Source organism: Bemisia tabaci, chromosome 1 (genome assembly GCF_918797505.1).
Source record: "Bemisia tabaci chromosome 1, PGI_BMITA_v3".
NCBI classification, from domain to species: domain Eukaryota; kingdom Metazoa; phylum Arthropoda; class Insecta; order Hemiptera; family Aleyrodidae; genus Bemisia; species Bemisia tabaci.
Genome location: NC_092793.1, coordinates 84,650,438 through 84,872,410, shown reverse-complemented (window position 1 = coordinate 84,872,410; position 221,973 = coordinate 84,650,438). Strand labels below are relative to the sequence as shown.

Genomic DNA, 221,973 nt, shown 5'->3' with positions numbered 1-221,973 from the left:
GAGGAAAAAAAAAAAAATGTAACACACACACACACACACAAAAAAAACAAGGGCCTATTCTGACTTTACTTCTAGGAGCTCACGTAATCGTTTTAATTTTCTGTTCTTTCGGATACGCTTATTCGCTCTTGCTCTCTTCTTCGGTTTCCACCCGATGGCTCTTAAGGTTTTCTCTATTGACTCTTTTAGCTCCGCGAGCTCCTCGGCTATTTGCAAGGCGTCCCACAGGGGATTAGCGAAGTTTTCTCTTGGGGTTATACCCCAATTTGGGGGGTATTGGTCGATCGTCAGCGCCGTCTTGGAAGGTTTCGCGTGACGAGGGAAAAGAACAGAAAAAGAGAAAAAAAAATATACAGGAAAAAGAGAGGAGAGAAAAAAAAAAATTGGCCTCCGGCCAATTTATGCGCGGCGCTTCGCGCCGCGTACCGGCGCTACGCGCCGGCATTTGGGGGGCTTCGCCCCCCCCATCCGCTTAGCGGATTGGTGCGGGGACCGCACGGGACTTTCTCGCTCGAGCCGGCGCTTCGCGCCGGCATAGACACTTTTACTGGAATATTTAGAAAAATATTGCCAATTTTACAAAATCATAAAGTTTGATTGGAATTTTGATCACAGGATAATAGTTATGAAATTTTTATTCAAACCACTGAACTTTATTGTAAATGTCTTCGCGATATGTGATGAATTCATATATTCGGCCTCGACTTGTTGATTTTATGAGGCATCTTCAATTAAATATGTAATTGATTAACAAAGTCTCCTGTCAAGATGGCGATCCGTAAAAATCTTAGCTTTTCTACGATTCATTAGGATCCATTAGATTCATTGACATCATACTTCAGATACGATTTTATATTATAATCTCTCCTTAAGCACGGTCAAAAGCCATCAAATATCTACTTGAATGGGTAGAATAACTATTCGATGTTCAAATAGTCTTAAATCTAAACGGTTTTCGCTTAGCATCTCCCAAATTTTAAATTTGGCGGGCGAATCTACCTGCTGGAAGGTTCACCACACGCCCGCCAGGAGCGCCATCTCCTTACCGCGTATCCCTGTAATTCAAAGCGAAAACAATAGAGAGCGCTGAGAGCGCCATCTCCTTCAACCAAACCTCGGGTTCTAACAATTTATAACCTCCTTTATTAAGTAACAAGCATTAAATCAGTCATATTTGTGCCGTATCATTATATTATATTTGTGCTTAGTACCTCGTAAAAAGGAACCGCGAAAGATGGAATCTGCCGGGATTCTAAATTCATTAACAACAAACATATTAGTATTTAATAAAGATGTAAGTGTCAGTTCTTGCGTCAGCTGATGACTAATAGTAACTATATATTGTAAGTACTTACCTACCTAATTAGTTGTCTAATTTTGCTTGTGTATACCTACGGAGTAATTTTGGAAATAGTATATGATGCATTATATAATGCATTTGAATTCCTAGGTTTCACCTGACTCAAAGCGTTTGCTGCTATTATCTAGAAGCGTTCCGACTCATTTATCAGAGAATTGAGCGTTTCCTATCGGCCCCTCTGCAATTATGAGATTAGTCCAAGAATCCTTTAGGAACTTAAATTAATGACTCAGATGGTGCTTTTGAGCCAACTTTCAAAGAATTAAAGGCATTTTTTCAAAATCTACAGTCCATGAGCTCTCCGTGTGACCGAAGTGCTCTCCTCGCTATATGACGCGTAACCCTTCAATTTTTAGTTTAGTCCAAAGACTCATAGGAACTTACATTATTGAACCAGGTGGTGCTCTTATGCCAACTTTCGAAGAAATGAAAGGCATTTTTTTTCAAATTTACAGTCTTTGAAAATGAGTTGTTTGTGTGATGTCGCGGAGCAAAGTGCCCTACTTTTGGGCCTCGTAATCCCTTGAATTTTGAGATTAGTCCAAAGATCTTTTAGGAACTTAAATTAATGACCCAGGTGATGTGCTTGATGCCCACTTTTAAAGAATTAAAGGCATTTTTCAAAATTTACGGTCCCTCAAAATGAGCTTTCCGTGTGATTTTGCTGAAAATGGACCTTTAACCCAATTTGACCCTAGCCCCCCCAAATTTTAGCGTACCCCAAAATCGTTGGACGTGCATAAGGAGACCATAAATATGGTGTTCTGTGAGAATTTTGAATGAAATCGAACAGATAGATTCTGAGATATCGCTGTAGACAGATTTGGGGGACGCCGGACGGACGGACACACATTTTTTCAAGTATGGTTATTTTGACTCCTGGGACCTTAAAACGTCTAGAAATGATGAAATTTCAACTTTTTTTTTTTTTTTTTCTTGGAGGATGACAATACTTCCTCTCTACCCTAGGGGAGCGAGAAAGTAAAAATTCGAAAGGTTCGAGTTGACAGGGCTCAGTCCAGTTTCCCCTGGGATTCCACGCTACTTTGAGGTTGGGAGAAACCCCTCTGCTCCGAGTAATGTCCCAATCGTAGCTTCAAGTGTGCCAGGCAAGAAATTTAATTCTTACGGCTCAGAGAGCTCCGAAGGGGGACAGTAACCCAGGTGTGCTAAATTTGCAGCTTCAAGTGTGCCAGGCAAGAATCTCGGATTCTTGCGGCTCAGAGAGCTTTAAATTTTATGCAGGGACCCTTGGAGGAGGAAGTGCTCGATCGCAGCTTCAAGTGTGCCAGGCGGAAACTTAATTCTCGCGGCTCAGAGAGCTTTGAAAGAGTTACTTCCTTGACTAATTCTCGATTTAGGTGTGCTAAATTTGCAGCTTCAAGTGTGCCAGGCGAGAATCTCGGATTCTTGCGGCTCAGAGAGCTTTAAATTTTATGCAGGGACCCTTGGAGGAGGAAGTGCTCGATCGCAGCTTCAAGTGTGCCAGGCGGAAACTCAATTCTCGCGGCTCAGAGAGCTTTGAAAGAGTTACTTCCTTGACTAATTCTCGATTTTCAGACAAAATTTTTAATTCACACATATGCAACTAATTCTCGATTTTCAGCGCGCTCTGTAGCCGCCTGAGAATTCTCTCTCCGCTTCTCTCCGCAGACTGTTGTAGGAGAAAACTACCACTCGCTTCGGCTTCCTTCCCTAGCTCAAAGAGTGAGCGAGCTATTTGCGCGGCTAGCTCTAAAGCCCGGAGCTTGTGTTCGCGCTTTTCGGCTCTAATCTTCCCGCAGGATCGACACATTGACTTAAAAGGGAAGAAAAGAAAAAGGAAAAGAGAAAAGAAACAAGAAAATGTAAGAGAAGACCTGTGAGACGCAACGAGAAGAAAAAAAAGAAAGAGAAAAAAAAAAAAAAAAAAAGCTCAGCACTTAGGAACAGTTGAGAAAAGAGAGAAAAAAAAAATCAGAGATTCCGTCTACAGACCAAACAAAAAAAAAAAAAGAAGAATTTCTGAGGTGACAGAGGGGAGAAAATTTATCTCTTTAAAATTTTATCTTACGATGAGTTGCCACCAAAGTTGTAGCCCCATCCTGACGGTCGCCTGGGGTGGAGGTCGGCGTTGCTGAGGTTGGGAGATCGCCAGAGCGGCTTGGCTTCCTTCCCTGGTTATTCCGGTTGATCGGTTGGCTGGATGGTCTGGCTGGCTGGTTGGCTGGATGGTCTGGCTGGCTGGTTCCGTCCTATCCTCTCACGAAGAAATAAACTGGAGCGTTTCCGTGCGGTTCGCGAAATCGCGGCGCGGTTGCACGGGCGCAGGGAGGCACGGGGCTCGCCTCTGGTGACTTTCTAATTTAGTCACCCCACACCTGACACCAAATTGTGGAAAGCGAGTCCCGGTATGTGAGATGAGAGGAAAGAAAGAAAAAAATCGGAGCTGGACTCGGAATGGAATGTATAATATAACGTAAGAGCGAGAAAAAAAATGTCAATAACAATAAACACGAACAGTAAATATATGACGGCAAAAAAATGTCAATAGCAGCAACCACGAACAGAAAAATATATGAAGGCAAAAATGTCAATAACAGCGAACACGAGCAGAAAAATATATGACGGCAAAAAAAAAAAAAATGGCAATAACAGTGAACACGAACAGAAAAATATATGGAGAGCAAAAAAAAATGTCCGAAAATCTCACAAACCGGAAGTGGCTCGATGAAAAAATATGAAGTCCAAAAATGGAAAAATGGGGAAAAAGAGCTCGATGCCTCTCGAAGGCTAAAATCTGAGTGTCTCTCCTCTCGTTCCTCTAGGAGCTCCCGGACCCATCCTTGGTTCCTTTTCCACTTTTCGTCGGCCAACCCCCAAAGTTGGCCCATTGGTGGATCTGGGTCAGAGAAGGGGATGCTGCGATAGGGTGTTGCAACTTGTTGCGGCTTTGTCGCTGGTCAAGCAAGGTAGCCCCTGGTCAGTTTGGCTGATTTGGGGGCCCCGCGAGAGCGCTGTTCCTGGTTGGACACTCTTGGCTGACTCTTGTGGCCCCCGCATTTTGCCGAGAGCCTAAAGCCCCCTGTGGTTCTGGAGCGTGAACCTTCGGTAAAGCGGGCGGTGATAATGGCTCCATAAAAAAAAAATCACCGGTCGAGATTCAGGCCCCGGCCTTTGTGTGGAGCTCGGCCGGGTTGCCTGGCTGCGCCTGTCGGTGGGGGAGGGAAGACAGGGGTAGTTTGACTTGCGCCAGTGACTGCATGTCTCCCTCCCTCGCGCACGATCAGGCCGCCGCTATCTCTCTTCTCTGCTGAAAATAAGGCTAGGTGGTGTTGTGGCTCCTGCCTTGTTGCCCTCCAAGCCGCAACGTTGCCATTTATCCCATATCACCACACTGAGATGAGAGTACAAAACCAACGGAATTTGAATTGGGGGAGGTTTCAAGGGTCGACTGGCCAATAATCCCTGCAGACCCCTCAGCCAGTGATTCTGCGGGTACAATACTCTTGTTTTCTCTCTCATTTTCATGTCATATGATGCCAGGTGCTTCGTCATAACCCTTTGGGTCGACAAGAAACCTTTTCTCTTTTTTTTTATCAAGAAATCCTTGAAATAATTTTTTTTTTCACCTGCCTGAAACTTCAAGGGGGACCCTCCCAGAAATATTGCAGCGATGGATCTGTAGTCCTTGGGTGGGCACCGTAAACAACCTTCTCCGGAGAGTTGACATCGGTGCGCACTTTTGGGCTGCAGACCGTTATTTCACCATCTTCTGACACTGTCGCTGTGTGTTTTTGGGAAGGATTAACCAAATGCCAAGGTTGCCCCCCAGGATCCAGTGATGGACGTGGAATTGATGGGTGATAGCCGTCTGGTCAACGGAGAGTGCATAGTGCATCCCTTGAAGTCGCCTGGTCTTGTTTGGTATGACTGTGTCGGAGAAGGCAAGCACCTCGGTACTTTAAAATTGCACGGCCCTATGGTAGCAAGAAATGTTACCTTAAACTTGTTTTAGGTTAAGATTTTTTTTTATATTTACCATTCTTGTTTCTTTAAAGTTGAAATTCTTTATGTAATGTTACTGACTACCTCAAAGTGTACTTAAACATTCTTTTTGACTCTCGATGTTGAACCACTTCATTTTCTCTAAATCCGTAGCTAAATTAAAATTTTTTTTCTCTATCTCACTCTTTTCGAAACCGTCCAAAATTTTTTATTTTTGTTTAATTTACCTACGGTATGAACAACCTGTTAAACTGCAAAATTGTCCCCTCATTGATTTCTGTCTCTTATGATAAATGGGCCAACACCATCACCTAATTAGTGTGTGATTTTATACAGAAATCCCCATTGTATACTTGCTTGAGGAGCTTGCTTGGTACAATGGTGTACCCCTCTGTTGTATTGAAATTTAGAAGCAGGTGTTAAGTCTAGCCGTTGTAGTATGTCATCCGACAAATTAAACTTTTCCACACTTACCAGTACATACGTAGGCACAAAAAAGTGCGGTAGTCTCAGATATCAAAACTCCCGATTTGTTCTTATTTTTTGTCTCAAGCGGTCTCTAGAGAGAGACCCGAGCGAAAAATAACCCCTACGACTGGCCTCCGTAGGTTATGCAATCATTTATCCCTAGTTAGGCACAGCACCCACTGTGCGGCCACGGTGTTTAAATTTTGTAACTTTGACAGGCCCCATTAGTTTAACTTTTAATTCTTCTTCTGCAATTTCTGTAATTGTATGTATTCGAGTCCAAAAGCAACCTAAAATGTATGTGTTTTCTTTATTATTTTTTCAGTATGTTTCTCCTTGTATGTCTGAGTCAGAATTTTCAGAAGACCTTTGTCTAGAAAATAATCTTCAATCACTCACAGTAGTACTTCCCCCTAATTCTGTTGATTTCCTTGTCTCATATCATGTAGTTTTATTCCATTCTTTCGATTTCAGTAATCAGCAGACCCGGCGCTCTTAGTCTCAAGTAGCTCCTAGAGAGGAGAACCGAGAGGGGTGGCCACCTGTAAATCCACATTACAGGCGTGGTCGGAGTAGTTTCTGTTAGCCCAATTTGTATTTCTTCTTCATTTTAGTTTCCTCAAAAGCCTAGAGAGGACAGAGGCAAACTACCGTTTATTTCCAAAATTTTTCATTGTAACAGTAAATTCTTTTCTCTCTTCCCTTTTTTTTCTGATCACCTTTCTTTCCACCTTAGCCAAAAAAATGAAACAAGGAAATCAACAAATTTTGCCCTCCCCCTACTTAGAGTTAAGATATGCAGCACAGCCCTCAAATTTGTATTTTATGTCTGACCATTTCATGTATTTTGTAACCAATGTTTTGTAACCAATGTTTTGTAACCAATGTTTTCAGTTAAGAAAAGTTGAATAATACGGGAGCCAGCCAGTCCGCCCACGGTTTTCTCACATCAGCCCTTAAATTTCTTTTTTTCTACCATTTTTTTTATTGGGGATCCGGTCACCTTGTTACTCAGCAGTGAGTGCCAAGATGATCCGGGGGGTTGTTGTAGTGTTCTGCCCGCAGCATCCCTGCTCCCGCCACAAATTTAAAAATTCGGTTGGCACTTCCGATTGCCCCCACCAGTTCCCTGGTGGAGGGAATCGGAACTGCCACCGACCGTTGTTCGTGCCATCCCTTCTTCGCGTCCGTGCGTACCTTCGTCCTTTGTTTTAAAATGTGAGTGTATTTTCTATAAAACCACCCCCTTTGGGGTGGTCTTATCTTCTTTGATGTGAGGAGCTGTGTCGGCTGGCGGGTCGCTCCGCCAGCAGTAATCGCAGTAGTTTTTTTTTTTCATCTTTCTTCCTGCCGGGTTGAGTCAACGTGACTCAACCCTGAATCGCGTTGACTCAACCCCAGAGTCTTCTTTCCCCTAGAGAGTTTTCGACTTTCAGAGTCGAAACCCTTCAGTCTCTTACCAAAAAACCGAATGAACTGCTAATTGGGAACCCTTGAGAACATTTTCCTGTCAAAACCGTATTATTTCATTTGACAAAAACCTCATAGAAGCTTTCTTACGCTCGGAGGACTCAACTCTAGAACCTTCTTTCCCGCCAAAACTGTTTAGCCAATGAGCGTCTTGCACTGCAAGTGCAATCTGTGATGAGCCTCGTGACTCTTTATACCATGTACTAACCGTGGCCCCTGCAGAAATCCACTCAAACCACTGCAGTTATCTCCCGATATAGCTTTGGGTGTCAGGTTTCGAGCAAGGCAATAAAAGACGGCGAGGAGAGGGTCGCCTCGTCGAACCTATTATCTTCCACGCCCGATTAACCATTCACCGTGACGCCAGGATCCACCAAATTTTCACAAAAATTGTTTTCCGTCTATTTAGCGAGTTTTTCCTTACTTTCCGTTAAAGTACAAATAAAAAGAGACCTCATTTGTAAAAATCGGCCGAATAGGAGAGAAGTTACAGTTCGAAATCCAAAGAGATTAACTCAACGCGATTTCGATGCACGCAGTTCGCCCAAATCACGGTCGTGCGAAATGCGGCATATCAGCTTAAAATCAAGATAATTGGACGGAATCTTAAAATCAATTTACATTCAACGTTCATGAATCAATATTTTCTCCCAAATTTAGCAAAAAGTACCAATTGATGCAAATGACAAAACGTGAAAATAGTAGGTTTGTGTCCAACATTTTAGTTATTCGGCACGCTTTTCCAACATACTTATTCATGTTGGATTTTTCTGCTTGTTTATTATTTGTATTTATTTTTCATTCATTTCTTATTTTCTTAATTTTTATTTATTTAGGAAAACCGTGAAATTACACCCGGGGGGCTGAACGGAGCGGCAACGTCGCAGAGATGAAGGAGTCACGAGGTGGCAACGTCGGGCAGGTTCGGAACTTGTTCCCGGTCGCTCGAAGGAAAAGAGACCCGAACCGGTTCAGACTTGTCCCGGCAGGCTCAGACTCGTTCGGACAGCGTTCGATCCGAGCGCGGCTCTGCGCCTTTGATGCAGGTTTAAACCGGTGGCGTGGCGTGAATGATCGATTGTCGATATCTCGCCATTTGAAGCTATGGTAAAGAATCGATTATTAAGGTGTTCGCTGCGAGCACCCTGATAATCGATCTTTTTTCATAGGTTTAAATGACAGATCAATCGATAAATCGCGAAGCGGGCCACGCCGGTTTAAACTTGGTCGCACCCTGAACGGCGGCCGGAGGAGGAGTTGACAGAGGATCACCTGAATCGGCGCGGGAACATCAAAGTGCGGGTGGGATGACGTCATCCATTTGAGGGGGGTGTAGAGGTTAGACTAGGTAAACGCCGTACTCTCGTAAGGTATGCAACCCGCGTATTAGCGCCTTACTTCCGTAAGGTATGCAACCCGCATGTTAACGCCTTACTCCCGTAAGGTATGCAACCCGCATTTCAGGAGGATCGTAAGGAATGCGATTCACAAATTATCCCTGACCACCGGCGAGGTGCGCGACCAACATGAGAACGCCTCCAGTCCGTAAGGTATGCAACCCGCATTTCATGGGTTCGTGAGGAATGCACATCACAAATTATCGCTGATCGTCGGCGAGGTGCGCGACCAACATAGGACGCCTCCCGTCCGTAAGGTATGCAACCCGCATATCTGCACCTTAGGTCGGCGAGGCACGCAACCCGCGACTGAAATGGACTTAGGTTAGGTTAGGTTAGGTTTGGTTAGGTTAGGTTAGGTTGGGTTGGGTTGGGTTAGGTTAGGTCACACGGCAACGCTGTACTTAGTTAGGTCACACGGCAACGCTGAACTTAGGTTAGGTTACATTTCGACATCTCAGGTGTTTTAAAGTCGCCATTTCCCCTCTACTTAAAACGGTATTTTTTTTAACGGTCAATAACTCCACTAGGTTTTATTGAAGAAATACCAGAGGGTCGTTCGGGTGTGTATGCAGAAGGCAGATATAAGGCCCTTATTTAATTTTTTAACTGTAATGCGATGTATTTTAGTACTAAGTATATAGTTTGTATATGATTGTTCAGAATAAGGTGACTTGTTCAATAATGAAAGAAATAAATGAATGAATAATTATAATAAAAAAAAATTTAAAAAATATATCTCCATTAGAGGGGGTTTTACGAAAAAAAAAACGAAAAAACCTTTTGTTAAGCTATTGATGTAAATTATGACTGGGGAGCTGGAGAAAAGGCCGTTTTTTCCAGTTTCTCGAGTTTGAGACCGTTTTTCGTGTGGACAGTCCAAGCTGAGAGAGATTGTCAAGTATCGAATCCAATCGAATTTTTCGCGTTCTCTCTGAATTTGTTATTTTTTTGGTGTATTACAAACAAAAAATGCTCTCCAAGCCCCCCAACAACCCCTAACCCCCCCCCCACAGAAAAACCCCAAAACCCCCCTTAAATCTTGAAAAATTCTTTGAATGGCCCACTTAACATGATTTTTCACCATTTTCACTCGTTCCAATCGAAAGTACGCAAAAAATTACCCGGATACAGGTATCCCATGAATGATTGGCGAATCTTCCCGGAGAGTTAGAGAATTTTCATCTTTTATTCAAGGATGGTTCCATTCAACAAAAGTCCATTTTTAACTATGAGCACAATTTTTCCACACCGTAATTTGTGGCGTGTTTCATGTCCTGGTATGTAACTTTAATCTGTTAAATTTTGGTGATGTGGCAAAATTGTGCTGGGTGTAAATGAAGACTAATAATCGTGGAAAATGCAGTTTTTTCGGTTTTCTCAAGTTTAGAGCTGTTTTTCGTGTTGACAGTTTAAGCTGAGAAAATGTCTAACCAATGATTTCTAACGGATTTTTTACGCTCTTTTTGAATCTGCAATCGTTTTTGTTGTATAATCATCAGTTTTCTAGTTATAGGTGAAAAATTGCCAAAAAACCCCAAAAATCGTTGAAAATGTCTAGAATGACCCCTTAAAAGTGGGTTTAGACAATTTTCGCCTGTTCCACTGAAAAGTACGCAAAAAATTACGAATATGAACCTCCCGTACTCATGAAACAAAGCTTTTTTGGGCTCGTCATAAAATTAAAACCATTTTTCAGCCGAAAAATTGAGTCGGCTGTTTTGGCAGGAAAACGATGCACAATCGCAAAAATATTTTGCGCCAGAATGCACCTACCCTAAGGTACTTGAAATATGGATTCAGATGATTTTTTGAAGTGGGGCCAAAATCGGCCCTTATCGATACCCCTCCTTTAAGTTTTCAGTTGCTTGATTGCTTTTAAGTTCGAAACGGCCGTAAATATCCAACTCGGTTTTTTGCCGATGGATTTGTTTGAAACTTGTAGCCTAGACGTACTTTTGGCATGATATTACCAAATTTGAAATTAGAAAAAAAAAAAAAAAAAAAAGTTTAGCCATTTTGAGCTCAAACCAGCCAACATATTGAAAATATCGGATTTTTGATAATCTAATCCCGGGGAAGGGGGGGGGGGGAGGCGCTGTGCAAACGTCAAGTTCTTACGTCGAATATCAGCAGCGATACTTCCTCTTCAGAGGCATTAGTTGTACCTCTGAAATTAAGTTTAAAAAAACGACCCTCCCGACAATCGCACTTTTACAAGAAAGTAGGATACCCACAGTAGTATGAAAATAGCGACTTGAGGTCAAAAGTTTTTAGCCAAATTGTGCAGAAAAATACGAATTAAATTACAGTATTGTATGGTGATTATTGTTCAATATGACAACACTGTAAAAAAAGTATTACATGTTGCCCCTTCAATATGCGGGTTATGCAATGGTGTAATGTACCCCCTTCAATACGCAGGTTATGCAATGGTGTATTCTTCAAGATGGCGGTTACAACGTTGCCGGACGGTGCACATAAATAAATGATTTATTTATGGGTGAAATTTTGCAACATCGAATTTTACAGTGTTACCAGATGGTGCAAGAAATTAGTTAATTTTTCGATACAATGTTGTCAGATTGTGCAAAAAATCGGATTTTCGGACTTGTAAAAATTTTCGGTTTCGAAAGACCGTATCTTACAGTAACGGCCTGGTATCGGAGACTGGAGAGTAGGGTCTGATTCGGGAAATTGAAAAATTTTCGGAAAATTACCCTCGCCTCCGATCCGCCGCGGATCGATGCGATTCTTTTCCATTATCGAAGATCGGAAAACTGTACGGACCGAATTTTGATGCGACTTTTTGTTTTCGAGATTTCGGACTTGCAAAATTTTCGGCTTCGAAAGACCGTACCTTACAGTATGGGCCTGGTATCGGAGACCGGAGATTAGGGTCTGATTCGGGAAATTAAAAAATTTTCGGAAAATTACCCTCCTCCGATACGTAGCGGACCGATGCGATTCTTTTACACTATCGAAGATCGGAAAACTATACAGACCGAATTTTGATACGACTTTTAGTTTTCGAGAAAATCCAACTTTTACCTAAGTCGCATAGACCATATCCTCCAGGATGGGACTGGTATCAGTGACTGCAGAGTAGCATCTGATCCGGGAATTTCATTTTTAGTGGTGTGCGCTTGGAGATGTGGTTCCGAACCTTGTGTTTTGGAATAAGCAACTGGGATTGTATATTGCAATTTCAGTTCGATGAATCGAAAATTTGTAAAATTTGCGGGATCAATAGACCATAGCCTCCAGGATGGGGCTGGTATCGTGACTGGAGAGGAGGGTCTGATTCGGGATATTAAAAAATTTTCTAAGTCCTACGCTGGAAAATATTTTCGGAAAATTACCCTCCTCCAATCCACCCCAGCCCGATACGATTCTTTTACACTATCGAAGATCGGAAAACTGTTCAGATAGAATTTTGATACGACCTTACGTTTTCGAGAAATCCAAATTTTACCTAAGTCGCATGCGTATCCTATATGTATATACGAGTTTTTATGCTTGTTTGAATAAATGGATTCTTGACTTTTACTATTAACCGGTTGTATGTCCGATGTTATAAACACGTCTATGACACATACCTATCTTATATGTATACGCGGTTTTCTTCGTGGCCTTCATAAATTGCGATCCTCGCTCCGTCCAGAGTTCAAAATTCAGTGGCGTGCGGTGGGTTCAGTGACAGGGCAAGCTGTAGCGTTCGCCATCCGGGGGGGGGGGGGAGGGGTTAACGTAGTCTTTTTCCCTTCCTCCTCCCCCTAGCCTCCCTAGAAAATTCTTAAGATTGTACTCTATATGCTCTGTTTTTCGGATGAAATCTGATGGAACGTCTTGAAAAACTGTGTCTTTATTTCTTTTTTCTTACTTATGATTTCGTTTACTCAACTTGTTTCGTATGTTATTGATCATTGGAGGACGGCTTCATGCTCTTAACTCCTAATTTTGCTTTAAGAATTTTTTGAGTTGCTTAAATTTCCCCAAAAATTAGCTTTCTGCATTTAAAACATGATTCAGAATTGTCTAATTCATCAGCAATTAGATCTAAGTGAGCGAAATTTTATAGAATTTAAGGGCATATGCTCCGGAGGAGCAATTACAACCGCGACGGAAAGAGGGAACAAGATAGCGCATCGGAGGCAGAAGCAGCGCGCTGCGGTGACGGGCCATGAGATGGCCAAGAGAAGCGAGCTGCGATCGCGCAGCGAAGAGCTCGGACTCGAAACGTACCGCTCTACCCGCCCGCCTTGATTCCGCCGCCGAGCAGTGGCTCTCCGCTCAGCTGATCGCAAGCGATTCTCCAGCGCATGGGTTGGCCCGTGTTCGGGCCGCGCAGCGCGCTGCGCCACCTCCATCCGGCCATCCGCCCTGCCGCTTTCCCACTGCTGTGGCTCTACACGTATTTCTGTCTCTCTCTTTTTCTGTTTTTAATGCAATTTACTTACTGAACACCTTTTATAAATTATATTTGCTAAAATGTTCAACATGAAATGGGTGTAATTTTCTTCTTTCGTTTGAAATCTTTGGGCAAGCAGTGCTTGCCTTGCTTATCCGGACCGCACGCCACTGTCAAAATTCATCGTGAACTAGCTGTCTGTTCGTGGATCGCACAACGATGTGATGTCTGGTTTTAGTTTCTACAGATCAAGGGAATCAGAAAAACATAAAATTTCATTGCGGATAGCCCGGGGTCATAGAAAATGCTCCTTTGAAATGATGATTTTTTTACATAGAAAAAAAAACGAATTAAATTACAATGCTGTATGGCGGGTATTGTACAATAAGGCAACGTTGTAAAAATTGTTCAACGAAATGGCAGGGTAATGTTACTCCTTCAATATGCGGGTTATACAATCCTAATAATACGAGGTATTGCATGTAGCCCCTTCAATCTGCGGGTTATGCAATGGTTTATTTTACCCTTCAACTTGTAGGTTATGCAACATAACTGCTACTGATTGAATTACCGGTGATACCTACTTGACAATATGATATTGGTTTTTGTGTAACGAAAGTTGATGATTTCGATTATTTACCACAACCTTATATGAGAATGTTGTTGGTTGATGATTTTGATACTTTACCATAGATTTAAATAGAAAATCAATAAATAATCGATGGTTTTTGCTCGATATCTCGAAAACGGTGCGTCTTTGACGAATTTTGACGGCACCAAATGCACCGAAGGGTTAATTGCCATCCGCTACTCCTCAATTATGAATGCAATGAGACCACCTGGAAGCCTTTATAACAATTGGACGTATTTCTATCAAACGGACCTAAGCGTTATATGGTGAGGAAGGTACAGGGGCTTGGATTGGCAGCGGAATCCGGCGTCCGGCTTAATTATTCCGTCCTGCACTCGCAATGCTTTTCCATAGCGTTTAGGTCCGTTTGACAGAACGCGCTATCCCGGATTCTAAATTCCTCAAAAGGAACTCAAATTAGCGCTTAGTTCCGTTTGATAGGAATACATCCAATTAGGAAGCCTAAAATCAATTAATCCATTGTAGACAATTGGTTTACGCTCGATATTTGGTACTGTACAAGTGAAATTTGTATTGGTTATGCGGTAGTGTTTGTAATAACATAACATGAATGGTCTCTCCTACAACGCACTCTGACGCTCTGCGACACCCAAACACCACATGGAATAGCGTGTTGAATAGGAGTGTTAATTATTTTTGCTCGATATCTCGAGAACGGTGCGTCCTAGACGATTTTTTGACGAGACCAATCCGTTACATTTCGATTATAAATTCAACGAGACCAATGGGAAGCCTCCAAAACAGTTAGGAAGCATACTCAATCAATCAATAATAATCTTATGGGATCCACCGTATTGCTTTCAGGGACGTGTTGTAACCCGTGATGGACCGTTCGATCTAACATTTAAGGTAGGGTAAAAGATCGATATTCGGGTCCAAATTACTTCACACTCGATAATTTACCATCGTTTTAAATAGAGTACCTGTATATAGCGAGAGTATAGACAGATGTGAAACTCCGAAAATCCATCAGGCCTTCACCGATGCCTCCGCGAATGAAGTTAGGGCCCAAAAATGCAGCCAACCTACGAATTTCAATCATCCAGAGCGTTTTACTAATACAATTGTTACGAATCATCGTTTATAAAGCATATATTTGACTTAGTTTTTGCATAAATTTACTCATTTTTTGCGGAAGAACGCTCGTTTATGTACATTCTTAGCCATATTGGTTAGAATGGAATCTACAGAGTGGCAGTGAAATTTCGGGCGTTAGAAGTTGGTTAGAAGGGTGGCTGCACTTTTGGGCCCAAAACCCTCCATGCATGAAGCGGTCTGTCCATTCTCTCGCTATAAAGGTACTCTAGTTTTAAATAGGAATACATCATTATTCAATTATTTCGATTCATTACCATAGTTTTTAATAGGAATACATCGATGGTCAATTATTTCGATTCTTCACCGTAACATTAAATGGAAAATCTAGTCAGTTGATGATTGCGAATATTTACCGTAATGGACCACCAGACGAGTTTCTTAGCCAAAATTTTACGTAAACCATGATGCGCACACCGAAAATTACCGAAATATGATTCTTGCTGTGTAAATTTAAACTACCCGCTCATGAAAGCTCAATGCTTCGCGTGATTCACATCACACGCTAAACGTTATCACGACAGTATTTTTGCGATATAAAAATCTTGACACTTTGGATCATAGCTATGGCAAATTGTTTACAATTTGAACAACACATGATGGGAAATGAATACTTATTGCTCGATTGAGAAGCTTGCTGAAAGCGTTGTAGTGCTCGATTTGATTGTCGTAGAGCTTTGAGTTTCGAGCAGTTCAAATTCTCCGTAACCAATGTGAATTGAAAACGTTAATATCTTCGTTAGGAGTTGGTTTCAGTAATTTAGTTGCGTGAATCGTGTTCTCCGTGAAGTTATGGTTAAGAAACACGTATCAGAATGCTTAAATTCGCACCTTGTCTAGTGGTCCATTTTAAATGGGAATGCATTTGGTTATGTTTTAAGTGGTCCATTTTAAATGAAAACAATACTCGATGATTTCGATTACTTACCACAACTTCATATGAGAATGATGATGGTCGATGATTTCGATACTTCACGTCAGATGTACCTAAAGGTAAAGTATCAATAATCGATGGTTTTTGCTCGATATCTGGAAAACGATGCGCCCTACACGATTTTTGACGGCAACACACCCGCTACTTTTCAAATAAAAATGCAATGAGACCACCGGAAGCCTCAAAAAATTTTATCAAGCCTAAAAGACAATGAATTTCATTGCGGGAACCGGGAACCCCCCAGTTGCGAAGAACGGTATTGAAAAGCTCCAGTAGGTACATTGCTTTACGGTCCCCGTCAAAATCAGAACTGAGAACTCAAGAGGGAATACTGGTGCATTTGATTGTGAGTCAAAATCAGAACTTCATGAAGAACTTGAGATAAAGGAAACCACAGAAGCGGATCATAACTCTAGTAAAGACAAAAATGGTGATGCGAAAATCCATGTAGAGATGGATAAAAACCATGTTTTGAAGCCCCAAAATCGTGAGAATGATTTTTTTGTAACTAACGGTGAATTAAACGCTTGTTTCCTGTACGCAAGGCAATACTTGAAAAGGGTGTTACGATACCTAAAAGGCTCAAGGAATTTGAAATTGACCCATACAAAGAAATTTATATTTACTGATATGTTGAGTGGTCACTATGTGATTCTGATTGAGTAACAGAAGAAAACGATAGATAGAGCACGACAGGCTTCCTTATTTCAATTATTTGAAAACTGTACCATTTGTTGGAATACCAAAAGCAAAACTCTATGACTGCCTCATCCACTGAATCAGAGTATATGGCGCTTTTTGAAGCTGTCAGGGAAGCTCTATGGTTGAAATCGTTTCTGCGTAGTATTAATATGACTGCAATAACTCCCATTTTAATTTATGAAGACAACACCGGTTGTATAAGTATTGCAAAGAATCCAAGTAGCCACAAAAGATCAAAACACATGCATGTAAAGTATCATTTTTCTAGGAGAACAGGTAGAAAAAGGGCTAATAAATGTGAAATATGTTATAACAGGTGATCAGCCAGCCGATTTACTGACCAAACCGTTGTCCACCACAAAATTCAAGAATTTAAGACCAGGGCCGGATCTTCAAAATTAGCAAAATTAGAAATTAGCAAGTCAAAATTCAAGTGGACTCATTAAAAATTCAAGTGGACTCGTTAAAATTCAATATCCTTCAGCGCTCTCTAAGTTTTTTCTTTGATCTCCTCTATCGAGTTGAAACGGATCCTTTTCATCGGAAACGTAGAGGAGAGTGGGGTTATTTGAGTCAGTTTTAGGAAAACGCTCCTAAATGTTATTTAAAATTTTTTTTGTCTGATTTCATGATTTAATACGATCAAGTATATTCTCAGCTATTGAATTTATGCCGGAGCAAATTTTCTGTGCATAAAGTAAAGTCGAAATCTTTATTTGAGCAGGGTAACCTTTTTGACCCACTTAACCCCGACCATGGGGTTTAATGAGTCACCCCTGGGGTTAACTGAGTCACCTACTGTAAATCATTCTGGACACATATTAATCAACTTAAAATAGATATTTGTGAAACCTCTATGAGATATATCTTTAAAATTATCAATGCTGCACTAATAAAAATAGTATATAAATGAGAAATATTGAGGGAGGAGGGTGGGGTTGGGTTTCCTCTTTTTATCCTTCAATGTATGGTTTGCAATGACTCGATGATCAATTTATTTTTTTCTTTTTTGGTAGATACCAATTTGCTTAATGAATGAGGTCACAGGTACCTAAGTAAGTGAATGGATGAATAAACAGATAAATTATTAATGATAACTTTTGGTTGGTATGAGAGGAGTGTTGAAAAAAAGGTGAGCTTAAGAATATTTAGGAATTCAGAATAGCAAGGCAATAAGAAGGAACCCTCTGTTATGGCAAAAATTATGAAATTTCTTTTAGAGGCTTAAATAATAATTTTGGGAAGTTTTGAATATTTTCTAGAAGACATCATTTTTTTTTCAACCCTCCATTTTATGACCACCAAAATAAATATTTAAGAGGCTGTTGTCTTCGCTAAAAAATAAGAACCAAAATTAAAGAAATAAATTTTAATGAACACAAATTAATCTAGAACCACAGGAACATGGGTAACCTTATAAAGAAGAATTAGGTAATCTAAATGGGCAACAATTTATTTTCATAGGTAACATACTAAATAGGTATATAAATTAATGCTTTGGCGCAAAACATATTTATGTACGGAACATTTTTACTTTTGGTCCAAACTTAAAAACTAAAAGAAGGAAACAGTTGAGAAAAGGCTACAATACATAAATACCTAAACACAGGACGTTTTGGTGTCTCACAACACCATTATCAACCACTAAAAAATTACAAAAATAAAAAAGAAATTAAAATCAAAAGAGACCAGCACGGCGTTACATGGTCATGAAAGAGTTTCCTGTTATCACTGCAGTCGAAGGAATCTTGGAATCCTCGGAGGAATCCTAGGTTGTTCCCTCTTCCTGGTGAACTTTCAGGTCATGATCTCTGCACAAAACAAATGAAATACAGAAAATCAGTTAAAATCTTAACTCGGTGAGTGACTCATTTAACCCCCAAAAAAGTGACCCATTTAGCCCCCAAGCAGGTTGGGATTTTCAAATCATGCTGAGGAAATTCCAAAATTATTTTTTTTTATGTTTCAAAAGGCCAAAATGTAGGAAAACAAGTCTACTTTTCAGAACAACTTACATCATAAAAATCCAAAGAGAGTACTTACCAAGGTGCACAAACTTCTCGGAAGAAAAATCGCCGTTTTCTGCCGATTTCGACAGCTCCGCAGCTAATGTGGCTCCAAAATAAAAACAAAGAATGCCGATGACGTCACTGCACATTTTTTTGGTAGAATACAAGTGTTGCCAACTTCCTACGCCGGCAAAACCGAAAAATTCCTATTAGGCGGGAAAATATTCCATGTGACCCATTGAACCCCATGACCCAAATACTCCCACTCTCCCCTAAGCTAAGGAAACAGACAAAAGTCGCAGGGAGCTAAAGAGCTTGATGCAAAAACGGCTTTTTTCGCCCCCCCCCCCCCTCTGGAAGTTCTTCAGACTTTGTCTATTGATTATTCATACTTGAGCGCTTCTTTTCCCAAATTTTCAGACCCCCAAAAAATTTTGAAGGGGAGCTAGGGGGGGTGGAAGTCAAAACCTGTGAACCTCGATATCTCTTGAGCAAAGAAAGATATCGAGGTCCGGTTTGGACGAAAAATCGTCTAAAATTGCATACTTTGAGATTCTAAAGGTCGAAATTCCGATATCAGATTTTTAAGTTAACATATGTGCTTATTTCCAGTTTTTAGGTCTGGAAAATTTCTTTTAAACGAAAAATTTACAAAGATTTCAATTTTTTATTTGAACCAAAATCAGTTTTTTAAATTGTTCGTCTTTTTCCGCATCCAACGAGTGGTCCATTAAGCTGGGGAACCAAACGGTTCCGGAGTTATGATCGATTGAAGTTTCCGCTCAACGCGCGCCGACCGATTTTCGCGCGCAAAAAAGTCGGATTTGACTGTTATTAGATCAGATTGAATGTTCAAACTGAGCAAAATGCTTTATTAGGGACTCTTGAGGGTAGCTGAGTTCAGAAATTACAGATACTTCCAAATAATTTACGTTTTTAAAATTACAGCTCCGCAGCGCTATTTTAGAGGCCCACTGAGCGCCGACCGGCCGCTCAGTGGTCCTGTCCGAAGCTGCAATTTTAAAAACGAGAATTTTTTGGAAGTATCGGTAATTTCTGAACTCAGCGACCTTCAAGAGTCCCTAATAAAGCATTTTGCTCAGTTTGAACATTCAATCTGATCTAATAACAGTCAAATCCGACTTTTTTGCGCGCGAAAATCGGTCGGCGCGCGTTGAGCGGAAACTTCAATCGATCATAACTCCGGAACCGTTTGGTTCCCCAGCTTAATGGACCACTCGTTGGATGCGGAAAAAGACGAACAATTTAAAAAACTGATTTTGGTTCAAATAAAAAATTGAGATCTTTGTAAATTTTTCGTTTAAAAGAAATTTTCTAGACCTAAAAACTGGAAATAAGCACATATGTTAACTTAAAAATCTGATATCGGGATTTCGACCTTTAGAATCTCAAAGTATGCAATTTTAGACGATTTTTCGTCCAAACCGGACCTCGATATCTTTCTTTGCTCAAGAGATATCGAGGTTCACAGGTTTTGACTTCCACCCCCCCTAGCTCCCCTCCAAAATTTTTTGGGGGTCTGAAAATTTGGGAAAAGAAGCGCTCAAGTATGAGTAATCAATAGACAAAGTCTGAAGAACTTCCAGAGGGGGGGGCGAAAAAAGCCGTTTTTGCATCAAGCTCTTTGGACTTTAGGAGGATGCGGTATGTAGGATGCTGTGTTTCGCTTAAACTGTGGCCGGAGCATTATCATAATGGAACATCCAGTCACCGCTTGCCCGCAATTATTCAGGACGTAATCACCTGATAGAGCGGCCCACAAACGTTGTAAAGTTTCCCTGGTCAGTTTCTTCTATAATCGTTGTACCGCGAGGAATATATTCATGATGTCCAGGGTGCAATCCATTTTGAGGACTGGTGCTTTTGTCTCAGGGTCGTATCCGTAGAGTCATTTGAAGTAAAATTCAATGAATCTTCACCCTCGGTCATTTTACGAAAAAAATAGAAGGGAACGCGAGCATGGCACTTAACACGCATATTTTGATCAGTTATCTTTCTAATGTCCGCTCGCGAAAGCTATCGAAGCTCTGTTGTGTAATTGTAATATAGAGGAGGATAAAGTCCAGGCCATTATCTGCATTAAAATCTGAAATGATAAAAAATTATCAATTAATTTATCAATTAATTTTTTAATATCCCGAATCAGACCCTACTGTCCAGTCTCCGATACCAGGCCCATACTGCTGGCGGATATGGTCTTTTGATCCCGAAAATTTTACAAGTCCGAAAATCCGAATATTTTGCACAATCTGAAAACAATGTAAGGAATAAAACCGCGTATACACATAAGATAGGTATGTGTCATAGATGTGTTTTTACCATCAGGCATACAACCTGTCATTAGTAAAGTCAGGAATCCCATGTATTCAAGCAAGCATAAAAACTCGTATATGCACATAAGATACGCATGCGACTCAGGTAAAAGTTGGATTTTCTCGAAAACTAAAACTCGTATCAACATTCGGTCTGTACAGTTTTCCGAACTTCGATACTGTAAAATAATCGCATCGGTCCGAGGTGGGTCGGAGGAGGGTAATTTTCCGAAAAATATTTTCCAGCGCGGGACTTAGAAAATTTTTTAATTTCCCGAATCAGACCCTAATCTCCGGTCTCCGATACCAGGCCCATACTGTAAGGTACGGTCTTTCGAAGCCGAAAATTTTGCAAGTCCGAAATCTCGAAAACAAAAAGTCGCATCAAAATTCGGTCCGTACAGTTTTCCGATCTTCGATAATGGAAAAGAATCGCATCGATCCGCGGCGGATCGGAGGCGAGGGTAATTTTCCGAAAATTTTTCAATTTCCCGAATCAGACCCTACTCTCCAGTCTCCGATACCAGGCCGTTACTGTAAGATACGGTCTTTCGAAACCGAAAATTTTTACAAGTCCGAAAATCCGATTTTTTGCACAATCTGACAACATTGTATCGAAAAATTAACTAATTTCTTGCACCATCTGGTAACACTGTAAAATTCGATGTTGCAAAATTTCACCCATAAATAAATCATTTATTTATGTGCACCGTCCGGCAACGTTGTAACCGCCATCTTGAAGAATACACCATTGCATAACCTGCGTATTGAAGGGGGTACATTACACCATTGCATAACCCGCATATTGAAGGGGCAACATGTAATACTTTTTTTACAGTGTTGTCATATTGAACAATAATCACCATACAATACTGTAATTTAATTCGTATTTTTCTGCACAATTTGGCTAAAAACTTTTGACCTCAAGTCGCTATTTTCATACTACTACCCACGTTCAGAAATCATGTCTCTACTAGTTCCCAAGTAAGAAAATGATTTCATCACGATATCTTGAGGATATCAAAATTCCTGAATGATGACAAAATATGATATCCTCAGGATATTCTCAAGAACATATTTTTGTCCACGCCCTTAAGATAAAATCATTAGATCTTCTCCGGATATCTCACACGATTTTCTCCGGAAACATTTTACTGCTGTTCCATAGGAACCTGGTTATGATTTCTCCACACTCTCATAAAATGATGTCTTAGCCTAGTAACAAAATGATATCAACACGATATCTTGAGGGTATCAAAATTCTTGAATGATATCAAAATTTTACAGCCTCAAGAACATATTTTTGTCCACGCCTTAATTCATTTGATTTCCTCCGGATATCTCAAACTATCTCCTCCGAACATCTCAGTTTTATGCTGCCTTCAATTTGGTCTGGATTCCGAACAACTCCTCCCAGATCCTCTATGGGCATCCCAGAGTAGACTCCGCTTGAATCGGTCCAGCAGATTAGTAGGGTGAAAATGGGAATCTTAGGCCGGTAAATTATCCAACAGCGTTGCATGATTGTGCAGAAAAATAGGAATTAAATTACAGCGTTGTATAGGGATTATTGTTCAATATGGCAACGCTGTAAAAAGAAAGTATTGCATGTTGCTCCTTCAATATGCGGGTTATGCAATCGTGTATTAATGCCCCTTCATTTTTCGGGTTATGCAATGGTGTATTTTTCAAGATGGCGAGCAGCGTTGCCGCGTGGTGCATGTAAATAAATGATTTATTTATTGGTGAAATTTTGCAACATCGCATTTTACAGTGTTGCCAGATGGGGCGAGAAATTAGTTGATTTTTCCGTACAGTGTTGCCAGATTGTGCAAAAAATTCGGATTTTCGGACTTGTAAAAATTTTCGGTTTCGAGAGACCGTATCTTACCATATGTGTCGGTATCTGATACTGTAGATTAGGGTCTGATTCGGGAAAATTGAAAATTTTTCGGAAAATCACCCTCGTCCGATCCGGCGCGGACTGATGCGATTCTTTTACGCTATTGAAGATCGGAAAACTGTACGGACCGAATTTCGATACGAGTTTTGGTTTTCGAGATTTCGGACTTGTAAAATTTTCGGCTTCGAAAGACCGTATCTTGCAGTATGGGCCTGGTATCGGATACTGTAGATTAGGGTCTGATTCGGGAATTTCAATTTTTCTGTAGCGTGCGCTTGGAGATGCGTATCGGGAACCTTGTGTTTTGGGATGACCGACTGGGGAATGGATATTACAATGTTCAGTTTGATGAATTAAAAAATTTTTATTATTTTTTATTGGATATTTACAGTTACAGTTTAAAAACAGTTCGCGTTTAGAAAACGCACTAAAAACGTGAGGGTTGTCAACCACAAACATCGGATCCTTCTCCTTCTCCGAACTTTAAATCTACACTTATGTCATCGACTTTCCGATTGATATTTTTCCGGGCCATCCTGATGAAACGGAACTTGCAGTCGGATGAAAGGTACTTGGAGTACAGGTACGGTGCGGAGCAAATGAGCGCCAGTAAACTCAAGATGAATAGAAGAGCATCCGTCAAGGTAGAGGGTGCGCATTTGATTTCCGGACAGACAGGGCACATTGTGATGTTTGCTTCGGATGAGTTTTCCACCAGTGAGGATTTCACTCCAACAACAGCAATGATGATGGTGATGAGAATTATTTTATCAATCATGATTTCTTCCTTGCGATACTGAGAAGAGAATGCATACTATTTATACGAAATCCAACTGCTAGACCCGCTCTCCTCTCTCTCTTGTGTATAATGCTACGCGAATTGCACTCAAAAGTCTACCTATCTTCCAGTCCTCTTCGTCTACTTTTTTGTACCCCTGCTTTAGGAAGTAAATTATTTCGTGCTCGTCTGCGACACGTTCTAGGAGAAGGCAAAATCTTTCCGTTATCTCAACTAACCCGTAACACCCGACGGGATCGGAAGTGTCTATTGAGCTGAGTTTAAGATGGTGGAATAACTTGTCAGGAAAAAGGAGTCGGGCAAACTTGTTCAAAAGCTCTGCTCGTATTCCTGTAAATTTGAAAGTGAGAGCCTCATATACCATATCCAAGGTGTTCATCGCTCTGATCGATTGTGATTTGAGGGTTGGAGCGTCCATACTTGACGAGTTCTTGTTTTGAAATGATCGATCACACTTCCTCGACACTATTTATGCGTTCCCCGACTCGCATTGATAATTTTCCCACTTGCATGAAAGCGTAGTTTTATATTGCGACTACAAATTATGACTACACAGTTTGCCCGAGTGAAACCGAGTTTGGTGATTAACAAATACTACTATATTTACTTTGAGGTAAATCATGAGTCTACAGTTTCTTTCCGCTCGGTGAGGAAACTATATATATTTACCTCCGCGTAGAAAACTCGTCAGTCTCACTTTTGATGATATTGGAAACCCTCGAGCTTATAATAGTATTCACATGTTCACTCTGAAATCTTTTCAGAGAACAGAATCTTACAAACGAGAAAATAGTGTTGATTTTCTGTTCTGACGAAATCAGAAAATCTCGAGCTTATAATAGTATAAAACTTTGAGCTTAAAATAGTATTCACTTGTTCGCTCTGAAATCTTTTCAGTGAACAGAATCTAGCAAACGTAAAGAAAGTGAAAATTTTCTTTTCTGACCGACTCGGAAGACTTTGAGCTTAAAATAGTATCTTTATCATGGCTGCTCAAGAACAGAATGTTGAAACTTTCATCCAATGTGATATTTGTGATGAATTTTATAAACAAGGTGAAAAGCACGAACATGGTGCGGAACAAATTAAGAAGGAGGAGGGTATCAACGATGAAACGTACATTAAACAGGAGCACAACAGGCTCATCCAATGTGATATTTGTGATGAATTGTATAGACAAGGTGAAAAGCACGAACATGGTGCCGAACAAATTAAGAAGGAGGAGGGTATTAACGATGATACGTATATTAAACAGGAGCACAACGCGCTCATCCATTGTGATCTTTGTGATGAGTTTTATGCTGAGGGAGAGAATCATGAGCAATCTCCCGAACATATTGAAAAGATGTCCACCTCATCACCTGCCGATGACAACAACGATCAAGAATATTGTGACACGTGCAAAATATCATACCATAAAAGAGAAAAACATGAAGAATCTGCAAGTCACATAAGAAATTTGTTCGAGATGAAAGTACCGATTGTTCAAGTTGAGATTGCTTGTCAAAGCAGGTTGAAAACATTTTTCATCACAAACCTCCACCCAGAGAATCTCATCATCGATGAGTACCTCCTATCGGCTAAAGACCTCATAATTAAAAAAATAAAAGAAGAACTCACCGGCGAGGCATTGAAGGTTAATATACTAGTTTACGCCGAGTACGAGAAAGCTGATGATAAGGACAAGGAAGGAATGCAGTTGAAAAAGTTTAAGACTAAAAACGAAGCTATTTTCGCGTCAACGGATCTGGACGAGTATTATGAAAAGTTCAGGGCCAAGATCAATAAAGAGTCATTCGATTTTCACATGAACGGATCCGGGTGGGTGCTGAAGAAGATACAGGGTATGGAGCTACGTGTCAACCGCTATTACGCGTTACATCGAGGAGGAACGTATGTTAAGCTGCCATTTTCGACGAAGCATGTTGTCAATGTAAATAACGGTGCATTAAACGATTGTTTCCTGTACGCAATGTTGGGAAAGTTCCTCCGAAGGAAGCGGAGCATAAACAACGTCCGGAAAAATATTTAAATCTGTTCGATCGTTACGATTTCTCGGACGTTCGATTACCCACGAGCATAGATGACATTATCAAATTCGAGAAAAGGAACAACGTATCGGTTTCGGTATTTGGCTCCGTGAGAGTTTGGTGTCCAACAAGAAAAAGTATACAGTTTACCCAATTAAAGTTGCCGACCCGGAAAGAGAGGACCACACCGACCTACTATGTCTCTCAACCCCCGTACCTTTAAGTTACCATTATTGCTGGATCAGTAACTTTGAACAACTTGTACGTAATCAGTTGACAAACCATCACGGACGAATCTTTATCTGCAAGAAATGCTTTACACACAAGAACTCGATGGAGGAATTGAATCAACATAAAGTTCTCTGCTCTTTGGTAAGCAAAGACGCATTTCTAGCTTCATTTCCAGACGAGCGATACCTCAAATTCGAAAATCACCACAAGGAAATAAAACATAATTATGTAATTTATGCAGACTTTGAAGCCTACTTAGAGCAAATTCATGGTGACTCGGAGCATCCAGCGTCTGCGTATAGGCGGCACATCTCAAATTCTACGCTTACCTCCTCGTCACGGAGGATCCCGAATTTAAAATGACGGAACCGAAACTGTACCGTGGCGAAGAGGCACATATCAAATTTCTGGACGATATAATCACTCTCGTAGGAAGAATCAGTGAGAGTTACAATGATAAAGAGAGTAAAATAATAATGACACATGAAGACCGGGCCACATTTGAAGCGGAAAATAGGTGTGGACATTGTGAGGTGGATTTCTCACAACCAGGTATCGTAAAGGTAAGGGATCATGACCATCAAAAGAGAGCGGGAGGGAAAACAGGGTCCAATTATCGAAAAGCCTTATGTTCAAATTGCAATCTTATTTTCCGACATGAGAAATGTGTTAGAGTCGTCCTGCACAATGGTAGCAGGTATGATTTCCACGAGGTAGTGCTGGCTCTGAACAAATATCCTCATCGCGTCGAAATCATACCACACACGGAGGAAAATTACATCAGCATGACGGTCCATCTGGGAAACAGGTTTTCGATCAAGTTCATCGACTCGTTCCGATTCCTCCCCGCATCGTTGGATAAACTGGTTCAGACGATCCCGCGCGAATCTTTCGTTCGCACGAGGAAACTCACTCGCACAGACAATGAGTTCGACATGGTTTGTCGGAAAGCTCCGTTCCCGTACGATTACGTTGACAATCCGGCCAAGCTGAACGAGACGCGTCCACCACCGCGAGAGGCTTTCTTCAACACCCTGACTCAAACGGACATCTCTGAAGAAGAATACGAACGGTTTCTCCAAGTTTGGCAAACTTTCAATTTCCGTAATCTCGGCGAGTATTCAGATTTCTACTTGCGACTCGATGTGTGCCTCCTCAGCGATGTGTTCGAGGAGTTCCGACTTTTCGGAATAAAAAATTATAGTTTGGACTGTGCCAACTACTTAACGCTACCCGGTTTCGCTTTCGACGCCTTCCTAAAAATAACTAATGTGAAAATCCAACTCTTCAATGATATGGATATGGTATTCATGATTATGAGCTCGATCCGAGGTGGGATAACACAGGTGGTGAAACGGCACGCTCTCGCAAACAATCCTTTGATACCGGATCAGTTTGATCCTAAAAAACCAGTGAACTATATACAATACTTGGATGTGACGGCACTTTACGCACACACCATGAGAAAGCATCTGCCCTACGATAACTACACTTGGGTCCCGGAAGGAGAAGAGTTGCTAACTCTGGCGAAAACTATAATCAACCATCCCGACGACGCTCCTTTCGGGTACATACTCGATGTAGATATTGAATATCCAGAACACCTCCACGACCTGCACAAGGACCTTCCGTTCTTGTGCAAGAACGAAATACCACCATCGGGAGCGGGGAAATCAACGAAACTATTGACGACTCTAGCTAATAAAAACAACTATGTTATCCACTATGTAATGTTGAAAGAAGCGCTTGGTCAAGGATTAAAACTCCTGCGCGTCAACCGGGCCATCAAATTCCGTCAGGCTCCTTTCTTGGCACCCTTCATCGAGCTGAACGCACGGTTGAGACGGGACGCTACGAATCCGTTCCACCAAACGCTCCTGAAACTGTGCAGCAACGCTTGCTACGGAAAATTTATCGAGAACCCGTTGAAGCGGAAGAATATTAAATTAGGCACAAACAGCAGACAGATATTGAAAGCCATCTCACGGGTCGATTTCATAGATCGCACGATTTTCGCAGAAGAATTGGTAGCAATCCATTTACGGAGAACAGAGGTCGTCATAGACAGACCAATGATTGTTGGTTTTTCAATCTTAGATCTGAGTAAAGTACACATGTATCAATTCCACTATAATCACATGCTTAAGAAGTACAATCCCGACCAAGTTCAACTTCTCTATATGGATACGGACTCGTTCATTTACGAGTTGACTACACCGAACGTCTACGATGATATGATGTCAGATCTACACTTGTACGACACCTCCAACTTCCCAGAAGGTCATCAATGTCGCAGCGCGACAAACCGTAAAGTAATGGGTAGTTTTAAGGATGAAACGGGTGGAATACCCATTGCTGAGTTTGTCGCGCTGCGACCCAAGATGTATGCGTATCGTTTTAGCGACGGGGAAACAGAGAAAAGGGCAAAAGGGATATCAACACCAGTGGTAAGATCGCTAAACTTTGCCAATTTTCTCACAGTATTAAAAGATCCTGAATCGAGAATGACCGCCTCGATGCGCAGGATCGGGGCGCGGAAACACCAACTATACTCCTTCGAAACTACAAAAAGAACCCTCTCTGGCTTAGACGATAAACGTTGTATTTTAGAAGACGGTGTTAGCACTGTTCCTTGGGGTCATCGTGACATCGACGACGACGATCCTTGCATGGTGGATGAAAGTTGCGGAGCCGAGACCGAGTTGAGAAAAATCCTCGCTGTTAAACGACCTCGTATAAATAGTATAGATAATTCTGGAGAACCGTCAGTTAAGAAACCTCGAATTTGAAAATAGGAACATCCTCGCTGTTAAACAACCTCGTATAAATAGTATATATAATTCTGCTGGAGAACCGTCAGTTAAGAAACCTCGAATTTGAAAATAGTAAAAGTGCAACTAACGGAACGAACAAATGATGGCTTGTCTCGATGTACAAGGTTTTTGGAGCCAAGGAAATTTCATCGTCAAAGAGTTTGGTCTTGTGGACATGAAGTGTACTCAAACTGAACTCTATTTATTCAAACCTCCGTTCCCGAGCAGCATGTTGAGCGCTAAAGACGTTGTGACAAACAACTGGTTAACACGCAATTATCATCACTTGGAATGAGAAAGCGGGTTTCTCGAGTACGATGAATTCACTTCAAAAATGAATAGCATCGGGAACCGCTACGATGTACTTTATGTTAAAGGTGAACAAAAACGAAATTTCATCAGTAGTTTCGTGCCGGACAAATGTATCGTTGTAAATTTGGATACTAAAGATTGTCCGTCCTTGCGACTATTGGCTCGTTGGTCGACAGCATATACGTGTCCTTTAGTACATCCATTCTGCGCAATGTCGAACGCATTCCGATTGTGTATGTGGATGTCGGCATCTTATTATCGTGATTATTTCAAAGATGAAATCATGCAAGGCAGGAGAAGATTATAGTGGCAGACGAACAAAGGAATCACCCCGATAATAATAAAGGAGTAGTAGATGAAAAGTCAGATTGAACGAACCGAAATATTGCGGACGAAAAGTGAAATCATCCGTGCTTAATATAGCAGACAAATCGTCGAATCAACCCGACTTAATATATATATATAGCACACGAAAAGTGGAATCATTCGCAGACGAATTATCGAAGCGAAATATAGCAGTCGAAAAGTATCCGTGCTTAATATAGTAAACAACTTGTTTCACTCGAAATATATAGCGCACGAAAATTGGAATCATTTGTACCTTGAAAGAACTGACGACATGGAAGTTTTCAACAATTCAATCTTGATCGTCAACGCTAAAGAGCTGACTGTAAACGCCCGCTACAAGATGAACAAACTCATCAAAATACCAACCAAGTACGGGATCACCGTTGCCGCCGATATCATCTTCGAGAATCATCATCGTCTCCTCTTCCTACCTTCGCACATTACGAACCGTTTGACGGACGATGCAATTCAGGATATCAACGCTGGATCCTTCGATCTCATCTACGAAGGCCCGATCGGATGAACATATAAATTCGCACTCGTTCCAAACGTTGCAGCTTGATTTATATTGTATGTCATGTTTGTATTCTTTGTAAATGATGTAATGTTTGAAAAAAAAAATAAATAAAATAAAATAAAAAAAATGAAAAAAATAAACATGTTATTTTTTTTTTTTTTTTAAATTTTTGCTTAAGATCAATCCAATTGCCTCACGGTTCCGTGCAATAGTTCGTACGAATACTTCACAGGTGTGATCAGAATCACTTGGGCTGTAGTGTTGGCCGGGAAATTCTCTTTTACCACAACGGTCAACGTGATATCTACCGGAGCTGTTTTTAGATCTTCGAACGCATTTGATGACAAAAATCGCGCGATCTTTGAAATTTTCAAACAACATAGCTGGCTCGCAGAGTTTCTCACCTTTCCAGTAGTCTCTCATAAAATCGGTGTAGTTCAGGTAGGCGTGATTATAATCCATAGTCGGGAAATCGTAGATCGTATCAACTTGAGGAAACCGACGCTCACCGATTTGAACGCTGACCGAGCGCACATTTACATGGTCGAAACGAGAGGAATCCTTCAGGTGATTGTCCCGTCGATCCGTTTGAAATACCAACACCACGAATTTGGGCTTGTGCCTGCTGGTTGTTCTTACGCTCCATTTGAACGTCTTGGTCGGAAAAATCCCAGGGATGTCGTGCGATTCCCAATTCATGTATCCGAAACTCATCTTGTCGTTCTTCTTCATCTTGAGCAAGATTTGTTTTTCCAGTTCCAATGTGAATTTGACGACGGGAATCTCCCAATAGATTTCGATTATTTTAAATTTAATGGTGTAACCGTCCGCGGTCGCCGCGTCGGTGATATAATATGCATTCTTATCCGTACCACTGCGCACTAGGATCAACTCTTGCGAGCATCTGACTAGAACGTCTTTGAAATGTACTGCGAATCCGCTGAGTGAAGACAACGGAACGACGGCGCACTGAGTTTCATCCAACGTTGTCATATCCCATTCGGCCCATGAAGAAGAGATGTCACAAAACCCGGCAGTTGCGAGTCCCGCGGTTTCCGCTCTAGTGTATGTGAGATAATTTTTCACGGTCGATGTCACTCCGACACACTGCATGCTATCGATTTCCGTCCCGTTCACTTTGTACTGCATACGGTCGAACAAGTGCAGGGGATAATTGTTAGCCCACTTGACTTTAGGTTTCGCAGCATCTGCGGCGGCTCCAGGATTTTTCTCGAGTTTCACTTCTAAACGCATGAAGATCCTCGAATCTTGAGGCACGGTGATCAGACCGGGGGTATCGGGGGTGAACCGGATCGAATCGTTGTTTCCACGCCGTTCGTCGACCGGACCGAAACGGATGTATTCGTATTCGATGATCTCTTGTCGCCAAGCTTCCATCTCGTTCTTATTTCGGATTTTTCACCACGAATCCGAGTTGTGTGAGAGCCCTCTTGGAATATTCGCTCAAAGTTTTCCTCTGCTGCTGTTGCTGCTGTTGACTACTAGTCCGTGGATTATCAATACTATTATATGCGAGAGAATTTAGGAACGTATCGTCGTTCTGGATCCTTCGTTTACCCATAAGTTACCGGTCTCACGTGCAGTCGCACTGTCACTTCTTCACCACCGAAATTGATCGCTCTTCCTTGTTGGTCTACTATATTAACGAGCAAACGTTGGATCTTATCACCCAAGACGGGGTAGTAATGAATCGTCGACGGTTGCTCTACCATTTTGAATCCTGGTTCGATATCGGGAGCAAACGCATAAATGTGATGTCCGCGCACCCCGTTCACGTATCCACCGTCGGCGATGCTGCATTCGATGCATATCATGTTTACAGGTGAGATGTTGACGCGATAGTCAGCTTCGTGCCATTCGTCCGGTGCCAAGAGACGCTTTCCGAATCCGAGCACCTTACGTAAAGTGCCGGGTCTGCGGAAATCGATCCAGTACTTGGATTTGATGCTTACTTTAAGCGTAGCGTTGTTCGCTTTGAGTTTGATAGCTTCCGCTCCGCCAAGATCTCCCTGCAAGTATTCTTGTATACCCTCGATCTCGTAGGCTCCGATCGGGAACGAAATTGCCGAGTAATTCTCTTCAGGGCTCTCGGAGTAGAAAAGCAGTCTGTTCGTTATGTCGATGTTCGGGATGGAATAATAAGTTACAAAACCCGTCAGACCGATCTCGCAAGGTCCGAACAACTCGAGAGGTCTAGGCAGTGCAAACTCGAGAACGTTGCTCCTCCCCGTCAACATGAACGTGTGACATCTTTTCTGAGTTTCCATATTCGGGTTTCGAAAATACTATATATTCCTGGTTTGTACGAGCCATTCTAAACATCGTTTCCCGCAGACGCTCGAGTTGAAATTTTGTTCGCTATCATAATTGTATCCTATTGTCGTCGTTGAGCTACCGCGTGAGCGTAAAATGTATCGCGTAATTTCAACGGGTGGTGGTAAATCACCGAAGCTGTCGTAGTACAATGCATTGCCGCTCTTTGAAATCCGGTATGCTGTCCAATGTGTACCGGCTCCATCGCTTCGGTCCAGATTGATGATACCGCACTCGGGACGTTTGGGTTTCTTGGTCGCCAATTCATCGATCATGAACACACCGCGGAAATGCGGGATTCGTAATTGTTCTGTCGCAGCGATTCTCAACTCAACATCCGTCATCGCTCGGCGCGGTAGCTCACGGATCAGTTTAAATTCTTACGGTAAGGTCTCAAGTAAAGTCCGTAACCTTTACGGTACGGTCGCAAGTACAATCCTTCACCGAGGTGTACGTTCTTCTTCAAAGATCCGTCGATGACCGTCTTGATCATTTTCGCTACCGGTGTGATTGTTCGCGCGGCTAGACCGATACTCGTCAGAAGATTCTTGACTCCGGCACCCGTCTTCGGGATAGCCAAGATTCGCTCCGCCGGTTTCTTCTTCGACGCTCCGGCACCCATCTTTGGGAGAGCCAAGATTCGTTCGATCGACCGCTCCACCGGTTTCGTCTTCTTCGACGCTCTCTTCTTCTTCTTCTTTAGGTTTCGGTTTTTTCGCTGCCACCGTCTTGTTTAGACCCATTCCGAGTTTGGCTTTGAGTTTCATAGCGTTCGTTACGGCGTATGCTGCCGCTCTTTCACCCAACGATGAGTCGGACGCTTTCACACGTTCCCAAGCTCTGTCGGCAAGTATGAGATCGGCTTTGTTCCTCTCGGTGGTGTCTTTGGTCTTACTGTAAGCGATGTCGTGGGACTTGCAAGCTTCGTCGAGCGGATTTATACCCGGATCTCCGCGTTTCAATCGTTCTGCGAGGCGAGTGCCCGGTCCGCAGTACCTGTAGTCGCCCGGTAAGTGTAGTTCGAACGGTAGTGAATTTATCAACGAGTTTAACAGTCCACGTCCTCGATTGGTTTTGCTGCAAGTTGATGTTCTTCTCGGTGACATACTCTGACGAAAATCTCCATACTATTTATACGGAGAAGTAAAAAATAACTGTCCGATAAAATAGGGAACGAATACGATGCGACTCGTCAAGCAAAGAAAGTCACTGCGAGTCCGGAACCTCGACAAACGGAAGAAGCAAAATGAAAACCGACGACAACGACGACGACACAGTGAACTGTTACCGAACAGTATCCGTTGCATTGTCGTTGGACCGTCCAACTGCGGTAAAACAAACGTGATGGTTTGCTTGCTACAACATCCGAACGGATTGAAGTTCCGCAACGTGTACTTGTACTCCAAGACACCGTTCCAACCCAAGTACGAAGAACTGCGTCAGATATTCGACGGAATCGACGGTCTCGGATACAACGTCTATTCGGACACGGCCGAGATTGTTCCACCAAACGATGCCGCATCAGACTCGGTCTTCATTTTCGATGATGTCGCTTGTGACAAACAAAATGCGATGCGGGAATATTTCAGTATGGGAAGACACAGCTCGGTCGATAGTTTCTACTTGTGTCAAACGTATTCTCGCATACCGAAACAATTGATTCGCGATAACGCTAACCTGCTCGTAGTTTTCAAACAGGACAATACAAACTTGCGACACATCTACGACGATCACGTCAACACAGATTTCACGTTCGAAGATTTCAGACACATCTGCTCGGTGTGCTGGCAGGACAAGTACGGGTTTTTAGTCATCGATAAAGATAGTAATAAGAACGAGGGAAGGTACCGGAAAGGCTTCGATACTTTTATTGAACAAGATGGATAACTTATCGTTGTCGACGATCGCTCAGAAATACGGTAGTATCGATAAAATCCGTCAAGATATCAAACGGAAGTTAAATACCATTCGCACCGGAGAGGCGGACGCTCAGGTGACGTTGAAGAAAGTTTTCAAACCGTTGACAGATCCGCTCGCAGCGTTGCAGAAAACTGTGTCGTCGTCGTCAACTCCCGCACTTGTCGCTGCTCCTCAGGAAAAGAAAACCAAGATCGAAGCTTCAAAATCGGAAACGAAAGATGGAACAACGTTTGTTGATAGTTTATTTGCTTCGTTCGGATCACCGAAAAATATAAACAACGATGATGATGATGATGACGATTCAAAGGAGGATGATGATGATGATGATGAATCGTTCCAAGATGCAACGGGTAAAGAACAAACAACGAGTCGCACTGAAGACGACGACGTCGATTCTCGAAACACAATCACTGCCCCGCACGTACAGTTCTACTTGGACGATCTGGAGAAACAACCGAAACAATCCGATACCACGTATGGTGTGCGGAAAGCGATCAACGGAAACTATCTTATCGGAAACCGAACCATAAGTTTCGATTCGGACGGACGACTAATCTTGGACGGTGGCGATGAGGTGTTCGAACCGACACCCGGTTCTTGGAGCTCATTTTCAAGAAACATCCGCGTAATTACACAGCAGATGATCGTGCTAATTTCCAACGAGTAGTTACGCTCACCAATGCGCATTGGAGGAATCACCATCCACACGGTAGACCCAACTCGAACCGCAGTCAAAAATACCGCGATCTCATCAAACCTTTGTTCGCTACATCTACTCCGAGATCAACGAGGAAGTCATCGCGTAAAAAACTGAAGAAAGGCTCCGGTATCAAAATTCACCGTGCGAAACGGGAACTCGTCTATTGGGACGATCCGAACGAATTGGTCCAACGTCTCGTTTTACTTGTAGCTTCGAAACAAGCTGGTCACACCGATCACGATCGTGAAATTCTGAGTATCGTCGAAGAGCTTCGCGAAGCGGATTACATCCACTAAATATAGGTTCCGCACAAAAATGAGTCACACCGACCGGTTTGGAAGATCGAAAGGGACTTACGTTCGCAACACGAAGCAAGGTCTCAAAGGAGACGGTTTCTTACTGGATCCCGACGGAAATTATCTCGTATCCAACAAACGGATCCGACAACTGCAAGATCCCGAAGAGGATACCGACGCCGTGAACAAACAATGGACAGACTCGAGGTGGACGGAAGCTATGAATTTAGCACAGCTTTGTTTGGAGAGAATGGAAGAATACAAAAGTATCGCGCAACGACTCGAGACGAAATTATCACGACTGGAAAATAGAATCAGTCAACTAGAGGTTGTGAATCGAATGAAAGGAAAATAGTGTTGCGATGAGTCACACGGACGGTTTTGGCCGATCGAAATTCCGCCGCGGTCCAAAAGGTGACGGATTCTCACTGGATTCCGACGGAAATTATATCGTATCGAACAAACGGATTCGTCAAGTGCAAGATCCCGAAAGCGATGAGGATGCGGTGAACAAACAATGGTCCGAACGGAAGTGGAAGGAAGCCATGAAATTAGCTCAACACTGTCTGGAGCGTATCCACCAACTTCAGCAATCTTACAATCGTCTGGTTAAAATAGTAGCATCGAAACAGCATTTGAATCGAGAGAGCGGACGACGTCGACGGTAATTATCATGTCGGCAGAAAAACGTGGGATCGTCGAGGAGCTACATAAACCTGCACGACGAAACTATCCGCGTCGTAAAGTACGGATTCTCGGATTGTTCGATTTATGGCAAGCCGATCTCGTCGAGATGCAACCGTACGCCTCGGTCAACAAAGGATACAGATATCTCCTCACCGTCATCGACGCGTGCTCGAAAAAGGCGTGGGCCGAACCGCTCAAATCGAAAACGGCCGCGGATGTCACTTATGCTCTGCAACGCGTTCTCAAAGCAGCCGGAAAGTCACCGAAACATTTACAAGTCGATATGGGCTCGGAATTCTACAACTCCAAATGTCAGGCATTGATGAAGCGTCACAAGATCAATATGTACAGCTCGTACTCGACAACCAAAGCCTCCATTGTGGAGCGATTCAATCGAACGCTCAAAACGAAGATGTGGAAAGAGTTCAGCGCGCAAGGATCGTACAAGTGGGTAGATCTATTACCGAAACTCATCCGTGAATATAACGGGAGCGTTCATCGCACAATCGGGATGAAACCAATCGATGTCACCGAAAAGGATGTACCGATGATCCTGCAAAAGCTTCGTGGACCGCCGCTGAGTAAAATTGAAAAGAGACGTCTGGCCAGACGAAAACTGAATGTCGGTGATCACGTCCGGATCTCGAGACTCAAAGCCATGTTCGAGAAAGGATACACACCGAATTGGAGCACGGAAATTTTCAAGATTGTCAGCGTCAATCCCACCGTTCCGATCACGTACGATCTGAAAGACGCACACGATACGATCATCAAAGGAAAATTCTACCGCGAAGAACTCCAACCCACCAACTATAAAGATACGTTCCTGGTGGAAAAAATTCTGCGTCGCAAGAAAAACCAGGTCTTTGTCAAATGGTTGGGTCTGGACGCGAGTCACAATAGTTGGATCGATAGTAAGGATTTCGTATAAATAATATGCAACGTGTTTGCGTTTTCGAAACTTGTTTGCGTTTTCTAAACGTGTTTGCGTTTTCTAAACGTGTTTGCGTTCTCTAACGTGTTTGCGTTTTCGAAACGTGTTTGCGTTTTCTAAACGTGTTTGCGTTTTCGAAACGTGTTTGCGTTTTCGAAACGTGTTTGCGTTTTCTAAACGCTGACTGTTTAAAACTGTAACTGTAACTGTAAATATCCAATAAAAATTTTTGATTCGTCAAACTGAACATTGCAATATCCATTCCAAGCGCACACTAGTACAAAATTTGAAATTACCGAATCAGACCCTAATCTCCAATATCCGATACCAGGCCCATACTGTAAGATACGGTCTTTCGAAGCCGAAAATTTTACAAGTCCGAAATCTCGAAAACCAAAACTCGTATCGAAATTCGGTCCGTACAGTTTTCCGATCTTCAATAGCTTAAAAGAATCGCATCGGTTCGCGGCGGATCGGACGAGGGTGATTTTCCGAAAAATTTTCAATTTTACCGAATCAGACCCTAATCTACAGTATCTGATACCGACCCATACTGCAAGATACAGTCTCTCAAAATTGAAAATTTTTACAAGTCCGAAAATCCGAATTTATTGCACAATCTGGCAACACTGTACGGAAAACTTTTAAGTGCAATTCGCGTAGTATTATACACAAGAGAGAGAGGAGAGCGGGTCTAGCAGTTGGATTTCGAATAAATAGTATGCATTCTCTTCTCAGTATCGCAGGAAGAAATCATGATTGATAAAATAATTCTCATCACCATCATCATTGCTGTTGTTGGAGTGAAATCCTCACTGGTGGAAAACTCATCCGAAGCAAACATAACAATGTGCCCTGTCTGTCGGAAATCAAATGCGCACCCTCTACCTTGACGGATGTTCTTCTAATCATCTTGAGTTTACTGGCGCTCATTTGCTCCGCACCGTACCTGTACTCCAAGTACCTTTCATCCGACTGCAAGTTCCGTTTCATCAGGATGGCCCGGAAAAATAACAATCGGAAACTCGATGACATAAGTGTAGATTTAAAGTTCGGAGAAGGAGAAGGATCCGATGTTTGTGGTTGACAACCCTCACGTTTTTAGTGCGTTTTCTAAACGCGAACTGTTTTTTAAACTGTAACTGTAAATATCCAATAAAAAATAATAAAAAATTTTTAATTCATCAAACTGAACATTGCAATATCCATTCCCATAACACAAGGTTCCCGATACGCATCTCCAAGCGCACGCTACTGAAAAATTGAAATTCCCGAATCAGACCCTATTCTCCAGTATCCGATACCAGGCCCATACTGCAAGATACGGTCTTCCGAAGCCGAAAATTTTTACAAGTCCGAAATCTCGAAAACGAAAAGTCGTATCGAAATTCGATCCGTACAGTTTTCCGATCTTCGATAATGGAAAAGAATCGCATCGGTCCGCAACGGATCGGAGGATGGTGATTTTCGGTAAAATTTTCAATTTTACCGAATCAGACCCTAATCTACAGTATCAGATACCAGGTTCATATTGCAAGATACGGTCTTTCGAAACCGAAAATTTTTTGCACAATCTGGCAACATTATATCGAAAAATTAACTAATTTCATTTTAGACCTTTTAGACCAACGTCTAAAAGGTCTAAAATATTAAAAAACGAAGAAGTTTTCTCAAAAATGTTTCAAATTTCGTCTTCCAAAACGGAAAAATTTTACAAGTCCGAAATCCGAATTTATTGCTCAATCTGGCAACAGTGTACGGAAAAATCAACTAACTTCTTGCCCCATCTGGCAACACTGTAAAATGCAATGTTGCAAAATTTCACCAATAAATAAATCATTTATTTACATGCACCACGCGGCAACACTGCTGCGCCATCTTGAAAAATACACCATTGCATAACCCGAAAAATGAAGGGGCATTATTACACCATTGCATAACCCGCATATTAAAGGGGCAACATGCAATACTTTCTTTTTACAGCGTTGCCTTATTGTACAATAATCCCTATACAACGCTGTAATTTAATTCCTATTTTTCTGCACAATCGTGCAACGCTGTTGGATAATTTACTGGCCTCAAGTCGCCATTTTCTCTCTACTGGGGGGGCTGGTGAAATGGACCTTTTACTTCTTTCGTTTGAAGATTGGATTATACTCGAGTGTAGTATACCTATGTGAAAACATGTGTGTGTGTGTGTGTGTGTGTGTGTGTGTGTGTGTGTGGGTGTGTGTGTGTGTGTGTGTGTGTGTGTGTGTGTGAGAGAGAGGATGTGTGTGTGTGTGGGAGAGAGGGTGTGTGTGTGTGTGTTCTGTGTGAGGGTGGGTGTGTGTGTGTGTGTGAAACAGTTTTCCAAAGAACAGTTTTGAATTTAAAGATAATTCTCTGAAACAAATGGTTTAAGTTTGATGAGCTATGCTGACAATGAGTAAGAGGAATATGCCAATATACCCTTTCCTCTTATGCACGTTACATACTTCTTATATGTATAGAATGTATATCTTATTTCCCATCTGTTTCAGACGATCAACCTTTGTACCCCAGTTGCGATATAGATGGGTTGCTTTGTTTGAATGAGAATAACCGTAAGTACAGGCTCCATCTACTTGCAAATTGAGTAGGCCTACTTATATGTACAGTTCTCAATGTTCAATTTCCTGTAAGTATTCAATTAACTCAGCGATTGGTGTCTCAATGAAGCTGGATTTAGTTCGGGTTACGAACATTGATCCAGAACTCGGACGGCAGGTAAGCGTCTTCCTAAAACCTTCGACATGAAAATCAATCCAATTTTTTGGCACTTTGGAACGATTTTCTCCAAAATTTGGCAACGTAGGAAAAAAGTTACGCACATCCGTCTATTCATTTTTTTTCATTCCTTCCTAAAAAGTACACAGTTTCTAGTTTAAATCAAGTTTGACTTAAGTAAATTTGAAAAAACCCTTAAAATGGGTCCAAAATGGCAACAATGAACCTCGAGGCCCCCAAAAAATTCATCGGAGAGCTTTCTACAGGCCAGAAATGGATAGTACGCATAAAAATGTTGCTGGTATCTGTTGCTGGTACCAATCGTTTCCGTGGAAGGAATATTATATGCAAATGTATGGAAAAGTACGTATTTTCAAAATCATATTTCAACTGTACTTGTATATTTGCATACATGCATAAAACTGAGATGTTCGGAGAAGATCGTTTGAGATATCCGGAGGAAATCCAATGAATTAAGGCGTGGACAAAAATATGTTCTTGAGGATGTAAAATTTTCAAATCATTCAAGAATTTTGATACCCTCAAGATATCGTGTTAATATCATAAAAGTACGGTTGAATACACATACAAGTATTTTTAGTACGGAAAAGTACATACAAGTCAATCGTCACAATCAGTCACATCCGTCACTGTCATCTCAATCAAGTATCGTCAAAGTCTATCACGTCCAAGTCTTCCTCGTCTCAGTCAGGAGCATCCAAGTCTGTCTCGTCAAAGTAGGTACAGGTCTATCACACGTCAAATCAGTCCATGTCTGTCACGTCAAATCACTTCATGTCTGTCAAGTCAACTTAATTCCGTCACAGTCAATCCGTCAAATCTATGTCATGTCAACTCAGTCTCCGTCAAGTCAGCAATCACAACCACATCTGTCTCGTCAAAGTCCAGGTCTGTCAAGTCATAACCTCAATCGTCTTGATATACTGTCAATTTTGCAAGTCCAGGTCTATTTTCAATGTCTTGTGTCATTATGTCACTGTCACAAGTTACCACGTATTGCTGAAATTTTACGAATCAATACAGTCATTTTGATTTGAAAGATATCAGTCCATTACTGAAAGGCTCATCCGTACGTCAGTCACTTAACGTCCTTATCGTCTTATCAGCCAATCATCGACTCAAATTGTGAGCGCTCTCTCATAATTCAATCACATATCTCTCATCTATTCTTTTGTCATAACTGTGAAAATGGCACTGCAAGATGATAAAGATACTTCCTGCTCATCACAGACATCATCAAATGCCTCGTCACAGTCTCGAGTGTCAACTTTTGACTTGAGCACACGTCCGTCCGTGAACATCAAAGATGATTTGGCAGTTGCATGGAAAGAATTCTACGCTAATTTCACCATCTTTTTATTAGCAGCAGGTCTTGATAAGGAAACTGAAACCCGTAAAAATGCTTTACTACTCACACGTATGGGCAGAAAAGCCATGCCGATATTCATGTCCTTCGAAGTAGAAGTAACTAACATCCAGCATAAGACACTCATTGCCAACTTTAAAAGCCATTTTGAACCTAAATTAAATGTCACGGTCGAGAGACTGACTCTGTTCAATCGCAGACAAAAACCTGGTGCATCCTTCGAAAATGCTTTAACCCATCTTAAAATTCTCGGTAAAAACTGCCAACTGGCAGATCTGAGAGACAGCATAACCAAAGGGTAATTATCTGCTATTTCTACTATTTCAGCCTGAAATTTTCGAAAAATGAACGGCCAAAGATGCCTTGGCAGATATGTTTTTCTGAAAATTCACGTAATTTTTCACTCGAAAGCAAGAATGATTTCCACAAGAAACAGAGTTTCAGTCTTTCGCCGGGCAGGCAGAAATTATGAACCCGGATAAAATCTCAACTCAGTCCCTCTGCTTTTTTGTCTTTTTTTGACATAATTGTCCTCCCAAATTTTTTCAAACTCCGTGGAAGTGTGTTGTAAATGCAATGAATATTCATTAAAAAGCCCTCAAATTGTGAGGTATTGCATGTAGCCACTTCACTCTGCGGGTTATGCAATCGTGTGCGCTGCCCCTTCAACTTGGATATTATGCAACAGCGTTGCCGGACGGTGTGCATAAATAAATGATTCAATTATCCGTGAAACTCGGAATCGTCGAATTTTTACAGTGTTGCCAGATGGCGCAAGAAAAAAATTAATTTCTCCTTATATTGTTGTCAGATTGTGAACAAATTCTGAATTTCGGACTTGTAAAATTTCGGCAACAATAGACCATCTCCTCCGAGATAGGTCTGGTATCGGAGACTGGAGAGTAGGGTCTGATTCGGGAATTTTAATTTTTAGTGGCTGATTGGTGTGTATCAGAGCGCTTGGAGATGTGTATCGGAACCTTGTGTTTTGGAATAAGCAACAGGGTTTGGTTATTGGAATGTTCAGTGTGATGAATAAAAAAAAATGTTTTTTTTTTTCTTGGAAAGTTATTATTACCGTTTAAAAACGTTCTTGTTTAAAAACGTACGCATTGAAAACGTTCGTGTTTAAAAACGTACATGTTTAAAAACGTCCATGTTTAAAAACGTCAGCGTTATAAAACGTTAGGGTTTTCAACCACAAACATAGATCCCTTCTCCTTCACCGAACTTTAGATCGACACTTATATCATCGACTTTCCGATTGTTTTTCTCACGGGCCATCCTGGTGGAACGGAATTTGCAGTCGGATGATAGGTACTTGGAGTGCATATACGGAACGGAAAAAATGAGCGCCAGTAAACTTAAGATGAATAGAAGAACATCCGTCAAGGTAGAAGGTGCGCATTTGATTTCCGGATACATCGGGCACATTCTGATGTTTGTTTCGGATGAGTTTTCCACCACTGTGCAATGCACTCCAACAACGATGATGGCGATGAGAATTATTTTATCGTTCATGATTTCTCCCTTACGATACTGAGAAAAGAATGAATACTATCCTATATATTAAAATGCAAAGTTCCGAATCTTTGGACGTTAACTTTGAGAGAACCACCGGACCGATTTGCATGATTTTTGTTATAAATGAAAGCCTCTGATCTGTAGATTTGCAGGCTGTGATCGTTTTTTCGATTTTCTCAAATTTTCTTACTCTTATCGACGAGTGAAGTTTAGCTGGGCTCAAATTTTCTCCCATTAATTCAGACTAAAGTCCGAATTGTGGGACATTAACGTTGAGAGAACCACTGGACCGATTTGCATGGGGTTTTTTTAAATGAAAGCTTCTGGTCTGTAGATTTGCAGGCTGTAATTGTTTTTTCGATTTTCTCAAATTTTCTTACTTTTATCGACGAGTAAAGTTCAGCAGTTTCGAGCGGTCGTCCGGCCGCTACCTGCCTGCCCGTCCCTAGGTACCCCCCACAGTTGGTCTGAACAAGTTTGAATTTTTTGACGAGTCAAAAGCAAAAACTCTTCAGGTTGGTTCTTGAAGTAGAGTGTCTACTGAGTCATTTAAGCCAAAAAGAAAAAAATTCTGTCGAGCTCCTAGAAAGTAAAGTCGCTCTAAAGGTATTTTCGGGCTAAAATAGCCAAATTACCCATATTAAGCCCATACAGGGTGATCCAAAAGTCCCTTCCACCCCCTCTAACTTTTTACCTAATTGAGATAAAGATTTGAAACTTGGGGGATATTCCTAGGTCAAAGGAAGCTACTTTTCGGCCCCCCCTAAAATTTTCAGGGGGGCCCCCCTTGGGGGAGGGGGGGGGAACGGCCCCCAACTTTAAATTTTCAAATGGGAAGACCCCCTTTGTGATAGCTCGTTCGAAAGAGCATAAAAAAAGAAAACTTTTCGCGCAAACCCGAAGTCAATATCTCAAACCGTTTCAAAATGGCGGCCGGTTAAAGTTCAAAATGGCCGAAAATTGGCACCTCTGCTATTTGCACATGGATTTGCGCGAAAATCGGTATGTTGGGGTATTTTGACACGAGAAAAACGAATTTGACGTTAGATTTTCAAAAAACCGAAATTTCCAAAATGGCCGCCGGTTAAAGTTCAAAATGACCAAAAATTTATTTTTTTAGAAATCTAAGTTCAAGTTTGTTTATCTTATGCCAAAATACTCTCAAAATCCAAGTTTTTGGCAAATCCATCAGGAAAAAACCAAGGTGAAAATTTTCGGCCATCTTAAACTTTAACCGGCGGCCATTTTGGAAATTTTAGTTTTTTTGAAAATCTAACGTCAAATTTGTTTTTCTCGTGTCAGAATACCCCTTCATACCGATTTTCGCGCAAATCCATCGACAAATAACCGGTGTGAAATTTCGGCCATTTTGAACTTTAACCGGCCGCCATTTTGAAACGGTTTGAGATATTGACTTCGGGTTTGCGCGAAAAGTTTTCTTTTTTTATGCTCTTTCGAACGAGCTATCACAAAGGGGGTCTTCCCATTTGAAAATTTAAAGTTGGGGGCCGTTGCCCCCCCAAGGGGGGCCCCCCTGAAAATTTTAGGGAGGCCAAAAAGTAGCTTCCTTTGACCTAGGAATGTCCCCCAAGTTTCAAATGTTTATCTCAATTAGGTAAAAAGTTAGAGGGGGTGGAAGGGACTTTTGGATCACCCTGTATATAATGTCCGTCATATCATTTAAAAAAAATTTTCTTCCTGGATATAATGCCCAAGTTTCTTAAACATGCATATCTTAAGCCTCCGAATACTTAAACTACCAATTTTAACCAAATGGTGAATTTTGGGGGCCTAAAATGAGCCCTCTGAGCCAAAAATTGCATACATTTTCGAAAAATTTGGATTTTATGGGGATTTTTTTTAAAATGGTTGCTTTTTCTACAGTCGTCAATGAGTAATTCTGAAGGGCATTTCCGATTACATAATTGACATTTTGACTGTTCAGGTGAAGGGGGAGGAGGGCATCAGGCTTTGCTTTGCCTTTCTCACAGTTTCTAGAAACGCTTGAAAATTCCCTATTATATTGGAAGTCCAAAATATCCCTTTTTAATTCATTAATTGCTGCTTCTGATATTATGAAATATGCAGCAGGAGTTACTGCCCACCCCCCTTCTCCTCCCTACGAGATACATGTAAACCTTGATCTTACTGAGCGCGCTACCGGATCCTTGCTTTTCGCGTGATGGCAGTCCGCTGTATAGTAGACCCGGGCATTTGCAACATAAACATGTCCATTTATATGTAATGCTAAAGACCGCCACATGTTTTATTGCAAATGCCCGGGTCTGCTATACAACGGACTGCCATCACGCGAAAAGCAAGGATCCGGTAGCGCGCGCAGTAAGATCAAGGTTTACATGCATCTCGTAGAGAGGAGGAGGGGGGGGGGTGGGCAGTAACTCCTGCTGCATATTTCATAATATCAGAAGCAGCAATTAATGAATTAAAAAGGGATATTTTGGATTTCCAATGTAATAGGGAATTTTCAAGCTTCTAGAAACTGTGAGAAAGGCAAAGCAAAGCCTGATGCCCTCCTCCCCCTTCACCTGAACAGTCAAAATGTCAATTATGTAATCGGAAATGCCCTTCAGAAATACTCACTGACGACTGTAGAAAAAACAACCATTTAAAAAAAAAAAATCCCCATGAAAATCCGAATTTTTCGAAAATGTATGCAATTTTTGGCTCAAAGGGCTCATTTTAGGCCCCCAAAATTCACCATTTGGTTAAAATTGGTATTTTAAGTATTCGGAGGCTTAAAATATGCATGTTTAAGAAACTTGGGCATTATATCCAGGAAGAAAATTTTTTTTAAATGATATGACGGGCATTATACAGGGTTATTCAAAAGTTACGCACCACTGGCCATAACTTTAGTTCTAATTATGATATCGATTTGCGGTTTGTGGCGTCCTTCCTCATATCGAGGGGGAAGCTTTTTGAGGTACTTTCCAGTTCTTCACCCCCCCAGGGGGAGGGGGCCGGGGGGCAAGTCAAAAATTTCAAATGGCAACCCCCATCATGTGATACATCGTTAGAAAGAGCATGAAAAAAGAAAATTTTTGGCGCAAACCGGAAGTCGATCCGACCCCCCTATCTAAAGTTAGGGGGGTCCAAAGGTTATTTAGGAGGTCCGTACCTTCATTTTTTAGAGTAGCTTCGGCGGCTCTTGGACATACCGTTTTTCTTTTCACAGAGTCCTCGAATACTCCAAGTCTGATACCGAAGTCTTCATATTGCCCCCGGGCCACCACAGCCCCCCCGTAGGGAGGGATGGGCCTGTTACAATGAAACATTGCATGAAAATGCGGAAAGTCACAGAAGAGCTTCAAACTTAGCATCAAATCCGAGTGGAACTTCTTGCCAATGTTAACGCAAACGCAGCCTGCGACTTTAAAGTGAGTTTTCAAAACTCTTAGCCCCCTGCCCCCCTCATTTTTGGTTGCAGAGCGGGTAAAAACCGGGAAAATCGCCAGAAATGATGCCCGAAACCACTGTAGAACTTGACGAGAACCCTTGAAACGTTGCGACCAGTCGGAGATCTGCAATGTAGGGACTGCCGCCCACTTTAAGGCCGGAAACATCCATAAAACCCCCGCTGCCCCCCTCTTTTCTCGTTGCAGAGCTGGTAAGAACCGGGAAATTCGCCAGAAATGATGCCCCGGTTCTTACCAGCCCCCCGGGGGCTAAGAGTTTTGAAAACTCACTTTAAAGTCGCAGGCTGCGTTTGCGTTAACATTGGCAAGAAGTTCCACTCGGATTTGATGCTAAGTTTGAAGCTGTTCTGTGACTTTTCGCATTTTCATGCAATGTTTCATTGTAACAGGCCCATCCTCCCCTACGGGGGGGCTGTGGTGGCCCGGGGGCAATATGAAGACTTCGGTATCAGACTTGGAGTATTCGAGGACTCTGTGAAAAGAGAAACGGTATGTCCAAGAGCCGCCGAAGCTACTCTAAAAATTGAAGGTACGGACCTCCTAAATAACCTTTGGACCCCCCTAACTTTTGATAGGGGGGTCGGATCGACTTCTGGTTTGCGCCTAAAATTTTCTTTTTTATGCTCTTTCTAACGATGTATCACATGATGGGGGTTGCCATTTGAAATTTTTGAGTTGTCCCCCGCCCCCCTCCCCCTGGGGGGTTGAAGAACTGAAAAGTACCTCAAAAAGCTTCCCCCTCGATATGAGGAAGGACGCCACAAACCGCAAATCGATATCATAATTAGAACTAAAGTTATGGCCAGTGGTGCGTAACTTTTGAATAACCCTGTATATGGGCATAATATGGGTAATTTGGCTATTTTAGCCCGAAAATACCTTTAAATTGACTTTATTTTCCAGGAGCTCGACAGAATTTTTTTCTTTTTGGCTTAAATGACTCAGTAGACACTCTATTTCAAGAACCTGAAGAGTTTTTCCTTGTGACTCGTCAAAAAATTTAAACTTGTTCAGACCAACTATGTACGGTCTCAGCCACCCCTCCCGCCACGTTCTTTCGGCTATCTCCGTTTTCTTTCGTATAGCTCTTCTCCCACCAACTTCAAAGAAGGAGGTTTGGGTCGCATCGTCGTTCGTCACTCGCCACCCACATTCCTTCGCAATCCCTCGGCTGCTCCACTTCACAGCTTCTTGATATCCTGGCATCTTATTCTCTGCGGCTTGACTGACCCTGACTTATTAACTGCAGTGTTACGTATTGCTATCAACACGTATTGTTACAGACATTTTATTCATCATTATTAAATAGATTCAACTAACTGCTCCGATTCCAATTACGCTACTGCACCACCATTGCTAGCTGTGGAGAGCGCCCGTAGGGCGCCCAGAGCAGCTAGTTTACACTTAATCTTTACTGTCGATCCAATTGTTGTGACTCGCGGCCAGACCCAACCATTTGACAAACGCCTGGTTTTTCTTGCGGCGCAGAATTTTTTCCACAAGATACGTATCCTTATAGTTGGTGAGTTGCAGTTCTTCGCAGTAGAATTTTCCTTTGATGATCGTATTGTGCGCGTCTTTCCGATCGTATGTGATCGGAACGGTCGGATTAACACTGACAATCTTGAAACTTTCCATGCTCCAGTTTGATGTGTATCCTTTCTCAAACATGACTGTGAGTCTCATGATCCGGACGTGATCACCGACTTGTAGATTTCATCTGACCAGACGTCTCTTTTCGGTTTTAGTCAGCGGCGGCCCACGAAGCTTTTGCAGGATCATTGGTACATCATTTTCAGTGACATCGATTGGTTTCATCCCGATGGTGCGATGAACGCTCCCGTTATATTCACGGATGAGTTTCGGTAATAGATCTACCCACTTGTACAATCCTTGCGCGCTAAACTCTTTCCACATCTTAGTTTTGAGCGTTCGGTTGAATCGCTCCACAATAGAGGCTTTGGTCGTCGAGTTTGACCTGTACATATTGATCTTGTGATGCTTCATCTACCTATGCTTGACATTTGGAGTTGTAGAATTCCGAGCCCATATCGACTTGTAAATGTTTCGGTGACTTTCCGGCTGTTTTGAGAACGCGTTGCATGACATCAGTGACATCCGTGGCCGTTTTCGATTTGAGTGGTTTGGCCCACGCCTTTTTCGAGCAAGCGTCGATGACCGTGAGAAGGACTGTTTCCTTTGTTGACCGAGACGTACGGTTGTATCTCGACGAGATCGGCTTGCCATAAATCGAACAACCCGAGAATCCCTACTTTACGACGCGGATAGTTCCGTCTTGCAGGTTTATGTAACTCCTCGACGATCCCACGTTTCTCTGCCGACATGATAATTATCGTCGACGTAGTCGTCAACTCTCTCGATTCAAATGCTGTTTCGCTGCTACTATTTTAGTTAGACGATTGTAAGATCAGCAATCTTACAAAAAAAAACTACGAGCAGGTTAGCGTTATCGCGAATCAATTGTTTCGGTATGCGAGAATAAGTTTGACACAAGTAGGAACTATCGACTGAGCTGTGCCTTCCCATACTGAAATAATCCCGCATCGCATTTTGTTTGTCACTGGCGACATCATCGAAAATAAAGACCGATTCCGTTGCGGCATCGTTAGGTGGAACAATCTCGACCGTATTCGAATAGACGTTGTGTCCGAGACCGTCGATTCCGTCGAATATCTGACGAAGTTCCTCGTACTTGGGTTGGAACGGAGTACAAGTACACGTTGCGGAACTTCAATCCGTTCGGATGTTGTAGCAAGTAAACCATAAAGTTTGTTTTATCGCAGTTGGACAGTCCGCAAACATAATGCAAGGGATGCTGTCCGGTGACAGAGTTTACTGCGTCGTCGTCGTTGTCGTCGGTTTTCATTTTGCTTCTTCCGTTTGTCGAGGTTTGGGACTCGCAGTGACTTTCTTTGCTTGACGAGTCGCATCGTATTCGTTCCCTATTTTATCGGACAGTCATTTTCTACTTCTGCGTATAAATAGTATACATATTTTTGTCAGAGTATGTCACCGGGAAGATTTATAACTTGCAGCAGAACCAATCGAGGACGTGGACCGTTAAACTCGCTGATTAATTCACTACCGTTCGAACTACACTTGCCGGGCGACCACAGGTACTGCAGACCGGGCACTCGTCTTGGAGAACGATTGAAACGCGAAATCCGGGTATAAATCAGCTCGACGAAACTTGCAAGTCTCACGGAGGGAGAGAATCATGGGCAATCTCCCGAACATATTGAAAAGATGTCCACCATAAAAGACGCCTTATCACCTGCCGCCGCCGCCAACGACGACGACGACGATGAGAATCAAGAATATTGTGACACATGCAAGATCTCATACGATAAAAGAGAAAAACATGAAGAATCTGCAAGTCACATAAGAAAGTTGTTTGAGACAAAATGACCGATAGTTCAAGTCGAGACTGCTTGTCAAAGCAGATTGAAAACATTTTTCATCACGAATCTCGATCATCGATGACTACTTAACACCAGCTAAAGACCCCGTGATTGGAAAAATTAAAGAAGAACTCACCGGCGAGGCATTGAAGGTTAATATACTAGTTTACGCTGAATATGAGAAAGCTGACGATAAGAACAAGGAAGGAATGCAGTTGAAAAAGTTTAAGACTAAAAATGAAGCTGTTTTCGCGTCAACGGATCCGGACGGATATTATGAAAAGTTCAGGGCCAAGATCAATAAAGAGTCATTCGATTTTCACATGAACGGATCCGGGTGGGTGCTGAAGAAGATACAGGGTATAGAGCTACGTGTCAACTGCTATTACGCTTTACATCGAGGAGGCACGTACGTTAAGGTGCCATTTTCGACGAAACATGTTGTTCATGTAAATAACGGTGAATTAAACGATTGTTTCCTGGACGCAATGTTGGTAAAGTTCCTCCCACTGGAAGAGAAAAATAAACAACGCCTGAAAAAATATTTAGATCTGTTTAATCGTTACGATTTCTCGAACGTTCGATTTCCCACGAGCATAGATGACATTATCAAATTCGAGAAAGAAGGAAGTTATTCGTTTTATAATTTGATTATTCACGGTAACTCCCGTTATCACTTGTAAACAAACAAAAACTGAGAACCCAATCACTCAGAGTGACCAACTGAACGTTGGCAACAACATGATAGCGCGAAAATTCTCTAACCTCGATATTTCAACCTTCATGATGCACATCCGGAATTACCCCATTGCGGGTAGGGTAATTCCGTATGCAACGGGGTAATTCCGGACCCTACAAAATAATTCTCAAAAAAATTTGAACAACATTTTTTCCAACAAAAACTAGCTTAACTAGCTCTCCACAATATGAAGAACTAGGTGATTAAAAAAAGTGGTGAATTCAATCAGTTCGACTGGTCCAAACCAATTGTCAAAGTAGAAATTAGGTTTCAAGTGTCAAAATCGTCCAGAATTACCCCCAACCGACCCTAATTGATAATTTTTTTTGCAACAAAATTGCGCCTGAGCGAAAAAATGCATTGATCAATAACAAGTAAATAAAGCACAAATTGACAAAAGAATCATCTTCGAAATGAACATCTTTTTCAAAAATATCACGAATTGAGTATGAATTCATCGGTACAGATTTCCTTCACGGTTGAAAAAAATTATTTCCGCTCTCTACTCCAAGCTGTGATTTAAGCAGGAAAAGCCCCGTTTTTACTAAAAAAGGGCTTCCGAGAGAGAATCGTCTTGAGTGAACGAAGATGAAAATATGTCGTAGGCACTTATCAGCATTTGCATACTTAGGCGTGCGCCTGGAGGCTAGCGAACTTAAATCAGTTTTTCCCCCTCCATCCTCAACATGAACTGTTTGACTATTTCCGACCATTATATTTTTCACCGTTTCACATGAGCTTGTATTTATACAGTCAGGGGGCATACGTCTTCCCGTGTGCAGATTCGTGAAGGCATATTGTGTGATACATCAATCTCTTCGTTTTGATGTCTAGAAAAAGAAAATCGATGATGGCCATCTCAAATTTCATACAAACCCCCCCCCCAATTCAAGATGGCGGCCAAAATGGCGGTTTTGGGGTAAAAAAATTTGAAGTTTGCAAATACGTCGTGTCGGGTGTCGATTCTTATGTATTTTTGATCGTAGAATCCGAATTTCTAGTCAAAATTTAGCCTAAAGGTCAATTTCAGGCCAAAATCCAAGATGGCGTCCAAAAATACCTCTTACGGATAATTGGCCTTTTCGGGTCTACATGCATTGTGAGGTATCAATTATCAGGTTTTCAGGGTCGTAGAGTCCGAAAATGAGGTCCATTTTCCGCTGCGACTCTCAAGAAGCCCTAAAATCAAAGATGACGCCCAAAATGGCCACCGGTCTTACGGCGGTGAAACTGCCATTTAGGGCAGCTGTAACAAACAATACGTTCAAAATTAAGTTTCTTGGGTCAAGAAGTTCGAATAGGAGATCAGATGTTTACCCCTACAAAAAATTAAGCATCCGAATCGAAAATGGCTGCCGACATTGTTGCCAGTTAGAGGCGCAGACCGGTAAATGACTGATATTAAGGGATTTGCCAAGGGAGGGGTTTCGATAAGGGCCGTTGTTGGGCCCATACCCTGAAATTCTTCAATTCTACGATTGTTTGCTCATTTAAAGTCTAAATTTTGCGAAATGGATCATGATTTGGTCATTTTCGGTCTATTTAGGGGTCTAATACTGGCCGAAACATGAGACTTAAGGCCGATTTTGGCGAAAAATGCGGGTTTTTTGGCTTATTTCGACGCGCTGTTTCATAACGGTCCCATCATTGGAAGAGCAAACTTTCCTTCAAGTACGTTCACCGAGGATGTAAGATAGTCACTTTGGCCAATTCTCGTTGACGGCAAACCTTGCGCTCACAGTCAAAACGATATTCTTAGAATTTTCTTGTTTTTCATCATTATTTAAAATGGCATAAAAAGGGCGACTCATCTTAAACCAGAAATAGATTACTTGGCCGAAAATGTACGCAGCTGCTCAAAACCTTCCTCCAAAAAGTTTATGGATTGAAGCCTCCCCCCCCCCCCCAAAAAAAAAGAAAAACCTGTGTTGCCACATTTTATTGCTTAACATCACAGAAAACCGCGTAATTATTTCAGTATTTGGAGGCTGTTCTTCGTCGAGCACATTCAGCAAAGTTCAAAACCCTCGATTTTTCATACGTTACGATCACATGATTAGTGATTATATAAATGCAATTGTCCATCATTATTTTGTTTATTACATGTATGTATCTATAGAGACTCCCATCGTGGCGCGGCATTCCCGAAAAATCCGAGTTGGCCAAGGATTTCAGCCACTTTCTCAGAATATGCGCATTTTGAAATAAAGATGTAGGACTCGAATTACAGTATTCAGAGATGCCAGTAGATTATATTCTGTGTTAGTAATAATTGTTTTAAAATTTTGGGCTTGTAGGTGACCCATTATCTTACGAATTCTGTACACGATATTTGCGAACGAAGATGCAACTTTGAGTCATTGACCGTGATCTGAGATCCGAAAAAAAGTAAGCCATGTGTCAGAATCACGAGTTCTTAATGCTGATTTTTCACCACCCTGACAATCCCTGCCCCCACCATTCTCATTGCCTGCGATTGATCAGAATTCTGCTTCCTAAAAATAATTTGAAACCATTGGTTTCCCTCACTCCTGCCCAGCCTCCTCACCGCTTCCTCATCAGTTGCCTCTTCGTCAGGTTCCCTGTCTCCTGCATCAGATCTCTTGTTTGGAGCTGCCATTTCATAATTTTGGAGAAATGACGCATATTACCTAATCTAGCAAACGCTTGGTTTTTCTGGCTCAGACTTATGTCTGCAATGAGTGCTGCCGTGATAGTGACGAGAGCAGTAAGTGTCAAATTTTCGAAATCGAGTTTCCTTCAAATTTCGTCCAAATTCTTTTATATGAAATCACTGAAATTGCTAAAACAGCGAAATTCATCTTAATTATATCAAAACGAGACATATGAAAAAGCCGTAAGTGCGCAAAAAATGACGTAGTTTTAGGCAAGACAGCAGTAAGTGACACTGTTTCTCCAGAGAGCCATTGAAAACAGTGCTTTCAAGTAAAGCGCCGCCCTCTTCTGACAATTTCTAACTTGAAAATGAGTTTGTTGTGTATCCAAAACGCAACCATGAAAGCCTGCAGAAGATAGCACTTACCGCTGTATTGCTTAACAATAACCTAGCATGAAAATGAAAAATGCCTCTCTTATGAAATTGAAATAAAATCAGTCGATTTTTAATCATCCAACCCGATTTCTAGGAGTCTTTCGGACATTTTTAGTGGCAGTATGAAAACGAACGGAGGCTTCCTTCAATAAAATTTTCCGGTAAGAAGCTTCTGAGCCTGTTTTCTCAAAACTTCATTTTTGCACTTACTGCTCTCTTCGCTATCACGGCAGAGTGAGGCACCAAATGAGAGATGCAATATGAGCTCAGCAGTCGACGACTCTATCGCCCACTTTGCACAGGTAATACCTCCCGGATATGACCATGTTCTATGTCGTTTTGCCTTTTAACCAATATTACACTTTTTCTTGCAATGAATTTTTAGTTTTGCATAAGCTCAACATTCTCTGCGCGATGATAGTAGAAGTCTCATTTTCGTTCAATGTTGCATTTTTCTCGATTTTTATCGATGATATGTGGGAATGCCGCGCCACGATGGGAGTCTCTATAGATACATACATGTAATAAACAAAATAATGTTGGACAATTGCATTTATATAATCACTAATCATGTGATCGTAACGTATGAAAAATCGAGGGTTTTGAACTTTGCTGAATGTGCTCGACGAAGAACAGCCTCCAAATACTGAAATAATTACGCGGTTTTCTGTGATGTTAAGCAATAAAATGTGGCAACACAGGTTTTTCTTTTTTTTTGGGGGGGGGGGGGGAGGCTTCAATCCATAAACTTTTTGGAGGAAGGTTTTGAGCAGCTGCGTACATTTTCGGCCAAGTAATCTATTTCTGGTTTAAGATGAGTCGCCCTTTTTATGCCATTTTAAATAATGATGTAAAACAAGAAAATTCTAAGAATATCGTTTTGACTGTGAGCGCAAGGTTTGCCGTCAACGAGAATTGGCAAAAGTGACTATCTTACATCCTTAGTGAACGTACTTGAAGGAAAGTTTGCTCTTCCAATGATGGGATCGTTATGAAACTGCGCGTCGAAAGCCAAAAAACCCGCATTTTTTGCCAAAATCGGCCTGTGGTCTCTTGTTTTGGCCAGTATTAGACCCCTAAATAGACCAAAAATGACCAAATCATGATCCATCCCGCAAAATTTAGACTTTAAATGAGCAAACAATCGTAGAATTGAAGAATTTCAGGGTATGGGCCCAACAACGGCCCTTATCGAAACCCCTCCTTTGGCAAATCCCTTAATATCAGTCATTTACCGGTCTGCGCCTCTAACTGGCAACAATGTCGGCAGCCATTTTCGATTCGGAGGCTTAATTTTTTGTAGGAGTAAACATCTGATCTCCTATTCGAACTTCTTGACCCAAGAAACTTAATTTTGAACGTATTGTTTGTTACAGCTGCCCTAAATGGCAGTTTCATCCCGTAAGACCGGTGGCCATTTTGGGCGCCATCTTTGATTTTAGGGCTTCTTGAGAGTCGCAGCGGAAAATGGACCTCATTTTCGGACTCTACGACCCTGAAAACCTAATAATTGATACCTCACAATGCATGTAGACCCGAATAGGCCAATTATCCCGTAAGAGGTATTTTTGGACGCCATCTTGGATTTTGGCCTGAAAATGACCTTTAGGCTAACTTTTGACTAGAAAATTCGGATTCTACGATCAAAAATACATAAGAATCGACACCCGACACGACGTATTTGCAAACTTCAAATTTTTTTACCCCAAAACCGCCATTTTGGCCGCCATCTTGAATTGGGGGGGGGTTTGTATGAAATTTGAGATGGCCATCATCGATTTTCTTTTTCTAGACATCAAAACGAAGAGATTGATGTATCACACAATATGCCTTCACGAATCTGCACACGGGACATATGTTTTGTTACGTATGCCCCCTGACTAATATCTGTAGGAGGGAGGCGGGGGGGGCTCTCCCTCTCTTTTCCCACTCAACTTGAACCAAAAACTCCTCGACTTGCGTTCAAGATCGGTTGAATTTAAAATTCTATCAATGGAGATCCCCAGGAGCTCTCATTACTAAGTGATGCACTTAAGAGGATCTCGCATCATAGACTGCGCGCGGCTATATGGACTAACATAAAAAATATGTGGTCCTGCGTCGACCGGCTAAAAGTTGCGTAACGTGCCGTTACATGTGTTGGATTCTGTGTGCTTAAAGCTTGGTTGGGCATACTCCGTCTATGTCAAATGCGTTTAATATTCAGTTCTCATCCTCGTAAGCCTGGTCATAAGCTAATCTTTTGCCATTACTTTTTTCCTAGTGCTATTCAATAATTACAAGCCTGCAGCAGAGATCACATATTTCAAAGACAACGAGACGGGAATGGCTTGCAAGTGCTTGTCTGACTGTAACCATCAAATGTACACCGCGGAGGTCAACGTGATAGGAATCTCGTAAGATGCTCTCCACCTACTCCATGGATGTCTAGACTACCTAACTAAAAATAAAAAATGGTAGTTTTTCCCGCGTAAAAACTCAATATAAAATCGAACTTAGCGTGTTATTCATTCAAGTGGCTTTATCAAAGAGTTTTCCCGAATTACGTTTCTTGAAACTAAAGTTTCCTAATAAAATAACCAGTACGATCAGTGAAATTATATTCGCTTTACAAAGAAGTTTTGTGGCACTCAGGTCCGACGATGATAGCGATGACGGAAATTCTAAATCCATTTTTTTTTCTTTTTTTTTTTTCTTCTTTTTTTTTAAATGAACTTTTGCTTCAATTAAAGCTGAGAGTAAGTATAGGTACTGAATTCAACGATGTCACTGGTATCCTTTTAGCATTATTTGTGTGTAAGAAAAAACATGGAGAGATTCTTCTTTCTGGAATGATCCTTTTATAAAAGTTGCATGCAGAGATAGAGGGGTTTGTATATTCTTCCTCGGGGGAAAATCCATGAGGACGGCCGCGGCCGTGACCAAAGTGGCGAAGGTGTTACCTTCTTTTTTTTTCTTCTTTTTTTATTTAAACTTGGAAGAGGGAACACTTCCACCCCTCTCTCCCGTCATGAAGCGTTCTTTCCCCTCCCCCACCCCTTAATGCTAAGGCCTATTGTTTAGGCCCCTGATAAGGTGTACCTGATTTTTACCTTACTGTAAAAATTAAGTGAATAGGTAAAGGATATGTAATAACTAGGGGGCAGTTATCCCCCTAGTATCCCCCAGAGGGCGCTTCGAGTTCTCTTAGGCCCGGGTCGACAAAAGAACGACCAAAAAAATGAAAAAGATTTTCATACCCGATTCTCATTTTGTCTAATATCTCTCTGGCCGGGAGCGATGGGACCAATATGAATCGATTGAAAAAAGGACTCTATGCACGGACCCCCCAAAATCGCCCATTTCAAAAGTTAACGAAATTCATACCAGTGATAGAGGGGCACTTCCGGCCTCCAAATCCGGGGTTGGTTTAATGCCCAGCCCCCCGAGTGCGACGTTGCCATTTTTTAAAGTTGAAACATGTTAAACCCCATAACTTTTGAGCAATTATAGATACGAAGGTGCGGTTTGTTTGAATTGATAGAACATAAAAAGAGCTATCAGTTCGTACATAGTTTTTATCCATTGTTGCCAAATTTACCCAAAAATCGACAATTTTTCGATTTTTTCAAGGTGCAAAAATACGGTTAACCTAGAAAAGTCGGAATTGGGACACCACGTAGGAAAATAAAAAACACGCGTAATTAAAGCCCTTAATGTGAGCTTTCCAACGGTATATAGGTTTTTCCGGGGAAACGATTCTACCGCGAGATACAGGCCTTCAAAGTCCGACTTGGCGTACTTTTTGGAGGTCCCCTGTGACTAGGCCACCCGGCTGCGGGACCCAGAACACAAGAGAGAACGAAGTTCTGAAAGGAAAACAACAACTTAATCTTTTGGGACGACAGAAACACGGCCGGAAAGAACACACACTACATACACTATTGAAAAGGACTAAAATGTGGTTGGGGAACAAGTCCCCAACCTTTCAAAAAAAAAAAACTCACATTGTGACGCACGGTCTTGACCCGGGCCAAACTACTACTGACCCCCCCAGTGGCTCTGGGCACGCCATCTCTGATTGGTCGATCCATCATCATTCGGCAACTGCAACCAAGCAGAGATGCCTCGCCCAGAACCACTGGGGAGGTGTCGCCCTCTGGCGAAACTACTTCTGATACATTACCGCGCTACACCCCCTCATTCGCATCTCAAAAAATTAGTACTGGGCACGCATATAGGAAAATGAAAATTACATGTAATGAAAGCCCTTTGTATGGGCTTTCCAACGGTATATTGGTTTTTCCGAGGAAACGATTCTACCTCGAGATACAGGCCTTCAAAGTCCGACTTGGCGTTTTTTTTTTGAGGTCCCCCGTCATTCGCACCTCAAAAAATCAGTACTGCGCACGCATATGGGAAAATGAAAATTACATGTAATGAAAGCACTTTGTATGGGCTTTCTAACGGTATATTGGCTTTTTCAGGGAAACACTTTTGTCGCAAGATACATGCCTTCAATGTTCACTATAGCGGTTCAGGTCGTATTGAATATTACATGAAACAGGGGAGTTCTTATCTAAGTGGGTTGCCGTCCATGCAGCGGCGAGCAGGGAGAGAAAGATGCAGATATCGTCACGTTCCAGGCAAAGTATCACAAGCGCCATGAGACGTTTAAAAATTTCCGCCTCCATTTTATTTCTTTACTGAGAAATTGTTGGTTGAATCTGTTTGGAAATTTCACTAAATTTTATCGGCAGCACAAAGAAAATTCAGTGAAATTTTCGGACAGTTTCGTCGAACAATTTCTCTGTAAAAAAATTAAAATGGCGGCGGAAATTTTTAAACGTCGCATGGCGCTTGTGATACTTTGCCTGGAAGGTAACGATATGCAGAGAGAGATGCAGATATAGAGCTAGACGAACCTGATACATACTGCCAACTGTATATTACCAAATGTTAAACGAATAATAAACCTGCCTACAACTTCAATGGAATCTCAGAGACAACGGATCCATTTTTATGTCATGTCTCCCCTATAACACAGTCCCTGAGATAGCGACTTTTTTCTTGCACCCTTTATGCCTGAGTGTTTTCATTCACGTTGAGTGTTTGACAGCATCGATTTTTCCGAGGCAGCGAATCGATACGTGCACCATCACGATGGGCAAAGAAACAAGCCGCGCAGGATACCTAAAAACCACGCTCCAGAGTGAATATTGAAGGCATGTATCTCGCGATAGAATCGATTCCCCGAAAAAACCAATATACCGTTGGAAAGCCCATACAAAGGGCTTTCATTACATGTAATTTTCATTTTCCTATATGCGTACATGTAATTCATTACATGTAATTTTCATTTTCCTATGTGCGTGCGCAGTACTGACTTTTTGAGATGCGAATGAGGGGGACCTCCAAAAAAACGCCAAGTCGGACTATGAAGGCCTGTATCTCGTGGTAGAATCGTTTCCCCGGAAAAACCAATATACCGTTGGAAAGCCCATACAAAGGGCTTTCATTACATGTAATTTTCATTTTCCTATATCGACGGTGAAACTACCAAACCACGTATCTCGTGTGCGGTGTTTAAAAATCTACGCTCACATTTTACTTTTTTGAAGTAGACCAAATCAATATCATTCCTTGAAATTTTCACGGAATTTTCTCCGCAGAACGAGGAAAAATCACAGAAATTTTCAAGACTGGATGTTAAGTAGTTTTTCATTTAAAAAATAAAGTATGACAGGAAGTCTGCGACGTCGCAAACCGAGATACGTGGTTTGGTAGTTTCACCGTCGATATGCGTACATGTAATTCATTACATGTAATTTTCATTTTCCCATATGCGTGCGCAGTACTGACTTTTTGAGATGCGAATGAGGGGGACCTCCAAAAAGTACGCCAAGTCGGACTTTGAAGGCCTGTATCTCGCGGTAGAATCGTTTCCCCGGAAAAACCAATATACCGTAGGAAAGCCCATACAAAGGGCTTTCATTACATGTAATTTTCATTTTCCTATATGCGTGCCCAGTACTGATTTTTTGAGATGCGAATGAGGGAGTGTAGCGCGGTAATGTATCAGAAGTAGTTTCGCCAGAGGGCGACACCTCCCCAGTGGTTCTGGGCGAGGCATCTCTGCTTGGTTGCAGTTGCCGAATGATGATGGATCGACCAATCAGAGATGGCGTGCCCAGAGCCACTGGGGGGGTCAGTAGTAGTTTGGCCCGGGTCAAGACCGTGCGTCACAATGTGAGTTTTTTTTTTTTGAAAGGTTGGGGACTTGTTCCCCAACCACATTTTAGTCCTTTTCAATAGTGTATGTAGTGTGTGTTCTTTCCGGCCGTGTTTCTGTCGTCCCAAAAGATTAAGTTGTTGTTTTCCTTTCAGAACTTCGTTCTCTCTTGTGTTCTGGGTCCCGCAGCCGGGTGGCCTAGTCACAGGGGACCTCCAAAAAGTACGCCAAGTCGGACTTTGAAGGCCTGTATCTCGCGGTAGAATCGTTTCCCCGGAAAAACCTATATACCGTTGGAAAGCTCACATTAAGGGCTTTAATTACGCGTGTTTTTTATTTTCCTACGTGGTGTCCCAATACCGACTTTTCTAGGTTAACCGTATTTTTGCACCTTGAAAAAATCGAAAAATTGTCGATTTTTGGGTAAATTTGGCAACAATGGATAAAAACTATGTACGAACTGATAGCTCTTTTTATGTTCTATCAATTCAAACAAACCGCACCTTCGTATCTATAATTGCTCAAAAGTTATGGGGTTTAACATGTTTCAACTTTAAAAAATGGCAACGTCGCACTCGGGGGGCTGGGCATTAAACCAACCCCGGATTTGGAGGCCGGAAGTGCCCCTCTATCACTGGTATGAATTTCGTTAACTTTTGAAATGGGCGATTTTGGGGGGTCCGTGTATAGAGTCCTTTTATTTCAAACTTCACGCCAAGACTGAAAAGAAACAGAACGAAGCGTTTCGTCGCTTCTTGATAGTCTGTAGCAAAGGAGCATACCTTCAATTTACTTACCCTACTAACAGACCAAGATTCAACATCTCCCGTTTAGTTCAATTTTCCGCTAAAGAGGGTTATTCAAAATCGGCGATTTTACCCTACCTTGGATTTTGCCGAGTTGGATATCGTTGTTCCCTATCACAAGACACGCCTTTTTTCCGGCATTGGCAAGTTCACAACACCCGAAATTTTTTCCCGCGCGCCTACAGCGTTTGCCAAGTTGAAAACAAAGGCAAATTCCGTACGTGGCACAAAATTTGAGCTATGAAGTTGCGTTTTTAAAACGAAAATCTCTAAAAATTACGCACTTTTAGGATGTGACCATGTTTTAATGTCGCATTAATTTTAACATGCATTATTGCCAAATTTTCCGATTTTTAAATTCGACAAATGCTACATATTCGCAAAATACCCAAAAAAGCTATCTTCAAATTTTGAATAAAAAGTTGTCTAATCGATAGTCGTTCGATTCCGCATCCATCGATATATTATAGCTCGCTGGGAAACTTTAGGTTCGCGCGGTATCATCATTTTTGTGAACAGCTTATGGAGCGACGACGCTTTTTGAGTCCGAGGCGGATAGAAATTTTAAGCCTCCAAAAACACCGGTAGCATTAATTCCATGGTTCCTATGTAATTTTTGGCGCGAATCCGAATTGAACCATTTCATAAAAAAATAGTCACCAAGATGTTGCCAAATTTGGCAAAAAATGCTTAAATCGGCCTTTTTGGCGGATTGTAGCCTTGACTTGCCAGGAATGATCAGACGACAAATTGGTTATTTCCACAGTTAAACTCGTTAAACTATCTACAAGCTGAGTCAAATTCTTTCTGCTCACGGTAAAATAAAACGCGCGAAACAAGCAGCAAACTGAAAAAAAGACACCAAATTGGCGCTTTTGGCGGTTTGTCGTAAGTTCTTGTTTTCCCGATTAGAGAAGGTTTCTTAGGAAAATCCAATTACGCCGAGTGTAACGACAAACTATTGTATGTTACATATATAGATAAGAGGCCGCTTTACGCGGTCTCGTCGGCCCCGCACGCCTAACCGCCATTGTCTCTTGTCACGCCCACAGGTCTCAGTAATTTAGAGCGCCCCTTGTTTCCTTTTTTAAGCCCCTTATTGTCCTTTCCTGGGCGTCTTCTTCATTTGTAGTCGTTACTTTTTTCTATTATACTCCATATTCTCTCAGAATTATAAAATAAAATTGTATTCTAAATATAGGGTATGAATAATAACGGTCAATACCGCCAAAATTCAACGATTTGTACTAATTTTGGCAATATTGCAATGTGTCTTGTCTTGTTTTAATGAAGTCTGTCTGAGGAGTACATATTATTCATTAATTTTAACAGAAAAATTTCCATTATTGTTTCAAAATGTGGTTTATTGACACGATTCGATAAAACACACACTAATATTATTGAATTTTTCCTCTCTGAAACTAATACCCTAGTTTATTAGTATATATCTAAGTTGAAATTAAATTTATTCACAGAAGTGTATTATTTTGTCAAGAGAGATACATTTATAAAATTTAAAATCAAGAGGTGAACAAAGAATATAGGACAATAATATCGAAAAACAAAAACCACGAAAATTAAAGTATTTTGTTAAGCTTGCAACATTGAATATGGTTTCGATCTTATTTTTATTGTTCAATTTATAAAATTCTGCTCACGTTGTTCAATAGTATAGTCAAGAAACATTCACTTAATCGGAAAACAAGAAACATACGACAAAAACCGCAAAAAGCGCCATATTTTTGGTGTCTTTTTTTCAGTTTGCTGTCTTGTCCGCGTTTAATTTTAACCGTGAGCAGAAAGAAATTTGACTCAGCTTGTAGATAGTTTAACGAGTTTTACTGTGAAATAACAATATTTGTCGTCTGATCAACTCCTGGCAATCACAGGCTACAATCCGCCAAAAGGAAAAGGCCGATTAAAAGCCATTTTTTGCCAAATTGGCAACATCTTGGTGACAATTTATATTTATGAAATGGACAAATTTCGGACTCAGCGCCAAAAATTACATAGGAAACCATGAAATTAAATGCTACCCTGTGTATTTGGAGGCTAAATATCTAATCCGCCCGGACTCAAAAAGCGTCGTCGCTCCATAAAGCTTGTTCACAAAAATGGATGATACCTCGCGAACCAAAAGTGTCCCAGCGAGCTATAATATAATCGATTGATGCGGAAATCGAACGAACTATCGATTAGACAACTTTTTTATTCAAATTTGAAGATAGCTTTTTTGGGTATTTGCGAATATGTAGCATTTGTCAATTTTAAAACATCGGAAATTGGAAATAATGCAGATAAAATTTAATGCGACCAATTAAAAAACCAAGGTTCACATCCTAAAGTGCGTAATTTTAGAGAATTTTTCGTTTTAAAACGCAACTTCATAGCTCCATTTTTGATGGCCAGCTTACGAATTTGCCTGTTTTCAACTTGGCAACGCAGTAGCGTGCCCGGGGCGCGGAAAAATTTCGGGTGAGACTTGCCAAAGCCGAAAAGGCGTGTCTTGTGATAGGGAACAACATATCCAACTCCGGGCAAAATCCAAGCGTAGGGTAAAATCGCCGATTTTGAATAACCCTCTTTGAAATCCTCGCCATTTTTCTTTGGCGGGAATTTCAAATTTTGCCGTCCTCTGTTAGTTCTCTGGTCTACTCTTATATAAAAAAACGTGGGTCCTATTTCCAAAATCTGATTAGAGCGGGCTCGTCTAAGGCCCGTCACCTGTCGATTCCCGCAAAAATCAGGGAAATTGGCCTAGTAGAACGCTCAAACGAACTATGACAAAACATATAAATTTACATTGTTTAAATGGGAAAATTTGCAACTTTACCACATATTATAAAAAAACCTGGATCAGCTTTTAAAAATCTGGATAAAACGGGCTCATTTAGAGACAATTGCCCGTCGATAGCCGCAAAAATCATGAAAATTGGCCCGAAAGAACGCTGGAACTAAGCGTTACCAGTTATGCAAAATTAGGAGGTCTCGGAGCTTATAGTATAGATAATAATAGGCTACTTTTAATAATAAAGCCACTTTTAACCATTTTAAACAAATAATTTTAACGTTTAATGCTTTACATTTTAATAATTATGTTTTAGGATTGTTAATTAAGCATTTAAAAATAACATACCTAATAGATGAAAATTTCTCCTGTAAATGGACTGCGTTCACAAAAATGCACCAAGTCACATTTTCCAAAAAACTGAGTTAAAAGTAGTTTTCACCTCAACTAACTCTTCACTTCTCCCTTTTCTCGAGTTCATCTACATGCGGCTATAAGCGTTTCTATTAAACGCAGCCCAATTAAAACCCCTTTCCTTTCTCAAAGGAAAAGAAGAAAAGTAAAGTTAAAGTCAACGTACGGATGTGAAAAAATGTCAAAAAATACATTTTTTGAAAGTTCAGCGCACATTCTCTGTCAAAATATAAAAATGCATGAGGACTGGATTCGCCGAAAAATATGTGCTGGATTCCACAATCTTAGCGACATATTGCATGACATGAGAGCTTTTTTTGCATACCGATGGCTAAAGGCGAAAACCACGTACCTGCTCACGGTGTTTCAAGATTTCCGCATCTAATTTAAGATTTCGAAGGGCAAGGAGCCAATTTTATCCCTTTAAATTTTCACAGAATATTCTTCGAGCAGAAGTGAAATCACAGTCGTTTTCAAAACATTTACCTAGTACGTTGATTAGTTTTCCACTAAAAAAAAGTAAAAAAAAAAAGTATGACGATAAGTGTACGACGTTGCAAATTGAGATACATGTTATCCGAGTTTAGCCGTCAATATAATCCCAAATTATGTACATCCAGCTGTTCCTCATCATTTACAAATCTGAGTGTTAAGAATTTTGAAATCAATGCAACTCAAACACAAAATGGTGTATGAAAGTGGAAGAACATTTTTGCCTACACGTATGCGCATAAGGCCCGCGAAGCGGGCCTAAGGGCGCGAATAAGTTCCCTACAGGGAGTTGGGCCGCGTAGCGGCCAGAGGGCAGACCGGCACAGCCCCCTAGTATTTCATGGGCTGAAAACACATTCCCTTTATAGAATGTGTTGGACAATGGCCGTTTTTTTAGTTAGTAAAAGCGGTTGAGAAAAGGACTACGTGCAAAACGGGCCATTTGGGGCTCGGGGCGGTTATCTTTGAGACTTGCCCTATTCATTCACCTAACAATGCCCAATCTTTTCCCAAAGTTTCAAGCCCCCCAAAAATTTTGGGGAGACGCGGCGGGGGGTCAAAGTTAAAAACCGGCAAAATTTTCGCGAATTTATTACTCGAAAACCAAGAAGTTCTGGAAAACGCGGTTTAAACGAGCGTATTCAGCGTGACGAGAGCTTTCAGAAAATGTATAACATCATAGGGTTTTGTCAACTTCAGCTCGAGTTATCGCCTCCGAAGCGCCGGAACGCTCAAAAAAGACCCCTTATTTTTTCACGTTTGGGCCGATTTAAAAAAAGCCATTTTTTTATTTTGATGAAAAACTGATATGTTGTTCCTGACTCTCAGCAGCCCCTCTAGCTCTTTACCGCATGCTGGGGAAATGTTTTGGTCGCGAGTTATAAGAGCGGAAAGGAGCGAATGTGGGGAAAATCGGCTATTTTAAACTGCCCGCGCGGCGTTGATCGGAGGGAAAACGTCCCCTCCCACTCAGTTCGGCGGATCACACTCCTCTGCCGACCTCGCATTACTGCCACATGTCTCTTGATCCGTCGCCGCGCGCAGTTTAAATAGCCGATTTTCCCGACATTCGCTCCTTTCCGCTCTTATAACTTGCGACCAAAACATTTCCCCAGCATGCGGTAAAGAGCTAGAGGGGCTGCAGAGAGTCAGGAACAACATATCAGTTTTTCATCAAAATAAAAAAATGGCTTTTTTTTAAAATCGGCCCAAACGTGAAAAAATAAGGGGTCTTTTTTGAGCGTTCCGGCGCTTCGGAGGCGATAACTCGAGCTGAAGTTGACAAAACCCTATGATGTTATACATTTTCTGAAAGCTCTCGTCACGCTGAATACGCTCGTTTAAACCGCGTTTTCCAGAACTTCTTGGTTTTCGAGTAATAAATTCGCGAAAATTTTGCCGGTTTTTAACTTTGACCCCCCGCCGCGTCTCCCCAAAATTTTTGGGCGGCTTGAAACTTTGGGAAAAGACGGGGCATTGTTAGGTGGATGAATAGGGCAAGTCTCAAAGGTATCCGCCTCGAGCCCCAAATGGCCCGTTTTGCACGTAGGTAGTCCTTTAACATTTTTCGAGAGCTTGCAGTTTTCAGCTCTGAGTTCTTAAATTTTCAAATCAATCTCTGAACCTCATAAAATGCCTCAATTGAGCGCAATTTTAAAGCAAATCCCCTTTTCGTGTTGATTTAAACCGGTGTCCATTACGCGATTGTTCCGTTCATGAAAAATTACGAGGTAGGTATAATTGGATAGCATTTTGCAATTCGGAACTATAGGCAGAACGGTAGGTTTTCAGGAGAGCAACTTTTGCAAAAACCATTGGCGTTTTTCATCAAAACGATCAATGTTGCGGTTTGATGGTTCATTTTATAGCTATGGAGTTCCTTTAACACCCTGTGTTGACAGATTCGTCAAAAACATCACACTGTTGCCAATAATTACAAAAAAAGGCTATAGTTCCTTATTGCAAAATGAAGAATCCGGGGAAGCTCATTTTGCAATTAGGAACTATAGATTGTTTTAGCACTGACTGCATAGGGGAGACGACCCTGGTGTCACTATTACAAACTGGAGGGTTAACCCCAGTAGAGAAAACACCCCTTCCTTCCATCATACGAGGAAGGGGGGAGGTGCATTGTCCCTGCGGAAAGATATTCTACAAAAAACAGGGTGTGCCAAAAATATGGATACCTACCGACTTGCTAATATTTCGAGAATGGTGGCAAATATTAACATGCAATTTGGACGGGAGGGTTTATAGATTTGATTGACATGAATCGATCAAAAAATGAAAGCATGAATCGATCAACACCGACTCGATCGACAAATTATTGAAAAACCAGTGTCATGATTCCGACATGACCGACATGAATCGATCGAAAAGTTAGAACATGAACCGATTGACGTGATTTGATCGGCACTGATTCGATTGACGACCGTGAATCGATCAAAAACCAGCGAATCGATCCGCAAATCCGTGAATCGATTGACAACCCCGTGATTCGTTCGAAAAATCCGTGAATTGATCGATAAACCCTTGAATAGGTCAACAAACCCGTGAATCGTGAAATTTTGAAAATTCGAAAATCCAAGATTAAAAATGTGGCCTATAATGCTATCTCGGCTCCTGTTCGATCGATCATGCTGATTTTCGGGGTCAGGAGGTATTTTTGGACGGGAAACTTGAATTTCTGGTCAAATTTTGAAAATTCAAAAATCCAAGATGGCGGATGTGGCCTAAAATGCTATCCCGGCTCGTGCTCCATCTATCGCGGTGAATCTTGGTACCAGGTAGTATTTTTGGATGGGAAACTCGAATTTCTGATCGAATTTTGAAAATTCGAAAATCCAAGATGGTGGATGTGGCCGAAAATGACCTTACTTGATTAAGTATCCCCTGGAGGATATTTCATTCCTCGGACACACGTTTAAAGGGGAGCTCAGAAGACGCAACCTCAAACTTGTTTTTCGTGGATTGAAATGCGAAAAATATCGGAGAAATTATTTGTGGCTTATGCGTAGTAAATACTTCAAAAAACGCAAAAATCAAAAATCACTGAACAAGCTCAATGTCAAAATTTGAAAAATTTCAATTTTTCGAAACTCGGCTAGGAATTTGAGTTTCCCGGCCAGAAATACCCCCTATACAACCAAGATTCACCACGATAGGTCGAGCAGCCCGAGATAGCATTTTAGGCCACATCCGCCATCTCGAATTTTCAAATTTTCAAAATTTGACCAGAAATTCAAGTTTCCCGTCCAAAATCCCTAATAGCTTAGTTACACAATGGAATGTTTTTAAAATGTTTCAAATTATGTCGATCTCGGATTAGTCATTGACATATGTTTCCAACAAATTTTCAAAACGAATACATGAAATGGGCAAGTTGGCCGTGTCTTTGAAACGTATTGAAAACAAATCGAAAATGTTTCTAATTGCGGTCATTCAAACTTTTTTAAAAATAAGTCGGAAACGTTTCAAACTTATTTCAAAAAGGCATAAATAACCCACCCAAAAAATGTGTAAGAATTGTGTCAGCTATGTGTTGTCAATATATTGCAGTCCGTTCAATAAACTATAGCAGAAAGGTTTCAAAAACATTTCAAAACCATTGCCACAGCTAAGCCTATGATTGAAACATATTTACGGAACATTTCTGCCACAATTTATGTGAAAATCAATGAACCTTTATTGACATCCATCGGAAAAAATTTGTAATTGTGTCAATTTTTTTTTTAACGACCCAGGCACAGATTCATGGTAGATTTGTGTACGATATGTTGGGAAAGGAGATCAACTAAATATTTTGGAAACATTTCTAAAACATATTTAAAACGTTGCTGCAGAAATTCTTGGAAGTTCGAAGTTTCTGAGAAATAAACCTGACATATTTCTGACACAATTTAGCAACGTTTCCAAGATCCTTCAAAAACATGTTTCAGAAACAACTGGCAGATATTTCGTATTTTTAATCTGATAAGGTACAGCTATATGTTGAATCTATGTATGAAACGTGACGGAAAGGTATTTGAAACGCTTTCAGATTTTCGTGTACGAATTTCCCTCATTGCTCTCTAGTTGAAATACTCGTATCACTCTCATTTAATTGATCCGCGGCGATCGTACGTCATAACCATTTATAAAATTAATTTAAACGCATAAGGGTAAGGAAATTTATTTCAGAAATGTGTCAGGAATATATCAGTTAAACAAAACAGTGCCTTGATTGTCATTTAAACCTGGTGAACACAAGTTGAAAACATTTCTCAGACCTTTCTAAAAATTTTCCTAGATCAAACTGAACCTACCAGAGAGCGTTGACGTTTCATTTTCCAATTTTACCAAATTTTGGTTTATTTTTTTGTCTCAAGGTTTACTTTTTGGCTATTTAATTAGGCAGAGTTAAAAATAGTTTTAAATTCTTGGTATGCATCGCATTTATCTCCATAAGAGCTTATAAGTTATGGATTATCTAAAATATTGAAACCGTACATCATGCTTTGCGTATACTTTTCTAAAGTGAGGACTTCCTAATCCCTCTGATAGTTTAATACTGATGGAGTGAACCCATAGTTCCATACTCTCCTTAGGCATAGTCTGTAATCAGGCCGCCCAGGCACTTGATTTGATAGCTATAATGCCTCCACGACATTTGCTAAAACAGATGTCTGAAAATTTTTTTACGGTTAAGAAGTGTGACATGCGGATGTATTCAACACAGAGTGGGCTCGTGTTTAACACTACATGGACTGTAGTGATTATACCGAAAATGTGTCATAAACATTTAGAAAATCAGAGGAAAATCTGAGTTAAAGGCTCATTGTTTAACAAATGTGTCAGAAATGTGTCAAAAATGCACTGCCAACGGAGACCTTTGCCCATTGTGTCATTGAAATATGTAAAAAATGAATTCGAAACATTTCGGTGACACAATCTGCAAATGTTTCACAGACACATAAAATGTGGTGACATGGGAATGTGTTGAGCACAGAGTGGCTTCGTGTTTGACACTTCATTCGGGTTTTTAAAGTATCACGTGAAACATTTCAGAAATGAGGCTTGGTGTTATTGATACGTTTTAAAAACATCTCTAAGACTAAGTGTGCTATTACGGTACCTCCAGGTACCAAAAATCAGCAAGATCGATCAAACAAGAGCCGGGATAGCATTTTAGGCCACATCTGCCATCTTGGATTTTTGAATTTTCAAAATTTGACCAGCAATTCGAGTTTCCTGTCGAAAAATACCCCCGGATACCAAAAATCAGCAAGATCCATCGAACAGGAGCCGAGATAGCATTTTAGGCCACATCCGCCATCTTGGGTTTTTGAATTTTCAAAATTTGACCAGAAATTCGAGTTTCCCGTCGAAAAATACCCTCGGTCACCAAAAATCAGCAAGATCCATCGAACAGGAGCCGAGATAGCATTTTAGGCCACATCCGCCATCTTGGATTTTTACATTTTCAAAATTTGACCAGAAATTCGAGTTTCCCGTCGAAAAATACCCTCGGTCACCAAAAATCAGCAAGATCCATCGAACAGGAGCCGAGATAGCATTTTAGGCCACATCCGCCATCTTGGATTTTTGAATTTTCAAAATTTGACCAGAAATTCGAGTTTCCCGTCGAAAAATACCCCCGGATACCAAAAATCAGCAAGATCCATCGAACAGGAGCCGAGATAGCATTTTAGGCCACATCCGCCATCTTGGATTTTTGAATTTTCAAAATTTGACCAGAAATTCGAGTTTCCCGTCGAAAAATACCCCTGGTAACCAAAAATCAGCAAGATCCATCGAACAGGAGCCGAGATAGCATTTTAGGCCACATCCGCCATCTTGGATTTTTGAATTTTCAAAATTTGACCAGAAATTCGAGTTTCCCGTCGAAAAATACGCCCGTCCGGGTATCAAAAATCAGCAAGATCGGTCGAACAGGAGCCGAGAATGCCGAGAAAGCATTATGCCGTCCTGTCTATAGTTCCGAATTGCAAAATGGGAAATCCGAGTTTCGCATTACGCAATAGGGAACCATAGTATAGGTCCCAATTGCAAAATGAACTTCGCGTGATCCTGCGACGGCAAATTTTTGCGGGGTCGCTGAAGCGGGATAAAAATTGTTTTTGAGGATTTTCTTTTTCTCAATAGTAAGTAAATACCCTCCTGATACGGAATTCATCATAAAAAAAAATCGAAAATTTGACCCTAGTTCCTTATTGCATAAAGCTGTCCAATTGAAGAAGGGATGGTGAAATTAGAGGAGACAAAAATGGAAATACGTAATTTAGAACCTAAGAAAATTCTAAAAATGTTTGATGCAATTTGAACGAATCCTCATAATTTCACCTTAAAAAATTATCCCAACTAGCCGCAGACGATTCCGATAAAGAATAATTATGGCTCACTCTAAATGATAAATTAAACGTCTTATTCATAAATTTATATTGTTTTATTAATTTATCCTTAGGAACACAACAGATGATGTCGAACTAGATATATTTTTCGGACAGTCCTCTTGCATTTTATACAGATCAGACATCATTTTCGGATGGCTCGATTTGATAGGTAGGTTGATAATACAACAAAATATTTGCTTGGCGGTTGGCCTTTCACCACAGCATCTACCTATTACCCCCGTCGAACATTTCAGTCGACTTTATATATGCTTACTCATTTTTTCCAAATTCAATATTTCAGTATTCTAAAGCCTTGCCTAGGGAAGAGTAGTTGCTTCAAGAATGTCCTGGGGGTATAACGACATTTCACCGCGCGACACTTCATGCACCGTGCGAGCGTGCGACACTTCATGCACCGTGCGACACTTCATGCACCGTGCGACACTTCATGCACCGTGCGACACTTCATGCACCGTGCGACACTTCATGCACCGTGCGACACTTCATGCACCGCGCGACATTTCACCGTCAGTGATAATTTCTGAGGCTTAACTTTTCCTTTACACTTTTCCAAGCTTAGGACTGGCCAACGCGGAGTTCACAGTGTATAACAGCCTTCGATACCATTATTCGTACGAGGAAGGCCTTTGGTTGTTGCTGAATTGCAATTCCACATTTCAATCGGAAAAATGGGGCGTTGACTCCTCCTCCTTTTACTAAAGTCTTCCTATCCAAGTTTCTTCCAAATAACGTAATTTCCAGAATTCGACACTTTTCCAAATTTTCTTTGCACCAACAATTTTCTCTGAACTATACCTACGTATAGGGTGTTCCAAAAGTCCCGCTCCCCCTTCTAACTTTTGCACGGTTAGAGACAGAAAAACGAAACTCTGGAAATGATTCTATCTCAAAGAGGACCATCTTATAGGGAGGTCAAAATTTTTGTCCCTCCCTCAAGAGAGGCGGGGGACCCTCAACTTTTTTTTTCATAAGTTGACCCCTATCTTGCGATACATCGTTGGAAAGAACAATGAAAACTAAGAATTTTGGTGCAAATTGCAGATCAATATCGTAATTTTTGACCGAATTATGATAAGTCAAAGGTCAAATTTGACCCATTTTCAAAAAATCATAACTTCAAAAGAAAAAAAAAAAAAAAAAAATGAAAGGGGAAAATTCACCAAATTGTAAGCACTGTTAGTAAAAATCGCAAAAGTCACTTCAAACAAATTTTAAAGGGGGGGGGGGGGGGGCAGGACGAGTAAAAAAAAAAAAAAAAAAAAAAAAAAAAAAAAAAAAAAAAAAAAAAAACATCGACTTTCGAATTTCGTTTTTTTCCCTCGAAATTTGGGAACTTGAAAACGTAATGTTGAACTAATTTTGACCTCACTGAGATAATGTTGAGGCAAAGTTAGGGGAAATGGGCTCATTTCCCGGGAAAGTCGTATAATCTTTAATCCGACCTCCCCCCCCCCCCACCCCAGGGTGAGTAAAAAAAACATCGACTTTCGAATTTCAAAAATGTATAGGGGGAAAAAGTTGCGCCCAGGCATCAAACTAAGGTGTGCCAAAGCGTTCCTCGAAACAAAAATTTCTTGGGCTGCCGCTTTTGCAATTTGTGTAAAAAAATCACGTAATTCAACCTGTTTTCCGCGATTCCATCGCACTGTTTAAGTATGATAAAGATTGGCTAGAGCCCTGATTTTTGGAGTATTAACTCACTTCTAGTAGTCATTTAAGGTATGCTACCCAATTAGTTTTTAGATCAACATATTTTTTGTGCCCCCCCCCCCCAATACCATTAAAAATGCAGAAAACCCGATTGCGGCCGGATACGCCTCGTATATTTCAACGATTTTATCGATTTTTGTAGGTGACTTGGCAACCACGCAAAAAGTCAATTTTCGGTTTCTTAGGAATACCATTTATTTAGATGATTAAAGGAAAATATTGGTTTTGGAATCTATGAAAATTGAGATCCCGATTTTTTACATGCTTGCCAAGTCGTGCACGAAATAGTGAAAATCGATGTGATTTCGGCCGAATCGAGCGATTCGGCCAAACTGTGAGCTCGCAAATGGGGGAAAACCGCCCGCATTCGAAAAACCAATATTTTCCTTTAATCATCTAAATAAATGGTATTCCTAAAAACCGAAAATTGACTTTTTGCGTGGTTGCCAAGTCATCTACAAAAATCGATAAAATCGTTGAAATATACGAGGCGTATCCGGCCGCAATCGGGTTTTCTGCATTTTTAATGGTATTGGGGGGGGGGGGGGCACAAAAAATATGTTGATCTAAAAACTAATTGGGTAGCATACCTTAAATGACTACTAGAAGTGAGTTAATACTCCAAAAATCAGGGCTCTAGCCAATCTTTATCATACTTAAACAGTGCGATGGAATCGCGGAAAACAGGTTGAATTACGTGATTTTTTTACACAAATTGCAAAAGCGGCAGCCCAAGAAATTTTTTTTTCGAGGAACGCTTTGGCACACCTTAGTTTGATGCCTGGGCGCAACTTTTTCCCCCTATACATTTTTGAAATTCGAAAGTCGATGTTTTTTTACTCACCCTGGGGTGGGGGGGGGGGAGGTCGGATTAAAGATTATACGACTTTCCCGGGAAATGAGCCCATTTCCCCTAACTTTGCCTCAACATTATCTCAGTGAGGTCAAAATTAGTTCAACATTACGTTTTCAAGTTCCCAAATTTCGAGGGAAAAAAACGAAATTTAAACGGTCAAATGTAATCACCTTAAACTTCGTTTTTTGAACTAATTTTGAACTTACGGAGATAATGTTGAGGCGAAGTTAAGGTAAATTGGCTCATTTCGCGGGAAAATCGTATAACCTTTGAACTGACGGACTTGGATATCCGAACCCCACCCCCTCCCCCCCCCCCCGTTTGAAGTGATTTCTACGATGTTTACTTACAGTGCTTACAATTTGGTGAATATTCCCCTTACATTATTTTTCTTTACGATAATTTGAACTGGAGTTATGATTTTTTGAAAAAAGGTTAAATGTGGCCCTTGGCCTATCACAACTCGGTCAAAAATTACGAGAGGAATATGCTTCCGACGATAAAATTATTATTTTTTTTTAATATTCATAGATATTTTTTCGGCTCAAAGAATCCCATTCATCATTCGAATAACGTTCCTTTCCCGCTTATTTTTATCCCAATTAAGCTCTTGCATGCGTCAGTAATTTTCGATTTAAGTTCTGATTCATACGTAGAATTTCGCGAGAAACACGATGGTGCCAGTGCCACTGGTTTTCTCTGAAGACAACTCTAAAAAATCTCTCAAATTTGATGCGTCAATGGTGGGGATATCCCACGCTCTCCTGAGAGTTTCTGGAGTCTTAAGCCCGTATCAGACGATCAAAGTAGAGCTCTCAAATGGCGTCACGTGGGGTCACGTGACTCCACTCTTTGATCGTCTGATACCGGCTCTAGGAAAGCATGGGTTATCCCCTTCATTTCTGCCTCAACTTTGAGAGCTTCTTTTGAGTTTTTTTTTTTTTTTTTTTTTTTTTTTTTTTTTTTTTTTTCATGGAAAACCAGAAAAAAATCGAGGAACGTCAGTCTGGGATTTCCATCAGAAAATTTGGCTCTATTTTTCAAAGGGAAACTCATGTATTTGGAAAGTATAATCGAACGTCGAGTGCCAGCAGTCACGCCACACAACGGCCGTACTCTCCATAGAGTACGTAGAGTCGTGAGGTAAGTGGGAGAGCCGACGCCACTTTTAAAGCATTTTCCAGGTCCCGAATCCCGAGACTCTTGTGTAACTAAATGCCGGGTCAGTTTTTCGATACATGATCGACAGATAGTCTTCGATACACGGCGACCCGGCCATCCGATTTAAACAAAGAAGCATCAAAGAAGATAGGAATTACTACATCCTCCACATCGCCATTTCGGCTCGAACATGTATCGAAAAAGTAACCGAAGCTCAGCGCACGCCGTGCTTGGAACAAGGCGGTTAAAGAAACGTGGTTGTACTTCGAGTTGAGCCGCCATTTTAAAGGCTATGTGACGCGCAGAGGGGTACATGCTTTGCCATAGGTGCGTTGTTAAATTACTTCTGCTGCCCAACATCAATGGCCGAATCTCAGCAGGATTGACTTCATCTCAAAAACGACGTCAGCTCAACAGTCGGGAGAAAATGAAGGTGCCGTTGTTCAATTCGAATTTACTCTTAAAGAAAGACAGGAAAAGTTGCAGAACCCCAGCAACCATCCGCGTGCGTCCCACCGGTCAACGATGCAACTTCTTCTACTAGAAAAAAAATTTTAGAACACTACCCTTATATATTACTTATGTCCGACCACCAAAGTTTCCGCTCGAGAATGGCCTATCGGTAAGAACTCACCTGCCACATGAGATCCGTTCGGTTTCCGCGACACTAAATTTTTATTTTTTTTTTTTTTTTCCAATCTGGAAAAATCCCCCACATCATGATCTTCTTCGCCAAATAAGTCACAAACTCCTTTTTTACAACACTTAAGTTTAATATTGATAATTGTTACTATATCAGCGACATTTACTGACTTACGAGAGGTTCGGTTAGGTTAGGGTTAGTTAGTTAGGTTAGGTTTAGAGGTTAGTTAGGTTTGGTTAGGCTATGTTAGGTTAGTTTTAGGTTAGTTAGGTTAGGAATAGTTTAGGTTTAGGTTAGGTCATTAGGTCATCAGCTCTTTAAAAATTAAGATGCATTCTGTTCAACTAATGTTTTTCAACAAAAAAAAAAAAATTAATTGTTTCCCTCAACATAAATTTTTTTAATTCCCGACTTTAAAATTACAATCCTACTGATTTTTTCGGAAAAGTCCCGCGCTAACTACGAGATAACATCCGAGATAGTCAATGTCATCGGTCCGATTACCGTGATCACTCTCCGGCAACTTTCAACGCCTCTTTCCTTCTCAAAGTGCTTAATCGTTAAATTCCCATTGAATTGAGAGGATTTGGAGGTTAGATTTTATTGAAATTTAAGACTTTAAACATTTAAATCCTATTAACACTCAAATGATTACGAAATTGACGCAGCACAACAATTGTAAGTAATTGCAAATCCGTCTGGTGACGAACATGTAGCGAGGAAGTGCGAAGAAAAGGCGGTTATTGATGTAAGCAATAACATAACAACAATCCAGGAAACTTGGCAGCAGTCCACAGCAGCTGAAAACCTCGCTGACTTGTTGGGCAGTTTGCTGAGCAGCCATTTTGGAAAACATGTAAATCCACCAGAATTTACCAACGCTTTCGTTGAGCTCAACGCTCAGCGGGTAATTTTCGTTGGGGCAGTTGGGGACGTTAACAACCTATAGGTGCGTTGTTAAATTACTTTTGCTGCCCAACAAAAATGGCCGAATCTTAGCAGGATTGACGTCATCTCAACGACGACGTCACCTCAACAGACGGGAGAAAATCGAGGCGCGTTGTTAAATTCCCGTTGGATTCTGCGGATTTGGAGGTTAAGTTTTGTTGAAATTTTAAGATTTTTAACATTTAAAAATCTTATTAAGGTTTATCTACAGCTGCGTGAAGTAAGAAATTTCTCCGCGCAGGGGGCGCCACCGCTGTGTTTTAGAGTCCGTACAGCACCACGTGAGTCCTTGAGCTTTTATAAAAGTTGAAGGAATTTCTGTTTAAATCGAAGATAAATAAGTTCTAGCTATAAAATTCTTCTTCCTATTGACCCTAAAAACAACGTGAAAAGTCATTTCTGAAGCTCTGCAATTTGATCCCAGAAAAAAGTAGGGTTAAGCATGATGACCTTGATGCAACCAATCGCGCTTGGTCGCTCTCAGCAGTTGGCAGATATCTCTCTCCCACCGTGAGCTGTCTCTCTCGCACTTACAGATATCCCGTAAGAGAAACTGGGATCAATTTACAGCTTTTATTATTAGACTTTCAAAGCTCGCGTTTGTTTCTAAGGATTCCAGACGTATGCTGCTAGAACTTATGAGTCTTAGAATTTAAGATACCTATTGTGATATTTAAATAATTACTGATTTCGGAGTCGGATTTTAGCAGCGCGACGTGGTGGATTTTTTCGGAACTACAGCTGAAGATTAACCTTAACACCCATATTAGTACGAAATTGACGCAATAAACGATTATAAGCCATTGCAAGTCAGTCTGGTGACGAACATGTGGCGAAGAAGTGCGAAACAATGGCAGTTATGGATGTAAACAATAACATGACAACAATCCAGCAAACTCGGCAGCGGTCCACAGCAGCCGAGAACCTCGCTGAGCTGTTGGGCAGTTTGCTGAGCAGCCATCTTGGAAAACGGGTAAATCCACCAGAATTTACCAACGCTTTCGTTGAGCTCAACGCTCAGCGGGTAATTTTCGTTGGGCAGTTGTGGACTTTAACAACGCGTCTTATCTCATGCAATCAGGATGTACCCGAAACTTACCCGATGCCGTGTGACGTCAAGGGGTACGAAATGCGAATACCATTCGTTAGATGAGTTGTTAAAGTCCATAACTGCCCAACGAAAATTACCCGCTGAGCGTTGAGCTCAACGAAAGCGTTAGTAAATTCTGGTGGATTTACCCGTTTTCCAAGATGGCTGCTCAGAAAACTGCCCAACAGCTCAGCGAGGTTTCTGGCTAATGCGGACTGCTGCCAAGGTCGCTGGATTGTTGTTATGTTATTGTTCACATCAATATTTGCCACTTTTCCGCACTTCTTCGCCGCATGTTCTTCATCAGACTGACTTGCAATTGCTTACAGTTGTTGTACCGCGTCAATTTCGTAAGAATGTGGGTGTTAATAAGATTTAAATGTTAAAAATCTTAAATTTCAATTAAACTTAACCTCCAAATCCGCAGAATCCAACAGGAATTTAACAACGACACCTCGATTTTCTTCCGTCTGTAGAGCTGACGTCGTTGTTGAGATGACGTCAATCCTGCTGAGATTCGGCCATTTTTGTTGGGCAGCAAAATTAATTTAACGACGCATCTGAAGTAATTTAATAACGCACCTTTTATCTGCCTTGGACTTGGACCTCGTCGACCAGAATATGGCAGCAGCTCTCCCATTTACATTACGACTCTATGTACTCTATGGTACTCTCCCGCCATTCTTAGTTTTAGATTTTCCCGCCGAAAATTTTTGAACTTAAAGGACTTTTTTGGGGTGTCTGTGGACCTAAAAGTACAGGAAATAATTCATCAAGCACATCATGATGCCCATTGCCAGAAAATGAATTAGCAAGAAAGGTGCAACACATCCATTTTGAACCCTGTTCAAAATGACCGCCGAGAAATGGTGGGAAACAATCAAAGACATTGAATCACGTAGACCGTGCGTCCGGCTCGGTTTAGTACAGGCGGAGCGAAGCAAGTCTCTCGGAGCCCCATGATGGGCGGGCGGGGAATGGGAGAGAGCGTGTGTCCCAAGCACTCGAAGAGACTGCAGAGAGGCAATGGAGAATTCATGGCCGCGCTCGGTTTTTCACGAATATCTTGTTTAGAGCCCATTTTCAGACAAAATTCCTGAGAAGAAAAGTTTTAGGACACATAATTTTACACCCGAATAGCATTGTTTCATTTTTCCGAACCAATTATTAACCGAGGAAAAAAGCCTCACAATTCGACAAAAATTCACTAGAGTCACTATACTGCGCATGCGCAGATAACCGCTAACACACGTACACTCCGAATGAACACTCTGGTCTACTGCGCATGCGCGGGCATCGAGAATGTTCCTCATCTTGTTCTCTTGAACAACTATACCGGGTGTCCGTAAAGTAACTGAAAAGTAGGTATAATTTTTAAACAAAAAAAGATAGGAGCAGGTCGCAGTTTGTGGCATTCTTCATCATTCAAAAAGGGAAATTTTTCGATGGGGGGGGGGGGGTTTCTTGGCGAACCGCCCAAGGGGGGGGGGGGGCAACTTTAAAATTTCAAATAGTTGAAAAAGTTACAGCCGGTCAAAATTTTAAATTGACCACCTTTCAAAAAATCGCCGTTCAGCTCCGACTTAGGTATCGAAAAAACAAAAACAAACCAGGAATGAAAAGTTTGAAAAGTGCCTTTTAGGAAAAGGAAAAACAACTGACGTTGTCACAAGTTCGGATGACATTGTTTCAAAATAAAATTTCGGAAAATTCAACGTGGCGGCATATTTGAGGAAACGCGAAAAATGAAAATCCCAGAAACTGTTATCTTTCAAATACCCTCTAGTTTAAGGAAATCAAAGGTATCAACTTTAATTCCTTTATTTGGCCAAGTGAGAGCAATAATTTGCTGATTTTAGAGTTGTCAAGCGGGGCGCTTTCAAGCGTTGGAGTATACAACATCACAGGATTAAGTGTGTTGTCAAAAAATGAAGCCGATGTGAAAAAGCGCTCCCATCCATTTGGGATGATTTAGAAATTGTCAAGGTCCTCCTCCAAAGCAGCAAAATTAAGCACTATTAAATAAAACCAAGTAACATTTTAAAACTTCATTTGTCAAATTACTAGATACCAAGTTTAAAGCAAACAAAAATCTGGTGGAAAGTGGAAACAGAGTTTTACTGTAAATCGAGAATAATCTGATAATTGCAAACTAAATCAGAATGCAGTATGATCAAGGGAACTTAGCATACTGATTTCAGCTTCGTAAATAGTGTCACCAATCGGGTAGTGCATCAGAAGTTACCTAAAAGATCGGTGCCTCAAATCGTGAGTTTGAGACTGTCAATAAGATAATCTCAACTCAAATAATAATCGAGAGTAGAACGGCGTTTTCGGAGTTGAAAGCGTAGCAGATATCCTCCTCAGAGATGGAAAGTGAAATTTCACGTTTTGAAATTTCACAAAAGTTGAAATTTATTAATTTTTTTAGAATTATTTAAGTATTGAACCTTTGGAGGTCTGAAAGCGTTTCAGATGGTCTTTCTGTTGATGCTGCGGTGTTATGCTACTCTACTGAAGGTGCCAGACACAAAGAGGGGGCAAAAAGGGGAGTTTAGAGAGAAAAACCCCAACCTAACCTCTAAACTAAACGAAAACATTTGCAATGCGCGAATGTTTTATGGCTTGGGGTAAAAAATTTCAAAATTTAGAATCACTGTTTCTAGGCGTTTCTTAGCCTCCTGAATGTATCCCCAGAAGTTTCAATATATTTCATGAAATTTCGTGAAATTTCATTCGAATAAATTTCATGAAATTTTCCATCTCTGATCCTCCTTTCCAATTAGGAGTTCCAGGAGTTAGAGAATTAAAATTATTCTTGGATTTGTAATTTTCAGAGAGAGAAATGTCAAAAATGTCAATCGCCCCTACCCCACCAGGAAAAACCATGTTTTTTGGCTCGCCAAGATTGTGAGTAAAAATTGCTTAGTTTTTCTTTTCTTCTTTTTTATCGTTTTTGAGGAGGAGGACCTTGCACGTTTCTGAAGCATCCCAAAGGTGGAGCACTTTTTCACATCGGCTTCATTTTTTGACAGCACACTTAATCCTGTGATGTTGCATACTCCAACGATTGAAGGCGCCCCGCTTGACAACTTTAAAGTCAGCAAATTATTGCTCTTACTTGGCCAAATAACGGTATTAAAGTTGATACCTTTGATTTCCTTAAACTAGAGGGTATTTGAAAGATAAACAGTTTCTGGGATTTTCATTTTTCGCGTTTCCTCAAATATGCCGCCACGTTGAATTTTCCGAAATTTTATTTTGAAACATTGCCATCCGAACTTGTGACAACGTTAGTTGTTTTTCCTTTTCCTAAAAGGCACTTTTAGAAATGCTCGCAGGAGCTCAACGGCGATTTTTTGAAAAGGGGTCAATTTAAAATTTTGAAACAAGGTGGAGAAATGGTGCTGGGTCCACACCAACCGAAAAAAAAAATTTAAAAAAAAAAATTAAAAAAAATTAAATTAATTAAAATTAAATTTTAATTAAATTAATTTTAAATTAAAATTTTGACCGGCGATTATGGAACGGCTTCCGTAACCCTAAAAAAAAAATCCAAAAAAAAGTATACATATTTTTTTTGTGAAAAAAAAAATAAAAAAATAAAAAAAAATAAAAAAATAAAAAAAAATAATAAAATAAAAAAAATAAAAAAATTAAAAAAAATAAAAAAATAAAAAAATTAAAAAAATTAAAAAAAATAAAAAAAATAAAAAAAAAATAAAAAAATAAAAAAATAAAATAAAAAAAATAAAAAATAATAAAAAAAAAAAATATATCTTAGGACTAGGTCGAATAACGGCTGGTGTTGCTGGGGGACTCCAGCGGCCGATGCCCGTTGATTCGGACCGATGAGTGTTGAAGACCGATGCGCGGCAAGCCGGGCATATTCAAATATTTCCCGCGCAATTCCAACTGAACCTGCTCCTACCTCCTTAAACACCCCTTCAATTAAAGGCGGAGTTCCGATCTGCGGTCCTCCCTTATTTCAAATAGCCCAAGAGTTTCATATAAATATACAGAGTGGTGCACAAGTCAAGGGTTTGTCGCACCCGTTCCTTTCCTCGAGCAATAACGGGATCCCACTGAATCCCGCTAAGCGGTAACTCGAACTCAAATTCGAATTTATAAAAGGGATAAACAACTTTTCCTTGCCCTTCCCCCCTCCCTATTCCCGCTCTCGCGCAAACGATGGTTCGTAACAATTGTATTAGTAAAGTGCTCTGGATAAATGAAATTCATAGGTTGGCTGCATTTCTGGGCCCTAACTTTATTCGCAGAAGCATCGGTGAAGGCCTGATGGATTTTCGAAGTTTCACATCTGTCCATACTCTCGCTATACAGGTACTTTACTTCAGAAAAGTGCGGATGCAGCTTACCTATTCAGGGAACATCCGTATTTAATTGCGCGAGAGCGGGAGTAGGGAGGGGGGAAGGGCAAGGAAAAGTTGTTTATCCCTTTTATAAATTCGAATTTGAGTTCGAGTTACCGCTTAGCGGGATTCAGTGGGATCCCGTTATTGCTCGAGGAAAGGAACGGGTGCGACAAACCCTTGACTTGTGCACCACTCTGTATATTTATATGAAACTCTTGGGCTATTTGAAATAAGGGAGGACCGCAGATCGGAACTCCGCCTTTAATTGAAGGGGTGTTTAAGGAGGTAGGAGCAGGTTCAGTTGGAATTGCGCGGGAAATATTTGAATATGCCCGGCTTGCCGCGCATCGGTCTTCAACACTCATCAGTCCGAATCAACGGGCATCGGCCGCTGGAGTCCCCCAGCAACACCAGCCGTTATTCGACCTAGTCCTAAGATATTTTTATTTTATTTTATTTTTTTATTTTTTTTATTTTATTTTTTTTTATTCTTTTTATTTATTTTTTATTTTTTTATTTTTTTTTATTTTTTTTTATTTTTTTTATTTATTTTTTTATTTTTTTATTTTTTTATTTTTTTTATTTTTTTATTTCTTTTTTTATTATTTTATTTTTTTATTTTTTTTGTTTTTTTTTTTTTTTTTATTTTTTTTTAATTTTTTTTTTCACGAAAAAAATATGTATACTTTTTTTTTTGGAATTTTTCTTTTTTAGGGTTACGGAAGCCGTTCCATAGGCGATAACCTCTGAGCAAGTGAACCGATTCTAATTTTTTTTTCGCCATTTTTCTTGTCTTTTCAAGTTCTTTCTAACCATGTCTAAAAAAATGGGGGTTGCTATTTGAAATTTTAAAGTTGCGGAGTCCACCAAGAAAAATCCCCCATCGAAAAATTTCCCTTTTCGGATAATGAAGAATGCCACAAACCGCGACCTTCCATCTTTTTTCGTTCAAAAATTATACGCACTTTTCAGTTACTTTACGGACACCCGGTAAATTAAAGGAATGAGTTAAAGATCGTCGCGGGTTTCTTCTTCTCGACCCTGGTAGCATTTGCATGTATTTTTGCACAATTTTCTGGAAATTTTGCAGGAATTTAATTGCGATATTATTGAGATGAGATTTCGTTCCAATTAAATCTTCTTGAAGTCACCATTTGAATTTAATAGCGATTAAATACGTATTAAATTTCAATTAGATTCAGATGGTATCTAGATTGTATCAAAAATAAATAAAAATATTTTTAAGATGTGGAAGTACCTACAGGCAAAGGCTGTCATTTTCACAGCACTGCACATGTATTACATTTGAACCATCAATGGAGAATTTGCACGCAATTTTTTTATTGCTTCATCTGAACGTGCCTAATGAGCTGAGTTCGCAACATTTTTCATAATTTTTTTCTGACATGGGAAATTGGAGAAAAATTGATTTAAAAGTGAGAAAATGCGCCGCCTTGTGACGTCATCTGGCGGCATTTCCCATTTAAACACATGTATTTTAGCAGAATCGGTTATTTTGTCATATCTCCTCTAATAATTGCTCAATTTATGAATCAAGGGTATCTTCATGTTCAGTTCACTCAGAGGATTCCACTTAAACAGGAAATTCATCAAATTTCAGACCCTTGCAAATTCTCCATTATACAAATATTGAATATTATAAACCACTGCTTACCTGAATTCCTGCGACGTTTAGTAGCGTAAAATACCCGGACAGTAGGGTGGCCTAATTATACACAGCAAAATTTATTTTGCGAATTTTCTTGGTCTTAGCCCCTAGAACTGTTCCATTTGATCAAAAAACACTCTCTGCCAAGTTTCAGCTAAATCGGATAATATTAACCCGTGCCGACAGAGCCATCTTTTTTATATGGGATTTTACATTGAAAAACACTTTTTTCCGGAAAAATCCATTTTTCGAATATGTGACGGATGTTTTTATGCGTTTTTCACCGCTGAGTCCGAAAATGATGTCAAAGCTGCTCCATTACATCGGGATTTTTCGGGAAATCGATTGTACCGAGTTTTCTCTGGAAAATTACCTTTTTAACGGGAAAAATTTAGTTCCTCAGAAACTCTTAGTGGAATAGAGGGAAACGGTTATGATTTTCGAATTCACCGTTAAACAGCACACCAAAAACATCTATTACACGTCGATCGTTCATTTCCTATAAATTATGTTTTCCTCGGAAAACCCTGTTTCTACGAGAAAATCGATTTTCCGGAAAATCCCGATGTAATGGAGCAGCTTTGACATCATTTTCGGACTCAGCGGTGAAAAACGCATAAAAACATCCGTCACATATTGAGGTTTATTTCCTGAAAATTGATTTTTCCCCGGAAAACCCTCTTTTTATACAAGAAAATCGATTTTCCGGAAAATCCTGATGAAATAGAGAAAAATGGATAGCATTTTCGGACTCCGCTTAAAAAAGTACCTACGAAACCCTAACCATATGATGAGCTTCGTTTTCAGATGCAGATTTACGTAATTATTTGGGTTTTATCACCGTTATTTTACCCTTTTTTAGCGCTTTCTAGATGTTTCAGTTGTTTCGCCGCTATAACGAGGGGTAAAAAATTTTTTTTGAAGTGTCCAATACATGTTTCCCCACTCAATTTTTCCTGCTGAAGCCGAATATGACCTCAGATTTTTTCTAGAAATTACACATTTTTCGAAAAATGGATTTTTCCGGAAAAAAGTGTTTTTCAATGTAAAATCCCATATAAAAAAGATGGCTCTGTCGGCACGGGTTAATATTATCCGATTTGGCTGAAACTTGGCAGAGAGTGCTTTTGATCAAATGGAACAGTTCTAGGGGGTAAGACTAAAAAAATTCCGACATCGCCGAATTTGGCCCACCCTACCCGGACACCTTCGTGCGGATTTGAACCCGAGCCGTGATTGTGATAGCCCAGCACTCTGCCATTGAGCCACAGGGAGCTCATGGTGAGTCGGGTTAAAATCACGCCCGATAAGGCTGTTATAGCATGCATTGCGTCAGTATGCGGCTCGACTTTCATCATAGCATTGTTTAACGCCGTGTTTTCTTAGGCTCCTTTTCTTCCCTTTTATTTTGTTTTTCGATATCACATAATAGGTACTTCCACTAAATTTACACTGATGTAAATTACACAACATATACTAACTTAAAAATATTTTTAAAATAATTCAAAAATTTTGTTTAAAAATATTTTTAAATATTTTGGAAATGTTTACAAAAAATATTTTTAAAACAATTCAAAAATATTGTCCATAAACATTTTTTAAAATATTCCTTAAAAGGTTTTGAAAATATTTTCAAAATATTTTCAAAACTTGTTTAATTGATTCAATTTAATCAGTTCATTTTAATCAGTCTGCAATTGACCAATATGGACCGACTTTAATGGAAATGAACCAATAAATCACATATTGTTAAAACTGGAGAGGAAGTTGTTTACATTTTTTTAACGATAAAGTACGAATGTTATTTCTATAATTTTTTGATTTGTGTTTTAGTCAGTAGAGATATTTTTGAACAAGTAAGTTAAATACGGCCTCAGTTCCAATTAAAAAGACATGAAATTTTAATTTCAAGCGCTGTAAAAAAATAAAATATATTGGAATTAAAATTCAAGATTGATTGTATAAAATTGCTAAAAAATCGGTACAAAATTGAAATTTTTTCTAAAAATTAAAATTGAGTTTTAATTGAAATAAAATCGCGATTAAATTGAAATTTTTCTCCCATTTTTGGTGAATCTAAAAAATTTCAATTTCATCTAAACAAAATTTCAACAAAATTGGAATGTCTGCTACTAGGGATCGTCAAACTGTACATCCTTTTCCAAGAGAATGATAAGTGTACATTCTCGATGCCCGCGCATGCGCAGTAAGCCAGAATGTGCATTCGGAGTGTACGTGTGTTAGCGGCTGATTGCGCAACTGGGACACACGAACTCATCGATGCGGGTCGGTGCTACCACTAATCGGCATGCGAATTTTTAAAAGTTGTCTATCCCTCCGTAACACAGGATGCACGGTCTACGTGATTCAATGTTTTTGGAAACAACGTCGCTCCTCTGACGTAAGGGCGTATCTCGATTTATGGATGAGCCCCAGAAAGCATGGACTTATATAGGTAAAACAGGGCTCACGCAAAAATTGAGGTACGCCTTTACGTCAAAGGACCGACAAGAGGAGGGGTCAGAAGGACGAGTGTGACAACTATAGAGGACTTTCAGTCACAGGTACAAACAATTAAGGTATACAGAAAAATTCTGAAAGTTAAAATCGAGGATGAGTGGCAAGAACATGAACCGGAAGAGCAAGCAAGTTTCAGAGCCGCCGGTAGATCAACGATTGATCACTTATTTACCATCATCCACGTGATCGAGAAGATTAAAGAAGGGATCAGATCAAGAATTAAGTCTAGTGTTCGTATAGATCTCCAGAAAGCTTACGATTGCGCCATTGGTGAAACTTTTGGAAGCCTTGAACAAAAAGGGTCTAAGTGGGGGACTCATCAGTGCGATTAAAGAATTTCATGATGGGGCTTTTTCTAGAGTTAACTCCCATTGGGAGTTATCGTCGGGGTTTTTAATAACTAAGGGACTTAAACAAGGGTGTGGCTTGGCGCCAACCTCATTTAAAGTGTACCTACCTTGAACAAATTTTAAAGGAATGGTAGAGATGCTGTTCAGGAATGGGCGCCCCGCTACGGGAAGATGGCACCTTTTATACCTACTCTGTGTTTTGCTGATGATCAAGTGGTAATAGCTCAGGACGGAGAAGATGCGAGTTAAGGCCTTGTCTCGACGGCGCAACTGTTGAGGGAAATTGGCGCAACTGTTGAAGGAAGGAAGTGTCTCAAAAATGTTTCACTTATAGGTGAAACTTTCAAGGTCAGAAATCTGGAACCTCAACAGTTGTTTACCTTCGATGTTTTGAATTGATAGGTAAACGCTGGTTACACGTGAAGCGGGAGTGTATTACGGGTGTTTTATTTCGGAGTGGTTATTATTTAGAAATATTTGTACACATTTCAGTATCAATTTCATATTTTCGTTTGTAGCATATCACCACAGCAGGAAAATAAAATTTTATCGAATATATTTTCTTTTTATCCATATCTGAGTAATGTTATTGTTTTTTTTGTTTTATACCTGGTCGACATAACGCAAAATATTCACCTCCCGTTCATAATTATCAGTTCAATTATCTCAATTGACATCGTTTAACCTAGAAAAATTAATATTGTTCAAATATTCCCGCCTAAAAGTTCCAGGAACACATGCGTGCGCGTCGAGACAGGGAATTTCGGTTGGTGCAACAAACTCGCTGCAGTTGCACCTCATTCCCTCAACAGTTGCGCCGTCGAGACAAGGCCTACCATGACTCGCAAATAAGTGGGTATGCCGTAAGTGGGTGATGGAAGTCAGCAGGGCCGGATTTACCTATGGTGCATCGGTGCAGCTGCACAGGGCGCCAGATTTTGAGGGGCGCCAAATTTTGGGTTTTTTTCCAAACTCAGCAAAAAATTGAGAATTGCGTCGAAAGCTCAGAAACTCTGATTGTTGATTGATTGTATAAAGGCAATGGAGACACGAACGGCGAGACAAAAATTCGTATTTAGTTAGAGTTAGCACGTAGTAACCAAAGAAGACCGTCGCGGGTTGGGAAATGTGCGGGCGGGGGGGGGGGGGGCAAGCGAGGGAGGCGCCTCGAAAATTTTTGCACAGGGCGCCAAAAACGTAAATCCGGCCCTGGAAGTCAGTGTGGCAGAGACGGAGAAGTTGGTTATTAGTGGTGATCAGCAAAGCATTGAACTGGAGGATGGCCGAATGATTCAGGACTGTGGAGAGTAAAATATTTAGGTGTTTGGTTAACCAAGGACGGAAATTTGGATCGGGCTTTTAAAGATCGGAATAAGTAAGGCAGGAAAGCTATCGCGATGCTAAATGGGGTTTTCTGGGACCAGAGTATCTCTATGGAGACGAAAAGAAAAATTTACAACGTCATCGTGAAGAGTATCGTAACTTACGGGAGTGAGGTCTAGCAACTGAAGAAAAGAAGTGAAGACATGATTACTTAGGGCAACTGGGGTGGACTTTTGGCGGAGGTCTGCTGAAATCTCGAGAAAAGAGCGTATCTGCAATGAAAATGTGCGCGAGATAACGGCGGGTGTGGAAAATGACATCGTGCACGATATCAGGTCAAAGCAGTTGGTCTTGTTATGGACATGTGCGAAGGATATGGGAGACGATCGGTTGCTCAGGCAGGCTTTCGATTGGGTTCCTCCCGAAAGGCGACGGCGTGTGGACGTCCTGTACCTATATGGTTAGCAACAAGGAGTGGAGGAGGAGATCAGAAGGTGTCAAATGCCTGATGATCTCTGGGAGGATATAAATGGCGATTGGGCGTTGCAGAGCGCAAGGCTACGCTGTGAAAGTGGCTTTATGTAAGATATTCGTCCTTCTTGACCCCAAAAACCCCCTAATACCAATCCTCAGTAATATTTGTTCATACTCGGCTGAAACAATCCTTTCCCTCCATTTCTCGGCGGTCATTTTGGACGCGGTTGATATGCGACACATAAATTCGCGAATTCGCTTTTCTTGAACAAATCCTCCAAACTCCCCCCCCCTCCCCCCCCCCCAAAATAAATTTCGTCTCATAATCAGCACTACTGCATCAAAATATACCTTTCTGCAAAAAATTCGACATCATCGCAATACAATGCTCATTTTCCAACACTATTTTAGAAACATCGTCGCACCTGAATCCACAGTTTCCCCGACAATCCTCGAAAACCGCCGACCTCCTTCGTTCAATGCTCATTTCTCCTATAAACCTTTTTCAAGACAGCCCCACCTGCCACTGTGGGCCAGATCGTGTCCGTAGCGGCGCGAAATGCAATTTTTCGACATTTTTTTTTCCACATCAGAGCTATCTTAATCGATGCTTAGATACCTACTGATAACGAAATTACATGGGAATATCTAAAATATTCATTATATCTGCGGTTTCCACGTAGATAGATATGCAGCATGTGGAATGTGATGAACCCAGATTTCTGCAACCTGAGGCGCGCGTTGTATACTCGCTGATTTCACAAAGCACTCGTGAACCTCAAACCATTATATGCATCTGACTGGTAAACTCCATTGCATGACGAGTATTTTCGCTTTTGCAGATCCGAAAAATATTGATTTTTAGCTGCAGGGCATGAGATCAAAGTTGCCCGAAAAATAAGCCTTAAAAAATGAATTTTTCAGAATATTGTAGACTGGGAAAGTGTCATTGCGGTTCGTTGCGCGGTTCTCTCTGGTATTTTTAGAAAGCACATATCCTAGAGATACCATATACCAAAGCACAAACGGTACAAACCGGTACAACCATATTTGTCGGGTGCTTATTTGAGGCGACCTCCAATTTCCGCGAAAATCAGATATAGAGGTTTTAAGGAACTACGTCACACAGTAAAGCGGCCAATGAAATATTTTAACACAAATTCATGTTTCAAGGGTTTTTAAGGTTTCTAATAGCATTTCTCGCTCTTTCGATACATTAGGGTGGAAGGAGGGGGAGGGGGAGGCCGACCAAAATCAGGCAGTCAAAAATTTTTTATGGTTAACAATTTTCTTGAGCTCAGCAAATAATGATAATTTTTTTACATCCGTTCACGCATTCAGCCCAAATAGGACTGGTTTTAAACCAATTTGGCAATGAATAGGAAAATTCTACAGTACCATTGGTGTCAGCGACGGTCAACTCACTCTAAACTTAGGTGCCATGGTACTGTAGAATTTTCCTATTCATTGCCAAATTGGTTTAAAACCAGTCCTATTTGGGCTGAATGCGTGAACGGATGTAAAAAAATTATCATTATTTACTGAGCTCAAGAAAATTGTTAACCATAAAAAATTTTTGACTGCCTGATTTTGGTCGGCCTCCCCCTCCCCCTCCTTCCACCCTAATGTATCGAAAGAGCGAGAAATGCTATTAGAAACCTTAAAAACCCTTGAAACATGAATTTGTGTTAAAATATTTCATTGGCCGCTTTACTGTGTGACGTAGTTCCTTAAAACCTCTATATCTGATTTTCGCGGAAATTGGAGGTCGCCTCAAATAAGCACCCGACAAATATGGTTGTACCGGTTTGTACCGTTTGTGCTTTGGTATATGGTATCTCTAGGATATGTGCTTTCTAAAAATACCAGAGAGAACCGCGCAACGAACCGCAATGACACTTTCCCAGTCTACAATATTCTGAAAAATTCATTTTTTAAGGCTTATTTTTCGGGCAACTTTGATCTCATGCCCTGCAGCTAAAAATCAATATTTTTCGGATCTTCAAAACCGAAAATATTCTCCTTCCAATAGAATTACAAGGTTAGATGATAAGATTGCATTTTCCAGTTCGATGATTGTGTTTTTCCCCCATTTTATAAGAGCACAAGATCCTCTTTTTTATCGAGCAATTTCTTCAGCTTTCGACGTCCAAAACCTACATTTAGACATTTTTGCCGGTTTTTTTGACACAAAATTTGGAAAGAGGGGATCAAATTACCCTAAGAATCATCATGTTTTGAACGATATGCTTGATCTAGCGGGAGTTATCAATTAAGCGCCGCTACGGACACGATTTGGCCCACTGTGCTGCACCCTTTTCATGGATACCTACCTACAATATGGCACTGTTGCTATACTCAAATAACATTTCTACCCTACTCAGGACTACTCCTGGATAGCTGCTGTAACTTTTTACCAAAGAATCTGCATTAACTTAAGTGCTCGTATGTAATCAAATGGCTTTCACATTATTCTAGTGTCATTTGGTGGTACCATCGGTCTGTTTCTCGGAGGATCGTTACTTAGTGGAGTGGAGTTGGTTTACTACATAACTTTTCGCTTTTATCATCACTATAACGCTACGAAATCCAAGAGGTCGCAAATATTAATGCATCAGCGGCATGCAGGAGTCGTGTAACTTGCTTCGGTAAGGAAAAATATACATATGCATTAATATTCTTTGTAGTAAATTCCCATGAGGAGTTGAAGTGTATTGCATTGCTGATAACAGGAAACATAAGAAACAAGGCACCATCGACGGTAAAACTCTCAAACCTCGTACCTCGTTCATGGTGCTTTAACATTTCCGCTCCAGCTGGCTTGCTCCAGACGTTCTTGGCCCCGTAGAGTGGTGGCCGGCTAAAGTTCAAATAATAGCAAAATTTTGCAATCTTGGTCTTTTCCCAAAATCTAACATCATACTCGTGCCATAATACGATCACACACCAAGTTTTAGACAAATCTATCGGCAAAAACCGAGGTTGCCCATTTTCTGCCAGTTTGAATTTTCACGGTGGCTATTTCAAAAAGTTCGAGTTTTTTATTACGGCGCGACCTCTCCTTAGTGCATGGACTCCACGCACTCATCCCTCTTGCCGCAATCAGACGCTGAATTTAGCACCTGAATGTAGAAGTCAACAGTCATCGCCCAACGGCTGAAATTTAGCAAATTCGAGTTATTTTCATCCAGATGTGTATCAAATCTACTCGAATAGTTCAGACAAATTCAAAATTGGTCCGATGGTTGCTGAGAATCGTCGCTGAATTTTGCGCGTCACGCGCTAAATTCAGGCATCGGGCCGATGACTTCCACAGTCAAGCCACATTCAGCTCCCACATTCAGCGTGTGATTGCGGTGCCACGAAAACAGGTGCATCGGATCCACAGGTCGTGGAGCCTGTGCTGTTCCCTACTCGTGCTGCTATATCACGGGCGGTACTTTCGACATGGACAGCTGAATCGACAATAATTCAAAAGGGGTACGTGCGAAACGGCCCATTTGGGGCTCGGGGCGGATACCTTTGAGACTTGCCCTATTCATTCACCAAACAATGCCTCGTCTTTTCCCAAAGTTTCAAGCCCCCCAACAATTTTGAGGAGATGCGGGGGGGGGGGGGTCAAATTTAAAAATCTGCAACATTTTCGCGAATTTGTCACTCGAAATCAGAGAATTTTTAAAAAACGCGGTTTAAACGAGCGTTTCCAGCGTGACGAGAGCTTTCAGAAAATGTATAATATCATCGTCACGCTGAATACACTCGTTTAAACGGCGTTTTCCAAATCTTCTTGGTTTTAAAGTAATAAATTCGCGAAAATTTTGCCGGTTTTTACCCAAGTAGCCAAATAGAACTTTTTCCTAGAAAAAAAATATTAAGAAAACTTCTAGAAAATACCAAGAAAATGAGAGTTATCTAGAAAAGTAGAAAGAAAAAACATTGCGAGTCAAAAGTCTGACCAAAGAAAATAGATATACAGGGTGTCCCAAAAGTCCCTTCCACCCCCTCTAAAATTTTACCTAATTTATATTTTGAAACGAAACTTTAGGGATGTTCATCGATCAATGTAAGCTACTTTTGGGGCCCCCCAAAATTTTCGGGCCCGCCGTGGGGAGGGGCTGCGGACCCCAACTTTTTTTTCAAATAGCAACCCCTATCTTGTGATCAACAGATCACAAATACTCACAGATACCTCATTCAAAAGAACATAAAAAACTAAGAATTTTGGCGCAAACCGCAGATCAATATCTTAATTTTTGACCGAGTTATGATAGGTCAAAGGTCAAATTTGACCTATTTTCAAAAAATCATAACTCCGGTTCAAATTATCGTAATGAAAAAAAGAAAACGGGAAAATTTACCACATTGTAGGCACTTTTAAGGAAAAATCACAGAAATTACTTCAAACTAATTTTAAGGGGGGTTTCGGACCCCCAAATACATCAATTCAAAGGTCATTCAATTTTCCCGGGAAATAAGCCAATTTCCCCCAGATTTGCCTCCACATTATCTCAGTAAGGTCAAAATCAGTTCAACATTACGTTGGCAAGTCCCCAAATTTCGGGAAAAGTTAAAAAAAAAAATTTAAACGGTTAAATTTAATCACCTTTAATTTCGTTTGTTTCGTGTTTTCTTATTTTCTTCTTAATTTCATTTAGGAAAAAAATCTGAGCTCTGATTGGCTCCTGACATCACCGATCATCGGCATCACTCAGCACTGATCAATTCGTTTGATGAATGACATTCGATCGCGAAAATTCGCTTATTACGGAAGGCGAGACAACTTTGAAAAATTCGCATGTGATGAGTGATGGCAACCAACCCGCATCGATGAGTTCGTGTGTCCCAGTTGCGCACATCTGCGCATGCGCAGTAGCGGCTCCAGTGAATTTTCGTCGGATTGTGGGGCTTTTTTCCTCGGTTAATAATTAGTTTGGGAAAATGAAACAATGCTAATCGGATGTAAAATTATGTCTTCTATAACTTTACTTCTTAGGAATTTTGTCTGAAAATGGACTTTAAACGAGATATTCGTGAAAAACCGAGCGCGGGCATGAATTCTCCATTGCCTCTTCGAGTGCTTGGGACACACGCTCTTTCCCCTTCCCCGCCCGCCAATCATGGGGCTTCGAGAGACTTGCCTCGCTCCGCCAGTACTAAACCGAGCCGAACGCACGGTCTACGTGATTCAATGTCTTTGCCGAAATGCAAACACCTCCTTTTTAGTGTAATTTCCGAAGAAAATACACTATGGGCCTGTTGCAAATTTTTGCTAGAGCAAAAATAAGAGCCGTTTCTTATAGGTAATGGCTCAAAAATCACGATGAGCGCATCGGCAATGTCTGAAATGCACTCATAACTTCACAGTCTGCGTAAGAAATTTGCGGTTTTTTGAGCTTCCCGCTTCAAAAGCGATACTACGGCACAGGTGAACATTTTGTAAAAGGAGTCGTTCCATCGTCGGCAATACTCATCATGGCCGACGCCAATCCGCCAAAACACGTGTGATGGGACGAGATAATACCTGAACTGGATTAGACCAGATAACAATCGGCGTGTTTTATTTAACGTTCATGTTTTCCACTCCCGAATTGATTGACCTTGAACTCTCCTCGAATTACGCGCGGAACTGCGCGCAAGCGTCGGCCATGATGAATATCGCCGACGATGGAGCGACTCCTCTAACAAAATGTTCACCTGTGCCGTAGTATCGTTTTTGAAGCGGGAAGCTTAAAAAAACGCAAATTTCTTACGCAGATTGTGAAGTTATGAGTGCATTTCAGACTTTGCCGATGCGCTCATCGTGATTTTTGAGGCATTATCTATAAGAAACAGCTCTTACTTTTCCTCTAGCAAAAGTTTGCAACAGGCCCATTCTCCCATGATGTCGGACCCAGACCCGGGACCTCGTGAAGAGCACCGATCACGGGTCGTAGATCACGAACATATATGCCATTCATATTCATGTGTATATATATACAGGGTGATCCAAAAGTCCCTTCAACCCCCTCTAACTTTTTAACTAATTGAGCTAAAGATTTGAAACTTGGGGGATAATCCTAGGTCAAAGGGAGCTTCTTTTTGACCCCCCTAAAATTTTCAGGGGGGCCCCCCTTGGGGGGCCACGGCCCCCAACTTTTAATTTTCAATTTGGAAGACCCCCTTTGTGATAGCTCGTTCGAAAGAGCATTAAAAAAGAAAACTTTTCGCACAAACCCGAAGTCAATATCTCAAACCATTTCAAAATGGCGGCCGGTTAAAGTTCAAAATGGCCAAAAATTGGCACCTCTGCTATTTGCACATGGATTTGCGCGAAAATCGGTATGTTGGGGTATTTTAACACGAGAAAAATGAATTTGACGTTAGATTTTCAAAAAAACCAAAATTTCCATAATGGCCGCCGGTTAAAGTTCAAAATGAGCAAAAATTGATTTTTTTAGAAATCTAAGTTCAAATTTGTTTATCTTATGCCAAAATACTCTCAAATTCCAAGTTATAGGCAAATCCATTAGGAAAGAACGGAGGTGACAATTTTCGGTCATTTTAAACTTTAACCGGTGGCCATTTTGGAAATTTTGGTTTTTTTTTTAAAATCTAACGTCAAATTCGTTCTTCTCGTGTTAAAATACCCCAACATACCGATTTTCGCGCAAATCCATGTGCAAATAGCAGAGGTGCCAATTTTCGGCCATTTTGAACTTTAACCGGCCGCCATTTTGAAACGGTTTGAGATATTGACTTCGGGTTTGCGCGAAAAGTTTTCTTTTTTTATGCTCTTTCGAACGAGCTAACACAAAGGAGGTCTTCTCATTTGAAAATTAAAAGTTGGGGGCTGTTGCCCCCCCCCCCCCAAGGGGAGCCCCCCTGAAAATTTTAGGGGGGTCAAAAAGTAGCTCCCTTTGACCTAGGATTATCCCCCAAGTTTCAAATTGTTCACGCCGTGAACATGGCTCGGCCGACTCCGCGCCGCGGTCGCTCCTTCCCCGCGACCCGCGCTCCCCCCTCCTCGCCGTCGCGCTCTTCTTCTCGCGGCCGCGCTCCCCCGCAACCCGCGCGCCCTACCTCGCGGCGTCGCGACGCCGCTGTCCGCTAGATCGCGTTGACGCACCCAGCTTTAGACGTTCCGCCGCTCTCTCCCGTCGTCTGATTTTGACGGCATCCCAGCGGCGCGGCCCATGCAGAGTGTGATCCACCATTCACTCCTCAACCAAGCTTGAGCACCTTGGTAAGTGAATTTTCACCATTTCTCTTTCAGGTCTCCAAGAAGAAGCATCCAGTCCAGCTCCCAACGCTGTCGACTTCTCAGTCCGGCTTCTAACGCCGTCGACTTCTCAGTCCGGCTTCTAACGCCGTCGACTTCCCAGTCCAGCTTCTTACGCTGTCGACTTCTCAGTCCAGCTTCTTACGCCGTCGACTTCCCAGTCCAGCTTCTTACGCTGTCGACTTCTCAGTCCGGCTCCTAACGCCGTCGACTTCCCAGTCCAGCTTCCAACGCTGTCGACTTCTCAGTCCAGCTTCCAACGCTGTCGACTTCCCAGTCCAGCTCCCAAAGCTGTTGACTTCTCAGTCCAGCTCTCAACGCTGTTGACTTCACAGTGGCTCCCGTGCCTGGCCGCTTACAGCACTGCACGGAGCAACCCGCAATCGCCTCATCGCGATATCCGTCCGAGCGATTCGCTTAGGCAAGCCCTGGGGGTATCCCTTGGGGGTCTTCACCGCGCTTCAAGCGCACAAACTGAAGACGCCGCGCCCACTGTCGCGGATTGCCTGCCTATCAGGCGCCCACCGCCTGATCCAGTCCACTCAAGCGCTCGGATGAGCTTCCATCGCCGGCCTTACAAACCGGTGCTGCTCTCCGTCCTGCGCGCTTGAAATTACGTGCCTGCGCGCACACAAATCTTTAGCTCAATTAGGTACGAACGAGCTAACACAAAGGAGGTCTTCTCATTTGAAAATTAAAAGTTGGGGGCTGTTGCCCCCCCCCCCCCCCCCCCTGTGACGGTAATTTTTCCCGTCACTTAAGTTCGAATAAGTATTTAATCATATGAAAAAAAATTCGATGACTACAACGGTAGCAGGTGATGGCGACAGTAGCGCACTCTGTAGGGACGGTGAAGTAGCGGAATACCGTAGTACACCGGTCGACCGCCGCGCGCCACTCGAGCGCTCTCGCGGAGCGATCCGGACCCGACTACACAGCTGTTTAGCGTGTGCACGACGTCTCGGTCGTTCAGACTCCTGAAAAAAGTCGGTTTTTTTTATTATTTTTGCTTTATTAGTTAATTGTTTTCAGCACATTTACTCAAGAAAGTTGCGAAGCTAATTTAGGCAAATCATTTGATGTAAGAATGAATTTATTTGATTGTATATTTAACTTATTGAAGTCGAATGAAGTTGGTCGATGCATGCGGAAGGTAGATGAAATGAATTTGATGGGGTCCCGACCGGTACCTCGCAGCGCTTGTCCGAATTTTCGGATCCCTTCATATGCGTAGCTGTGCACGTGGTGAGTGGCACGCTGGCAAATGAGGGCTTGGTTTCTCATCGCATTTATTCTCTTGTGTGATGCACTCATTTCTGGGTGGCTCCTATGGTGAATAAATGCATGAGCATGGATTTGTTTACTTAGCAATCTCTTGTTGAAATTTATTTAAACGAATTTTATTCTTATTCGGAAGCACATCTAATTTAATTATATTTAATTTAATTTAATCATGAAATATTAATCTCTCATAATTGATCAATTTCCAAGTGTGCACGTGTTGAGTAGCACCTGGGATTTTGGTTGTTATTGGAATTTATTTTGGAAAATATTTATTTCGTATCCTAAATCTACCATTCAAGATTGAGTGCACGTGGTGAGTAGCACCGGTTGTTTGGGAGATTTAAGGTAAAATAAATAATCGAAGAGTAATTCATTCTAAAGTTCGAAAACCTTTTTGTCCCTTTTCCGTTCCTTTCAAAGTACCTATTTTAAAAAAAAGCCAATCCGATCAACAACATTCACCTTCAATCATCCTAATTTTGATCTCGTATTTAGTTTTATTTTTTTTGTCTTGAGAATTTTTTAAGTTTGTAATTGTGTTCAAAAAGTAGTTTCTTTTCTTGTCAATAAAAATCGACTCTAGTACGTTCAAATTTGCTCTCATTATTCCTTCCTGCCAATCCTGTCCTCACCTCAGGAAAATCAATTTTTGATTACGCACTTCGAGTGTGTTGGCGCCCGAACCCAGGCGTCCCGACGAGCATCTGGCACCCTAAATTTGTGGCTTGATTTGCTGAAGCTCGATCCTTTCCGGAAGGCTTGCTTTCTGACGATCAGGATCGTACGAGCTCTCGCTTTTCCTCGCCACACCCCCAAGGGGAGCCCCCCTGAAAATTTTAGGGGGGTCAAAAAGTAGCTCCCTTTGACCTAGGATTATCCCCCAAGTTTCAAATTGTTCACGCCGTGAACATGGCGCTCGGCCGACTCCGCGCCGCGGTCGCTCCTTCCCCGCGACCCGCGCTCCCCCCTCCTCGCCGTCGCGCTCTTCTTCTCGCGGCCGCGCTCCCCCGCAACCCGCGCGCCCTACCTCGCGGCGTCGCGACGCCGCTGTCCGCTAGATCGCGTTGACGCACCCAGCTTTAGACGTTCCGCCGCTCTCTCCCGTCGTCTGATTTTGACGGCATCCCAGCGGCGCGGCCCATGCAGAGTGTGATCCACCATTCACTCCTCAACCAAGCTTGAGCACCTTGGTAAGTGAATTTTCACCATTTCTCTTTCAGGTCTCCAAGAAGAAGCATCCAGTCCAGCTCCCAACGCTGTCGACTTCTCAGTCCGGCTTCTAACGCCGTCGACTTCTCAGTCCGGCTTCTAACGCCGTCGACTTCCCAGTCCAGCTTCTTACGCTGTCGACTTCTCAGTCCAGCTTCTTACGCCGTCGACTTCCCAGTCCAGCTTCTTACGCTGTCGACTTCTCAGTCCGGCTCCTAACGCCGTCGACTTCCCAGTCCAGCTTCCAACGCTGTCGACTTCTCAGTCCAGCTTCCAACGCTGTCGACTTCCCAGTCCAGCTCCCAAAGCTGTTGACTTCTCAGTCCAGCTCTCAACGCTGTTGACTTCACAGTGGCTCCCGTGCCTGGCCGCTTACAGCACTGCACGGAGCAACCCGCAATCGCCTCATCGCGATATCCGTCCGAGCGATTCGCTTAGGCAAGCCCTGGGGGTATCCCTTGGGGGTCTTCACCGCGCTTCAAGCGCACAAACTGAAGACGCCGCGCCCACTGTCGCGGATTGCCTGCCTATCAGGCGCCCACCGCCTGATCCAGTCCACTCAAGCGCTCGGATGAGCTTCCATCGCCGGCCTTACAAACCGGTGCTGCTCTCCGTCCTGCGCGCTTGAAATTACGTGCCTGCGCGCACACAAATCTTTAGCTCAATTAGGTAAAAAGTTAGAGGGGGTGGAAGGGACTTTTGGATCACTCTGTATGTATGTATATATGTATGTATATGTGTCTTAGTGTTTTTTTTCTTCATATGTATGTATGTATGTATGTATTTCCGCCTTTTTAAGATTTTTCGATTTTTGAGTATATGTTGAAAGATATTTTGACCAATTTTTTTGCATTTAGTAGAGACTCATTAGAACTACTATTCCGCGAAAAAAAATTGAAATTTGAGGCAACAGATTTTGAGGGGTGGGGCTCGAAAGTGGGGGGAGGTCAAATCTTGTCCACTCGATAACTCGAGCGAAAATGAATATTTTAAGCTGCAATTTTTACGGGTAGTAGTTCTCCCCTAGGACTGGTTTGGTATTGAATTTGAGCTAAATCGGCCGAGCCGTTTAAAAATGGCGAGCTTTGAAAGTTTTAGGCGAGGGGTGCGCGGCATGAGGGGAGCCGGCCGGAGCAGGGCCGCACAGTGGGTCGGGGGAGAAAGTTTTTGGACAAGCTGATCGTCGCACAGTGGGTCAGGGGGAAGAAGTTTTTGGACAAAATTTTCGTCGCACAGTGGGTCAGGGGGAGGAAGTTTTTGGACAAAATTTTCGTCGCACAGTGGGTCAGGGGGAAGAAGTTTTTGAACAAGCTTTTCGTCGCTCAGTGGTTCAGGGAAAGGAAGATTTTGGACAAACTGCGCGTCGCACAGTGGGTCAGGTGATGAAAGTTTTTGGAAGAACTGTTCGTGGCACAGCGGCCCAAGGAAAGGAAATATCTGGAAAAAAACTATCGATTACACAATGACTTACAGACGTACGATTTTTTGACTGCAAAAATCCCACTTCGGGAAATACACTTTCTTCCCGCGGTGGATGCGCGGGACACATATAAAGGAGGAAAACTAGATGTGCAGACGACCGTGAAAAGACGCGCGCGAAGCGCGCCTGCCGGGGGGGCTTGGGGGGGCGAAGCCCCACCAAAAACCGGCGCGGAGCGAAGCGGAGCGCCGGTTTTTTTTCTCCCTAGGTTTAGCCAGGGACGAGTTCTATAGGACGCCGTTCTGTTGTGAGCGGGTGATTGCAGCGCATTCTCGCGGAGGACGTCAGTAAACTCGGAGGATCCTTCCCCCCGGACCACGACTCATCCATTGCCCTCAATTGAAAAATAACACATAAGGCGGGTGAATTCTTGAAAAATAAGTATATTTTTGGCGTTTTTCGATTTCTTCCGACGAAGGACGGGCCGCCGCAGTTTTTGGATAGGGTAAAGAAACCGATTTTTTGCAGATATACGTGATCCTACGGGTTTTAGTGAAGTCCAACAACTGATAACAGCAGTGAGTTGCGAGGGTCCTACGCGAGATAGCAGCACTAGTACCTGCTTACGAATTTTTACATTGGCTCTTGCTCTTACGGGAGTCCGGGGTCCTATAGTACTGGTCCCTGGTTTAACGTTTTTGAGTGATAAGATAAGAGTTCAATAGTATGTATCGTTCCGGGAAATAGCGTCTCCTCTTTCTAACCGCAAATGTACTGTCCACTAATGTTTTCCAAATGTTTTCATAGTGTTACAAGTAGGTTTATTGGACCGTTGAAACGTTCGAATTTCAACACATCTCTGTCAGATGATTCACCCATGAAAATCTTTGATCGAACAACCAAATTTTATCAGAAGGAGAGAGCTGCTCAGGATGAAAACATCAATATCTATGATTACTTGAAGGATGAAGTAGGGTACAGACTTTGTGATCGCATATTTGACATCAACAGGAAATTCAAGACAGTGATCGATCTTGGTTGTGGCCGAGGTCATGTGTCCAAACACATGGATGCCGAAGCTGTCGAGGAAGTTTTTCTGTGCGAGTCTAGTCCAACGCTTCTCAGTCAAGCTGCTACACCTGAAACAGCTGTCAAAGTAACAAGAGTACTAGTTGATGAAGAGAACCTTCCTTTTGCATCAAATTCTGTTGACTTGGTAGTCAGTAGTTTATCTCTAAGTTGGGTAAATAATTTACCAGGAACTTTTTGTCAAATAATTGACTGTTTAAAGAATGATGGCGTTTTCATCGCTGCATTTTTTGGCGGAGATACTCTGTATGAGTTAAGGTAAGCTGCTGTCAAACCCTTGCATTAGAACTGAATCCTTTTAATTTTAGGTTTATTTATTCGGTAAATTGGTGAAGCACCCAATTAATAGAAGGTATGTTTCTCTATTGAGGCGCATTGTTAAAGTACACTCAACTCATACTGCTCGAGTTTGCTGTTACATATGCAACATGCTGCAAACATAACACAGTCCTATTAACTTCAGAAGACTCGTTAGCGCTGAGTAGAAATGTTGGACACCAAGACCTAAACATCAAGTCATCAAGTTAGCATTTCAAACGAAGTTGTACGTAGGTTGTTTGGCATCAGCTAATTCCGTTTTCCAAGGTCCCAAACAGTTAGTCACGTTTGACAGCTGGTTGAGACCGAGGTTGAGGTAATAGCATAAGTAAAAGTGGGAGAGCAGGACTGATTTAGAAACAACTGTTGACTTGACTATCGCATTGAGATTTATTAAGAAGTGATGAAAACTTGGAATCGTTACAAAGTACGAAAAAAGAGTCCTAGATGTTCTCCGAAGCACTGTCGGGAGGCTGTGCAAGTTCTTAAATGAAGGAAACCTGACCAGCTCTTAGAGAAACATCTAAGAGCCCATTCGAAACGAGAAAATCACACTTTTGATCCACGAGTGGGGATTGGGGGGTCACGCCGTAGCCGGTTTTGAGGTGCCGCGCCCCCAGCCAAAAGATCACTTTTGAGACTTTCTGATCGAACTCAAAATAAGTTCCGAAGTTAAAGAGGCAAATGTATCTCACAACTGGATGAAAAATAATGTATAATAGTTATTTTATCCCTAGAGAACTATACTTGGTCCGTTACAATGTTGCCACCCATACTATTTCTCGAGCCTGGATCGAAATTTGTGTATATATTTTATCTTGCAATCGAATGATCCCCCCTACCCTCACCCATGGGTCGAAAGTGTGATTTTCTCGTTTCGAATGGGCTCCTAGATGCCTCTCTAAGAGCTGGTCAGGTCTCCTTCATTTAAGTAATAATAATAATAATAATATGTATATTATTGTATAATTATTTTATTTGTAAATGCACATTTATAACGGCGAAAACAAATATGTCAAAATTAGTCAGGATATAAGAAAAAAAAAAAAATTTAAGAACATTTTAGATCCAAAAAACGCATTTTCGCAGATCAGGCGTTTTCCCGCCCATTTAAACCAATGTAATTTTGCCCCTTGGTTTTGCTTCCTTTGAGCATCAGCTAAAAAAGCTTCAAATTGGCTCAAATTAATACAGCTTATTATTTTCATAGATAGCATCGATTGTGACCCGGACCTCGTCGATTTTCTGACATGACGGAAATAAGCCGCACCCTACCCTCCCCCCTAGAATCTGGAAATTTATGCGGATTTTCCAAGTTGACTCAATTTAGTTGACGGAAATAATCTGGATCCAGTCCATAGGCCACTGGATACGAGTTAAACGGTTCCCTGAACAAACATTTGCAAGCGCATTTTGGCGAAAAATGAGTGTTTTTCCATCACCCCGAGGCTTTTTTAACACCGAGCACATCGTCTAACCAAAAGGAGTTTTTGATGTGTTATCAAGAAGGCTTTAGGGCACATTTTAACCGCGGTTTAGTTTTAGTCAGATGATGTGCTCATAATTTAAAGAAACTTTCTTAAAAGTTGACTTATAAGGGACACGCAAAAATCTTAAGGAAATACGTCTCTCGAACTGCATGCACGCTACGTCTACTATCGAGGGCAGTTATTAAGCCCTGTTAGGCTCTTACTAGGAGATTTTCTTCAATTGTGGCCAAAAAAAAACCCCTAACGACGTTATTTCCTAAGATTTTTGCGGATGTCCCTTAAAATTCGACTTTTGAAATTTTTTTTTTTTTTTTTTTTTTTTTTTTTTTTTTTTATTATGGGCACATAATGTAACTAAAACCAAACCAGGATTAAAATGTGTCCTAAAGTCTCCTTGATAACATATTAAAATCTTGTTTTAGTTAGTCGTAGCTCGGTGTCAAAAGCGCCTCGGAGTGATAGAAAATCACGCATTTTTCGCTAAAATGCGCCTGCAGACGTATGTTCAGGCAACCGTTTAACACGTAGCCTATGTACCGAATAATGATTTCCGTAAACTACATTGAGTCAACTTGGGAAACTCCCATAAATTTCCAGATTCTAGGAGGGCCCAAAAAGGCCCTTATCTATATCGATATTCCCGCCTTTTTTGTTATGTAATTTGACTCTCCCCCGGCTTTGGACTATCAGGCCGCCTGATCCTTGTTGCACACGGGTAGGTACTTAAAAATCATTGAGTTGCAAAAAATCGCTTCACATAGACTTTTGCTGGCTAGCTCCCGTTCTAGAGTTATGATTGGTGAATGGCCTTTGACCTATTATCAAGAAATCATGACTCCGGTTCAAATTATCGTAAGAAAAAAAGGGAACAATTACCTAATTATAAACACTTGTAAGTAAAAATCTTAGGAATCACTTCACACTCATTTTAAGGGAGGTTTCGGACCCTCAAATACGTCTGTTCAAAAGTCTTATTTTCCCTAACTTTACCTCAACATTATCTTCGTAAGTTCAAAAGTAGTTCAACATAAAGCTCTTATGCCCCTAAATTTCGGGCAAAGTTAAAAAAGAAAAAAGCCAAAATTTTAGGTGATGGAATTTGACCCTTTCAATTTCGTTTTTTTTTTTAGAAGGGGGGGGGGGGGCGCAAGAACAACATACGCACATTAGGCTGGGACTTATTTTTTTAAATCATCAAAACCAAATGTTGCACGGTCCTAAATGGTACTATGTGATAAAAAAACACGGTAGCCAACAAGGTAGATTTACACAGGTATGGACAGAACTAAACAACTGGCCTCTGATTGGCTCTCCAGCGGCCCCTTAACGTCAGCCATTTTGGATGTTTTGATAATTTTGATTTATTATGTTCGGTTTATCGTTTGTCAAAATTTTGTGGGATTTTTTGCACAATTTTGGTTATGCGATATTAATTTTAGCGTTTAAACGCACAAACGTTTGAATGTTAATTTGATTGTAATTTAATTAAAAAACGGGCCCCTTAACCTACGTCACGAGGTCATGTGACACGTACTGAGGCTCATGGGAAATTTTCAACTTTTCCATACCTGTGTAAATCTACCTTGGGTAGCCAAGAGGATTTTGTTGCACAGTCCTAAATGGTTCTATGTGATTAAATAACACGGTAGCCAAGAGGATTTTGAGAAAAAAAATGTTTAACCCGGCGCGCACAGAGCCTGAACATCGAGTTTTTCCCGGTTTTTTGGGCATTTTCGTCGTATATTTTTGATATTTTTGCCAGCAATACGGATTTGACGCTAGATGTCCAAAAATTGGTACAAACCTAGCACATACCTTGCAAGTTAAGGGAACATTTTTGTTTTTCTCCTAGGTCACTCACACTTCGCTTGGTCATGACGAAACTCTCCGCTCGGCAGCTCTATAAATCGAATTTTCGCCGTTTTTTAACGTATAATGAAATTTTTGAGCAACCTATAATGGTAGTAAAAATCCGAAAATTTGTAGAAAGCAAGTCCATACCATCAGTATGGAAGGACAAATGTCAGAAAACTCCTAAGTCTTTTGTTTTCTGCTAAGCTATGCTCACAATGGTGGAAAACCCGTCAAAAATAGCTCAATTTTGACCGTTTTTTCGCGTTCGAAAATTTATTGGACACCCTGTAATGACAATGAAGGTCCGAAATTTTGTGGAAACAAGTTTATACTGTCTGTATGGAATAAAAAAATTTACTTGATTCCTACGTCTTATATTCCTCGTCCTCCGATACCCGAAATGGCAGCGAAAACGTCCAAAATACCTCAAATTGGCCGTTTTTGGAGAATTCTTTTGAACACTTTGTAGTGGCGGTGGAGGTCCGAGAATTTGTGCAAAGTAAGTTCATACCCTTCGCAAGGAATAAAAAAATCTACTTGATTCCAGTGGCGTGGCGTGAATTGCGATATATCGATTGTCATATCATTTAAAACTATGGGAAAGGATCGATAAACAGGGTGTTCGCAGCGAACGCCTTAATAATCGATTCTTTACCATAGGTTTAAATTACATAACAATCGATATATCGCAATTCACGCCACGCCACTGCTTGATTCCTATGTCTTAACTTCCTCGTTGTGCGGTGCACGCAAATCACTTCGAAAACGTAAAAAATACCTCAATTCGGCCGTTTCTTCCATGGTGACATTTTTTAGACACCCTGTAATAACACTGGAAGTTCGAAAATTGGAAAGAAGCATGTCTATACCACCAGCATGGAAGGGCAAATTTCAAAAGATCCATAAATGTTTGATCGTTTGTCGCACGGTGTCTTGAGACACACAAAAATCGTGGAAAATACCTACCTCCATTTTGACTGGTCTTTCGTTATCAAAATTTAATAGACACCCTGTAATGACAGTGGAGGTCGAAAACTTAGCTGAAAGCAAGTTCATTCCATCTTCATGCAATAAAAAAGTCTGCTTCGTTCCTATGTTATGCATTTCTCGTTGTGCGGTGCCCGCAATCGTGTCGGAAACGTCAAATATACCTGAATTCGGCCAATTTTTCGTGTGTAAAATTTTTTTGGCACCTTGTTATGACATCAGCGACTCTTACAAGTGCCAAGCAAATATACGGTGTTCATTAGAAAGGAACGACAATGTTTCAAAGACCCTTACATTTTTTATTGTTTTCGCTAGACGCTCTAAAGTGAGGCGAAAACTTCAAAAATACCTAAATTTATCCATTTCTTTCTTTCAACACTAGCTTCTTACATAGTTACGGACCTCCGCTATCAGTACAGGGTGTCTGCAAAAATAATTCGGTAAAAAAAATTGACCAAATTCAGGTACATTTGAAGTTTCCGATACGATTGCGGGCACCGCACAACAAGGAATGCATAACATAGGAACGAAGCAGAATTCTTTATTGCATGAAGATGGAATGAACTTACTTTCGGCAAAGTTTTCAACCTCCACTGTCATTACAGGGTGTCTATTAAATTTTGATAGCGAAAGACCGGTCAAAATGGAGGTATATTTCACGATTTTTCTGTATCTGAAGATACCGTGCGACAAACAATCAAACATTATTATGGATCTTTTGAAATTTGCCCTTCCATGCTAGTGGTTAGGGTGGCCCTTATTTTTGACTTTTTCGAAATTTAATGGATACACATGTGCAAGTGGTGCCTTTTGGTGCAAAATGAACAGGAAAAAAAAAATTTTGAAAAAAAAATTATTCGCGAGCTGTCGCCGGCCTCCGGAAATAACGGCATTGGAGAAAAATCGACCCGTTTGCACACCTCTTCGCGTGGTGGTTCTTATTTTTCGACTTTTCGAAAATCAAATGTCTGACCCCCCTATAAGTTGACATTTGGTGTAAAAAGAATCTACAAAAAATTTCAGCCCGATCGGATCATCCTAAGAGGTGCCGCCGGGGCCGACAAGTCTCCGAGCGGGAACTTCAAATTCCGGAAAATTGCGTTTTTTCGTCATTTTGCGAATTTTTTTCTCCCCTTTTGAATGTAGCTACGGCTTTGAAACTTTTAGAAGTAACGCACTGTTCAAAGTTCTTTACTAGAAAAATAACGCACTTTACCCTATCATTTTCAAAATGCACTTTTTTACCCCTCAAAATAGCCACATCGTGCGATTTCACCGATTTTTCCTAACATTCTCCCCGCACGGTGTGCTTAAAGGAATTCAAATTTTTTGATAAATCAAAAGCAATGGCACTTCAGATTTATGAAGTAGAGTGTTTGCCGAGTTATTTAAGCCAAGAAGAAAAACATTCCGTTGAACTCCTGGAAAATAAAGTCGACTTAAAGGTATTTTAGGGCTAAAAGGGGCAACTTACCGTTGGTAAGTCCCGTTTTATCACTGAAAATAAAAATCCTCGATAGTTAATATGCCTAGTTTTCATGAATATGGTTATTACTAGGGGGCCCTGCCCCCTGACCGCTACGCGGCCCAACCTCCGGGAGGACACCTCGCCTCGCGTATAGGCAAGAATGTTCTTCCATTTTAATACACCATTTTGTGTTCAAGCTGCATCGATTTCAAAATTTTTGACGTAACACTCAGATTTGTAAATGATGAGGAATAGCTGGATATACATAATTTCACAGTCCACTAACTGGAGAAATTTCCATTTGTTATGTTATTTTTAAATACCCAATTTTTAAAAAAAAAAATACAAATACAAAATCGGATTTCGACCGTCAAGAGTTAACAATATTTGGTCCGTCCCGACGCGACGCAGCGCCTGCCTTCTCACTTTGTATCTGCTGTTTATCTGCTGTACATATTAATAGAGATTCAGCAATCAAGTAAATTGACCAATGCCACAAATCGAAGCCGGAAGAATGCAGGAAAAATTTAGTTAAACCTTATACCTTGGACCTTGAACCCTGAGCGATGCACCGTTCCTCAACTCTTCGAATGAGGAGCCCTTCACGAGCTTTTCCGTTGTTTTCTTGTTTATTCGAGTCGCTCAGGTAGAATCCCTTACCTTGACGTTTCTAGCGGAAACGACATATCTCTCACGCTATTAACATTGGACTTAAGTGACTTGAGCTTTAAAAGCTCTACAACATAGGGGTGTTCAAACGAATTCTTGCCGGAACTCTTTCTATATCGTCTCTTATTGAAACTGGCGGCAGTACCGACAGTGGCGATGATATCGACAACAGCCGGCCTTATCGGATTTTTGAGAGCTCGCACTCAATGCATTGTTGCCTCTTGTGTTGGTTTATCAGATTGCCTGGCGCGGCGGCGCATGAAATAGATGTACACATGTCAACAGCTTATTTTCGCCAGCTCCGAAAACTCTGATCGCTATCGGCAAGAGCGCTCTTATCGTAACTTTTTCTTAACGGAACAGTTTCGGTAGCTTACCGACAACCGATAGAACAGCCCTACTACAACATTAAAAGTTCGGGGCTTCATAATTTTTTGCACATCTACATCTACTACAGACGACATACACGTAAAGATCATCCTTATCGGTCCGGCAGTTCGTCAGAAACAGCGCTTCCAAGATTTTGCTTGTAGCTGTATAATATAGACTAGTCGTGATTAGCTCGCTTTGCGAGCTGACACGTCTAGCCGGGGAGTGCCCCTGGACCCCACTTCTACGCTTCGCGACGAACTTGCGACTCGCTCCGCAAGCCGCCACCGCCCCGCACAGTTTTTAACATTGATGAGGAGACAACATCTATGTCTTAATCTTCTTTTTCACCAAGTTTTACAGAAATTGATGTTCTAGGAGTCCGGACCGCGTTTTCGTGCGGGGCCGCCATCTTGGATTTGGAAATTTTGAAAATCTGACCAAAAATGCGAGTTTTCCGTCGAAATACACCTCCTATTACCGAATTTCACAAAAATCGATGGATCGGAAGCCGAGATAACAATTTAGACCACGTTCGCCATTTTTGATTTTTGAAAATCGGGCCTAAAATTCTAATTTCCCGTCAAAATACACCTCCTAATACCGAATTTCACAAAAATCGATGGACTGGAAGCCAAGATAGCAATTTAGACCACGTTCGTCATCTTGGATTTTTGAATTTTGAAAATCGGACCTTAAATTCTAATTTCCCGTCGAAATATACCCCCTTATACCGAATTTCACAAAAATCGATCGATATCAGGAAACGATATAGCATTTTAGGCCACGGCCGCCATCTTTTGGATTTGGAAATTTTGAAAATCTGACCAAAAATTCGAGTTTCTCGTCGAAAAATACCCTTGGATACCGAGTTTCACGAAAATCGATAGAACAGGAGCGGACTTAGCATTTTAGGCCACGGCCGCCATCTTGGATTTTGAAATTTTGAAAATCCGACCAAAAATTCGAGATCCCCCGAAAAATATACCCCCGCTTACCAATTTCCACGAACATTCGTCGAAAAATACCTCCTAAAACCTTAAATTTCGTCTACAAGGCAGTGACGTCACGCAACAGGATTGAACCTGTTCGGCGCGATGCGCGTAAACAACCGCGTATCTCCAATGTAATACTATATGGAGAAATAACTTTTCGCTCTTGCGGGCATCCGAGGCAGCGGATTTGAATGGGAATAATTTTAATCAACTCGTCATTACAATAGCTAAGCGTGTACCAATTTTAAAGGAAATCGCTTCGGCCAATTTTTATCTAGGGGGGGCAGAGTGAGTGGGAACAGCAGCTTTATATAGAGTAATAAGTACTCGATCACTAAAACCACAGATTTTAGCAACATGGTAAATTTTGGAGACCTGAAATAATCTATCGGAACCGAACATTTTGTTGATGAATTGAATTGATGTTGCCGCGGACTTCTGGTCGATGTTCACACATGTTCAGCCTATCAATAATACACAATTTTTGGAATCGATACATCCATTCGCTTTATCGATTTTTCCCGATTTTACAAGGAACATTGGTGGTTTCCGGTATATATATTCGTCAGTATCGATTAAAAAAAAATTAATGCTCCTTGTAAAATCGGGAAAAATCGATAAATAAAATCGATGTATAGATTCCTTTGAAAATCGAATTTTACGTTAAAAATTGTGTAATATTGATAGGTTGAAAATGTGTGAACATCAATTCAACAAGGAAACTGCAAAAAATAGATCGGATATGCTCCCCCCCCCCCCCCATTCGGTAACCATTCCTACGCTCGTATAAAATGTTTTCTGTGAGCTTCGGGTCATTTTAAGTTTCCATTTCAAACTCGGTTCAGTGGCCGAATTGACGGTCTAGAACTGTGCAGGTCATTTTTCGAGAGCTTCAAGGAAAATTTGAGGAATGTTCGGTTCCGTTGGGTTATTCCAGGTCTCCAAAATTTACCATGTTGCTAAAATCTGTGGTTTTAGGGATTGATTATTTATAATAACCATATTCAAGAAAACTAGGCTTATTAACTATCGAGGATTTTTATTTTCAGTGATAAAACGGGACTTACCAACGGTAAGTTGCCCCTTTTAGCCCTAAAATACCTTTAAGTCGACTTTATTTTCCAGGAGTTCAACGGAATGTTTTTCTTCTTGGCTTAAATAACTCGGCAAACACTCTACTTCATAAATCTGAAGTGCCATTGCTTTTGATTTGTCAAAAAATTTGAATTCCTTTAAGCACACCGTGCGGGGAGAATGTTAGGAAAAATCGGTGAAATCGCACGATGTGGCTATTTTGAGGGGTAAAAAAGTGCATTTTGAAAATGATAGGGTAAAGTGCGTTATTTTTCTAGTAAAGAACTTTGAACAGTGCGTTACTTCTAAAAGTTTCAAAGCCGTAGCTACATTCAAAAGGGGAGAAAAAAATTCGCAAAATGACGAAAAAACGCAATTTTCCGGAATTTGAAGTTCCCGCTCGGAGACTTGTCGGCCCCGGCGGCACCTCTTAGGATGATCCGATCGGGCTGAAATTTTTTGTAGATTCTTTTTACACCAAATGTCAACTTATAGGGGGGTCAGACATTTGATTTTCGAAAAGTCGAAAAATAAGAACCACCACGCGAAGAGGTGTGCAAACGGGTCGATTTTTCTCCAATGCCGTTATTTCCGGAGGCCGGCGACAGCTCGCGAATAATTTTTTTTTCAAAATTTTTTTTTTCCTGTTCATTTTGCACCAAAAGGCACCACTTGCACATGTGTATCCATTAAATTTCGATAAAGTCAAAAATAAGGGCCACCCTACTGGTGGCATGGACTTGTTTTTTTTTTCCAAATTTGGCTATTTTTGACGGGTTTTCCACCATTGTGGGCATAGCTTGGCAGAAAACAAAAGACTTAGGAGTTTGCTGACTTTTGTCCTTCCATACTGATGGTATGAACTTGCTTTCTACAAATTTTTTGATTTTTCCTACCATTATAGGTTGCTCAAAAAGTTCATTATACGTTAAAAAACGGCGAAAATTCGATTTTTAAAGCTGCCGAGCGGAGAGTTTCGTCATGACCAAGCGAAGTGAGAGTGACCTAGGAGAAGAACAAAAATTCTCCCTTAATCTGCAAGGTATGTGCTGGGTTTATACCAATTTTTGGACATCTAACGTCAAATCCGTATTGCTGGCAAAAATATCAACAATATACGACGAAAATGCCAAGAAAACCGGGAAAATCTCGATGTTTAGGCTCTGTGCGCGCCGTGTTAAACATTTTTTTTCTCAAAATCCTCTTGGCTACCGTGTTTTTTTATCACATAGAACCATTTAGGACCGTGCAACATTTGGTTTTGTCGATTTAAAAAAATTAGTCCCACCCTAACGCACATATGCCATTATTGTAGCGGCCGCCTCAATTGGGAAAAAAAATAAAATAAAAAAAAAATAAAAAAAATAAAAAACGCTCTCTAGCCACAGTGAAAACGAAAACGATAAGGTAGATTTCGACTAATCATTTCTATGAAAACAGTTGTGCCTAATGAGCCTGACAAGTCGAATAAACATCCTCCCTTGGACTTGAGATTCTCAGGATAAGGGGAAGTTTTAGAGGGTGGGTGAAAACAGGTTGTTATAGAGGCGACGACGAGACGAGTGTTTTGAGGTGTCACTGACTAAGATCGGACGTTCCAAAAGTCATCCCCCAATGACCTTGACGTTAACCGACGTAGTGGCCACGGCCGCACGGTGGAGCGAAGCATAGGAATGCCCGGTCATCACCTTGCTCCCCAACTTGTTTCGACTATTCCACTCGTTGCAATGGGCATTTCGTGATGAAACTTGGGCATTTTATGGTATCTATTTCAATCGCAGAATTCATTTTTGACCTTACTTTTCTTGATTTATTGACGGAAATACATAATTTTGGGGGTTCTTTCTAACTTTCAGTAGAAACGTGAAAAGATAGGTTACTCAAAGATTAATTTTACTCGTTCCTGTGGGCATATCGTGTTGAAACTTCACAGGTTTGTGGCATTGTGATCGTAGAATTCATTTCTGACCTTACTTTTCTTGATATGTTAACGCAAATGCACGATTTTTGGGGGTTTTCAAACTTTCGGTGGAAACATAAAAAGATAAGTTGCTCAAAGATAAATTTTACTCATTCTTGTCGGAATTTCGTGTTGAAACTTGGTGCAATCATGGTATTTTCAACGTAGAATTCATTTTTGACATTAGATTTGTTTGTATGTCGACGTAATTACACTACTTTGGTTTTTTTTAAACTTCTGGTAGAAAAGAAAAGTTACTCGAAGATAGAATGAACTCGTTCTGGTAAAGAATACGTGTTGAATTGTCGATGCACGATCATATTTTCATCTTAGAACCAATTTTTGAGCTTACTTTTGTTATTTTTTTCACATGTATACATGCTTATGAAGGATTTAATTCAAAAATCGATCGGAATGCACAAAGAAAATTTACGCAGAGATTTCATCTGTTCCGATTGACATTTCATGTTGCAACTATTGATTTCATGTGATATTTTCATCGAGGAATACAAATTTGATGTGATTTATGTTTCAATTACTCGATCGAAAGACAAAATGAAGCTATTTTTATCGATAGTATATGATCTCTCAATGTAACGAATGCTCATATTTCTATATCCATTATGAAAAAAATATCATATTACCGTCACCTTCTGAGACCAATGAAAAATTCCAGTTTATGTTATTCCAAGAAACAATTTCGAACCTATGATTTAAAATATTTATAGAAAGATATCAATGTACAAGGTTTTTTTTTTCTTTCTTTCTTTTTTTTTTTTTTTTTTTTTTTTCTTAAAGACTTTATATACGAATTTAAGTTTATACATAGCCATTGCAGGGCACAAAACCTATCAACGAAACTTAAAATTAAACGATCAACACTGTCAACGAGATTAAATTGCACGGTAAATCGGTCCATATCATATTACGAATCACGATATCTCAGAATCAGTTGGGACACTTCCACCGCTTCATATGAGATTTTATCTATACCACGCCTGCAGCGCCAAGCGCTTCGGGAGGTTGGGCTGCGAAGTGGTCAGGAGGTGTAACCCCTATTATGATGAATAATTCATTCAAAGGTATTGATAGAACATTCAACATTTTTATTTTCTCCTTAAAATGCCAAACAATCATATGAGATAAAAACAAAAGGATGAGGCTATTCGTCGGTACGGTACCGACGGATAAATGGCTATTCGTCGGTACCGTACCGATGAATAAATGGCTATTCGTCGGTACCGTACCGATGAATAAATGGCTATTCGTCGGTACCGCATCGGCGACATTAATTAATAAAAATGTGTTGTCAAGCCTTGGTCCGAATGGACAAGCAAACGCCATCTATGGTGCTCTAATTATCAACAATCTAAGCTCTAACAATCACGAAGCTAAAATTTAAGAGTAAAGTCATTCCACGAGGGCGACCTAAACTGCCAGCAAGACAACTTTGTTCCTTTAATCGCACCGTTGCCGACCGACATAATCTGTAGAAAATCCCCCCGAAAAACGAAAACGAAAGAAAACACCTCCCTAGTGGTAGTCAGCCTTGTGCAGGTCCGTGCGGCGGAAGGCTAGGTCCGTGCAAGTCCCCGTCACCTCCCGTGAGCCCGTGCAGAGGGAAGCGAAACAAAAGCATAATTTCGGGAATCCCATCCTTCGCAGATGGCTGCACGAGGTGACGGGGACTTGCACGGACCTAGCCTTCCGCTGCACGGACCTGCACAAGGCTGACTTCCACTAGGGCTGCAAATGAAACTAAAGGCCCCCCCACCCGAAAAAGAAGCGTTCTTGATGATTCTTTTGACAGAGTAGTACATTTCAGTATTATGATGATTCATTTGACAGTGAAGTACATTTCAGTATTATGATTATTTATTTGACAGAGTAGTACATTTCAGTATTATGTGAGAGTATTAAATACATAAATTAAATTTGGAGAATATTTCTTTACAACTCGTGTTGGGTTTTTTTCCATCTTTCGCCCAATTTTTAGCTCTTAACTTCCACCAAAATATTATTAAGAAATCATATCTTTAATATAATTTACGTACTAAAATTAAAGTACGGTACCGACGAATAGCTATTTATTCATCGGTACGGTACCGACGAATAGCCATTTATCCGTCGGTACCGTACCGACGAATAGCCACTTCGAAAACAAAAACAGCTCTCTTTCTCCGCCTCGATTGCAAGATCGCGAACCTCTCGAATGATGAATTTTGGCCCAAAAATGGGCAAAAGTAAGGTCAAAATTGAATTCTACGATGAAAATACTGTAAGTTCATCAAGTTTTAAAATGAAAATCCGACTAGGTGTATCTTGACGCCAAGATAATCCAGCAAGATGTCGAGAAACAGCGAATTCTGTCCTCACTTTTTCGGACAAAAATCGATGTAACTCTCAAAGTGGCAGCTAGTGGCAGCCAAATACGACGGATTCCTCATCCTGAGGGATCACTGGAACACGCCTTATGCATGATTGGACGGCGAAATGCGGCGAAATTTTTAAAAGTCTATTCAAACTTTTATTTTCTTATTTTCGGAAGGGTCATCTTTGATCAGACATTACAGCGTATAAAATTGAGTAAATTTAACTTTTTAATAGTGAAATATGTTCTTCATACACTCTAGAATAAGATCCAAGCATTCATATTTGTGTCAATTATTGCCACTCGAAGAGGCAGGTATGGAAACCGACCTTAGAAAACAGAGTAAAATCGGCCGTTACAGAAAATGCCAACTTCAGAACTCCAGGGGGCAAAAGCATTTGACAAAATCATCAAACCAACACTAGATTCATATAATATGGATCCTTAGGAACACATTCCATTATCATCATCATTAATATAAACTTCGAAGGATTCAGACTTTCAGCGATTCTACCTTTTTCTATTTCACTCGAGAGGTTGCCAGATTGTGCGATAAGTGTGAATATTTTACATGGATTTGAATTGGGAAAAGTGTTAATAAAGCAACTTATCTGGCAACAATAGAGTCCGGGAGGGAAGAGAGGCTGCCTTCTTGGGAAAATCCATGATTTAGCCGGAAATGTCATTAAAACAATTGATTCCGTTTGAAGCATCAATGGGCCTGTTGCAAACTTTTGCTAGAGCAAAACTAAGAGTTGTTTCCTACAGATAATGCCTCAAAAATCACGATGAGCGCATCGGCAAAGTCTGAAATGCACTCATAACTTCACAATCTGCGTAAGAAATTTGCGATTTTTTGAGCTTCCCGCTTCGAAAACGATACTACGATACAGGTGAACATTTTGTTAGAGGAGTCGTTCCATTGGCGGCAACACTAATCATGGCCGACGCCAGTCCGCCAAAACACGTGTGATGGAACGAGATAACACCTTAACAGGATTAAACCAGATAACAATCGGCGTGTTTACGTTCATATTTTCCTCGCCCGCCTTAATTGACCTTGAGTTCTCCTCGAATTACGCGAGGAACTGCGCAAGCGTCGGCCATGATGAATATTGCCGACGATGGAGCGACTCCTCTAACAAAATGTTCACCTGTGCAGTAGTATCGTTTTTGAAGCGGGAAGCTCAAAATAACGCAAATTTCTTACGCAGATTGTGAATTTATGAGTGCATTTCAGACTTTGCCGATGCGCTCATCGTGATTTTTGAGGCATTATCTATGGGAAACAACTCTTCATTCTGCTCTAGCAAAAGCTTGCAACAGGCCCATTGTATACTAAGGGGAAGCTATTTTAAAATAATAATTGTAAATGGACACAGATGCTACCGAAAGGGAAAGGAAATGAAATGAGGATATGATTACTTATATGCAATCAGAGAGAATAAAACAAAAACATCAGAGAAATTTATATGGGATGAAAGTATAAGGAAAAAAAACACGAGTGGGCTCATTGCGATTCGGAACTCGAAGTATACAGGGTGTCCGGAAGTTAACGTACTTAACTTTCAGGATCGCTTTTTCGGCTCAAAATAAGACTTTTTTTTCCTATACACATATGCCCGAAAACGCTTCATACGTGACCTATGCGCTTCCAAAGTTGCCATTTTTTTTCGTTCAAATTAATATAGCTCCTCGTCATTTTTTCATAGGTGGTTGAAACTTTGTTTAGGGGGGTATTTTTTAGCGCTCTATTCATTTTTTGTGTTTTCAAGGACGTACGTCTTCGAAAAATGACGTCACAAGCGTTCCCGAATTTGAAAATTGCGATAACTTTTTTGGTAGATGATATTTCGAAAAACGGATTACGGCACGTGAAAGAGCGTAAAAAATCAAGGGGTCAGGGTACTGCACAAAATTTTCCAGAAACGCGTTATTTCGACGCAAAAGAACTTTGAAAAATGTTAAGATTTTCGAAGCTCCTTGCTGTGTAGGCAATTTTTCCTACAAGGATTGAAAAATTGCCTACAGAGCAAGGGGCTTCGAAAACCTCGAAGCTATTGAGACGGCTCCCTCACACTTTTTCCAGGCTTGGGACTGGCCCGAGCATCATCCTACGAAAATTGCGGTTAGGCGGCGATATTTTTGGTATCAAATATCCACCGAAAAATCATACTTGGAGGCTTATCGAAAACATGGTTTCAAAGTGTGGAAGTAATTCGGTTTTCACATCCGAAGTACTTCGGTTCTGACATCCGAAAAACTTCGGTTCTCACATCTGAAATACTTTAGATGTAAGAACTGAAGTTTCAGATGTGTGATCCAAATCTCAGCAGCTAGAACTTAAGTGTTCGGATGCTCAATCCGAAAACTTCAGAGATCCATATGACCGAAATTTTGGCGGTGCATAACGTTTGCGCACACTTATTTTACCGATAACGTTAGCGCACACTTTTCGCGAATATTATTTGCGCACACTTTTTACCGATAACGTTTGCGCACACTGCACTATTTGGCAACGCTGCAATGATGCTACGCGTGTCACCCGAAAACCGGAGTTTGTTTTGATCCGGGCGGTCATAGTATCGCTTCATGATAAGATGCGCACACTGGGCGCAACTGCACCTAATGTAAACGGCGTTCCTCAATTTCTTAGTTGCATCCTGCGAAATTACATTGATACTACATTGTTCCCACCTGATGTGTGGGCAAGCCCTCTCATTTACGACGCTTGCACGACAACAAATGGCGTTGAAAGCTTTAACAGCAAGCTTTGCGGGGAGTTTTACTATCATCATCCGAATGTCTACGAAGCCTCTCAACAATTTTCTAACGCTCAGAATATAGTGTCTTTGAAAATTAAATCTGTGCGAAATGATGAGGTGTTCACTAAACGGAATGATCAAAAAAAAAAAGATGATGAAATTATTGTTTTAACCAATTCGTATCTCGATAAGGACCTGAAAATTACAGAGTTTCTGAAAATGGTTCGTTAAGTTAAATACCCCGACAAAAATGATTCAGACGAAGAAAATAACCTGGAGGCTGTAAATGACTCTTTCAATGCAGACGAGCCTGATGAATCCATTTCTGAAAATGGTGCTGATGAAACTTGCTCTTCAAATGCAACCTGCCCTGAAAACAGCCCTAAAACCCGTCCTTCCACTGAAGATGATTCCGGTGAAGACAGTGACAGCATTTTTAGCTGAAGTAACAGCGAAAAATCTGTGAGTAACCATATACCTTATTGTCTTAACTCTCTTCATTTTCTATTTTCTTCTTATTAACTTATTTATTCATTTACTTATTGATTGCTTATTGGAATTTATTTAAATGAAAATTTCCCCTCGTCCGTTTATAAATTATCCGTCCGTTGAATTGTCTTATCACGAAGCGATGCTACTGACGCATCATTGAAGCGTTGCCAAATAGTGCAGTGTGCGTAAACGTTAGCGGTAAAAAGTGTGCGCAAATGATATTCGCGAAAAGTGTGCGCTAACGTTATCGGTAAAAAAAGTGTGCGCAAACGTTATGCAGCCAACTTTGGGTCCCACGCACGAAGTTTTTTTCTCCGTGCAGTATCTCATGCAATCCGTAGTGCGTGCTTTTCTCAATGAAAAGAAATAATTTGACAAAGACGAAATTTGATGAAGATATTCAAATAGTGAAACAATGATAAGACATTGATTGCAACTGCAAGATTATTGATGTGCTGCGAAATCGGTATATCAAAATGTGAGGAGGAAAAAACCATCAGAATTCAATTTTTAATCTGATCGAGCGCTCATCATAACGCTGCCACGTGCTATGGGAGGTTGTGAGAGACCATAATGCACATTTGTGGAGTGCAAATGAAGAATTTCTACCCACTGAAAAAATTATTTAAAAAATTCGGCTGATGCGACCACTGAAAGTTGATCAATTGGCCTGAAATTTTGTACGAGGCAGTTCCTTTACTAATGCAGAACACCCCCTCCCCCCCTCGCTGGAGGTAACTTATCCGCATTTTTTTGGTTAAATTTCTGTTCTTTGTTGTTTCTTTTCTTTAATACGAAAAAATCCGCTTCTTAGCTACTCTCGCGCTACTGTGTAATCATTTCGAGCGACAGTACACACATTGGCAAGCATCAACATAAGTAAATGAATTGAATTTAATCTCCGAACCTTTCACTGCACCCAAAGTACTTACAAGATCTGCCATTGAACATGAAATAAGAAATTCGATGAATAAGTGCAGAGCAGATATCACGAATCTCTGCATTGAGAGGAGCGGCGTTGAACAGCCCCGAGCATTCACAAGTAATTATTAAGGCATGACTTGTTAAACTTATGCTAAGAAACTACCACACTTTGAAACCATGTTTTCGATAAGGCTCGACGAAAAACTCGAGAAAAGCGACGACAACGTCTCTCTTGAAAAGATACAACGCATGCGTTGCAGTAAACGGCTCCCATTTTGAACAAAACCTGTGGGTGAACTGTTTCATTCAATTTTACTGTTGATATCGTCCATTTGTTATGCAAAAAACCAAAAAAAAAACAAAAAAAAACCTTTTAAACCGCCCCGAGCATTCACAAGTAATTATTAAGCATGACTTGTTAAACTTATGCTACGAAACTACCACACTTTGAAACCATGTTTTCGATAAGCCTCCAAGTATGATTTTTCGGTGGATATTTGATACCAAAAATATCGCCGCCTAACCGCAATTTTCGTAGGATGATGCTCGGGCCAGTCCCAAGCCTGGAAAAAGTGTGAGGGAGCCGTCTCAATAGCTTCGAGGTTTTCGAAGCCCCTTGCTCTGTAGGCAATTTTTCAATCCTTGTAGGAAAAATTGCCTACACAGCAAGGAGCTTCGAAAATCTTAACATTTTTCAAAGTTCTTTTGCGTCGAAATAACGCGTTTCTGGAAAATTTTGTGCAGTACCCTGACCCCTTGATTTTTTACGCTCTTTCACGTGCCGTAATCCGTTTTTCGAAATATCATCTACCAAAAAAGTTATCGCAATTTTCAAATTCGGGAACGCTTGTGACGTCATTTTTCGAAGACGTACGTCCTTGAAAACACAAAAAAATGAATAGAGCGCTAAAAAATACCCCCCTAAATAAAGTTTCAACCACCTGTGAAAAAATGACGAGGAGCTATATTAATTTGAACGAAAAAAATGGCAACTTTGGAAGCGCATAGCTCACGTATGAAGCGTTTTCGGGCATATGTGTATAGGAAAAAAAGTCTTATTTTGAGCCGAAAAAGCGATCCTGAAAGTTAAGTACGTTAACTTCCGGACACCCTGTATACTATCGTTGAGCAGTTTTTAGACTCCTTCGCCACCGATAATCTTCTTCAGAGGTAGAGATGACTTTTGCTACTTCAGCAAGTCAAATCGCGGAAGGAGATCCATGGATTGTCTTTTTCCGTCACCCGATGGGATGATGTCCCAGTCAAAGGCGTTTTTGAATAAATGATCGATCCCCATCATCGCTTCATCTCCACACACCTATTCATGTGCAAATGATGGCACGCTCCGGCAACAAGGTTCTGTGACGAAATCATTTATGCCTCCAGAAGTCAAGAGTCTCCGAAATGTATACATCTTAATGATTAAATGTCCAATCACTGCGAAAACTGGCTCGCGGAGCGAGTGATCGGGGGCCCAGGGGGCGCAGCCCCTTGTCTGGCCGTGACGGACGCGCGAAGCGCGCCCAGAACGGCTAGTATCTTTATACAAAACATGAGAACACCCCATGTTCGAGGTTTTACCCATTTCGTCCCAATGTGGGCCGGTCCCGGTTGCGTAGAGAATAACTAGGTTAAGAATACAATTAATTATTCATTGAATAATTAACTAACCAAACTAAAAGATTTGAAAACTCATGTACTGAAATATTCTATGATATTAACTTATTTTAACTTTTATAAGATACGATTTATCCATAACTTCCAACAACTCACATTTTTGAGTTTTCAAGAACAGCTTGATTATTTGTATACTAATTGTTATATTTTCTATGAATAAAAAAAAAAAAAAAAATGACCTTGACGTTACTGAATGAAGGGTCGGGCCGATTTCCACCAAAAATGAAACGTAACGTATATCACATAGCAGTGAAAAACCATGCTTAGTTTCATTTTGATTGTGTTTATAGTTCCGGAAAAAAACGGTCGCAAAGGTACATTAGCTCTCAGTTTTAAATATATAAATATGTATCGTATGTCTTCGATGAGCTACATTTTTCAACTCAGGGCTTCAGGATCGATGCTCTCTGAGCGTCAATTCTTGAAAACTGCGAGGTTGTGCCGTCCGCAATAGGTAGATATTTCTTCGAACTCTACCTAAAAAGAGAGGTGAAAAGATTTTGCGTAGCACTGTACTTAACGAGCAGAATTTCGATCTATGGAAGTTCAGTGCGCGACGCGTACCATACCACGCGCTCAATACTACCCGAAGGCTAATCTCCCACGGCTGCTGTTGTTACCAACATAAAATATCAAATTGTCAAACAATAAACATAGCTCAACATAATTCACACTAATTATCAGGTAATTCTGCAAAAGGAAGTACCTAAATATCCATCTGAAATGTACAGGTAGGTACGGAACATGCATGTCTCGAATTTCAAGGTACAGCTTTGATTTAAATCTATAATTTGTAGGTCGTCTCTCCAGTTAGCAGATCTTGAGAGAAATGGTGGAGTTTCGCCTCACATTTCTCCATTCGTCAAAGTACAAGACATTGGGAGTTTGCTGAACAGAGCCGGTTTCACAATGCTCACAATCGACACAGATGAAATTGTCGTTGGATATCCTTCAATGTTCGAACTAATGCAAGATTTAAAAGGTAGGCGTCTCTTAAATTTTCGTATCTGATTTTAAAATATTTTAAGTAAATTCTGATGAATAGCCAGGACTAATTTTAGATGATCAAATATCATTCAATGTAGTGGCCTGTGGCCCTAAGCGGCCGCCAACCACTGAAAAAAACCATGCGTAAAAAATCGTAGAACAACCATTTTCAAGTCATTTTAGAGATGGATGGATTCACAGCCGACGGATGCACGCGAAAGGAAGCGTATTTATCTCTGATTGCAGCAGTATGACCACTTTTGTGATTTATTTTTAATCGGTGTTTTGAAAAGCTACCTACACACAATTTTTCTGAAAAGTTTCTGCGACTTTCCCTAACTGATATCAAATAAAAGTATGAAAAATCTAGACGCCATATTTTCGCTCGTTCTATTTTCTTTTCATGTAAACGATAAAAATGAAACATCATCCGAGTTTCTGAATCGTTACCATGAGGATATGCCGGTTGCGCCGATTGAAAAAACAGCAAACTAAAAGGCGAAAACTCAAAAGAACAAGGTTTCGAGAGAAACGAATAACGTGTATGCACATCAGAGACAAAAGATGACAGGGTTGAACCGAAGGCACAAGTGTTTCGTTTTGTCGGACACTAGGTACTTTTGTGTTGGCTGCTGACATGACACCATTGTTGTCTGCAGTGCATATACAGTGCAATACAGTGCAGGGTTTGGGCAAAAACTTTTCCTGACCTATTTCCTTCAAAAATTCAATTACCCACTCAATCTCTACTATTGCCTCATTCATTGCTATGTACTTGGCGTGGGTGGTTGATGATGTTGGACATTTTTGTTTCCTTCTTCGCCAAATAATCGCCCCTTCTACTAATGTAAAGACAAAACCTGAAATAGGCTTTGTGTCTAAGTTATTAGCTCAATCACAGCCAATATACGTGGTTCGTGCGGCCTGGAAAAGTGCTTGATCATGAAATTATTTTTCAAGGCCTTGAAAGTGCTTGATTTTTGGGGAGGGTGCTTGAAAAGTTCTGAAAATTTACTTCTTCCTAATTTTCAGTGGTTTAAAGGGTGGTCCTCTTTTTTCGACTTTTCGAAAATCAAAGGTTTAATCCCCCAAAAACTTTTAGTTTGAAATGTATCTACAAAAAATGTCAGCCGGATCGGGTCATCTTAAGTGGTGCCGCAGCGGCCGACAAGTTCCCAGGTGGGAACTTCAACATTTTAAAAATCCCCCCCCCCCTTTTAATCGTCGCTACGAAGTTAAAATATTTTGAGGTACCCCACTTTTTAGGCCATTTCACGAAAAAATAACACAATTTACGTCATCCTTTTTAAAACCCCCCTTTCCCCCTTCGAAGTGGTGCCACATTGTACGATTTCGCCAATTTTTCGTAACATTCTCCCGGCGCGGTTTGCCTGAACGAGTTTAAACTTTTCGACAAGTCAAAAGCAAAAACTTCAGATTCTTGGAGTATGGTGTCCACCGAATCATTGAAGCCCAAAAGGAAAACATTCTGTTGAGCTCTTGGAAAATAAACTTCATTTAAATTGTCATCAACAATCCCCAATCCCTAAATTGCCTGAATGTAGTCCCCTAAGTCTTAAGTCTTAGTTCTTCATTTACTGTTTTTTATTTGTTTGTTAAAATTTTTGTTACATTTATTTGATGTTAAATTTTGTTCCATTATATTATTTGACGAGTGTTAAGCTCATAAATTTGTATGAATTTCATGAGGCTGTTGCATTAATAAATATATTATTTATTTATTTATATTTATATTTATATTTATAAAGGTATTTCGGGGCTAAAATGGGCAAATTTCTGGTAATAGCTTTGAACTAAATCAATATACTAAAATGCACGTTAAACGAATTGAAGACTTTTCGACCCGCAAATTCGATTGAGAAGCGAGCTCAGGGCACTTCAAAGTTTAAAAAAAAAATAAGGACGCTATTCTACCATGGTTGGGCCGCTGAGTGACGTGGTCGTGACGTCCTTATCAGCCGCTGACTGCCGTGACTGCCGCTTTATCCTTGCGCTCCGCTTGAAACCGCCGTTTCTTTATCCCTGTCGCCTTGTCATATGATGAAATGGGTTGCATACTGAAGAATATATTGCACTGGTGACTGGTGGAAAACTAATCATATTTATTGAATGAAATTGTAATAAAATATGACGAACATAATAACAAGCAAGCGCACGGCGAGTCTCTGCTCGATGATGACCCAATCGGTGGGAGGCGATGGGATGTGACGTCATGATGACATCACTATCCAACATGAGCTTCTTCATTATCTGCATATAAGGGTAGCCTAGTCTCTCATGCCGCACAGATAGGGATACTTTTGAAGCTTCTGTTTCACTTCCCGTGAGCCCAGAGTGGAAATTCCTCCACGTGTTATTGTCACAAAATACAAGCGCCCCACTCTGAGCGCCTGAAGGATCAGTGTATCGTCTTTTAGGATTTTGGAGCATCTTTTTTTTGTGACAATCTCACACATTTTCTCATCAATTTGACCTTGAGAGATGAGATTGTCTTGAAGTTCTGGTACAAACAGTACATCGGTGAAAGTTAGGTCTTGGTCACCGCTCTCATCTGACAGTGAGATTTTGACAGAGCTAATGCCCTTTATTCTTAGAGGAGAGCCATTCCTGATTTCAACTTCTCCGGAATTTAATTGGAGGCCAGCCTCTATCGAGGACCCCTAGGGTTAGTGTATAAGAACACATGCTCCCTTGAGGCAATTGAAACTACCGCTTTCTTTGTTTTCTCCTTCTCTTCCTGTTCTGCTTCTGCCATTTTCAAATAGTTTTTAGCGATTTGATTTTCGTCGCCGCACGAATAGCAATTTCCGTAGCTGGATCCTCCTCGACCTTTGTTGCCTCTCATGCGTCCAGACCCTTTGCCTCTAGCTGGGCCTTGAGTGGAGTCTTTAGCGGCACGACGCGCCTTGTGTTGATTGGATTTTCCCTCCTTTCCTTTTTCCTCCTCTAGTAAAACTTGTTTGACAGCGGAGATCTTTAGTTTCTCTGACTGCGTAAAAAGAGTTTTAAGTCATTTCGTATTCTGGTGGCAAGCCTGGTAAGCAGAGCTGCGCTAGCTGCTTCTCTGTCATATCTACAATGTTGTGCTGAAGAACTCTTTTTATCTTGACCATTTCGTTGGTATACTCCAGTATTGGTTTTTCACCATTGTCCCCTGCCAGTCCCCTTAATTTAAGCATTTCTCCGAATTCGGTGTTCTGGTGACATGCGTTCTCGCGGATTTGCCGTGCCTCTGCCGCATCATTCACATCCACACTATCAGAAATGAGTTCGTCTGTTCCTGACCTCATGACCAAAGACATCGCCACAAGATTAATTTTTCTTTGCGTTTGTGTCGTCCTCATCGCCATAGCCTATGCCCGCTTTTTCCCGATGCAAACTCTTCGACTTGATGCGAGCTTTCCTCGCGACATAATTCTTTCGGGTGAGTTTGGAAACCGTGAAGGTTTTATACTCCAACAACTCCACGCTTCACGAACTTTCTACTTCGCCACAACCACAACTTCCCCGAAACGAGAAACAAAACGTACCACCTACCGACTGTCCGCACACACACGCTCCCGACTATAACTTTTCTACTTTTTACGTTCCGTTCATTTTCGCGCATAGCGAACTTCGCGGACCGGATCCATGACCTTATGGTTTCGCTGATTGAAAAAGTAGCTAACGAAAGGGCGGAAACTGAAAAAAACAAGGTTTCGAGAGGAACGAAGCGCGTGTATTCATATCACAGATAAAAGATAACAGGGTTAAACCAGAGGCACAAGTGCCCTTAGAGATAGAAGACATATTCCTGCCGCTAAAAGTGGCACCTGACGGAGCACAATCATGTCGAGGCCCGCGTTACACCTTCATCGGCATGATATATATTTTCCCTTGAGTTATGGTAAAAATCGGTGCAGAAAGTCAAGAATGATGATACGTAGTCCTAGTTTAGCGGCGGTTTCAACGTCGCGCGAGCCAGGGTAGGGAACGCGGTGGAGTCATCTTCGCAGTGTGACACGCCTTCCGTCCGGCTGGCGGCAATATGCCTACAATCGTGGTTGAATAGTCATCTCGTTACACCTGCCGTGAATGAAATCAAATATTGACGCCTGCACGCGAAAAGAAGTGTTCGACGTCGAGCGATCGAAATCCTCGTTCATTATTGTTGTTTCACTCTCAACACATGCGTTCTACTGACAGGTAGATTCTATCTGCCGCTCTAAACCTACCAACCGCGGTGTACCTACACAATATCAGACCAGTGACCCAGTGCACGCCGTGAACCTGCATTCCTAGGATCGAAGGATTGTGGAAGTTATCCTGCTTTTTGTTAATCATTTTTTTCAATTTTTAAACTGAGAAAGAAGCTAACATTTTAGCTTGAAATATAATGAAAGAATATTCTGCTGAAGTAGAAGAAGAATAAAGATAGTTTTTAATAAATTACGTTGATTAATTCTCATAAGAAAAAGTGAAGTATGGCAGAGAATCTACAACGTCGCAAAAGGAGATACGTGGCTTCGCATTTTGGTCATCACCTTCTTAATATCTCGTTCCAAAGTTGATCTCCGAACTTCCCGTTGTGTGAATAGTTTTTTAGGTACTCAAAATTTTGAGAAGACAATTGAAATTTATTTTTAGGTAAAACCTTGTCTAGTGGTCCATTATTCTGAAATACCCATACCGCAACATATCTCTTTCATCTATTCAGTTCAATCCGATAGAATGAGTCAGTCAAGCTCTGGAGAGATTTGCCTGCAAATAGTCGAATCTTAAAGTTTTCGATACGAGAAGAACGATGCGCACGTTAAGATTTCACGAAAAATTGTCTCCGCGGCGAGATGACGCTTCTTTTTTAGGAGTCCTCGAAATTACGTTTGAACCGACCGCCATGAATCTTCGAATATACGCGTCATAGACGGGAAGATGGTGGCGACGAAGCCAACCTGCTTACTACCGCCACGCTGCCGTTGTTGACATCACGATTTCTCGTTTGAGGTTCTGTGTGAATGTTTCATATCCCATACAGACCTGTATCGCATTCTGATTGAAAAGCTTAAAGAATTAAGAACAATTGGTATACATCTCAAACAAAGTAACCTACATAACCTCCAATTGACGAACAAAAACCAAAGATATAAAGACGGGGGGCTAAAAGCAAAAAATGAAGCTTCTTTTCAACAACCTCTACTATTGGCTAGAGGATTGGCGGCGAAATCGGGACAAGTTTGAAATTCAAATGTAGGGCGGGAACTAATGTAGGGCGGGAACTAAATAAAATTGCGGAAACAAAGTATTTTAGGTTGATTTTTGCCCAAATTCACTTACCCACTCATATTTCTTTAACTTTCGGTTAGCTTTGGTCCGTCGTCGACCGATTAATTTCATTTGGGAGTAACGTTCATCTAGAACTGTAACGGCCTGTTTGAACCTGCAGAACCACCATGAGCAGAAGAAAAACTAACTTTATCTGAGATTACTGCCTGGTACAGAGCAAAAGTAGGTGTATTATAGTAGGACGCAGTCCCAACTTTCTTAACATATTCGTTTTAGGCATTTAAAATACGTTTCGAAGAAGAAATGTGGAAAAATCAAGAGGACAAGTTCAAATCAAATTTCCGTTTGCCGCCATGGATTCCCGCGCTCATTTACACACTCACACAAGCACCCAGCGCCAAACCAGGCTTCACTTTTTCCCCGTGCTTTTAGATACGAGCACTCCGTCTTTATGTCTTTGACAAAAACACACCGCCAACGTGACGCCGCCGTGTATTCTTCTACTCCGCCATATTGATGGTGACGTGTGCATTCGAAACCTACGCCGTTCATACGCCGTTTTAGGCCACCCTAATTTTTGGCACGTTCAAATAAACTTTTCTCCTGTTTGCAGTCACAAAAAAAATTAGTAAAAAAACTGTAACCTTCGGCGACTCACTACTTTCGAATGACGCAATAAAAAAAAATGACTTAACTGACTCTTAATGGCGTCATCGATAAAAGCCAGGAAGCCTCGTGCCCAGCTCACATACGGTTACGCGGCGTTACTGGAACCTACACGCAAAGCAGCGCGGCCGGCGCGACGATCCATTACGCTGCCACCGTAAATCCTTTTTCCACGGCAATTTTCTGTGACGACGAACGCCTCTCGGGCAGCTACTCATCAACTGACTGAAAAAAAACGAAAATTCCAAAAACAACTACCTCTCGTCGCCTTGCGCCACTCTCCCGACAGTCCATGACAGTTTTAGATACCTATCTCCAAAAAAGAGCGCGGGAGCAGGAAGGGCCTCAATTTCATTGCGCATCACCTGGAATGAAATTAGGGGAGTTCCAGAAAAACCATAATCAGTCATCGTTCGTCCGTTGACGAAGGACCGAGACATTTCTTGAATGTTCCGGAGAGGAGTAATAAATTGGTGGTATTACTCCAATAGACCGTTTTAGTGATGACGTCCTATTTCGAGATATATCGCGATTTTAGGCCTGGTGTCCTAACCGGGATTCGGTCGGTTCGATTTACATGAGATTTTCCGTAAGGAACGGAAAGTCAATTTTCAAGGGCTGATTCTGGGTAGTTTCAGACAGTTTCTGCCGGATTTTCTCGCGATTATGAGTTCTTTATATCCTCAAATGTACGTTCCTATCTGGTACATCCCCAAAATCGCATCGGATAAATTAGTTATACTCAATGTATCGAAGCAAGTCCCGAAAGTGAGGTTATGTTACCCCTTGCTACTGTTGAGGCTGAAGACATGTCCCAAGTAGCAATTCTCAACGGAAAAATCGCTATATGTTGCGATTTTATCGCAAAATCGCCAGGATCATGAACATCTGAGCGATTATCCTCGATCTTATCGCGACAAAATCGCGCTTATATCGCCCGACAATTTATCGCGATAATTTTGAAATAAAAATCGCGATAAATGGCAATTTAATCTCGATTTTATTGACAAAAATTGATCACGATTTTATTGAACTAAAAATTGCGATTTTTAGCGATTTAATCGCCACATATCGCGATTTAATGCGATAATATCTCGATATAATGCCACCGATATAATCGCGACAACCAACCGACTCAATCGCTATTTATCGCGATCACTGCCACTTGGGGTAGGCTGGTAGACAAAAAATGCTAGGTACGGCTCTAGTTACTCCAAAGTAAAACCTACAGGAGATTTGCTCAGATAATCGTAGGATATTCGGTGGTACAATATTTGAAGGATATTCATAGGTTATCTGACTCGTATCATCAGAATATTCGTAAGATATTCGTAGGATACTCGGTAGGATATTCATTATTATTCATAGGATATGCCATCGAATGTTCCTACAATATCCTATGAATATCCTACCGCTAGCTGAGACACCACATTCATTTTACAGGGTACTTATCTTATTTTCTACCTTTTTTGGAATGATTTTTGTGACTGAAGTGGAAGTGCTGCAAGGTGAAGTTCTGCGAGAGAATGAATGTAGCCTGCAACTTATTACCAAAGATGTTAATGGATAAAAATGTCATATTTATTGGAACGTACCGGGTGTTTCAGAGCACCCGTCCACTATCTTTTTTCTCGGAAACGGTCGAAAATTGAGCTTCGAGACGAAATTTAGCAGGGGTAAATCAACTCCAAAGATTTCAATAAAAATATTTTCAGCCCCCAAAATCCCATGGGGGGGGGGGGTGAGGGAGGTGTCCCCCGTTTCTCGCATATTTCAAATTGGAAGGGTATGTATTGACATCGGATTTCAATTCTTTGGCCATAAGTAAAAAGGCTAAATTTATAAAACATTTGTCTTACTTGCCCCTGATTTACAGGAATGGGTGAGAGTAATGCAGCCAGAAGACGGAATCTACATCTAAGCCGAAACACAATGCTTGCCGCAGCAAGCATTTACGAAACTCTCTACGGTAACGAAGGCAAAATTCAAGCAACCTTTCAATTAATATTTTTGATTGGATGGAAACCGGATGCATCGCAGCCCAAACCACTACAGCGAGGATCGTACGAATTTTCTCTGAAAGATTTGCATAAAATAGATGAAATAGCTCACAGAAAAGGCATTGTAAAAGATTCATTAGACAAAAAACTGCCTTGAGAATCATATTACACCGAAAAAAATGATATTGCTGATTTATTTTGTAATTTTTCTTTTGGTTTTGTAAAACTTTTTCTCAACTTTTTCCACAGAAGCGATTAACCTCTATCAGTGCGGTTGTATCAGTAGCATAGTAGCTACTAGGCTGAGGCAAAGAAATACAAGACTGAAAGTAATATCAAGACTGAAACTTAGCAAAGGCTACTTACTGTATACCGAATTGGTTGGTTTTACCACTGCTCGTAATTTTATTCTTGAAGGAGCAATGTATGATGTCACCCTAAAAGCACAATGAAGTTCAAAAACCTAGGTATCAAAGATAGCGGAATTAAGTCTCATGCCTGAAATTTTATTAGGTACATGCAACATTAAGTAATACTCAAAAGTTTTACCTCCAATGGGCAAGATCAGATTTTTTCAAATAGATTGTGCTATGAATCGAGTATGGTACGAGTCAATGTTATTCCGTCTTTGTATTTAAAGTAGTTGCCTTTTAATGATTGAGGACAACAACTTTGTATGGTGTTAAACAGAGTTTTTACTGAGAACACATACTAAGATTTTTAATGATCTACAGTTTGTTTACAGTTTGAAATTGAGTATACTGCCTTTTAAGATTGGTGCTACCACTTTTTTAACCGTTCCAGTCCCCCACCTATTTGCAGACTAGAGAGATCAAAATGTGCATTCTAACGTAATTCCCCAGTAGAGTCCACACCAAGAGCATTGTAGCCTTTCTGTAGAACCTTTCATATTATGGTCGAGAAAAGTATGGAGGTCACATTCTAGAGCAAAAATCCTACCTGTTCATCATACTTGGATTGCATTTTGCAACTAGGAACCAAGGGCACCCCAATGTTGCTAGGATTGTGCAACTTACATCCTTTGCAATAAAATTACTGAAATCATGCAAAAAATTAAATTTACGGAGGTAATTTTCGTATTGAATTCATAGTTTATGGGAGTAAAGGTAAACCTAGCTTTAGATGATCAGTTTATATTTGCAAGGTGAAAGAAGTTGCACAATCTTAGTGACATTGGAATGATCTTGGTTCCTTTTTGCAAAATGCAACCCACTTGTTCTTGTTGTGCCTTTAATAAGAGGCACAGGTATTTCTCAGCCAAGTCTGCCTACATTGCGAAGATTTTTGCACTCAAGTCAAGAGTTATGTTTCGAGAATAAGCCTTCACAATTTGATCTAATAATAATAATGATCTAAATAAACTTGTGATTAATAAAATTCGATCAATTTGTAATTAAATTTGTATTCTATTCCTTGTAAATTTTGGCTGCAAATCTTTGTAAGTAACACCAAATTGACCTTAAAATATGTTTCTATTTCTTCCAAAATATTTCCTCTTGCATATGAAAAGTAAGTTTGCCATTTTTAATGACATTAAAAGCTCTCTACTCTGTGTCAGATGGCAGTTCTATGAAATTTGGCTCTAAAATGAACTGAATCCACTTGCAAAAATTCGCCTAACAAAGGTCATTTGATCTAGGTAAATATTGGCCTACTTTGAATACCTTCTTTAAAGTACCTTATTCAAAATCGGTCATTATCAACCTCGGCCAAATCTTCGAAATACTTCCAGGGTTGACAAAGGATCACTTTCTGAGTCCTAAGCACTGACGATTTTTGAAATCGAATAAATTGGGGCAGGGAAGGGAGTAAAAGTTAAAACTTTAAACTGGCATAACTCGTGAAAGGTTCGTAGTAGGGAGATGATATTGGTCTCTAAATTTAGAGAAAAGTTCCAATTTTTAGCTAACTTTAACGAAGTTGGTCCATTTTGACATTTTCATCCATCGTTTCCTCGTTGTTGTAGTTCAGATTTCCAATTTTTTCCACTCTGAGCTGCAGCGTTGAGGGGGCTGCACGGAAAATGACAAAGCTATTACTACTATAAGCTCCAAGACCTCCTAAATTTGTATATCTGGTAACGCTCAGTTCCAGCGTTCTTCCGAGCCGATTTTCATGATTTTTACTGTTTTTGACAGGCATTTGTCCCTAGATGAGCTCGCGATATTCAGATTTTGAAAATATGCCCCAGGTTTTTTTTATATTACATGGTAAATTTGCGAATTGTCCCCTTTAAACAATGTAAATCTTGTTTTTTTTTTGTCACAATTCGTTTGAGCGTTCTACTGGGCCGATTTCCATAATTTTTGCAATTATCGATAGGTAATAGTCCCTAGATGAGTCCGCTGTAATCAGAATTTGAAAATAGGACCCATTTTTTTTCTATAAGAGTGAACCAGAGAGCTTAAGAAGGGGGGCAAAGTTTGTAATTCTCACCACCGTAAAATGGCGGGAATTTCAAATTTAGCCAAAAATATAACCAAGTGGGAAATGTTCAATCTTGGTCTGTCAGTAAGGTAAGTTATTCGAAGGTACGCTCCTTTGCTACAGACTATCCAAAAGTGACAAGACTCTCCGTTCCGTTTGTCCCATTTTGTTTCAGTCTTGGCGTGAAGTTTGAAATAAATGCCGATTTTTTCATCCGATTCTTATTAGTCCAATCGCTCTCGGCCAGAAGGAGATTGGATAAATGAGAGTCGGGTATGAAAATCTTTTCATTTTTTTTTGGGTCGTTCTTTTGTCGACGCTGGCCTAAAAGAGCGCAAAGTGCTCTCTGGGGGTTGGGCTGCGTTACGCCCAGGGAGCATAACGCCCTACAGGGCTGGATTAACGATTTTGCCGCTGTTGACTTGCGGAAATTTGCCGCCCCAGAGGGATGGCCGGAGGGGGAGCGGCCAGCGGCGCCCCCTCCCGACCGAAAAATTTGGAAAATCTGACCGCTGTAAGATGCAATTTTAGCCCATTTTTTACTTAAAAATTTCCAAAAATGAGGCTGTAATTTTTTTAGTTTTTAATCCAAGTTTTACTAAGGGTTTATTGTTTAATCAAGAACTTAATTTTAGATGATCTTAAATAATAAACTCATTTGTGTAAAGGGATGTCAGGCACCACTCTACTGACACTAGTCTATTGTATTGTATTGAAAATATGAAAAACAAGTAATTGAAAAAGTATAATTAGATTGCCTTACCAGGTTCCCACACGGGGGTTTCACAACTCAACACGAGCAGCCACTGGCGAGGCTACACTGAAAAAAGTGAGGTAAAATTAAGGTGATCCCACCCGCGTTCGATATCGATATCTATACATCGACGAATAAACGTCTTTTGTAACTTTGCTTTTGACTTTTTTCGTGATATGCGATTTGGATCACATCCGGACTTTGATTTTAAAGATGTTAACTCTAATTGCAATGTTTTAAACCCAAAAACAAAAGTGTAGACGTTCACGGAGAAAAGTAGTGCCGCTGTACGACACAGCCCTTCTCCTGCTGACGAGACTGCCTTTTCCTTTTGGGCCGTCCATAAATTACGTCACCTATTTGTCCGATTTCTTGAACCCCCCCCCCCCCCCCGTCCACCCCAGGCGAGTGACGTAATGTTATGGACGGCCTCTTCTCTCTAATTTAAGTTATTTTTTCCGGTCAAATTTTCAGGGGCGGCATTTTTTTTTTTTTTTTTTTTGGTTTCTCGATTTCTGCCGCCCCCGAAAATTTGCCGCTGTGGGCACAGGCCCACTTTGCCCCTACGATTAATCCAGCGGGGCGATTATTGAAATTTCTTGTTTGTCGGGATGACATAGATGACATAGGTTGAAAGGCGGAGCGTGATTGGTCGGCTATGTCTCATCGCTGCTTTATCGTGCCTTTGTCAGGTGGAATGATCGACAAGCTAACAGCACCTCTTAAGTTTCCGACAGTATGTCGATCATTCCACCTGACAAAGGCACGATAAAGCAGCGTTAAGACATTGCCGATCAATCACGCTCCGCCTTTTAACCTATGTCATCTATGTCGATCCGACAAACAAAACATTTCAATAATCAGGCTGCAGCCCTGACGCCCTAGTTCTCCTATAACAACTGACTGCCTAAGTTTTTAAACGAGCCCAAGTTCATCCTGGAGAAACAATTTGGGCAGGAGTTATGATTTTTCAAAGTTGATGCGGTGCGTAGGGACCTGGTTTGTTCTGAATCCTAAGCTCACGCATGCTCCCTTACCAACCATGAGTCACGAGATTTTGCATTTAAATACTTCTGCAGGCCATTTCTAAACAAAATCATCCTATAAAAATAGATAAAATCAGAAAAATTGAATATTGTAGAACGGCTATAGGGGGTTCAAAGTTTCAATAATTGAAAAACATATGTATATCCGCGATGCGCGATGGTTCGCTTTGGAGAAATGATGAATGTCCAAAAGGACGACGGACCGGTCTTATGGGAAAAGTGGGCCCGGTTAAATCGGCTGGCGTTTTGATATGTTGTAGGTCTTAACCTATTGATCAAAAGTGTCAATGGGCATTTCTCCCTATCTCGAAGTTTTACCCCCCATTTTGGGGGTCAAAGTTGCCAATTCGGCGTATAATTGGCAGTTTTGACACCCGGGTTTATTGGTCGCCTATGAGATTCTTTGATGGTTTCTTGAGTCTTTTGTATCCTCTGAATAGGCTAGAGACCATCCGAACTCAAAAACTGACAATTTTGCCTTATGGGTAGGGGGGGGGGGGGTGGTGTTCACGCCACCGATTTCAGAGTCGGCGAGCCGCATTAAACCGATTCTTTCGCCATGTTTTGGAGAATTTTTTATGCAAATGATTGCGACTGCATCTAGAAAGGTCGACTAAGATGCGGCTCAGAATAAACCCCCCGGCGGGAGGCGGGGGGGTGCGACCGAACTCGAGCAGCGTAACTGGCTTGCGCGGGTCGGATCAAACCGATCCTTCTATTATGTTTTGGAGAACTTTTTTGCAAATGACTCAGGCTGCTTCTTGAAAGGTCTACTAAGATGCAGCTCAAAATATACCCCCCCCCCCTCCCGGGGAGAGGGGGAAGGCGAAAACTGGGCCGAAAAGCCGACCGAACTCGGGCAGCGAAACTAGCTCTCGCGAGTTGCATCAAACCGATGATTTTGTCATGTTTTGGAGTTTTTTTTTTTTTATCCCAATGAAACAGACAGCATTTCGGAAGGTCGTTTGAGATGGAGCACGGAATATGCTGTATGAGAAAGGAGGCTTCTCAATCCGCAGCCTCCCTCGCAATAGGATCTCTCAGCATAGGTCAGTGTGGCACTGACACTAGTAAAGTGACACTTTTTAACGTGGCTAGGACGATTAAAGCTGCATAACATTTAACGCATCATTCAATTTTCAGCATATCCTGATGCATTTCAGAATTTCGACGAGGGGAGGGGTTATTTGCTTTTGAAAAGAAAAAAAATTAAAAAGAAGAAGTACATGACCTTGTTTTTTTCTTAGATTTTCTGATTACGTAAAAAAATCTCAGCGAGCTCGCTTCTCTTTCTGCACTGAGAGCTTTCAGGATTTGATCCATTACTTATGGAGCTCCAGTAGAAAGAATGAAAAACCCAGAACTCGTCAAATACCTTCAGAACTGATTGCATTGCATATATTGCCTTTTTGCGAATGCTTTGCTTTCTTCCTCGCCTTTCTTGACATTCTACAAAACTGTTTAATGCTCGATAGTAATGTGCGATTTCATTTAAAAAATCACCTAGATGATATATTTCTGAAATCAACCGACGTTATATACGTCTCAGCCGTAGGAATCATCTGCACCATTAGCTTTCGCTTACAGAAATATTGGGCTCAGTCGGAAATGCGTGTCAGCTAAAACGACCCTCGGAATTATGTATGAGTGATGGTGGTGGTAAAAAATGCCACTATACTAGTGTCAGTGCCACACTGACCTATGCTGAGAGATCCCATTGCGAGGGAGGGTGCGGATTGAGAAGCCTCCTTTCTCATACAGCATATTCCGTGCTCCATCTCAAACGACCTTCCGAAATGCTGTCTGTTTCATTGGGATAAAAAAAAAAAACTCCAAAACATGACAAAATCATCGGTTTGATGCAACTCGCGAGAGCTAGTTTCGCTGCCCGAGTTCGGTCGGCTTTTCGGCCCAGTTTTCGCCTTCCCCCTCTCCCCGGGGGGGGGGGGGGTATATTTTGAGCTGCATCTTAGTAGACCTTTCAAGAAGCAGCCTGAGTCATTTGCAAAAAAGTTCTCCAAAACATAATAGAAGGATCGGTTTGATCCGACCCGCGCAAGCCAGTTACGCTGCTCGAGTTCGGTCGCACCCCCCCCGCCTCCCGCCCGGGGGTTTATTCTGAGCCGCATCTTAGTCGACCTTTCTAGATGCAGTCGCTATCATTTGCATAAAAAATTCTCCAAAACATGGCGAAAGAATCGGTTTAATGCGGCTCGCCGACTCTGAAATCGGTGGCGTGAACACCCCCCCCCCCCCCTACCCATAAGGCAAAATTGTCAGTTTTTGAGTTCGGATGGTCTCTAGCCTATTCAGAGGATACAAAAGACTCAAGAAACCATCAAAGAATCTCATAGGCGACCAATAAACCCGGGTGTCAAAACTGCCAATTATACGCCGAATTGGCAACTTTGACCCCCAAAATGGGGGGTAAAACTTCGAGATAGGGAGAAATGCCCATTGACACTTTTGATCAATAGGTTAAGACCTACAACATATCAAAACGCCAGCCGATTTAACCGGGCCCACTTTTCCCATAAGACCGGTCCGTCGTCCTTTAGAGGTTATTATGAATTTTCAAGTTACATCAATGGAAATTATATTAATATATAATAATGATAAAATATTATATATTATGATTAATATTTCAGATTTTGTGCCGTGACTTAACACCTAACAGTTGTTATCAAGAAAAAAGGAGGAAGCTTCTAAGAAAATCCAAGTCTGTCCCAGAGAATCAATTTGGAGCAGTCATGATTTTTCAAAGTAGATGCTGTAAGCGTCATCCGAGACTTGTTCTGTAACATTCATGGGCCTCAAGGTTTCGATAGGGTTTTATTAATTTTCCAAAGGGATTACTTGAAGAAGTAAAGAAATGCAAAACCTTGCGACTCGTGTCCTGTTTAGGGGCATGGGTGAGCTTAGAATTTGGAACATGCCAGGTCCCGACGCACCGAATCAAGTTTGAAAAATCGTAAGTCCTATCTACATTGTTTCCGCAGGATGAACTTGGGCTCATTTTAAAGCTTAGACAGTCTTCTTTCGTGAAAAAAAATAGTTTTGTTATTTATTGCCCAATCCTCTAAACGCTGCAACTCAGAATTTAAAAAATTGGAAATTTGAACTACACCAACAAGGCGACGATGGATGAAAATGTCAAAATGGACCATTTTCGCTAAAGTCAGCTGAAAAATGATAATTCTTTCTAAATTTTGAGACCGATATGATCTCCTTAAGACAAATCATTTGCCAGTTTAAAGTTTAACTTAACCCCCTCCTCCGCCCTAATTAATTCCATTTCAAGAATCGTCAGTGTTCTGGACTCCGGAATTGATCCTCCATCAACCATGAAAATATTTCGACGATTTGGCCGATTTTGAATTTGGTTTTTGGAGGCAAGAGGAGTGATAAACAAATATAAAACAATCTGATTTAAATTCGTTTTATTTCAAAATGATTTGTCCAGTTTAGGCTGAGGGATACATAGATATAAGTTACCACAATACCTCGACGATCCAATCTTATGCTGTCGGATGACACAAATTTTAAATTATCCAGGGATCAAAAATTTAAGCAACGTTTAGGCTGAGGGATACATAGATATAAGTTACCACAATACCTCGACGATCCAATCTCATGCTGTCGGATGACAAAAATTTTAAATTATCCAGGGATCAAAAATTTAAGCAACGTTTTCACTTGTACATGCCATGAAACAATATAGTTTCAAAACAGAGAAACCCAGAACTCAAAAATTAGTAAATACAGTCTGTTGGTGATTTTTTGGGCCAGAAACAGTAGACTTGCATGCATGAATGAATGAAAAACTGCAAAACTGAGGACAGTATTCGAGGATATAAAAAGTTTGATACGATAAATTTACTTTGAATAAGTGGATACCTACAGGATTTTCCATTTAACCAAAGCATTCAGTGCCCGGCTAAATTTTGTTTTTACTTGATATGATGCTAACTTATCACGTATCTTAACTTTTAGAAGCTGCATGACATATCATTGATTCAGTGGATGCATGAGTGAGTATCTTTTTGTCATTGAGAGTACTTAAATTTTCTTTCCTTAAAAGACAAAAAGCTGTGGCATGATTGACATAAACAAGACTTCATTTTAGGAGTGGAAAAAAAATTTGGAAAGTTGAAGATTAGTGAAGAATGTGGCAGGGTCGTATTCATAGTCACTCTTAAAAAGCTCCTTTCCTTAAGAAGGCCGTGTATGGTTTACATTGCAACTCAGGGATGCTGTGATTAAGGCCTTGAACATGGCATTTTAAAAAGGACAATGTTTACTTCCCATTTACATTCTACTGACATTTTGCGATATATCTTTAGAAATAAACCCTTGACAAGTGTTAAAATGATTTGCCACTACGAACATTGCTAAATATTTGGGGAAAAATCTTTCCGATTTTGCAAACTTTAGGGTAGACTTAACCTTCCTTGAAGTTTGCAGAAATCTTAGGATTGTTCCTTCTTATTTTATATTCTCTACAGTGGCAAATCATTAAAGTAACTTGCTAGGGTGTGATTAGAAAGTTAAACCCTTGAATTGTACTTGAGGTTTGCATACATTGTCTTTTTGTGACGCTACATTAAAGACCTCCTTGAATCTCCCTGAATCATAAAGTTAACCATGTGGGGCTTTCCTGGTGCAAGAACTGTTAGAGAAGCAACAACAAATAATGCCAACAGAATAAATTGATACTCTTTGGAAAACTATACCTACAATGAGCTGAAACATCGAAGTGAGAAATTGACACAAAAGCAATCACAGCATCATTAGCATGACTCAAAAGAGTTTGCTACATCAATTATTTTAATACTAATATGGCCAACAAAATAAAGTTAAATTTTGATTTAAAAAAAAAATTAAGAACAGAAATCAAACCGAGACTAACTTCCACTGAAGTTCTTGATTTCACTGAATATGATGATGCATTATCAAAACACGGAATGTTAATAAAATGTTTGAAGGGGAGAGGAAACCATTGAGAATAGAAATGGTCCATTCAAGTCCTTCAAAATGTTGAAAGCTCAAAGTCCACTGAAAACAACTTGTCCTCATTTCATTGCTTACAAAATAGATTTGGAAAATGACGATGTAGCTCAACCTAATATCTCAATTTAGATAAAGAGGACTTAATTGAAAATAAGGCAAAAATAAACGCATCAGAGAAATATATGGTCGAATACTAACTCATAGGCTATTCAACATCAACGTGTGTGTGAGAGGTTGCTGAAAAGCAACGCTCAAGAAAATTGACGGACAGGAATCATATGAATGAAAAAGGTGAAATCGGTAAAAAGGTTCAACTTTAGTTCATTTTCTACGTTCGGCGATGAAAGTATAAACTCCTTGTAACGAATTCAGTATTTCACCCTGAAAAAATATAAGGAGCGAATTAAAAATAAATTACTGACAAAATGTAGTGAAACAGTACAAATCTCTGAAGAAGTGTAGAAGCAAATGAATTAACTTCTCATGAACTGAATACAGCCCAACACCGAATCATGACCTGGTGGGCTGTAGGCAGGATATTCAAAATAGAGTCATTCCTCGCGAAATCATCCAGGAACTGTTGCACAACCAACTCCAATTTTTTTTTCATATTTTGGTCATTAGTGTATTTATCTGATAGAAGCTCAAAAACTATTTTTTTTTAGATTGTTTTGATCAGCCTGGTATCCACGGCGGCTTTTTAGAGGTTAGATTGTTAGCTGAATTTTGACAAAAACAAATTTCACAGAAGCCGGCGTTTCTGGAATTCTGACTGGATTGCAGATGTGAAAGAAAACTGACAAAATGCTTCTTTTTGTGTTTTATCTGTTTACTAAACACTAAAATTTCTTTATCTTCGAGGGAAAATTAGCTTTTCCACGGCTGAATCGAGAGGTAGGTGGACCACGAAACAGTGAAAACTCCTAGGACCGAATTTACCTAGGGCACTGCAGCACTGGGGCCCAGGCTCATAGCAGTAAATTTGGAATTGGAAAAAGTGAAAGTTATTGTGTGAGGAAAGAATAAATGAAGACAGAGGTTGAGAGAAACGAAACGATGGGCAGAAAAAGGATGGAAGAGGGAAATTCACACAAGGGGCAAAGCTGCTGCCCCCGGGCCTAGCCTGGAGCACTTGGTTGATTGTGTGTTGAGATGCGTCAATTTAAAAAGTTGTCTATATGTCACAGGCTATTAGCAATGACACGCAATTCGCACGCAGCTTGTATGTTGTTTCAATAAATTGAAGAGTTTGTCCGTATAGGGGCGTTTATACGAGGTACCCTGATTTGAGAAAAACGCACTTGACGTTTTCATTTCAATCCCACAACCTCCTATGTTAATGATGGGGCAAACTGAGACCATGTTTCTTTTGTCAACTATTTTAGACTGAAAATGGACCAAAACCTTGATTGCGAACTGCGTGGAGTCCTTGAAACATGACAAATCATAAGCCCTACATTATACCCTCTGTTACTGGCAATCTACCACAATTTTGAAAATAAAGCCTGTCGAACGGTCTGGTAAAGTTTGTTTGGGTTCCCAGCCTTTAATTTCGTTACTGATTGCCTAAATCAGTATTCTGGACCGACAGATTTGACTACAGTTTGGTGTAACGAAATGCAAATGAAATGATAAAGAAGTTTCTTAACTTTTAAGTGAAACGCTCGTGCTGTTAGATTATGTCTATCATTGGAATTCGCGGATTAGGCATCAGTTCATCTGTTATTTCTTTCCAGCCTGGATTGCAAGTACAGGTCATACAAAAAGGGCCGGACGGCCCTCTCAACGAACGTATGCAAAGCAATCTTAAGTGTATTCGTAAAGGTACCTTGGCCTACTTACATGGGTCGCGGGTAAAATAGTCGCCTGTCCCAAATTATTGGGATCGACGTTTGGATCGTTTAGTATTGCGCCCTTCAAATGAGCATAATTTTCACATCTCAATTTCTTTTGATTTAACAGAATATAACGTAATTGCTCTGACTCCATTTTAACAATCATATCAGTGATAGACTGATGAGATGGATGCCAAAAACGAAGAAGTAAATTTAAAAAATCTCACCAGACTATTATATGATAAGAGTAAAAATCCTTGCAAGACACTTTCTACCCGCGAGGCTTTTGAGACTTGGGATCAATCAGCAAATTTTCGAAATGGTAACCCTCTTGCCCTCACCAGAAAATCAGCGGGTATTGCAAGGCATCGTAATGTTTTTGAGTTTCTGGTACTATTTTCAATTTGTTGTCTCGAGCATGCAAAATGATGTCACGTGTCCCTGATTCTAATCCTGTGACCAAAGCCGCAATTTTATTGACAAATGGTGCATTAAATCTACGCGGATGTTGACCAGAGAGCGCGCGACCTGGATGGATTACGATATCTTATATTTTTCATTTGGCATCCTCTCCAAAGCAGTTTTAAATGTTCACATGAGGTGGTTTTGCTCATGGAACATCCTTTGTACTGTAAAGTTAAATTTTCGTTTAAACCACCTACAATTTGGCAACGCCTATCGACTTCTTTATCTTCATCTCCCATAGAATAAATTTGGAGAAAATTACTGGCTTTAATTTTCATCGAAAGGAGAGAACCAATTGAATGATAAATCTGTCCTTGAACTTAGTCGGGGAAAAAGAACTACCTCGAATTTCATGATCGGTCCCAAACGATGTCATCAGGAAAGCTGAGTTGAACTTCTGCAAAGAACTCATAGAATTTTTAGGAGAACTGTCATCACCTACTAACAAACCCTTTAATGGCTGTGGAGGTTCTTTCAGTAAAGCAAGAGAGACCTTACTTTCACTGCAACACATGTCCGGCTTTCCTCTTTCCATTTAAAAGCACCACAGAATTCACATTCTAGAGCCATTGTACCGATAGTGACCAAACGATGCGTTGCAGAATCGAATCATACTTGAACCCCATCCCTTTCAAAATCAACACAGAATTCAGTTTTGCGATTCTTTTTTATTTATTATCAAAGGCATCTTCTTCATCTCTTGCGCCCGAAGTAAACGCGTCGCTAACTTGTCGATCTAATTTTATATTTCTAATTTTTTTAACCTTACAGCAATTAATCTTATCTTTCTAATTTTTCTAACCTTACAACAATTAAAAGTCCGTCTACCCAAATTAGTCTTTCGCTTTGGCATTAGTATTTATTTAGGCATAGTATTCACAGATTAGGCCATAGGTAGGCATAGCATCATTACAATTTTATAAATGAGAAAGGGTTAAACAGAGTCACGAAAGTGACTTCATAAAAAAAGAGTTCGAGATGAACGCATAACCATAACGACGACGACGGAAGATTCCAATAAATTCATATTTTCCCGCCACTGCCCCACTCCGATTTGCGGTCCCCTAGAATTTTCTTTCCGCCCTAGCAGCGGCAAGGGGGCTCAGAGCGCAAAAAAAATTAGTGGCTGACCTCCGCGAGCGCACGGCGCACACCATCGAAAAAACCGCACCGAGATCCATGCAGCGGTTGCGGTGATTACCCGTTACGAAGGAGCTGGAAGTAGGATTTTAGTTTATAGTGGATGTATGAATGGATGGATGGATATAGGGTAGGTGGGGGTAAGAGTACGCACGGGGTAAAAGTACGCACTGCACTTTTTTCGCGCGCTTTGTTTGAATTTATGATGGCACCAGGAGTTGGTTGTTGGCAACATTGAGTTTCACTTGTTGACGAAATTTTGTGCTAAGTGGATGTGTTTTGATGGAATTATGAGGCAAGTTCACTTTTCATGCGAAAAAGAACGATTTTTTTAGTATTTGTATTGTCATTTGTGAGTAAAATAGTTGATGGAGAAAATCTGACAGACACTGTATCAAAATGTTATAGTGTTGGCTTTAATAATCCGTGGTTGTTTTCACACCTAGCGCCTTGGGCTCGAAGTTTTAGTTTATGTTGTCCAATGTTTACAAAAGGGGCAAGAGTACGCAGCCAGAATGGGGCAAAAGTACGCGCCCAAAAGTGGGGTGTAGTGGGGGAGGGGGGTATAGGAACTTCGAAATAGAAGATATAGGCAACTTACTAAGTATCTCAGTAAATTTTTATGTTCCTTTGTTCAATTTGGGTAATAACACTTTTTTATTTTCCTGTTTAAAAAAAATTGACTTCGAAAATTTTTTGGGAACTTGCTGAGACTGAATTATTTTTTTTTTCTCAGTAAAAGTGGTTAGGCACTATTGGCACCCTTTGAGACCAGTGTCGGTCGTTTTCCGGGATTTAACAGCGATTTGGAGCCCAGGAGATGTTTTTAAAAGAAAAATTTCACCTGCGTGCTTTGCGAAAGTACGCAGGTGAAATTTTTCAAATTCATTTCAATTCACATTTTCAAATTTTTTTATAAAATTCGTCACGGCCATGGATTTGATTTCTAAATTCGGACAACGCAGGGCATTTGTGCGCGAGGGCTTGCAGTAGGTGCCTGACCACTTCTCCCGCCTTAAAAGTCGATTCGGTCACGAAAATACCGGAAAAACCAAAAAATGCGTACTCTTACCCCCACCTACCCTAGTGGATGGATGGATGGATTTGTATCTTATTTTCTACTTTGTAAGACCAAATATTTATATTCCTCGAAAAATCATAGAAAAAATTTAATAGTAATTATAATTTGATTTATATCAATTGCTCTACCTCTTTTACACTAGCTAAGTAGTTAATTTTTTACGTAGAAAAAGTTCTCAGTAAGAGCAGCAGATGTGGTCTTTTTTTAAGCTCACTGTGTAACATTTGACATTAGCTTCAAATTCAAATCTCTTAAGCTCATTTTTTAGAGGAAGATTTGCTCTATGATAAATTTCTTGACCATACGCTATTTGCTGTATGGCCATCTAAATGCACAACTTTGAAAACTGTGAATGCATATTTCTCATAACTTAAAAACTCGACATTCGGTATTTGTACATATAGTACTAAAAACTGTACAAACTGGAATTGACATTTTTAGAAACTATAGGAAGGAGAAAATCGACAAAATCCTTAAAATTAGCCTAAAATTAGGCGTATTCGTGCGATTGGACGTGCCAAGTAAGATACAAATGGGGTGCCATTAGGCATCAGAAAATTGGGACACGTACACAAATTTGAGCTCATTGTATGTGATCAGAACAGTTTTCCTGCTAATAGTCCACAGACACTCTTTTTTCCCTTTAGTATAGCCACATGCTCAGGTTTGGCAAACCGCAGCTACGGCTAATCGCATTTTCTGGCGATTTGATGTGTCATGTAAGGTAAGAATGCATGCCTCGAGGCATCTGAAATTTGGGCAACGAAGGCAACTTTTTGCTTGTTTCAATCAAGAACAAAGCAACAATGTGCCCTTCACAGGTGATGGATTTTTTTGGTTTGCAAAAGCTCAATTTTCAATTTTTCCTGAGCGGGTTCACAGCAAGTATGCTAACTACCTTAATATTTGAGAGCGATCTGCAGAAATAAAATTAGGATATTCAAACAGTTACTTACATGTGTTCTGGATGATTTTTTATCTGCCCAATCAACTCAGTTGCTTTTAGTTCACCAGCACAAATTCTGTGTACAGCGGTGAAAAGTGGGAATCTGAAAGATATTTTTAATTTTACAGATACAGCGATGATCAAAACTAATTGTTAAAAAAATAAATTTATCATAAATCGTTCCCGACATACCACTGCGTTACCTTAGTTGTTATAAAGCAAACAAGTTGAAAGCATTTAATCTTGATACTTCTTCATACTACTTGATATGAAGAACCACAAAAAATTGAAGCGTAAGTCTCTTCAGTATTTTTACTCTGTAGAAAATTATTAAAATTTAAGGAATTCTTGTCTGGGACTGTTCAAATCAAGGTCGGATAGTCTGATCCTGTGCCGAGTCAGAGAAGTGCAGCTTGGTTTCTAGGGTCCTTAGAACTCCTCCTTAAGGGACACTGGAAAAAAAGTATGACAATCTCAAGTATACTCCTGGATGATTTTGGCGCCAACCAGATGAGTAGTTGTGACAGCACCGGCCAGAGGTATGGTTGATTAAACCAAGTTTTCGGCTGACTTGACTGTACCTCTGGATGGTGCCGTAACCACTCTAGCTGGTACAATAAGGTGGAGCAAAAAACACTTTTTCGAAATCCCTTGACGGCTATATCAGAAAAGTTGCCTCTCACAATATAAATGGACCTGTCTTTCTTCTTTTTCTGAAATTCTAACTTCTTCTGTTGGCAAGGTCCATCTAAAGTTTCGAATTCTATGAAAAAATTTTCCACCTAAAAAAGGGGCTAGCGCCGTTTGATTTCAACTCTACGTCTTGAAACTGACAAATCCCCATGATTTTGATACGCAAAGTTCATTTATGGCCATTGCAACGTTGCCAATAATACGTAAATTGGAAACTCTTAAGTGCTCCCGCATCGCACAATTGTAAAATGTGTGATCCCAATAATTATTGAGATTTTTGACAATTTGTTGATTTTTTTAATGGACGAAGCAGTCACGCTAGAACCCCGAAAATTTGAGAATATAGCCTAGATATCAATTGAACATTTTGCCGTGCAAGACGCGCAAATATTTTTCAAAATTCGGAAGCTTGACCGAAAACGCTGTTTAGGCGTAAATGGAATACATTTCAGCGAGTCGACTGATTTTTATAAGTTTGAAGGAATATCAATATCGTCGTAAAAACTCAAGATAGTTTACTCCTAATACGCTACTTTTGATATAAATTAAACATTTAAGCGTACAGGACGTGGAAGTACTTTTTGTAAAAATTCGGAAGTTGGATCGAAAACGCTGTTTAGAAGCAAAGATATATTTCGCAGAAAATTGATTTTTTTTTTTAATTTCGGGAAATATTCCCAGCTTCGTACGAGCCTAAGGTAGTCGATGTCTAACAACATAGTTTTAGCAAAAAATAATAGTTATCTTTGTTGTCGAATAATATCTTTGCTTCAAAAACGGCGTTTTCGATAAAATTTCCGAATTTTTGAAAAATACTTCCGCGTCCTGTACGCTCAAATGTGTAATTTATATCAAAAGAAGCGTATTAGAAGTCCACTATCTTGAGTTTCTACGATGATACAGATATTCCTTCAAACTTAAAAAAATCGGTCGACTCGCTGAAATGTACCCCATTTGCGCGTAAACAGCGTTTTCGGTCAAGTTTCCAAATTTTTAAAAAATACTTGCGCGTCTTGCACGGCAAAATGTTCAATTTATATCAAAAGTAGTGTGTTCGGAGACTATAATCTCAAAATTTCGGGGTTTTAGCGTGACTGCTTCGTCCTTAAAAAAATCATCAAATTGTCAAAAATCTCAATAATTATTGGGATCACACATTTTACAATTGGAGCACTTAGGAGTTTCCAATTCACGTATTATTGGCAACGTTGCAATGGTTATAAATGAACTTTGCGTATCAAAATCATGGGGATTCGTCAGTTTCAAGACGTAAAGTTGAAATCAAACGGCGCTAGCCTGTTTTACAGGTTGAAAAACGTGATTTTTTCGTAGAATCCGAAACTTTAGATGGACCTTGCCAACAGAAGAAGTTAGAATTTCAGAAAAAGAAGAAAGACGGGTCCATTTTTATTGTGAGAGGCAACTTTTCTGATATAGCCGTCAAGGGATTTCGAAAAAGTGTTTTTTGCTCCACCTTATTGTACCAGCTAGAGTGGTTACGGCACCATCCAGAGGTACAGTCAAGTCAGCCGAAAACTTGGTTTAATCAACCATACCTCTGGCCGGTGCTGTCACAACTACTCATCTGGTTGGCGCCAAAATCATCCAGGAGTATACTTGAGATTGTCATACTTTTTTTCCAGTGTCCCTTAAGGAGGAGTTCTTTGCTCCACCGTATGGTACAACCACCCCTCTGATAGGCGCCCACATCAGTCATGAGTGTTATAGAGATCGTCATGTTTTTTTTCTTCTTTTTTTGTGCAAAATCACATGACCCAGAAAAATTAATATCGGGGGGGGGGGGGGGGTCGAGAACAAATTACAAAATTCTAAGACTGTACCTCAATTTTTGAGCAATTGAGATCTTTTGTGAAGGGAAAAGGACTTGTCGTCCCAACTATGACAACAAAGCAATGGAACTGGGTTACACTACATTTCTGTATTTACAAGACAAGGAAGATACCTTATTTGCGAAGTTCTTAATTACAATAAAAAAGTCAAAGGAGAGTTTACAAGCAAATGTTTTATCGCTTCATGTGAAAGTGCTTGAAGAGCTGATTTTGCAGTGTTTCTTGAAATTTTTTTCTGAGTTGAGAAAAAGTATTAAAGTAGATTTATAAAAGAGAAAATGCACTGCCCAGAGACATCACATGACAGCATTTCCCATTTAAACACAAGTATTTTGGCAGATTAGATCATTTTTTCATATCTCCTCCAATAATTGGCTAATTCATGAACCAAGGTCATCCTCTTATTCAGTTTCCACTTAAACACGCAATCCATCCCATTCCAGATACCTGCAATTTCTCTATTTTGACCTTTGTTAACAAGCGATCAGCTTTAAACACTCTTTTACAAAATAATCTCTGTTATCAACAAGTTCCTCATTTCATCCTTAACTTAGAAATCCAGTCTCAGCGAGTAATGAGAATGTTATGATAGTTATTGCCGAAAAAGCTATTGTTGTCTGAAGATATGCATAAAAAAATCGCCTAGTCGGGTTAGAAAAAATGTTTATCTCTCCATCCTTGTTCACTTCCCAGGTCACTGCTACAGACATCAGAAGTGTCTTATTTTGTTCCTGCAATTGAAGGGTTCTTGGTTCAAATAAATTTATGGAGCTATAGCTTAAAAAACTGACTGACTGATGCTCAGCCAGCCGAGACTATCAAGGATGTTGTACACCTATCTATATAAGGCACCAAAGTTCCTGAAATCCTGACGGGTGAAATTATGAAACCTTAAAGCACCGATAGAGATTCATAGGATCTCTCAAGCTACAGAGTCGTTTCTCCACCTGGTCGATATACACACTCAAACTCGACAGGTGGGTACGAAACATGTTAATGGTTTCATTTGTAATTAAAGTACGTGCAGTGCAGGATTTGGTTTATGGTGGGAACATTGTAAATTAAAAATCTAAGTCAAGCGAAAGTTACATGCTCAATTACTTACTTTGGTTCCATTGATTTTGCTTTCAACATATAGTTTACTTCATCTGCAGTAATTGGTCCTTGTAATTTTTGTCCATTCAGTAGTTCTTTCTCTAATTCTTCTATCGACTGTAAAAAATGACAAACGGTGCAAATGTAGACACCAATATTTAAAAAAGGAACTACATTCCGACTTTATGGGGTTCCGCAAAATTCTAAAAATCATGCAGTAAACCTGGTTTCTAGAAATCAATACCTGTGAGGTGGAAGTGCATTTTCAAATGATAGGTTTAAATTATGGTAATGCAATACGTCTTGCGAGCAAATGACGAAATCAGGCATTGCGTAAAACACCTTGGCAAATAGAATTATTTTACCGAAAATCACAAAATTTATTTGTTGGAGCCTTTTGTTGAATGCCGGGGCGGATGCAAATATGAATTTTTTCAAGCAACTGGGCAAAAATAAGGTATTTATTGAGAAATGAAAACTTGAAATTCAAACCTTAACAATAATCCCAAGGGCTGATCATGCCTAACATGAACGAGTATTCTCAATGAGTGAGGAATCCTTGATTAATTATTCCCCTGTTTCAGAGAAAATAGGGCGTAATGACAAGGGCATTGGAACGTCCATAAATAACATAGGGACGGTATGGAGGAGGGGGAGGGGTTCTCGAGATAGTTACATGAGGGCAGAAGAAGGGAGAAGAAAAGTTGAGAAGAAACTTACTTAAACCTTTTAATGATCTCCTTCAATTTTATAAGTGTATAGATTTCTAAGGATGTCAATAATTTTCTACAGATAATTTTTTATACATTTATATTTGTAAGAGCAATGCCTAAAATTGTAGCGTTTTATTTACACTTTATTATTTAGTATTTCTTTCTTCAAGATGAGAAGAGAGGGCGTTCCATCTAGAGGACCTACAAAAGAAAAGTATGGTCATTTGTGTGCTGCTTTTTCATTGGTCCTGGAATTTAGGCTGAAATGGTGTTCTTACAGCCGTAAGTAAGAAAACAAGATGGCCACTCCATTACTGAATTACTTCTGTTAAAAATTAATGAAATAATCACAATACCTATATCTAATGAAAAACTTGAGGGCTAATTTAAGGTCATAATAACATGATAATTCAAAGAAAAGCAAGAATTCAAGAATTGGATTGATAGGGAAGAAAGAAATGGTAACAGTGCATGTGGTATATTTCATCGCAAGAAGGTTGATGAAACCTTTATGAAGCTTATCAACCAATAAGAGCAATGGAGCTGATGTTGCTCGTGTGAGGAATTTGCAATTTGACTATTGAATCTTATGTAAAAGTTTGTGAGAAACTTGATGGTGCCACTGGTTTTCTATGAAATCATCTCCCAAGCTCAAAAAAAGCTCTCAACTTGAGGCCAAAATGGAGGGGATATCCCACGCTATCCTGAGAGTCCACCTCTACATCAAAACAAACTCTCCATGCAAAGATAGGGAGGAAATACATTGACAGGGCTGCCATTTTATTTGGGGACTCTAAAACTGAAAACACGGCATCACTGCTAATGTATTTGCTCCCTATCTTTGCATTAAGAGCAGGAATTTAGAGCTGTGGTTTGAGGGAGCATCATAAACGGAGCCGCATCGGCGCGCAAGGCGGAGGCCCGGCGCGGACTTTCATGCCGCGTCGATCAGTGCGCCGGGGGAGCGCATGTGCCGTTGCCAGCCCGGCTCCTTTTCTGATGCTGCATCAGTTTTGATGCTGAGTCCAGCATCAAAATTGAGGCGGCTTCAATTAGCAGACACGTCGGACGCCAGCGCCCCGGGCCCAACTGCCGGTCGGCTAATTGCACCGGGCTGTGTTTTCAACCCTTCCTCGGCGTCCACTTCTTAGAACTTCTCGGCGAGGCGTGGGCCGCCGCCAAGACAAAGGGGTGTTCCGCGAATTCATCGCCAAGTCCGAGGGTCGCGGTCTTCTAGGACAGCCCCGTCGGTAATTAAGCTGGGTGGCGGGTCCGAAAATTGAGGCCGTATCGGGCCGCAAGCCGAGGGTCCGGCCTCAGAAGTTGAAGCCCATGTTCGTCCCTGAGCCAGCATCAAACCTCAGCATCAGCGCTTAATGCTGGCTCGGTCGGCACTCCAGCATCGGGCATCAATGTCCGACGCCGCCGCCGGCAGGTTGCGCGCATAAGGCGCGGCGCCGCATGCTCGCACGGCCGCTACCTGGGCATACGGCATTAATGCTGAAGCTACGAGTCGATGCTGTACAGCATAACCTCATGAGGCGCCTCAAGTGCCTGATTAAGAGTTTGTCTTGATGTAGAGATGGACTCTCAGGATAGCAAGGGATATCCCCTCCATTTTGGCCTCAACTTGAGAGCTTTTTTTGAGCTTGGGAGATGATTTTAGAGAAAACCAGTGGCACCATCGTGTTTCTTGCGAACTTTCACATAAGAATCAATAGTCAAATCGCAAATTCCTCACACATGCAACCAGTGTTCGAAACTCAGCCATGTGGCGCATCAAGCCCGATTTTTAGGCGCCATTGAAGATTTTTAAGGGGCCAAATTGACTTTTTGCCTATATATTACAGCGCATTTAGTGAAAAATTAGACGCAAGATGTTTTCGTAACAGAACTATAGTAAGTAGCTGTAACTTGGGAAGACAAAATCACTAAGAATGAAATTGTGAAGAGTAGAAAAAGCAAGATTTCACTTGTAGTGCTGAAAATTCTGAGTTTTTTCAATTCAAATAGATTTGTTTTTCTTTCTGTATGTGACTTCCTGTGAAAATCCAGATTTTTATGGGGCAATTTTTAGGGGCCACATTGGTGCAGAGCCTTCATTTTTTAGGCGCCATGGCCGAATTTTTAGGCGCATTTGGCGCGTTGGCGCCTGTGAGTTTCGAACACTGCATGCAACATCTCCATTGTTTGCCTACAGCTGCAAAAGCATTATGTCAGCCTAGAATGCACAGACCAATCTAAAAAAGCACAGCTTTCTTGTATTAAAAAGATAAGGATGGTCATACTGATTCAAGCAACTGGGCTCTCACTATGAAATACTTTAGGCCAGGTCAACTTTCTTTCCCTTTAAAAAAACAGTTATCTTATAGTCTAAGAGCCAGCTGCATTTTTGGCGCCACTACTCCGGCACGCTTGAAACTTGGCAGAGACATAGTTCTGACCTCCCTAGTAAGGGATTGGGCAATATTAGACTTCAAAAGTGGTGCGTCTGGCCGCTGCGCCCCCCCAAAAACGGAAAAAAGCGTGCGATGATATCGCACGGTAGAGCCACTTTTCGGCTCCTGAAAAGTGCTTTGACGTTGTTCCCTAACCTTTATATTGTATACACGTATAGTTTGGGTACATATAAACTTTGTTTTAGCCCGGCAGACGAATTCGAGTTTATACGGCCGATCGGCAGACTCCAAAACCGGCTCCTCCGTGCAATAAAATGGAAAGAAAGAGCCACTTTATGGCTCCTGCAAAGTGCTTTGACGTTGTTTTTCAACCTTTATATTGTACGCACGTATAGTTTGGGTACATGTAAACTTTGTATTAGCCCGGCAGACGAATTCAATTTCATACGACTGATCGGCAGACCCCCAAAAATGGCTCTAAGATGCTATAAAATCGAAAGAAAGAGCCACTTTATGGCTCCTGAAAAATGCTTTAATGTTGTTTTTTAACTTTTATATTATGTATACGTATAGTATAAGTACATATAAACTTAGTTTTAGCCCCGCAGACGAATTCAAGTTTATACAGCTGATCGGCAGACTCCAAAACCGGCTCCTTTGTGCAATAAAATCGAAAGAAAGAGCCACTTTATGGCTCCTGAAAAATGCTCTAATGTTGTTCCTTAACTTTTATATTATGTATACGTATAGTATAAGTACATGTGAACTTAGTTCTAGCCCGGCAGACGATTTCTAGTTCGTGCGACCGATCGACAGAAAAAAAAAATGCGATAAAATCGAACGGAAGAGCCACTTTTCGGCTCCTGAAAAGTACTCTAACGTTCTTCCCTAACCTTTATATTGTACAAACGTGTAGTATGGGTGCATATGAACTTAGTTCTAGCCCGGCAAACGATTTCCGGTTCATGGGACCGATCGGCAGACCCCATGGATGGCTCTGAAAGCAATGAAAATTTAACGTGAAAATACTGGCCTGAACGATCCTTCTAGGGAACCGTAAAAGTTCTATTACCTTGTTCTGGTACTTTTATCATGTAAAACTGAAAAATATGGATAAAGTTAAAGAGTAGATAATGAGATATCCCTTTTGCGGCAGATGAGGGTAAGGCCGATCGGTGAGACTCTGAATTTGCTTTTGAGAGCTTAATTAATGCGCCAAAAACTTGTCGTTGCAGCACACTACTTTCTTTGCAGTCGTTTGAAGGTATTTCTAAGTCTTAAAACCATTATTATCGAAGATTGTTTAATAACATGAATAGTAATTTTTTTTCTTTTTTTTTTCTTTTTTTTTCTTTTAAAGGTTTTATTAAGATAATTTTACAAAACTATCTATACATAAAATATACAAATTCAAGAAAATATCTTAATTACAGTGTTCAATGTGTTTTCATTATCATTCGAGCACTCGTACCAACCAAAATTCTGCGCCGAAAATGTGTTGCCAGAGCCGATCTACGCAGCCCGGGATTGGCGGAAAAAACACATTTATTAACCTAATTTTGTAACATTGGAGTGGGCTCCGTCATTTTTATCCAATATAATATAACCTTGGGCTTGCATAGATGCATTCAGAAACATAGTTGCGCTCGTACAGAATTTTTAAAAAAAGAAAATACGTTAAATTACACATATGTGTATGCATGTAATAGAGGGTTAAAGGAAATATCAGTTGTGACAAAAATGAGGAGAGCCAAAAAAATGACCAAATTCTTTGCGCTCCTTTGTTTTTCCTTGGAACTCATCATTTGGTTCGAGAAGTGATTTTGGTCGATGAGAGACTTGATGATATTTCCGCAATGCAATCATCGTCCTCTTCATCTTCTCCGTCCGTTTCATCGGTGTCTGGGAATAAAAATCACAATTTTGTGTCTGCAATCCGTTCGGCCACATGAAGTCGAAATCGTCTGCCGGGCTGGAACTAAGTTCATATGCTCCCATACTACACGTTTGTACAATATAAAGGTTAGGGAAGAACGTTAGAGTACTTTTCAGGAGCCATAAAGTGGCTCTTCCGTTTGATTTTATCGCATTTTTTTTTTTTCTGCCGATCAGCCATATGAACTTGAATTCGTCTGCCGGGCCAAAACTAAGTTTATATGTACTTATACTCTACGTAAACATAATATAAAAGTTAAGGAACAACATTAGAGCATTTTTCAGGAGCCATAAAGTGGCTCTTTCTTTCGATTTTATTGCACAGAGGAGCCGGTTTTGGAGTCTGCCGATCAGCTGTATAAACTTGAATTCGTCTGCCGGGCTAAAACTAAGTTTACATGTACTTATACTATACGTATACATAATATAAAAGTTAAAAAACAACATTAAAGCATTTTTCAGGAGCCATAAAGTGGCTCTTTCTTTCGATTTTATAGCATCTTAGAGCCATTTTTGTGGGTCTGCCGATCAGTTGTATGAAATTGAATTCGTCTGCCGGGCTATTACAAAGTTTATATGTACCCAAACTATACATGCGTACAATATAAAGGTTGAAAAACAACGTCAAAGCACTTTGCAGGAGCCATAAAGTGGCTCTTTCTTTCCATTTTATTGCACGGAGGAGCCGGTTTTGGAGTCTGCCGATCGGCCGTATAAACTCGAATTCGTCTGCCAGGCTAAAACAAAGTTTATATGTACCCAAACTATACGTGTATACAATATAAAGGTTAGGGAACAACGTCAAAGAACTTTTCAGGAGCCGAAAAGTGGCTCTACCGTGCGATTTCATCGAACGCTTTTTTCCGTTTTTGGGGGGGCGCAGCGGCCAGACGCACCACTTTTGAGGTCTGATATTGCCCAATCCCTTACTAGGGAGGTCAGAACTATGTCTCTGCCAAGTTTCAAGCGTGCCGGAGTAGTGACGTCAAAAATGCAGCTGGCTCTTAGACTATTACAAGTGCCTTTAAAGGGAAGTTTTGAAGCTAAAATAAATGTCTTTCTGTATTAAAATTGGACGGGCTTATGCTAAAAGGGACTATCTACATAGTGCTAGCATGTGACACAGTTGCTTTTTGCATAGATATGTTACCCCTCGAGAATTTGGTCTTTATTGCGTCGTTCTGTGAGGGGAGCAAAGAAGGAAGCAGGGTTTAAGCCTGCATTGAGTTACATGGCATAGAAAAGGTTTAAAAATAAAACAAAAAAATGAATATTCATGGACAGACCCTATTTTGGGACATTTAAACAAGATACACATGAGCTTCGATTGGCATAATGTGATTCAATAATACGCTTGCAAAAATGCCACTCCATATTTACCTATTTTCAATAATGAAATAAGCAAACTGTAAAGAACTCAGCTCATCAATTTTTTTGGGCAAAATGCTTAAAAATAAAAGCCATCTCCGAATAACAGGATGTTACATCTAGGTTGAAACTTTTTTATTATCTAGTAGAGACCATCAGTTACTTTAAAATGGTAAAGAGGACATTTTTTTTTTTTTTTTTTTTTTTTTGTCACAGACATTACATTTTGGCACTTTCAAGTGTCATAAAGGGTGAATTATGTGTGAAAAAGTGAAAACTTTTAAAAAAAATTCTTGGACTCATGTGAGGGCGGTCCCCCTCAGAGTTTCATAAAATCCTAGTCAATCTCAGAAAGGGCTACACTGAAAAATAGAGCATCACGGACATTACATATTATGGACATGCATTTTGAGAAGCTACTTTAAAATTCAATTTTCTCATCAAATAGTAATCCTAATAAAATTCCAAGTAAGTATATGGGTTGAATATAATGTGGAGTTGGTGTAAGTAATGACCGGTAAAATATTTTTAAGACTATTTTAAAAGTAATTTACGATTTTTGCCACTGACATTACATTGTCCATTTCGTTCAAAAAAATGTTTTTGCTGAAAGTATTGTTTTTAATCTAAAATATTAATTTCTGAATGTCTATTTCGGTTTTTATCTCATTTCCCATACATACCAAAAAGAAATAAGAATTTATTTCTCTATGAACGTAGGATTTCAACGAAATGAAGAAATGTCTTTTTCATCCTGAATTCCCCTTTGAAGGGGCACTATTTCGGGGGTGGGAGGCGCAGGCTCGGCCCTGTGTTTTGAAGTTGAGCCAAAGAAAACAGCTTGGTACTATGAGAGAGGACAGAAAGGCTGGAGAATCATCGGAAGGAGTTTCAGTTTGCTTCTCCTCTGCTTCTCGAGGTGGAAAAAGAACTATGTAATTGATCAAATATCTAAACGTCATAATTGAGGCGTTGGGTACAAAAAGGGCATTTCCAAAGAAATGCTCTTTTTTGTGAAATATCTCTACGTATCCCTCATACCCTCACCTATCATCGTACCAAATATGAAGTCCATGGGATAATAATTGAGCACGAGATGAATTATTTTTGCTGGAGAGGGTCGCGCCGTATTGGGTAAATAAGCGCGTCAACATATTGGCACGCAGCTCGAGTCGGCGGGCGCGCCACTGTCCGTCCGACTTTTGGCGTCGGCAACGGCCGCTCACAGCCAGCCGACTGATAAGAATAAGGGCTCATCACCTACCCCAGTTGCAGATATTTTGATAAAATTCTCTATTTAGGTACATTTGTTCATAGACAATTGAGAGACAATTTGTAGAGACAATCAGGATATCGCGACCGTGCAAAAAGGACTAAAAATAGTGCTTTTTTGTTTTTGTTTTTTTTCTGTTACAAATGATTTTGAAATGAAAGAGGTGCAAGGTGACAAAAGGTATGAGTGGTGAAAGTTGTGATTCGGAAGAATAAGGTTACCTGGGTGGAATAGTTGAAAAACAGAAGAGAAAAAGAAAAAGATGAGGTTGGAGAGGAAGGAAAAGAGAGGTCGAAAAAAGAAGATCTCATTTTGATGTAAGAATACAAGTTTTTTGTTTATGTTTGAATTACAAGCTTTCTAATTTAACCCTAAAAAACTGCCCCTCTTTAAATCTTTTGCGGCAAGAACAACATCAGGAAACCAAGAGATGTATAAAATTTTACAGAAGCATGCACAGGGTACACAATGTAAGAGGTGAGAAATGAGTAAAAAAGAGCATGTATGTCCTGTATTTGCATTTAAGTATGTAAAAGGACACAATATTTATGAAAAGTTGACTTAACAGAGAGAATGTACCTATTGTGAGGGAATTTTTTGTACTATGCAAAAAGGGCACTCATTCAGTGGCTTTGATTATTTCTTTAAACCGAAAAATTACTTTCAAATACGAATTGCAACAGTCAGTTCCTTCCTTGGGACTTATATTTTAACGGAAAAAACAATTGAACAACAACTGGCCATACTTGGTGCCGGGAAAAACATTCAAACTTTCAATCGCTTTTATCTCAAAGCAAGGTTTTGAAAAAATGCCCTTTTTGCACCCAACTCCTGAATCGATGATTTTGCCTGAGTACGCAACCGTATCGCTAATTGATATACTTCACTGAAAGGTAAGTAAATTTTAAATGAATAAAAAAGAAAAAGAAAAACAACTCGTCACTTCTTGCCCGGCCTTGCAAAAACCTGAAAAGGCGCCCATGCCCCCTCATGCCCAAATCAACATCAACAGTAACAGTTCAACTGAGGATAGACTGTAGCAGACTTGAAATGGAAGTTCCGCTGCTTAAACGCCAGAGGCACAAGCTGCAGCACAGTGCTCAAAGACTCAACAATATAATTTGTGCACCTGAACACTTAAAGAGACTTTATTTATCAGACTTTTTGGCGTAGAAAATAAAAGCGCTTCTGAATCAGACAGGAGTTGTTCATAAAATCTGCAGCTTTTGAAAAACAAAATCTTTGATGAATGCCTCTAGAGGACAGTACCATGGAATCAAAGCAAAAAGTGCCCTTGTCTATTGACTTAGTTTTGCTCTTAGATTAATCATGAGCAGAGAACTTAGGTGCAATGGATGGCTGTGAAACTATATCTAAGTTTTATATTTCTTTGCTTTCTCTTGGTAAAGACATCCTAGAAAAGAGGTGATGGGTTCTAATATGACCAATGAGCTTGTTAACCTGTTTCTAATTCTTGCATTTTCAGAAACTACATTGTCTCCTGATCACGCAGTAATTTTTTCAGATTTTTCCGAGCAGTTTTTCCCTCCGAAACCGACTTTGGAAGTTCGAAATTTTAAAATGCCGCGTTCGCCCGCGTTTTAGCGGCAATCCAAAATGGCGCCGGAATTACCCCCTGAGATTTGACCACACATCTCCGCTGACGTACCTCTGTTGAGAGGAACAACCTAAGCCGGCTTGTGAACAGTAAACAACAACAAATCCGTTCTCATATCACTGACGCAACAGGTATTGGTGTCCGTCCTTTGTCCACAGTGATTGTGTTTTTTGCTGTTTTAGTTTTTTGCAATGTCGAGAGAGGTAAATTATGTGTACTGTTTTGTGCCATCGTGCAAAAACACTTCATTATCAACTCCGGATAAAATATTTTTTTCCGTGCCATATGGTGTGCTGAGGAAAGAGTGGTGTGGAGCTGTGGGTCGAAGCCCCAACTCTTTGAGTGAAAAGACCCACAGAAAATGCTGCGAAGACCATTTTAATGTGAGTAACAAATATCTTTACGCATATCTTCTTTTACACTTAATGAAGGAAGGTGTCTCTATGAGCTTCCTACTGTGATTAGTTATGGCGCATCCATTTTGATTCAAAGCAAAGCAAGAAATTCAAGCTCAGCTCATTTTATTTAGACAAGGAACCTATGAATTCCACACATATGATGACTCCAGTGACCATTTCTCTCCAGATCAATCATTTCAGGACTCCTGTAGCCTGATTGTTGAAATATTATGTTTGTCGACCAGATAAAACAAAATAAAACAGCAATAGAGTAACGTGAATGGCCAGCTTTACCAATCATTCTCTTTGCCGTGCTCACAAAGGATGGATTTGACGACTTGGTGTTGGCAACTTAAGAGGTTCCTTTAGCTTCTCGTTGACTACATCCTTAACTGGCACAACAAAGAAGATGACTCACAAAACTGACCAATCGTATGACTACATTTTCCTTGATCTTGTCTTATCTGATCCACAAGCACAAAATTTCAACATTCAGGCTGCAGGTAGGTAGCTGTGCTAAGCTCCTGCAGTCATTGCTAAGGTCTTAAGCTCTACGGAAAAGCTAATTTGAGTCGACAGATGGAGCATTCAGTTTTACTTAAGTTAGTAGAAATATGCCATATCTTATCACTATGCAGTTCATTTAATCAGTTGGATCTACTTAAATGACAAGAAGAAGTATCTCCGTTATGACCTGGGCCCTGAGACTGTTAAGAATGTATGAATGACCAGGTCCATATTGTGAGAAAGATAGTTCCTTTTGATTTAAATATTTCCAGTTACTCACCCATTTAAAATTTCAAGTTTGTGAAGTTGCAAAGTAAATTAGTTGCCATGATTTTTAATAGAGTTTGCATTCAACTTGCTTTCGGTGCTTTCTGGAGTCTTTTCAGTTGACTTTCAGTTTTCAGAGATCCATCACAAAATTACAGATAACCTTTACTTTAATGTTCTCTCATTTCCTTCATATTGATAAAAGTAAGGTTGTATAATTATCATTATCCATTTCTTTATTACAGCTGGAGAAAGATGTTACAAATTGGTATGAGTACAAGATCATCAAGGAGGCCGGCACCGAAACTGCCCTCCCAACTTTGAGACTTAGGAAGGGAGTTCTGCCAAAAATCGTTGTAAGTACTTGAGATAAGAAATATTTTTAAATTTTTAGGGGGAGAGGGGGCAAGGCTCCCTATCTACCAATGGATTTCCATTTAAACACAATTTCTCTCACTTAGTATATTCTTCATAGTGAGACATTTCCTTGAATCGATAATCACAAAACTGATAGAAATTCAGTCATTAAATTTACCAGGGTGAACAATCAAGCAAAGCCGCACTAAAAAAATTCCTTACGAGAAAGAAGATTGCAAATGGTGCCTAGTCATAACATGACTAAACGAGGGAATCCCTAACAGGTGTAAATGAGTGCATAATGGTAAAATATAAAGCTTCAAAATCAGGTGATGGAGAATTTATGATTCCAAAGTACACCTGTGGCCTTTTTAACAGATGGTGAAATTGTAGGTACTACTGCTCTCATTCAAAGATGGTGAAATAAACGTCAGTATTTTTCCATTTCACAATCTGCCCACACGAAAATTACCCAGGGGTAGAAAGCTTGAGATCTATACTCTTATCCCTTAATATTAGTCTTTTCTGACTTTTGATTTTGGCATTTACACAACTTCTCGATCCTCATGTAAAATATTTGGCCTTCTTTTGCTAACTAAAGTATTTTTTTTTCTCTTATGGAATTCTGAAAATATCGAGATTCCTGGTAGAGGGGAGACAGCTGATAATGTTCATAATACCGGAGACGATTTTCAAAATCAGGTACCTTTTTCTTTCATTTTTATTAAAGTTGTTATTTTTTTTTTTTCAAATAGTTTCTTTCAGACAGTTTGCTGGAAATTTTGCTAATGTGCATTCAAAGTCGGTGTTAAACTGAGGGTCTCATCTCAAAGGGAAACAGCTCATTCCATCACATTGGAGGAGCTTTCTGGAAAAAGGGCACATGACAAAAAATTTCGTTTGAGAGAATTGCATTTGAAGTTTTGGTAATTGCTCTACTGTCACTGACAGTGACTTTCGTTCGAAATCGGGAGTTCAAGCTGCGATGAAAGGTACCATCAGTGGCCAGAAATTAATGATGGAAACTTAAAATGCATTTTTCTCAAACGCTATTTTTTACTATGTGCCCTTTTTCCGGAAAGCTCCTCAATTCCTCTTCAAATAGATAGTGGAATAGATCCTCTAGATAGAGGAATAAACGTCAGTATTTTTCCATTTTACAATCTGCCCACACGAAAATTACCCAGGAGTAGAATGCTTGAGATCTATACTCTTATCCCTTAATATTAGTCTTTTCTGGCTTTTGATTTTGGCATTTACGCAACTTCTCGATCCTCAAGTAAAATATTTGGCTTTCTTTTGCTAACTGATGTATTTTTTTCTCTTATAGAATCCTGAAAATATTGAACCTTCTGATGGAGGGGAGACAGCCGATATTGTTCATAATCCAAGAGACGATTTTCAACTGATACCAGAGACAGGTGATATTGTTCATAATCCCGGAGACGATTTTCAACTGATACCAGAGACAGGTGATATTGTTGATGATCCCAAGGACGATTTCCTTGATCAGGTACCTTTTTCCTTCGTTTTTATTAAAGTTGTTATTTTTTTATTAATAGTTTCTTTCAGACAGTTTGTTGGAAATTTTGCTAGTGTGCATTCAAATTCGGAGTAAAACTGAGATTCTCATCTCAAAGAGATACAGCTCATTCCATCACAATTCCTCTTCAAAGAAATGTGCCGTTTTTTTGCACCACCAGTTATGATCAATCAGGAAGGCAACTACAGACGCGTCTCAAGTTCCATCATCAGTGCAACACAGCCCTCATGATTCTCTGCTTTCAAGATTCTGTGTAATGACGATTCCAGTTTCATACTGAATTTTAACGAATGTTGACAAAATTACCAACACTCTGTCTAAACGACTTGTACATTAAACAGCAATCTGTTTGTAGGTTTTTTTTTCCCCTCTCTCTATCACAAACTAAATGACTTGCTCATCTAAAAATTATAGTTTATTTTGCTAACTAATATATTTATTTGTTTCGTAGATTACTGAAAATATCGAAGGCGGAGAGATATTGGGTTCGGTTAAAGTCTGCGTTCGTCCTGAAGAACATTCCGCACAGGTACCTTAAAGGCTATTATACCATATTTTCCTTCTAGTTTTTAATTGCACCTAATTTTTGAATGAATTTCAATTTTCATTTTAATTTGTGCGTTTATTTGGTCAAAAGACTGCCTACATTGAGACCATTCTGTTGAAAATAACAGCGCTGTATATTTATTTTTTCCAATGCCGGACTGGTTGCATCAATACTAAAAAGAAAAAAAAGAAAAGCACATGCAGTTCATAATGATTTCATAGAAGAATTAGAGAAGCATTTATTTCGGTTTCAGTATTACCATCTGTCAACCATGTTTCCAAATTTTTAAGTTTTGCATAATTTCTCTTTAACTGTAAAACATTATCAAGCAAAAATCTCTCAAGTTTTTTTTTAAGAATATACTGAGTGCTAAAATTTTTAATATTGCATTTGTGCTACTTGTTTCACCATCATGTGAAAAGCACAATTCACAAGCATTGTGTTTATTTTTCTGAATGAATTTTTACTCCTGGAAAGTCGAGCGTTTTCTTCTGAGGTCTTTGGGTAAATCAAAAAGCTTTGTACGATCAACTGCCATGTAATTTCAGTAAATTTGGTATACAGTGTTAATACTACAAGAACCTATCATATATTACTCCACATTATACATTTTATTACACATATCATACTACATATTATTACAATATTGTACTTCTTAAGCACTATCAACGATTACAGTCTATATAATACATTGATAACAAATTTCTGTAATCACTGGTAAACTTAATATTTTTGTGTCAACATGCGTAGAATTGTGTCAAATATCAGTTATGGTGGGCACATAAAAAGTGTCTCTTTATGCGACTAATTATAGTGAGTCATCATCTGAAAAATTACTAGAAAAATGTGACCTTTTCAAGTAGTCATAGAATAAGAATATGAAATGAGAATAGCTGTCAGGGGAAAAATATTCAAGATGAGCTTTCTTCACAATAGCACCTGTCATTGTTATGAGTGGTAGTAAACTTAATTCAAGGGTCAAAACAATATTTTACGAGCTACCAACATTTTTCGAAGGGTAGAAGCGCATTCGCTGTGTTTCTATCTTTTTAAGGGCTCAAAGGTCTGCCGACAGAGTCTTCCAACAGGTTTTTTTTACATATTAAAGTCAGAGATATTACAGAAGGAGGGGAGAGATAATTTTTTATGCCATCCAAAATCACCAGAATCCTTGTTCTGAGGGAGTAAGCTTTCACGGATGGCTGTTAACTATTTGAGATTCTTCCCTCAGACGCTCTACCATTGTTCCTCTTGTATTATTTCTTTCTTCATTATAATATATTTTTTTTTTTTCATATTTCAGGGGACAAAAAGAAAGTTGGATAAGGCCAATCAAGTTAATTTACAACTCTCTACTGTTCACAAAAGGACCCAGGTTAATTTACGACCCTCAACTGTCAATCAGGAGACCCAGACATCACCAATCAAAAATCGATCTGGAAGTTGGACAGTGAAGGAAAAGAAAAGGTTTAAGGAAGATAATTCTGAGAGCGAGTTGGAGAAAACCCTTTCTCAGTCATCTGATAAATCTTGGCACCCATCTCACACATCGCAGAGCTCATCACAAAGCTCTCAAAATTCCACAAAAGAAGAGCTCCTAAGTGTACAGCTGAAAACCATTTTTGTTGATTTGAATGTCAAGCTTATGGAAAAGTACCCCAAAAGATACCTAGGCATTCCAAAGGATAAGTTAGGATTAATTGAAGTCTTAATAACCTTTTCTAAATGTACAAAAATGAATATATATAGAGCTCTTAGAAAAATCCGAAAAAACGAATCTCTGGATGATCTTGCAGATGTTTGTGGAGTTTCGAAAACAGCCGTTTCGAAATCCATCAATAATACAATCCCTGAACTTGCAGCATGCCTGTCTACTTACATTATTTGGCCACCTTCAAATATAATTAAAAGCAATTTGCCTGCTTCTTTTAGGATTAATTATGCGAATGTTGAGACAATCATCGATTGTTTTGAGATTTTCATAACTCGTCCGTCTGATCCTGTAACACAAGCACTTGTCTATTCCGAATACAAACACCATCATACAATGAAATACTTAATATCTGTTACTCCGGATGGTCTTATTAATTTTATTTCTAAAGGCTATGGTGGAAGAGCCACTGATGTTCAGATTGTTAAAACTTCTGGCTACCTTGATCATTTGAAACCAGGCATGGTTGTCATGACTGATAGGGGTTTTAAGGAATTAGCCCCAATTCTTATTCAAAAGAAATGTACTCTTGTTAAGCCACCCAGCGTAAAACAAGGGGTGAAGCTCAATAAAAATGATGCTAGAGTGGCTAAGATAGTTGCAAGCCTCAGGATGAATGTTGAGCGTGTTATTGGGAGAATCAGAGAATTTCACTTATTTTATGCGCCGCCTTTTCATCACAACCTGTTGCACCTTGCAGATCAGTCTGTAACCATTGGATGTGCATTAGCAAATGTTCAAAACCCTCTGTATGTGTGAACAAGCATTCAGTTTTGATTCCTCTACTAATTAGCTCAACATTCAAACTGTATCCAGAAAATTTTGTAACTTATTTCACTTCTATCGTAACAACAGAAAGCTCTTCAATCAGTGTGTAGGCAACACATATAGAACTCTAGCACAATAGTAATAATCTTACCATGTAATATCAATTAAAGTAATTCGATGGACACCATATTTTGGGTCAGAACGACGTGCAATATATCGCATCAATTTATTTCATGTTTTCAGATACTTATCATTTTTCTCCAATTTTGACATGACATTTCTTTTATCACGAGACTAAAAAATTTACTTACCAAACTTAACAAAGGAAGTCATTGTAATGAAGGCAGGGTTTAGTTAGAGGAAAAATATTGCATTCGAGTGTTGTTTCGATTTCAGTATCGAATGTGACATTTCTCCTCTAAAAAAAACCTTAACTTCATCAGGATGAACTTGCTTGTTAAATTTGGTAAGTGAATTCTTTAGTCTTGTAACGACAGAAAAGCAATTTCAAAATATGAGAAAAATTACAAATAGCCGAAAACATAGAACCAGTGGATCCAATTCATTGCACGTTGTTCTGACACAAAATATGACGTCCATCAAATCACCTTACTTATAATCTGTGCTTCTTGGTAGTCAGAAGTTTTACATTAGAAATCTCAAAGCAGTCAACCCTCTATGGCATAAATCAATTTTAGGTTTTGGATTCTGGGGGACACAAATCTCTCCTAAAGCTTTCGTAAAGACATAGACATTTCTCCAATAAAATTACAAAATTTTGGTATTAATTTTTTTTTTTTTTTAAACACTTGGCAATATTATGTCACGGAGATTTAATCCAATTTTTAAAGAACCAAGAAACGGGTTGTTACGACTAAGTAACATTATGCCATAGAGGGTTTATGAAGGTCTCAACATTCTCAATCTGTTCGATTATTCCTAAAAGGAGCTGGTAGAGTAATGCTGCGTCCACCCCATTCTGTCAGGAAATCAAAGCCAAAAACAAGGAAACTGACATTAAAGTCACAAAATGAACTCTAATGAGTTCTTGTGCAAGACTGAGGGGGAAGTGTGATGTTCAGGCAGATGTATTGGAGTATTATTGCACTACATCTGCCTGAGCTTAACACTCTCCCCTTTCAGCCGTGCACTGAAACTAATTGAAGTTCATTTTTTGAAATTCAATGCTAATTTTTGGATTTATTGACATCAAATTCCTTGCAGAAGAGCATGGACCAAGCACTTTTCTACAATCTTGTTGTTCACAGTATTCACGCCACATTTTTAGTGTTTTTATCTTGTCGCATCAGAACTTTTGCTGAAACTTCAAAAATATCTGCAAGATCATTTAAGGGTTCGTTCTAATTGGAAGTATAAGTTTTCAGTCACCGAATTATTTACAGTCCTAAGTTGAACTGGTCTCATTTGTAAAACTTGCAGTTTTAAGACCGATTCAGCCTCCTTTTTGAGCCAAGCATTGCAAGTTCTGTCAGACACAATTTACAGTCAGTTTACTTTCACTCAAAATTTTCAATTTGGTGTTTCATTTTTTCCCTCTAAATCAGGCGCTAGTTTAATTGTAGTTAAAAACAAAATTTCTCAAAGCTGTCAGCAATTTTTTAAACATGCATAGTCTTTAAGACTGTCTGGTCAGAAATATCATCATGTACAATGTGTCGGCTTAAATGGCATATTTCATGTAAAAAGATAGATTAATATTGTATTTATATGATGAAGGAACCACATTGAAGCCATATAATATTTTAATTTTGACTTACAAAGTACTTTCAATTTTTAGAAGGTTTATAGTAAACAGATGGTTGATGGAATTTTAAGTTTCATCAATAAAATGAGCGTCAGAAAATATCCATTTTCATTTTGTTGAAGAGGTTGCATCCTTGAATAAAATGAGTGTTGTAATATCCATTTTAATTCTTTTTAAGAAGTTGCATCCTTGCATTATATTTAATGTACAATAGTTTTACCGTTTCACTTGTTTTCAATTTTGTCTAGTCAATATCTGTTTTAGTGTGTGATGCAAACATTTCCTGCTAGCAAAGCAGCATAAGTTTTCTTTTAAAATGGAACCAATTTTTTTCAACAAATTGTGTATGTCTAAAATGATCTCGTAAGAGGTAAGAAACTTCAGTTATGAAATTGTTACTGTGATTGTCATTTTTTAATTTTGCATTGATATTTATGCTACATATTTGCTCTCTCAATTTTTGAAAATTCAAGGCCTCTCGAGTAAGATGAAAAAGTTTCTCCATAAAGAAGCTTTTAAACTCTCCTTTAATTTCTTTCAGAAATATTCTGTACACCCGCCCTTTGAGGGCAAATATGCGTATCTTGCCAATAAAAAAATTGCAATTCATCCGTCATATTTTTGTTATCCTAGAAACCAATTTTTTTAAAAACTCAGTAACTTCCTAAAATGAAGGAGACTTTACTATGAAAATTGCAGGAACTTTTTAGACTTACAGCGGACTTCTATATGAGATAAAAATTAGGTCAGAGGAATGTAACTTCCTCATTGAAGTTTCACGTGCCTAAAAAGTTCAAATGAATGTAAATAATTTAATACAGAAATATCATCTTTAGTTTAAATTAAAATCAGAAAATTCAAACTTCCTGTTCCTGAAAAAATCATTACAATTGAAAACCAACCTGCAAATAACTTTATCTTTCTTTCAAATCCATTGCCTACCTCCTTTGCCATGTTGCACTTCAAAAATTGATAAGAAGAAAATATTGATATGCTGAGAAAATAATTTAATAGCAAAATATACTGATCGCAATGTAGTTAGCTGCTTTAGTGAATTCTGATTATTTGGTGAGCAGGAAGTTTGCGATAAGGAGTCCAGAAAAAACTCATTTTCTGTTTATGACTAAAATATGGAACATGAGCTTACAAGGAATAAGCATGTGATGGAACACCTAATACCTTACGTTGTCTGCACTCATCTGTACTAATACAGAAATACACCTGGTACATTTTGATCCCACTTGTCAAAACGGAACATGTACCATTCGTTGGTGGTAGTCAAGAAAAGAGCAATTAAAAAAACTGTCAACCAGAAATAACTTGGACTACCTACTTCACATTTTTACTGCAGCATACAGTCTTGGGTAAATGTGAGCATCCCAAAATTTTCTGGCCAGAGACATCATGTTGTCACAAAAAATTGGATCAAATTGTTCCCTCACAATTTTCACAAGTCGAGGACTATTATTACTTTTACTGAAGGAGGGGTCAGCCACACAGAACAATGTTTCCCTATAATCTGACATGAACATTTGCAACTGCATCTGACCCCTAAATTTCTTGGCTGGTTTTTCTCCGGACTTATCAAAGTACCTTTTATAAGTTTTTTTGGACATAGGACACTTTACTTCGACAATGTACTTTCCTAAATAGGCATCTGGAGAAGCACCAAATATTGGGTGCTTCCTCTTTAAAATCACTCCTCCTCTACTCATTTTTTCATTTTTAAATCTTTTTTGAACGGCGTTCAAAACTATTGGTTCTAGGTCACTGCCCCTTTTCATGGCCTTGGTTTCCTTGAAAGGGACCGCGCCTAGAATCAAATTTACAAGGCTGATGCCTCCAGAACTTCTCGAAGCTTGGTGAATATTTGAGCCTGTGACTCTACCTTGTCTCACTTCAAACCAGAGGCTTGATTTCGACTGCCCAGCAGATGCAGCCACCAAAGCCTCACATTCAGCATCGGTCATTGAATTTTCACAAAATTCAATGAAACCGTCAGGGCTGTGAGGCTCTGGAGTCTGCACATACTTCAGCATGAAGTGAAACAAGGCATATGTCGATTGCTCTTCACAGTGACTTCTTAAAATTGAGGGGCTACATTTCCTCAAAGCTTCAATCGAGGCGTTGAAAAATTCTTTTTTCACTTCCTCCGACAGCGTCACAGTTGAGGGTGGATGAATTTCCTCAATTCTCAATGCTTTCATGGAGCCGCCAACTTTAGACAAAGTTGAATTTCTCCAGTAGCACTCCACTGATGTTCTTGCCGGAGTCTCGCTTTGTCGATGCAACCAGCAAACAAACGCTACCACATGTTTGCATCCATCTAAAATAGAGTAAAAGGGGAAATAAAATAAATGCTTGCTAAGTGAAATCAAGCCCTTCACTGATTTTCATGCTGAAATGCACAGATCCTTTTTATCGTGATTATTTGACAATTTTATTGAAACGTTTCCAGATTTTGAAGGAATAACTCATCATATTCTGATTGGACGTACATACCTATACCAAAACAGATTATATATGAATGAATTAAATCAAAAATAAATATGTGTGCACAGCCCAGATGCTTGTTTTCTACATACAGTAATTCATTTTTACTTAGTTTCTATAGTATGAATGCGTCAAATTGTGAACATAGCTTTTTGTTGAAAATATTTTCATAGAAAAATTGTCCACCAAAAAAAAAAAAAAAAAAAAAAAAAAATTCACTGAAGCTATCAAGATAAGGGATTCTTCTTGGACCATCTGTCTGCGTGGTATTCTTTTAGGTCCCTCTTCCTTTTCTGTTAACATATTATGGTCAATTTAATGACCCACTTCAATCCCTATGTCAAGGCTGTTATTGACAGTCTGTAGATAGTTTATGGATGGACCTTAATCAATAAATGGACCGCTTTAAACAGAAAGGAACCAAGTCACATCAGCTATTGCCAAATTTGATCGGGCAATTTAATTTTTTACACAAAAACGGTTGTGCGGATTTTCTTTGGCAAATTTCAGTGAATTTTCGCCATAATACGAAGCAAATTCCTTGAAATTTACGAAGAAATCTGCATAGACATTCTCTCGTAAAAAATGTAATTTCCCTGTTAAATTTGGCAATAGCTGATGTGGCTTGGTTCCTTTCTGTTTAACGCGGTCCAAGTATGCAACATAAGATTTTAATGCTCAGGGTAAATTGATACAAAATCAAAGAAGTTTCAATGAATAATCTGGGAGCCAAAACATACATTCTTGTTGAAAATGACATATAGTTCTTTAAGTCCTGACTCCTATAGATTCTTGAGGTTTTGCTGAGGGTATGTAATTCAAACATGTGACTGCACTAAACAGCCGTTTTCATTTGTTCCATTCAACAGCTTACCTACAGGAGTGTTCTTACCTCATGCAGTAAAAAAAAAAAAAAAAAAAAAAAAAATCCTAACTTTGGCAAGAGGCCTTGTTAGTTTACCTTCACTAGCGGGGCAATCTTCACAAATTGTCTTCAGGATATTCATTCTCCTCTCATCAATGAGACAGTGCACAGGGTAGGGTTTGATTCGCACCTTGTGTTCAGGTGTCATATCGGCTTTGACATGGCAGAGCCAGGGAATGGTTTTGTCATTGGTGTCTGTGGGGATTTCTCTCTTGACTTGCACATAGCCAATAGCTTTATTAGAATAGGAATCTCTGGCAGATCTGGGAGGAAAAGATGAACAAATTGATGGGATAACTGAGGCGTTATGGAATACATAAAGTTGATGGTGTCTGAATTTTCTTATAACGATAATGTTCATAACTTTTCAGTGTGTTTCGGTACTTACAATAAGTTACAGACCTGACAGGAAATGCTGATAACCTTGCTGATGACATCGGTAACATCTAAAATAGTGAAAGAGAGAACTCACTTGACCCATTCCAGTTGAATTGTCAAAATCAGCTGGCTTATAAGGAGGCAGCTTTGCAAAAAGTTTACCAAATCATGAATAGTAGATGTTTCCCAGAGTTTGATGCTAAAGTGTCCTCATCAAGATAGCTGTACATAGAGAATTTACATCTATCCCATACTACTTGACAGGAACATTTGTCGCAACAATCATTGGCTGTGAGTCTCAGGTTCAATACCTGTAATAATAAAATTTTGTAATTTAGCAGGAGACATGAGCTTAAAAATGACTAAGCCATGCGCTGATGGAGGCTGACAACACAGAGGAGGCTGATGATAAATTTTTCTTCTTGATTGAGAGGGTTTCTCTCTTTTCGTGATCAGACATTCTTCAAGTGGAGTTGTTGCCAACTAAGTTTGTGCATTTGTAGCCTGTGAAAGGAGATCTACCATCCAGATTCTTCAATTAACCTAACAAGAAGAAATTACGTCAAACAATCTTCTGTCACAGTCTAAAAGTGCACAAACTAATTTGGTGTGGACTCTTACCATAGTTCAATGGTAAATGTTGGCTGGCAGACGTATTGCATAATAAAGTCTCTGTTGATAGATAAATGTTGACACCTCAACTAATGTGTACTAAATGTTGAAGAATTTGGAGCTACGGATGCGGTGTCACGGCACTTGAAGAACACTGAGGACGTATCAAAAAAGAACCATCTTGAAGCAATGTTAACAAGTGTCAAAAGTTGATGTATTCTTGCATTCAGATTGAGGTTCCACAATACTCGACGTGGAATATTTTCCATGTTGAAATATAGTAGGTCCGAACTTACCTAACAGTTTTCCAATTCCTCATTTCAGGGGACAAAAACGATGGTGTGGAGAAGAACTGGGCAAGCATGATAGAATCAACTTTTGGCAGATTTTGATCTGTGCCCTTTTCGAAATCACTGTCAACTTTTTTACCTATGATTTAAGAACACGTAACACTTCTTACAGTCAACAATTTAAAAACACTTCACTTGACGATTTGCAAACACGCACAAAAATGCAAAATGATTGCCTTATCAGCTACCTCATAACCTCAAGGGACAATCGGTTGAACGGTAGAGCAGAGGTAGCCTTTTTACAATGCCTCGACGATGTGTGGTCAAATCTCAGGGGGTAATTCCGGCGCCATTTTGGAATGCCGCTAAAACGCGGGCGAACGCGGCATTTTAAAATTTCGAACTTCATAAGTCGTTTTCGGAGGGAAAAACTGCTCGGAAAAATCTGAAAAAATTCCTGCGTGATCAGAGGACAATGTAGTTTTCAAAAATGCAAGAATTAGAAATAGGTTAACAAGCTCATTACATAAATAAACATGAGTCTCACACTTACAGTCTCATGAGGATCAATTAAAATATTACAAGGAATTTAAAAATTGTTATTTGGTCAGTTAGACGACCAAGAAAAGAAGAAGTGAACAGCTAAAAAAGGTACAGCAGCCACATTATAGCTGCACATACTTGCACCAAACTTGAGGTTGCTTTCATACTTATCTGGCCAGAGAAAATTCAAATTTTAGAGGAAAACATCTTACCTTGCCTGTTTTAACAAAAGCTTCGGACACCTTTCGGTTGCGACCACCATAGCAAGTTGTGATAAGATCTGCTACCCCACAACTTTCAAAAAAGGTGCCCAGTCTAGCTCCAGGGTAAAATATGTCTACAAATTTGATCATCTCCATTAAACCTAATCTAATGATTGCTGCTTTGGTATTATCCCCCAGGCCCAGACCATCAACAAAACCAGCTGCACAGGCAACAACATTCTGCAAGAAAAAGACATGAAATCATAATGAAAGAATAGGGAAATGGATTCAATACTTAAAAAATTAGTTTTAAAGCTTGCAAACATTGTAAACGTTACTCGACCAACCAATGTCTTTGTCTTGGTTATATGTAGAGCCCATAAATTAAAAAAAAAACTATAAATATCATTAATTTCAGGATTGAAATAAGATACAATTATGAGGTGGACATGAAAAAAATATATCAATAAAAAGAAATTAACTGGTATCTAGGGGTGTTCAAACGAATTCTTGCCGGAACTCTTTCTATATCGTCTCTTATTGAAACTGGCGGCAATACCGACAGTGGCGATGATATCGACAACAGCCGGCTTTATCGGATTTTTGAGAGCTCGCACTCAATGCATTGTTGCCCCGAGTGTCGGTTTATCAGATCGCCTGGCACGGCGGCGCATGAAATAGATGTACACATGGCAACAGCTTGTTTTTGCCAGCTCCAAAAACTCTGATCGCTATCGGCAGGAGCGCTCTTATCGTAACTTTTTCTTAACGGAACTGTTTCGGTAGCTTACCGACAACCGATAGAACAGCCCTACTGGTATCCCTAAGAACCCACACAAAAAATTAAAAAATTTGGCAAGTGGCATGATCATTCTTAAAACAAATCGTAACTCTCAGTTTGTAGGTGAAAGTTGTCTATTTTCATGTTTCTATAAACATTAAGCTACCAATTCCCCGTCACACCCTGACGGCCTAGAACTCCGAGGGGCGCATTGGTCACACAGAGATTTTGTCTGATTCTCAACGCTGAAAATCGTAACCTTCTAGGGCTCAACCAGGAAACAAAACATTTCCACTACTACTGACGACAAAATTAAAATAGTGTGTTTTTCGGTTGCAATTATCATATTTTTACCCATCAGAATGTTTCTTTTGGTGAGATTCTAACTGGATGAATCGTCAAAGGATATCTGGTAAACTATCTCAGCAAAGAAAAAAATCCCATTTGCAGACCTTCAAGGGTTGTAATTATTCAAATTATAAAATATAAAAAAGTGCGGTTTTCTAAATGTATTCAGACCTTTAAGGGTTGTAATTATTCAAATTATAAAATATAAAATAGTGTGGTTTTCTAAATGTATTATTTTAGTCAATAAGAATATTAAAATAGTAATTGTGAAAGAGATAAATTGCATAATAATTAAATTATTTATAATGTGAGTCTTAGAATAGACCAAATTTAAGCAGCTAGATAGGGAGTTGGATACACTGTGTGCCCCAACACAGCTACGGAAGGAGTCCTTCCCCTCTCACCAAGAAATCAGTCTGATCTGCTTGAAGGTCATCTTGAGCGTCGGTGCCTGAAGCATGGAGCAGAATTAGAAAGCCAAAGTTTAACAGGCCTAGTGATAGGATTCATAGGAATTCAATGACAAAACAAAATAAGAACATACCTTTAAAGCACCACAAATTTCAACAGTATCAGTGTCATCTACAACACTCACTCTGAAGTAGTCAGTCTGAATTAGATCTCGTAGAATGGGTCCAAGCTCTTTGTCTTTACAACCTGTGAGGAAAATAGAAATAAAAATAAATTATGGAAAGAACCTCGCCAGAAATTTGTGTTTGTTTATTAGTGTTCGTTGGTCGATTTGGCTACAGAATCAAGAATTAAACGGAACTTATGATGAAAAATTACTCAAAGGATCAAAATGTATGAAATTGGTTTCCGAATTACTGAGAAGCAAAACCTTATCCATCTTGTCATTTTGGTGTCTTCAGTGAAGCATTAAAGGGTGAAATAGTAAGAAATAGCAACTGACTCGCTACATCCAGGTTTGAGCGTTGGACTGCCAGAGTGTGTTCTGAATTAATAAGTAACAAAGTATACCTTTACAGCTTTTAACATGATCCTAAGGCACTAAACAATTGATTTACAAAATAAACTTACCTTCAAATAGTGACAAAAAAGTAAAAACTCATGAAAATGGCTAAATATTGAGGTAATGTCCATGTCTGTTATCACTAAGCAGATGTAAACAATCGCCCATTGACTACAGTCTTCCTTAAAAATAGAGTTTATCCCGTCGGTTCTTATTTATCTAATGAAGGTTTTAACCATTTAAACGTACGAGGAATCCATTTCTGATTTCCACTTTGATCAAAAAATTATCGATTGACTCGATATTTGCATTTGAAAATCGGCTGCCATTTCCTTACGAGAAAATACATTGTAAGTGATGAAGAAACCAGGTCTGTCATATCATTTCACGTCACAAGAATGGCGGACCCGAAACGACAGTTTTGAAAATCCAAATTCTGAGGCGTTTTTAAGTTGATTTTTTGGGGGTTTCCGGTTATCAAAAAACTCCGGGAAAATGCCTGTGACATCAGGAGCCTTAAATCTTTCGATTAAAGCAATAAAAAAAATGGGTGCAACAGGCCCATTGGATATTTTCCTTAAATTGTTTTGGAAAAAGGCTACACAATACGACGACTTGATACCTGAGATATCAAGCCTGAAAATTGATTGTCTTTAACAGTGCAGCTTAAATCAGTCATAATAGCAAAAGGTATCTCCTGTGTAAAAAGGGGGAAAAAATTGATAAAAAAATCATTTGTTTTCAGGATGCCTTGGTGAGGTCTTTAGTCGGAGCTTGGAGAAATTTACTGGTCTTATTGCCTGCGTTTGAGCAACTATATAGAGAGATTTTAAACATAAAAGGACTTAAGTTCAATGATCAGCCTGTCTTGTAATTTAACACATGACCTTTTTGACAGTTGTTGCTTTTCCTTCAGCTTAAATGCATGTTCATACAGTTAGACAACGAAACCGTATTAAAATTGAAGAGTTTCAAAACGCATTCTCATAAAGTACTTTCTAGAACTACTCTTTATAGATTATTCGACGATACTCAACAACATTTTCAGAGATAATTTTTTAAGGAGGCGAGGGAAAATTACTTAAAATTTTCCATCTTAACACTCAATGGTCGTCCTTCAAAAAAAAACATTCGACAAGAAATCTGCGTTGATACAAACTGAGCAATGGGGCTCCATAGTTTCATCACTAATGCCTTTCTCAACATTTATTATTTATTTCTTGCCTACAAAAAATAACTTCCAAAGAACAGAATTATTACCAATGGTTGTTTCACAGAACTTTTCCTCTGCTACTTCTCCTGCTAAATTGGCCCCCATCAACACTGTAACTGGGATTCCAAGATGTTTGGTGATTATGTGGGAGATCAGTTCAATACCACCTCCTTCTGCTTTATCGAAACCTTTGATTAAAGACAGACCAACAGCGTTTGGTTTGATTTTCCCCAGAAGGCTCTGGCAAAGGCGAGGGATAAATTGATGAGGTAAAACAAACACAAGAATGTCTGCTTCTTTGGCTGTCTCAATAGGATCTGGCACAGCAACCTAGGCGATTTACAAAATAAAATACGAGTAATTTAAGCAGTTAAGTAATTTAAATATAAGTAAAAACACAGGTTACAAAAACAAGCATTTGATATTTATCATAATAACACAGGAAGAAACACTTACGTTGTATTTTTATAGTTTGATTGCAGGAAGTATCTCATTTTTTTACTAGCCGTTCTGGGCGCATTTCGCGCGTCCGTCAGGGCAACCCAAGGGGCTACGCCCCCTGGGCCCACGGTCACTCGCTTCGCGCGCCATTTTTCTAAGTATGGTTGGACATTTGATCACTATAATGTATACATTTTGGAGACTCTCAAGGCAAAAATGATTTCATCACAGAACTTGTTACTGGAGCGTGCCATCATTTGGACAGTAGTAAGTACATACAAGCTGTTCAGGGCGCGTGTCTTCGCGCCAGAGGGCTTCTCCACCCCACCCCCCTCCCCCGGTAAAATAATTTGAAAATAATCTTAATAACTGTGATTATGATAACAGAACAAATGAATTTTCTTACGATGAATAAGATTCAAAAGCACAAGTCCATTTCGATAATTTTATCTCCCTTAGTCCTAGTATGAATAATTATAATTTTAGCAGAGACAAACCGGACACCCTTTCATTTTTCAGAAGGGAAATCAAAATTAATTTCAAGATTTGACATTGAGTGAGCGAAAATTTGAAATAGGGGTAATTCTTGTCCCTGGTCTTGTAATTGCATGTAAATATGTTCTTCTCCTATTTTTTGGCCTAAATATGAAGAAAACACTGTTTTCTAAAAACGTACGTTAAAAAATTTCCTAATATTCATGTTTTTTGTACCTAATTTTTTACCGTTTGAATGGTCTCAAACTCACGACCGTCACGCATCCCGACACTATGGCTCCTAGCTTGCACTGTTACAACTCAAAGAGTAAAACGTTATTCGAGAACTAACAGATCATTAAATATTTAAACACGTTTCTCCATTGTCAAAAAATATAAATAGAAGATAGATAATCCGCAGTATAATTCGTTCACAAGCGGATAAGAGCGTTCGGAAAAGATTACCCACGACCATCACATTTAGACTCTAGAGAAAAATGCTTCTACCAAAAAGCGTGTTAGTAGCGCAACCGGAATCCGGTCAGCGCACACTGTGGTATTTGACCAAAAAACCTAGCCAAAACCTCAATTTAAATTTTTTATTTTTTTCCCCGGAAAACTCATGGGATATTCGGAATCTGCACTGTTTTTTACCTTAAAAAACATCTATGTGCTATTTTACGAGTGGCTCAATCTCCCGCGATGAGACCACCAAGTTACTTATTTCTCAGCGATTATTTTGATATACTGGGGGCTCTGCCCCCTGGCCGCTAACGGCCCAACCCCCTAGAGGGCGCTTCGCAGGCCCTATACGCATATGTATAGGCAAAAAATGTTCTTCCGTTTTAATACATCATTTTATGTTTGAGCTGCATCGATTTTAAAATGTTTAACATAACACTCAGATTTGTGAATGATGAAGAATAGCTGGATGTACACGCTTTGGTATTAATAGAGGCATTATATTGATGGCTAAACTCGGGAAACATGTATCTCAATTTGCGACGTCGTATACTTCTCGTCATACTTTTTTTTTTTTTTTTTTTTTTTTTTTTTTTTTTTTTTTTGGAAAACTAATCAACGTACAAAATGATTTGAAGACGACAGTAATTTCACTTCTGCTCGAAAAGTATTCTGTGAAAATTTAAAGGGATAAAATTGCGCTTTTCCCTTCGAAATCTTAAATTAGATGCGAAAATCTTGAAACACCGTGAGCAAGGTACGTGGTTTTCAGCAATCGGTATGCAAAAAAAGCTCTCATGTTATGCAATATATCGCTAAGATTGTGGAATCCAGCACATGTTTTTCGGCGAATCCAGTCTTCATGCATTTTTATATTTTGACAAAGACTATGCGCTGCACTTTCAAAAAATTTATTTTTTGACATTTTTTCACATCCATACATTGAATTCAACTTTACTTTTCTTCTTTTCCTTTGAGAAAGGAAAGGGGTTTTAATTGGGCTACGTTTAATAGAAACGTATCAAGTCGCATGTAGATGAACTCGAAAGAAGGGAAAAGTGAAGAGTTAGTTGAGCTGAAAACTACTCCTAACTCAATTTTTTGGAAAATGCGACTTGGTGCGGTTTTGTAAACGCATTCCACTTCCTGCAGGAATTTCCATTTATTATGTTATTTTCAAATGGTTAATTAAAAAAAAAAAAATCGGATTACGACCATTAAGAGTTATCAACATTTGGTCCGCCCCGACGCGACGCAGCACTTGCCTTCTCACTTTGTATCTGCTGTTAATATTAATAGAAATTCGGCAATCAAGTATTGACCAATGCCACAATCGAAGCTGGAGGAATGAGGAGAAATTGAGTAAAAACCTTAAGCCCGGCAGCTCAGGTTGGGATATCCCCATTAGCCCTGCACGAGGGTTATAGCATTGTTCTATTGTTTATTCGAGTCACTCGGGTAAAATCCCACACCTAGACGTTTCTAGCGGAAACGACATATCTCTCACGCTATTAACATTGGACATAAGTCCCGTGAGCTTTAAAAGCTCTATAACATTAAAAGTTCGCGGTTTCATAATTTTTTGCTTATCTACAGCTAATAACATACATGTAAGGATCATCCTTATCGGTCCAGTAGTTCGTCAGAAATAGTGCCTCCAAGATTTTGCTTGTAGCTGTATAGTATAAAAAAAGTAAAAGTATAGATTTGTGCGCGCTACTCGTCGATCAGTTTAATTCGACTGTGCTACCATAAGAGGGAAGTTCGGTGATATGCAACACATTTGTAGGGGTATGTTCAACACAACTAACCAAAGTATTTTCTAAAATTCTTTTTTAGTGATTTTCACAGGAGGCTGAAAAGTAATGTAAAAGTACACGATTTTTTCGAAATTCAGAGGCCCGTTTCTTTTTGGCCTCAACTGTAAGCGCATAGCTCACTTATGAAGCGTTTTCGGGCATATGTGTATAGGAAAAAAAGTCATATTTTGAGCCGAAAAATCGATACTGAAAGTTAAGTACGTTAACTTCCGGACACCCTGTATTTAGGGAAGCATCAGGGGGCGGGGGGGGGGGGGGGGTTAAGAGGCGCCTTGCTGGAGAGGTAGGAGGGGAAGGGGGTCAAGAACTGCCTTGCGTAAGGCAAAATACCTGCTTGAGAAAAAAAGTGAAATTTGAATAATGAATTTCTCCTTAAAAGCTCCTAAAATATATGAACTGAAAGTAAGAAATTCGAAAAAGCAGATCTGCTCAAGTTTTATTCTCATCTTTTTATTTATTCTATTCATTTCCTCCTTTTTGGTAGCATCTGTGTCTATTTACGATTATTATTTTAAAATAGCCTTCCTTAGAATACATTTGATGCTTCAAACGGAACCAATTTGTTTTAAGGACATTTCCGGCTAAATCACGGGGTTTCCCAGGAAGGATGCCTCTGGTCCTTCGAAAACTTTATTGTTACTGGATGTGATACCGTGCTGACAAGATGGAAATAGCTCTAAACCTCCCCCTTTTTCACCGAGGCGTATAAAATATTTTTAATCCTGACTTGGTTTTACAAAAAAAGTCGACCCAACATGCTGACAAAAATTTAATGTATGTTTTTAATGGATTAGAGTTTTTTCAATTTCTAATAATTTTCCATACTTTTGCCTCGAAAGAAAGTGCTTCTTGGTAGGAAATTGCTTCATCTTAATCCTGAAAGGGGATACATTGACCAAATGCTGATTGACAGACTGACTGACTGACTAACAAACCGACTTAAAGTAATTGATTGTGACTGCTTGTAATAGTTTAGAGGGTTTGAATTATTTCAACTTAAGTAGGTATTCTCAGGATGACCCTCCTTGGACAGACAATAATGTAACACACGACAGAGGTTCCCATAGGAAATTCTCGAGTTGCCCCTCCCAACCCTCGGTGCCCCATCCTCGAGGAGCGGGAAATCAGGGCCACTTCACAGGCGGGGCTGTAGGAGGGTCCTAACACTCTCGAGGGGAATTTGCTCCCCAGATAGGTGAGGCCCTCCCCATAGGAAAGAAGCAATCGTATTTGAGTAGCCGCTCAGTACCAGTAGACACCTTTTTGGTGTTGTCAGAAGCCTCACTAACGTCATGAAAGGCTTGAGGGGCGCAGTTCTGGGGGCTCGAGAAAATTACTTGTTGATAAAGGCCCCAGAATGAGATTTTAGAGCTGGAGAGAAAGGGATTTTGCGATTTTCAGGAGCGGCTCTTATGCAACGAGACCCTGTTAGTACCGGTTTACTCATAGAAATGAGTAGAGCCCTCCGCGTCTCCCCGTATCGTACGGTCAACGCACATTGCGTGCCGTTTTATCACACGGATTCTTAACCCCTCCTTCCTTTACTAATTTTACCACTCACTTCCTTTTAGTTACTATACTAGTCGGAAGTCGAAACCCCTTGAGCTCCCTTCACTTGCTCCACGAGTGATTGTGGACTGCTTTTACTGACACATCGGGTAAATTCGAGAAAGTTACAGAGACATTTACCACTCGTTGCCTTACGACACTCTCCCAAAATTTCACGTAAAGTCTAGACATTTTCGGAGGGGATGCAGTGGGAGCCTCAATTTACTTGCGCATCATTAGAAGAAAATTAGAGAAAATTCCAGAAAAACGATCGCCAGTCATTTTGTAACATCTTTTGCAAGTTCTAGAAATTCTAGTAAGTTCCAGGAGTAATGATGGTCTCCTTTCACATACGCATCACTTTGAGGAAGTCGAGAGTTCTACGAAGTTCCAGAAACAGTTACCACTCGTCGCCATGTGACAGCCTCCTAAGTCCAGAGAAGTTCTGGAAAAGTTCGGAGAGGTCGTATGGGGAGCCTCCTTTACCCGCCACCGGTCGGCGGCTATGCTTGCAAAAAGTGATGAAAGGGATGGAACCTTTCCTCTCTCTCGAAGTCGAAAATTTCGATCCACCGTAATGGAAAGGAACCACGGGCTACGGCTGTGTAGTGTGTTCCAGCACTTTCAGTAGCTGCAACCGATGAGAGAAGGTGGCGGCGCGGTGGGGGGCTACCGTAGTGTCGGCCTGGCTCGGAAATTCTTGTGGGTGCTGATACGTTTTTCGGGGCCCCTTAGGGTGCGTCAAAAAAAAATGAAAGTCTGAAATGTTCCGCTCCCCAGGCGGCAATCGATGACGTTTGGTAAAAAAACATGTTTGCCAAAATTTGGGCCAATTTCAACCATTTTAAATGGTGCCAAAGGTCAATTTTGTGATGAAATTATGATATTTTGATTTAGACCTCGATTTCGTACAAAAAACTCGATTTTACACTGAAATCGTGCGTTTACGAGAAAAATGCCAAAGAACTCAAGTTGTAGAGGATAAAATTTTACTCTAAGAGGACGTCTTTGTAAACGATAAAAATCAAATGGGCCTGTTGCATGCAAGAGATACAGCTGCGCGAATAGACTTTTTAGAGGTTAAATGACACGAAAATTACGATGATCACATTAAAAAAGTCTGAAATACACTCCTTACTGCGCAATTTGCGTTGTTAGGAACGCGCTTTTTCAAATTTCCCGCGTCTGGGGGCAGTTTTCTAATCACCGGAAACGAGCAAACGGCGGGCTCGGTGATTTCCGGAAGATGCCGAGTCGTTGTCGTTGCTGTTATTTTTTCCTTCAGTTTGCTTACAAACCCAACGTGATCTCTTATAGTGGTCCATATACGCTTTATGCGGTAACCAAATCGATCAACTTTTAAATATCCAACGCAATCCTTCTACATTTAATTTTACGAAATCACGAGCTCCAATTTTTAGGTTATGTTGTCAGTTTTAGTTGACCGGAAATAGCCGCGAGTTGCCGTTAATTGTTTCCGTTAGAAAACTGCCCCCAGACGCGGGAAATTTGAAAAAGCGCGTTCCTAACAACGCAAATTGCGCAGTAAGGAGTTTATTTCAGACTTTTTTAATGCGACCATCGTAATTTTCGTGTCATTTAACCTCTTAGAAATCTCTTCGCACAGCTGTATCTCTTACATGCAACAGGCCCATTGAACTAGAAAAACTCAACTCTGTATTTATTTTTTTGGTCCTCAGAATTTCCGAGGTCTTACAAAGTAGCGGTTTAAAAGACTCTTTTTTCACGAAAATAAATCGAAAGAGGGTATAAATGGACTGTAGGCAAGTGTTGAGGATGCAAATGTCATCAGAACTTCCTCAGTTTCAAAAAAAGTTCCAACTGTTTTGCACAATCCTCCAAAAAGTGTACGGCTCGAGAGGCAGGATCGTGCTATAATAGTAAGGGAGAAGTGCGGTATGACCGGGAAAAATTGCGTAACAAACTTCCCCTATGTAATCGTCATCAGTAGGTCCCCCTGAACAACTGCCTAAAAGTTAAAAATGGCCCGACTCCGGAACACCCCTCAAAGTAGTTAAAATTGAAAATGGCGGTCGTCCAAATCAAAGATGGCAGCCAAATGTGAAAGGCAGGAGGTTGCATTTTTTTAAATATTCACCGAATTTATTTTAGTATGAAGGTTACTGGAAGCGGTGTGAATGAGTTGTCATTATTGATTTTTCCAGTTTGTAAGTTGTCTTCCAAATCTTTAGATTTCTATTAAGATTGTCCATGAAAAGTAGGGAAATTTGGTCACGGATATCCGTGAAGTTTACGGATCCACGGATGTCCATGACCTTTCCGTACAGGCCTCGGATGTTCACGCCCAAGTCTGTGTTTCTGTTAGAGGTGCTGTGGGTTTTCAACATTTTTAGAATAATTAGTTCAGTTGCTTACTACCATGGACTGAAGTATCTATTTTGGCTTGCTTTGGGCTAAGGTGTGAATTGCCATGACTCCTGTCAGCATTCAGACAGTAATAATACCATGATCGACACCCATTCATAGGAGTGTTCCCAGGTGGTCTCCCTTCTACGTGCCCACTACGACCGTCGCGGTGCGGTGGCGTAACTTAACAATGGTGATTAGTTCTGTGACAGAACCAATACATACCTCAGGTGCATAGAGTAATGATGAAGTCATTTTATCATCATAAGGGCTGCGATTTCAAATTACCTTTGTGGAACCCATGATACCAAGGCATTATTATCAATATCAATGAACCTTTCATGTGATCTTGTTATATGTGTTCACTGTGATATTATGATCAATGTAGCTTTGGCCCACTGGCAGGAAAAATCCAAATCATTGCCTCAGAAAAGGTAATAACAAAGTACCTAGCTGCGATGGCTGCCGATCCGGCGGGAACGGCGCGCACCTCGGCGCGTTCTGATGGTTCGCGTTCGGCCACACATGGTTCGATTTCGTTGCGGTTTGTTTTGTTGAATTTAATATATAGTGAGGAACATTTTAAGCTTAAGTTTTCTAAAATTGGTCCATTTTTATAGATTTAGCAAGAGGGGATCATTACTAATTGGACGCCCCACGTGTTATTTTTTTTTTGTTTTGTTTTCTTCTTTTTTTGCATTTTTAATTTTACTACGTGCATTTTCATTTTTGATTAAAGGTTCATCCATTTTTTTTAACATTTTTATTTTTAATTGTTTCATTTCATTTCTTTACATTTTTCTGACATTTTTACGTTTTCTTATTTTTTACAAATTAGTAAATTAGGTAATACTTCTTATCTATTTCATTTTTTCGGACATTTTCAGGGTTTCCGTATTTAAACACTCATATAATTAGCAGCTACCGAACTTAATGAAATTCTGTGGCTCACAATCTAATAATTTGAAATCGCAGCCCTTATGATGATAAAATGACTTCATCATTACTGCACCTGCACATGCACCTGAGGTATGTATTGGTTCTGTCACAGAACTAATCACCATTGTTAAGTTACGCCACCGCACCGCGACGGTCGTAGTGGGCACGTAGAAGGGAGACCACCTGGGAACACTCCTATGAATGGGTGTCGATCATGGTATTATTACTGTCTGAATGCTGACAGGAGTCATGGCAATTCACACCTTAGCCCAAAGCAAGCCAAAATAGATACTTCAGTCCATGGTAGTAAGCAACTGAACTAATTATTCTAAAAATGTTGAAAACCCACAGCACCTCTAACAGAAACACAGACTTGGGCGTGAACATCCGAGGCCTGTACGGAAAGGTCATGGACATCCGTGGATCCGTAAACTTCACGGATATCCGTGACCAAATTTCCCTACTTTTCATGGACAATCTTAATAGAAATCTAAAGATTTGGAAGACAACTTACAAACTGGAAAAATCAATAATGACAACTCATTCACACCGCTTCCAGTAACATTCATACTAAATTTTATACATAAATTTTTTGTGTTATGGAACGTTCATAATCATGACATGTTAAAGGTTTGTTGGGAGAACTGCGAAGTACATTGGCTACCAGCCAGTTGGACTATATGGCTGCCATTTCAATGTAAAAATACACTTGGCAGGTTGAGAGCATCAAACTTCACGACTAAACTAGGTTCAAAGCCAAAAGATAAAATGCATTTTCCGAATGCCTACGTGTCTACGTAACTACGTGCAATGATGAAAGGAGAAAGCGAGATGTAATAAAACATAAATGATGGAGACATAACCACCCTAAGAGAACTTCGTCCGGGAAAAATAACCCATTGTCTCGACGGTCACTCATTATCGAGAATTTCCGGAACAACGAAGTCCACTCCAAATAGGTTCGTGCACTTTCTGAGTGCAACGAGGGATCCGCCATCTTGATTCTTGCATTTACTTTCAATGCTAAACTGAAAGTAGATGATACTCTGCCCAACTCTAAACGTGCATAAACTTATTTGGCTAGGACTCCACTTCACCAACATTTTATCCGGCTCCGGCTTTACTAAAATGAGTCAGATCCGTCACACACAAGAACCGGAACAAACTGAAGAAGAGATTCACGCTCCTAACGATTATCACCTCCCTGGTAAAAATTGGCGATAGGAGCTGCGTTTCAAAATACTATAAGAATTCTTATAGCCGGCCAAAGGAGGCGATAGAAAATCATACAGCTGGCTGTAGAAAACGGAGAAAATCCTAGAGCCGGGCAATACGCAGCGATAAAACATTATGAAGGCGGGCTATAGTTCCTATCGCCGGATTACGTTGAAAAACGCTGACTCCGCCGGATTAAATATTAGAGCCTAACACAAAGTGGAGCGGCGACGCACTGGCGCCTACAAACCTAACAGGGATACTTCAGGCATTGCGCAACGCGTGAAGTATCCCTGTTATGTTTGTAGGCGCTAATGCGCGTTTCGCGCTGGCCACCCGCCCGCCACGCCGCAGCGTACCACGGCGCTTGAAGCAACTATTTCACACCAGAGGTATTGCACTGTATCATACGAAATTGAAGGCGTGCTAACATATTAGGAATGGCAGGCATCCGTCAAAAGTACAGAGCTTTCCTCGCAAAATAAATCAAGATACTACGGCCCAAAAAGAGAGTGGTAGTCCAAAAAGTCACCAAGTCCTATAAAGCATCCGTAATTAGTAACGTTTAGCATACACTTTATCGCCTGGCTATTGCTTAATCGCCATCGGCTATAAAAGGCTATAAGAAATTGTAAAGCCGGCTATAGAAGCTATTGGAAATCTTACAGCCGGCTGTAGGTCTATGGTATTTTGGAACAAAGATTCTACTGCCAATTTTTACGAGGGCTTTTTCCACGGCTGAAAACTGCTCCTTGGTTACCTAACTTTCTCGACGGACGCAGAACTTCAGGACGCTGTCAACAGATGACCCAAGAATCAAGATTCTGAAACTCATGCCATTGTTCCAATGGAGTCGCAATGTATTGGAGCGCCGATGAAGTCAATCCATGAATGGGTCTTTCCGGGCCCCTTCTTGGCCGGAAAGTGGGAGCCATCTACGAACCATATAGTCCAGTCAATCTAGCATTTTTCTGGGAAAATCTATATATAGAAGGTTTTTTTGCGGAAACATGTTGCATTAGGCTACCAGAACAACATATCAAAAGTTTACCAAAATCGGCCGTCCGCTAAGGCCGCCATCTTGAAAAAAGGGGGGGCGGGGGCCCAAAATACGCCGCCGGCGACCGGTTTTTAGCTTATATCTTGAAAAATATCGATCCTACGGGAAAATGTCACTGAACCTTTTAAAAAGATCATAAAATTTCCTATTAGAAACACTATACATTTATCAAATTGCGACTTCTAGTTTGTGAGATATGGCGGTAGTTTCCTGTGGCTAGGAAAGTCAAATCTTGCGAGAAATCGCGTTTTTTTCAACAAAATCTGTAATTATCTTAAAAACGGCGAGTCTGAGGCAAAAAAGTGTTCTCACCGGAATGAAAGAGCATAAAATTTCCATGCTAAATATGCTTCTGAATTCACTAGGGGGTCCGCCCCCGGAGCGCTATGCGGTCCGAACCAACGGCGGCTACTACGCGGTGAGGCTCGGCTTGGCCGCGCCATGAATTGTTGCGGTCCAAGATGAAACGGCTTCACTTTTTTGGTAGATTTACCGCGAGGGTAAGTCATATTATCCATTTAAATATGTGCTAATTTCCTTTCATCATGAACCCCCCCCCCCCCCCTCCGCCTTTAGGTCATGCATGTTGTACAGTTAATAAATGTCAACGGTCGCGCTTGAAGATTATTATTATTAATAATTATATTATAAATTATTTAATGCTAATAATGCTAATAATGCTATAATTATTTAATGCTTTATTTAATTATTTATTGCGCGCAATTATTTTATGCTTTCTTATTCAAATACACTTTGTCAAACAACAAATCTTCTTTTTTCAAAGTAACTAAAAGGAAATGAATTAATACAAAATATAGAAAGAGGGAGTTTAAATTCATCCTCTGCTTCCTCCTCGATAAGTGTTTCTGTTTGATTGCTGCATCCCAAGTCGGAACAATGTAGACAAATGTCACTGCATGGTAGAAAAGCTCTCTTACAGGAGCAGCGGTTACTACAGCCTTTCGAACACGTACATGAGATGATTTGTAAAAGTTCTTTGGGGGGGGGGGGGGGTAGGCGGGTTGAGCATAGGCACAGGGAGAAGCCCGAGTTCCGAAGATTTCCACCCCCATTCCTTGGGATTCTGTTTTCTTTCTCTTCAGAGTTGAATTTGATAATATACACGTAAGAAGTGTTGTTTGCACGCATCTGAAGTTGGGGGCAACGTTTGCAGTTTCACCTCAGTTTTTTGCCTTGCCAAGGCACGATTGAAACATTGAAAACTGCATTTTTTTCAAAGCAGTAACTGATTTTTCAGTACCGTACAGCAAAAGAACGAGTTGCTCACCCGCTTGACAAAGCTCACCTTGAGTGCAGTCGGTTTCATCAAATTTCTCAGCAATACGAGAGACTTCGCCACATTTTTTAACAGTTTAATTTATTTTCTTTGCCCTTGCCACGAAATGCTGAAGTGGTATCACATCCACTGACGGAATGGATAAATAGAATGCTGTTCTACAAATTTGCATTCGATGCTCGCAATTGATTTGAGCTAAAAATTTGGGCTGCATATTTGCCCTTACGTGGTTTGAGTGATAGGACGTCGCTTGATGCAGGCGTCAAAGCTATCATTAGAACAAGAAGGTCGATGTCTTCACCAACGATTAGAATACCTATATTGAGAGAGTATGGCCACTGGTGTTACCACCTCTGATTGGCTCAGCCATCTTAGGCTGAATGGAGCCCTTAGGACCCAAAAATGGCGGACGTCATTAATTAATGTAATGCAAAATGACTCAAAATGTAGTTTTCTTTGCTTATCGTAACGAGAAATTTACCCAAATGCTCTATTGCGATTCTTTGCATATTTTTAAGGCTAATCGTGTGCAATTTTTGAGAAAAATTATCTTAGATGTAGCAAGGTTGGCAGCAAGTGCGGTTGGCGAAAACCATCATGAGTTCGCAATGACCCCCATCCCATCCACAAAAACCAAAACAGAGCACCGCCATTTTTGGGTCCTAAGCCTCTCCATGGGGCCCAGTGGCCATACTCTCTCAATATAGGTACTCTACCAACGATAACAACTTGTTTCTTCGTTCCTCTCGGCAGACTGATAGCTTCATTTACGATGAGAGTATCCGCATCGTACTCTGCTTGAGATACTTTAACTTGACTCCCTGTAGTAAAGTGTTTTGATAGCAAGCAAATCAAACGCCCCTCATTCTTTTCATTATAGATAGAAGCAAGTCCTGGGCCACGGATAGAGGAGTGTCCTCAGAAAAAATTAAGGCAGGACATTTCTTAAGGCTATAACGTCGTCACCTTTCAACGCTTTTTGTAGAATCTGTTGCGCTTTTTGTTCGTATCCATCCAAAACAATTGAACCTTCAAGACCGTCATGCTTTTCAACATATAGGTATTAATAAACGATTCCACCGCTTAAGGTAATAAACGAAGAAATGCTTGCCTTATTCCTATTTCTATATTTTGTATTAATTCATTTCCTTTTAGTTACTTTGAAAAAAGAAGATTTGTTGTTTGACATAGTGTATTTGAATAAGAAAGCATAAAATAATTGCGCGCAATAAATAATTAAATAAAGCATTAAATAATTATAGCATTATTAGCATTATTAGCATTAAATAATTTATAATATAATTATTAATAATAATAATCTTCAAGCGCGACCGTTGACATTAATTAACTGTACAACATGCATGACCTAAAGGCGGAGGGGGGGGGGGGGGGGGGGGTTCATGATGAAAGGAAATTAGCACATATTTAAATGGATAATATGACTTACCCTCGCGGTAAATCTACCAAAAAAGTGAAGCCGTTTCATCTTGGACCGCAACAATTCATGGCGCGGCCAAGCCGAGCCTCACCGCGTAGTAGCCGCCGTTGGTTCGGACCGCATAGCGCTCCGGGGGCGGACCCCCTAGTGAATTCAGAAGCATATTTAGCATGGAAATTTTATGCTCTTTCATTCCGGTGAGAACACTTTTTTGCCTCAGACTCGCCGTTTTTAAGATAATTACAGATTTTGTTGAAAAAACGCGATTTCTCGCAAGATTTGACTTTCCTAGCCACAGGAAACTACCGCCATATCTCACAAACTAGAAGTCGCAATTTGATAAATGTATAGTGTTTCTAATAGGAAATTTTATGATCTTTTTAAAAGGTTCAGTGACATTTTCCCGTAGGATCGATATTTTTCAAGATATAAGCTAAAACCGGTCGCCGGCGGCGTATTTTGGCCCCCCGCCCCCCCTTTTTTCAAGATGGCGGCCTTAGCGGACGGCCGATTTTGGTAAACTTTTGATATGTTGTTCTGGTAGCCTAATGCAACATGTTTCCGCAAAAAAACCTTCTATATATAGATTTTCCCAGATGACCCTTATTTAGAGCTAAATTGACTGGACTAATACGGCATACGACATTTTTTAAGGTGGTCTTTAGCGGCGCCTAGTGAGAAATTCTTTCGCGCAGGGGCCGCTACTGCTGTGTTTTGATTTTTCGGTTCATGCCACTCGAGTTCGTACAGCTCCACGTCAGTCCTTGAGCTGTTGTGAAAATTAAAGAAATTTCTGTCAAAATCGAAGAGTCATCAGTTCTAGCTAAGACATTCTTCTTCCTATAAACACTAAAAAGGACACGAAAAGTAATTTCTTCAGCTCTGTGACTTGATCCCAGAAAAAAGTAGGGGCAAGCAAAATGACCTTGACGCGACCGATCACGAGTGATCTCTCAGCAGTTGCAGATATATTTCTCCCGCCGTGAACTCTCTCTCTCTCGCACTCATATAGGCATCCTACGAGAAGAGGAATTGGGATCAAGTTTTAGCCTTCTTCATTAAAGTTTCAAAGCTCGTGTTTGTTTTTGAAATTCAAGTCACATGCTGCTATAGTATAAAATCATAAGGGTGCCGTGTCACGCTGAGGGTGTAACGCTAATCATGTCACCAACCGGTTTCTCCTCCACTCCCCACTCCCTTCCCGCCGTCTCCAAACCGGGTTTTCCCTAACTCTTAATGATCTTCTAACGATCTCACGATATCTGCATAATAGAGGCGCGAAGCGCCTCTGGGGGGATGGACCACGGAGCGGCCAGGGGGCGCAGCCCCCTAGATTAATGAATCTGTTATGATATTTAAATGACCACATACTTCGGAGCCAGATTTTAGCAGCGCGACGTGGTGGATTTTTCCGAAACTACAAGCTGTAGTTCTGCAGTCTACAGCTGAAGATTCAACTTAACACGGCGGTTTATGGGAGAATCGTGGACTGCGAGTGGGTCTCGGGATGAATTGGTTTGAATCGATTATTGTTTCCGCGAATTTTGGCAAATTATGTTTACCGAAGTCATAACAAATTCAAAAATGTACGAAACTCCCGATTTTTTGGAAATAAATTGTATTTCTGTATTTTTGAAGCGAAGCCCGGAGCTGGAACCTCGCGCATACGGCATCGCCAGCGGGCGTCGCCGCACACAAGCCTCAGGAGTAAGGTACATACTGGGCAAAACAGCCGCATAAAGTGACTTCATCACCGCTCCGGTGAGTTGCAACTCTATTGTACGCTATGATTTATGCACAGGGCATACAAAAGCTGACGGACAGTTACGAAAATTACTTGGATAAAGGGGGAAGATAAGTAGAGAAGGAGGTAAGGTGAGCTGAGCAGGTACGAATAAGTTCAATTAATTCACCTCTTTAATTCGCTTTTCAACCGCCTTCCATGGCATTGATTTTCCCTTCAAGAAAACGTCAACTTTATTCCCTACTAAGAAGGGTCCGCCCCCTGGCCGCTACGCGACCCAACCCCCGGGGCGCTGCGCGCCCTCAAAGGCCACTTCACAGCCAGCGAAATCGTCGGAATCGCCTAACTCATCCATCTATCAGAAAAATGAATTTAAACATTCAGACGAAACAAATTGGAATTGTCTGAAGTAAATTAAGAATTAAAAAAAAAAAGATACCTCATCAACAATTAAAAGCAAATAAAAAGAAAAAGTATCTCATCAAAAACTTAAAACAAAAAAATCAGACGAACCAAATTAAAATCGACTACTCTCAACCTTTGAACCTCACTCTTCGAACTTTCTTCCTTACCTCAGCCCATCAATCGCGTTGCTCTCCTTCCTCACCCCGTCAATCGGGCGTGTCAGCGTCTTAAAAATGATTTCATAATATAGAGAGGATTTCAGTCCCGCGCGGCGCGTGGCTTACTTGCTTTTTCTGAACCTACACAACTGGAGTTATACTGAACCAAATTTAAATACTTGATAGCTCGTCAAAAAGCTGAGAGTAGTGACTGTCAGATGCTTTTGAAACAGTCGACAGTCTGACAGTGCTTTTGTGACAGTCGATGACTGTCTATGTCTATCTTACAATTAGTTAAAAAATTATGCAACAGATTAACTTACTTTCTGAACGACCCTCGTTTCAGCGTGAGATAAAACCAAAAGTTCAACTCTTCCCTTGAAAATTATCGCCCTCCCGAGAGTTCAGCGCCCCTTTTAATCTAATCACTAATCCATCCGAATTAAATATTTTGGTTAAGAGTATCCTTGCCGGACTGCCGGTCCTTCCGCCTATACTTAGACTGGAATAAACAAGAGAAGCCCTTATAATCTTCAGGCTCAATTTCGCTTACGATTCTCGTACCGGCTTAAACATTATATTTTCAGAATTTCAGAGATGATTCCACTTTTCTCACAGACAAAATTTTTTCTTTTCGTCATTTCAAAAGGCAACTCGTAAACTCTAAAGCGATGTAAGCTGCAACTTTTAAATCCATTTCAAAGTTTAAATCCTTCCTGTTTTTCTTGTTCTCTTTTTATCCTTCTCGCTTGTACTTTTTCTCTCCACTTTTTTATCCTCATTATTTTGCTCCTCTCATTTTATTGCTCTTGCTGTGATATCGCTCGGTGCAGCCCTTTTTGATAATACACCACCCTTAATCAGGCCCGAAAAAGAGCCCGCAGACCCGGAAATTGGAAAATTCGTGTGCTTTCTGCGGTGAAAAAGGGATACGAACTGAACCTAAATCGTGCGTTAAATCGTGACTTTAAGGCTTTTCTGGTGTGATCAACGTAATGGGTCACTAAAGCTTGTTTCTTTATTTAATATTCTGAAAGTTCTAGGCGAGTAGATAATGTGGTGATTACTCGGTATTTTAATGGAGCCGAAATCGCGGAGAAAACCGCTTTTGATAAATCCAAAAACTGCAAGACATTTCAAACGCACCTGAAAGGCAGGTAGGCAAATCGCAATCTTCTCTCATTTTCCACTGAAGTTCGTTGAAATAAAACGTATTTCAATGCGGAATTAATGATATTCGATTCTTTAATTCTAAAGATATAATCTCAACCTTAGTATTGTTCTCACATACGAGGAGTAGATAGACATTTGTCGGAAGTCGTGGAAACCGGTGCTCGCTTCTGATTAGAGCAGGATGATAACATTTGGTTCGGCGCAAAACCGGGAATTAAAGAGCCTTAAGCAAGAACGGACAAATCCCCCGTAGCTCCGATTGCTTCCATTTTTTAGTATGCTATTTTACCATAACAAAGAGGACCGTTAGATGTAGGCTTGAAAAAAAAGGTCTTCATAAGTCCAAGGGAGCAAAATCCTGGGATTACAGGCTCGCGTAGTGCTTTGGTCGGAAATGGTGTACATCGCGGTAGGCCCGACACTGACACATTCCAAAGTCTCAACGTATACTCACAGCTCCGGTGAACGCGCAATGCGTGAAGTATGCCTTTAGTAATGCAGGCGCTAACATGCGTTTTATGACGTTTTGCACTGTGTTTAGCGCGATTACTCAAACTCTGGAAACTAGCGTTTTTTCAACTCATGATTTTGATGTTCTTGCTTACTCTATGTGGATTATTTTCCTTTCAAATGAAACAAAAGAAATAAAAACCAACTTCTCCTTCTTCTTTTTTTCATAATTGCCCGAAATAGAAGAATTGATAAGGCAATGCTTTTAAGAAGTATTATAAGCATGCTTATTTTAAGTGAAAATTATTGCGATAGCGCTCAATTTTAGTGAAAGTAGCCGCAAACACTTTTATTTATTTGGGGGCGAAATTGCGATCGCACAATGTGATAGCGAGGGCTAAAACTTAAGATTGCATGACTCAGCGTTTGGCATCCATTTTTATTTCGTGCAATGCGAGGAAAGAAATGACGATTCAAAACTATCAGTCATGTTCCCCGATCGAGAAATTGAAATCCCCCTCTTCTCCTTCCATAAATAAAATTATTGAACTGCCCCCACGTCCCTGAAATATCCGGCCACCACACGCTTCCTGCAACATTGGCATATAAAAAGGCGTTGAAACGAAAATGATGCACGGGTGCCGAATTCCGGTTTCCCGACGAAGTGCACACCAAGATCTCCCGCCGCCGAGCGAGATCCGGCGACACGGCAGAGGGATCCCGAAATCCGATCTTATTGAACATCGCTGACCCGCGAACGGAACAGGGAGCCTGCGGGACGAACGGGAAGGTTCGAAGTGAGGCACTTGATGGAGTGGTCGAAAAAACGGCCTTCCGGGTTGAAGCGCCCGTCCGGGAAGGCCGAGGTCGTTGCTAGTTTTAACTTAAGCTCCGGCAGCCCGGGGGTCCCCGCGTGCCAAATCCCGAGCCGATCGGACGAACGGGGCGGGAACGGCGGCGGTTTTTACCGAAAAATCCCCTATAGACGCTATTGGTGGTACATCACAGAAAAGCGATGTATATCGATTTGTTCGCATTGGTAGCATTGAAAGAGATTAAGCCAATGTTATTGTTTGGATCCAATTCGATATAATGGAGACCCCTATGATGACGTCACAACCAATAGCGTCTATGGGCTGCAGCAGCCCCACGGAGGGTCAGACCAAAAAAACCAACGGAGAGACCGGAGACTCGGCCGCCGCGCCGGGGTCCCGTAGATAGATTTTCAGGGGCGTGGGACACGCGGACATTGAGTACATAGAGTCGTAATGTAGGTGGGAGAGCTGGCGCCATGTTCTGCTCGGCGAGTTTCGAGCCCGGTGTGCACTTTTTCGATACATATTCGATCCAAAATGGCAGTTTGGAATATAGCCGGGTCCCCGTGTATCGCAAACAATTGATTATGTATCGAAAAAGGGACCCGGCGCCGCACAGGAATCTCGGAATTCGGGACCTGGAAAATGCGTAAAAGTGGCGCCAGCTTTCCCACTTGCATAACGACTCTATGTACAAGCGGGATCGTTATTCCTGCGAAAAATAGTTTTCCGTAACCCGCCATACACTTTAGTGCACCACCATAGTGGCCACAGAATAATAGCTCTCGCACCGACTCTACATTCACGACTTATCAGCGATTGGGAATCCCACGTTTATTTTCTTGCTCTTTTCCTCTTTCCCCTACTTTCATCGTTGTCTCCACGGTCGGGCCAGTCGGTGATAGCTGTATGCCTTCGAGGCTTCCCTCCGGTTCCATATCTTTTCCCATTCTTCGCCACACCGCAATCGGTGGCGAGGCGTGATTAATCGATTATCGATATTTCTCCATTTGAAGCCATGGTAAAGAATCGATTATTAAGGTGTAAACACCCTGGCTATCAATCCTTTTCCATAGGTTTATATGGGAGATCAATCGATGCATCACAAAGCACGCCACGCCACTGACCGTAATAGTGTTGAGAGGTGTAGTGAGCCACAACGTGGACAGATTGAATGAGAAATGGATCCCTTGAAAATAAAAGTTAGGTTCATGCTTAAGCGCCTGCAGTAGGTCATCTACAGCCAAGGCCAAGCTATCAAATATTAATAGCATATGACTAGATTTTTTTTTTAGCAATAATTCAAAATTTTCGCTCCTATTTTATTTTTTAATTAAATATCACAATGAAGGATGGGTCCCATTAAAGTCTGATTTGAAGTAACTTTAGCTGCTGAATCCGAAAATGACCTTGATTTTGAATATTATGCACCGTTTTCCCAAACAAATTGAATCAAAATTGAATTTCCTCATGAAAAACTTCATTTTTTTTTTGTTTTTGTTTTGAGAAACCTAATTTTGTGGGAAGATAATGGGTCAACGCAAAAAAACTAAGGTCAATTTTGAACTCAGCAATACAAATTACATAGAAGCAAGTCAACTATCTAGTCTACCATGAAGTCCGCCGTGTTCAGATTTTTTTTCATTTTTGGAGACCTGTGTTTTTTCTATCAAATGCTGCACGGTCTTAAAATGGTTCCATCTACTAAAAAAAACGTGGTAAAGCCAAAAGGATTTGGAAAAAAAAAATGTTACGCGGCCCGCACAGCACCTAAAGATCGTTATTTTTCCGATATTTTTGGCATTTTAACCGTCTTTTTTTTGATACTTTAGTTAGTGACAAATATTTGACGCTAAATGTTAACGCCTAACATGGAGATGGATTAATGGAGATGTTGCATGTATGAGGAATTTGCGGTTTGACTATTGATTCTTATGTAAAAGTTCGCGAGAAACACGATGTTCCCACTGATTTTCTCTGAAATCAACTCCCAAGCTCCAAAAACGCTCTCAAAGTTGAGGCTGTAATGATCCTGAGAGTCCACGTCTACGTAAAGACAAACTCTCCATGCAAAGATAGGGAGCAAACACATTAGCAGGGTAACTGAAAGCACGGCAACCCTGAGAGTTGCCGTGCTTTCAGTTTTAGAGTCCCCAAGTAAAGTGGCAGCCCTGTCAATGTATTTGCTCCCTACCTTTGTATGGAGAGTTGGTCTTTACGTAGAGGTGGACTCTCAGGATAGCGTGGGATATGATATCCCCTTCATTATGCCCTCAACATTGAGAGCTTTTTTTGAGCTTGGGAGTTGACTTCAGGGAAAGCCAGTGGCACTATCAAGTTTTTCGCAAAATTTTACGTAAGAATCAATAATCAAATCGCAAATTTCTCACACATTCGACAACTCCATTAATAATTAATCCTTACGTGGAATACCGATATTCAGTCATCCTTGAAAAAATTAATAGATATGTTACTGAAAATTTCCAACATAGCAATTTGAGATATATGATTCCGTAGTATCACCATCGATACCTTCTCTTGATCAGATCATCCTAAAGTACTTTTTTTAACTTGTATTGATAAACATAACTACAAGTTAATATGTGTTTTTATATTAACCTTTTACGCAACTAAAAATTTGAATGGGCGATTTGTGAAACTCAAGCTTCATTCAAATCGATAAATAGGGACTGATAGGACTGAAAAACAATGGTTATGTTAACAATTGTCCCTACTTTGCAGCATCCAGAAGGCACCATTGGGGCAAGAGATGGGGAGAAGGCCACCAAAATTTATTCTGGATAATACTGTGGTTTCCTTTTTTATTCAAACTTTTGGTGAAATTCTCAAGCAGATCATTATCATTTAAGTGTTTTTTGATGAGTATTTTTGAAAACAAGCAATGAAAGAGAAATTGTATTATTCTTCTTAAATTACCGAAAACTTGGGAGAAAAATTGGAATGGTGAAATTGGACCTCAGTAGAAACAGTATTAGCTCATGCCTCTATGCTCATAATTTCAATGTGACTAACTTCATACCCTAGTATTCTATACTGAACTTTTATTGAAAAAACCTAAAAAATTTGGATAGGGTCTTCTACTACATGAATTCGTTACTTATTTTGATCAAAACTAGCACTGAGTTTACTGCCAAAGCCTGAAATTCACTCCTGCTTGACTGACAAAACTTGTGTAACAATTACCACGATTTGAGTTTCCTACGAGCATTTCCTTTGTGGAGAGGGGTTCAGAAAATTTTGGCAAAGCAGCACAAGTTTACGCTATTTTCAGGTTCAAAGTATATTGATCGTACTGAGTAAAAATTGTAAAATTGAACGTATTGAAGTGACCGACAGACTTCTAAAATTTAAGAAAACATAAAAATTGAAGCTTTTAGATGCATCCAAGCACCATTATTTCCATGAGAACCGCGCCAGTGCTGCGGTTTACACTAGCTTAAGACGTGGGTCTAAAAATCCATCCTAAAAAATAATCAGACAAGAACCTGAAAAAATAAGAAATAACGAGTATCAACACAGCCGACGACAAGGAAGACGTATTCGGGCCTCTTTTTTAACATTTCTCCCGAATCTGAGCGACACCTCATTGGCAGCATATAGCAGAGCATTGAGAACTCACGCTTCGCGTCATCGCGCCTTCAATTTTTCAGACGCGGCACGGACGTCCATCAAGTACGAATAGTTGTATCTCTGCGCCGTCGTAAACGCGCACCCTCTCCCTCCCTCCCTATCCATATTGTGTTTGTTTCCGTTTGTCTCATTCGTAATGGTGCTTCAAGTACTACGTGAATAACACAGCCGAAGGTAGGAGAGATGTGTTCGGACCTCTTTTTTAACTTTTCTCCCGAATCTGAGCGACACCTCATTGGCAGCATATAGCAGAGCATTGAGAACTCACGCTTCGCGTCATCGCGCCTTCAATTTTTCAGACGCAGCACGGACGTCCTTCAAGTACGAATAGTTGTATCCCTGCACCGTCGTTAACGCGCATCCTTTCCCTCCCTCTATTTCCATGTTGTGTTGGTTTCCGTTTGTCTTATTTGTAATGTTACTTTAAACTTAGAGCGGGGCATTGCTAGTTCACGACTCACGCCATCGCGTCTTACATTTTTCATGTGCAATCCATCTTGCGAGAATAGTTGTATTGTTTTTAATTGCCAAATCTTCATCATTTTTTTAAACAGTCAGTTAATCGTGTCAGATATTTAAGTCAAATAAGCCATAGGGTACCAACCCCTATGAAGTTCCTTCCTTTTGGGTGCTTCAAATGCTAATCAAGGTCATCTTAGCTCTTTCGGCAAGAGATATGCCACCCTCCTCTCAACTTTCTCAGTATTACTTGGTTTTACAACATCTCGATTATATTGTTGAATATTTGTCGTTTGGTCCACCGTCCTCCCTGAAAAAAATAATTTTTTCTAACTTTCTCATTATTTCCACCTGGTTCCTAACAATTGGCGAGATGCTTTCTACCAAAGTTAACTAATATTGAGGATTTAGATTTCTTCAATAAGTCTTCAAGGACTGGCGTGTCAAATATAGCGTAGAAGGTTGTATTTCTTTTTATTAAATTGTTTTACAATTAGGTCAAATGAAATATAGAAATCTCATATGGAGTCAGACTATAGCTTTGAAAGGCTTTGTGCTTCATCTTTTTTATTTTGTTAGTATGTTGTTGATGTATTTTTGTTATACTTTGTTTCTACATTTCTGTTGACTTATGATTTTTTTTAAAATGCTGTTTCATTTCTACTCCTCTACTGACGATATATATTATTTTAATTTCAAAGATACAAAACTTACATCTCTATAAAGGAGTTTTCTTCTTCCTGATTGATTTATTCTTTAAATTGGCCACATTATTGGAAGAAACTGATTGCTTGAGACAGAAAATACATTTAATTTAAATGTAATAAAAATCTTCAATAGCATTATTTAGTACTATTCACAAAAGCTTTCGTAATGGAAAATATTTCATCCACAAACGACTGAAGCATTATTTACAGTTTCTTTATCTTATCAAGTTATGCCCTTATCAAATATTTCTTTTTTTTTGGGGGGGGGGGACGACGAGTATTAAATAAAAGGAAAGAAAATACTATGCACATTAAACACGATTGAAACGTGATTAATATTTTTTAATTTCGTATCATAATCAAGACAATACCTAATAAAAGGAAGTGATCCATAACAAACGACTTGTGTTACAAAAGTTTTGAATATTTTGACTGTTCAAAAAGAAAGTAATATTATAAAGAAATGAAAAATCGAAGTAATTTTCAATTAGCTCAAACACAAAGGCTGGTTGTCCCCCCCCCCCCCCCCTGCTTGCATGGCGCCTTACACTGGCGCCTAGATAGGTATCAGCAGGGCCAGGGCGCCAAGAGCGATGGGTCTTCTGTCCTCTTCGAAATGAAATTAAACTAACCGACTGTTGACCCAGTGAGACAAGTCTTCGGATTCGATCAGATAAGGCATGTGATCGTATATTCCGGATAATCGCAATTTGATGCATGCTGCAATGAGGGGAAACGAAGATGTGAGAGATACGGTCGGAGAAGATGCGATATCAATGAGGGGAAAGGCTTTCTTCACTAACATGACTTCAGGCCCGGGTAATCTCCTGTGGTCAACTGATTGTGAGTCATGTACGGCGGGTTACGGAAAACAATTTTTCGCAGGAACAACGATCCCGCTTGGACTTTATGCACGGGGAGGGCCGCGGGACGGGGCCGAGAATCTCAAGGTCACGGTGGACCGCCATTAATTTTGTTATATAGATATAAAGAGTCTCCGAAACCCGTAGGCCTGGTTTTTGACATGCTTGCAGCAGCCCGACCAAAGACTTTGACTTCCATCGATATTGATAGAACTGAGTTCTATTAATATCGATTAAAGTCAAAGTGTGTGGTCGGGCTGCTGGTCGGGCAAAAAAATGGCGAAAATCGCCGCGATTTCGACCGAATTGAGGGATTCGGCCTAAATGTGAGCTTGCAAATGGAAAAAACCGCCCGCATCCGAAAAACTAATATTTTTCCCTGATCACTTATACAGGGTGTCCCAAAAGTCCGTACCCCCCCTCCCCTCCCCTCGTAACTTTTGAACGGTTGGAGATAGAAAAACGAAACTTTGGGAATGTCTCTATCATAAAGGAGACCATCTTCTAGGGGGGTCAAAATTCCCCCCCCGAGGAGGGGGGGGCGGGGCCCCGAGGGGGGGGCGGGCCCGAGGAGGGGGGGGCGGGGCCCCCAACTTTTTTTTCAAATGGTAACCCTTATCTTGTGATACATCATTAGAAAAAGCATAAAAACCTAAGAATTTTGGCGCAAACCGCAGATCAATATCTTAATGTTTGACCGAGTTATGATAGGTCAAAGGTCAAATTTGACCTATTTTCAAAAAATCATAACTCCGGTTCAAATCGTCGCAGAGGAAAAAATAAAACGGGAAAATTTACCAAATTGTAAGCACTCTTATGTAAAAATCACAGAAATCACTTCAAACTAATTATAAGGGGGGTTTTGGACCTCCAAATACGTCATTTAAAAAGTCATACGATTTTCCCGCGAAATGAGCCAATTTCCCTTTACCTACTTTGCCTCAACATTATCTTGGTAAGTTCAAAATTACTTCAACATTGCTTTTTTATGTCCCCAAATTTCGAACAAAGTTTTAAAAAAAAACGAAATTTAAATGGTTGGATTGAATCACCTTAAATTACGTTTTTTGAACTTTACCCGAAATTTGGGGACATAAAAAAGCAATGTTGAAGTAATTTTGAACTTACCAAGATAATGTTGAGGCAAAGTAGGTAAAGGGAAATTGGCTCATTTCGCGGGAAAATCGTATGACTTTTTAAATGACGTATTTGGAGGTCCAAAACCCCCCTTATAATTAGTTTGAAGTGATTTCTGTGATTTTTACATAAGAGTGCTTACAATTTGGTAAATTTTCCCGTTTTATTTTTTCCTCTGCGACGATTTGAACCGGAGTTATGATTTTTTGAAAATAGGTCAAATTTGACCTTTGACCTATCATAACTCGGTCAAACATTAAGATATTGATCTGCGGTTTGCGCCAAAATTCTTAGGTTTTTATGCTTTTTCTAATGATGTATCACAAGATAGGGGTTACCATTTAAAAAAAAAAAGTTGGGGGCCCCGCGCCCCCCCCCCCCCTGAGGGGGGGGAAAATTTTGACCCCCTAGAAGATGGTCTCCTTTATGATAGAGACATTCCCAAAGTTTCGTTTTTCTATCTCCAACCGTTCAAAAGTTACGCGGGGGGGGGGGGGGGTACGGACTTTTGGGACACCCTGTATAAATGGTTCCTAAGACCAAAAACTGACTTCCTGCGTGGTTGCCAAGTCACCTGGAAAATCAAAAAAATCGTCGAAATATACGAGTCGCAAATAGCCGCAATCGTGTTCTATGCAATTCCTAGGGCATGTGGGGAGCACAAAAAATATTTTGATCCAAAAACTAACCAGCATACCTTGAAGGACTACTAGAAATGAGTTAATACTCTAAAAATGAGGGCTCTACCCAATTTCTATCATGCTAAACAGCGCGATGGAATCGGAAAAACCAGCTTGAATTATGTGATATCTTGACACAAATTGTAAAAGAGGCACCTATAAAAAAATTTTCCCCTAAAAATGCTTCGGCACACTTAAGTTGGATGACCAGGCGCAACTCTGCCCCCAGTGCAATATTGAAATTCGAAAGTCGATGTTTCTTGACTCGCCCTAGTGAATATTTCCCTATCCGACAACCCCCCCCCCCCCCCAATACAACTGCACTCTTTCTCAAGGGGGCAGACAGAATTGTCGGGCTATATTCTCAAAAATAAGTAGCCCTCCCGATTAGCTGACTGTTCGTTATGGTTGACAAATAACGTATTTCCTACTCTTCATGATAGAATATTAGCAATAATTTGTTCGCTGTGGTGGTCAACTCAAATTACTTTACTTTATTAAAAAAAAAAAAAAAAAAAAAAAAGGAATGTGAAAAATTATCACTGAAAAAATTTTAGTTCTGTTGATTTACACAGAGAAACCAGAGCGCCCTTCGCGGGCTGGGTGAATGTAATTATACGTAGAGCAGGCTCATCTGGGGACCGCCTCCTGAAGATAGCTGCAAAAATCAATTAAAATTTAGAGGGTCAGGGAGCGTCAGGGAGCTTGTAGTATGATAGGACGATGTTTAGGAGAATGATGTCACAATTTTATAAAGAAGGGGAGGAGAGCGTGGGGAATTTCAAGAGGACAGAAAATATAATCAAGCATGACCGAAAGGAATGTTTCCAGTGATTGAGCTGGTGATAAGGCACAGATTTGATAGCACACAGGAATCAAAGTAGAAATTTTCCCTTCCATTATTATCTACTTTAAGGAACATTCACAGCCCGAACTATGCAAGATTTGAGAAAGGAATAAACTATTCATTATATCATAATGATCATGTATGTATACATGGTAATGGAAAAGTTTACATCTTAAACGATTCACGGTTATGGAAACATTTTCAAATCAAGATAACAAGAGGTGGAAATGTTCACTCTATTTAATGCATGGACATTCTGATAACTGGAGTTCAATATCAAACTCAGAATCCTGGTTATGACATCAATGAACTCCAATGCAGCATTAAGCAGATTATCTGTTGAATGAAATATAATTTCTACTTTATGGAGAACTTGACTGCTACACTATGGAAAAATTTGCAGAAATTTCAAATGTTACTGTTGCAAAAAAAGAAGGCATTTAGGGCTTGTTTCCCAAGAAAAATTTGCGTGTTGCTAGAGTTTTGCCCAATTTATTCTCCAAGATGGCCTGCTCGCTCGCCCTAGCAAGCTGGAACGAGTTTTAATTTTAGGGTTTTTTTTTTTTTTTTTAAATCGGAGGAGGGAACACTTCCGGTATAAGTACCACTGACAGGCAACACAACAAAGTCAGTAATACACACTATCTTGCTTGAATGAAAAGTAAATTTCATTTTAAAGTAAAATTAAAAAATAAAAACATTAAATTTTAAAGTAAAATTAAAAAATTAATTGATATTAAGCAACGACAGGACAATACTTGACATGCTTATGACGACAAACTTCTGCATTGAATGAAGCAGGTAACTCTCAATTCCAAGGTCTCGAAGATGTTTAACTAAACTTTTTGGAACCATCCCCATTACTGACATATAAGGCATATAAGGGGCTGTTTTTAGTTTGGATGGTCGGTTGGTCGTAGCCTCACTCCCACTGGGGGGGGGGGGGACTCGTCGCAGCCTAGAATACCAATTTTGAGAAACCAAGGCAGGGAGGTTGTCTGAAAGACGCCTGCCTAGAGGTTCTTATCCTTAGATGACCTCATTATCCTATATATTAAAACACAAAGTTCCGAATCTTTGGACGTTAACTTTTAGAGAACCACCGGACCGATTTTCCTGATCTTTTTTTTTTAAATGAAAGCCCCTGAGCTGTAGATTTGCAGGCTGTAATTGTTTTTTCAATTCTCTCAAGTTCTCTTAGGTACTTTTATCAACGAGTAAAGTTCAGCTGTTGCGAACAATCGTCCGGTCGCTGCCTGCTTGCCCGTCGCTAAGTACCCCCCCCCCCCCCTCTACGCTCTCAGCCATCCCTCCCGCCACGTTCCTTCGGCCAGTGCCTAACACAGCAGACTTCCGGGCTAATACTAGCAAATGCCTCCCAGGGATTTCGTTCTTCAGTTTAGTCCAGTCTTTGGAAACTGCTCCAGTGGCTCCGATCACAAACAGAATGACTCTGGTTTTGGAGAGTCATTCCGTCTGTGAGGAATATATTAAATACTAGCGACCCGTACGTGCTTCGCACGTAGAAGTTTATGCAGACTGAATGACAGGAGAAAAAATACGGTGATTTTCGGATTCAGCTGCCAAAATTACACAAGAGCCATTTTAACGCATGCTTATTCAAGTTCCTCTCTGTTTCTAACATCAATATTTTTTCGGACTAGTGCTCCTTTCCGCCCTTATAACGCCATGTAAATCTCATCCGATTGTTATGCGTCGGAGAGGAGAGGAAAATTTTATTTCTCACGCTACAAGTGGAGTTATTCCCACTCAATTCTTGACGCTGCAGCCGAAAATGATCCTCGATCTCTTCTAAAGCCTCAAAAAAATCAATATCCCAATAAAGGAAAAATCAATATCCCAAAAAGAGAAGATATTTTGAGCTGAAAAATCTATTATTCAAAAATTTGGTAGATTTTAGATGAAAAATAAGATCATTTTCTGATTCAGAGGCAAAAATTGAATGAGGACTAACCACTAGTTACCTGAGAAATTTTTTTTCCCTTATTTCCTTTCCGGCGCAAAAATATCGGATGAGTTATACATGGTGTTATATGGGCGAACAGGAGCACTGGTCCTGGCACTGGCACTGGCACTGGTCGACGGTCCAATAGGCATGCAATACTAAATTCCCTGTGTGATTTTGGCTGCAGAATCCGAACACGGATTTAGCTATTTCCATCGTGCACCGATTTTTCGGAACATTGATACTTCTCTGGAAAAGATAGATTTGTAGGGAAAATTCCTATTTTTGCGGGAAACATTGACCTAACACCTAACCCAGAAAAACGGACGTGATGTTCGTTATCAGCGTTCATAAATCCATCCGAGGTGAGTTGAAGAATTTCAGGCAAATCTAAAAAATTAAAAATCAACCATTGTTCCCAGTAAGTATGTATCTCGTTAATAACTCGATCACTTGCGCTATTTTTGCGCTACATTGAAGAATATTTGGAATGGATAAATTGTCATTCGCGAAACTTTCTTGTATGCTTCCCATTTAATCAATGCTTGATGCTTTTGATCAGCAAACTGAAAAGACAAAATTGCAAAACAAAGATTTCTCGGATCGAGGAGTGGAATAGGATAGTGAAATATTTGCGATGGACTGTCAGATGGAGGCTTGAAACAAAAAATGTGTTACTAAGTCGAAGAGTACAAAATCCTATAGGACACTGTGTACCTCGCGGTAGGCCCTACAACGACAAATTACAAATTCTCAACCCCAGCACGCACCTTTGGTGAACCCACAATGCGTGAAATATTCCTTCAGTAATGTAGGCGTTAACATGCGTTTTCCGGTGTCTGAACTGTGTTTGACGCGATTATTTAAACTCGCGGAATTAGCGTTTTTCAACTTATGATTTGATTTTTTTGTATGATTTTGAGGTTCTTGTACACTCCGTACACTGGTAAGAAAAAAAGACATTGGATCTAGAGTCCAGACTCTTGAAAACATTGACAAGAAAATGGACTTTTGATTCAATCAGATTTAAGCTTAAATCAAGAGGAAATCCGCTCAAGTTAAGAGGCTTCGTTCTTGATTTAAGCTTAAATCTGATTGAATCAAGAGTCCAGTTTCTTGTCGATGTTTTCAAGAGTCTGGACTCTAGATCCAATGTGTTTTTTTTTTACCAGTGTACAGATAATTTTTCTTCAATATATAAAAAAAAAAACATGAAAATCAAATTATTTTTCTCTCTTAACGTCTTTTTAATGGCCCGAAATAGAAGCTTTGAAAATAAATTGCTTTCAAGAAATACTATAAGCACGCATACTTTTGGTGAATATTATTGCAATCGTGGTCAATTTTAGTGAACGTAGCTGGGAACATTTTAATTTATTTTGGAAAGTAATTGCAATCGCAGTGTAATAGCGACTGCTGAAACTTAAGATTGCAGGACTCAGCGTTTTATTTCAATTTTTTTTTTTTTTGGCAATGCGACGCTAGAACATACAAACTTTGAAAAACTTAAAATTCAAGACTATCGGCCGTGTCCCGCGATGGAGTAATTCAAATCCTCCTCCTCTTCTCTTCTTATGACTGAAATGGACCACTAGACAAGGTACGAATTTAAGCATTCTGATACATGTTTCTTAACCAGAATTTCACGTAGAACCCGATTCACACTACGAAAATTACCGAAATCAACTCCTAAAGAAGATATTAACGTTTTTATTTCACATTGGTTACGAGGAATTTGAACTGCCCGCTCACAAGAAACTCAAAGCTCTACGTGAGTCAAATCGCGCACTACAACGGTTTCAGCAAGCTTCTCAATCGAGCAATGTTCATTTTCCACCATGTGTTGTTCAAACTATTAGTAATTTGCTATAGCTGAGCCAAACAGTCAAGATTGAAGTTGAGGATTTTTACATCGCAGAGACTGTCATGATAAACATTTAGCGCGCGATGTGAATCACGTAGAGCATTGAGTTTTCATGAGCGGGTGGTTTGAATTCACGCATCAAAAATCATTAAATATCTTCGTCAGGAGTTGATTTTGGTAATTTTCGTTGTGCGTATCGTGTTTTACGTGCAATTTTGATAAAGAAACATGTATCAGAATGCTGAAATTCGTACCATGTCTAGTGGTCCATTATTGAACTGCCGTAGCGACCCTCAAATCCCGGTCACTACGCTTCCCACACTAGAGTTTAAAAAGGAAAAGTAAAAAAGAAAAAGATGCGCGGCTGCCGAATTCAGGTTTCCCGACGGACTGAGCTCAAAACAATCCCGCCAGTGAGCGAGATCTTGCGACACCGCGCGCTCGAACCGTGCGCAGTCATATGAGTATAGCATAACCATGGCAACAGCGATCCGGCCTTCCGTCTCCAAAATCCGCGTGACCTACTGAGAAACTGGTTCGGCCCCGGTACCCTCGGGGGGGGCTCCCGCGGCTCCCCCGTTGCGGACCCCCGGGGGGCGCTCGCACCGCCCAACGCGGGACGAGGGGCAGAACCTCCGGTCCAAACGCGGCTCCGATCGGCCCGGCAGGAGGGGAGCCAGGCCGAATTTTCCGAAAACTATCGGAGGGCACCAGCGCACCCCCGAATGGAGGGATCGCGAAATCCAACCTGACCGAACGTCGCCGACCCGAAGCCGACCCGCAGATGGAACCGGGAGCCCGGGGGACGAACGGGAAGGTAAAAAGTGGGGCACTCCATGCGGGGGTCGTAAAAAACGGCATTTGGGGCGCAGCGCCCCTCCGGAGAGGTCGAAGTCGGTAATTCTCGGAACTTAAGCTCCGGCCGCCCGGGGGCACCCGCGTGCCGAATCCCGAGCCGAAAGGACGAACGGGGTGGGAACGGCGGCGGTTTGCCCGAAAAAACCCTTAGGGGCTGCAGCAACCCCCCAGAGGGTCGGACCAGAAAACCCGGCGACGGGACCGGAGACCCGGCCGCAGAGGTCCCGCCGATCGATCCTCGGGAGCGTGGGACACAGGGGGGCCGCGGGACGGGGCCGAAAAGTTCAAGATCACGGCGGACCGCGTATAATTTTATTTATTAGATAATATACTTATAATAAATATAATATAATTATTATTATCTTCTGAAGTGCTTCATCTCGCCGCACTCTTCCGCAACATATTATTATTATAGTTCATTTGACTACTATACACCAGCGTGTGCCGGGTTGGTTCAAACTCTCACACAGGGGCGAACAATGCTCCTAAGTATGAAGGCCGTTATTAGTTTGGATGGCCGGTTGGTGGTTTAATTATTACTGAATGTCAGACCATATTGTTTATAGAACTTTGTTATAGATTAGATTTTGCAGCATTACTTGCTTCTACATTGCATTAAAAATAATGGGTACGTTTCTTCACCACGTCACGATACTAATCTTTGAAGAAGTTTTTTGTTCATTTTACCTTAGTTTTATTATATTTTTTTTCCTTTTTCTTTGCTATTCGAATTCTTTTTGTTTTTTTAATTTTCTTTGTTTTTTGGTTTTTTTATGTTTTTAAAAAAAAGTTTTCTTTTGTTTTTTGTTTTTTCACATTCTTTTACGGATTTTTAAATCTTTTTTAATTTTTTCTTCTCCATTTTCCCTCATTTTTTTAAATTTCTGAAAGTCTGACTATTTGATTGAAATAATGCTACAAAACCTAATCTATAACAAAGTTCTATAAATTATATGGTCAAACATACAGTAATAATTAAATAAATTTAGCACATAAATTTTTCCGGGATCTGAACTCTTCAGGGGACCAACAGTTTACTTCATTTTTAAAAAAATTTGACAGAGGATCTTAATTTATCCACTAATTCCCCCGTTTTGGACCACTGTGCGATAAAAATTTGTAAAGCTGAACACAATTTAATGCATTGAGGACCGATAAGAACATTTTTGGCCATGAACATTGCAGGAGACCGACAATTTTACTTCCATTTTTTGAAAGTTTGACAAGGCGTCCTGATTTGCCCACAATGTCTCCCCATTTTGGACCGCTGTGCGACCGAAATTTTTGAAACTGAACACAGCTATCTGCACGGGGACCCAATTAAGAACATTTACAGCCAAAATCCATCAAAGGTGTAACTTTTTCGTCCATTTATCCCGTCTTCTTGCTGTAAAAATGACGTCAAGAATGATGGCGATTTGGCAACTTTGCCCCCCCCCCAACCATTTCTCAAAAACCATGCGTACACTCAAGCTAAAATTTTCACAAGAGTTTTAGGGTATTGTAAGGTATCGTTTGGTCTCGGTTTCAGAAAAATCCCTGCGGACCCAAACTCAGCCAAAAAACGATTGTTTTAGGGGTCGTTCTTTCGTAAAAGGCCAAAAAGCTCATTAAAAAGTTCAAAAACACATTTCTGAGGGAAGAAACAGCTTATTGAAATCAGCTATGTGAATTGATTTTCAATCTTCCTCATAACTCACACTGCCGCCCGATCTTTGCTAATTATAAATTTTTCATCCTAACCTCCTTTCGGATTGCTAAAATTTGTCATCTCCAACAGACTTATTTCGCCTTCTGACCCCCTACCGAATCATCATTACAATAGTAGGCATTAGAACATCCCAAGTAAAAGAATCCGATTAAAGCGCACTGACAATAAGCGAGATGTCAAATTTTCGGCAATATAGATTTTTAACGCTCTACCCTGGAGCATAAAGCAACACTCATGTAGTGCTGACTTCACGTCTTTCTTCAGGGGGCTGCGTGCTTTCCTAATCGAAGGTGCGCTCTAAGACCTCCAGGACCTCAGAGGCTTATGTAAATTTAAAATCCAAATAATTTACAACACCATGACAAGTACCATAGTTCAGAAGCTCATTTTGTACAACTTATAAAATAAATAAATAAATAGCTTTTACACAGTTGGCCCATGAAATAAAAAAGTTGACATTTTTCACGGAATTATTATTATTATTTTTTTTTTAAATTAAGACTGTAATGCATTTTTTTGTGATAGATGGCATTCCTCTTTTGTGACGTGTAAAATGTAGCTTTTCCGAAATGCATAAAACTTAAAATAAATATTTCTTAAAAAGTCTTTAGAATTGGAGCCTAGTATTTTTCGAAAGTTCATTGTTTTGTGGTCAGGATAAGAATAACAATCAACACCAAAATCCGAGACAATGGCATGCGCAACTGGAAAAATCGGTAAATAGTCACCTGGCACCCTTTCAAGGGCCAGAAAGTGTCCTTCTGCCCCGCCCCCATACAAGAAGTTCCTACTTCCACCCATAAAAAAAAAATAAAAAAAAAAAAAAAAAAAAAAAAAAAAAAAATCAAAAATCAAAGAAACTCAATTTAAAGGAATTAAGGTTTATCTACAGCTGCGTGAAGTAAGAAATTTCTCCGCGCAGGGGGCGCCACCGCTGTATTTTGATTTTTTGGTCCACGCTATTAGAGTCCGTACAACTCCACGTAAGTCCTTGAGCTTTTATGAAAGTTAGGGGAACTTCTGTTTAAATCGAAGAGTCATAGGTTCTAGCCATACCATTCTTCTTCCTATTGACACTAAAAACGAGGTAAAAAGAAACTTCTGAAGCTCTGAAATTTGATCCCAGAAAAAAGTAGGGTTAAGCATGATGACCTTGATGCAACCAATCGCGATTGATCCCTCTCAGCAGTTGCAGATATCTCTCTCCCACCATGAGCTGTCTCTCTCGCACTTACAGATGTCCCGTAAGAGAAACTGGGATCCAATTGTAGCTTTTATTATTAAACTTTCAAAGCTCGCGTTTGTGTATAAGGATTCCAGACGTATGCTGCTAGAACTTATGAGTCTTCGAATTTAAGATATCTGTTGTGATATTTAAATAATCACTGATTTCGGAGTCGGATTTTAGCAGCGCGACGTGGTGGATTTTTTCAGAACTACAGCTGAAGATTAACCTTAAAAATGAATTTATAAGAAAAATGTTCAATTTAACCTACCACATTGGCTGGTAATTTATGTCCAGGTAGGTATTTGACGTTTTCATGAGTAGAATTGATGATCTCTGTCAACTTCTTGCCATCAACCATTTCCTCAAAGACATACATATTAACTGTGTCTTCAAACGTGTCTAATCGAGCTGTGTTGGATCCGATAATTTTGGCAATAGCTGAACCCCTGTGGATGACACAAAAGAAGAAAGATAAAATCTTTATGACAAAAATACCTTACATTCTTCGAAATAGTATCGAGTTAGCCCAAAAGGTGTGAGAAAATAAATTTTGAGTTACGCAGTAGCTTTGGAATATGGTCCCCACAACTAGATAGATATAAACAACCAGTTCTAAAGAGGCAATTATGCAAGCGCATGTCTTACGGAGACTCATTCGTTTTGGGTTCCTCCCTGTGAGTTATAAGTGAGACTCAACGCTTAAAAGTCATACTGTTCCCTTTTCTCTAATGAATATTCATGAATTACGCATTGCCGCTCGCTGAAACCCACAAAAATTCACTTTGGTGACAAAAAAAAATGATATTGTTTGATAATTTTTAATTGTTATTTTTTTTTTAAAAAAAAAATAAAGTGTGCACTCAGATTACAGGAAATTTCCCAGCTTCTTAGGGTGATATCGACCCGCAAAAAGCGAGTTCAACGTTGCGTACTTCAAATTCCCACTAAATCGCGCATCGCCGAGAAAGCCAAGATAGCGTCCGAAAATATCTCCCGAAAAAGTTCGAACTGAAAATACTTTTTAATAGCATTGACGGAGCTGTGAAAGTGCGGCTGAGGCCGATTCGACGAGAAACAATGCGGGTATTGCCCAAGACTTCTTCGGCGATTTGTTTTTCCTGAAGCTGAGGCCTTGTTGTCTTGAGATTGCTTTTGTCCATTGACACCATAATAACAGCATAATTCATTTGACGATTTATTGCTTTATCCCGGAATAGTTGCAAACTTTCTTTTGAAATATTTTGCAGATTTTTTCGAGATTTGCTAAAAACCGTTCAAAATTTTTAATGTAAAATATTTAACCGTTTTCGAAATTCGTAGAAAAATGAGTTGTCCCGTAAAAATTAGAAATGTAATTTTAAATTGATCATGTCCATTTTGTTCATACTCTTTCAGAAATGTCTCATTATAGCAGAAAGCTACCGAATCGGAGATATTTTCGGTGGCAGGAAGCGACCCATTCGGAGAATTCTTCAGAGTAAGTTTGATCAGGGCCTGTTCAACGATAAATGCTGCTTCATAATTCATGTCACTCTGAGCTGTTGTTACGATGTAATGTCAGCCCATTGACAATATTCTGGCGCCGAAGTCCATAAGGGGCCGGAAGAACCCAAGAACATCAGTAGAAAATGTAATCGTGAAGAAGGGGTGTTCAACCGTGTTTCTCAAAACTGATCATGCAGACTTGAATCTCTATGAAAATGATTTAGGATTCAAAGCATAGGCTAGGTGAAAAAATAAACCAAGAGCGGGGGAGGGGAGCTGTCACCTGCAAAGTGAAGCTAACCCCCCCCCCCCCAGTCAAGAATACCCCCACCCTTAGCAATACTTATAAGGCGAGTAAAACGGTGAGCGTCGATTATGATCGAAGGAAATAATGGAGTATAATCTTGGTCCTAAATATTTTGACTTGGACTTGTAATTAAAACGTTCGGAGTAGCTGGCCGAAGGGTTGATCAATTTAGAAAACATTTTGCGAAAACTTTAGGTCTCAGTTCCAAGTCAAAATATTTACGACCAAGATTATACTCCATTATTTCCTTCGATCATAATCTACGCTCACCGTTTTACTCACCCTATAAGTATTGCTAAGGGCGGGGGTATTCTTGACTGGTTGGGGGGGGGGGGGAGTTAGCTTTACTTTGCAGGTGACAGCTCCCCTCCCCCGCCCTTGGTTTATTTTTTCACTTAGCCTGTGCTTTGAATCCTAAATCATTTTCAAAGAGATTCAAGTCTTCATGATCAGTTTTGAGAAACATGGTTGAACACCCCTTCTTCACGATTACAATTTCTACTGATGTTCGGGGGTTCTTCCCGCCACTTATGGCCTTCGGCGCCAGAATGTTGTCAATGGGCTGACATTAAATCGTACCAACAGCTCAGAGTGACATGAATTATGAAGCAGCATTTATCGTTGAACAGGCCACTTACTCTGCAGAATTATCGTCAAAAATATGCCTCGAAATGATATTCTCGCAATTGGAGGGGGGGGGGGGGGGGGAGAGCACCGAGGGCTGTGGAAAAACGATAGAGAGGAGAGGTATATCGCTCCAAAATTTTACGAGGATTCAGAACATTTTGCTATTCGTGGTGCAACGACCAACCACTCTCGTGTTTTGGCCGGCAAAGCGATTTTGGGACACTTACACCCCCCCTCCACATTCCAAAACCGTCATGCTATTAATGAGGACTTTTCTGGGGGGACTCATGGGGTCGTAAGGACTTACTATGCCAAAAATCAGCTTATTATTAATTTTTTCCCTAACTTTCAGTGACTCACTCTGTGAGCGTGACAATGACACGCCCTGAAAGTCGCCTTTTAGAGTATGGAATTTTCGCGTTTATTTACATTTTTTCGTGATTATTTTTTTGGGTGAGGGGGAGGGGGTGGAAGAGGAGGGGGGAGGATAAACCCTTCTCCCCTCCCCCCCTCGTTAAATTATGTTAGTGTAAGCGTGTTAATGACAAACCCTGAAAGTCGTCGTACAAAGTGGAATTTTCGCGTTTAATTAACGTTTTTCGTGATTATTTTTTAGGGGGAGGGGGAGGGAGGAAGGTGTACCTCACTCCCCCCTATCACCTCCCACAAAAAGTCACTCTGATGTTCTCTCAGAACAAACGCCACTTGTTTTCATTTTGCCGCCCATTTTTGCGCATAACGCTACTTCAAGGAAGCGGCCAATCTTGACGGTTTTTATAGGGTGGGTGCTGCTGGGGGGACCCCCCTCCCCCCACACGAGGGGTTAGGCTGCCCCTCGTATGAAAAATTAATGCTCCATCATTTTAGGGATAAACAATTTTACGATATTACCAACCTTCTCCGCGTTATTGGCGAGAAATCGCGGCGACACGGTCATTTTCGCGGAAATTTGAGATTTTTTAACTTTTTGAGCCTCCCCATTTTGGGAGACCGCGGGTAATGGCGAAAGTCACTAAAGACTTTTCTACACCAAAATTTCACGAGCTTTTAGAATGGTTATGTGGAGTTTTGCCCTAAAATCAAGCCTTTTCGAGAAAAATGGGAAAATTCGCGGAAGTGTCGGAATTCTGAACAATTTTGGGGGGTTTAGGGGGGGCTTACTCCCCCCCCCCCAACACGATAGAATTCGCGTAGACAAAAAAAATCTTATTCTACTAGTCGAGAGCTTCAAGAAAATCACCATCTTCAAAATTCCCACGGGGGGGGGGGGGGGAGGGTTGCCCCTTGCTAGCCCACGGTCTATAATCTCTTCTTTTCGATGTGTAGAAAAATAATTTTGATTTTGTCAAGCTCAATTTTGCGTCCAACCCCTCCAATTCAAGATGGCGGCCTAAATGGGGGGTTGGGGGTTGAAGATGTTGGGAATTTGTTTTTGATGTCGTGTCTGGGGTCTATCACCATGTAATTTTGGTCGTAGAATCCGAATTTGAGGTCTAAAATTGTCTCCGGCTCAAAGGGATGTCCAAAATCCAAGATGGCCGCAAAAATTTCCACGATAGGGTCAAACCTCCGAGAGTTGCGTAAAAGTGCCGAATAAGATATCTTTCATAGGGTATTTTGGGTCGTACATTTCACCAATGAGGTCGGAATTTCACTACAGGTCTATTGAAGCCCAAAGATTCCAATATGGCGGCCAAATGGCTGCGGTTGCGGGGTGAAATATTTTGTTGAGTCTCGGATCGTCGAGTGAGGTGTCCCTGCGTGGGTTTTTTTGGGTCGTAAATTCCACAAACGAGATCCAAATACCCAAACAGGCCCACAGAAGTTCTCAAAGAACCAAAATGGTGGCCAACATGGCTGCCGCTCAGATAGTGAGAACGGTAGAGGTTACCTTTCCTTTCATACAATGATGAATTTTCGAGTATGTTATGTACTCCGCTGACTCCGGATGTTGTCCAGAATGTCAAGAAAATAAGTGAAGCGGATACGCATACCACGTAATTTGCAACGCTTATGAAATTTCGCAACCCACACTTCCTTTTGGAGAAAATGTACTACTTACACCTACTCAGAAAATTTTGCAGTCATGGACACGGCAAAAATGTAAAATGTTTGGGGGAAAATTTTGCGACTCAGCCCAGAAATGTCTGTTTACTGATCGCAGGAATGCTACACGTCTCCTGACAATTTCATCGGTACACCGCGTATCAATATGTATAAGCTCCAAGACCTCCTAATTTTGCGTAACTGGTGACGCTTAGTTCCAGCGTTCTACCGGGCCGATTTTCATGATTTTTGCGGCTATCGACGGGCAATTGTCTCTAGATAAGCCAACTCTTTTTAGATTTTCAAAATATGGCCCAGGTTTTTTTATATTACGTGGTAAAGTTGCGAATTCTCCCATTTAAACAATGTAAATATTTGTGTTTTGTCATAGTTCGTTTGAGCATTCTACTCGGCCGATTTCCATGATTTTTGCGTAAATCGACAGGTAATAGGCCCTAGATGAGCCCGCTTTAATCAGATTTTGGAAAAGGGACTCAGGTTTTTTTAAAATCACGTTATAAAAGAGAAGGAATTTACAGAATGCTCCGGGACTGCTACCGCTATGCGCGGGAGGATGCGCAGTGGTCGAGGAGGTTGCGCAGTAGGTGCGTAGCCTGCGCATCAGCTCTATACATATCTACACAAGATTCCCGCCGATTACCCTAAGACGACCGGTGGCCGAGTCGTCTACGACGTCGGATGCGTCCACCTAAGTCTCGATGTGGGTTCGATCCCCCACTCCTGACTATCTTAATTATTACCTGATTATCATTTTTCGTTGTTTTACTGCAATATTTCATCAAGAAGTCATTCCAAAACGCGTCCTTTTGACTTCAAAAAAAAAAAAAAAAAAAATTCTTTAATCATTGAAACCACAAATTATTTCATTCTGAAAGTAAAGTATGCCTCATATCGTAATTTTTTAGGGGAAAAATAAAACTAACACTGATAGAAGGTAAAAATAGGGCCGCGAAGCGGCCCATTGATGACGCGGAGCGCCTTCAGGGGATTGGGCCGCGTAGCGGCCAGGGGGCGTAGCCCCCTAGTTTTGAATATAATGTTTGCAAATTCGTTACACGTAACAAAATCATTGATGTGTATAAGTAAAGAATATAGTCTACGGGTACGAAAAATCCTCTCTTTTACACAATGCAAATGTTATTTTTCCGTTTTGTGCGCCAAAAAGAGGGTAGGCATATGTATTTCGGTGTGTCTGATAGTGTGGACACCTACTTTTTGCTTTTGGCTGTAAACAAGTTTTGGTTCACCTTAATGTTCTTAAACATGTAGAATCTGAGCGAAATCGGCCGCGCCGTTTAAAAATGACAAGCTTTGAAAGTTTTAGACAGAGGGTGCGCGGCTAGAGGGGAGCAGGGCCGCACAGTGGGTCACGCACTGAAAGTTTGTGGACAAGACAGCAATGTAGTTGCACAGTGGGTCACGGACTGAAAATTGGTGAACAAGACGGCGATGTTATCGCACAGTGGGTCACGGAGATTGAGCCATCGTCATTCAAGCTTACCACATCGTTTATTGAATTGTCTTCATAGCTGACATTACATGAGGAATTTTAATTGCAATCCGGCGACATGAAGTCCTTCGAATAATCAATTCCTCCAACAGAGTGAACGCACATATAACCTCAAAAGATTGTCCTCCCCCCGCCCTTCGGAAAATACACTCTTCCTGCGACGGACGCGCGGGTCGCTTAAAAAGACAGAACAACTGAGACCCGACAAACAGACTAAAAACGCGCGCGTCGGGGGGTGGGGCTGGTGGGGCCCCCCAAATAAACCGGTACTGATTGTGAGCGCCGTTTTTTATCGCATGCTTTGTTCTTTTTGATTCATTGTCGCCGAATAATTGAATCTTCTCGGCCGTTTTTTGCGAAAACGGTGCGTCGTAGAAAATTGGCGCAATGATAACTTTTGATCGGCATTTTGAGGAGAATCGAAAGCCATAAATAAATTAAGAATCCTTCATGGTGCACTTTCCCATAAGAGGTGTGCGGGGTCCTTTATTTTCAGTGATACAGGGTTATTCAGAAGTCACGCACCACTGGTCATAACTTTAGTTCTGATTAAGATATCGATTTGCGGTTTGTGACGTTTTCCCTCATATTGAGAGGGGAACTTTTTTAGATACTTTCTAGTATTTGACCCCTCAGGGGAAGGGGGGCGGGGTACAACTCAAAAATTTTAAATGCACGGCCACCCCCCTTCATTGCAAGAGGTGCTGGACTTATGAATAACCCTGTATAACGGTACTGACCATTGGTAAGTTGCCCCTCTTAGCCCTAAAATCCTTTTAAGTCGACTTTATTTTCTAGGAGCTTGACAGAATGATTTTCTTTTCGGCTTAAATGACTCGGTAGACACTCTACTTCATGGATCTGAAGCGTTTTTGCTTCTGATTGGTCAACAAAGAACCCCGCACAGAGCATGGGCTCAGCGGCTCTCTATGAAAGTTGATGAAACTTTAATAGATTGTTATAAAGTTCATAATTAAGGGAAAGCCAAAAAATTAGCTCACTTTTACGAGTAGAAGCTGAGATATTCGCGATTGAACCCGGACTATTTTCTGTGCGGCGGAGGTAAATGGGCGCTCCGCGTCGCCGTCGCCTTATCTTGCTCGAGCACTTCGGCCAGGAAACCCCCTCTCCCCACCAGGTAGCTACGATGTCGCATTGTTTACACTCACAAGGGGAACTTACGGACCTGCCGCCTCCGATTGGGCTGAATTTTTTTTTACAGACTCTATGGACCAATTCTAGAGGTTAAGTTGAGCCGTTTTCCCGAATACGCAATAGGAAGGGCGTTAAAAATTCCCAAAACTTGCGTTTTCGGCGTGTGATTTGGTCGTGCGGCGCGTGGCAACACTGAAGCAGCCTCTTGTACCGCTTTATCCGCCTGAAGGTTTCAGCGGAGTCCGGAGCCCTACTGCACACGTACTGGTTCCATGATAGTGGTGTCCCGGGTTCGATCCTCGACTTTTTATTTTCCGCATGATCACGTAACATTTTATTTTTAATTCTTCATCCGCATTTATAAATCAAGCAGTTCCGATCACTATCCCCCCCTCATTTTACGTACATTTTCCCCCGATATTTATTCACACTGGCCACATATAATCGTATGGAACTTCATTGATATAAATTAATGAATTAAAAAGCAAAAGAAAACCTTATTTGTTACTACAGTATCTCCCAATGTTTTCCTGGAAAAATATGTAATGTGTAAATAAATCGAAAAGCAACCCCAAACCCATGTGCACGCAAGGGTCACCAAGAAACACATTATTTTAGCCCTTTGCTTTTTAATTCATTAATTTATATCAATGAAGTTTCATACGATTATATGTGGCCAATGTGAATAAATATCGGGGGAAAATGTACGTAAAATGAGGGGGGGATAGTGATCGGAACTGCTTGATTTATAAATGCGGATGAAGAATTAAAAATAAAATGTTACGTGATCATGTGGAAAATAAAAAGTCGAGGATCGAACCCGGGACATCACTATCATGGAACCAGTACGTGTGCAGTAGGGCTCCGGACTCCGCTGAAGCCACCGGGTGGATAAAGCGGTACATGAGGCTGCTTCAGTGTTGCCAAGCGTTGCACGACCAAATCACACGCCGAAAACGCAACTTTTGGGAATTTTTTACGTCCTTCCTATTGCGCATTCGGGAAAACGGCTTAACTTAACCTCTAGAATTGGTCCATAGAGTATGTAAAAAAAAATTCAGCCCAATCGGAGGCGGCAGGTCCGTAAGTTCCCCTTGTGAGTGTAAACAATGCGACATCGTCGCTACCTGGTGGGGAGAGGGGGTTTCCTGGCCGAAGTGCTCGAGCAAGGTAAGGCGACAGCGACGCGGAGCGCCCATTTACCTCCGCCGCACAGAAAATAGTCCGGGTTCAATCGCGAATAATCTCAGCTTCTACTCGTAAAAGTGAGCTAATTTTTTGGCTTTCCCTTAATTATGAACTTTATAACAATCTATTAAAGTTTCATCAACTTTCATAGAGAGCCGCTGAGCCCATGCTCTGTGCGGGGTTCTTTAAACTCGTTCAGGCAAACCGTGCCGCGAGTGGAATGTTACGAAAAATCGGCGAAATCGCACGATGAGGCTTCTTTGAGGGGTAGAAAAGGGCATTCTGAAAGTGATGAGGTAACTTGAATTTTTTTTCTCATAAGAACCCCTAGATAGTGTGTTACCTCAGAAATTACAAAGCCGTAGCTACATTTTAAAGGGTGGGGAGGGGGGAAATTCGCGAAAATGACGGAAAAATGTAATTGTCTATTTAAAGTTCCCGCTTGGAGACTTTTCGGCCCCGACGGCACTACTCAGAATAATCCAATCCGGCTGAAATTTTTTGTACGTTCATTTCACACCAAAAGACAACTTTAGGGGGGGGGGGGGAGAGTTACTACATTTGATTTTCGAAAAGTCGAAAACTAAGAACCACCCTAATGCGCAGGGTTTTTTGGGCCTTTTTGGGCTAGAAATTCAAAGTCTACCCATATTTTTTACATAATATATGGGATTTGTCGCAGGCCAGATCGACCATGTCATAAAACTTGACAAATCTCCTTAAAGAGTTTCATTTAATTACGGTTGACATATCCACAAATTAAAGAAGAGGACAGGCCGAGCCTAAAACGAGAGCAAAAAGAAGACGTTTGTTCTAAAAGAAAAGAGGACATCCTCACGTAATTTATACGTCGGCTTCATATCTTCCCTGTTTTTTATCTTTCATGATTTGATTTAAGATGTATCTTCTGCGCGAAAAATTCATGTGCTTCTCGAAACATAGAGTACCTAGTTGGATCCAGAGCTTGAAAAACAGAGCTGTCCGGACCCAAAAATTCGAATTGTAGAGGTACTCTCTAGCCAGGTAGCCCTTGACAAATTTGAATAACTAAGCGGCAATTCCATGATAAAGCGGACATTAGATTAGCGAGGGGGGATCATACATTTGATTTTCAAAAAGTCGAAAAATAAGAACCACCTCACTACACATGAACCTAAAGAATCACTTTAGACCAAAGAGTTTGCAAAATTCTGAGAAATGAAAGCAAAATTCTATTTGGAAAAAAACCTCGCACTTAATACCGTAACCAATTTCTATATTGAGAGCAAGGTTTTCTTCCAGGTTATATCGCATGCCGGTTCAACAATGCTAGAAACTGTGATAAATCACCTTAACAATACTTTCGTTTTTTTACTATACAGCCACTATTACCCATCTGCAAGTGAAAAAGCTGGAATACTTTGGGAAAGAAAATTATTAGTCAGGAATAAGTTCCACGCCTAACACCTAAATGTTTGGTTTAAACTGTGTTTATTGTTATTTAAATTGGAAAAATATACTCATGCGTGGATTGTAATGGGACTGGTAACCATGTTAAACAAGTCCGTAATCAAAACTAGTGAAATGAGAAGATATTGATATTCGAAAGAAGTCTTCAGCCCCATGAGTTTGTCATTTTTTTACTATCATTATGCTTAATTTAATATTATTTTATTTTTTTTTCACAAGTTTCAAATAGCCTATTGGCTATAATCCCACGCTTATTACCCCAGCCCCAGGTAGCCATTGTCCAAGACCATCAAACTCAGGTCACCTAGCCAGGAGTCAAACCCGCGACCTCTTGGTCATAGGGCCAGCAGGCAAAAAATAATAGGTTACAGCTCTATAATTAATATCTGTTGACTAATTTATAGTATAAGAATTAGATTAAATCTATTTTTCCTTTATTTTGCAAGTTAAAAAATTATACTTTGATGGTTAATTAATATATTGGCTAAACATAATATCTTTTATATCAACCAATTCAAGTTTAACTCTTTAAACTTTAATAAAAAAATTCTAATTTTTTTCTGTGGCTTAAGAATTTCTGGGTTTCCTCCTTTTCTTGGGTTTTTAATTAAATGATTAGTAATTAATTATCTTTGGCAAGATATCAACAAACACAAAATTTCAGTGATCAGCCCGATTACTGAAATTTTGTGTTTGTTGGGCGGACATAGATGACATAGGTTAAACAGCAGGGCGTGATTGGTCGGCTATGTCTTATCTCTACTTTGTCATGCCTTTGTCGGGTGGAATTCTAAACAACCTAAAGGCACCTCTTGAGTTTTTGACAGTAGTCATCCATTCCACCTCACAAAGGCACGACAAAGCAGAGATAAGACATAGCCAACAAATCATGCTACGCCATTCAACCTATGTCCATCTTTGCTGTCCCAACCAAAACAATCAATTTTGTTCTTTTATTTTTAATTTTCAAAGGAAAAAATAAAGAAATTAACAGCATAGGAGCAAAGTGTGTCTTCGGTTTTGACATATCGACGGTGTCAGTCGCAGACTTCCTGTCATACTTTATTTTTGAAACAGAAAACTACTCAAAAGCAATTCTTTCAGATTGCCGTGATTTTTCTTCTCTGCGGGAAGAAAATTCTGCTAAAACTTTAAGAAATGATGTCAATTTGTTCCCCTTTAAAAAATAAAGAGGCGGAGATTTTCAGACACCGCAAACGAGTTATGTGATTGCAGACTTACACCGTTGTTATATTTTTTCTAGTTTTTTCCCTTTGAGTTCCGGAGTTTTTGAAATTTCTCCAGGAAGGAAATACTTACTCATGTCCTTTTAGTGTCCCACGTGTGAGGCCTACGGAATTAAGTATAACTCAGCGACTAATTCTTCAAAAAATTTATCAAAAAGTCAAATCATACGAAAAATTGACCGCCATCCCCATATCTACTTTCTGAGAAAAAATATTTGGCGGATCATTCCATAATTTTTCATCATACTTAGATATCAAACTGTCCCAACCAAAACTACCTATGAAATGGAGATGTTGCATGTGTGAGGAATTTGCAATTTGACTATTGATTCTTATGTAAAAGTTCGCAAGAAATACGATGGTGCCACTGGTTTTCTCTGAAATAAACTCCCAAGCTAAAAAAAAGCTCTCAAGATGAGGTCAAAATGGAGGGGATATCCCATGCTATCCTGAGAGTCCACCTCTACATCAAGAAAAACTCTCCATGCAAAGATAGGGAGCAAATACATCAGCAGGGATGCCAGGTTTTCAGTTTTCGAGTCCCCAAATACAGTGGCAGCCCTATCAATGTATTTGCTCCCTATCTTTGCATGGACAGATCGTCTTGATGTAGAGGCGGGCTCTCAGGTTAGCGTGGGATATCCCCTCCATTTGGAGAGATTTTTTTGAGCTTGAGAGTTGATTTCAGGGAAATCCAGTGGCACCATCGTGTCTCTCAGGAACTTATACATGAGAATTAATTGTCAAATCGTAAATTCCTCAAACATGCAACATCTCCTTTTGCCATGAGGGGACTAAGATACATTAATTTCGTTTTCAATACGGAGGTTTCCTCAAACGACTACCACTTTACTCCGCATTAACATGGTTTTCAAATTATCGAGGTTAAAATTATCGAAAGTAGACTGTAATAAAGAGGCCAAGTTGGTCATAAACCTTTCTTGATACATACCTATGAATACCCAGAATCCATTCCTACTCAAAGTGATGATTTGAAACTTAAAACTTGGAACAGTATTAAGTTAGTTATGACAATTCCTGGTGGTAGAATAACTATACGACAATTTCTGAGACATCAGGAGTATTGCTCCCTCAATATGAGCAACTAGGGGGCTACGCCCCCTGGCCGCTACGCGGCCCAACCCCCTGAAGGCGCTCCGCGCCATCAATGGGCCGCTTCGCGGCCCTATTTTTACCCTCCTATCAGTGTTAGTTTTATTTTTCCCCTAAAAAATTACGATATAAGGTATACTTTAATTTTAAACTTTACTTAAAATTACTTTAAAATTAAAAGGACGCGTTTTGGAATGACTGCTTGATGAATTGTTGCAGTAAAACAATGAACAATGATAGTCAGGTAGGTAATAATCAAGATTCTCATGAGTCAGGAATCGAACCCACACAGTATTCATGGTGGATGCATTCGACGACGTCTTAGACGACTCGGCCACCGCTAGACGTGAAGGTGTTGACGCGAATCTTGTGTAGATAAGTGTAGAGCTGATGCGCAGGCTACACAGCTACTGCGCCACCTCCTCGACCACTGCGCATCCTCCCGCGCATAGCTGTAGCAGTACCGGAGCATTCTGTAAACTCACTCACTTTTATAACGTGATTTTAAAAAAATCTGGATCCTTTTTCCAAAATCTGATTACAGCGGGCTCATCTAGGGCCTATTACCTGTCGATTTACGCAAAAAACATGAAAATCGGCCCGGTAGAACGCTCAAACGAACTATGACAAAAAGTATAAATTTACATTGTTTAAATGGGAGAATTCGCAACTTTACCACGTAATATAAAAAAACCTGGGCCATATTTTGAAAATCTGAAAAGAGTTGGCTTATCTAGAGACAATTGTCCGTCGATAGCCGCAAAAATCATGAAAATCGGCCCGGTAAAACGCTGGAACTAAGCGTCACCAGTTTCGCAAAATTAGGAGGTCTTGAAGCTTATAGTATAGATGACATTTTTACACTTTAATTTAGTTATCTTGTGCTTTAATCTTATCTCTAAATACTGCCGACAAATTTTAACGAAGCATCAAAGAGAGAATTTGATGAAAGATCACCAGGAGTGTATCCCTCACCCTCACACTAAGCGGAAATTCAAATCACTAGACTTCAACAGATAATTGTGAGCTTACCAGTTTCCAGAGCCGAGAATAGCGACTTTTTTCTTCTGAGAAGCCATTTCCACGAGATCGAACTGAAGTGGCGAGAAGGACAGCGATTCTACGCTTCACTCGAAGAGCAAGACAGTGTGAATGATCGCGACGAAATGTCTTCTAAGTAAATACGATGCAAACCGAGCTGGCGAAAATCAGTGAAACGCTCGTAAAATGATTACGCCGAGACAAGCTGAAAGATCTAACACATGAGACCGACTCGACTCGGCCTTGGTTATCTCAACTGACCTTGGTCGTCATGTCAAGATAACTTCGTGAGGTGTATTGAATACTGATTCAAAATATTTCTTATCACAACCAAAACGAGATCACAGACCGGCACAGATGATAACACGAACAATTTACAGAAGCATAATAATAGAAACGTATCAACACCATAGGCCATACTGACATATCCTGGACTCCCGTAGGCCAATGTAAAAATCCGGAATCAGTTACTAGTGCTGCGACCTCGCGTAAGATTCTCGCAACTAACTGCAAATGGAAGCATTTCTGCCAATGTTGCATGCATATGTGTGAGGAATTTGCGATTTGACTACTGTTGAATCTTATGTAAAAGTTCGCGAGAAACACGATGGTGTCACTGGTTTTCTCTCAATCATCTCCCAAGCTCAAAAATAGCTCTCAAGTTGAGGCCAAAATGGAGGGGATATCCCACACTATCCTGAGAGTCCACCAAAGACATAAAGACGTTGGCGGCTCGTATCTAAAAGCACGGGGAAAAAGTGAAGCCTAGTTTGTCAAAACTCTTTTCTTCAAGAGTCAAGACAATGCGAATCCATTTCTGATTGGTTAACCGGATTTTAGGCCTTCACAGTGTCACAAACGGGAATAAAGATTGCATTTTCACCAATTGCAAAGATTATAATCTGGAATGGACCGAGGAATTTCGGGTTCGACAAGGAACAAACGGAATGAGAGAAGGAACGGAGAAAGGAATTTAAGAATGAGCCGATCAAAGATTACGAAAAACGTTCAATTTGTGTTATCTTTATTCCCGTTTGTGACTCCATGAGGGGTGTTGTCTGGACTCTCAGTAAAAGGACTCATGGAACGCCGTTAGTGTCAAAACCCTTTTCTTGCGCGCGCGGAATTTTTTCTGGCGCGCGGAATATTTTTCCGGCGCGCGGAAAGAAAAAACCCGTTTTCGATGAAAATCTCTGAATTTCCGGATTCCGCGCCGGTTTTCGATATACTTGCGCCGTTTGTGTCAAAACTATTTTTGTCGGCGCGCCGCTTCAAATCTGTTCCGCGCGCGGAATTTTCGATATATCGATTCCTGCTCGCCGATCGTGTCAAAACTGTTTTTTCCGGCGCTGCACCAGAAAATAATTCCGCGCGCCACTTTTTCGATATATCGAAAATCCTGCGCGCGGAACAGATTTGGAGCGCCGCGCCGGAATAAATAGTTTTGACACAAACGGCGAGCAGGAATCGATATATCGAAAATTCCGCGCGTGGAACAGGTTTGAAGCGGCGCGCCGGCAAAAATAGTTTTGACACAAACGGCGAGCAGGAATCGATACATCGAAAATTCCGCGCGCGGAACAGATTTGAAGCGGCGCGCCGACAAAAATAGTTTTGACACAAACGGCGCAAGTATATCGAAAACCGGCGCGGAATCCGGAAATTCAGAGATTTTCATCGAAAACGGGTTTTTTCTTTCCGCGCGCCGGAAAAATATTCCGCGCGCCAGAAAAAATTCCGCGCACGCAAGAAAAGGGTTTTGACACTAACGGCGTTCCATGAGTCCTTTTACTGAGAGTCCAGACAACACCCCTCATGGAGTCACAAACGGGAATAAAGATAACACAAATTGAACGTTTTTCGTAATCTTTGATCGGCTCATTCTTAAATTCCTTTCTCCGTTCCTTCTCTCATTCCGTTTGTTCCTTGTCGAACCCGAAATTCCTCGGTCTAGAGTCCCTTTATACCCAGAGTTACGACACAGATTAGTCCAGATCGCTAACATCCAATCTAGCCAATGCTTCAGAAGCGTGAGTAATTTTGCTTACAGGTTAGGCAACTTTAGAAAATTGATGGCACTACCAGTAGTGAAAGAACTTGACCGGATCGAGAGAAATTTCCTATTGAATCTGATTATAAAGCTTGAAAAAAGTATAAATAGTAATGTGTAATAATGGTTTTTGATCAAATAAGATTTTATCAAGTACTGTTATGCTAAGTATTCTGTTTCAATATTCTTACAACAGTTGGTAGCAATTAACTTCTCTCATGGGGGCCTGGCGGGAATTCAAAACTAGGAACCAAAAGTCTCATTTTGGAGGGATTTTGCTTTAATTTTCGGTTTCTAAGGCTTTAAACTTCAAAAATATGATATATTATAATCTGCAAATTTTTTCAATAATGTTATCTACTCAGTATACTGATGAACTCTGATTTGTTTATTTCCACCGATAAAGCACAAAAACATAGCCCGATTATACGAATAAAGAAGGAGAATTAATTAAAATACGGGTAAACAAGGCTAAAAATTATTGAAACACTTAAAGGCAGGACGTTTCGAGCTGCTACCAGCTCATTTTCAGCTGCAAAAACACATAAAAACAAGTAAAAAATTGAGTGGCGACCTGACCCCAGCCGTTATTATGAGTGGTTACGTGATAACGGCTGAGGTCAGGTCGCCACTCAATTTTTTACTTGTTTTTATGTGTTTTTGCAGCTGAAAATGAGCTGGAAGCAGCTCGAAACGTCTTACCTTTTAGTGTTTCAATAATTTTTAGCCTTGTTTACTCGTATTTTAATTAATTCTCCTTCTTTATTTATTTCCACCTTAATTATTTAATCTGGAAATATTGAACCACATAAATTCTACTGAGAGACTAATTCTTGAATTC

The 221,973-nt window shown here is 40.4% G+C and overlaps 6 protein-coding genes and 2 long non-coding RNA genes across 8 annotated transcripts in view; 4 read left to right on the top strand and 4 right to left on the bottom strand.

Annotated features, from left to right (window-relative positions):
• Positions 1–41,075, bottom strand: part of LOC109033309 (proteasome adapter and scaffold protein ECM29) — a 480,922-nt gene extending 439,847 nt beyond the window's left edge. The window contains exon 1 of the mRNA XM_072306334.1: positions 41,066–41,075. The gene's annotated coding sequence lies outside the window, so the exon portion shown is untranslated. The remainder of the gene's footprint in view (positions 1–41,065) is intronic.
• On the top strand, positions 1,390–90,667 carry LOC140226053 (uncharacterized). Its single transcript, XR_011900873.1, has 4 exons — positions 1,390–7,033; positions 39,165–39,227; positions 55,215–55,347; positions 89,674–90,667. It is a non-coding gene; the product is annotated as an uncharacterized lncRNA (long non-coding RNA).
• On the bottom strand, positions 17,831–18,766 carry LOC109033302 (uncharacterized). The gene is made up of 2 exons (XR_002009018.2): positions 18,520–18,766; positions 17,831–18,287 (listed from the first exon to the last, which is right to left on the bottom strand). It is a non-coding gene; the product is annotated as an uncharacterized lncRNA (long non-coding RNA).
• Positions 90,668–99,031: 8,364 nt separating the features above from the next.
• Positions 99,032–129,223, top strand: LOC109042667 (arginine-hydroxylase NDUFAF5, mitochondrial). The gene is made up of 3 exons (XM_019059555.2): positions 99,032–99,713; positions 119,666–119,850; positions 127,681–129,223. The coding sequence occupies exons 1-3, from the start codon at positions 99,136–99,138 to the stop codon at positions 127,959–127,961; spliced, it is 1,044 nt and encodes a 347-aa protein (XP_018915100.2). The 5' UTR covers positions 99,032–99,135; the 3' UTR covers positions 127,962–129,223.
• Positions 129,224–135,475: 6,252 nt separating this feature from the next.
• Positions 135,476–219,475, bottom strand: Gpdh1 (Glycerol-3-phosphate dehydrogenase 1). The gene is made up of 8 exons (XM_019059552.2): positions 219,074–219,475; positions 206,162–206,339; positions 172,143–172,425; positions 170,454–170,566; positions 168,790–169,020; positions 146,178–146,284; positions 142,540–142,632; positions 135,476–137,443 (listed from the first exon to the last, which is right to left on the bottom strand). Exons 1-8 carry the CDS (start codon positions 219,118–219,120, stop codon positions 137,431–137,433), a joined length of 1,065 nt encoding a protein of 354 aa, XP_018915097.1. The 5' UTR covers positions 219,121–219,475; the 3' UTR covers positions 135,476–137,430.
• Positions 154,319–157,640, top strand: LOC109038037 (uncharacterized). Its single transcript, XM_072306326.1, has 2 exons — positions 154,319–155,856; positions 156,891–157,640. Exons 1-2 carry the CDS (start codon positions 155,665–155,667, stop codon positions 157,011–157,013), a joined length of 315 nt encoding a protein of 104 aa, XP_072162427.1. The 5' UTR covers positions 154,319–155,664; the 3' UTR covers positions 157,014–157,640.
• Positions 157,293–161,562, top strand: LOC140223770 (uncharacterized). The gene is made up of 5 exons (XM_072306533.1): positions 157,293–157,298; positions 157,522–157,704; positions 158,333–158,515; positions 158,997–159,074; positions 160,396–161,562. Exons 1-5 carry the CDS (start codon positions 157,293–157,295, stop codon positions 161,560–161,562), a joined length of 1,617 nt encoding a protein of 538 aa, XP_072162634.1.
• On the bottom strand, positions 163,911–168,783 carry LOC109038039 (uncharacterized). Its single transcript, XM_072306325.1, has 3 exons — positions 168,041–168,783; positions 166,791–167,443; positions 163,911–165,662 (listed from the first exon to the last, which is right to left on the bottom strand). Exons 2-3 carry the CDS (start codon positions 167,113–167,115, stop codon positions 164,671–164,673), a joined length of 1,317 nt encoding a protein of 438 aa, XP_072162426.1. The 5' UTR covers positions 167,116–167,443; positions 168,041–168,783; the 3' UTR covers positions 163,911–164,670.
• Positions 219,476–221,973: the final 2,498 nt, after the last annotated feature.

Bases quoted from the DNA above. Each gene is read 5' to 3' on its own strand.
- LOC109042667 (XM_019059555.2), top strand. From the start codon at position 99,136: ATGTACTGTCCACTAATGTTTTCCAAATGTTTTCATAGTGTTACAAGT. The intron at 99,714-119,665 runs GTAAGCTGCTGT...TATAATTTGTAG, and splicing joins GATACTCTGTATGAGTTAAG to GTCGTCTCTCCAGTTAGCAG. The intron at 119,851-127,680 runs GTAGGCGTCTCT...CCTGATTTACAG, and splicing joins ACTAATGCAAGATTTAAAAG to GAATGGGTGAGAGTAATGCA.
- LOC109038037 (XM_072306326.1), top strand. From the start codon at position 155,665: ATGTCGAGAGAGGTAAATTATGTGTACTGTTTTGTGCCATCGTGCAAA. The intron at 155,857-156,890 runs GTGAGTAACAAA...TCTTTATTACAG, and splicing joins GCTGCGAAGACCATTTTAAT to CTGGAGAAAGATGTTACAAA.
- LOC140223770 (XM_072306533.1), top strand. The intron at 157,705-158,332 runs GTACCTTTTTCT...TTTCTCTTATAG, and splicing joins GAGACGATTTTCAAAATCAG to AATCCTGAAAATATTGAACC. The intron at 158,516-158,996 runs GTACCTTTTTCC...TTTGTTTCGTAG, and splicing joins AGGACGATTTCCTTGATCAG to ATTACTGAAAATATCGAAGG.
- LOC109038039 (XM_072306325.1), bottom strand. From the start codon at position 167,115: ATGAACATTATCGTTATAAGAAAATTCAGACACCATCAACTTTATGTA. The intron at 165,663-166,790 runs GTAAACTAACAA...ACTCTATTTTAG, and splicing joins AGATTGCCCCGCTAGTGAAG to ATGGATGCAAACATGTGGTA.
- Gpdh1 (XM_019059552.2), bottom strand. From the start codon at position 219,120: ATGGCTTCTCAGAAGAAAAAAGTCGCTATTCTCGGCTCTGGAAACTG. The intron at 170,567-172,142 runs GTAATAATTCTG...TTTTCCTCACAG, and splicing joins GTTCTGTGAAACAACCATTG to GTTGTAAAGACAAAGAGCTT. The intron at 146,285-168,789 runs GTAAGATGTTTT...CATTTTTTACAG, and splicing joins CTTTTGTTAAAACAGGCAAG to TCGATAGAAGAATTAGAGAA.